General features: G+C 35.5%; 6 protein-coding genes and 1 non-coding gene across 7 annotated transcripts; 3 read left to right on the top strand and 4 right to left on the bottom strand.

Annotated features, from left to right (window-relative positions):
* The first annotated feature begins 36497 nt into the window (after positions 1–36497).
* On the top strand, positions 36498–46846 carry LOC146141452 (LIM and SH3 domain protein 1-like). The gene is made up of 11 exons (XM_083390030.1): positions 36498–36583; positions 39607–39701; positions 41789–41825; positions 42042–42088; positions 43645–43686; positions 43968–43988; positions 44696–44735; positions 45148–45188; positions 45674–45835; positions 46175–46273; positions 46597–46846. The coding sequence occupies exons 1-11, from the start codon at positions 36541–36543 to the stop codon at positions 46765–46767; spliced, it is 798 nt and encodes a 265-aa protein (XP_083246156.1). The 5' UTR covers positions 36498–36540; the 3' UTR covers positions 46768–46846.
* Positions 46847–58924: 12078 nt separating this feature from the next.
* Positions 58925–249064, bottom strand: LOC146141448 (uncharacterized). The gene is made up of 12 exons (XM_083390113.1): positions 248892–249064; positions 243170–243325; positions 242601–242762; positions 241328–241465; positions 239223–239378; positions 238386–238502; positions 237174–237271; positions 236669–236854; positions 236055–236302; positions 59849–59923; positions 59438–59467; positions 58925–59028 (listed from the first exon to the last, which is right to left on the bottom strand). The coding sequence occupies exons 2-12, from the start codon at positions 243323–243325 to the stop codon at positions 58958–58960; spliced, it is 1437 nt and encodes a 478-aa protein (XP_083246239.1). The 5' UTR covers positions 248892–249064; the 3' UTR covers positions 58925–58957.
* On the top strand, positions 99032–106913 carry LOC146141450 (uncharacterized). The gene is made up of 5 exons (XM_083390044.1): positions 99032–99118; positions 104561–104865; positions 104996–105204; positions 106576–106675; positions 106796–106913. The coding sequence occupies exons 1-5, from the start codon at positions 99032–99034 to the stop codon at positions 106911–106913; spliced, it is 819 nt and encodes a 272-aa protein (XP_083246170.1).
* Trnaa-ggc (transfer RNA alanine (anticodon GGC)) lies at positions 100777–100851 on the bottom strand. The gene has a single exon. It is a non-coding gene; the product is annotated as a tRNA-Ala (tRNA).
* On the top strand, positions 119582–122862 carry LOC146141449 (uncharacterized). The gene is made up of 2 exons (XM_083390043.1): positions 119582–120164; positions 122807–122862. The coding sequence occupies exons 1-2, from the start codon at positions 119582–119584 to the stop codon at positions 122860–122862; spliced, it is 639 nt and encodes a 212-aa protein (XP_083246169.1).
* A 26-nt stretch (positions 249065–249090) lies between the features above and the next one.
* LOC146141447 (NACHT, LRR and PYD domains-containing protein 3-like) lies at positions 249091–253741 on the bottom strand. Its single transcript, XM_083389545.1, has 6 exons — positions 251553–253741; positions 250310–250410; positions 250037–250192; positions 249748–249903; positions 249523–249678; positions 249091–249321 (listed from the first exon to the last, which is right to left on the bottom strand). The coding sequence occupies exons 1-6, from the start codon at positions 253186–253188 to the stop codon at positions 249106–249108; spliced, it is 2421 nt and encodes an 806-aa protein (XP_083245671.1). The 5' UTR covers positions 253189–253741; the 3' UTR covers positions 249091–249105.
* Positions 253284–258497, bottom strand: LOC146141446 (uncharacterized). Its single transcript, XM_083390123.1, has 4 exons — positions 258413–258497; positions 257613–257655; positions 257360–257539; positions 253284–253441 (listed from the first exon to the last, which is right to left on the bottom strand). The coding sequence occupies exons 1-4, from the start codon at positions 258446–258448 to the stop codon at positions 253284–253286; spliced, it is 417 nt and encodes a 138-aa protein (XP_083246249.1). The 5' UTR covers positions 258449–258497.
* Between the last annotated feature and the right edge of the window lie 13348 nt (positions 258498–271845).

Here is a 271845-nt window from a genome sequence, read left to right as displayed (position 1 = left end):
CCAAGTGCTGTTAAGTAGTTAAGAAACATAGTTTACTTTGAAAAGCTTACAATTAATTCAGCCTATAATGACTAGTAAATAAATACGCTTTGTATGTATGCAACGGCCTATGGTTACTTTTGTGGTAATTTAATTCAAGAAATTTATGAAATACTTATTTATCTTAAATACAATAGGCTATAAACCAGTGGTTCCCAACCTTTTTAGTTTTTGAACTCCAAATTTTTTTACAGTCAATTAGAATGAGATTCAAATTGACCAAATGTTCACATTTCTGGACACACGCACACACACACATCTCACAAACTTTCTCTTTTATTATGTAGATTATAAGACTGGCGGTTGCTTTTGCTCATTCTAATGCTAAACTTTTAGGTTATATTGCTTTTCCTTGTCAATTTTTTGAAAGCTATAGTAGAACGCGTGGTTTGGGAACCACAGCTTATATAGAAGGTAAAACAATTTCAATGTAGTAAGACGTAATAAGAACATCCAAGCCCATACAAAAATAGGTTTCATTTTAATAAAATGAGTAAAGAGATGTTGAAAATGAATAAAGAGTTTTTCGAAACGTTCAAAATTATACCTACTTCTGTATGGGCTTTGATATTCTTATTATATATTTTTAAATGTTGCACTGAATATGTGTCCTATTGAAAATCACCTTCACCATTGCAACATAAACGTTGACCTCAATTCTAATCAGTAACAGTTATCTTTATAAGAGTCTGAATTGAATCACTAGCTTTACTAGACTATTCTGTTGTCAGTTTTTTCAGTAATTTGAAAACCGCCCAAGACACACTTTTTGGCCTGAATATAATAAAGGATAATATAAAAAGTAAAAATGAAGTTACAGCAACAAAATAAGTAACTTAGTAACAAACGTGTTAATTAAAAATTTTATCCCCTATAAAACACTTTTCAGGCTAAATTTATTAATTTTATAAGGTTTTGATAAGGTTTTTCACTTTTCTATGACCAAGACCGAACAAATAGTTTAAAATATTGAAAACAAATTTCAAACCTAAAAACGACGAGTTATTAAAAGTTTTGAGAAATTAAGAAATCTTACGAAACACTTTTTTAGCCTAAGTAGAAAAAGGCAATAACGAAAGTTTAACCCTTTCTGTAATAAATACGGGAAATACTGTACGAAGCATTTTTTGAGACAAAAACTAGATCTAACAAACGCCAAAGAAACACTTTTCCAGCCTGAATACAATAAGGTCTTAAAATGTAAGATAAAAAAGAAGTTTCTAGCAACAAAATTGGTAATTCAATTAAGAAATCTTATATAAAATACTTTTTTAGCCTAAGTCGATAAGGTAATATGCTAATAACTAAAGGTTAAACACTTTCTGAAATAAAGACGGGAAAAATTACTCGGCATTTTTGAGACAAAATGAGATCTAAAAAATGACCAAGAAACACTTTTCTAGCCTGAATACAACAATATATAAAAAACACGTTTTTAGAATAAAAGCAGACAAACGAAATCGCGTCACATCCATTGTCAATCCTTCTACTTCCAAGCTGCCCGCTAAAACCTTAAACAAGCGTCGAGCTAAGTAAAGTAATCCCTTGTGAGAAAAGAATTAGCGCGAAAAGGCATTTAATAATGCATTAGGTTTGCAGCACTGGATCTTCTATCTGCATTTGATCAAACAAGGGTACAGGATTTCAACCGCAACCCTTTTTCTACCCTCATTCAGTGTGGTGTCTGATATCTGCTGGTTTAGTCGGGATTTCAATGATATACGACACCCACTACCCAGTGATGTGATTTCGTTCATTTAAGAATGATTTATTGCTATTTATTCTGAGATTTGCATTCTATACTCATGCTAAAGCAATTATCACTAAATAAGGTACGTTTTCACTATGGTTTAACTAACAATATAGAGTACTGCACATTTCAGGGATATATGACAACCAGTCGATGTAATTCGTCCATTTAAGAATGATTTGATGTTATTTGATCTGCGACTTGCATTCTATATCCATGTTAATGTGATTGTTACTAAATAAGGTACGTTTTCCTTATGATTTAATTATTCCCCAAACCTGAATAACGAGTAATGCACAAACATGCATTTTAATATAGACTCATTTTCTTTATTATCATTTATTTAAAGATAAAAAATGAGTGCCTTCGAATTAGGAGACTGAATTTTTGGGAGAAATATATTTATATTTACATCTTATAAAATAACTGACTTTGATTACGACAAAAAGCCTAGGATTTTGCCATTGTAGGTGATTGCCAACAAGCCACCTAGCAAATTGTAAACTAGAAATGGAAATATGCGTATATATATATATATTATGAATGAAGACTATGGCTATATTGAAAATGAATAAGGGGTTAGTCGTTTAAAATAATACCAACTTTTGTATAAATTTGATATTCATTCTACGTCTAACTACAACCTCCAATCAATATGCTCGAAAATATAAGAATGTTTAGCGATGAAAACTTTTAGACTAACGAATGCATAACGTCATAAAAAATAACCTGATATATAAAAATCGACGTCATGGCATATATGCTATGCTTTAGCCTTTAGCTGATAAACTCGAGTATTCATCATCTTAATCTGACCCTTAAATAGTCGGTATGTTTTGCTATTAGCTAAGCCGTGTGCTTTTGCGTTCTAGTCCTAAGGATCAATGTGATAGATATACGGAGACTATTTGTTCATCACTTGTCAGACTTAAGTACAAATGGTCTGCAAATGTAACAGCCAATATAGCTAAAAAGGATGTTCTTATTTGGGTACACTAAGCACGTATGTTAGTCACATTAACTGACTAGGATTCAGTTCGTATCGAAAAGTCTTAATCAAGATGATGTCGATACCTTTTTAGGTTTGGAATTCATTCTCAAACATTACAGATCCGTGCATGCTGCATAGTGTACCTAAGTATATTGGTATCCAATAACGGCATAACATTAATTTTAACTGAAGATATTACAATTTGCATCAAAACGTCTTAATCAAGATGATGGCGATAGTCGACCTTTTTAGCTTTGAATTCATTATCAAGTTCATGTTTAGTTTATCAGATCTGCGCAAAACCTTCTATACATATCCATCGTTAAGTGACTTTACCACAGTATTTCGCCACTTTTTTTCGCGTCGACTCACATACGATAAGTATAACAACGAAGGTTTGGCGAACCAATTCTCTTCACTGATTAAATACAACTAAAACAGTAGCATGAACGTTCAATGAACGGTACACACACATATGTGTTCAACAACTGTGATCTAGCCCTTCTAAAGCTGAATTTTGGTCAAAGATCGCCGCTTACGTATCATTAGTACACAACTGGTATCTAGCCCTTCTAAAGCTGATTTTTGACTACGATTGCGGTTTACGTATCATTAGTACACCGAAAGCCCTGCTTGTATCATTGAACGACAGATATCGGAGTCTGCGATGGCTTTCGATGTACTAGCATAAACAAGTTTGATTTTATTTAATATGACCAGCGTGTTCTTACTGATTCTGAATTTTTTTTAAATTAGGAGAAATCTTAACCAATCTCAGTAAATGTAACCACGTGAAACTACTGCAGAAATCAAACAGCCGCGCAATATTGGGTCACATCCTATGGTTTGAGAAACATTGCTTTACCATAACCTTCTTCCTTGTACAACAAACAGCCAAAATAAATCGAATGTGTACTTAGCAATTAGGTTTAACAAACTGCGCAAAAGACTATAAAAAAGCATTTTGTGAATGTTTCGAATAACTCTTCATTCATTATCGATGTTGTTTTAAATGAATAAATTTAAAATGATACCTACTTATATATGGGCTTTGATATTCTTTTTACGTCTAATCACATTCCCTATATGATTTTACATAAGCCAATACACACTTAGCTGAACTGACAGCCGACTTCGAACAAATGACTGTCGACTTAATTAAAACGAACGACGCAAAGGATTTGCATGAAAGATTTACAAACTTAACTTGCAATTCATTACAAAAAACAGTTGGGTCCAATCTTAGTCGTTGCTGCTTACGTCATTGTGTTTTTCGTCCAGTTAGGAATAATTTAAAGCTATTTAATCAGCGATTTGCATTTTCCATCCATGTAAATACGATTATCACTCAATACGGTTCGTTTTCCCTGTGGTTCAAATTTAACGCCCTTGAATAACAACTAGTGCATAAAAAAATAGTTTGCTGTAAACGATTTTTTTTTATCATTTCTTTGAACTCAAAATGTTATTTTAAAATCTGAAATAATCTGTAGACCGGTTTTGAAAAAGTTTATCGTTACCAATCTTAGATGAGCACACACACTTAGATAAGCGACCAACATAATTCCCACGAAAGATTTAGTGTCCCAATAATAATGAAAAAGAAAGGAACATACATCAATACAGTTTGCAATATAACTTGAAAGATTTACTGTCGATTTATGTTAAAACGCGAGATGCCACGGATTAACATAAAGTAGTTAAACAATTGGTAAAAAAATACTTCGCAGATTTCTACGAAAACAGCTTTGATATCACATTAACAGTATTGTATCAACATGATCCCATGCCCCATACGTTCTTAGCTAAACGACAATATCGATTCGAAAGATTTAATGATTAATTGAAACAAATTGTGCAAAAGACATTAGGAACGCTCTATACTTACCACAGCGCTAGATATATTTCTGTATAATCCGCTGCTCAACTTTCACAAATAAAGGGTTAATCTTGAGTTTATATAAAGTGTATAATACAGACAAACATAAACAAATAACATACCTTGGAATATTTACAGACCTTTGTAATTAAAACGGACTGCGCAATAGACTCCATTGAAAATACTTTAGTAAGACAAAAGCAAAAAAACAAAAAATTGGGTTGCAAAAACAAAATGGGTATCACATTCTCCTTCGTGCTTGTACATGAGCCAATCACACTTCGCTAATTGGACAACACAACTTGGAAAGATTTACTGCCGATTTAATTGAAACGAACTGCGCAATTTGTACTTTCTACGAAAATCCAGCTTGGGTTTCACACTAACAAGCTTGCATCTACACGAAAACATAAACTCTTAGCTAAGGCGAACTGAATATGTAAAACTTAAGATATCTCCTCGTCCTAATGCACGTTAATGACGACAATGACTTCGAATGGTTGCAAAACAGTATAGCCTTTCTTGTCTCAGTCAAAATCAGTCACTATAGGTTCTAGTTTATATAAACCTTCTATTTGAATAAGAGACTGATGATGCCGTGATTGGCGAAATATATTTATCTTTTATAAGAGAAAACTATAGTGACTGATTTTGACTGAGACAAGAAACTCTATACTGTTTTGCTCTTAGCTAACCGTTCAACATTGATTTTTTTCAATTAAAACAAACTAAAATGACTCCAATAGAGTTGCACATAAAAGAATTACACAAGTGTCACATTTTCCTTGAAAGTACAGCTTCCCGTTATCAAACTTGAATGAGCCCAACACATTTAGGTAAACGAACACTATTACTTTAAAAGATTTATTATTGATTTAATTAAAACAGCCTTCGTTAACGGCTTTCGTCCATTAAAGATGTGTTTGCTGTATAGTAAAATATCGCAGATAATGCGAAATATAGTACAACGCTATATTTATTTCGTGAAAAAACAACATTCTTTAAATATCGAGTAATTTTTACCAACTTGAGTGCTGTAAAGAATACAGAGCCGACCTGAAATTAAAACAGCTTTCGTCCATTAAAGAAGTTCTATGCTTACCAAAGCGTTACATACTTGACCAAAATAAACTGCACAATTTCGACGAAAAATTAGCTTGGATTTTACACCAACAAGCTAGGATCTACATAAATCCATGCACAATTAGCTAAACGAACAACATTGATTCGAAAGATTTACGGCTCCTTTAATTAAAACATAGGACTCAAACGTCTCCCATAAATTGTTATCTTAAGGCAGCCCAGGGGCAACTAATAAATTATTTTACGGCCCTCTGGTGCGTTATTCTAACCTGCTACGAGTTCTACCGCCCAGATTAATTCACTTAGGGTTCTAAGCCCTTAGTTTTTTTACAACCTGCCTCGGCGTCGTTGTACTTTGATTGACAGGTCAAAACTGTCATGGCGGCTTGGCTCGGTAAACACAGAGTTGTAAAAAAGGCATTTTAAAATAATTTAAGTCTAAATCAAGTCATTTGTAAAATAACTGTAAGTCAATTCATTTGTAGGATAACTTAAGTTAAAGTCAAGTCGTTTGCGAAAAATTGCAATTAAAGTCCCAGCCCAAGTCATTTGCATCAAAATAAATTGTAAAATTAATAAAAATTGGTCAATTAGTAAACAGCAAGAGCGTAACATATAACAAGCAAAAATTTGATGTAAATTAAGCAAATTTTACAACTAATTATTTATTAAAAACACCTAAGTCAATTTATTGATCTGAACGATTCGAGTTAAGTCAAGTCAGTGAAGAGAAAAAACTACTTTTTCCACATTAATTCACTGAGAGCTCAAAGGCTTTTGTTTTTTAATTTTGAAATAGCTTAAGTTCAACATTTACAAAAAAGCATAAGTTAAGTTTGGAGCATAATGGTTGGAGGTTGTAGTAAGACGTAATAAGAATTTCAAAGCCCATACAGAAGTAGGTAGCATTTTTGATGTTGAAAATGAATAAAGATTTATTCGAAACGTTCAAAATGATACCTACTTCTGTATGGGCTTTGATGTTCTTATTACATAAGCAGTTATCTGCGAAAAGAAGCAAATCAAATCCCAGTCCAAGTCATTTGCATCAAAGTAAATTGTTAAAGTATGCTAAAACGAAACTATCTAATTGAAATCTCTTTCCGTATGGGATAAATTGACCTTTTTAATTTACAATTTATGCGTTACAAATGACTTGGAGTGGGACTTGACTTGTTATTTTTCGCGGATGACTTGGAGTTTTTGTCATTTCACAAATGACTTGACTGGAAAATAAAATAAATAAAATATTTACCGGAGAGATTCGTTTTAGTACAATGTTGTAAACAAGCCATTTTCCAAAACAGTATTCTACTTTTTTTGCTTTAATATTCATTCTACGTCTAACTACAACCTTCAGCCAATATGTTAAGATTTTTATGAAACGTTCACAAAAGGCCACCTATACTTCTGTATGGGCTTTATAATTCTACTATACGTCTAATTAAAATATCCAGCTATTATCTTAAAATGTATTCGAAACGTTCACAAAATGCTACCTACTTCCGCATGGGCTTTCATATTCATTCTACGTCCAACTACAACCTCCAGTCATTACGCATAAAGCTACTATTGGATTACTAAAGTAATGGTCAACAACTTAATTTGAAATCCCTCAGGAGATTTTGGCTGTTTTTTAGAATGTACGGTTGAGGAAAACTAGATCGCCATTGATGATTTAAGTTTTACGATAAACAGATCTATACTAATTGCGGTTTAGTGATCCTTGAGTGGTTTGTTATGTCGGTTAGAATGTAATTGATTCACCCTTTATATTCAAACTATCATTTAAAAGAGTTTATTTTTTTCCTGGAAATAATAATCGCAACGCGTTTATGATTGCTTATAACAAAATAAAAATGTCAAGTATTTTCAAAGAATAACTATGTTTACAACGTTGTATTTTCTTCTGCTTTTTAAAAGATTTTCAATAAAAACAAAAAAAGGAAGTTTATCTTTAAGTATATTTCAATATTCTAAAATGCGACTGACACGCAGAATTGTCATTTCATAAAGATTAAAAAAATGCTTTTTTAGTTTTAAGATCGAACGACAACCACATGTTTCTTCGTGTGTTTAGTTTTGTGACGTACCGTTATGACGCAGCTTTGGAAAGTCATGTCTGATGCTTTCCGATATGAAAATATGTTCCAATAAGTTTTGTGGGACTTATCAGATCCGATACCCGTTCTTATATTATCGGTACACGTCCGATAATATAGATTCGGATCGGTGCCAATTTTATGGCAAAACGCGGTGATTTCTGCTTTGAAACGTGAATTTATCAAACACTAGTTGGTGAATAAATGAAGGCAAGTAAAACTTTTATGGCTAAGGCATATTTTGGTCTAATAACCTGAAAAATACCTTTAAATGTTTTAATTGTATCTATTTTGCTCATTTAAATATAATAATGACGTCATTTGGTTTCAGACTGCGATAATGTTGCCAAAACCATCGGGTATCTGTATAGAAATAAAATGCAAAATATCGAAAAATTCCTACTTTTATGTTTTACAATATTATGTTGCCCTTGTATTTCAAAAACAACCAAAAAAAAATATATACATTCATTTTGAAGTCGCAAAAACAGTAGTACATTGAAAACTTTATTGGAAACTGACCGAAAGACAACAGTAAGCTAGAAACCTATAAAAAACGAATTCCGGTATCCTGTACAGACTAACGTATTATATAAACTGTTGCTACCAGGCATAATAATAGATTAATGGAAAACAGTTCCTCTGTTAATTGAAATTCTTATACAACGTTCCAGGAACCTATTCAAATCGCCTTCTACAGAGTGAATGTTCAGACTAACATATGTTCAACATGTCCGCTATTTTATACCCAGTTCCAACCTTTTTCTATTCCCCTTTTTTCTCACACTGGTCATGGTTTAGCTCGGTCTTTCTCCATTTTTTTTCGCGGCGATCGACATGCACTAAACCAGGGGTTCTCAACCAGTGGGCCATGGAAACTTTTTGGTGGGCCACAGACGAATTTAAAAAAAATTTGATCTATTGAAGAATTTAGTTTCATTTGTGTCACTATACCTAATTTTACAGGAATACTGGCTTGGGAAGGAGTTGAGAAGGAATTAGAATAAAAAGTAAATGTGTTGTTCTTTAGCAAGTATCTCACTAATGCACGGATGAATTAATAATCTGTTTTGATATATGCTTCGCTTTTTTTGGTTCTAAACCTTTTTATAGTTTGTTCTTTCATAAAAATTTATTAGGCCATAGAATTTTTGTGCAACGAAAACGGGCCACGAAAGAAGAAAGGTTGAGAACCACTGCAACTGAACTGAAGTACCACAGCAAAGCTTCGACGAATCGATTTTATTCACTTAACATTTTATAAGAGAACTAAACAAAAAAATTGGCATAAATAAGTTCGTAAGTTTTTTTTAGTTGTTTTTCGAATTCTATTAATATGGACCACAATTACACAATTTAAGTAATGGATAAATCTTAGTCAGAACCAATCTAAAGGAATCTAACAATAGAAAACTACTGTGGCCAAAATTTGAAGGTCCACTTGATCAGCAAGTTTATTAGTCTTGTTTTAGTGACTAAAGACTAAACTGGTGGTGACACGAGTGCGTACCGAAACGTATTTTTGAAATGATGACGATCTGCTCGACTTATTTGGTTTTGACATTCATTTTCAAGCTACAATACGGATCAGTGGATAGTGTACTTCATTTGTTTTTACTGAATTTTTACAAGGTCTACAAAATGTAGGTTACTCATGGTTTGATATTTAAGTTTAACTAACAAACTTAATTTCTTGTGCTTAAACGTCTGTATGTTGTTCAGCAAACAGTCCACAAACAGAGAAACTGACAAAGCACTCAAAAATACTGAAAGTAACACACAGAGCAAACGGCATAACGGCCAGAAAGGCGCATACAGCTATAAGCAGTATCAAGTGGCCTACAGCACAATGGTTCTGTTTGTAGATACGAAAGGCAACACAATCAGTCGAGGAGACGTGTGACAGTACTACTATTGATTTACAGTAAAATGTCCAAGTTATACTGGACTGAGTATTGAATTTTTTTAACTACGTATTCCAATGAAACATGCACACACATATGTGTGTTTGCAACTGAAATCTAGCCTTTCTGAAGCTGCTTTTTGACCAACGATTACTAATGATATGTAAGCCGTAATCGTTGGTCAAAAAGCAGCTTCAGAAGGGCTAGATTTCAGTTGTAAACACACATATGTGTGTGTTCAGGTTTCATTGGATAAATGATATGGTATGTGGATCCCCTTGAATATGAAGTTGCTTGAACTAACAGATTGAGCAAGCATTGGCTTATGGTTGTTTCTCGACTCGTTTCCCTCTTAGCCTACATAGCTCAGTTGGTAGAGCGACGGCCCCGGCTTGACCGGAGGTCGTGAGTTCGAACCTCACTGCAGGCTAGTTGTTTTTCTAGTCTGCCCTGCTTGCATCATTGATCGACAGATTCGGTGAAGAGTCTGCGATGGCTTTCGGTGTACTAGGTTTGTGTATTTTAAGAATAGTACAGTTATGAAAGTTTGGCATTACTCGTCTAAATAACAAAACGAATAAATAGAGTATTTGAACTAGGTTCTAGTAGCATCTTTGTGCACCTCTGGTTTTTTAAGATTACTTGTTTTTAGACGCCCCATTATGACGTAACTTTGTGACGTCATCTATAAAATATTTCACGCGTTCCGGTAAGCAAAGTATTGTACTTTCACCCCTCCGCTACAACTATTGTGGTTTTTACAAAGTAAAAAATTCTTCACAGAGAAAAAAAAACTCTGCCTGGAAACGTATTGAATGTTTGAATGTTTCTAATATTTCTTTATTTATTTCCAACTTCTTTATTTTAGGATGCTTTCACCATTTTTTATTGTTTTTCGTGACAAAACATGTTAACTAATTGTAAACAGTGGTCTAACAAAAAGTTATATACTGAATTCGATATTTGTGCTCGATAAAGGGCAGTTTTTTTGTTCCTAACATGCAAAGCTTTAAAATCAACTATTTTCGAAAATGGATAAAAGGCGTTTCTAGTATTCTACTTTCAATTCCCGTGCTTTTTTGTGGGTTTTACAAAAAAAAACTCCTCTGACCAAATGCTTTTACGCGCTGAAAACAATCAGCGGGTTAACATTAGTGGTTATGGAAGATTCACGTTGAACTTTTGAACCCACACACAATCGAAATATAATTGAGTTAGCAACTCCGCATTAATATATGCGCGAAATGATTGACATTCATTCGAAACCTGAAATCCATTTGGTTTAAAAGCAATTATCTGATCGAATTTTTGAAAGCCTATTCTTTTCGATGCACTGCAGATACAGTAGGCGTCTTAAATAATTTAAAAATCACTTTTAGCTGCCATAGCCTTCCATTCTTGCTAAACAAATACAAATTACTTTTAGATATTCTTGCTAATTGGGTACAATAAAAAATATATAGGAACTGCTGCGTTTTACTTTAATTAGGTATTCTGAAAAACATCACATACCTTTAATTCTGAGTTTTTATTCAAAATAACTCATCTAGCATTTTGAAGCTGCTTTTTGAGCAACGATTACGGCTTACAAATCATTAGTACACCGAAAGTCATCGCGGACTCACCGAAACTTCCATCAATGATGCAAGCATGGTAGGCTAGAAAGACAATAGCCTGTGGTGAGGTTCGAACTCACGAACTCCAGCCACACTGGGACCGAAAAGCTAGTTGTGTTTGTGGCCTGCCCTGCTTGCATCATTTATGGACAGATTCAGTGAGTCTGTCATGTCTTTCAGTGTACTAATGATATTAGACCGTAATAGTTGCTCAAAAAACAGCTTCAAAAGGCTAGATCACAGGTTGTTGAACACATGCGTGTGAGCATCTTTTCATTAACTAGTTGTTTTATAAACATAAAGTTGTAAAATGAAAGCCAGATAATTTGCAACATAATGTTGAAAATGAATAAAGATGGAAATAATCTTACAAAACGAAATATTCTTACAAATGATTTGACTTAGACTTCAGTTATCTTACAAATGACGGGAAATTAAGTTATTTTATAAATGACTTGACTTAAAATTAAGTTGTTTTACAAATGACTCGTCTGGGACTTAGTTATATTACAAATGACTTGACTTAGACTTAAGTTATTTCACAAATGACTTGTCTGGGCCTTAAGTAGTCCAACAAATAACTTGCCTTAGACTTTAGTTATTTTAAAACTACTTGCTTAATAACCGGATATCTCCGCAGCGGAAATGCTCGTACGCGCTAAGAATAAAACAATGACCACAAACAGAAAACAGCCGCCGTATAAATACAAATTGTAGCACTTCGCATCACTGCTCATCATTATTTATGGCAGCGCAATCATTAAACGGCGCGTAATTGCAGATGATTTTCGATACTAGGACCGCCGTTAAATATTAATGGACCCGCAATTTAATTTTGACACTTGGTCTTTCCAATTACTGCGACTGATGGACTTTGTCTTAAAGTTTTACTCGAATTCGATCGAATAATTGAACGAAAAGATCCTTTTACAAACAGATAAATCAGGTGGCACTGTATAAAGATAAATTGTATTTGATTCTCGACAAGCTTTCGCACAACCGTGCTTCATCAGGTCAAAGTATTAGGACAAATACGGCCATATACAAATTTTACAAACAGGTTTCTTAGCATTGATGTAATTATGGCTTATCTAGAATCCTGTTTTTTGTGGATAGGCGGATCATTTTAGTTGTTCATATTAAATTCGTTTATTAATGGCCTCGTCCTGAATGTTCGTATATTACTTTAAACAAGGGATGTCCGATAATATCGGATCGGAGCCGATACCCAATCCTAAGCGGTAGTATTGGTACTCGTCATAAGCGGTAGTATTGGTACTCGTATAGTACGTTAACTGGAGGTAACTCAACTTCTTAACGTTAAGCAAATGTTGGCTTCATAACCTGGTAAAGAGTGTCGTTCAACATTTCTCATTTATAAAAACACTTTCGAAGGTAATTTTTTAGTGATGTTTCAAATGTTATAAATCCTATAATTTGTTCTCGACCACCACTTGTGAAATAGTTGTAGCGTTTCTATTTGTCATTTTGCTAAATATGCCGACTGCGAATTCTAACCTTAATTATTAATTTGCGCCTTTACTTTAATATATTAGGATTTAGGGATTTCAAGCTTGGGCATTTGGAAATACATTTCATTACGTAACGTTTTATTTTTCATTTCGGCTGGCAGTTTTTAAATTACAGGTAATTGCCCAAAGCTTGAAATCCCTAAATCCTAATATATTAAAGTAAAGGCGCAAATTAATAATTAAGGTTAGAATTCGCAGTCGGCATATTTAGCAAAATGACAAATAGAAACGCTACAATAGTGAATACTCTATTTGCTTAATTTTACTGCAAGACTGGTTTTAATGAGAGGAATAACACAATAAACAAGGTTTTTTCTGTAGTTTTCTGCAAGAGTTACAACGTAGTAGGGTTGGTCAAAAGAGTTAAACTCACTATTCAATGCAAATATGTTGCTGCAATTTCGTTCGTTTTAGAGCAGGGGTTCATAAACTGGGGTCCATGGACCCCTTAGGGGTACGTGAACTAGTTTCAGGGTCCATGAAAGTCGTATCGAAATATCAGTGAATATTTTGGGAGAAATTATTTTTAAAAATTAGGGGTTTAATTAAAAATAAACATGTTTGCAATGAATGCATTTAGACTACGTTTTACTTTTCCATTTTGTGGACCGCAAACTGCAGATTTCTGAAGTCTATTGGTATTGTGACGTGAATTTATGACGTCATATTTGAGAATTTCTTGCCAACCGTGGTCCACAGGAAGCAAAAAAAATATTTTAGGGGTCCGCGGTCAAAAAAGTTTAAGAACCACTGTTTTAGAGAAATGTTTGAAGGTCGACCTATATAACTTTTAATACTGCTACCGATAACCGATTTTTTTGTTTTTTTCAACTGATACCTGATACGGATTTTTTTAAATACCTGGAATATGCTGAAAATTTGAATTAATTCAAAATAAAGTTCAAATAATATTTCAGTTTAGATACTTATATTCATTAAACCCTTATTTTGCATGATGATGAAAAAAAAGTGCTTGCATAAAAAAAAAATAGGAAATTTGTTGAATTTTTTCAGAAAAAACGACATCATAATTTTGTACGAATTTATCCGTTGAGCATGTTTTTTTTTGTTTTTTTTCGTTTGCAAGTAAATGTGCAAATGGTAGTTTTGGTTGAATAATTTCCTTACCCATCGTTTTTTAATTACCATCATGTTGCCAAACTAAATAACATGTTTAAATTTTTTCACCAAATTGAAAAAAGTATTATTTTTCCTTACAAACCTACAACAATTCTAATTTTTAAAAGACAGAAAATTTATTCCAATATTTTATCTAATGGCTGAAAAGTAGAAACAATATTATTAAAAAGATGCCCACAATATACATAGGTAAATATTGGTTTACCGATACCGATATATTGGAAGAAGGAAAATATCGGAAATATTATCGGTAAACCGAGTGCCCGAAAACAATTTACAAGGTGTGAGAGTAATAACATACTACTTTTAAAAGTTATTCAACTGGTACGTTATACATTTTTAAATCAACTGAACAATGTACAGTCCTTGGCTAGAGCAGTTGTTCTTAAACTTTTTTTACCGCGGACCCCTAAATTTTTTTTTGCTTTGCCAAAACCCCGGTAGACAAGAAATGCTCCAAAATGACGTCATAAATTGACGTCACAATACAAATAGACTTCATAACTCTGTTTCGGTCCGAAAAATGTAAAACTTAAATGGAGTCTAACTATACATTCAGTTCAAACCCGTTTAAATTAAATTAAAGTGTTTTCTTTTAAAAATTAATATCTTTAAGTATACAATAGTTTTTAATTAGGCCTTCATGGACCCCCTAAAACAAGTTCACGGCCCCCTAGGGGTCCATGGACCCCAGTTTAAGAACCCCTGCTCTAGCGAGTAATAACCGAAAATACAAAAAAAAAATTAGAAAAAACAGTTTCATATTTTTCAATACCGGCCGAAATATTGGGTAAAATCTGGTATATCGGCAGAGGTTGATGTCATCATTAAAATTAAAATTATCATTTAATAAGTCCTTGGCTATAATAATCTCTTTAGCGAATAATAACTTAAAATATATTACTTGCAAAATATTTAAACGTGAAAATTCCTGTAGCGTTTAAAGTTAAATTTGATAAAAAAGGTAAAGGGCGTATCTTTATAGAATCCAAAACCAATGGCAGCAGGTTTCTGCTTGTCGATCACTGTTCCGCTGACGCGTACATAAACAATAAAACTTAAAGTTTAAAAACCCGAGAGAAACCAGGTTCAGTCATTTTTAAAGTTAAATCTAATCACCCATTACCTGTTTTTACTCTCGATGAAGGGGAATCACCATGCTGGTTCGTGTAGACACGTGAGGCAGTAATGAGCTTCGGGCGAGTTCGTTTATTAGATTAACACTTTTCTGGGCTTGAATAAATTAGAGCATTCCAATAGTGGCTTAGGGGCGCATCTAATGGTTAAAAAAATCCACTTCAATACATTCTGAAATAATACACTGAAAGCCATCGCAGACTCACCGAATCTGTCGATCATTGATGCAAGCAGGGCAGACTAGAAAAACAACTATCCTGCAGTGAGGTTCGAACTCACGACCTTCGGTCAAGCCGGGACCGTCGCTTTACCAACTGAGATATGCAGGCTCAGAAGGGAACGAGTCGAGAAACAACCATGCGCCAATACTTACTCAATCTGTTAGTAAAAGCAACTTCATATTGATTCTGAAATAAATGTGATAAACAAAAGCGTTTAAACTAATTCGACTTACGCCAGAAAATATCCAAGCAAGGCTAAGATGTTTTTCTTCGTTTATTATAAAGGCCGTAGACTGCTTTTGTTCTATCGCTTGGCAACCGGTAAGGTTCAGATACACTACTAAAATATTAACCCAAACCTGCTGTAGTTATTAGTCTCCTGCTTAAAACCGAAAGTCAAGAAATGGTGGGTCGCGAAACCTGCGTAACACAACAGTCGTTATTTGTTTCCCCCCAAAAAAACTCACGTCTTTGCTAAGCCATTTTATTTTAGTTTAAAAACATAATTTTTGACAGTGCAAATTAAAGTTTACAGAATACCACTTACTTAAAGCGTAAATTTATTTTAAACACTTTTTGCGCAGTTTAACCGGATATAAACACTTGTTGCACAAAGAGTTGCATAAAAAGAGCATATTTTTAATAAATCTAATGTATTTTTAAAGTAGAAGTCAAGACAAGAATTGGCAAGGTTTTTTTTTAAAGCTCGTATTGCCGCTGGTTTAAAATCCTTTGGGTTTGGGTTGGTCAGGTATTATTATTATACTTATTCTCCCATGTTTATTTCTTCCTTGTCGTTTCAATTTTGACCCCTCGTTTCGTTACTATAAAAAAGTGGATTCTAGACCAGCGCCAATTTTTTAGTTATTTTCGTATTTTTTTTAAAGAAGTTATACTTTTCCGCAAGTGCCAGAACGGGCAAAAAAGTTCAAAATGTTAAGGTGTTGCTATAAAACACAACAGTTATTAAAAAAAGAATTTAATCCTTTTTTTGTATTTGTATCTGACTAATACTGTTGCGTTGTTTATTAAGATATACTAATTATATATCTTTTAAGATCTGTTAATAGTGTCTGACCTGAATTGCTAGCTTTGCTAGAGTATTTTGCTGTTAATGATCAGGAGTTAAGGTCGACATTTATCTTGCAAGGATCAAGGTATTTTCCATTATCACATATTTCATGGCAACATAAACGAGCAATGGTAATTTTTCCGATAAGTGTCAGTAACGAGCAAGCATTTTTTAGTTCTTCTCGTATTTTTAAACAAGTTATGGCAAATTTTCCCGCCAAGTTTCAGTAACGCGAAAACAATTTTCAGAATGATGCTATATAACACAACAGTCGTTATTTAAAAAGAACTTTTTCTTTGCCCTTTGAATTTAGTTTTTCCCGTATTTTTAACTAGCAAACAATATATGGTATTTTCTCCACTAAGCGAGTTTTCTGCTGTTACTGTTTTGGAATTAAGGTCGACATTCATTTTGCAATAGTAAATGAGTACAAGTAATGGCAATATTTTTCCGCTAAGTGTCAGTAACGAGCAAGCATTTTTCAAACTCAAACTTTTGGCGGCGATTCAGGTTACGCTTGAGCGCACAGCGTCACGACACGCTTGATTAAGCGCGGCTAGGTGTAGTAAATGCCAGTCCTTTTTTGGAGCAAATATTTCAATGAGAAACAGCGCGAGAGATGAAGCCTGGGGCAAAATAATTCAAGTGTGCAAAGCGTATGGGCGTACAAGGCAATTGAGGCCTGTCTGCTGCTTTTTAAGGCGTTGCTTTTAATAATTGTTGATTTAAGCTGGAAGAAGTACTGGGAAGTTATTGATTGTTGCGTCACACAGGGGATCGTTGTTGGAAAACAATTCGGTTTTGAATATAAACAAGTTTACATGTTTAGCAAAGTTTACCAAGTGATTTTACTTGATTTTGAAATAAATTAATACCTGTGTTTTGTGGGTATGATAGGATTGAGAGTGTTGTAACAGCTATTGGTAAACATAGGAAGTATTTACCGATTAAAGTTTAAAAGCGCAATGGAATGTGTTTGTTCAAAGGTGCTAATAGCTTGTAGTGGTGTTTAGCAAATACTTAAAGAAAAGGTCCTAAATGTCGTTAACTGGCTGCGCTGTGCTTTGTAGAGCGAAAAAAGAGTTAAAAATTGCAGACTAAAAATAAATCGGTAATGTAAACACAACCATAGAAAACAGAATGAGGATTTTGACAAGTTAAAATCATGCCGTTGTTGCCACTTTTTAACTGAGTTACAGGCTTATTTGGCACTATAAGTTAGATGTATGAAAAACAGTACAATACAATTCAGCTACTCTTTGTAATTGGCCGTATTTGTCTAATTCTAAATATGTTAATCATGTGGCAGTATATAAAGACAAAAAAATCAAAAATTTTGTGTTGAATTCTGACACGCTTTCTACTTTGACCTGATAAAGCACGGTTTTGCGAAAGCTTGTTGAGAATCAATACAATTTGTCTTTATATACTGCCACCTAATTAACCTATTTAGCTAAGGTTACCTATTTAACCTAACACAGTCGTTTTTATTGAAAGGTATACTGCTCGGAATTATGATTTAACGATGTTGACAATGAAGGATCACTGTATATGTAGGCTATATCTTAAAACGCGTATTACTACGTGTTGTATAATACCATGTCCATGTAGGTGTTAATACAACACAGTGAGCCTATTCTGTTGGCTTAACGACAATCCTTCACAGTTTAACCTCTTTCAAAGGTTGTACGAGTGGCAATGTTGTTGTAGCCCAAACTAAACACTGTTAATTGAGTTTAATTCAAGCACTTCCGTTCAAACGGATGATAAATGGTTTTAAAGCCGCCTGTGCTTTTACAGTTTGCAGTATTTGTCAATCGTTGATTTTGATTTGTACATTTTTATGGATGGCGTTATCATGAATGTTTAATAAAGTACAATTCTACTCAAAATAATCTCCAGCTCCTTTCGCACATACCCCCTATTAAAATTGCGTGGCGTTATTGTTCTAATTCCATAAAACCAGTTGAGAGCACATCTACTATTGACCAAATTATGTACGACTGTATTTAATGTATGCAACACGCAAGTACTGCAGGTAGCATACTTTTTTCGTTTCAAACGAATATACAGTACATTCAATTCCTAAATACAACTTACAGTCAATATGCTCCAATTAAGGATACATGATATTTTACTTAAAAAAACCTATTTTGGGGCAAAACGCATCTCGGTCCGATCTTGAAAATGGCGTCTTACTATACTCATTACTTAATACAGGAAATTGAAATAATTTTTTTCTCCAGTTTGCCGAAGTTTTGCTGAAAGTTTAGTTACCTTTGATTGTTACCTTACCATTTTTTTTTTGGAAAAATGTACCTTTTAAGTTATTATAACTGCAAATTAGGGCTGAAATTCCTGTCTTGGTATCGGATCGGCACCGATACCATCCTAGTATTTGACGAATGCTGCCACTTGGCATCGGGTGGTGTAGTTGGTTTTGTTTCGTTTAGCTATCCATGACCTTAACTCAGTTTTACGAGCATTTATTCGTTTTATTACGAGTATTTGCATTCGGTTTTTCTGTTTGCAAAGTGGTGGTGCGTGTTGATTTTAGTCAACCTTGACAAGCCTTTAAAAGCCGTCGGCTGTGTTTCCTGAGGGAACCAAATAAGGTAATGAATCTTCGGGAGCCGGAATCCCAATATTTGTACAAACACATGCATTGGTATCACTCCCATAAGCGCAACACCTTTCGCTTGCGCTGGCTGTTAAATGACACGAATATAATTGCAACTTTCATTTGTTTTTTATATGTAACAAAAATCTTATCAATGGAGACTTTCTGTTTCAACCAGTTTCATTTTGTTTTTCGTTTTAACTAGGAAAGTCCGATAGTCATATTTTTAGATAAAAATTATCGCGAAACCTCAAAATGTTGAGATTTAGTGTTATTCGTTTTTGCCACTTTTGAGCAGGTAAGATGCAATTATATCATTAAGCACAGAAATAAAACGAAGTCCAAACAGAAGTTAAAATGCCTGAACAATTTGCAATTTCTACAAACGATTGTAGCACGTTTTGGGGCGTTACTATGGTGTAAAATACAAAAAAACTTTAATTTGGTTGTATTTTGATCTGGCCTTTGTACATTGTGTAGTAGTAGCCATTTAAAATAAAAGCGATGTTCCTACATGTTTTGCTTTTTTCTATATTTTTTCGTTTTTACGTTAAAGTAGTGATTTCAAAATATGTGAACATTGTATGCTACAAGTTTTTTATATGATATGATTTTCGCTTTAACATCAAATTTTTCGTCGCGCGTATTTTTTTTTTATAATTTGGTGCTTGATGAAACAATGCAATTATTTTTGATGTTTTTTGTTCATTTTTTAAAACATGCGAATCAAGTTCAGATTTGTTAAAAAAAAAATAGTATCTAAAACAACTTTATTAAAAAGTAAAGAATACGCATAAAACGCATGAAGCTTAAGTAGAACTGATGATGCATTTTGCGTAACTATATTATTCTGCTCCTTTTGAATAAAGTTGTTTTTAGACTCTTTTATAACCTTTGTGGTCTGATAATCTTAAACTGTTTGTAAAAACAGATAAAACATGAAATCATTTCTTAAATTTTAACAGAAATATATATTTCTCCTATAAGGCATCGTCAGATTCTTAATTCGAATGAATCTTTCTTCTAGATTTTATTGTCTGCGGGAGATTCCCTAAGTGTTTCAGCTTTGTGCTTCTGTTTGGATCTTACGATATGGATTAAAGATCAACAACTAGATGTGTAGGAACAGGCTTAGATTCCAATATAAACAGCAAAAATAATAACATGTTATTTTATCAATAGAAATGAAACACTTTTAAAACGCCTACTCTATACTATAAAGCAGGGGTGGGCAAACTGCGGCTCGCTGGCATGTTCTCTGTGGCTCTTCTAGTCGAATCGTAAAATTCAAAAATAAAATTGTAATGGCCACCAAGAAAATCGTTTATGAACGTTTCTCTCATTTTCTTTTCGTTTTTAGGCCAGCATTTCGTTTATGACGTAACACTAGATGTACAGTAGAATCCGAGTTAGTTAACAGCAAGTCAACCCAATTTCATTGCTAAGGTTTCAGAGATTAGCCGTTTTGTATAGAAATAATTGTGAGGCTCTCTGGTGCTTATATGTCCCGCAAATGGCTCTTTCATTGAATACAGTTGCCCACCCCTGCTGTAAAGCTTGTAAGGCTCATTCAACGGTCAAATTTGTGTCGCACTAGCGTGGAAATTATCGCGTCCCATTGACTGGCCCCGCCCTCCGCACTTACAGCAGAACATTACGTCATCGAATTGATCGATAGCTAAGCGCGCTTTGACACGATTTCAGTTTTGTCGACGCGAACGCGCAAAAGGAAGTAAGCTGGAATGAAACATCGCTCGCATTTCGCTGTCGACTGCAATTTAAAATTGCTGAACAACGACAAATTGCAGGTTTACTGTAAATTAAGTGCTATTTTATTTAAAACTATTGTTTCTTATCTTTCGTACTTGTTTTAAGTTATGTTAGCTGTGATTTAAAATTTGCTGAACAAAGACGAATTGCAAGTTTACCATAAATCAGGCCACTGGTAAAATTGCGATTGTATTTAAAACTGTTTTTTCTTAGCTTTCGGCAGTTTTGAGTTGCAAATTTTAGCCGTGATTCTTGAAATTTGTTGAACAAGAACAAATTGCAGGTTAACTATGCATCATGACATTGGAAATAACTGTTATATCCCTAGTTTCGGCACTCTTTGAAGTTATTTCTATCTGCGAAAGTCGTATTGTTGTTTTCTGTAAAAAACTTTAAACTATTGTTTTCTTAAAATTTGTCTAAAACTGATCTTTTAGCGCTGTTGTAAACTCGATTTTATGAAATCCATTTAAAACTGCTGTTTTCTTAGCATTTAGTATCGTATTAGTTAAGCTGTCAGCTTCAATTTAGATTTTATATCGCTCGCATTTCGCTAATTTTCTGTCTAGTGCGATTTAAAATTTTCTGAACAAGTACGAATGGGAGGTTTACTGCAAATCAGGCGATTGGAAAAAACTGCCATTTTATTTAAAACTATTTTTTCTTAGCTTTCGGCACGTTTTGAGTTGTAATTTTCAGAGTCAATTCTTGAAATTTGCTGAACATGCATAAATTTGCGTTTACTGTAAATAAAGCAAAGGAAAAAGTGTTATTTTATTTAAACTGCTGTTTTCGTAGCTTTCCCAGGGGTTCTGCTTTTATTGTCGGGTTAAATTTAATATTTATTTGATAATATTTGAAGCAAAAGCGAGCGGTTAAAAAGTCATGGTTATTTTGAAAATCTGTGGTTAATTGCTGCTTACTGATTTCTTGTTTTTTCCTAATTTATTCAATACTGTGTGTTTCTGGAATTATATAAAGAGTAATAAGTATAATGGGAAAATAGTATGGGCATTGTTCGTGCAGATAAGAGTTGGAAATTGGGTAATTTTGACCCATTTAAAATGGAAAAGCCAAACATTGGGTAATTTTGACCCGTTTTACCGCTTCTGAAGGTTACAGGAGCTCAACATTTTAATTGTTTTTTATGAGCTCATGCTCCTTTTCTGCGAGTTTTTTTATCCTTGACTGATAATACCTAGTTCTTGAGAAGATTCCTCGTGTACAGAAAAACAGACTCGCACGAATTTTATGCACCTATGAAGGTGCATATAAATGTTTGCCTACAAATAGGTTGCAATAAGCAAAAAGGGCTTTTCTAGATTATACAGCAAGCTAAAATGCTGTTGATATTGGCAACATATCTTCAGTCACAAATTGCAACATCGATTTGCTAACACGGTTCATTTGGTTTGAGATATTACTTCGTGCTGAATCAAATTACTTGCCTGTCATTAATTTGACAGATAGCTTGGGCCCGTGAAAGTTATTTTGCCCCTGAGGCAATATGCTCCTTATATGGCTATGCCTTAAATGTTACAATCGCTCTGCTAAATGCTAGACAGGCTATAGGCTAAATCTCAACCAGAGGAAAAAATATGCCCGCGGAAAAGGCTTATATTGTCCATGGCTAGATATTAATAAACTGTACCTACACGTTGACTGTTGAGCTATTTTGTTTTGATAAATAATTTATGAAGTGTTTCTTTTACGTTATACCCGATGGCAATTCGTTGTTTAGCAAAAGGTAATTTCGGTTTTATTAGCCTTCTTTGTAGCATAGTGGTTGAAGGTTGTAGTAAGCTGTAATAGAAATAACAAAGCCCAAGTAGGTAACATTTTGAACGTTTCGAATAAATCTTAATATAATGGCTGGAGGTCGTAGTTAGACGTAGAATGGAAATCAAAGCCCATTGAGAACTATGTTGCCTTTTCTGAACGTTTTGAGTGATCTTTATTCATTTTAAAAATATTTGAAACTTTCAAAATGATGCCTACTTCTGTATGGGCTTCGATTTTACGTATCAGTCTTCTTACACTTTAGTTTATGGTTTAAACTTTTGTGTTAATTTGGCACAAATTTCTGCACATTCCGTTAGTTATTAATCTTTTCACATAAATAAAGATTGACGATTCCGATTGTGATTGGATTTTGCAGATAGCGATTAGATATCTTGTAGATAGCATCTTGAAAAAACAAACTCTACTCAAGAATCAGTGGAAATCTTGAAATGAAAGGCAGTTTTACCCACACACCGCTGCACATTTCAAACCGTATCAACATTAAAACAGTTACATATTTATCCGAACGGTTGAACGTTCCTAACCGACAGATTTCTGATAATAACTTATGTGGCAGCATATCGGGTTCAAGTTATGGCGGACGTATGTTGATCAAAACTCTTTAATCACAGAGTTGTTGAGTTATTAATAAGATTTACAAGCTTTGAGTAAATATACACAAGCCGTAAGTAAATAAAGGTATTATTGTTTTTCGATTTTTAGGCAACAATATTAGTAATATTATCTGAGAAACCTTGTTCGTTTATATTCGCTTATTATTCAGTAAATAACTGTGACTTATTAGAAATCGTTAATAAAATAAAGGCCATAATGCCTTTCACATTAGCAAAATAGTAGCTTACACGGATACCAGCAAATTTACAAGAAAAATCGTAGTTAAAATAGATTCTAGCAAATTTAAAGAAAAATACTAGTTAAAATAATATTTTAGCAATGTACAAGCAAATTAGTTGTTTAAATGGATACTGGCAATTTCAAGTCCATTGGCGAAATACTTGAAATATAGGCATTTGTATTACATCGAGACATCTGGATAATTTGTCGATAAGTCAAGTGTTTCGTGTTGAAATCAGGCAATTAAACTGGCGAACCGGAAGCCTAATTGCTTCAGTTCAACCCCAAGAACGTTATGTAAGGCAGTGGTCGGCAACTTTTATTGTCGCGGCCCAAAGTAATCTTTTCAGAGTTTATTAAGGGCCCACTACGTAAAACTACTACGAAAACAGTGGCGGATACAGGATATTTAAAGTTGAAATATTACACGGCGACTTGATGGGCAAAACGTTATCATGCCATAATGTAAAACATACTATGAAACGAAAACAATACGGTACACGAGAAGCGCGAAAATTTTTGTGTTTTCATAGTTAAAATTAACAAAAACATAGTTCGACAGGCTCTCAGGACCACATTTGTCGCGTGGGCCTTTCCAAGCTGATCCCATATAAAATTTCTATGCCAACTTTTAAAAGAAAGTGCAATGAATGTACTCTCGCGCGGCCCACAACAACACTAAGCTATTCAAAAGTAACTCGCGGCCCACAACAAACGGCTCTGCGGCCCACAGTTTGCCGACCACTGATGTAAGGGTTTAGTTTGTATTGTATCTTGAGGTATTTGGTCGAAGTTTCGGGTTCGAAGTGATATATTGATAATAAAAAATATATTGATTTTAATATATCGATATCAAAAGTTTGGGTTTGAATTTTATTGTTCAGTATACGATCTTATTTTAAAGTCCAGTCATTTGAATAAATAACAAGTCAGGTCCCAGTCAAGTTATTATTAGAGCAAGTCAAATCCAATTCAAGTCCTTGTCATAAAATGGAGCGTCAAACCACTGAAATAAGTAATCGAACTTGATTACGAGTAATAACTCAACTCAAAAATATCCAGGCGTTATTATTTAAAAAAATTAAAGTTAACAATAAATACTTAAACAACGATTTAGTCCAAGATAAAACTACGGAACGTATCCATGTGTTTTCTTTCAATTACCACCCAAAATTGTGTAGGAAATCGTAAAACATCACGTTCACAACTTTCTGCCTTGAGTTTGTAGCAAAACCACCGTAGCGTGTCTAGGAATTCGGTTTGTGTTTACAAGACTGAGCTGTGTGCCGAAGTCATGACGTCATCGTAACAGCAGAGCTGAAACTACGAGACTAAAGGAAGTAAATATTTACTCTATGTCTTGTTTGAGCAGGATATATATATTGGTTGATTAAGTTTTATGTTTAGCGGGTTTATAAGCAAAATGATTGGGCCATATTTAGTGATGAATCATGTTCAACATTTGTTATTATCAAAGGTGGCGATCCGAACCAAATTATAAAGGTATTTTATTATTTGGAGCTTAATGGTTGGAGGTTGTAGTAGATTGAATATCAAAGCAATCACAAAAGTAGGTCGCACTTTGTAAACTTTTCGAATAAATCCTTATTTATTTTCAGTAAAGTCTACTATAGTATTCTTTATTTTTAAAAATTGTTTTAGATATTTTTTAACGTTTGTGGTTCTTTTCGGATATTATTTCTGTTTTAAGTTTGTTTACTAGACCTGAGTAATAACGTAATTGGTATCGCACTATACAGTGGTATTTTGTTGCATTTTTGTCTTATCTGGCCTCGGTATTCTGACTGTCTCAAAATCGATGATAAAACCATGTTGATTCACCACGGGTTATTCAACAATCGTCAACAAACTGAGTTCATGTACAAATGCGACTTGTTGGCATTGCGTGAGCAATTCAGCAATTTGTACTATGTTTGGTATTTCATGGGTTATTGAGTAATGTTGAGTAATTTTTTTCTGATAAGCTTTTATTTCAGAAATCATCAAAGGATTTTCTTTTTCGTTTCATGTGCAGTTGAACTTTTTTTTTTGATGCCTTGCCAAATGAAAACGTCTTACGAAATTGGTTCGTTCAGTTATATGAAGATGGGTTTCAATAAGCTAGAACTTAGATTTAGCATTTCTTGGAGTACGTGCACTGCACAATGCAGATATATACTAATCTTAAAACCGGAGCTTGAACCCATTTTCTTTATATATTTGTGTGCTAAATTTTTGTCGCATTATTTTATTAATTTTGGTAACTTAAAGCTTAACTCAAATTTTGGAGCTTAATGGTTCGGAGGTTGTAGTTAGACGTAGCAAGAATATCGAAGCCCATACAGATGTTGGGAAAAAAGAGCATTATGAACGTTTCGAATAAGTCTTTATTCATTCTCAACAAAGATTTTTTCGAAACGTTCAAAATCCTACCTACTTCTGCATGGGCTTTGATATTCTAAATTTTACAAATGATACAATGTCTTGCAGCAACAGTGTATTCTTTCGCATTGTCAAGCCTTTTTTTTCGAAACTGTCCTTTTACAACAGTTATAGATAAAATGCAAGGTCTACCTACATATCTGCAATGGCCATATACAACTCTGCAGGAGTGCAGCAATGCAAAACTTTCGCTTACTTGTTTGCGCGTCAGCCGTCTGCGAAACTACAGTATTGACATTAAGTGTTGACATTACAAACAAAACTGCTTCAAAATCCTATCTACTTCAGCATGGGCTTTTATATTCTAATTTTTACAATTGATACAAAGTCTGGCAGCAACATTATATTCGTTTGTATTTTAAAACAGTTTTCTCGAAACTGTCCTCCTAGAAATATTTTTAGGAAAAATACAAGATCCGCCTAAATAAAATATGAGGTCTGCTTAAATATCTGAGTCATTTTTTGCAGAAGTGCAGCAATACAAAACTTTCGCTTCCTTATTTGCGCGTCAGCCGTCTGCGAAACTACAGTATTGGCATACAGTGTTGACATTGCAAACAAGACTGCTTGCTTTGTGTACGCTTGTGCAAAGGTATACTCACGTTCACATCCGCACGTTATTACGAACTAAGCGTGGAAGTTCAAGGATTCGTTTTTTGCTTAAAGTCAAATCACTATGAAGCCCAAGCATCATTGTTGGGGGTTTAAGTTAGACGTCGAATGAATATGGGAAGAGAACATATAAGTAGGAGGTATTTTATGAACATTTAGAATAATGGATGGAGGTTTAAGTTAGACGTAGTAAAAACATCAAAGCTAATACAGAAGTTCGCAGCATTTTTTGGACGTTCAAAGTAATAGCTGAAGGTTAACTTAGAAATGTGACGCAGAAAGTTAGACGTAGAATGAATATCAAAGCCCATAGAATTTTGTGAACGTTTTAAAAACATCTGAAATATTTTTCAACATTGCTATTTTAAAAACGCTGTATTATTTTACTAAACCAATACCCTATTCAAATAAGCAATGTAACTTGTAGGTTTTAATCCCAAAAATGCAGTTCAGCCTTTTAAGTTAATACTGGGGGTTGAAAAATGATGTTCTAGCAGCGCTTATGTCGCATTCGTGATCATTTTTATCTCACAAGACCTATAAGTACGATTTTGTGAGGTTTAAAATACGATAAGACGTCCAAATTAATTTCAGATTGATCTTTTAGATTAGTTGGAAGCCTAGAGTTTTGACTGAATCGTATAAGGTGAATTTAAGCTGGAATTTCGGTTTGCGGTTCTACTGTCGTTTGTGGCGAAGTTGAAAGCCTCAAAGACTAACAAATTGAGTAGAGCGCATACACTACTGTTTACATCCCCACCACGGAGCACTATTTGTCGGTTGTAGAATTTAGAGCTGAACACATAGTTTAAAAGGATGGCTGTATAATTATAATTATATCCTTAATACCAGTGTCTGAATGCGTTTTTGTGCCAGGAAAAAAATTCACACGAATAGAAAAACAAGTAAGTACCCGAAATGGCATTGTTTAAAATTTCTTGTTTTTATTACCTAGCGGAAAATAAAAATAAAATAAATGTTGAAAAAATATATGTCCAAAACTTTTGTATTCATTTTGCAAATATTTACGATTGTTTTTTGTAAATTTATTGGTTGTAACTCCAAATTTAAGTTAGAATTCAGTGTTTGATGTGCTAGATTTTCAAGTTAAATTATTGTTTTGCTTCCGGTGATTTTCCAGTTATTTCACCGAAGGCAGTTAAATATTTACGACTGGCAGCATCAGTCAAGATACCAGTTTAACTCCTACTAGTAACTTTAATGGAAACAGAAATGTGTGAGAGTTCTGCCAGCATACTTGATCGTTTATCGCACTGTTTCTAAACCCACGATATATTACAGAAAAAGTTGTAATTTGTAATAAACAGAAATCGTAAAACTAAATCAGGACAATCTTGTTTTAATAGTCGAAATAGATCACAAATAGAATAAGACCTCAAACCAGTAAAATAAGATCTAAAGCAGTGGTTCTCAACCTTTATTAGCTTACGGACCTGTGAAATTTCAAAACAAATTTTGTGGACCGGTGGACCTTTTAAAATAAAAATCAACCCAAAATGTTATTACGACAAAAGTATGCAACTTAAAAGCAAATACTGGAGACTTCAACTAAATTAGCAATTTTCTGCTGTCTTTCTTATATCATACGTGGTATACGAAAGTTTTTCACATACAACTATCTTAAAGTAGAAGACTTCAACGACGTGTAGCCTACTTATAAACAGTTGGGCACAACACTGCGCATTGTAACGTACATAAGTCCAAAGTAGACAATTAACTTTATGTTACGTCACAATGCTGCAAATTACGGAACTGGCGAAGTTCTTAATTTGGTGAACAAGCTTTTAACATCTTGCATTTTGCAATTGAGATATAACATTGTAATATATTTGGCGGACCGGCAGAAAAGTTGGCGCGGACCGGCACCGGTCAGCGGATCGGCGGTTGAGAACCACTGGTCTACAGCAGTGTTTTTCAATCCATGGGTCGCGGCCCTAATTGTGTGGCAGTTTGATTTGGTTGGGTTGCAAACTGCACTAGTTTTATATGAAGATTTACTGAGGTTGGTCTTACCAAGATTTCTTCAATATTTGAGCAAATTGCGAATGCAATACGAAGGTATGCCTCATATTAATTAAATTCAAACTTTATTATGCTAATCTACTAGGATTTGTTCACTTACAGAAATCGGGTCGCCAAGGCTTCGCTGTTGAACTTAAGCTAAGTATTAAAGTTGCCGCGAAAAAAGTTGAGAAAAACACTGATTTATCGTAATAGATGTTCTTCGTAAACTTCACAAAGTATTTCTACAAAGTAAACCCCGGATTATTTAACAATTAGCGTGGAAAGCGCGGTTTCCAAAGTAGATTTTCGCGGGTTCTAGCTGTGCACGTTTCCGTGTGGTTTTTCTCGGCGAAAATTTTCTCTGCGGCCGATTTGGACCGCCTCCGAGTCTAGAAAATCATTTAGGCGTGTCCAGGAATTCGCTTTGGTCTGTGAGAGACAGGCTGGTGCCTTTAAAAGTGGAAAACTTGTACGAGAGGTAGCCTAAGGTTTGTGGCAAGACAGTACTACAGTGTTTCTGTCTTTTTTGCGGCCATTTTAAATACTAAGAGTAAAGATAACAGCCAAGCATTGGTGACACTAATGGTGACACTAGTTGTAGTGTGTTTTATTCCGACTTTGGTGTTGGTTTAATTTCCGTGCGATGTTTTTTCGTCTGAATAAGACCTAAATGGCCAAAAAAAAGAGGGTATGGGACGATGGGGGCTTGTCTATCAAATTTAGACTTTGTTAGTTCCGTAATTTGCAGCATTGTGACGTAACATTGAGTTAATAGTCTACTTTGGACTTTATCTTACGTCACAATGCTGCAAGTGTTGTGCCCATCTGTTTAAATTTAGGCTACAACTCGTTAAACTTTAAGACCAGTTGTATGTGAAAAACTTATAGAACCACGTATGACACGTATGATATCAAAAAGACAGCAGATAATTGCTATTTATATTTCCATTCTTTGCTTTTAAGTTGCATACGTTTTCCTAATTTCGTTTTGGCTTAGTTAGGTCTTATCCCGTGACTTGCGTCTATTAGACTTTAGGCGTATTTTGGTCTTATTCCCAACTCTGTTTTATTCCGACGTTGATTTCAAGTCCGCCATAATATTTTTCTCGCCTTTAGATTGCAAGTAGTTTCGTTGCGTTGAAAAAACGTGGGAAACAAACCGTTGGGCTGTTTACGGAACGATTTGGGCCGACCGTTGCATTTGTGTTTGCTCGCTGAAGCCTCGCGCGCGAAACAATGGATTAGACGCGATCGTGAATCGTAAAGCTTCTTAAATAGAACAATGGGGCGTCGATTGTGCAATGGACGACGTAATTGGGCTGCGGTTCGAATTGCAAGTTGGAAGTAGTAGTAGCTTGTGTTGTTGGCAGATTGCATCAGATACAGCAGTTGTCGTGAAATTTCAAAAGTTCAATATGGATAGTTATGTGATTTCTTTGATATTTTAAGCAGCTTTTCTTGTATGTTTTAACTAGAACCTATTATAAATTAAAAAGCATTGATTTGCACGTTTTAAGGTCATTTATGTATATTTATGTGGTCATCTTGTAGTTTCACTCTGAAGCAGTTTTAGATTAGATTTGAATTGCAAGCTGAAAGTGTAGTAAGAAGTATGGTTGGTTGACAAAATCACCAAATGCAGCAGATTTTAAATGTGAAAATATGGGTTATTATGTTCTTTGTCCGAAAGATATAAACAGTTTACAAAATTTGTTGCTTTTCGTTTGAGACGTTTAGTCATTATGAAGAACAAATTTCGTGAGTAAAGTTCTAGAGCAGTTGGTTTAGTACGACAGTCTGAAAATTTAGTTGGAAAGTTCGTGTTATTACAACGGCAAAGATTATTTTTAGAAAAAAAAATGCATAAATAGTTTTGTTTGCCATTTTGCGTTAGATGACTGATAGACTTGTACAATGAACAAGCACTTTTATCAACTCGTACTGCAAGTGTAGTTTGAAATGTTGAAATAGCATTTAACAGTGAACAGAAAGTTTAACCTTTAATAAAAATACAGCCTATAGTTACATGCTTAAAACTTTTAAACGTTATCTGTAGGTTATAGTAAATTAAAGCAAGATTCAACAAAAATACATTTATTAAAAGTTAAGAAAAACAGTAGACCAGTGTTTCTCAACCTTTTTTCGCGGCCACCCAAATCCTAAACGTGCAGTATAAGAGCGAAATTGTAACGACATAAATCAATGACTTAACTTAAATCCACTTAAATCACTGTTTTTAAAGAACTTGACTTGAATCGACTTATTTTTTTGGGACAAACTTGAAAAGATGTGTTCAAGTTATTTTTTATACAATTAAGTAATTTATTTTAGTTTTGCTCATAAAACGGTTTGCTTGCTATATGTTACATTTTTCTTGTTTTCTTATGGGCAGAGGCGTAGCTAGGGGGGTGCGGTGGGATACATATGTCCCCTGGCGCCAAGGTACAGGGGCGCCAAAATGAGGCTGATTTTTCTTTAAATATGTTGTATTAAAATTTAAATCGTTTTTTTGTTTAAAGTAAGGTATATTATGCTATTGTAATAGAAAATGTGATCAAACATGAAGGAGGGGCGCCAATTTTATAGTTTGCCCCTGGGCGCAAAATACCCTGGCTACGCCTCTGCTTATGGGTATAGTTAAACTAATGTGATATAAAATCCGTCCACGGATGCAGTTAATTTTTAAAGCGGAATAATAAATCATCGTTGTTTTATATGATTGTTTAATTTGTTTGGTGTAGCTCATTTGCTAAAAAATGTCAAACAATTAACAAACTGAACCCTGCCTGTTTTAATTCTTTAAACGTTTAACTATAATAAACTATATTTAGTGCCTAATTTTCCTAATAAAGGAAATAATTTCGCGCTCCGCGCAATTTTCGATAAATAAATAAAGATTATAGTTAAACGTTTTTTTATTTATATGACAAGGACTTTATTTGGAGTTGGCGTTGCTATGACTTAACTGGAAGTTAAATTATTTCACAAATGACTTTCGAAATAGACTTTAGAACACTGTCATGTTTTCCACTAAATATTTAATAAAAGAAGACGCGTCATTGGGTTTCGACGCGGGTCAGAACGGTACAGCTTAAATTGCTCGCTCGTTTTACGTTAAACGTGTAATGTGTCTTGCAGCCAACACTGAATTATTGATGCAAGGCTCCCTGTGTGCAATGCAAATGCATTGAAAGGGTGGGAGATGGCGTTTGAAAGTACACGGGATAGTGTGTAAGTAAGGCATAAATAGTAAGGTGGAATCTATAGAATGAAATTAAAAAAGGGTGGAGTATTTATAATGTATGGCTGGAGTTTGTAGTTAGACGTAGAATGAATATAAAGCCCATACAGAAGAAGGTAGCATTTTGCGAAGTTTAAATACATCTTAACATAATGTATGGAGGTCAGAATTAGATGTAAAATGAATATCAAAGCACACCTATACTTAATTTTTAAATAAGCGAAACGAAATAAGTATAAGTAGCCTGCATAGCCTGAATTCCACTGCAGTGCATTGGTTATACCACAAAAAAAAAATGCGTTGGTGAATATAAAAGCGTCTGCATTTCCGCAATCAAGCCCTATGGATGCCAATAAGCGAAAGTGGTTGCTTCAGCACACAGCCAGTGACGTCATTTTGCGTGTGGTTCAGCCCAGACTTGGACAACTAGATAACTCTGGTTTTGTACCTCAATGAATTAGAACGAAATACCCCTAATCAGTCTTTTTTTAAGGTGTGTTTTTTTTTTTTTTACCGTTTCGGTCCCCCAAATTTCTCCAGCGGTTTCCCAATTTTTGGACTTGCAACTTTTTTGGTATTTAAATGAAACACTTGCGGTCTCTTAAAACTACTTTGCGGTCACCCAAACCAAACCTTAAAGAAAACCCTGCACATATTCTAATTCTAATCTAATTTGTAAATTACTTGTTTGCTCTAATTCAATTTCAAAATGCAAATTCAGATTCTACCAAAAATGCTGCTTTGTCGAAATAAAGCATTTGATTAAAACGCTTAACCTTAGGTAGAAACGACTTGTTAGTGATTTTTCAGTCTGAAAAGTATCGATTGTGGTAAATTACATCAAAAATAGCACACAAATATTTAACATTTGCCTGAATATGAGAATTAATGGCGATTTAAATACAATCGTTTGTAAATAACGAAATGAAATTCTTGTTCAAATTCCAGTTTTAATTTTGGAATTTCAAGAATTCGCTAATTCTAATTCTTATCTAATTTGGAAAAGCTAAATTGAATCCAGTTGTCCCAGTTTCGATGCAGTGCGTTTGAACCACCAAAATCCATGCGTTTGCAGTGTTTGTGCAGTTGTTGGTCAAGAACCTGTTTCTTTTTCGATTTACGATCGCACTTTGGTAATGAAATATTTATCAGTTTTACTTTGCGGGTTGCCAAAGTTTTTATGAGGGTTGCCAAATTTTAACAAATTTAAACTTTGTAGGCATTATTCTCGCCAAAGGCTTTTAGCATAATATATAGTGTTTAAATATAAGTGTAGCGCATTTCTTAATTTCCTACAAAAAACACCTGTCTATACAGAAAAAATCACATTCATATTGCGCCTGGACAAATTTCACTATAGCTGACTCCATTTCCGACAAGTTACTATTGATTAAAAAAAAAACAATGGGTTATTGTTACGTCACAAACACGCAATGCACACCTGTTGAACACAGAAAATCAGTGAAATGCATGATCAGAAAGATGTGTAAGGATTTTTTAAAGTCAGTTAAAATCAATTCAAAGAGAGGTAAAGCTTCGAATTTATCAGATTCCATTCAAAATAACCGCGAATTAAAACACTAGCACAGGGTTCGGCATCCTTTCTCTAGTCGCGGGCCAAAACCAAACTCAAAAAGGTCTCTGCGGGCCGCACAAAATGTTAACTAAGATTTCCGTTAATAAAATGTTAAAAGGCAGTAAGTGTTGTCTCAAAGCGCGAAAAAGGCGTTTCTGGTTTAAATTTGGGTCCACACGTCGTCATCCATACTACTAACAAAACTACTTTGAGAAAACGCGATAACCTTTATATTTAAACCAAGGTTCGTTAACGTTTTTAAGTGTTGGCGTTAAAAAAATTATGTCCAATACTTTTTATATCGTTTTTCGTTTGTCCTCGACACACTTGGCAGCCTTTCACGGCGCAATGGAAAAGAAGTGCTGATCTAGTTCAAAATACAGCATCAAAACGTGACCACAGAGGACGTAGAAAGATTATTGAAAATTTTTAGCACTTACGTAGTTAAAATAGTCAAAAAGTATTTGAAATGGACTCGTGTCTAGTTTGTCAAAGAGGCGGCGGGGCGGATGAATTACATTCGCGGGCGTAGGTTGCCGACCCCTGCACTGGTTTAATTTGATTGACACATCCTTCAGACATTACGTATGCTAATTGACATCTCCAAAGAGAGCTTGGTGCTGTATAGTAATTGCTCCAATGGAGTCTGATTTAGGTTCCAACAGAATGCTGTATAGTATACTAATAAAAGAAAATTATCAGCATTTTTTGCTGATACAAATGTTTAAGTTCAAATGTAGTTGTGCCTTTCTGAAGGAACTGTTAAATTTTAAAGTAGCATTTTGATGACCATTTAGGTTTATTATGTTGTATCCTAAAAACGAAAATCATTAGCATTTTTTTGCTGATTGCAAGTGTTTGAGTCCAAATGTAGTCGTGTCTTTCTGAAGAAATTGTTAAATTTGCAATTAGCGTTTTAATAGAAATATAAGTGTTTAATAGAAAATTTAAGCGTATAATATAATTTAAAGACAAATCAAGTCATTTTTCCAAAATAACTGTGAAAGTCAAGTCAAGTTATTTGAAAACTGTGACTCAAGTGCACTTGAGTCAAGTCATTGGTAATTTAAGTCAAGTCAAGTCAAGCCATTGACTTAAGTCATTACAGCACTGTTATGGGCATCCGTTGATACGTGACCTAGTCCAATCAAAACGCATTAGTCCATGGTTTAAAGGGCACAAAACGAGGCCGAGCGAGCGGCCACGAAGTATGACGTAACAGCTTGTGACGTAACGAACCGCAGTCACGTTGTCTTGGTGCTGAATGCAAATTGTTGCTTCACTAAAGCAATACTTGTATGGGTAACGTTTTTATTAGTTAAGAAATGCTCCTTATAGCGAACTGTGGATAAAGCAAACTTTACAGTTTTATGGGAAAAGTTTCAAACTTTTGTCGCTTACAGAAAGCAAAGTTTATTAATAGACTAGAACCTAAAGTGACTGATTTTTACTGAGACAAGAAAGTATATACTGTTTATTAATAAACTGTTAGCTTTGGGGTTGACGTACCTGCTACGCAGATTTTCGGTCTTTGAAATAGCGTGTGTTCGTGACCTCACTCAGAAGGTCTTAGAAATATAATATATATCTTTAAAATCAGCCTTCTGCTGAGGGATAGATTTGAAAGTTGTGTGCGACCGATATTGATTTGCAGTTGAAACAGAATACTAAGATTGATTTGAATTTATTTCAGAGCAACGGTATACACATGCAAAAAATTTAAATAAAAAAGCGTCCGTAGTTCCATAAGTGCTTTGAGTAACTGTAGGTTTCGGATTTTGCCTAAGTGAAAAATGCATTTCTCCGTCTTTGAAATAGCTTTTATAAAAAAGTGACGTTAGTAAAATAGTCTTACATGGTAAACTGCAAACTGGTGTAGAAAGAACTTATAAACTGATAAACTGCAGAATTCAAAGTTCCTTAGGAATTTTTTGAGAGAATAACGAAACGTTAACTGTTTTAGACGGAATACTGCTGTTGTAATCAAAATTACTGTACTCATAGGACAGCTTGTGAACTGAAGACGTTCATGCAGCGCGCATTGAATGAAAATGGACTTAAACGGCAGATGTTAGGAACTGAATTTAAAATTAGCGGCCAGGTAACAGAATTGTGCAGATTTAAAACAGTTTTAAACCTCATGGGAAGGATTTCGGTTGGCAGACGTTATAGTCAATGCCCAGTTTAGTTTGGAATCGAATTTCAAGCACTACACAGTTTTATCTGATTGTATTGGACAGGCATCCCTATGCCTTTCAGTAGTAAATATTGCTCGCGTATATTTTGCCGTCTTATTTCGTAGAATTCGTCGGTAAAAAGGTAGTTCCATAGAAAACTGTAGCAACGTAGCACTACGGTTGGTTAAGTTTAAGAGTCCTTATGAAACTGACACCAGAGATTTGTTAAAATAGATAGGGACTGAATGGGTGGTAAAAAAGTATAGGTGTAATGAAATAAACTAACCACAGTGTTGTAAAACAAGCCATTTACAAAAGAATAAGTCAAGTCCCAGCCAACGTCTTCAGTTGCCCTTGTCATAATTAGAGCAAGTCAACTTCAAGTCAAATCATTTTCATAAAAATTAAACGTTAATCTATTAAAATTGGTAAATTCGTCCGATAATAATGAGCAACAACTCAACTAGAAATAAACAAAGACATAACATGTAGCACGCAAGTCGTTTTACGTCAAAAAAATGATAATAATAAATCTATTTTTTAATATTTGATGCAAATACTTCTTTTATCCAAGTCATTTAACACAATGACTTAAGTCCAAGTCAAGTCATTTGTCCAAAAGACTTAAGTAAAGTTATTTAAAAAAAGGTTTAAGTCAAGTAATTAAAAAAACTGACCCAAGTGCACTTAAGGCAAGTGATAAGTCATTACAACACTGTTCAACCTTTTTACCTTATATGGTAATATTACATCAAAAAACCACCAAAACTTTCTGATATTTTATTGGTCTTAAAAACTACATTTTTATCGTATTAGAACTTCGTCAGTCTAACACTTTTAAACAATGTTTTACATCCAACTGCTTTTGATCGTTTGAGAATGTAAAAACAGTGTATTGCATGTTAATGTAAAGGTTTGTTGTATATTTACCAGGACATTAGGTTTGTATTGTTAACAGCTTGTAACTGGGAATCATGAATCCGCCATGCGCCAAATGCAAAAAGATTGTCTATCCAGGTAAGTTTTCCATTGTTGTGATTAAGTTACAGCAGCTATTTTGTTTACTAATTTTTTTAAATGGCCATATTTGTCTTATCGCATTTTAATCGCGCTTGTCCTTCTACTTGCGCGTTTAAATTGCCTTCATTTCTACTCTGACCTGATTTTGCACGGTTGCGCGAAAGCTTGTCGAGAATACAATACAATTTATCTTTATACAGTGCCACCAGATTCCACTATTCTGTTTAATCATGGCTTGCAATCAAACTAAGCTTATTTTCACTATTAAAGGTATTTCTTTTTGGAAAATATCATGTTGAAAATGAATAAGGGGTTATTCGAAACGTTCACAAAAATGCTGCTACCTACTTCTGTATGGCATTTGATATTTATTCTACGTCTAACTACAACCTCCAGCCAATATCCTAATATTTATTTGAAACGTTTAAAATGTTACCTACTTTTGTATGGACTTATATATTCTTACTAAACCTAAAACAACTTTCTGAAAACGTTGTTTTTATTTTTAACCTTTACGGTGTAGATTTTCTAGGTTAGATGTATGTAAAGCAAAGTCAAAATAGTTTTCGTAAAGCTTGTTCGTTTTCTATTGGCCTTTAACCTCTTTGGAGTAGGTTTGCAATTATAGTCCGGCCACAAAACAAAGCCTAACATGCCCGCAAGGGACCTCAACGACATTCAGTATTCGTGAGACAAAACTGAACTCTGGACAATTTGATTTAAAGCGGAAATCGATTATAACTTTAAACGCGGCGCTTATGGCTCAATATGGTAACTGTTCAAAGTTCGCGACATTAACCATTAAAGTAAAACGACATATATGGAATAGGGGCCTAAGTAGTTTTACTCAGAATCAGAATATACTGCTTTCAAAGAATTAAAATCTGGACAAGCTTTCGCACAACCGTGCTTCATCAGGTCAAAGTAGGAGATTTGTGACCTGATGAAGCACGGTTGTGCGAAAGCTTTTCAAGATTTGAATGCAATTTCTTGTTAACACTGCCACATGATTTCCTTATTTAGAAATAGAAAAAGACGGCTACCAACTAAAATTGCTTCCAAAGAGGCTTAGTATTGTAAAAGCTTATATTTGCCCTTTTTATATACAATTTTGCTATTTGATTACAGTTACTTTGTTTTCTTGTATAATTTTTAGTTAAATTATTGCTTTTTTTACCAATTTAAATGTTCATATTTTTTTAGGAACATTTAGAAATAAACGCCGAATATTCTACCTTAATCCCCTAAAAGTATTTAAATTGATTTTGATAATCCTTTGCTAAACATGTGCAAAACAAGGCATTACTAATCTAGTGTTATAAGGTTAGGTCTGTTCAGAGTGGTTTGCAAAAAGGGCGTCATCGCAATTTGTATATCATATTACCAACCATTACAACGCGTTAGTGTGTTAAAACAGTAAATAAAAGGTCTGTGTGTTGTGTGCGCTTAAAATTCAGCCGTTTCGTCTTGCTTATCACAGTTGTTCTCAACCATTTATGGCTTACGGCACCGCTGGAAAATATTAAACAGATTTTCGCACCACGACTGGAATTTTTGTTGAATAACTGAAATCTAACTATGAAGGAAACTGAAACAAACAAAGAACTTAAAACATTTAAAAAAATGTCATTTGATATAATGGTCTCTAATCGGAGACAAATAGTTGCACCAAGAAATACCAATTGAGAAAAATCAGATTCCTAAAATTTTTAAATACCTATCGGCACCCTACAGCATTAGAAATTGCACACCAGGACGCCGCGGCACCCCGGTTGAGAAGCACTGGCTTAAACCTTGAACCTTTTAACCGACAACGAAAGTATTTGGCGGTTAGGCTTGCAATGGCTGTAGGCTGTTTGACACATTTTTCATACTACACGTAAAAGCAATAAAAACGCAAAAAGCAAATTCTAGCGTCTAAGCTCGTACAGGCTTCAGTAAGAAAAATTCCACTCACTTCGCGTATAAGCTAAATACAGTGTTCGGCTGCAAAAATCCGTAACGTATTTGCAACGGTTATAATTCTTTGATTACGTACCGCATTGCTGGATGGTAGTTATCGTTTTTATAAAGGTTCCAGTGTTGTAAACAAGTCATTTTGAAACGACTTAGGATTTATTCGAAACATTAAAAATGCCACCTACTTCTGTATGGGCTTTGATATTCATTCTACGTCTAACTACAACCTTCAGCCATTATACCCTAAAATAAAATTATGATAAAACAATTAAGATTCAAATTTCAAACAGCTGAGAATTAGTTAAACGTGTACACAACTGACAATAGGGGCGTTTTTTTCATGTTCAACTCGTTTCGTCATTGTATAACATGTGGCGTTATTTTGGTTGCTTTTTTACTAAACTGTGCGTTAACGAACTTTAACGTTAAAAGATTATAGTAATGAGTGGAGTAAGTACATAGAATACAGTGGGTGGAAATTGCCTACTAATAAATATATTACTTCCGCTAACAAGAGAGAAAGACGTGGTAAGACTATCAAAGCCCATACAGAAGTAGAGCATTTTGTGAACGTTTTAAAAAAAACTTAAGATAATTATGGTTTGAGGCTGTAGTTAAACGTACAATGAATATCAAAGCCCATACAAAAAAAGGTAACATTTTAAACTTTTCGAATAACTTTATTCAACATGGTCATGAGAAAATATATTTGGTTGTTTTTATTCCCGATATGTGTTATATAAAGTCAAACTTCCAAGTAACACCCCTTGAAGGGTGTAATTTTTCGTGGGTCATTTTAATGCCAAAGCTCGCGAGAAGTTTAAATATTTGCGTTTTTGTATTTTTTTAGTGTTTACTTAAGCCTTAAAAACTAAATTATGTTGAAGTTAGATTTCGTGACAAAATATTATTTTTCTTTATTTTCTTTAAATTGCTTTACTTCCATGTTCGGATTTTCCAGCTTCCAGTCAAAATAAACAGACAACTTTGTTCAGCATTTTAATCGCATTAAAAAGCAAAAATGTACCCACCGTTTAAATAACCCCGTGTTTTGGTTTCAGTGGAGAAGTTCAACTGCTTGGACAAGACTTGGCATAAAGCATGTTTTCGTTGCCACACTTGTGACCTCAAGCTCACTATGAAGACATACAAAGGGGTAAGTGTAAAAAACATATTCTATTCCCCCCTTTTTTTTAAGTTAAAGTTCTAAGATTGCAGCGTTAGATCATTCTCAGGTTATATACGTACAAAATTTTTTAGGTGAACTTCAAAGGGTTGAGTGTAAAAAAAATCTAAAAATTTACATATTCTAATTCCCCTTTTTGTCTTTTCAAAAAGTAAAAGTTCTAAGATTGCAGCGTTTTTAGGTTAAAATATCTATAAACGTTTTGGGTCAACTTTAGGCATTCAAAATAAAGTTTAAAATCATAACTTGAATTATTGAATTTGGATAAAATTTGTTATTTTCCTGTTATTTTCGTGACGTAAACACCCGGCGTTGTAATGATTTAGATCGATTACGTAAGTTGCTCAAGTATACTAATTGCTTGACTCAACGCAATTATTTAGAGTTGTAGACTAAAGGTAGGCTGAAGGTAAAGAGGCACCTTTGAAAAAGCATTTTATTTAATACTGGTAGCCAAAACTTATTCGTTAATAAGAAATGCATTTAGTCTCCACCACATTACCCCCATTAAAAAAACATTAAGCAGCTATTTTAAAACAAACAATATAAGCTGATTTCCATTTAAAGTCCTAAAAGATAAAATTGTTGGAAGTAGAGAGCAAATCGAACTTCCGTGCTGCTATACCTAAGAGCTCTTTGCATTTTGGGCCACGTGGTAGGTTTCAAGTAGCCCTTCTATTCTCATTTTAGTAAGGGTAATAATTTGAAGGGCCTCTTAAAAGTTACACATCAAGGACCTAAACAATGCGCTGTTCTATTTAAACTGTTTCAATGACAGTGAATTGCGATGAAACGCATATCACATAACAATCTACGTGTTTTTTATTAAAACATGTATAAAGTTAACTTAAGCTATTTGACGTGTTATGCAAAAAGCTCATTCACATTATTCCTGGCGTATAATTCCATTGCCGAAATACACTTTGAAGTTTCGTTAGGTTATGACAGGCAACACATTCAATATAATCGACAATTTTATCCTTGAATTGTGTTTAAACGTATGATTCTATTTGATAAGTAATTTTCTATTTAACAAGTTGTGTGCTTTGATAAAGGTTTAGCACAAGTTAAATTCATTTACAAAAGAGGGAAGGACATACCTTATCCCTATTATAATAGGTTTCATTGAGATTGATAAAGGTTTAACACAAGCTATCTTGAGTTAAACACCAAGTAGGGGCATACCTTACTCCAATGAGGTATAATAAATTGCGTTAAAATGTATCCAATCAACGTGTAACAGCGGTGTCCGATACTAAATCGATATAGGTCGTTTAGCCACGATTTAGCACCTAATGCAGCAATTTCGACCTTGAAAGGTAATTTTTTTAATAAATAGGTCAACAACATATATACACAAAAAGCGAATTTCGGTTAATTAACCTACGAAAAAATACCTTTCCACGTTTAATGAAAAAATATACGCTTAACGAGTTTATTGTTACCCGAAGCGACTTAAAATGCTGTGGTATAGCTTACCCCTATAAGAATCCCCTAATGTTGAAAAGTTGCGTTAAATTGCCAATAAAATCATGAAATCCACACATTTAACAAAGTCGACATATTTATTCTTTTAAAACGCTTTGTCCGTGTCATCTGTGTAAAATGTGAAGATATGTTAACTTCAATACTATCTCCCTGTGGGGCTTTTTAACACCTTATGGTAGGCTTTGGAAAACTGCTCCCCGCCAATCAATTTAATCCGGCCCGCGGTTTACTCTTTATTAAAGTAAACATATGCTTTTACGTATTTTTCGTAATTTTGTAAGATTTGATGAATAAATTACACATGCAATGCATCCTCACTATTTGCCATACTCTTTCCAACAAAACTATAAACAGCTTTCTTTACAAAGGAATCACACTTTTTTATTATACATGTATTTCAAATGCCCTTTTTAATCTGGCCCGCCAAAACATTTTCTGTTCTTAACAACAAGTGCCCACCCCTACCTTATTGTGCTAATTTACCAGAGTTCAGAATGTTCTATCCCTTACCCAAATTGCAGTACAAAAAAGACATTCCTATTTTAATTGTTTATATTTTTACTTTACAGTACAACAAGATTCCCTACTGCGTGGTCCATTACCCAAGTAAGTACAACTTATATTTTTGCAATGGTATACAAATATTTTGAAATGACATAGGTTTCCGACAAGCCATTTTAAAATGACTTAAGTCCCAGTCAAGTCATTTTAAAACAACTAAAGTCCAAGACAAGTCATTTTCAACAAATATTAAATCAAGTCCCAGTCACTTGTGATATTAATTCGTTTAAAGTTTCTAATTTGTTTCACTTTCATTTTCAGCTACAAAGTTTACTGCAGTTGCTGATACTCCAGAAGCAAAGAGACTTGTAAGTTTAAGATTAAAATGTAAAGCAGAGTTGTTAAAATACCAAATAAACCAAATAAAACCGTTGATAACACTTGAAAAAAAAATTGTTTTAGGTACAATATGCAGGAAATGAAGCTTGTTAATGAATTCAAGTAAATCTACATCATTTTGATTAAAAACTTTTTGCATCCTTTTTGGTCACGGACTGATTTCCAAAAATTAAAATATTCAAGCTTACCGACCCTTAATTTTGAAGGACTATCGACAATTTACAAACATTCCGCATACCGGTACACTTCTATTTTTATTATTTTGCGCCAATATTTTTTCCAAACAATACACGATTTTGCAAAAGTGCAAAAACTACGTCATGGTCTATCACGTTTAAAACAAACGAGTCATATAACATGAGGGTTTCAAGACTTTAAAATGCAGTTTACCCAAGTCTTTATCAACCCTTAACAATTTTTTTTTCAAGCGATTACGTTCTGGTAACCTTTAGAAGTAATGCAGCAATTAAAAATATACGTCGAAGTGAGAAATTTAGTTTTAAATCTGATCAATCTGTAAAAAACGTATTTCTATTTCTCTTAAAAGCTCATTGGCGCCTACAAGCGGATTAGTCAAAAAGTTTAAACAATTGAAATCTTAGAAGCAAATTTTACAGATCTGTAATATAGCTTAAAAATGATTCTCAAAACATGCGTTCCAACCTTTAAAATTTTACGACTTAACTGAAGATGATACAAGTTCGTATAAAAACATCTTATTGAGGAATAATTGTTACCATAAAAACGATCGTCAAAATATATAATTCGGTAAAATTTTTACGAAATGATTTTATGTTTTATACCTGTTTTGTAAACAATTTTAACAGCCAAAAATAGACGACAGGTTGTTGTGTTTTTCAAAAAGGCTGTTGATAAGCCGTTCTGTAATCACTAAATATCAGTCAAGTAAATCAAAAAAATTGTTATGTGGAGCGTTAGGTTAATGTGTATCATATTTACAAAATTATGTAACGTTACGCATCATTAAGATAATGTCGATTCATTCAAATTATCTGGCTTTGACCTTCATTATTAAGTTATATTAAAATTGTTTGTAGTTTCTACTGTAGTGTGAATATTCCTATGTTCAAAATATAAATATACTTAATTTTGATCACAAAAAAATGTTTAAAATCCCTTGTTTTTTGCTAAGTCACATGTTACACCACAGATTTTTTTTAATTTCCACTATGCTTTTAATGTAGCATGTAGCTTAATAAAGCCAAAAAGGTCGAATAACTCGACATCGTCTTGATAAAGAAGTTACCATACGTAACGCTACATAATTTTACAAATTTAAAACACATTAACCTAGTTTTTGTAAAGAAACTGATGATGCCTATTCATAAGGCGAAAAATATAATTTTAAGAAATGATTTTATGTTTTATCTGTGTTTATAAGCAGTCTTAACATCATCTGATACGAAAAAAAGAATCTTTCTTTTACATTTTATTGTCTGCGGGAAATTGAATCTTGGCTTATTTATTTAATGTGCGATTTTAACGATGAACTGTTGTCTCACAGTCGCAGCAACAGAAAAACATATCGGAAATCGTATACAGAAAGGTAAGTCGACTATTTATAGACAATTGCCAATTAATTTGGGCCACGAGTAAAGAATGTGCATCATTTAATAAAATTCCAATTAACCAGGGAAAATGTAATGCTATGTATATGTATTTTACTACTTATAGGAACTGACGATGCCAGTATATACGAAATATATAGTGTTATTATACACGTCAGCGGAACAGTGTTAGACAATTAGAAACCTGCTGCCAATGGTTTTGGATTCCATAAAAAATGTATATGCAATGCATTAAACTTGTTTTCTTTTATCTTTATAGGACAAACAAGAGGCTTTAAAGGTAAGTTGAAACGCAACTCTAAACTTGGTGATAATTTGAACAAATTCATCACGAATGTTTAACTTCAGGGACCAACAAATTGTTTTTGTGTGAAATCTATACTAAATTCGATTATTCGTATATCATTGATAAAGATAGCTTGGCGTAGCGTTTAATTGTCTAATGAATGTAACGTTCATGTTAATTAGCAGACCTATATATTTATACTACAATTTGCTCCACCAGGCACATTTCAATAGATAGAAATTGGTGTAAATGAAGTTATTAATTGGCGTTTCAAGTTATCGCTTACTACAGCGACGTCTCATTTTTGATCGGTAATCATAGCCTTTCATTCCACTATTTCTAAGCTATATAAGCTGGCTAGTGTATTATGGTTGCAACTTTTTGATGAGGTCAGCTGATACATCTGCTGCCGAAACGTCGGTTTATATTTTTACTTATCCTTCTAAGAAAGAGTAGTAACGCTTTGGAAATGATACTTCGCTATTTGTTTTTAAATTTGCTATTTTATAAATTTTGAACCAATTTTTATGAAAAATTTACACTAAAAATGTATATGTTTCTAAACCATAACTTGCTGTCACTTTATTCGAACAAGTGCATTTCACGCATTTTTCAACTAATGTATATATTTAACCAATAATGTTTCGTGGACTATACGCCTAATTTTATTTGTTTTTTTATTGTTTATTTTGTGTTTTCAGAGCTTCACCCAGGTCTCTGATAGCGTCGCCAACAGAACAGGTGAATAGAACAACTAGATCACAGTGGTTGAACACATATGTGTGTGTTTAGCCTTCATAGAAAAACTAATTGCGTATTTTTGTTAACGCTGATGATATTAAGCTCTTGGGTTGAATGCTGATGATAGCTTTTTTTGATAAATAGTTTTATTTGTTTTTATTTTTGGGTGTTTTTGGACATTCTTCATATTCTACATGTTACTTACAGTCATATTGTGCGTTTTAAATAAAGTTTACATGAACATCCATTCTTACTTGTGGGCGACATTTAGCGGTTATAACTTTAGGTGTGTTTACCGCCAGTTGGCGCCACGTTAACCCAGATTTTCAGCTGCATAAATACAGATACATATCGTTATAATGAATTGCAAAGCCTTTGTGTTTTTATTTTGTGTTTTTTTATTTTTCTTTAGCTGCAAAATCAAACAAGTTGGCATCCAACATTGGATATCAGGTGATTTATTGATAATAATTTTTGGTTGGTAAAAGTTATTAGAAAATGTGATTTGTTTTTTAACCCGTCATTTAAATTTTATTCACCTTTTTTCTAATATTGATGTTGATCAAATTACAAACATTATTTGTGCGAGTGTGTGTTTTAGGTAAGCGATTTGATTTGTAATTATTTTGAAACATTTTGTGCCCCTAGGCCAGACTAGAAAAACAACTAGCCTTGACTGAGCTTCGAACTCGCGCCCATACCGGCTTCCAGTGAACTATAAAACATATAAACGTTTCAGATAAATCTTAGGATAATGGTTTGGGATTATAGTAAGACGTACTAAGAAGTCCATATAGAAGTAGGCAAAATTTTGTGAACGTTTTAAACAAATTTTTAGAGAATAGCTGTGGGTTGTAGTTAGACGTACTTAGAATATTCTTAGTAAGTCCATACAGAAGAAGGTAAGTTTGCAACTAATCTATTTAACCCAACTTCAGACGGCGCCTTCAGAGGTTGGTCACGAGGGTAGGGCTCGACCGCAAGAGGTTGTGAACCGCCAGCCGACGCACCTGGAGCAGCAGCATCAGAGGAACGAAGAAATGCTCAGACAACAGCACATCGCAGCAGCTGAACCGCAAAGATCACCGCCACCACAACAGGTATCTTTTCTAAAACCCTCACTTTATTTAACGCTGTGTTTCACTTTTGAAAAGCTTCTCTTAGGCTTTTAAGGCTTTGAATTTGAAGTTATTTTACGAATGACTTGACTGTGACTTAAGGTATTTTGTAAATGACTTTGCTTGGACTTAAGTTATTTGTAAATTGCTTTACGTGGACTTTGACGCCACCGAATAGGTTGCATTTGTGCAACTTTTAGTTTGTATTTATGCAGAAAAAAAACTATGGACTAATGTTGCTTGCAAAAACTATATTTTATCCGATATGCCGAACAGTCGAACTTTGTACAAACAATACAAGTTTGATTCGTTTTCATGCAGACCTACCACCAGCCTCCACCGCCAGTTGTTCAACCGCCTCCCCCTGCCCCTGCCCCTGCCCCAGCCCCAGCCCCAGCCCCAGCACCTGTAAAAACAGTCGTGAGTATAATATACAATCTGTTATAAGCTATTACAAGTAGGACGATTATATTTCTCAACTTGTCAAAAAAGTCCAGATTCTGTCACACGTTCGGTCAAAATATGTCAAAATTACTTTAAATCGTTTACAAAATGCACAAAAATCGTTTATAAAATCAACAAAACCTATAATGGCCTATTCGAAATTGGCCCTAGTTTTAAATGTTACCCCACACAACAGCTTATTAGAGAACAGGGGGCTTAAAAAGCATTGTGGCTACTAGCTCCTGCCAAAAAGCCGTAAGTTTTGTATTTTTCACTTAATGTAACTTTATATACCACAGGGCTACAAGGCCCAGTTCGACTACACAGCAGCCGACGATGACGAAATATCGTTCGTGGAAGGTGACGTCATAATCGACACGACGATCATCGACGAGGGTTGGATGGAGGGTCGTAACCAGCGCACCGGTCAGTACGGCATGTTGCCCAGCAACTACGTCGAGAAGATCTGATTGGTCGGTTTGAATCGCGGGTTGCCGCCTCGTCGCATCCAAGGAGAGAACGGATTTTTTCGCTCTTTTTTTAATTTTGGGGAAACTTAACGTAACTTTTGTTTAAATTGGATTTGTATGTACGCTTTTTGAAGAATTAGATATGCTGGCTGGCTTGCTTGTAAATTAAACTTTCTGTAACAAAGCCGTAAGTAAAGTATTATTATGTGGTACATTCTGTGTATGTTTTTAAACGTTTTATCTAAATAGCAAATTCCGGTAGTTTGCAAAAGTTTTTCATTAAAAGGACCGAATTTTTTTTTTATTTGTTTAAATTAAAAATCATTAAACAAAGAAAAACATGCTACAGAAGAATGAATATTGAATGTTAAGATGTTAAAAATGAATAAAGTAAATTTGTGGAACGCAGCCTACCTACTATCGATATTGGTTTTGTATTCATTCTACATTTAACTGTTGCCGAATTATTAGCCCAATTCAAAGTAAAACTATTTTTTTCAATGTCTGCGAAATTTGTACATTTTTGTAAAGATGTGTGTCCTGTTTTTCGTTATGCTACACTAACTTTTCAGCCGTAACAAAGACGGCCATTCTTGTGTGTAAATTTAATCGCACATGATTTGTGTTGTACATACTACACCTCCATTGTCCAAACCTTTTTTTCGCCCCCTTCCTTAATGCAGTGGTTATGTGGTAACAACGTTGTGTTATAATGTTATTCCAATTAATGTGCTTAACATTCCCGAAATGAACAAAATCGCAATACTACAACATCTGCTGCCTGTTGTTTTTCTCAGAAATAAGTCAAATTCGCGATATACTGTGATAGATTGCTTTAAATTGCAGATGTTCCAGTTTAGCTTCAATGCTATACCGTATACCGTTACACTAGGTACACTATGTACGGATCTGTAATGTTGCTTGATAAATACATTTCAAAGCTTGATAAATACATTTCACATTCCCAAAATGAACAAAATCTGCTTGTTGTTTTTCTCAAAAGTAAGCCACATTCAGCCAGCAAATTTATTTTAAGTAAATTCCCAGTCACATTAATTTAAGGTGACACAAGTTCGTATCAAACGTCTTTATCAAGATAATGTCGATCTACTAGACATGTTTAGGTTTTTTTTTGGCACCAATTTCTGGCGGATAGGGTTTCCCGCAAGCGTGGTGTTCATATCGTTTTGTCTAGTTTAGTGTTTCATAAGCATTTAAAATAGCACAAAGGAAAATGCGTTGGGTATTAGCTGGTCAGTTATCGGCTTTGGCAAGCAAAAAGCATACGAGAAAAAGTAAAAACGATTTAAAAACAACTTTTTTCTTGAACAAACGCGAAACAAAAACGTTAGAACCACATAGAGGTAACCTGGGCAACAGCCCGCCAAGCAATTTAATCCGGGCCGCGGATTATTTTCCTTAAAATACATAGGCTCATTGAAAACACGTGGAGTTTTCACCCGATTCGATTTGTTTTCAACGCTTGTAGCGTTCGTATTAGGTTAATTCGGGGCTTTGAAGCGTCTGTGTTAGAATATGTGTTAGAAATTAGACGCTTTAAGCGGACCGTATAAGAACAGGATACAGGCGAACAGCGAATGCGCAGACTAATCATGCATAACGAAACGTTGCCAAGCGATGCAGCCTACAGATTTTTTTATCTTGTACAGTTTTGGATATTAGAAATGCAGAAAAGTTTATAACTGTACCAAGTTAATGCGATGTTTATAATTTTACCCAGTAAATAGAAGGTTAAAAGCTTTTATTGGTGCTGAAGCCTACCTTAGCGAACATTATTTGGGTTAGGGTGCGGGTTAGCGTGTCGGTTTGGGTATAGGTTAAGCAATACTATTAATAATAATACTTGAACCACCCTTACCCCAATCTGGAAAGTATAACAGAACACGCGGGTACAATGCCGAAAAAATTCGGGTGACTAGGTGCAACAAAGTTAAAAAAGGGCGCTGGTCTAGAATCCTACCACATTATTAAATCAACGCACAATATTAGGGTTAGGGGCGGCGAGAGTTAGTGTTTGGATGTGGGTGGGTCAAGTATTCTTATATTTATTTTTAACCCTAACCAAAATAATGTGCGTTGTGGTAGGACTTTAGACCAGCACGAAAAAAGTGCATCTTTGGTCTGCTTTCGAATTTTCAGACTTCCACGTTATAATTTTCTCATGTACTCCGTATTGCATACATTGCACTGTAAACATATAAATAGGGTGCACGAACGTTTTACATGTTTAGGGTGCAGTTCAGATTTTTTTCTGGGTGCACTTGCCATACTTTCCACAGTGGCCCCCACCCGAACAGTACAGTCGCCAATACTTTTATTGTTGCTAAAGCTAATAATGCTGTTTCTGGCTATTGACTTTCATTCCGAAGTTTTATTAGTTAAAAGACAATATTATTTACATTTACAATGCTAAAAAAGATTAGTTGTAACTAATTTACTTCATTATAATAAACTTAGTTAGTAAATAAAGGAATCAGGTGGCACTGTATAAAGACAAATTGTATTTGATTCTCGACAAGCTTTCGCACAACCGTGCTTTATCAGGTCAAAATGATATACAATTTGTCTTTATACAGTGCCACCTGATTCCTCTATTTAGAATTAGACTAATACGGCCATATACAAAGATTAGTTAGCAAAATATATGCCAAGGAATATTAAATTAGATAAGAAGACCTTTGTTTTGCAACTTATTTTCTAAAATTTGGTCACCATTATAATATAAAGTAAGTCCTAGGTAGTATACATGTTTCAAATATTATAAATTGAAGCCAATATTTTGGTGTTAAATTTAACTTTAACAATTGGCTATTGTTATGGTGCATATTGCATCTAGTTTGCATTCTGTGGCAGATGCATACCAAATATTTTTAAAGCAATTTGTGTGCACACCTCAATAACTAAATTGCACACTTCAGAAAAGGTTGTATTGCAGTAGGATTTCAAACTTCAGTTCTGCCAAAATATGTCTGCACATCTGGAAAGTTGGTGATGTATGTCAGATATCTGTGCATCGCACATTCTTTGAATCACATTTTAGTGTAAATTTCAAATTTGTGGCATAAAAATCTTAAGGTCCGAAAATATGTTACTTCCTTCTGTTTATGGTGGTCTGAAGGCATACATCCAAACTAATAAAAACTCATGAATATTATTAGCTGTAAAAGTGTTGTAGTGATCTCAAGTTGATAAAAAATAGCTGCTGCATAAGGTTGCGAAGTTGTAGAAAATAGTGCCCGATAAATTTAAATTTCATATTTCACTACCTTAATTGACCTTATTTTTTAACATTTTTGCATTCTTAACTTTTTCCATTAAGGTCATATACAAGTCATGATTTTAAATAAAATTTTGAACTTAAGTTGTTTATTATCTATAAGCTGCTTTAAGTTTAATATTACAGAATTTAATTAAATATTATCATGCCTGGCCAAATTAATTTATATTTTTGTTTTTCATTATTAAAAATGTTTTTAGCATTTTATATAATTCCTAGATGTAATATTTCAGTCAACCCCCAAAATTAAGGACTTCGTAAGGTTAAAGTGCAAGTAAAAAGATGTCTCTGAAAGTGTTAAGTAACCTTTAAATCATTGGAAAAGCTCTCTGCATCAAGTCTACACCCATTTGACAAAGAAACAGCTGCAGTTTCCATCCCCACTAACAAACCTTTGTGCACGGAAGTTAGAGAAAAGGTAATTTCCATTTTGCGTGTTGTGCATTCCAAAACATTAATGTTTACCAGCACTTCCCAACCCGTGGCCAATGGTTTCCAGGTACCAAACTCGAAAATGTTTTTTCAATAATCTTTTATAACGACTTGGCTAATTTAGTCCACAGTTATTAAAATATGTAACCAATAAACAAGGCCTATTTAATAAAAACATGCAAGTAGTTCAGGAGAAATATATGTATATCTAACATTTTTAGGATTGTCTAGTGTCGACAAGGGAGTCCAATCATCTAACAAGGAGAAACAACTAGCGATAAACTCGTGGCGCCTATGTGCAAAAAATCATACAGTGATGAAGAAAAGGACGAACATTTAAATGTGTAATTATTTTAGACCGGTGGTTACTGTATAGTTACCCCGCATCATTTTACACAATCGTTCGTGATCGCCGCTTAAAACTGCACATGATAAAATAAACAGATTTGGAAAATCATATCCAAAATGGCCCATTGATTGAGTTATAGTTCCTAACAGGCCGTTTAAAATACCCGGAACGCGATAGTTTATTGAACGATTTTATGGACTACGTATGCTACATTTATTACGCACCACATTGTGCAATTTTGGAAAAACATATAAATAGTTTCCTGCTTTAGTACACTCTGATTATGTTTTTGTGCCTTGTTTTTAGCTATTAGTGCTTTAAATGTTAGTTTAATAAAATAAAAAGCAACGGTTATGTGTTCCAGTGTTGGTTAACTACAAAAACTAAGTCCACTTACAAATAACAGTATTTTAGCTGATTTTTACGCATTTTGCGTTTCGTCCTTAGTATTAAAAAAAGAGGCCGAACAGTGTATTAAAATAAATAATTTTATTAATTACTACATTCAAATTATGTCCGTGTTGGGTCGTTCCTTGTTCTACAATTGACGATTAAAAATCAAGCAATATATCCACCGCTCCTTCTTCCAGTTTCAGACGTTATTTTGGCCATCAAACGCCCTGTTTCGATGAATTTAGGACTTTCCGGCGGGTATGTGTGTTATTTAGGCGATTTAGATCTTATTCTGTCGTGGAAATTAGGCCTACTGCGTATTTGGCTTTATTATGTCGTTGGTCTTCATACTATGGTATTATAGATTTTTGTGCTTAATGTATTTTTGCTTTGTAGTTATTATTGTATGTTACCATCTGATTCCTATAAAACTGTCTTAAATAGTGCCAAGGTGTAATGACTGTTAGCGATGGATACAATCGTGTTTATACTCTTAATAGCTTACGTTACAACATGTTGGTCACCTCGGACAAACTTCCGACGTCAACCTGGTTTTAAAATGGCCATATTTCTGAAAAAAATCCATCTCTTAAGGTTTTAATACTGTTAGCACTGCTGTATTGAGGCATTGTTTTAACTACGTGTGACGAAACGAAACTAAACAATTATGGTTTGTTCAATGAGAACATGTTATTGACTTGCGTCTAAAAGTTGTTCACAATATTTGTCAAAAGTTAAAAAGCTTAGTATTAATGCACATTTCAACATACTAAACCATGCCTATTAAAGATTTTCATCCTGGCAGCTGCACAGCCGACAATTGTCTGCGAGAGCCTGTGGCTGTTTTAATTCTCATGTACACGTTTTGAGTATACCAGTACCCAAAGTGTACTTCGGTTAAAAATGAGTTACTTTTACATTTGTAGAAGATATAAACACAATGATACTTGTGCAAAAACTGTTTGTTTACATTTTGTACCTTGTTCGTAATTTGAATTTTGTGCTGACTGTTGCAAAGCTGACTTTCTCACGGTTGTACCTAAGTCACTTTATACTACAGTGCTTTTAAGCTGGAAATCTAAAACTTTTTAAGCTGGAATTAAAAACGTCGGCTGTGCAGCTGCCAGGATGAAAATCTTTAATAGGCATGGTTTAGTATGTTGAAATGTGCATTAATACTAAGCTTTTTAACTTTTGACAAATATTGTGAACAACTTTTAGACGCAAGTCAATAATATGTTCTCATTGAACAAACCATAATTGTTTAGTTTCGTTTCGTCACACGTAGTTAAAACAATGCCTCAATACAGCAGTGCTAACAGTATTAAAACCTTAAGAGATGGATTTTTTCAGGCATATGGCCATTTTAAAACCAGGTTGACGTCGGAAGTTTGTCCGAGATGACCAACATGTTGTAACGTAAGCTATTAAGAGTATCAACACGATTGTATCCATCGCTAGCAGTCATTACACCTTGGCATCATTTAAGACAGTTTTATAGGAATCAGATGGGAACATACAATAATAACTACAAAGCAAAACCAACGACATGATAAAGCCAAATACGCAGTAGGCCTAATTTCCACGACAGAATAAGATCTAAACCGCCTGAATAACACACATACCCGCCGGAAAGTCCTAAATTCATCGAAACAGGGCGTTTAATGGCCAAAAAATGTCTGAAACTGGAAGGAGAGTGTATGGGGGGACGATCAGGGCCATCGGCTGTTTTGGTGTCGACGCTTGGGCACCCTAGATGGAACGGCGCCGTTAAGGCTCCGCTGTTTTGGTATCGATTTTAGGCCCTGTTTAGGGTTAGAAAATTGTTTTTAGAGTTGAAATTATTAGAAGGGTTTGTGATGTACCTACGGGCGGGGTTAGGTGAAATTTTGTATAGGCTTGGTTCTTTCATGCAAGTTCAGTCTTATTCCGGAAATATTCCGTTTATACGTAGGACATATTCCGTTTATACGTTATTATTACGAGTATTAGGTCCTAGTCCGATTTTTGTTTAATTCCGAAATATATATTTCGATCTTGTGGCTGGACCTTTGGTGTCCTACCAGATACAACGAAATCATAGGGGCAAATATGGATCGAATCAATAAATATCACGATAAACCACTACAAAAATGTGTGCTCAATTCACGTTTTGATTTACTGCGTTGTGCGGTGGATATATTGCTTGATTTTTAATCGTCAATTGTAGAACAAGGAACGACCCAACACGGACATAATTTGAATGTAGTACTGAAGGACGAAACGCAAAATGCGTAAAAATCAGCTAACAAAAATACTGTTATTTGTAAGTGGACTTAGTTTTTGTAGTCAACCAACACTGGAACACATAAACGTTGTTTTTTATTTTATTAAACTCACATCTAAAGCACTAATAGCTAAAAACAAGGCACAAAAACATAATCAGAGTGTACTAAAGCAGGAAACTATTTATATGTTTTTCCAAAATTGCACAATGTGGTGCGTAATAAATGTGGCATACCTAGTCCATAAAATCGTTCAATAAACTATCGATTCCGGGTATTTTAAACGGCCTGTTAGGAACTATAACTCAAATCAATGGGCCATTTATGATTTTCCAAATCTGTTTATTTTACCATGTGGAGTTTTAAGCGGCAAACACGAACGATTGTGTGAAATGATGGGGGGTAAATATACAGTAACCACCGGTATAGAATAATTACATTTAATTGTTTGTCCTTTTCTTCCTCACTGTATGATTTTTTGCACATAGGCGCCACGAGTTCATCGCTAGTTGTTTCTCCTTGTAAGATGATTGGACTCCCTTGTCGACACTAGACAATACTAAATATGTTAGATATACATATATTTCTCCTGAACTACTTGCATGTTTTTATAAAATAGGCCTTGTATATTGGTTACATAATTCAATAACTGTGGACTAAATTAGCCAAGCCGTTATAAAAGATTATTGTAAAAACATTTTCGAGTTTGGTACCTGGAAACCATCGGCCACGGGTTGGGAAGTGCTGGTAAACATTAATGTTTTGGAATGTACAACACACAAAATGGAAATTACCTTTTCTTTAATTTCCGTGCACAAAGGTTTGTTAGTGGGGATGGAAACTGAAGCTGTTTCTTTGTAAAATTGGTGTAGACTTGATACAGAGAGCTTTTCCAATGATTTAAAGGTTACTTAACACTTTCAGAGACATCTTTTTACTTGCACTTTCACCTTACAAAGTCCTTAATTTTGGGGGTTGACTGAAATATTACATCTAGGAATTATATAAAATGCTAAAAATATTTTTAATAATAAAAAACAAAAATATAAATTAATTTGGCCAGGCATGATAATATTTAATTAAATTCTGTAATATTAAACTTAAAGCAGCTTATAGATAATAAACAACTTAAGTTCAAAATTTTATTAAAAATCATGACTTGTATATGACCTTAATGGAAAAAGTTAAGAATGCAAAAATGTTAAAAAGTAAGGTCAATTAAGGTAGTGAAATATGAAATTTAAATTTATCGGGCACTATTTTTTATACAACTTCGCAACCTCATGCAGCAGCTATTTTTTATCAACTTGAGATCACTACAATACTTTTACAGCTAATAATATTCATGAGTTTTTATTAGTTTGGTTGTATGCCTTCAGACCACCATGAACAGAAGGAAGTAACATATTTTCGGACCTTAAGATTTATATGCCACAAATTTGAAATTTACACTAAAATGTGATTCAAAGAATGTGCGATGCACAGATATCTGACATACATCACCAAATTTCCAGATGTGCAGACATATTTCGGCATAACTGAAGTTTGAAATCCTACTGCAATACAACCTTTTCTGAAGTGTGCAATTTATTTATTGAGGTGTGCACACAAATTGCTTTAAAAATATTTGGTATGCATCTGCCACAGAATGCAAACTAGATGCAATATGCACCATAAAAATAGCCAATAAATTTAACACCAAAATATGGGCTTTAGTTTCAATTTATAATATTTCAAACATGTATACTACCTAGGACTTACTTTACATTATAATGGTGACCAAATTTTAGAAAATAAGTTGGAAAACAAAGGTCATCTTATCTAATTTAATATTTCTTGGCATATATTTGGCTAACTAAGTTTATTATAATGAGGTAAATTAGCTACAACTAATATTTTCTAGCATTGTAAATGTAAATAATATTGTCTTTTAACTAATAAAACTTTGGAATGAAAGTCAATAGCCAGAAACAGCATTATTAGCTTTAGCAACAATAAAAGTATTGGCGCTGGACTGTTTGGGTGGGGGCCACTGTGGAAAGTATGGCAAGTGCACCCAGAAAAAAATCTGAACTGCACCCTAAACATGTAAAACGTTCGTGCACCCTATTATGTTTACAGTGCAATGTATGCAATACAGAGTGCCTGAGAAAATCATAACGTGGAAGTCTGAAAATTTGAAAGCAGACCAGAGATGCACATTTTTCGTGCTGGTCTAAAGTCCTACCACAACGCACATTATTTTGGTTAGGGTTAAAAATGAATATAATAATACTTCACCAACCCACACACCCAAACACTAACTCTCGTCGCCCCTAATAATGTGGTAGGATTCTAGACCAGCGCCCTTTTTTAACTTTGTTGCACCTAGTCACCCGATTTTTTTCGGCAGTGCACCCGCGTGTTCTGTTATACTTTCCAGGTTGGGGTAAGGGTGGTTCAAGTATTATTATTAATAGTATTGCTTAACTTATACCCAAACCCGCACCCTAACCCAAATAATGTTCGCTAAGGTAGGCTTTAGCAACAATAAAAGCTTTTAACCTTCTATTTACTGGGTAAAATTATAAACATCGCATTAACTTGGTACAGTTATAAACATTTCTGCATTTCTAATATCCAAAACTGTACAAGATAAAAAAATCTGTAGTCTGCATCGCTTGGCAACGTTTCATTATGCATGATTAGTCTGCGCATTCGCTGTTCGCCTGTATCCTGTTCTTATACGGTCCGCTTAAAGCAGGGGTCGGCAACCTTTTGCTAGTCACGGGCCAAAGCAACCTTCGCAAGTTCTCGGCGGGCCGTAATAAAATTCCACAAAAATTTTGTTATTAAAACGTGTGGTATTTAATTATACTGAGTGGGGGTCAGACCTAAATGTTTTATGCAATTGAATAGAAATATCTAATTTAAACTAAAAATTTAGCTCGCCAAGCGCGAAAAAAAATGCGTTTGTAAGGTTTACATTGCCTTTCGATTTGCAAGAAGACGTGACGTACACACAAAATTAAAATTAGACACATTTTTGATACCCTTAGGTGCAATTTTTATCATAAAAGACGGAATTCATCAGAGAAAAGATTATAAAGATTAAGTTGGAGAAACTTTCATTTGAGTTCCATGCTACGATTAGTTTCCATTTAAATAGTATTTATGCGCACGACCCTTTGAAATTTTTTTTGCATTTTCGTATTGTTCAAAATGTTAAAAATATGATGCATGACCTTGGGTCTAGTTTGAAAAAGAGGTCGCGGGCCGGATGATTTTCACTGGCGGGCCGGATCTTGGCCGTAGGTTGCCGACCCCTGGCTTAAAGCGTTTAATTTCTAACACATATTCTAACACAGACGCTTCAAAGCCCCGAATTATCCTAATACGAACGCTACAAGCGTTGAAAACAAATCGAATCGGGTGAAATTGTTTACTCTTGCGCTTTTTGATTTAAGTAAATGCATTACAGCCAGGCAATTTTATGCTTCTCAAACACCTCCCTTGAATTGAGTTTTAGTTTCTGGTATAAATAAATTAAATCGGTGGTATTATTAGATTTAATATCTTAGTTTTACATTAGTTTTATGATATAGTCCCAACATATTTCGCAACTGTAGCTACAAAAATTAAGCATCTCCCTTGAATATACAGTAAAAAAATTTTTGGTTTGCCGACGTTGATAAAAAATCAAACCGGAAACTTCTAAACCAGACAAAAGTTTAATTTTTATGTTTTTTTTTAACTAACTATACAAAAGTTTAATAAAAGCTCAAATTTTGCCGACAATATTAAAATATAAAACTGCAATTAAATCTACGGCATTTGTTTTGACACGTGACCAAAATCACACAGCGGAACGAGCGCTTCCATGACAAATCGCGCGTGACGCATTCGAAATCCTGTAAATGCTCCTTAGTAAAAATAGTGTAGACGCTCCGCCTACTTTTTCCATAAAAAATAGAAAAGCATTATAAAAAATGGCCGTAATTTACTGAGAAACGAAAATGTGGTAAAACTTAATTTTAGATTCAATATTAAAACTCGCCTTTTATATTATCCACTGTGTTCCGCATGATTTATTGTGACAGCGCTCGTTCCGCTGTGTGATTTTGGTCACATGTCAAAACAAATGCCGTAGATTTAATTGCAGTTTTATATTTTAATATTGTCGGCAAAATTTGAGCTTTTATTTTTTATTTAATTTTTGTATAGTTAAAAAAATATAAAAATTAAACTATTGTCTAGTTTAGAAGTTTCCGGTTTGATTTTTTAACATCGTCGGCAAAATTAAAAGTTTTTTCGCTCCGTGATTTTGGTAAAAAAGTGTGAAAACACAATGACTGGACTTAAGTGTGCCTCACTTGCCAACTGTTTTTAAGTGACTTGTGTTCAAGTGTTTTCATTAAGCATTTATCATAAAGTTTGGTTATTTACTTAATTTTGGCGTATCAAGTAATTTATTGTTATATGTTGGGTGGGACTCCAGTCTTTAGACCGAAATAAGAACAACATCAACGCCGGAATAATACACAGTTCGGAATAAGGCCAAATAGAGCTAGCACCTACTGGTCATACTAACGTCTAAGTAGGAATTAAAGACATAAATGGCCAGCCTTAAGTATAGCCTACAACATTTTACCTCACCCTAAACACAACTAGCATTGACTTGAATCCCATGTTATCCCACAAACCTAATTATCATTTACAAGTCACACTGCCAAAGGTTACGGCTCCATGTCATTTGACCTACGGACTGTCCTGTTGTGTTAGTACTAGGGCTGGCCGATAATATTGGATCGGAGCCGATAGCACAATATTGACGTTGCTTAGTACCGAATCGTGAAACTTTTAGTTCAAATTATTGTATATCGGAATAAAACGAAGTACCGAACATCCCTAGTAATACCAAACCAGTTGGAAGTCCGGATCGCTCTTATACGCTTGTACCAATACGTGCATATGTATTTGGGTTAAGGTTGGGGTATAGACATTATGAGATTAAATTTTTTGAGTAATGTGAAATTTTCATTCATTATTTCTAAATCGATTTAAATTACTTTGTTAGCCGGGTAAATAGCCTCAGGAGGCGCCATAGGCTATTTACCCGGATCGCTGTTTTAACTTCAACCTCCAGCCATTATCTTCAGATTTATTCGAAACGTTCAAAATATGCTACCTACCTTTATTTATTTTATGTTTAAACTTGAAATATTGTTGTGTTTCTAAACTTTGTTAGGCTTGAAAGTATAATAACAGAGGTTAAAAGTAAGAAAACGGTTTAATTATAAAAGGTGTACAACATTTATAGGCGAGTAGTCGGGTAGTTTACATTGCTATACAAATATCGTGCAACACAATAAATAATTAGGAAACGTGACATCTCCCATGGAACCGCGTGATCACTCCATGGCATATGTCATCAAGTTTAGCAATACTTTAGTCCAAATCCCCAGCCATCAGCAATCAGCTACCAGCATTTACGGTTTGTTCACCAATAGTGCTCTCAGACACGTTTGAATCTTCAACCGTGATAACTGGAAAGAAAATAACATTATGTTGGTTTTAGTATGAGATTAAGTTAGACGTGTAGTTAAAAAAAATCCAACACACAATTCTTAGCGGGGTTTTAACAACGAAATCACTGATAGAAATTATTTAATTTAAGTAAGTTACTAAAATAAATTAAGGATTCCGTTGAACATACTAGAAACAACATTGCGGTCCAAACATTAGTCATTTATATTTCATTGTTTTTCATTATTGTGAAAACTCCGATCCAATATTATCGGACGAGTACCGATACCACAACTTGGTATCGTGTATCGGCTCCGATATTATCGAACGAGTACCGATACTACCACTTGGTATCGTGTATCGGCTCCGATCCAATATTATCGGACATCCCTTATTGCAAAATATCACATGTTGACTTTATTGACTTACTTTGGGCGTTCGCATTGACTGGTGATGTTCCTGCATTAAAAACAAGTTGCTTCAAGCTGGTTTCACCGGTAACGTGAATAACGTTTCACCGCCGTATTACTACATCACAGATACATCTACATTTGCTCCCATTTTATAATCAATAAAACAGGTAATCTGCTCTTTAAAGTAGCAAAAATAAATAATTAAAATGTTTTCTTTGGAGCATAATGGTTGGAGGTTGTAGTAAGACGTAATAAGAATATCAAAGCCCATACAGAAGCAGGTATCATTTTGGACGTTTCGAATAACTCTTTATTCATTTTCAACATGAAATGTTTTCTAATTTCAACTTAGTTCACTGTTTGGGTTTTTCAGCAAGGTAAATTTTCCAAAGTCATTTTTTAGAAAACCGTAAATATGAAACAATACCTTGACGTGAAGTATTTGCGATGACTGGTTGAAATATATTCTGTATTTTCTCCGCAGAATCTTTTGAATCTTTTTCTGTTCAATATTAAAATTTTAAAAGCCTGTCTAATTCCCTCTTTTATAACTAGCGATTAGTGGGCTGACACATGTAATGATTTACAATAAGTCTGCGTAAAATCGAAACTCTGCCAAGTGCTATTAAGTGGTAAAATTATGAAAGCCCATAAAAAAGTAGCAGGGGAGTAGCAAGAAATCCAAAAAGAAGGGTCCGATTTTTCAACTTAGGTAAATCCCCTATTTTTTGTCTGACCCTGAATAATAAACTTCATACATAGTGACGAGTATGACGTCATAAAGTAGTGATTGATATGAGTAATAAATAGGAAAAACACTAATCAGAAACAGCCAATTAACGTTCAGCAAAAGCGAACACGTGCGTCGTCCACACTCCTGCCAGGCGCCAGATGCGAAACCGCTTAATGTGCAATCGTTAACTTTAGGAGGAAAACAAAAACTAGACCGTGAAATATTTGTGATTGATTTTGGTGAATCCATGTACGGGACCACGCTACATTACAAGCACGTCTTTCGCCACCTGCAATACTAAACGAAGATATTTTTCCTTGGTGTTATTATGCCACGATTCGCGTAACATCTGCGCCGAGCAGTGTGACAAGTCAGCTAAAATACAAGCTGCGGTCAAGAGAATATAAGTTGTGTAAATTACACACTAGACACGTGGTCTTACAATATGCTAATAGAAAATGATTTTACGTTAACTATCATAACTTAAAAATGGCAACTTCATAACGCGCACAAAAGTTACCATTATACCACCTTTTAAGAAGCTTCTTCAGTTAAAAAATGCCGTTGATACACCAAAATCGGATATTAGCGCAGACAGTAAATGCGGGGAATATCAGCTGCGTCTAACTGGACATTTTTAAGCGAGAAAAAAAGAAAGAAGGTTTGACTTAGCGTTGTCAATTGTCGAATACACTCTTGCCAATCAGCTAACCTGAACAAATACCGTAAGAGTCGAACCTTGTACAAACAAAAGACGAAACACGGCGTTCTGCGTTTGATTTTGTTTTCGCATTAACTCAAGACGCGTGACCCAATTACATTTAAAACATTGCCGCTTCGGAAGGTGAGTAAAACCATGATAAAAATGAACGAAAAACGATAATATCAGTTACAAAAAGGGGGGGGGGGTCCTAACCCCAGTGGACCAATTCCCTTACTAATGTAAGTCGAATAATTTGCTTAAGTCAATACAACACTGTTACCAGAATATACCTGATTGCAACAAACACTTAGATGTTAAACCCAGATTGCAATCCTACCTATGTTAATTGAAACAGATTCTTCCAGCGGTTTTTCAAGATTGGGAACAGAATATTTTATTAGAGTATTGAAATATGGAGGAGTTTCTAGTTTACAGACTTTCTGGACATGAAATGGCTTTTCCACTATATGTGTGTCGTATGCATCTTTGATCTCAAAGGATGCCGGTGTAGCTGTGTAGTGCGGATCCGTTTGTCCGTCTATCTTAGAGGTTTTGATTTCGATCCTTAAATCGACATTTGAACTTCTGTAACAAAATGAAATGTTTAATTTTTTTTTATTACCATTATTATTTTTTTTTTTTAAGAAACCCGGGGATGTAAGATAATTTTAAGTTATTTTTAAATTTTTAAGACGATAGTATAGATAAGTTATATTACCAAAGAACGTAACTTTCATTCAGTGTAAATTATATAAATCTTTTGAGATATGTGTAGAGTAAGTAGTTAGTTTTCTTTACTACTGGTTTACATTAATATACTGTTGCTGCCAAGAATCGTATCAATTATAAAATTGTTTGTCTCACAAATATTTTCAATCTTTATCTTGTTTTTCTTGCCTTGTAAACCCTGTTTCATTGTGTTTTTCGTTATTGTTTAACTGCTATACGTATTATTCCCTGAGTTACAAGTTCTTTGCATTGATAAAGATTACATCGTCGCTAACAAAACTGCCGAAAAGTGTAGCACAAGTAAAAGTACTTCAATGACGTCATGTTTCTTAAAAGTGTTGTTTGTGTCCATTTACGACAGGTTTATGATTTTGAGTTCCTTTTTAAAAAAGTTGCAACCGTTTTATGAAATACATGGCCCGATTTTTCGATTTAAAAAAAAGTAGATTGTAAGTGGTCGGAAACTGTCGTAACTCTATACCAGAGGTTCCCAACGTGCCGGTACCGCCCCCTTGTGGGCGTTGGCGAGTTACAACTTTCAAGGGGGCGTTTTGGGTCTTTTTCTTATTCGGGGGGGCGCTGAAAGCACATAAGGGGGCGTTACATGAATATACTTATGGCAAAATTTTATAAAAAGCTCACATAATAGTAACAAACAGCACTGTAGGTAACTTTTAACCTTAAATGGCAACTTCCGTACTGTAAACTTGTAGTAGTTTCCCTACCATTGTTACGTAATAATTGGCTTTCTTTTGTAAAGGTGTTGGTTGCTGTTGCGCTTCACCCTTTTATACGCGGCAAAATGTTTGTATATTTAAAGCAGGGGTCGCCAACTTACGGCCCACGGGCCGGATTCGGCCCGCCGACCCTTTGACAAATAGACACGAGTCAATTTCAAGTACTTTTTCACTATTTTACCTTAGTACAGGCCAAAATTTTTGCGCTTCGCGCAAATGTTCATCATAAGTCCGGTTTGTTTACGTTTTTATGCTGCCTTTTCAACTAGATCAGCGATTCTTTACCGTTGCACCGTGGAAGGCTGCCAAGTGCGTCGCGCAAAAACGGAAAACGTATTACAAAATATCAGACATATATTTCTTAATTCTTAACAATTTTTGATTTTTTTTTCGGCAATGTAATAAAACCTAGCAGGAAATTTAAAAGAAATGCCGGTATACCCCCAAAAAATCGCGGTCGCTTCGCTCGCCAGGTGCGCCCGGAATTCAAAATCTATTAAAGTTATCGCGTTTTCTCAAAGTAGCTTTATTACACTTGAAAAAAATCCAAGGCCCGCCTGATTAACAGTTTTCTTAACATTTGAATAACACAATTCTTGTTAACATTTTGAGACCTTTCAGTGTTTGGTTTGGGCCACGACTAGAAAAGGTTGCAAACCCCTGATTTAAAGTCTTGGTGCAGGAAGTTGGATTTTTCCTGGTAATGACATAACCTGGTGAATTAATGTATCTATAAATTCCCATAGTAAATGTATGTTAGACAACCTAAAATAAGACTGACAGCTTATCGAAACGAAAGTGAAGACAATATGATGTTAGGCAACGATTAATATAATACTTTACTGTAAAACAAGATGAGGGGGGCGATATGAAATAATATTGAGCCCAAGGGGGCACTATGGTAAAAAAGGTTGGGAAACACTGCTCTATACTGTACTACTTCAATGCTTAAAACAAGCAATTAGAAATTGAACTCGTGCGACACCTTTTAGTGTGTAGTACTTAATATCATATATTAAACTTATTCTGTTGTGTCAACAAAAACAAAAGGTATAAAAACTTTTAAAAACAAAAAACATTAAAATGCGATTTTCTCAAAACCATAAATTTGGCGACAAAATGAATGGGAAATTAAATTATTCTAAATTTTGGCACATTTAATAAAACTATTTGTCAGTCGAACAATTTTATAACTGATATGAAAGTTAGAATAACTTATTTGTAGCACGATTTAAAAAAAAAATTAAGTTTAATTAAATAGGCCTTTAGGGAAAACAAAGAGGCAACAAATATGCTGTTGTTACCAGGCATAGTATACTAAGAAGAAGCTCTTCCGGCACTTATTTATTTTATCCAACACCACGCAAAGATTTTATATCTTTTTGTGTGCTAACATTGCACATTTTGCGGTGTAATTGCTTTATAACATATTTGGTTGTATAAGCACTCTACTTAAAGCAAATGGCGCCTTGACATTGTAGTTGTCCTTACGGCAGTTGGTGTTACTAACTTGTTGCGGTAGGAGCTCGCCTTGTTAGTTACTTGTAAGTGTTTGTAAATGAGGTTCAACTTACACATACACTTATTCTGTTTTAATAACATTGTCTGGCTTGGAGATGAAATCCACTTAATTAAGCCAATGTGTTATTGAAAATTCCTTTACATTGATTACGACATTGGATCAATTAGTTTTCAGTGTGGTTTTATTTTGTGTGTTGTTGTAAATAGAAGATATCACGAAACAGCTGGAATGGTGTTTATCGATTTCTTCTGCCTTCGAACTCAAGCAATTAATAGAGTGTTTCATTGTGTTTTTTTCCTAATTGTTTGACTGATATATAATTTTTTCGCCCAGTTGTCCAATATGGTGTTGGCTCTTAATCACTATCGCATATTACGTTATTGTTGGGTAGGCTTAATAAAGAGTTGGTAGCACACAGGACCTCCAATATATGTCACCCTTAAAGTACGTGGCGAAACACGGTCGGTAAATAGAAAGTTAACATAATCCAAGAGTTAGTTTCTAAAGACCAGTATATAAGCCTTTGAAAGCCAATACTTACCAACCGTTAATTTTCTTAATATGCTACAAATTTAACACTGTTTTCAAAAATCGGCATACTTATGTATATATTTCTAGTCATAATTACTTTAGGGGAAAGCTGAAAGGGATTCCAACACGATCAGAGTAAGCCACACTTCGTTCCACTCTATCGCAGTCGCCCAAGGTGCAAGAGCACGCAATTTTACCAACTTCTACAACGTGCAGCTTTTTGAAGACGATTGATTTCGTTTTGTTCCAACGCAGAACTGAATAAATATACGCTGCGACATCAAAGCTGCACAAAAAATCAATTTTATTCAAAAATAGAAAAGTAAAAAATTATTATCGTTCAGACAAGCATATCACGTGTTTTTTCAAATTCATGAAAAAAAAAATAGTTTAGACCAATACGTCATTTGTTCGACAAAAAATAAAAATAAAAAAACTATACCACATTTTATGAAAAAAACTATAATATCTAAACAAAAACAACATGTGTCCAAAAATAAAAATTGTTGTAATTTTATTTTTTTATTTTTTTTTAGCTATATACATAATTCAACATATATAACAGTAAAACTTGCCGTGAAAAGTGACGTGTTGTAAACTCGATTCGCAAGTCGTTATTGTAAACGGCAGTCATAACTTCTCTCCATGCATGTCCATCTTCACTGGTTCGAACCTAAATTTTATTACATATTATAAATTGTCGTTGCGCCAAATATTTTAATTAGATTTTTTTTCGTTTTACATAACATTGTTGTTTTATAATTCTATTTGAATAAGTTGCACATGTTACTGTGGTATATACGTTAATGTTATTAGAACAGATAATGACTTCTGTTTGTTTATGATTACTGATTAAAATCAATAAAATATAAATTACAAATAACATTTCAGTTTATATTTGTTTATTGCATATTAACTTTACATGTGGCTGAACGAATTATTTTGCCAAAAAAATTAAAAATTTGTTTGTTTTTTAGGAAAGCCATATCATCTTTTATAACAAAATATTGTCAAAACAAATATAACGATACCGATATTTGGGATTAGCGGGATATCGGCTGATATTTGCGATAAACTGGTATATCAGTCTATGTCAAAGTATTTCGATATTTAAGTAATAAGTAAAAGTTTAAATTGGTGTAAGTACACTTTTATTTGGAAAAAAAAAGTCATTAAAAAATGAAATAAAAATTTAGAGTGAAAATCAATTTAATAATTGATTACTTTTTGTATAAGCTAACCAAAATTTTTGTCTTATTTTGGTGTTATCCGGGTATCATTGAATTTTTAATGATGACAAAATATTACGTGATAACGAATTTCAAAGCCAAAAAGGCCGAGTAGATCGACATCATCTTGATTAAGACGTTTCGATACGAGCAAGTATCATCTTCATTTAAATGTGACTGAAATCTATCCAAACCTCACTTATAAAAGGTGGAAGGCAATTTTAATAATATATTGTAAGTCACAACTGATGATGACAAGTTTCTATTATGATCATATCAATTTACTCGACCTTTTTGGTTTTGACATTCATTATTAAGCCGTATTACAGATCGTAGTGAACCTAACAATATAGAAAAGGTTCCCAAGTATTATCAACGGTTTTATTTGACTTTTGGGGGTATTAAAACAAATCAGCTAGATATGTGAAAAGAAAAGATAATTCTTAATTATAAGATACGTTTTTGGCTTTACAAGATATGTTACAAGCAAAGATAGTTTTTAATCATACCACAACTAGGGCAGGACTTTTATCCTCTGTGATGTAACAAGTAGGAAGTGACATGCGAACAGGTTTGGAGAATTCCAATCCAGATGGCTGGCATTCCAATGTAGGTGTAAGAGACATCTAAACAAAAAGAAAACAGATCGATTGTTGTAAGACAGTGTTTCTGGGTCGCAAGCCAAAATTGTGTTTGATTGGTTGAGTCACCGACTGTAGTAGCTTCACTGTTTGGATTTATTGGGGAATTGGTTCTGAGCAAGATTTGTAGAACATTCGTAAAACTTGTGGAAGAAAAAACAAGGCATAGCAGATTTGATTAAAACACACATTTATTTATGCTATTTGTTTTTAAAAAGTATGCCAAAAGCTTTGCTGGTATATTTACACTTAGTATTCCGGTCGCCACAAAGTTTATTTTGACATCAACTAACCGTCGCTCAAGTAATTACTTTGAAGAGCTCGTCAAACAAATCTCGCCGTGTTTTGATTGGGTCACGTGACCGCTTTACTACCCGGTAAACTTTCGTATTCGAGATGGCATCGTTGGGACGTTTTGTTTTTATCCAAAGAGATTGTAAAAAAAAGGTTATAGTAAGACGCCTATACAAAAGTAGGTAGCATTTTGAACGTTTCAAATAAATCTATCCTGTTGAAAATGATTAAAGAATTGTTTGAAATTGATACTAAATACTTTTGTATACGTCAAACATTCAATAATTGTAGCAAATTGTACAACAAATTTTTATGCTAAATAAAATAAGTAATATATTAACTAAATTAATATAGATTGGTTATGAATAGCTATGATTTATATTATAGGCCAGTTTTTACACATTAAACAATTTACTTACCATGTCTCCTCCTTCATTCTTTCCATAGTAGGAAGTAAGTTTGATGTGAACTTGACGATCCAAAGCACCCGGTGGGATTTCCACCACGCATCCTTCAACCTCCAATCTTGCTCCTCCACTTCCAACTGATGACGAAGTTTGACGGACAAGACGATCCTGGATATAAAGGAACATCCTGAAAATATTCTGAGCCCAAAAATTATGAAACCTGTATTTAGGAAAAAAAATAACAATTTCATATTAAAATATTGTTGATAATAAATCCAGTAATAAAAAAGGGTAAAATAAATTTGATTAGGCTTAACTGGGAAAAGAACTTTTCCTGGTACGCATCCGATAGCAATTATTGCATACCATAAAATACAACAAAAATATTTATAATTGTTTATATTTAAACAAAGTAATTAGTGAGGCAACTATTTTTTGACCAACAAAATGAGAAATGTTGACCTAGAAAGTTTAATTTTTGACAAATTTTGATCTAAAATTGTTTTTGTCAAAATTTTGACCTATTAGGACTACATTGATTTAAAAAGCGCTTTTTTGTATAAAGTACTGCATTAATGTTTTGCCGTCGTTGTCACTCGTTTTTGTTGTTTCATCAACGAATGCTGGAACACCAGTATGAAGGTTGTGAGTTCAAACCTCACCACAGGCTAGTTTTACGAACAGAATGTAGCATGCAAAGGTGCTATAGTCGTTTCTCGACTCTCCCCCTCTGAGCCTGTTCGTTTAGTATTGCAGGTGGCGAAAGGCGTGCTTGTAATTTAGTGTGGTCCCATACTTAAGAAAACTGCGCTGCTGATAGTCAAAATATGAGTCTACCAAAAGATCCCCATCCTTTCTAGATTTAAAAAAAACAAACAGGTGCCAAGTAAAGACTTTTAAGTTTAAAACTTCTTGCAATGTGCTAAACGTGTTTGTTAGAGGCGGCTTTTCAAAAGTCGTATAACACGCGGCTTTAAAAAACTTAGTCTGAAATTACGTTAAATTTTAATTTACTGGGCGTATATCGATGTGTAGATACCCTTAAGGGCGATGCATGTTAAACGCTGTTTGCGTATTCGCCTCCTAAACCTATACCCGAGTGCAACGTATTTTACAACATCTTTTAACGTCCGATAAAAACATTACTTCGATAAAATGCTCAGTATTTTACGTTAGGCTTCTTCTTGGTGAGTTGCTTAAGCAAATGCGATTATGATTGGACTTTCAGTCTATATGTTGTCTGCAAGTTATTCGCTAACCCGTTTGGTTGGCCGTAAAATATACAAATTAATAATAGAGTTTTATAATATATTATAGATACATTTGACATAATTTTATATGAGCAGAACAATAACGTCAGAACTCATGTTAATCTAAGTAAATATTAATAACGTTAAAAGTAATACTATAAAATAACGCAATATACAATATTGATGAAGAGCCCACAGCACAAGGGATGTTTCATTTTGTTTAAACACGAAATATTTAGGTTGATTTTGTAATTAATCTACACAGCTTGTACAACTACAATAGTGCTTATCGGTTGGAAAATCGATTTAACTTAAATAACGCCGGGTAGGCCTATTTGATCAATTTTTTAATACTATTCCAGAAATTGTGAAAATATGGTGAGAGTGAGACAAACAGAAAAACGATTGGTTATGGCAACAAGCGTTTTTTTTACGCGAGTAAATTATTTGTATAAAATAAATATAAAAGGTCCACATTTTAACACACTTATTTTTTTATAATTTTTGCCCAGCAATTTTTTTCAGTTCCCGCCCTAGATTTATTTCGTTTTAAAGCGCCCTTTTTGTTGGTGTTTGTTGCCGTTAGGTCAACTTATTGCATTGTGATGTAACACAGTGGCTTTTCGTGCCAGTGATGTAGGTTTTTCATTTATTTATTTTTTACTCACGTAAAGTCCAACTTCTCCCAGTTTCGATCTGATCATCTCCTTGCCTTCCTCAGTGATGCCACAATCATCCACCGACAACCACTCGATGTTTGGGAGGACGCGAGAAAGCTCAAAAGCTCCTTCGTCGCCGAAGCGGTTTTCACTCAGACCCAGCCAACTGATCTGAAACAACAAATTGACGAGCGGATTAGATTTTGAAAGGTCGATTAATGTGAGCCACAAGGTCAAGGTCGAATCAACATACTTTAAAGTAAAATATAAAAGTTGGTCGCCGTAACATTGAACAAAAAATGACGATAATAAAGCACTTTACCTTGTGCGGCATTCTCCCGATCCCTTCGCAAATGTGTTTCAAACCTTGACTTGTCAGGTTGCAGCGGGACAGATCCAACCGCTCGATTGGTTTGTCGACATGCTGGAGCATCCGCCCCAAAGCGTGGCATGAACTTGTTCCGATGGGTTGGCGGCCAAAATAAGCCCACACAGGGAAGTGCTTTGCGAAATATCGAAGCACTTCTTCATTGCATTCTTGCAAATCAACAATCATTCCAATATCTAAACATAACTTTATATAAAACAAATAATAGAAACAAGCAACAAAAATAGCGCTCTAGGTTGGAACAAGTAATTGGCATTGTGACGCCACAAATGCGAAAACAATAGTTTAAAATTAAGTGCAAATATTACATAACGTAACACAAATGTTACAAACTCACTGTTGGGATTGCGTTTAAATTCTTGGAGAAAGCATTCGTAGAATATCGAAGCCTTGCCTGGAAATATGACAATAAACATGGTTTAGCTTAAAAATGAATCATTATGTAATCACATCAACATGTCTATTCTGATGTAAACAACGTGCCTGTTTAATGTCAAAAAAAGATAAGCAGCAGACTAATTTGGACAATTTAATTTACATTATTTACCAAGATAATAGATTATCCAACAAGATTTAAATGATCGCCGAATATTGGATCATTCTTTGATAATTTTGTGGTTTGCATGCTTAACATCAGCTCAATACAAAGAAATAAATTATTTTCGGTCCAAATTATGTATTTTTAAACAGGGTTTACTTTTTACTTGTTATATATTTTCCCTCTATCAATTATTAATTAGACTGTTTTTATTTTGATTTAGGAATAAAATTTTGACAGGTTGAGGACCACTAGTTGATAAAGAAGTTTTAGTACATTTTTGTAACGCAACTTATTAAAATGTATGTGTTGTGGATAACAAAGTATATGATGGAACAATGACTGCTACATTCCGAACAGTATTTTATTTCATCAATATCTTAGGACTTATGTTATATTACATACATATATTTACATATATATAATATACTACCTTTGTTCTCAATCGTTGACTTTGAAACAGTGAAATTTTTGAAGAGTAGAAATCCACATAGAAATCTCCTCACCATGGCCCAGTGAGGAAAAGCGATTAAATCATTGACAATCTGACTAAACTCATCTAAACTCATGTTCTGGCTCATATGGACAGCGGTAAGGTATTCTTGCCATAACTGGTGCGAAAAATAAAACTTTTTGTCCCCGTCGAAAAGTTTCAGGTTAAAGTGAAAATACCCAGGTACTGCGATAATAATATCTTGGACTTTAACATCACTTAAACCTTCCTCAACCATTTGTCGATATGTCATAATGACAGTTGAATTCTTTGTAGCGTTATAAGCAATTTTGGTAAGTTTAGTTTTGATTAGGTTAATGTCAGGACCCATGGCATGTTCTGAGCGTCTCAGTTTTTCAAGTAAAACTGTGAACATCTGAGTAATGTTACAAATTTCAGTAAGATTGTCTGTGCCCAAGGCAGCTGACAGGATCAATTGAAGCATGATTGGGGTACGGCAAAGGTCAAGCAACACAGGTGCAAGTTTGGTAAAGCTATGCCATATTCTCTGGGCTTCATTTTTAGCAAATGCAAAGAAAAGTTTTTTCATGTTGTCTGGTGTAAGCTCATGTACCAAAACAATTTCCTTGGGGCGAAGTAATTTTTGAAGGGTGACTATAGAATGTGGTCTGGAAGTCAAAACTATAGAAATGCCAGGAAAGAATTTTCCGGTGCATAAATTTGCGATTACCTCTTCAACTAACATTGGAGTATCATACGATGCATATCTAGGCATTACATTATCAAGTGACCAAGTTGCTTGATCGTAACCATCAAGTATGATACCAAATTTTTCTGGGGACTTCATCATTGCTGCAAATATGGCGTTTCGTTTTCTTTCGCTTAACCATGGGTACGCATGATCAACCACAACCTGCCTTAGAGTGACTTTTTCTGACCCATAGAGCATGTGCATGCACAACAGGAAAATCCACGTTATACAAGAGGTGTTTGACAGTCGTCTGGCAATGGTAGATTTTCCAGAACCAGGAGCCCCAACTAAGGCTGTGTAGCGATGAGGTACTACACTATCACGCCATCGCTCATAACTGATCTCCTTTGAGCTAGAATCGACATACCTTTGTTGTGTGGAAGGCTTATAGTCTTCATTTTTACAGGCTCCACCTTGATAAAAGTTTTCCTCTGTCCTTAGAATTGGATAAACACAGGGAAAGTTTTCCTGCTCGTAGTTTAGCCCGAGGGAAACAACTTCTTGCCATGGTCTCTTGAGATCTTTCTTTATAGTTTCCAGCGAAATATCTACAAAAAACAAACCGAAATAATACTTAACCAACTGACATAATTGTAAATCACTTTTTTATTAGCGTAGTTTTATTATGTATTTTTTTTCTGTTGTTAAAAATGCTACAATAACACCGAACATGCAGGGTTGATATTGTTTAATATACGCGCTCGCCTGTCAGGCTGCAAATTTCACTCCTACCAAAATGTTTGTACCTATGACCAACTTCGATTGTTCACCTTTCGATTGTTGACTATTGAATCTGTAAGACTTTTTACTACATTTAATGCGCTTGTTCCACTTGTTGTAATTTTTTTAACTATATTTAAATAAAAAGAGTTCAAATAGTTTTATTGGACATATGGTTGAATCAAAAAGTGCCCAAATGTTTTTTATCGGGGCTAAATTCGAATAAAAAGTTTCTCAAATTTGATTTATTTAAGCTACGTGTGGTTGAGAAGTTAATGGCTCATTGCTGAGAAATATTCACTTTGAATAGCAAGCTGTATCCATGAAGTAAAACACTATACTTCTATCCAACATTTCACATGCGTCTTACCTCTTACTGTGGCCCACAAAGCAATAGTATTTATCCGTCTATTACTTTTAAATTAAGCACGTATAGACTTGCTTGTGTAGTGAATTAACACACAGTTAATTATTGGCATGCATGTAAGGGTCACAACACAAAGAGATTGTTTTTTTAATAAAATTAGAATATTTCCAGCATATTTGTAAATTAAAACAGTTTCCTTGCTATATGTCTGGTCACTATAGACACTAGCCCAGTGGTTCTCAACCTTTAATGCTTCGTGGCCCCCTTTGATAGGCTCTTAACTCTCATGGCCCCCCTGTGTCTAAAAAGCCCATAGCGTTGTATTTACCGTGTTACTGTTTTCACTTGTTTCACTTCTCGTTTTACAATGGAATCCTTGTTTTGCAACTTAACGCCCTTTAAGGAAATATCTGTACCTGGCATTACACGTCAGTTGCTCGCCTAACTGCATTTGACGGTCACCTAATGACTAGGCGAAGGTTATCGGCCAGTATTGTCGCCAAAAAACGTTATCGTCGCATATATGACTGCATTTGAAGCTGCAGCACAGTGATTGTTTCGCCACAGAGATAGGCGGCGTTAATCCAAATTTTCCGCGATAAAACGATTAAATTATATCGTTTTCAATTACTCTATATAAACGGAAGAGTTTTTGTAATACCATGACCTTGGTTGAGAGTTATGCCCGTGGCCCCCAATCACCGCTCCGTGCCCCCCAGGAGGGCCTAGGGCCACGGTTGAGAAACGCTGCACTAGTGCATTATTTTCTATGCAAAATATATCTAATGGTTTAAAACGTTGGGACCCAGACTCCAGCCAGAGTTTGGTGCGGGCCATTAAAAGCATTTTGTTTACCATAGAGGGCCAATGTTGCAAGGGAGAATCAAGGATTTTAGTTTGTTTGAGACAATGTGTTACCTATGACAACACATGTTACATCATAGCGTGACCGTGACATAATGATTCAAATAATCTTAGGAACCTTTCTTTTGTAGAAACAACTGGTGTGCAATTATGCAACGGAAGTGAATCGTGCGAAAATTTTGTGTTTAGATAAAAAAAAATTGCCAAAAAAAAAAGTTTGGTAGGCACTCGTTGCAGGAAATAAACAGCGAGCAAATGCAGCAATTTGTGGCTGGGCGATTTGATCAGGGGCTGGTAAATAAAGCATTTTTATTTCATCACTGGTCCATAAAATAATATCGCGTGCCGCGTATCCAGAAAATCCAAAAACCGTGAAAATATGTGTGATTGATTTTGGTAGAATCATGTTTAGACTATCAGCAGCGCAGTTTTCTAAGTTTTATGTACTGGACTAGCACTAAATTACAAGCACATATTTCGCCACCTGCAATACTAAACGAAGATCGTCGCCGGGTGTTATTCGACCAGCACAACATCTGCGCCGAGCTGTGTGCTTGGTCAGCTAAAATTAAGGAAAAATAAGTTGCGTCAATTTCTCACCAAACACGTGGTCTTAGAATGTGCTTATAGAGAATAGTTTTATGTTAACTATCATAACTTAAGAACGGTGACTTTGAAACGCGCAAGACAGTCACCATTATACCACCTTTCAAAAATCTGCTTCGGTTAAGAAAATGCCGTTGTTACACCAATATCAGATATAAGCGCAGACAGCGAACACCGAAGAATATCAGCGAAAATAGAAAAAACATCCTGCGATTTCTGCGTGTAAGGTTGAAACCAGTGCCAACTTAAGACGCGTGACCAAATAACATTCAAAAATGCTAATTTGGACAGTTTGTTAAACCCTGACAAGAACAAACAAAAAACGATAATATCACTTACAAAAAGGGGGGATCCGAACCCCTACCCTGAATATACCACTGCCGGCCAAAAAAATAGGTAAAAAAGGCCAGTAGTTGGACCACACTAGTTTAACATGGCTAATTCAATGTGTTAAATGAGTGACCTTTAAAGTTTGGTCTTTCCTCTGTTGGATGATAACCTAAGTTATTTACCTTGTTGAGAAGTTGATGGCCCGAGAAGTTGATGACATAGATGTGCTTCACCTTGGATAGCAGATTGTGGCACTACCACTGTAAAATTTATATAGTTTATATGATGCTTGAGAATGAAAAGACCAGTTCCAAGTCATTCCTATCACAATAGTGAATATATGTATTAAAACTACATAAACTTTGGTGCTTTATAAGTGCATTTATCAGTTAACAACAACAATTATTCAGGTTTGTGGTTAGGAGCAACATCCTAAAAGTGTGCTGGAAAATAGACCACTTAATTTAAGGTAGAAAAACTTTAATCTTTAAATCGCACTTTTGGAAACAAATTTCCTAATATTTATTTTATCTAAAATACCTTGTTGAGAAGTTGATGGACCAACCCTTAGAGGTGTTTCCCCTTGTTGAGAAGTTGATGGCCCGAGAAGTTGATGACACAGAGGTGCTTCACCTTGGATAGCAGATTGTGGCACCACCACTGTAACATTTATATAGTTTATATGATGCTTGAGAATGAAAAGACTATCAGTTCCAAGTCATTACTATCACAATAGTGACTATATGGATTAAAACAATAAAAACTTTGGTGCTTTATAAGTGCATTTATCAGTTAACAACAACAATTATTCAGGATTCTGGTTAGGAGCAACATCCTAAAAGTGTGCTGGAAAATAGACCACTTAATTTAAGGTAGAAAAACTTTAATCTTTAAATCGCACTTTTGGAAACAAATTTCCTAATATTTATTTTATCTGAAATACCTTGTTGAGAAGATGATGGCCAAACACTTAGAGGTGTTTCCCCTTGTTGAGAAGTGAATGGCCCAACACTTAGAGGTGTTTCCCCTTGTTGAGAAGTGGATGGCCCGAGAAATTGATGACATAGAGGTGCTTCACCTTGGATAGCAGATTGTGGCACTACCACTGTAAAATTTATATAGTTTATATGATGCTTGAGAATGAAAAGACCAGTTCCAAGTCATTCCTATCACAATAGTGAATATATGTATTAAAACTACATAAACTTTGGTGCTTTATAAGTGCATTTATCAGTTAACAACAACAATTATTCAGGTTTGTGGTTAGGAGCAACATCCTAAAAGTGTGCTGGAAAATAGACCACTTAATTTAAGGTAGAAAAACTTTAATCTTTAAATCGCACTTTTGGAAACAAATTTCCTAATATTTATTTTATCTAAAATACCTTGTTGAGAAGTTGATGGACCAACCCTTAGAGGTGTTTCCCCTTGTTGAGAAGTTGATGGCCCGAGAAGTTGATGACACAGAGGTGCTTCACCTTGGATAGCAGATTGTGGCACCACCACTGTAACATTTATATAGTTTATATGATGCTTGAGAATGAAAAGACTATCAGTTCCAAGTCATTACTATCACAATAGTGACTATATGGATTAAAACAATAAAAACTTTGGTGCTTTATAAGTGCATTTATCAGTTAACAACAACAATTATTCAGGATTCTGGTTAGGAGCAACATCCTAAAAGTGTGCTGGAAAATAGACCACTTAATTTAAGGTAGAAAAACTTTAATCTTTAAATCGCACTTTTGGAAACAAATTTCCTAATATTTATTTTATCTGAAATACCTTGTTGAGAAGATGATGGCCAAACACTTAGAGGTGTTTCCCCTTGTTGAGAAGTGAATGGCCCAACACTTAGAGGTGTTTCCCCTTGTTGAGAAGTGGATGGCCCGAGAAATTGATGACATAGAGGTGCTTCACCTTGGATAGCAGATTGTGGCACTACCACTGTAACATTTATATAGTTTATATGATGCTTGAGAATGTAAAGACTATCAGTTCCAAGTCATTACTATCACAATAGTGACTATATGGATTTAAACAATATAAACTTTGGTGCTTTATAAGTGAACAACAACAATTATTCAGGATTCTGGTTAGGAGCAACATCCTAAAAGTGTGCTGGAAAATAGACCACTTAATTTAAGGTAGAAAAACTTTAATCTTTAAATCGCACTTTTGGAAACAAATTTCCTAATATTTATTTTATCTGAGATACCTTGTTGAGAAGTTGATGGTCCAATACTCAGAGGGGTTTCCCCTTGAATAGCAGATTGTTGTACTACAACTGTAACATTATGTTGAATGCTTAGTTGCTGGTGTACCGTCTGATTTACCGTCTGATGCTGGATACTGGCCTGTTGTTGTGGTCCTTCTACTGCCTGATGTTGTATCATCGCATGTTGATATTGCAGTCCACTCACATCTTGACGTTGGATAACAGCTCGTTGTTCTTGTAGATCTTCTACGTTCTGACGGTTTATTTGTGCTCTCTGTTGGTGCATTCCTGCAACAGTATGATGTTCGATTGTAGCATCTTGGTGTTCGATTTGTTGATCGCCAGCAATAAAGTTCTACAAAAAATATTTAAAATATTTGTAATAAGAAAAAAAAATATTTTTAATGTAAATGTTTAGCGCCTAATATAATTTAAACATTTTATACCACGTAGTAAAATAAATTTTAATTCCAATATTTTATTAATATTTTTCTGAGCAAAGGTATGTAAGAAAAATAAAGGATATAATTATGTTCTGCACGCGTGAAAGATGTGACTATTTGAGGCTAAAAAAGCGATATCTTGCTTAGTTAGGTTGATTTATAAGTTTCCAATTATATTGATAAAGAAACTCTGAAACAAATTCAACTTACTTCACAATTGATGTTGGTTGTATTTTCTTCAGCCATTTTCAAATACACGAGTTAAAACAATATATTATTTACATTATCTAAAAAACAGTAAGCATTGTGCGTTATATACAAGTTAAACAATGATAACAATTAACAACTGAAAGCCGGTGGTAGTATCGGTACTCGTCCGATAATATCGGAGTCGATACACGATACCAAGTGGTAGTATCGGTACTCGTCCGATAATATCGGAGTCGATGCACGATACCAAGTGGTAGTATCGGTACTCGTCCGATAATATAGGTGCCGATACACGATACCAAGTGGTAGTATCGGTACTCGTCCGATAATATCGGAGTCGATACACGATACCAAGTGGTAGTATCGGTACTCGTCCGATAATATCGGAGTCGATACACGATACCAAGTGGTAGTATCGGTACTCGTCCGATAATATCGGAGTCGATACACGATACCAAGTGGCGATCTTCTATTTTCTGTCGTTTTATTTGTGCTCTCTGTTCGTGAATTCCTGCAACCACCTGACGTTTAATTTTTGCTTTCTGTTGGTGCATTCCTGCAACAGTCTGATGTTCGATTTGTGCATCTTGGTGTTCGATTTGTTGATCACCAGCAATATAATGCTACATAAATGATGGAAAAAGTATAGTGAAAGTAAGCTGAAACTCAGTATATTATTGGTCATAACCACAAAGTTCATATTTATATATGTTGTTGCTTTTTATTAATTAGTTTGTTTTAGTAATCCCAAATAAAAGTAGGGCGTTGGTCTAGAATCCTACCACAACGCACAATATTTGGCTTAGGGTGCGGGTTAGCGTTTGGGTTAGGGTGGGTCAAGTATTATTGTTACATAATAAATATAATAATACCTGGCCCGCCCATAATTGTGGTAGGATTCTAGAACAGCGCCGAAAGTAGTTTTACTAATCCCTGATAAAATTAGAAACTAAATATTAAAACTCACTCTTCCAGAAATGTTAGCCAGAAATGTTTAGCCATTAAATTTTACAATATAAAAATGCCTACTACTTAATCTATTTACATATCTCGATATTTCAAAATAACACCCTGTTGTGAATAAAAATATATATATAGTACTGTTGGTTCAAATAACTGGAGCTATCAGTTTCATTGTTTGTTTTACGGTTAAAATTTATAAAATAAGTTTTACACCAGGGGTCGGCAAACTTTTTTTAGGTGCGGGCCAAAACCAAACTTAAAAAGTTCTCACATAATTGTGTTATTAAAATGTTAGAACAACTTTTGTTCAGGGGGGGGCTCGGATATTTGTTTGCACTTAAAAACCAAAATCCAGTAAATAACTTGAACTGTTGTAAATCCTCTGCCTTCCATTTTACAATTTATTGTGTTACATCACAATGGAAATTCTCTGTCACACTCGATTCGATTTACAACATGTTACAATGTGATTTTATCACTTACCAAGATTGTGATTAAGCATGTTACCAAGCGTTAGTTATTTCCTAGCGTTAATTAAATTAATAATTTTATATTTAGGAGTTTTTGTGGACCCCGTGAAAACGTTTTGCGGACCCTAGGGATCCGCGGACCCCAGGTTGAGAACCACTGCTTTAGAGTAATTGCATACTAACAATAATGTTTTTAAACTACTGATTGCATACTAAAACTTGCAGATTGAGAATTTTGTAATTTAAACTCAAAAATATTTTTTTTGTGAAATTATTTAAAAACAAATGAAAAAAGATAAAAATATTAACATAGATAGAACAGATATATACACTTAAAAAGATAAATGATTTGGGAGCACAATAACCTTTCTTACAGAAAATTTAACACTACATGATTTTCAGTAGTTTTAAACGAAGTTAAATTGTTGAAAACATCCTGCAAGTTTGTTTTTTCGACTTAATTCTGTGACTTGCTTGTTTTACATCTGATTTTTTCGCAAACTAAAACATGCGAGGAACAAACAATACATTTTTGTAATCATCATTGGCGGCGCTGGTCTACATTCCTACCACAATTTTGTGTGTGGTTTAATAATTTGTTTCAACGCTGTGGTAGGATTCTAGACCAGCGCCGTATATATATATATATATAATATATATACCAGGCAAACAATAAAATTAGCAGGCTTTATAAAGCTGCAGCCTCGTCTTTTCGCATTGTCAGGTTATCGCGTTCTTACCTCGATTTTCGCGCCACGTGGTTTACAACGTGTGGTTCACAGTTGTTTTTCTTTCTTTTATTGTTTGCCTGGTATATATAAGTATATAGGTGATCGAAACGTTGGCACATAAATAAAAGTTTGACGGAAAAACATTTTTACAATTGAAACAATGCCTGGCAACAAGAGTATATTCAAATAGGTTTGATACGTAATAACTTATGCAAAAATACAAAATAAAAAAGTACGGTCTACAAATTATGTCCATTGGAAGATTGCAAACGCTTTGGGTATGTCAGCATAACATTTTTTTACATTTTCCGAACACCCTAAAGCCTCCAGATAAAAATTGTGCCAAACGGTAATAAATTTAGCAAGGTGCGACCACCAGCAGAATTGTTTATTTTAAAACCACAAATTGAAATTAACAAAAACTTTCTTGTAAAATAAATTTGCCGCTAGATGGCAGCACATTCGCGGGGACGTTGGCCAGTCGAAGGTGTGAACCCCTCTATTAAATAAAAGCAAAGTTGAGTTGCTACTGCAAGAGGCCTTCCCCCCGGCGCGCTCTCTTAAAGTGCAATTTGACTGGTAAATAGCCACATTCTGTATAACGGTATTTGACTGCCATTATTATTATTTTTTAGATGCCAACATGTCTTAGCGGTAAAACAAACATTAAGTTCGCATTAAAAAAAGTTGTAATAAATTACTGTTACTGGACATTTGTTGTTGTTTTAAGTCGGTCCGCGACAAAATTTTAGTTTTAAACCAGTCCGTATTGCAAAAAAGGTAGCCGACCCCTACACTAGACAAAAGTACGTGTAAAAATCTTGTTCGATTCCAAGTTGAATTGATCATTCTGTAGTCGTTCAAATTAAACTTATAGCAAGTTTTATATCACTGAAAAGGTATTTTCTTGCGCAACCCGAATTTATTAGTTAAAATTTTGGTTCAAGCATTTTTTATTATTTTATTGCAAATAATAATATTATTCAATAATATTTAAATAATAATAATATAATACCGTATATTAATGTTTTCATATATTTTTTTTATATTTTAAAAAATTTTTTATATTTGTCATTATATATGTTTATTTTGCCTTTGTTTTTTTCGTGTTGTCTCCATACCTTATGTAACAGAAATTAAAAGTTTGTATGACTTGCCAGATGCATCTGTTCATTGCCTATGATACCACTCATTATATCGATAAATTACTTCACCCATCCAGGTCTTGTGCATAACTTTCTGTCTCATTAGGACAGGGGTGTGGCACGCGAGACGATTTTCCAGGGCACGCTAAATGATTTAACACGCACGAAGAAAGTGCAACCATTACATCACTACTACATCATTAACATTATTATTACATCACTATTTTCGATTCGGCAGTGTTCATGTCACAAAGTAGTGTCTTAACTGTTGTATTTAACTAAGTTTTTGTGGGCGTTAAACTTGTTGTTTACGACTAACCGTTCGCATTACGTCACAATGCCTAAATCAGGGTGGTCCAAGGTCGACAGCATCGCGGGCCACAATATTTTGTTATGATTTTTCACGGGCCACATATCAACGATTTTCGTTTGGTAGTTGCATAAAATCTTCAAAAATGACGTCACAAAATTTCGTTAAAATGTAAATCCAAAAGCCATATCGTTCCAAGTTGTGTGCAAATATGCAAATGAAATTCTAATTAACCCGGAAAAATGGTGCGCGAAGCGCGAAAAACTTTCTTCGTAATACACAAGATGTTTTAGGCAAACGAGTTGTAAGAGCCATTGGGCCCAAAACTGTTAAGGTTGATCACATGCAAAACGTTCGCGGACTAAACGAACCGTGAGTTATTTGTCTTTTTAAAATTTAAATCAGAGAGGTTGCATACTAGTACGCTATTGTTAAATTCGCGCAAATAATGTTTTAACTAAACTAATTTGGCTGAAATTGTATCTTGGAAAAAGTTAGGACACTAGGAACAGTTACACATAAAACCTGTGTAAAATCTTTCCAGAACTTTAATATGTTGGATCGTTCTTTAGATTAAAGTGCCAAAAATAGTAATACTAAAAAGACGGAAACAATGCGTGCTGCAGTAAAAACGCAAATATAACATATAAGTTGGTAAAATAGTCATTTTAATAAGTGTCATAGCCCATAGGACCTATACCTTCCCTCGAAAGCCGGTCTAACTCTGTTAGAGTCTGACACATATCAAATATTAAGCCTTCTTGTCAACCTCTATATTTCCGAATTGTTGAGCGGTGGAAACCCGGTTAATACAATAGTGTTACTCGCAACACTTACTTATAAGCAAACTATTCGAACATGCTAACTATTCGTTCGTAACTTATATCTGTTTGATAAACCCTTCAACAGCATTACAATAATTCATCAGTGCTCCGCGGGCCACGAACAATGATGTCGCGGGCCACATGTTGCCCGCGGGCCTGGGTTTGGACCACCCTGGCCTAAATAGTGGCGTGATGTTTACTGAGTTAAAGCCACTGATAGTTAACACTTTAAGGTTTTTGTCCGAATCCAAAATATTCCGAAATAGCGGGCAGCACAGTATTGTGTTCGTGACAATTCGTTTTTTGTTCGGCAGGGTTTGCGGTGCTTGAAACTTGGTGTAAAAAAGAAGCAGTGACGTAATAAACGCGCCATAGTGACGTAACTCGCGTAAGTTCAGGCGGAACTACTCGGCAAAACTAAGCAAGCGACTTTCAAGTTTAACGTTGTCCGGTAGTACAAGGTTTACCCAGCTGAAATGTTCCTTACATTGCTTATAGTAAATTAACCTATTTATCGAACTAAACTTTATTAAAAAATATTATATTACAGAAATTGGCGCTTGTCTACAATCCTACCATAATTTATTTATTTTACCACTAACGAAATGAGGTGTCAAAGGTAAAATTGTAAGGAAGGCGTAAAAATGTAATAATAAATATAATAATACCGAAGCCACCCAAACCCAAACGCTAATTCTTGCCGTAACCCAAATATTGTTAGCAATATAATCCCCGGACAAAATGTGGTAGGATTCTGGACCAGGGCCCAAAATTTTACTTATGCAATTTGGTTTATTGTCGTCAAGAAACGTAAATTAGGTGTCAGATCATTCATCATTCGTAAACTAGCAGATAACAGCAGGGCTACGGAGTCGGACTCAGGTAAGACTAAATAAAACTACCCGAGTCCAACGTGTGCGCATGCGCAGTACTAAATTTCGAAACTAATAAGGCCGCAAACTGTAAATTGGTGGAATAGCACATGCTGGTGGCATATTGTTTAATTTTTGACCGAAGTCGGACTTGGGTTGTTTTTACCAATTCACAGCACTGGTTGCTAGTACAAAACCAAACATAGATAAGCGTTCGCACGCGAGTTGTTGATATTTTGAAATTATTCATAAACTGGCACACTGCATACGAAAAGTTGCCGACCCCTGCATTAGGACTTTTCACAGCATTCAATTTAGTGTTGCTTAACTCCTTTTGATTTCGTGCAAAAATCTCTGCCTCATAAAGCCATTGTGTTACTAACATGTTCTATTGGTCGTTCGAAAGTTTTTAAAACGCTATAATCGAAATGTTTTAATAGCGTAGCAATAAGAATTGACCTAAGTGATTATCAGCATCTAACAATTTTATGGCACGTTACTAATCCATATTACTAAGAGTTGTAAGAGCACATTCACTTCTTTGAATAATCCGCGGACCAACTGCATTTTAAGTTGTGTTAAACTGTTATTTTACTAATTCACAAATTCTTGAACTATTTGTATATTCGCCTTCAACCTAGCAACGCTCTCTAGCGTTACATACCGCTTTAGCAAAGTTTTATGCCACGCCTGTCGAGAAAGCATTTAGTTAAACCCTTTCATTCACAATCATCGCGTTTTCTGTTTTACAATGTAAGTTACATGTTCTCCGATCACAGCGAAACAAAAACACATCAAATATGTTATTAAATTTATATTTACCGAACGTGGGGCGCCAGGTAGTGCAACGTTTTGGAATAAGTAACAATGTTATGCCATTTAAAAATGCCTTTGAAATGTATTAGCCCTCTGACGTAAAATCCTTAAAATTGCTGCTTACCGCACATACTGCTTACCGCACAGGTCGTATACTAAGATAATTGGATCTTCACGGATATCTTACAACAAACCTTCCCAACAATATTGTGACAATGATTGAGGCCAAAGCCTAATGGCTTCTTCCAATGTGGTTAACCACGCAACATTTAGGAAGAGTTTGCGATATATTGCGTTTATTGCAGCAGTTAACAGTAAGCATTTGTTTTCAATCACGATTTTTCTCACGTTTAACGCAGTTTAGCACCGGGATTACGTATTTGCTTAAATATGACGATATCAAGCAAGTGTAAACGATTGCTGCTACAACCTCAAGTTGTACGTCTGGAGTTATTCTCAATTGACAAATGTTACGTTATAGTCAAAGTGTTGTATGCTATAAACCAGGGGTCGGCAACCTTTTTCTAGTCGCGGGCCAAAACCAAACCCAGCAAGGTCTATGCGGGCGCACAAAATGAGAAAATGTGTTATTCAAATGTTAGAACAACACTGTGAATCAGACGGGCCTTGGATCTTTTTTGGCACATAAAGAGTGTTTAATTACATTCAAGGAGGAGTAAAGTGTTGGCGGAAAGCGCGAAAAAATAGCGCTTGTTTGGTTTTAATTCGAGTCTCGTCATCCATACTACTAATGAAAAGTGTAATAAAACTACTTTGAAGAAACGCGATAACTTTAATAGTTTATCTAGTTGAGTGTTTATTAACCTTAAAGTAGAAGGCAAACGAAGCGAGCGCGATTTTTTTAGTATACTGGCACTTCTTTTAAATTTTAAGTTTTCATTACTTTGCCGAAACAAAAATGTTAAAATTGTTTCAATCGTTGGTCTAAAAGCGGATTCAAAAAGGGCTAGATCACAGTTGTTAACACACATATGTGTGTACATATGTTTCAATATGATAAAATAAGTTTCTGTGTTTAAACCTCTTAATGAATTGATTAAATCCATGACCTCGATTGTAATGAATGACAATTTTCAAACAATTCTTTATATCAAGCCAGGTTGCTTCGTTCTGAACCCGAAGCTTTATTTTTAGCTTTTCCTGCCTTTAGTTCTGCTTTTTAGTTCAGTCGGGCCTGGACAGATCCAAGCAAACTTGTGTACATACCAATTGTACATTCGATGCAAAAGGAAACATCATGACGTCACACATCTAGACACTGACGTCAATAGTGTGTAGGTTGCCCCGGCAACATATTTCCATGTTCTGAGTCCTACCTCGCGCAGAGAGTCCACATCAGCTTCATCGATGCCGCATCCATTCAACTCCAGCTCTTGTACATTGTGGGCACAAGTTCGGAGGAAAGCGAGTCCTTGCGATCCCAACTTGTTGTCGCTCAGGTCCAACTTCCTCATCTACATAAACACAACATAATGTAAGATACAAGCACGTGTCTGGCTGCACGCAGAATAACAGGTTGTAGCGAGTTGAACAATGCATATTCGCAACTTACATCAAGAAAAAGATCGCTATTCGTAATAGGTCAGTTAACAACCCTGGGATAATATATAATAACTATTGGGGCAATGGTGAACCAAATAATTTATGAAACGTTTTGGTGAACTAAAGCAGCTGAAAAATGATTAAATACCTTGTGATTGAATATTTTGTTATTTTTATTAAATTCACAATTTGCGTAAAATTTACCTGCGTCTAAAACAAATCAGGCCCTTAGGTTATAACTTCCAGCTACGCGTTTTTTACACTCGCTTAATTAATTCTACATAATTTTTGCAAAATCTCACTAATAACATGCAGAAAGAACCCGGCATTTGTATTTTGACGTAAACCCTCTCGGTTAACAAGTATTTTTTATTTACTTGGCGACAGACGAAAGCTCTAAAAATTGAGCTGGCATTAAAATAAAATTTGCAAATCTAACAATATTAATATTGTGGTGTTATTTTAAATCGTTATTGCATCAATTTTGGGCAAATAAATTGAATTGCGGACTAACTACGATGAACTGAATGCACGAAAATTCAAGTGTTGTTTGGTAAAACACAAACAAAAAGGATGTCCAGTTAATAATGGTCCATTGAGAAGAAGTGCTATCAGAATAAATATACCCAGGCCAGGGGCATTTTAGAGTCCAATAATCAGGGGTGGATCCATGGGAGAAGGTACGGGGCCATGGCTCCCCCAAACTGTATTTTTGTTTGGGCAACTACACAAAGGCATTTTTTCATGGTATTGCTTTTCCATTTTAAAAAATAGTCACGTTTTGACGTTACGCTATATGTCCATTACTTGTGACGTCACGATTTGACGTAGCATTGTGACATTACATCTACAATTTTTTTTTTTTGCCCCACCCAAATAAAAATCTCGCATTCGCCCCTGCCAGTAATTACTTAGTCATGGTGGCATAAAAGATCAGTTTACGGAAAAATCTTTTGTATACCAGACAGTGGTTCGGTTACTAAATCTAACAAGCAATGCTCTTGCCTGGTTTATCCACCTCAATGTCATTCCATTATTTAATACACTTACAGGCCGATCCAATCGTAAATTCCAGTCTAATCGCGCAAAGTACGAACAAAATTGCGTTAATTTAATTTAAACTGAAAAACGTTCGATATAAAAGGTGACGTTTCACGCACATAAACAGAGTAAAAAATGTATTTCCAAAGTAAAAGTGGCAAAAAATAGTTTGTGGGACCTTGGCCTGGTGGCGCCTTCGGCCCTTCCCGTATTTGTGCCCATGTTTTTACAAACTCACTGTGTTGTTTGTAAAAACAAGCTTTGAGTTATTTTCACTATTATTGGCATAACTAAACTATACGTTTTATTGTTTTCACTGAACATTGCAATATTATGCATGATCACGCAATACACAAATAAGTACACACCGATTCAAAATATAGGCAATTAATCGAAAATTTTTATTACATCGTGGGCTTTACGCGGGCCGCAATAAAAAGGTTGTACGTTGTACAGATCTGGTTTAAGCTTAGCTTGATGTACAGTATAACACCAAAAAGTAAATTTAAGGTTTCATGTTTTAGTGAACATTGCTAATAACTTTCAGAAACATTAGTTTACCCAAAAGTTTAAGAGATGTTCAACATTAATATATGTCTTTTGGGCTCGTAAATCTATTTTTCTACTTCGATCTTAAGAAATATGATGTTCCTTTAAAAACGTAGAAAGGTCCAACAAAATTGAGTAGGAAAAACACAACGTGACCAGGTCCGTTATATGACCAGTGAATTCATTAAGGTTAGTAAAGGATGGGTAAAATTGTTACCCTGTTCATCAAAATATTCTGTATACCTAGATACTAGCAAGACATTTGTTCACAATGCTGTTGCCTGATTTATCTACCTCCATTTTATTTCAATATTCAACACACCCTTCATTTCAACAACACATACTTACAGGCCGATCCGATCGTGATATGGCGTCGGTTAGAAGGTGCAGACCGAAACCATCGATTTCGCAGTTCACCAATACCAGCTGGTTGATGTTGTGTACACTTCTTGCCAGGCACCTCAAACCACGTGGATCCAGCTTGTTGTTACTTAGGTCCAGTTTCTCCAACTGTGAAAATAAATGACGGTTAATTAATAGACTTACCTACTCTATAAATCCATAAAACATCTACGAATATGGTGACTTGAACCGCATTAATTTAATTATATTTGGGTGTGCAAGGATTGATCATCGCCTATAATACACATTATCAGGAGTATTTTTTTATACTATTAACTGAAGAAGAAAAACTAAATTTCAGACAGCTAAACTCAGCGGCGGGAACATACGGCCCGTGGGCCGGACCCAGTTTTCCGCTCTTACATGATAATGTGGCCCGCTGCAACCCTCTGCCGCAATCAACCACTACTTGCTTACTACGTCAAATAACAGTGACGTTAGTTATTTTTAGTTCTTTGTTTTGGGTTAAAATTAGAGGACTTCGGCCATAAGATCGAAATAAGAAGTTAAGAACAACATCAACGTCGAAATAAGACCAAAATGGAACTTATACCTAATAGTCGTAATACCGTCTAATTTGGAAAAAGTCATAAACCGCCGGAAATAAGGTCTAAATAACCAAAATCAGTCCTATAAAACATTTTACCTAACCCCAAACCCTACCTGTAAGTACATCACTAACTCCCCTAATCATTTTAACCCTAATCAATTTGCTAAGCCCCACCAAAAAAAAACAGGGACTCAAAATCAGGAACCAAAACAGTCGCCATTATGCGACATAACATGCAGGATATGGCAGTACGATTGAGTTGATTCAAGAATCCGGCCCACCAAGTACTTAACTTTCCCATATCAGGCCCGTGGTCTGGACAAGTTGCCCGCCCCTGGCTTAACTTAACGGAAATTAAGGTTTAAGCAGTAAACTATTTTTAAAATATAAGAACTAAATCAATATTTTGCTTTAATCAACTTATAGTGTTAAATATTCCCCTAACTCTTGCATAAATAACTATCTATCTTTTTTGCATTTTTCAACAAAAACTCAAAATGCGATGTGAACAGCGTAATTGTACGTAATAAGGAAGATGAGTTTTTACCAGGCCTGCGTCATTTTAAATTGTAGGGCTGCAACAATCAAAAACACTTTCACATACTGAAGTAGAATGATTATTTGTTTGGGATGACGTTGCAAAGCTACGTCATAACATGACGTCATATAGTTAATCTTAAAATACGTGTTGTTTTCGAGCAAACTCGTACGCAAATAAGCAGCTGAATTCCAGTCTAATCGCGCAAAGTACGAATAAAATTGCGTTAATTTGATTTAAACTGAAAAACTTTCGATATAAAAGGTGGCGTTTCACGCACATAAACAGAGTAAAAAATGTATTTCCAAAGTAAAAGTGGCAAAAAATAGTTTGTGGGACCTTGGCCTGGTGGCGCCTTCGGCCCTTCCCGTATTTGTGCCCATGTTTTTACAAACTCACTGTGTTGTTTGTAAAAACAAGCTTTGAGTTACTTTCACTATTATTGGCATAACTAAACTATACGTTTTATTGTTTTCACTGAACATTACAATATTATGCATGATCACGCAATACACAAATAAGTACACACCGATTCAAAATATAGGCAATTAATCGAAAAATGTTATTACATCGTGGGCTTCACGCGGGCCGCAATAAAAAGGTTGTACGTTGTACAGATCTGGTTTAAGCTTATCTTGTTGTACAGTATAACACCAAAAAGTAAAATTAAGGGTTCATGTTTTAGTGAACATTGCATATAACTTTCAGAAACATTAGTTTACCCAAAAGTTTAAGAGATGTTCAACATTAATATATGTCTTTTTGGCTCGTAAATTTATTTTTCTACTTAGATCTTGAGAAATATGATGTTCCTTAAAAAATCGTAGAAAGGTCCAACAAAATTGAGTAGGAAAAACACAACGTGACCAGGTCCGTTATATGACCAATGAATTCATTAAGGTTAGTAAAGCCTGGGTAAAATTGTTACCCTGTTCGTCAAAATATTCTGTATACCTAGATACTAGCAAGACATTTGTTCACAATGCTGTTGCCTGATTTATCTACCTCCATTTTATTTCAATATTCAACACACCCTTCATTTCAACAACACATACTTACAGGCCGATCCGATAGTGATATGGTGCTGGTTAGAGGGCGCAGATCGAAACCATCGATTTCGCAGTTCACCAATACCAGCTGGTTGATGTTGTGCACACTTGATGCCAGGCAGCTCAAACCATATAAATCCAGCTTGTTGTTACTTAGGTCCAGTTTCTCCAACTGTGAAAATAAATGACGGTTAATTAATAGACTTACCTACTCTATAAATCCATAAAACATCTACGAATATGGTGACTTGAACCGCATTAATTTAATTATATTTGGGTGTGCAAGGATTTATCATCGCCTATAATACACATTATCAGGAGTATTTTTTTATACTATTAACTGAAGAAGAAAGACTGAATTTCAGACAGCTAAACTCAGCGGCGGGAACATACGGCCCGTGGGCCGGACCCAGTTTTCCGGTCTTACATGATAATGTGGCCCGCTGCAACCCTCTGCCGCAATCAATCACTACTTGCTTACTACGTCAAATAACAGTGATCGTTAGTTATTTTTAGTTCTTTGTTTTGGGTTAAAATTAGAGGACTTCGGCCATAAGATCGAAATAAGAAGTTAAGAACAACATCAACGTCGAAATAAGACCAAAATGGAACTTATACCTAATAGTCGTAATACCGTCTAATTTGGAAAAAGTCATAAACCGCCGGAAATAAGGTCTAAATAACCAGAATCAGTCCTATAAAACATTTTACCTAACCCCAAACCCTACCTGTAAGTACATCACTAACTTCCCTAATCATTTTAACCCTAATCAATTTTCTAAGCCCACCAAAAAAAAAACAGGGACTCAAAATCAGGAACCAAAACAGTCGCCATTATGCGACATAACATGCAGGATATGGCAGTACGATTGAGTTGATTCAAGAATCCGGCCCACCAAGTACTCAACTTTCCCATATCAGGCCCGTGGTCTGGACAAGTTGCCCGCCCCTGGCTTAACTTAACGGAAATTAAGGTTTAAGCAGTAAACTATTTTTAAAATATAAGAATTAAAACAATATTTTGCTTTAATCAACTTATAGTGTTAAATATTCCGCCTAACTCTTGCATAAATAACTATCTATCTTTTTTGCATTTTTCAACAAAAACTCAAAATGCGATGTGAACAGAGTAATTGTACGTAATAAGGAAGATGAGTTTTTACCAGGCCTGCGTCATTTTAAATTGTAGGGCTGCAACAATCAAAAACACTTTCACATACTGAAGTAGAATGATTATTTGTTTCGGATGCCTTGCAAAGCTACGTCATAACATGACGTCATAAGTACACACCGATTCAAAATATAGGCAATTAATCGAAAAATTTTATTACATCGTGGGCTTCACGCGGGCCGCAATAAAAAGGTTGTACGTTGTACAGATCTGGTTTAAGCTTAGCTTGTTGTACAGTATAACACCAAAAAGTAAAATTAAGGGTTCGTGTTTTAGTGAACATTGCTAATAACTTTCAGAAACATTAGTTTACCCAAAAGTTTAAAAGATGTAAAACATTAATATATGTCTTTTTGGCTCGTAAATTTATTTTTCTACTTAGATCTTAAGAAATATGATGTTCCTTTAAAAATCGTAGAAAGGTCCAACAAAATTGAGTAGGAAAAACACAACGTGACCAGGTCCGTTATATGACCAATGAATTCATTAAGGTTAGTAAAGGATGGGTAAAATTGTTACCCTGTTCATCAAAATATTCTGTATACCTAGATACTAGCAAGACATTTGTTCACAATGCTGTTGCCTGATTTATCTACCTCCATTTTATTTCAATATTCAACACACCCTTCATTTCTACAACACATACTTACAGGCCGATCCGATCGTGATATGGCGTCGGTTAGAAGGTGCAGATCGGAACCATCGATTTCGCAGTTCACCAATACCAGCTGGTTGATGTTGTGCACACTTGTTGCCAGGCAGCTCAAACCACGTAAATCCAGCTTGCTGTAATATAGTCCCAACAATTCCATCTACAATCACAAGAAGTTTCAATTGTTACTTATCTCCGCTATGAGCTTCGATAACATCTAGGGTGCTGTTTGCTAATCATTGTGGAATAAACAAGAAACTCTTGTGTCTTAGACGCAAAATATATTTTCCCGGGTGAAAACGTGACCATGTTCGCCCTACAAAATAATAATAATATTTAAAAATGCCTATTTACGCAAAAAATTTCGCACTCCGCGAGAATCTAATTTAAAAAAAATGGTTTTAATAATAAATGCGTCAATCGTGTACGATCTTTGTGGAAGTAAAAGCCGTTGTCGAAATTGAATGCATTCGTAATTTTATACTTTGGCCGACCAACAACAAGCGCCAACTTTATGTGCGGCTTATGTTAAACGTATTTACTCAAACCGCTAATGGCAACATACGGGATGATTTCTGCGTGTGATGGCGTCAGTTGTTCACATAGAATACTTCCATCTACACAAAATATTGTTTGGTTTGTTAACGGAAATTTTAAACCTGATAAAACCTACAGACAGAGGTAAAATTAATTGTAAACCGGAATAGTGGTAAAAGTTAAATTTAGATTCTACTCGATAAATATTTGCGCGACCAATTACTATAACAAAATCACATCAAACGTCACGCTATTTGTCATTAATAACATTCACAGTTACTAAATTTTCCGAAAAATTTCATAAATCGGTTAAGTCATTTTTCAAAAAGTGATTTTCCAATTTTGTGACCCGTGTTTAAATATCGACTGTTATGGAATGAAATGTGAAATCTGCGTAAAAACTCAAAATGCCTATCCAAAAATGTAGTTTTTATTTAGTTGAATTGACAAGTTCGTAAATGTGTATGCATCTTTCATATATTGGTTTACTCTCTGGACACAAATCATCATATTTGCTCAATGAGGGAAAAACAAATAAACCTTTGTAATGAAATTAAGGTAAAAGTCAATATACTTAACAATTGGGCTAACTATAATGGCGGCAATGACAAAAACCATGTGAGTGTCAATTGTTTTACGTAAGTTAACTTACTGGTGTTTCTCTGCGTGCGATTGCCTCAGTAATAACCTCGAAACCGGACAGATCGCTGTTATTGTACAACACAAGGCGGTTTATCTTATGGACGCAGTTGGACAAGGCAGTGAAGTCACGTGATCCAGTTGTCGTCACACTTACAAGCTCCATCTACAAAATAACAACAAGATATGTTGGACTGTGAGCTTTCCCAGATAGAAGAGGTTCTCAAACTTATGCGCCGATCAGTTTGCCTCGCCCGCCATTGTTGGCTACCTTTAGTCAATGACGTGATTTAAAAAGTTCCTAAAATTCGCTTGCTTAAACTTTGTTTTATTTAAAACTTTGCTTTTGTGTTTGTAAATTAATTATCCCCTCATTAAACACGAAACTCGCTCTAAAATGTTTCCAGTTAGTATCATCGACAAAATATTAAAATCTGGATAGTGACTTAAAAAAATTAGATACTTGCTGGGGGGTGGAAGCGTTTAACGCTTTAGGGGAGACAGTGACTCCGAAGGGGTCGGAGGTTGCGGAGTATAACATCCAAAACACTAGTGTGCATTAACAAAATTAAAAACGGTTAAATCATAATTTGTCACGCCAATTAAGTGTGTTATATCAGAAAATAAAACAGAAAAATATTAGTGTATAAAATCAAAAAAAAATGCGTTTTGCGTTTTTAGCTAAATAGACTCAATTAAATTCGCGCATTTTATTACGCAACAAAGTTGTACAAACCGCGTTGGTTATTTGTTCTAATTTCACCGGTTTAATCTCAGAGGCGAGCAATGACGGTCTGTTTTTCGGCATAACAACGCCATTTGAACATCGTAACATCAGACCATGAACATTTTTGCCGACGATCAGCAATGTGTGTGTCATCAATTCTCGGTGAACAACAGGAAAGCAAACCGTTGCGAAAAAACAAGTTGTCCACTAATGTCAAAAAACTCGGGGCACTCTACTGTCACCATGTGGCGATAGAAGTTTAAAGTACCTTTTAAGAGCAGGGGTCGGTAACCCCGCCAATGTAATTCATCCGGCCCTCACCTCTTTTACAAACTTGGCAAGAGGCCGTTGCCAAAATTTGTTGTTTATTTTAACTACATAAATGTAAAAATTTTGCGGTCTTTTTGCGAATTTTCTTAGGCCCAAATGCGACGTAGATGAACTAGAACTCTCAATAATGGACGTTTCGCTATCTTAGTATGCCTGAATGCATTTTATGGTGCTGCACACTAGTTCTTGTGTGGTTTAAATACAAAAATAAACTATGTCGACATTTAACGGTCCTATTCAAATTACATCATAGATTAACGATTAAATTTATTGATATCTTTATTTTCACTTTTATATTGCGATTATGAATTTACACCTTAATCCAAAACTATTCCACCCTGGTATTTGATTGTCGGTAGCAACCAACATTGAAAGGTTCAATTACAGTTAACAGATATTAGTTATCCCAACCATAACCCATAACCAAATAGAGAACCATTAATGTCGCTTATGATTAGACTATGTTTATCGTCGGCAGCACACTCGATGAACCTCACGTCCTTTCGATACCCCCGGAACATTAAATATTTGCAAAATGTTTAATCGATTTTAATCCACATTGCATTTCGTCGCGCTTGGCGCAAACGCTTTACCGTCCTTTTTTTCAAATGTTAGATAATAGCTGATTTTTAACTAAAAAACTAGGTCGCCCCTGATTAACAGTTATTATAATGAAACGCTCAAAACTCAACATTCTACGAAAATTGAAGTTTATATTTATTACGGCTCGCCGAGCCCTTTTTAAGTTTGTGTTAGGCCCGGGACTAGAAAAAGGTTGCCGACTTCTGCTTAAGAGAATTAAATGTTGTGTGGCTTCAAAATGGTGCAGGGTTCGTTTGGCGTTTTTCGCTGCTTTGTTGCATTTTATATAAAATGGTGAATAAAAATTAAAACGACTAGAAACCGTAAAACTTCACAAACCTTGTGTTTGGTTCTCGCCATTGTCTCCATCAACATTTCTAAACCGTTGCCGGTAAATATGGCTGAGTAGTTAGCCGCGATGCTGATGACCAGCTCCCTTTGTGTTGCTCGAAGCACGTGACAGAGACTTGACGCTTCACTGGGAAGGATCGTTCCACCATTTATAAGAAGCTCTCCAGGGAGGGAATCGGCCACTTTTGCAGTGATTTCTTCATCGTTTGATTCCTGCGCCAAACTACAAAGCTTAAACAATTTGGAGTTAAAGCTCTCGTTATCGTTTGATAAAAGTTTGGATCCAAGCGAATCAATCAAGCCTTTTAGCAAATCTTTCTTGCTTGCAACATCGGTGGAAGAGATTTTAAAAATAGGCTTTAGTTTTTGGTGGAGTCCCGTGTTTAGCAACCCGAAAAGAAACCGAAGAACCATTTCCCACGTATTACTTTCCATGCTTTGCATCAGCCCAGAAAATGTAGCCAGGTCTGTATCGAACAACAGCTTGAGTGATGTATAAAATTCTTGCCATAGAAGATGATTGAAGAAGAATACTTTATCCCCTTCCAATACACGAAGGTTGAGGTCGCTGGAGAAAACTTGCATGTTGAGAAAGTCCTCCATTCCTTCAGCATCAAGTCCGACTTCATCAAAGTCTTCTTCATCGAATGTGATCTTGTCATTGAGCATTCCGTGTAAAGCCAGGTCTAAAAGTTTGCGCAAAATTCTGGGGTGTTCCTTAGACTTAGGCGAGTGAATGCAATCGGACACAAAAGCCGCAAACACATCTGTGAGCGTAAATGTGCCATCTTTAGTGCCATGCTTTATGATGTAAGGAGCGACGATTTTCGCAAATATAGGAAGAAAGCACAAATCCTTTACGTGTGGGTTTTGACCAAGTGACTTGGTGACCTTCTCATAATCTTCTTGCTTTGGGCAAATTTGTCGGAAATACAAATCTTGAGAGCTTTCGTTAAAGCCGATTACCTTGACTACAAAGTGGGGCTTGCAGCTTGGATGTAGCTTGAGAAAAGCTCCCGGTCGTGAAGTAAGCAGCTTGTGAGCATTTAGAAGAATGTCGCCACGAAGTAGGTTTTGTAGAATGACAACCGGCGTTGCGCGATCGTACAATCCGATCACTGGAGCATCAAAGTCGAGATCTTTGAACCTAGGTTCGTCCAAACCATCCAGGAAGATAAACAGCTTGTTGGATTTGGAAAGTCTTTCCAGTATTTGATCATCTATTTCCTTTGTGTGTTTCCGGTTTGGGTTGGATGACAGGAGTTCCAGAACACCTATTTTTTTGTTAAGATCTACAGTCTTCAAGTATTTAAAAAGCCAATATCCCTTTCCGTCTGCTGGTAATTTATCTGCAAGCTCCGCTAGTGTCTGTATAGTAGCAGTAGTTTTTCCAATTCCAGCTATTCCAGTCATACCGACCACGTTGCCATGCCTCTCCACGTAATCGTCAAATGCTGCTTTATTTCTAAAGTTCTTACTTTTGGCTTGATCGATTGCTTCTTGTTTTGCAGCAGTAAATAGTTGGTTGAGTTTAAGCGTGGTTGATTTGACCTGTTTTTCTCTGAGTTGCTGAGTTCCTTTTAAACCAAACTCCTCCAATGGTGCTTGCGAATCCCGAATGATGTCAAGAGGAACTGGGTTGCTTGGTAGAGTTCCGATGACCTTATCAGCTGCTTCCTGAAACTTTTCTTGCCATGATGTTGCTGAAAACGTAAAAACGTTTGTTTAAAGCTGAACACTACCAAGGCAGGAATAAAACGAATGAAATTCAATGGTTTCCGCAATCCTATAATGCACCCAATTGGTTCACCATTTAGTTTTAAGATGTGAGTTAACTAACAGATATGACTGCATAACTTCCTTGGTATAATATATAGCGTAACATTTTGCTCTGCACGTTTAGTTTAACCCAGCCACCGAACAGTTAGTAAATGGTTAACGCCTCGTGTTTAATTTACTTCAGCGCAAATCGCAAGCGAGCGATAAGCTAGAAATGGCTCTTGTAAGCGTAAGCTGGCTTTGCTCAGTTATATATTTCGATTTTGCAAAATGCACTTTGGGGCGTAGTCAGGTTTAGAAGAAACTCATAAGTATTTTTAACTGGGATCAGCAATATCGGTAATCGCTCTAGCAAACGACATTAACATCATTGTAGGGTTAATTGAACGTCATCGTATTACAATTTAAATGAAACGATGCCACAATTTTCGCCATTAATTATGAGTAAATGCAAAAACAACTTAAAAGACATTAGGCCTATTCAGTTGAAAAACACATCATTCTACTGTAGTTTTTCCAAATGAATTAGAAATGAGGTCACTATTATATTGTTTAAAATGGGTATACTATTATGTTGTTTGAAATTAGGATGATTTATATGATTTAAAATGGAAATACTATATTTTTAACTTTTTGTATTCGAAACAACGAAACCATTTCTATCCAGCTGCTAAGGCGATTTAAAGCCAAATGCGAATCATAAATTTAGGCTTAAATACTAGTATTGTGCTTTATCAATTTGCATTCATGATAAGTCATCAATGTATTGCCGAGTTACGTCAATTCGTACCACGGTGAAATATTACCTGGCAACGCACACTGCTTTATGCTAGTCCAGGGGTCGGCAATCTTTCGTATACAGTGTGCCAGTTTATGAACAATTTAAAAATATCAACAACTCGCGTGCCAAACATTTTTCTATGCTTGGTTTTGCACTGGCAACCACGGCTACGGTAAGAAACAACCCGAGTCCGACTACGGCCAAATGTGCAATTTCATCGAGTCTCGAGTCCGGCTCAGACTCTACAGACTGAATTTCACACATTTACGTAACTAAAATAAGATGGGTATTCAGCAATCCACTCATAGGGGTCATAGAAAATATGACATCATATGCCTTATCAGTTTCGAAATGTGGTACTGCGCATGCGCACACGTCGGACTCTTTTTGCCTAGTCTTACTCGAGTCCCGAGTTGACTCCGCAGCCCTCCTGTGACTCTGACATGTAATTTACGAATCTTGGAAGAGAAGTCATTAAACCTAATTTCATAAGTTAAATTCTGTAAAGATACTAAAAAAACGAACTGTCACGAACACAATACTGTGCCCACTATTTTAGATATACTTTACGCTTTTCAGCCGATACCTAGAGGTGTTAACTATCAGTTTCGCTTTTAGCTTGGTTTCTCAGTCGCACAAAAACACACGTGCTTAATTACTTTTAATGTAGAATGCCCTGCTTTAACGCAGTACACATCCCGCCAATTTTAGGGCATTGTGACGTATTACGAACGGTAGTCGTAAACAACAAGTTTAAGGCCCATAAAAAATAATGTTAAATACAACAGTTTAAACACTAATTTGTGACACGAACACGGCCGAATCATTCGGCGTGCCCTGCAAAATCATCCCGCGTGCCACTTTTGGCGCGCGTGCCAGGGGTTGCCGACCCCATGTTCTAGCCTAGCCGCTTTCAACTTAAAGAAACAACGATCAAAACTAAATGTGTCTGAAATCCATCAAAAACCACTTAAAATACAGTCGCGTTTACGGGCTTGGTTTTATTGCACGTAAAGATGTCACTACTGTAGCGCAACCCACACTTGGTCATTCGTTTTAATTCGAAGTTATCACCAACCGTTGTCAAGTGAGGCCACTGTTAAGTCGGAAGCCACTCCACGTCCCTGTAGCTGCTGGCCATATATATGAACGTCACCATGGAGGTTTTGTATGGGACCTTGATGGCCGTAATCGTCACCAATGTTTACAGGTAGCACATTGATTGGCTGGTTGTTTGCTGGTGGAAGCTGAGGTGCATTTTCACCCTGTATAAATAACGGTGATGTTCAATTTTTTATTTAGTTTTGATAACAGAATTTAAAATGTATATTATATAGCTTCTGTTTATTTTCACATATATTTCACTTAAAAGCTTATTCAATTTATTTTACTTTTTTCAAAGTTGCTTTTACAAACATTTAATTAATGGCAATGTAAAAACATTGATTATAATCCAATCTATACTGTGTGTATGCAAATTTAAATAAAATGAATATGCTGTTGCTACCAGGTAAGGTATAGGGCCTTTATACTTAAAAGAAGTTCTTCCATTACTTAACTGTTTTATCTGACGTTTCGGATGTTTAAAAAGATACCAACTGAGTTGTTCGTAATCGCCAAAAATTGGGATTTTTATCTCACACAGGATAGGTAGCCAAAAGGATAAAATAAAAAGTACCAGAAAAACTTCTTTTCACTATAATTAAATAGCATGTTATGAAGCAAAATCGTAAAACTCATCTGCTATAGCGTAAAGGGCATTTTCAGTGTATTCTAGTGTTGCGGATTTGTCCTCATTTATCGATTCGAAGCTCTCCAAAAGGAGATATTTAATAAACCTAAATCTTCTTTAAAATTTGTGCAGATTTACGTAAAGGGTTTAATCGGTAACATGTCCAAACTTGACATTTTATTGTCACACCTGGTGCTTATAAAATACTACTGCAATCCGATCCTAACAAATGATGTTGCATTTCTCGAGCAAGAAAACGTATTAAATTTGAACGTATTTTTCCGGCTATTTGGGCCAAAATGTGCTTTAGAGCTAAGATTTAATAACATTTAGTTGTCAACCTACTATTTACTGGAAAAACAAATCTTGTTTCAAAAATTGTTTTTTTTTCTTATAGGAATGGCAGCTTTGAATCGCAAATCCCTATTTCAAATTAGTAGTTATCGGGTATTGGATTGGACCCATTAATATATCGGAAATCCGTAGAACGAGACGAGGATGCGAACAGGGGGACGGGGCGTTATTTTGCACTATGTGCGCTAAAATGTGCATGCGAAAATGTGCGCACATTCTGGAAAAACGCATTTTCGCGGGCACATTTTTTGCGCACATAGTGCAAAATAACGCCACGTCCCCTGTTGCCTAGAACACTCTATAGAAAAATTACTTTGTTTTTTTTTTCAAAAAACTTACTTGGTTGGGGTTGCCAGGGCCGGACATTCTTGAACTAGTGTTCGATTAGTTAAACATTTCACAAGTTTTACCAAATACAAAGTCGTCTAAAAAAATGGAACAAAATCAGTTATTGGAATGTTAACTTCTGTGAAGGTATAGCTATAACTGAGTTTGAGAAAGCAAAGTATAAAGCACAAGAAAGTCGAACAATTGATGTGCGCACAAAACAATGTCGACATTATCATACAGAGCCAAGAACACAGGTATCAGGCGACATTCACTTTACACCTGGATTTCTTTGAAACGGTGTAAGGGTGTAGTTGTTGCCCAACATTTGGTATTTCTCTCGTTTTAAGATTCCTCTGCTGTGAATAATTTAATGGGGAAATGCAACACCGTAAATTGAAAAGCCTGATTTACTGCAAACTACAAAGTTTGTCGAACGTAATGCGCTGTTGCTTTGCAAATAGCATCGGATTGAATGTCGCAAAATATTGCACAAGGATGGAAATTAACGTCCAAGCTTCGATGTATATGGCTTGTAAGTCGTCACTGAACCTAATTAAATCAGAATACAATTCAACTGAGAGGGTGAGATACGAGCAAGTTGGCGCTGCGAAGTTTTCGTTCAACGCTTGGTAACGATTGGTTTGTAACAACTCGTCCCACCAACCGTCGGAAGGTTTGGACAAAGAAGAGCTGAAAGGTGATTCTTCACAATGACTGGGGACAAATATACACGCGCTGTCTCGGCGTCCTTGGAGCCTGAAACTATTCAACAGTGGCTGTTTTTAGCTTCAACGGTTTTGCCGTTAGAAACGCTACTATTTAAAATACGCTCCCAAGCTACAATATATTTAACATCGTTTCAATAGTTAATAAATTTTGTTTGGATTAAGGCTGGTTCACACTAGACGCGTTAACGTCTAGCGTTAGCGTCTGGCGTCTAACGGCTCACGTCGTCCAGTTCACACATAACGCGTTACCAGCGTTAACGGCAAATTTCCTCGCTTCTAACCGAAGGCGTCAAAGATAAAATATTCAACTTTTCCGCAACCGAAAGCGTTTTTTAAAAACGCTTTACGTTAACGCTAGACGCGTCTAGTGCGAACCAGCCTTAACGCATGGGCAATTTCATCTGGAACATTGTGAAAACAATTCGAGACGAAAAAAAAAAACTAGTTTGAAAGTTTCGCATATCAACAAATACCTAAAGTCACATAGGATTTTGATATGTTTCATAATATTTACCCAAATTCGTAATATACAAAATACCGCCAAAATAAAATATTTCAAAATGAGGAAATGGTAAAACCTTGCCCCCGCTTCGAAGGTTCCATTGTAAGCTTGTTAAGGGAACTTTAAAACATTTAAAAATGTCGACCTTCATGTGCTGTTTTTACACTTTTCTCGAATTGGTAAAGCCCTGGATTTCGAGGTTGGTGGTCCTCAAGCTTATGGTTCAACGTAAGAGAACAATAGTAAAAACAACAGACTATAAACGCGTCCCACCGACCAACGAAAGTTTTTGACAAAGAAGAGCTGAAACGTGATTCTTCACAATGACTGGGGACAAATATGCGACACGCTGTCTCGCCGTCCTTTGAACCCGAAACTATTCAACGGTGGCTGTTTTTAGCTTCAACGGTTTTGCCGTTAGAAACGCTACTATTTAAAATACGCTCCTAAGCTACAATATATTTAACACCGTTTCAATAGTTAATAAATTTTGTTTGGATAAAGGCTGTTTCACACTAGACGCGTTAACGTCTAGCGTTAGCGTCTGGCGTCTAACGGCTAACGTCGTCCAGTTCACACATAACGCGTTGCCAGCGTTAACGGCAAATTTCCTCGCTTCTAACCGAAGGCGTCAAAGATGAAATATTCAACTTTTCCGCAACCGAAAGCGTTTTTTAAAAACGTTTTACGTTAACGCAGACGCGTCTAGTGCGAACCAGCCTTAACGCATGGGCAATTTCATCTGGAACATTGTGAAAACAATTCGAGACGAAAAAAAAAAACTAGTTTGAAAGTTTCGCATATCAACAAATACCTAAAGTCACATAGGATTTTGATATGAAACATATGTACACACATATATGTGTGCTTACAACTGAGATCTAGCCCTTCTGAAGCTGCTTTTTGACCAACGATAACGGCTTACGTATTATTAGTACACCGAAAAGCCATTGCAGACTCACCGAATCTGTCGATCAATGATGCAAGCAGAGCAGACTAGAAAAACAACTAGCCTGCAGTGAGGTTCGAACTCACGACCTCCGGTCAAGCCGGGACCGTCGCTCTACCAACTGAGCTATGCAGGCTCAGAAGGGAACGAGTCGAGAAACAACCATACGCCAATGCTTGCTCAATCTGTTAGTACAAGCAACTCCGGAGGTCGTGAGTTCGAACCTCACTGCAGGCTAGTTGTTTTTCTAGTCTGCTCTGCTTGCATCATTGATCGACAGATTCGGTGAGTCTGCAATGGCTTTTCGGTGTAGGATTTTGATATGTTTCATAATATTTACCCAAATTCGTAATATACAAAATACCGCCAAAATAAAATATTTCAAAATGAGGAAATGGTAAAACCTTGCCAACGCTTGGAAGGTTCCAATGTAAGCTTGTTAAAGGAACTTATAAAACATTAATTCAATTAAAAATGTCGACCTTAATTTGCTGTTTTTATATTTTTCTTGAATTGGTAAAGCCCTGGATTTCGAGGTTGGTGGTCCTCAAGCTTATGGTTCAACGCAAGAGAACAATAGTAAAAACCACAGACTATAAACGCGTCCCCAAACAAGAACTGAAATCTGATTCTTCACAATGACTGGAGACCAAAGGCGTAGCCAAGGGGAGCACAAAGGCCATGCCCCTCCCCACAAAATTTATAAATATTTTGCTCTTAATACTTTTTTTAGCATTGATGAGGAGTACCACAGCAGTCGATCATTGGCATGCCAAACCTTCAATTGTCATGCACTGTTACATCACTGACAATGTATAGTAATATTACGTTTGCTGTACATTAATGTAAAGTTTTACTACTTTTAGACAGTTTTTGCTTTTTGAATGTTTTTTGGGGTATTACGTTAACACTCCGTCAGTTGCTGCTCGAAACGGTTTGCTAGCATTGTTATTTGTGTTCGTTATGGCAGTAAATTTAATGACAAAAGCTAAACAAAAGAGTTAAAACTTTTTCCCCCCCTCAAAAATGTTTTTTGGCTGGCTACGCCACTGCTGGGGTTCAAATATACGGCGCGCTTCCTCGCCGTCCCTGCAACCCGAAACTATTCAACGGTGCCTGTTTTATCTTCCCCGGTTTTTGCCGTTAGAAACACAAACGTACAATATGAGTGTATCTTTATCCTGGATGAAGCTATACAGTGGTCTTTAACTTAGCTACAATGTCAAGAGGTTTTTTTCTGGTATTGACATTCGCACAAATCTAGAACGAAACTTTGTTACAAACGATTAGAGAACACAGTTTCTTTGCAATCGTCGGCGTGTAAAAGAAAACTTGCGCATAAGTCGGGTAAAACATCCTGAGTCCAACTTCGGCCGAAAAAATAAAGTCGATTCAGACTTCCACAGCTTGTATTTAACCATTATATAGGTAAGTCCCACTTTCACCCATTCAGGAAATTAAAGTAGGATAGATTTACAGCAATCCACTCATAGTAGGGGTCTCGTACAACTTAATCACTCACAATATGTGGCTGGGAAATTTTCCACCATTATGCTTCATATAACGGAGTGTTGCTCTTCCAGAAAAAAAAAATATAATATATTTATTATATATATATTTTGCTGGAAGAGCAACACTCCGTTATATATTATGCCTGGCAACAATAGCGTATTACATTATGCTTTATCTTTACAATTTACAGTTTGCCGCCTTATCAGTTCCGAATTTAGTACCGCACACGTCGGATTCGGACTACGGCAATCTTACGTTGTCTTACTCGAGACACAAGCCCACAGCCTTTGCACATATATTGCCAAGCTTTACCTCCTTTAAATTACCATTCTTGCGGTATTATTGGATCCCAAGTTAAACGCAGCATAATATCCCGTCACGACTATCAACTGCCCTGGATTTTATTCGACCAATGTGTAATTATGTTAAAGGTACAACAAGGAAAAAAGTTGGGGAACTTTTGGTAAGACTTTGTGTTAGTAATAATATTTGTGAAACTTAAAAAAAATATAACGAAAAAAAAGAAAAAATGTTATACTTAGTACCCTTGTGAATCACGTATCGTTTAAGCAATATTTGTTAGAAACATTTTTAAAGGGCCTTATTAGCTTGAAAAAAACATTCATCGGGGGATTATATAAATCAAAAAGCAAACTTAGACGCCATTGCTTAAAGTGTTTTAAAACGTGAGGTTGACGATCTCTTTCCTTGCAAACAACGCCAGAGAACTAATTTTAAATCGTTTAACTGTACTCTAAAAACGAGACACGTAAACTGTAACAGCAACAGATATATATGTTTTTTTTTTGCAAACCATAAAATTTGCGCAAATTACTATTGATCAGGTCTGTGGAGTGTGCAGTCGGACTTGGGACTCGAGAAAGACTATGGAAATCTGTCATAGTCCGACGTGGGCATGCGCAGTGCTTAATTCAAAACATATAAGGCCGCAAACTATAAATTGTAAAAGTGAAAAGCATATATATGGTAGAAAATTGACATATGCACTTGGTTTTGAATTTTAGGTGAATGCGTGTTTTATTTACGTAAATATTTTACGCTTAGGGACTCGTCGGATTTGGCAAATTTTGCATGTGGTCCTGTCCCGCTCCTAAACTGTATTTTTTGCCTATTTTAGCTTTGTAAATGCGTAAAGTCCGGAAAAATGCGGATCTAACCAACAAATTTCGCGCTCACTTTGCTCACCACGTATTTTAGTGTCTTAGTGTTGTTAGTGCTGCCCCTGACGCACTCCAATTATCTCATGTGACCCTCAGTAAGACATCACTTAGCAGTGACTTTTTTCACGCACTAAAGACTCACGCTAGAATATGTGCAAGCGCATATTGAATAATAACTTGAGCAGAGTAAAGCGCACTCTAAATATGGAAGTGACAAACTTCAGAATACATTTTTGTTGTGTTTAACAAACTGTACTATATTTTTCAAAACTTCGACAAACTTGGAGTTTCACTTGATTATATTTTGAATTGCGTCTTGTTATTTTAATTTTAATTTCGTTTACATTTTCGCTTCCCTGAGAAATTCTTGTTGGTCGCTTTAATCGAAATTGGCTCGCCATTGAAAACTGTTGCACCCTTCTACTTTAAATAGAACATAAATTAGTTAATTGAGGTATACACTTTTCTCCGCAAAAATCCACTAACCCCTCTTACGAACTTGGCGCGCTGGAATAGGTTTGGGGCAATATCTCCGAAAGTTGTGACGATACAGAGTTGAAATTTTTACACAGTCCTTGTATTGGTTACACCTTTCCAGCAATCACACTTTTAGCGAAAAATATTGAAAAAAAATTAATATTCAAAAATATGAATATTAATATTCAGCGATATTAACCCTTAACTGTTGAGCCAACAAATTCAAACTTTAACGATATAAACTAGGAGTCACCACCTTCAAAATGAGACATAAATCATGTTTAAATTCATTCGGACTGGGTGTTTACTGTTTCTTTGAAAATTCATAACTGCCCAAATTCGAAAAAACGCCTTTCGTAATTAATGTTCGCATAAAGCAATTAAAAATGACGCTACAAAGTTGAAATTGTTACACAGTCCTTGTATTGGTTACATCTTTCCAGCAATCACACTTTTAGCGAAAAATATTGAAAAAAAATTAATATTCAAAAATATGAATATTAATATTCAGCGATATTAACCCTTAACTGTTGAGCCAACAAGTTCAAATTTTAACGATATAAACTAGGAGTCACCACCTTCAAAATGAGACATAAATCATGTTTAAATTCATTCGGACTGGGTGTTTACTGTTTCTTTGAAAACTCATAACTGCTAAAGTTGAATATAAACCAGGTGTTTGCAGAACTTTCTACAGTTACGGAACCACTCAGCGATTCAGCCGTGTTTGTTTTAACGCCAAATGATTGGGATTTAATTTACAATTCAGTCGAAGGACGTTATGCTAAAAATAAGAACTGGGGTGATATTATTCGAAAATATTTAAAACAATCTAATGGATACTGTTCGTTCATTTTCAAATGTCACCGTTGGAATAAATCGGATAGATCCAAAATCGTTTTTTCTTGTTCCGGTAAATGTAAATTTAATGCTTGCGATCGTCGTTTTGAAATAAAAGTTTACGACAAAATCATCAAAGAGTTTCACGTATCCTACAGCGGCAGTACAAAACATCATGCGGATGACACGGCAGGTTGTTACTTAAAAGGATCCCGCAGAGACGCACTAAAGGAAAAATTGGAAAACGTTAACCCCCGGCGAATCTCCAAGTATTGGAAAAAAAATCCAAGTATTGGATAAAAGCGAGATAGGAGCGCTGCAAAAAATGTTTTTACATCAGCAGGATAATGGAGTCGGAGAAAAGCTCCCAGGCGTTTTACGTTTTAAATGGTCAGGTGAGCCGCGCTCAGTTATGTTGTGGTCTGAGGACACTTTAAGAATTTATCATGATAGAACTCGCTTCGATGCTGCAAGCGCAGGCGTGAAGTAATGTATATTATGGATTTAATTACTTGCGCTGGTACCATGGAAGAAATAACCGAAATTATTATTATTTTTTTAATTATTTGTCACATGACTATTTTATTCTTGACGCGAAATGCAATTAATGCGGAAAGCAGTTGGAGATTTTTACGGCAAAAAATCGGAGGTCAAATCGCTTATGATGAATTTGTTTCGGATGTTGATAAGGAAGAAGACGAAATCCAAATTATTGATTTTGAATTAAATCCTTTTTGGGATATTTTTGCGAACGTAATTAAAAATGCAAAAACAAATATTCTGTCATATGGTGAATTAACCAACAATTTTTTCTGTCCAGAGTTGTTAGAAAAGTTTATTAAATACACGCTACCAAATATTGCGTTATGGTCAGGTATAATGATTGGCGATCTTGAAAGGCACGGTAAAAACATTTTTTACAAACAGTATTCAGATTCGTATGTTAAAATTCAAAAGAGGCCGGAACAAACGTTTACAAAAGATAATCGCACGCAGGGCATCATGGAAAAGAGCCAGCAGGACCACTAAAGTTCGTTCGGCTGTGCTTGACTGCTATACAATACACCAGTCCACAAAGTGCACTCTCCATATGTGCACCTAACAGTTCACTACGAAAACAATGCTTTTTATATCTTAACAGCATTGAGTTGTTTGTTCCAAAAAGTAACAGCAGGGGTCTGCAAAAAAAAATTTGGGTCGCGAAAATCTATATAAGCGACGTATATTTGTTGTGTTTATGATTTACATTAGTGCACAGAAGAGCTGAAAACTATACATTCCAAATAACTCAACATGCTTCAATTCGAAATTAGGATTAGTCTTTTTATAAAAAAATGATATTTACAGTTAAACCGAAAGTCCCAGATTATTTAACATAACCTTATCAACTACTGTTTTAGTAGAAAAAAAGCAAAACCCGATATTGGAAAAAAACTTAAAAAAATGAAAAAAAACCCTTAGGACTACTATTTTTGGGCCGCAACAAAAAATATTTGCGCCCCCCTGGCCTACAGCGTGGTAGCTTGTGCCTTGTAATTAAGTAAACTTTTTTAAAGTAGTCTGAGGGCTCTAGGTTGGCATTGTACGTTGGATGTTCGTGTTGATACATAAGATTATTATTTAAGTACTTCATTTGTTTATTCAACCCCACACCAAATGGCTCAAGCTGGGTTGTATTATCTCGGTAAGTCATATATATTTTATAAAAGTCCATTTTATAAAACTCATGTTATGGTGGCAAAAATAGTTGCTTTTCTGAAAAAAGTGAATACTGATAACTAACAAGTGTTAACTCCGATACTGTTTTAATATCAAACCACACACGCTCACACACCGACAACCATATCTAGGCTTTGGCGACTACACAAAGTGCTGGTTCTACAACATAAGAATACACCGTTGGAAAATGGAGGACAAACCCTACGAGGAACATAACAAGCTCTCATCACGGTAAGGTTGTAATGGGCGTACAAAATCATTATAACAAAATTGCTAAAATTAGGTGTACCATGTCACTTAACCTTTCTATTTGACAATACTATATATAAAAAAAGACTTTTGTTTTTACAGATGTGAGTTTATTCATCACCTTAGAAACCTGAAGAACAACAACTCTGGTATATTCCATTCTCCGAATATCCAGATAAGGCAACGCGGTGTTGGTCAGGATGTGTGTCGACAAAAGTAGGCTTATTAATATCTACTAGTGTTGAAGGGATTAGATTTGTGGTGTAGAAATACAAATCTACAATTATGTTGTTATATAAAGTATAAAAAATATATATTTCGTAAATATTTAAACTGCACTTGTATGACTTCACGTTTTGGAAAATCTGAAAACTCGTTATAGAGATTGGGACGCTTTTATTTATTGACATATATCGGTTATTGTAAATTATCTATAAAATATTCACATTTCATACAACGAAGACTTTTCCAGCAAGAATCAATTGTGATGGTATTTTATCGCAGTTGGAACGAGGTTGGTCTGCGAGCAGACAAAGTTTCCAAAACGCCTACCCATCGTGTACACAAGAGTTTGCTTTCCTACACACAATCTAAATTTGCATGTCTATACTTTGGTATTTTCCTATTCATTTGTTGTTTAATTCAGCATTTTGTTTAAAACAACTGAATAAAGAAGATTAAGTATACCTATTTAAACTTTTTGTGTTTAACAACAAATATTATTTGAAATAAATATTTTAAAAAAATTCGTAAAATGCTTAATGGAACAATAACATTTTGTTCCGAAATATTTTTTTTTATCTTTATCAGTTATTATGGAAAATAGGTGAGAATAAAGTTAGAATAAAGTTGTGTTCGTTTTCAGTAAAAAAATGAAAGACGTTAATAAAGTTCTGCTCTAGAAATCTGTTATGTTTGTGTTGGCATGTATTAAAGAAATAACAGCATTGAAATATTTCTACCAAACGATACAAAGTATTTATTTTCGCAGAACAAAGCTGTTTAGGTTTCGCTAGAAAAACATTTTAAATAAAAATCGTCCTGAAAAAAAAATTAAAATGAAAATAGTGGTACTAAACGGAAGATAAATTTAGTAGTGCATCACACAACTGTGGTGGCTTCTTTAAAACTGTATTAGGAAAACCTGTTGTAAAATCGTTTGATTAATACCGTGTATAGCTTTTAACCTAGTTTAACACAAGAAACCATACTTACTAGAACAATTTCAATGTAAACTTTTTGCTTTGACTTACTACGAATTCTAGCATTTTTTTCACAAAAAATATCCTTTGCAAGTTAATATAATTTTTTTTATTTAAAGTTTCCCATTTGTTTTCAATAAACTCCTAATATTGTGTTCTTTTTTTTTTATTAAATATTCGTGTTTAAATTTTTCTAAAATTTTTTAGCGTTGAACACTAACGAATATGTTATTATGTTTCTATATAACGATTTTCTATTTGAATAATTTTTTTTTTTTTTTTTTTACTCAATACAATAGCAATGTTAGTTTATCTATATTGACATTATTATTTGCAATAATAAAATATTACCTTTTTTTATTCAAACGTTATACAAAGGTCGTTTTAATAGTTGCCAACTTTTCACCAAAAAAATTTTCAATCGTTTTTTTCAGAAAATACTAATAATATTAGCAGATCACTTTGTTTGTTCATTACCGACAGAGTTGTTTTGGGATAAAAAAAACATATTTCTAATGACATACTCGCAGATGTCCATTTATTTAAATTACACATTAAATTTGAACTATAAATTTTCCAAGTTGAGGATGTAATGTTACTGTATTTGTTCGTTAATTTCATAACTATAGTTAAATATACATTTGTTTAAATCGCTTACATTTACAAAACTGCTTAGTTTTTTTCATAAGTGTTTTTTCTAACGTCAATTACCAGAAGTTAACTTTGTTTAACAAACATTTTTTATTGTCGTGCAATGTTTGTGGTAGTGCTTTTCGAAATTATAAAGTAAAATATTTTATTCAAGTTTAACATGATTTCTCTTATAATTTTAGATTGAATCAACCCACTTACATTAAAACGTTTTTTTTTAATTAGACACATATGTAAAGATTTGTGTCATAAAACAAGAACTTAAGACCTATTATACATACACAAAGTGATTGCCACAAAAAGTAATTTAAAGCTGTTAAAAATTTCAAACTAAGGGTTATTATTTTCCAATAGGTAAACATTGAGTCTGAAAATTAGACACATGTGTAAATATTTGTGTGATAAATCCGAGAACTAAATACACCCTCATACTCAAAGTGATTTAACCAAAAAAAAGTGATTTACGTCTGTCAGCAATTTTAAACTAAGGGTTAGGCTACCATTTTCCAATAGGTAGAACATTTTGCGTATTGCTGACGCGATAACCACTCAGTGACACCAGAAAAAAACAGTTTGTCTGTAGTAATCGATACATCTTATAGAACCCAAGTTATTTAAAAATGTTCACTAACAATAGTCTTTACTAACAATAGTTCAAACATATAAAAATAGTTTTGATTGTAATTCCTTTCGGCCGTAATACAAACTTGTCCCGAAAAAAACACTCAGATTAAGCCAAAAAATCACAGTGATGATATTACCACGAATAATCGAATATGTAAACGTATATTGCCGCCCTATGGTACTTTCCCTATAAATCTAGCACAACAGATTGACGAAATATGATAAAGTGAAATTTATAAATATGCTTTTTCAGTGAAGGAGAGTTATTGAATAAAACAGAACCCGGACATGCAGTGGAAAACAGCGGCACAAATCAAACGCCATTTTCAACAACGCATTACGAAAATAAAAGTCATGTTTAATTATTTCACGTATTTGTGCATCTCGGGCATGCCCAAACTTTTTGTGTGTCAATAATAAAATCCATCAAATTCAAGTTTCCAATCAACTAAGGTTTTAATATATCTGAAAAGTAAAATTAGCAACTCAAAGCTCTATTCGTCAATAGAAAATCCATACAAGCTATAAGTAGGAAACCAGTCTTGATAGGGAAACACTCTTTCCTTTCTGATCGCCACTCTGTGAACAACGAGCACTATTAATCTATTCCAATATACATTATGAACCAATATAAAATTTGACTTTACGAATCGGCGATTGTTTTGGCACGCTTCGCGCAAAGGAAAGTTTCTTGAAATTGGCACAACAGAATACTCTAGCAAAGCTATCAATTGCGGGTCAGGCACTAATATTAAAACACACCTCGCACAAAATCTGCTTTTCGACACCTCTAAAAAAATTCATAGAAAATATTTCTGCACCTAAAGTAAGATTTTCAAACAACTTGGATTTATCTGAAAAAAAATTCGCTATAACTCGATCTATAACGTCATATTTCACAAAATTTTACCCATTTATAGACTTGCCACTCTGTGAATGCTTAGCATAAAATACAAAGTCAAAAAATAACGTTATATCTAACAATATATTTTGCATAAAGTTCTACGAAGTTAGCAGACGGATTAGTAAATTCCAATGTAAGGCGACAATTTAATGAACTTGTCAAGTTATTGCAATCGATGTGGACAGACATAAAAGACTCCACCAAAAATCAAAAAAGAAGTATCAAGAAATAACTGTTTTATATTATAGCAATAATAATCTGACAGGAATGTAAATAAATTGTAAGTTTGTAGTCATTAATTTTGTTTTGTTTTTTTTTCGTGTAAATACGGTTGCTAAATTTAAGATAAAAAAATTGGAAATAAACAAAACAGATTAAAAATGTGTGCGTTTTTGTGTGTCGTAGATAAAATACATCAAATACAAAATAGGTTTTCAAACAACTTAGGATTTAATTTAAGAAAAACTAAAATTAGCAATGAAAATGTGTGGTTTTTGTGTGTCATTTATAAAATACATCAAATTCAAGAAAGGTTTACGAATAACATAGATTTTAATATACCTGAAAAATCAACAACTCAACGCTGTCAATAGTAACCCACTATAAGCTATAATTAGGATACCAGTCTTGATAGGGAAACAGCGTTTCCTGTCAACTTAACGCTCTGTGAACGTCAAGCAAAACTATATAGTCAATGGTATATTTGAAATACAAATATTTAGAAATAAACAAAATGAATTGGACAATGTAAGTTTTTTTGTGTGCCAATAATAAAATCCATCATATTCAAGTTAAATTACCAAACAACTAAGTTTTAATGAACTAAATATAAAATACCATCTCATTGCTCTTTACGTCAATAGTAAACCAATACTGGCTATAATTAGGAAACCAGTCTTAATAGGGAAACACTGTTTCCTCTCTGCTCTCTTCTCTGTGAACGAGCCCAAATCTGCCACAACAAACAAGACAACCAATGTATAGTTCGACTTTACCAATCGACGATATTTTTGGCACGCTTCGTGCAAAGGTCACTTTTTGAAATTGGCACACCTCGCGCAAAAGTAGCTTTCTGACTCTTCTGAAAATTTTTCGAAAAATCTTTTGGGCCTAACAGAAACACTGCAACGTATAGAACTGCCTTACCTTACCGTATCACACTTTTTGTCACTTTTTGACACTTCAACCTTCACTTCCGGAAACTTATAAAAACGTTTTTTTCACCCAAAGACACTTTTTTGCTCCTCAGGACACTTTTGGACACTTTTGAACACTTTTGAAAAAATTTCAATTTTACTTTTGTTCACCGGATGTAACCTGAGTACACCGGAATACACTTCCGCACACCTGGGGTCACGGCACACTTCGCGCAACATAAAGACTACTCATGTTATTAATTTTTTGCCAGCTAAAATGTTTAAAAAGCAAATATAACAATTCTCTTAAAGTTATTTAACGCGTATTGTTTGCTATACTTTTGCCAACTTTTACTCGGAAAGGGCTTGGTCCGAGCAATAACTGTTGAAACAGACTTTAAATCTGTTACAATATGCAAAACTCATTTATGTGCCTAATGCGCCACCTTTTCAATCGAAAATTTACCCAATTTAAACCAAATAAACGCAGTGTTTTTAGGATTTATTTTTGTATGACCCCATGTTATGACGTAGCGTTGTAACGTCGTCGCTAAAAATGCATTCAACTTTAGCATTTTGCTTGCTGCAAACCACTTAGACAATTTAAATTTTTAGGCCTGGTGTTGATATGTTGGTTGGACCAACATGCATAACAGCCTAAGAGGTATTAACAGAGAGGTGTACACTACCTCCAGATTTCGCATTTAAATTAAAAAAAAAAAAAAAATACGTCGTGTTTTAAGGGCACTAAGTTTTTTTTACTACGAGAAGCCTCTTTTTAAAAGGCAAGTCGCACGGTTCCAGTTTTAATAACGCAGCCCCTTCGCACAATGAACGTTGCACGCGCGGGACAATGAAGCGCAGCAGGATACTAGCAGCCGCTTTGTCGCTTTGCGAGCTGAATATAGCAAGTGATATGAAAGCATTCTGTATTGAAGTTTGTCTGCCGCTAGATAGGAGTAGATAGCTGTTAAGAACTAAATCGATGACGTCACACTTTTGTTTTTTGTCCCCCAATTAGAGTTGACCAGGGGTGCGGACTCCTATACGCACCTACATACCATTACCCGTGGCGTTGTTTTGCACAATATGCGCAAACATGTGAACGCGAAAATCAACAAAGAATGTGCGCACTTTTTTCAGAATGTGCCCACATTTCATAATGCCTTTAGGACAACCGTTTGCCTTACGTCGCCTAAGAAGGGTAAACAGTTTGCGGCAACCATACTAATTGTTTCACTGCGACATAGTCTAATTTAACAACGAGCTGATTCGAAACAACACGTATTAACGTTACTCAATGTACACAATGTAGACAAATATGTTTAGTATTTAAAAAAAACTCTAGACACCGCTGTTAAAGATGTTGCAAAGAGAAGACGGCGCCATAATATTACCCTTACAAGAGTAAATAGTTTGCGGCATACTGGGACTTAGTCTAATTAACAACGATCTGATTCGAAACAACACGTATTAACGTTACACAATGTTCACAATGTAGGCAAATATGTTTACTAAACTCTAGCGGTACGCAGTAAATTTCAAAAATTTCCAAACCCCGCTGTTGGTAAACAAATTAACATTACATCACTGACGCCTTATTTAGTATGCAAACAATGCTGTTTTACTAGTTTTTCCGCAGATATAGTCAGTGTTAAAATATTTTCAATGTTATTCCACCATTTAGCTGAACCTGTATCTAATGTCTAACCTGTTTACCGCAACTGTTGTTCTAGTTGGACAGTTTAATAATGACTAAACGAGACGCTAAAGGAACTAAAGGCTCCCACCTTCCTTTGTATAAGCCATAAACACGTTAATGCGGAAATACGTAATGCATCATTATGGCCACTGTTTAACGAAGTACGAAATGGCAAATGCGGAACTAAAACGCTAACAGCTAACATTTTGAGTTATTGTTGCATACACACCTTATTGATAACTTGTAACTATTTTTGCTTAAACCTTTTTTTATTTGAACTAATTCATAAAATAAACAACAACAACAACAGATCTACTCGCACATCAACTTGTGAACTTAGTTTAAAACATCGAAACTCTCAACGTTCAAATTTAGAGTCTGCAAATAAAGGGACTTACTGTTTAAAATTTTGTGCGGAACATCCCCGACCTGTTCACCTGACTCTATGGTTGAAAAGGTTAATTTAGTTAACGCTACACTTAAATGAGTTGAGGTTTATGTTCACCAAATGTGCGATTTATGTTTACCAAATGTGCACCGGCAAAATGTGCAATTTATGTGTAGGCCTACTGAGGGTGCAATGCGCACGGAATGTGCGTTCGAACTTGCAGGTGGTCTAGAATCCTACCACAATGCAGATTATTTGGGTTAGGGTGCGGATTAGCGTTTGGGTTAGGGTAGGTTAAGCACTATTATTAAATAATAAATACGATTATACTTCACCCACCCTCACCCAAACACTAACCGACACCCTAACTCAAATATTGCGCGTTGATTTACTAATTCTTTCAACGCTGTAAGGTAAGGCTTATTACAAGGAGGTACTTCCTCAAACTAACGCTATGGCCGTTTACCGAACTTCCGGGACCGGCTAATTGTTACATATATGACAAATGGGTCGGTTACCTTACTTCGAAGTTCGGTTACCGGTTGCCGGGCAAATAGCCTTTTCCAAAATATACTACTGTGCTCTAAGGTGCTAAGGTACATATTTTGCGGTAGTGGACTTTCGAATATCAACTGTTAGGTGCACATATCGCAAGTGCACATTGTATACATGGCGATGCATCAGCACAGCCGAACGAACTTTAGTGGGCGCTATTTGGGAGTTGGCGTTTGGGTTTAGTGGGGTTAAGCATTGTTGTTAAATAACAAATATCTGCACAGGCGAACGAACTTTAGTGGGCGCTGGTCTAGACGTATTGTAGCGCTTGGCAGCCGACAGGCCGCGAAGTAGACTTCTGGAATACTTTGGCGTAGCACAAACACCTAGAAAGCTAGTTCATACATAAAAGTATGGGTAACAGCTTGCTTTTCAGGCATAAAACATCCATGTGTAAACTGCTTGCTATTTCAATTCAATTAGCTGAAAAGAAAACTTTGACGGCAAAACGTTTAGATTTATTTACGCGCCGCTGTGAAGTTACTTGACTAAACCGCACAAGCGACCGCAAACGCTGCGCGGTTGACATCTCTAGTGCAAAGGCTCATAGCTCAAACAAAGTGGCTTGATTTTTTACGTGTCTAATGAATGCAACAGCGCAGCAGTATGACGTTCATGTTATTGTGTCTATAGTTGAGTTTTCCAGCAGCCGCATTAAACTAAGTAGCAAGATCGACTGCATTGGGATTAGTTGAGTCAGCAGGACAAACGGGGAAATGAAGTATGCAACATAGATTTTAATCAAGGTTCATTTGTAAATTTTTTATTTTTTTAATTTTTTTTTGGTTCATTGGTAAATAGCAAAAACAGATTCTCGCTCTCGCAATAGCGCTAGCGGTTAAATTTAGGGTGATGATGAATTTTGAACTAAACGAGATTTTTTTAGTAAGCAAGGTTATTGTCAAGTAGCCTAAATAAATTGTCGTTTGTTTAAAATTTCACTAAAATTTAGATTTCAATTGCATCCGACAAAATTTCAACTGTACTTTATCCATTTTAAGGAAATAGGTCGCAGAACATTACCGCTTAATGTTATTTATTGAGAATGTCTAAACGTTTTCGTTGGTCTTGCAAGGTTGTCCGTGCAAGCAAGGCAAGTAAAAATTGCCTGCGGAGATATTCGAACTAATGACCTCGGCCATACCTGAAACGTCACTCAAGCAACTTTTTTGGAAACGTCACTCAAGCAAAATTGCGGAGATATAGAAGTATAAAAACTCCAGTGGGCCTTAACACATTGTCGCACCGGTACAGTGTAAAAATCATCAAAATTTATTTTTTGCGCCACGGTGTAACTTTACTTTATCTTCGTCAAGGAAATCTGTCGCTGGCCGGATTATTTAATCCAGCGGGCTGTGGTTTGTTGATCCCTGGTTTAACCTAAAGCTTCATGGGTGGGCATTTTTTCAAACACTTGTATGACATTTAAGTTTTATTGTGTTCAGTTATTTCCTTGGTGATACATTTTACATTGAGCGAGTGGCCACAAGTGTTAGTCAATAAATTATCACCTTTTTGGTGTCAGCTTATTAAGGATCTTACGTCGTAATGTCTTCAAGTGTTAATTTCTAGATTAAAGAATGTGAAGCGTCAAATTCTCAGCGCCGCATGTTTAATCAAAATTCGTGGGTTTTTCTCTAAAACAGCTTGCGATGCACTGAACTAGAGCAAAAATCCGTAAAAATTATTTCTAAAACTAAATTAAAACTTTTGCATTAAAGTTTTTTTACACCATCTCAATGTTTTTTGTTTAGGCGTGACGTTTCTTGAAACTAAAGATTATGACGTCATCTCCTCCTGAATATTTTGTGCCCCTAAATCAAAATTATCAGGTTGCCAATTAGGATATATTAAAACCAAATTTGAAAATTTAGGCTTTTTTTAAACTCTTTGGTTTTTATTTTTTCAAAAAATAGCGGAGTTGGCTATTTTGGGCTTTTTTTTGTTTTATTTAAAAATTTTAAGAGTGTTATGAAGAGCTAAACTAACTTCAGAAGAGAAAAATTGCCAAAAAACGCAACAAGAGAAATTTCCCGCATCAGCTTGACCATCTATTGCATTGTTTTATTTGTTTTATTTATTTTAGGAAAAACACAGGCGAGAGTTTTTAGTAGATTTTACTTTTTTCGGCTTTTTTTTAGGTAAGTTTGGCTTTTTTTATTTTTGTTATCTGGCAACCCTGAAAATCATTTTGTCCGGGGTTATGCGTTATCAAATACAGCAACCATATTCAAGTCCTACTGCGAACACAAAATGCTTTTGTTTGAACAAATAGATGGCAAAGAAGACTGGAACAAAAACGTTTCAGCAAAAATACCGAGCCAAGCTTGTTCTTTGCGCGATGCTTGGAGGTGTTTGTTTGATAATCGAGTTTTATTGTTTAGTTGGTAATTGCTTGTCAGCTCGAGTCTGTAATTAGGGGGCCACGAGCAACAGGCTATGTCGTGGTATTGCAAAACCAGTGTCACTATTTTTTTTTTTCTTTTTCGTTTAGTTAAACTCAAACTTACTGCTGCTTAAGCCAGCTACATAGCGCCATCCCTGCACGATTAATAGTGGCGAGTCAAGAAAAATCCGACAGTGCTGATAAAACTTGCGCCAACAGAGTTTATTGATCGTTTAAGTCTGCTGAAAGAATTTTGGCTGAGTCGGCTCGTTCGAACCCGTTTAAGCAGAAAAATAACAATTCTAAAAGTCATCCATGCAGTAAAACAACAAAATCTGCGCATGTCAAAAAGTTCAGGAATCACTCCTCCACTAGGTGATAGCGTTGGCATATGCTTGCTTTGTGTGGTTTAGTGGGTAAATGTTTGGCAGCTCGTTGAAGTCTGCTTAACCCAGCCAAGTGCTGCTGCTCTCTAGCGCCATCCCTGCACGACTGGCAGCGAGAATGAGTGTTTGAGGTAAAATGGCCTTTTATAAAACTTACTTAAAGAACTTTTAATGCTGCAATTTCGGTCGTCAACCGCATTATAATTTACTTTTGTAATTCGGTTTTCTTTTGCTTTTTTTTTTTTAAAGTAATAAATAATGCAATCTAATTTATTTTGTGTCGCCATTTAAAGCAAAACTAAGCTCCTGGCTTTTTCGAGTTTGCTGAAACGTTGAAATAACCAGTTTCAGTCGCCAAAATCCTTGTAAACAATAAAACTTAAAGTTTAAAAAGCAGAGTAAAACCAGGATCAGACATTTTAAGACGCCTATTCTGGCATCGATAGTTCCCAAGTAAAATACATACATAGCAAAGTACTAATAAAATTAATAAAAAGTCAAAACCATTTGAAAGCTGTATAGATTAGGTAAAAACTAATAAAACAAATAGTTTAATGTTACGCCCTTTTATGGTTTCATAAGAGTAACACAAGTGCAGTATGATTGGAAAACCTGTTTTTTGTTTCGTATATTTTAAATTTACTTCGTATATTTTAAAAACTTATGCGAATGTTTTTGTTTAACCAGGTGATACACATTAAAAAAAAACGTATTTTATATGTAAATATAAAGTGACCGGTAGCTGGTGCTAAAGAAATCAACTAACTTTATGAATCCACGCAATTAAGCAAATAGTTCAAACAAACATTTTTAATTTGTTTGTTTTTATTTGACGAAAATCGGTTGTAGTTTAGAGGTCAGTGTTCAGTTTGGACTCGAGGTTGTAGTTAAGAGGTCAGTGTTCAGTTTGGACTCGAGGTTGTAGTTAAGAGGTCAGTGTTCAGTTTGGACTCGAGGTTGTAGTTAAGAGGTCAGTGTTCAGTTTGGACTCGAGGTTGTAGTTAAGAAGTCAGTGTTTAGCCTGGACTCGAGGTTGTAGTTAAGAGGTCAGTGTTCAGTTTGGACTCGAGGTTGTAGTTAATAGGTCAGTGTTTAGCCTGGACTCGAGGTTGTAGTTAAGAGGTCAGTGTTCAGTTTGGACTCGAGGTTGTAGTTAAGAGGTCAGTGTTTAGCCTGGACTCGAGGTTGTAGTTAAGAGGTCAGTGTTCAGTTTGGACTCGAGGTTGTAGTTAAGAGGTCAGTGTTCAGTTTGGACTCGAGGTTGTAGTTAAGAGGTCAGTGTTTAGTCTGGACTCGAGGTTGTACTGTGTACAGGGGTGTAGGTCTGCCATATGAAGTATATTAAATTATTTGTAAATTAAGTATGAATGGCTATTTGATAAAACTGAAAAATGCTCAAATGTCTTTCATGCATCTGTGTTTTCTTGCTTATATTTTATAGGGTTAGGAATTAAGTTTTCGCATTTCGGGACATATACAATGACGTAATGTTTTCGTGCTCTCTCGTGTGCTGTTCGCGTGTTTAATTGGACTCCGGACATGTTATTTTCTATCTCTAAACAATCTGCAAATTTCACACCCATTATGATCGCCCGTAAACCGCTTTGATAGCTGGGTTTAACTTTCTAAACCAGCGGCCGTGGGTCCCCTGCAACGCCTAAGTGCCCGTGAGAAAAAGTTTTCGAACAGTGTATAGATTTTAGTAGACGCTTGGGCTGGGCCTGGTGCATTTAGCGAGTAAGACTTTAGGTGTTATATGCTCTCTCATTTGATTGTTTGTCAGTAATTGCGTCCACACAATTGTTTGTGGTGTGGTAGTTTTCAACCCTTGCATCTAATAAATCTGTACATTGGTTTTAGTGTTCTGGTCTTTAATACAAACCTTCATTGCTAGGTTATTAAATATCCGAATTAGGAACTTGCGACTTTAATAAGAGGTCTTGATAATTTTCTGAAATCAGTAGTTAAAGATGTGTTTATTATGTTCGGCCTAATTCACGAATGTACAAAGTTACATCAAATTAAAATTATCAGAGTTATGTAACTTTAAAGCATCTCGCTCCATTGACTGTCAGAGGTTGATTCCTACACCACAATAGACCGATAGTTATTGACCTGTCGTTGTAAAATCTCATTATATAATAATATTTCCTCACAAAAAAACACAGAATGCATGAAAAACCTAGAGATTGTATAAGAATTATAATTTAAATCAGTTTAAGTTTTTGTTATGTTTTGAATGTTTTTGTCATATTCCAGTTTTTAAAACTTTGGTTATTTCTGACATTTTGAAATGTATCGCTGTATTTTTGTTTATGTCACTTTTTGCTCATCTAAACTTAAAAAAAAAAAACAATCGTTTTTAATCATTGAAAGATTGGATTGCCGTATATTTGTTTTTTGTATTTTTTTTGTTATTATTGGCTGTAAACAAGCTCGTTTGAAAACCAATATCTTATTGTGTTGCCGTGTTTCTGCTCCTGTTATTTTCACCAATATAATACTTTCATGTACTTTTTATGTTGACTAATAGACATTTCAAGTTCTAGGCTTTAGTTGCTCTGCTCGACCAAATGTCTGTTCTACAAAACAAAATTAAAACGTAATATTATTTGTTATATTTACGACCGGCAATATCTCCGTAAGTTGTGCCGCTAATTAGCCGAAATGTTTACACAGTCCTTGTATTGACTTTAACAATTCAGCAATCGCACTTTTAGCGAAAATGTAGATAAAATATTAATAGTTTGTAGCGGCGCTCTATGTTTACCGACGCACACAGTAATACTGCACCGAACCGGACATATTGCTATTTTCCTTTCGTTCTCTTCCTCTGCATTGCAATGTGTAATCGTCTACCCTTTTTTCGCTGAACACGAACTCGAAGCAACACAGAAAGCGTCTCGCTTCAATGGTGACCCCGGAATTTCAGAAACGACTTTTCTGAAACAAGCATGGCAAGTGAAGAGACGCAAAACGCAGTGGCAATAAAACTACCCACGTTTTGGACTGCTCAAGCACGAGTTTGGTTTCGACAAGCTGAGGCACAGTTTGCAATTAAAGGCGTTAAAGACGATCTAACCAAGTATTACTATGTTGTTTCGGCGTTGGACCAGCACACTGCAACTCGTTTGTTAGACCTTCTTGATCAGCCACCGGACGTGAACAAGTACCAGTCAATCAAACACCGGCTGCTTACGACTTTCAGTCTCACGTGTTCGCAAAGAGCCAGCGCCTTGCTTGATATGGCTCCTCTAGGCGATAGAATTCCATCGGCATTAATGGACGAGATGCTGGCATTGCTAGGTGACCACACACCGTGTTTTCTTTTTCGAGAATTGTTTTTGAGGCACATGCCTGCGGAGGTGCGTACGGGCTTAGCAGGGAAAGATTTTGAAACTAACCGCGATTTAGCGCAGCAAGCTGATGCCTTATTTCTAGCAGCCCGAGAAAATACCTCACAACTTTCAATTTGCAAACTACAACGTCAAACGCCTCGATCAAGACTGAAGCCACTACGCGAGCGTCTCGCTTCAAGTTTGAGTGTAGAATTTCGACATTTGCAACTTAATAGCAAAAAACACAAGAAAAAATGCACTCATTTGTTTAATTTGGTGAAAATGTTAACTTTAAATGAGACACGTGACGCCTTCCGCCACGATTCACGAAAACTTTTTCATAGAGGGCCAGATAATTGTAAGGCCTAGTCATAACTGTTAGAATTTACGATTGCGAGTCAGAAATAATAGTTTTTGTCAAACTTTATTACCTTGATCATCGGCAAAAGAAAGGAAAATTACAAACTATCCAATAAAACATTAGTGAGGCTTATTAAATTCTAAAATAAATTGAAAGAAGCACACAACTCGAAAATAAGCACGTTTCTGAGAAATAAGCACATTAATATTTTCTAAGGCACTACAACCAAAAATAAGCACAAATTTTATAAATAACACGGTATGGTAACCCTGGGTGTAAGAGGAAAATAGGTTTTGTTTTAGTTTCAAAATATGATGTCACGTGGGACCAAGTAGAGCGCAAACGTTGGGTTTGGTGGGAGGGACTAGAGTTGGATCAATTACCTGATTTCGGTTTACTTTCAATTATAATACAACTGCACTGTGGTAAACATATTACCGTTAATAATAAATTGCAAAGCCAAAAAGGTCGAGTAGAGGTTAATGTCACATTAACTGATGATGATACAAGTTCGTATCGAAACGTCTTAATCAAGATGATGTCGATCTACTCGACCTTTTAGGCTTTGAAATTTATTATCAAGCTACATTACAGATCCGTGCATAGTGTACAAAAGTATATTAACGTTTTTTTCAGGATTTTTTATAAGTGCTTCACGGTACTCGTAATTCTGTTTTTCATTAAATTACAAATGTTTAAAGTAAACACCTGTGAAATATTTTAGCAAGTAAACTATGCCTTTTTAAAACACGTATATATCAACCAATTTTGCAGGTAACTTAATGTAGAATTGCCACAAAAGAATAGTCGGAAACTTTCTACAAGGGCGATAAAAGAAACAAAAACATTTGCTAATCTTCCTTTTTCGTAAAATTTATACTGTTTTTATGAATCTCTTTTAAACTGTTTTAATTTACAAAAAATCTTTGTTGGCCTCAAGGGTTCAAAGTGAACATTAGTGTAAGAATAATTGTCACGTTGTTATTGAATTGGATTTTAATGTAATAACAAAAATGTCCTGCGATTTTTTTCTTAGTCTACCGCAAGAAATTAAACCTTGACAACATTGTTATTGATCGTAGCTATAATAACAAACATTGTTATTGATCGTAGCTATAATAACAATACATTTGGGAGACACCTTACCCAAGTATATTGAAACACCTGCATCCACTTTCAAACAATTATTGCAGGGGTACGATTTTTAGAACTTTGGCCGGCTTCTGAAATTTTGTTAAGTTTGCAAAAACGCAAATTTAGAATATGAGGGAATGTAACAGTTAACTTTTAGGCGCCTTAGGCAGTTTGATCATAAAAGTTAAAATTAAAGTGAAATTGGCATTTACAAACCCAGGTAGAAAGTGCAATTTAAAGCTGAGTGTAAAAAATAAGAAGACCTTTAAAGTTAAGTTAAAGTTATTGTTTTGGCTAGTTTTACAAACCTAACCTAAGATAACTAAACTAACCTAAGCTAGATAACTAAAAAACTAAACAGCTCTAATTTTTAACCAATCTAATATGGAATAATAGAAAATACTTCATATATTGCTTTGATGGAGCCGAAGCAACCAGACAAGCAGTTCAGGTGAAAGTGCAGAAAGCAACATTTCACTAACCCCGTGTCGTAGCTGGTTATGGTTTGTGTGGTGAGCAGGCAAGCCCCAAACGTCAGTGGTTCTTAACCTGGATGGTGCCAATCTTTAAACTTTTGTAACGATTTAATTTGGTCCCATGTTGCGTTTGTTGTTAATTCTGTCTGTATGTTGTTCTATGCTTTACTGCAAAATAACACATGTGTATCTAAGTAACCGAGGAAAAATGGTTCATGATTTTGCGATTTGCGAACTTTTGGACTGCTATCTTTTAATAGTTTCTCGGTTTTTGGATTTATCTGCCACTAACTATAGATTAGGGCTGTGTTTATTCAGAACAGTATGATATGTTAAAGGGTTTGGGTACAATGCCACCTTCCACTATGCGTTTTTGCCAACTTTAACAATAAAACTGCGAAAATGTTTTGCGCTCAATTCATATATCACAACTGTTTAGCGCCGGGGAACTCGGACTTTTTGCGTGAAATTGTAATCTTGTTTGCATTATGGTCATAACATTGTGTGTCATCACATCTTTTGAAGCACCTTTTCTGCAATGTTTTATTTTTGCGCTACTTTTCTGTGCAGCCTTACAACTGTAAGTCAATGCCCTCATGTTTGTCAAAATCAGATGAAAACCAACATATCGCGCACAATTTTTGTATGCCCAATGCGTCAGGGTCTCCTATAATAAAGTTTACCCAATTCTAATCAAATAAACGAATAAAAGTCTATTTTTGTGTTTTCATGCTGTCTCATTAATCTGTTATCCAAAAATACCGCTTTTAGTATGATATTGATGTGGTTGCATTGTTTGTGAACCTCACTGGAACTCTCACGTAAACGCGGAGTGCTAAATGAGCCTCAATAGTCTACATCATCATCAAGATGTGGAGGAAGAAATGCAGGTCTATGTTGAAGACGTCTCCTTCTATGTTGGTTAGCTGAAGAGTATATTCTGCCGCAATTCCAAAATCGTCTACATAATGTGATGAAATTCAGTTGGTGGCGGAGTAGCGAAATGATCGAAAGTAGTTCGTGTCACTGTGGCTTCTACAGTCCCGTATCTCAATTGGATGTGTCCAGTAGCATTGATAGTATATGCAACAACTAATGAGCACACGTCACGGTTGTCATCAAGACGGTCATAAACTGATTGCTTTCTCGAAAGTCCTACATCAAGGATTATGTTCATTCTCAACGGAGGTCGCGGAACTGGTGGAAGTTCAAATTGTACGAGTCAAGGCTGTGTCGATAGACTCCACGCTTATGGAGTGAAGGTCTTCTTCTTTGTTCTGCTGCTCGATCTCGTTCTTTCGTTGGTTGAGGAGGAACTTGCTGTCCCTCACGCATGGCCTGAGCAGTTGGTAAGGTGGAAGGCGTTGGTCTCTTCTGTTATCAAGTTCTGTGAAGATTGTCTTCTAAACGGCGTTGGTCTTTTCTGTTAAAGATCCGTTCCATCTAATTCTGAAACTCTTTCAGGCGAACTGCGGTTCCCTGTTTCTGAAATATTCACACACCATTTTTGTTAGAAATCTGCAGAAAGAAATAAGCAACAGAGGCGGCATATTTATCAATTTCTAAATTATAACGTATCATATCACATGACAAAGGGCGTTGCTATAAGTCATTTTTCCTCACATTTCTGTCATACAAGAAAGTTATTTTTATACCGTATAAGGTTTCAACAAGAGCTCAGACCATATATCAACAGTAAACACTATGACAGGCTGCATTTGTAGACATTAACTGCATTTCTATAAACAACACGTGTGGTCATCAAAACACTCGAGCGAATAATTTTATCTGTAACAAAGATGTGTCATAACCCGAAGCCTTTTTGGCGGCCGGGAACTGTGGTAGCAACATGTTTTGAAAGCAGCGCGAAATATTGTAGAAAAATTTCAACGACCAAAACCATACAAGAAATTCCTAAATACAACGCATTTGAATTTACCTAATATGACTTTAAATGTGTAATTAATACAATAAGTATCATGCAATACGCTACAATAAAAACAAGATAAAAACAAGAAGATAAAATTATTTATTGAATGATCACAGGGAAATAAGGTAGGCGCGGTAGAAAATGTTAAGAACCACTGCTCTCCGTCGACAGGAACAAGAAATCAAACTCCCTTGTGTTCAATGTAGCATTCGGGGTTTAAGGCACTTCTGGTATAAGATCCTGGTATTTCGGATTTTTTCTCACATATCGTGCTGGAAAATATTTATTCCTAAGCTATTCAACCTTTGCGTTCCAAACTTCCTACTAATGTAGTTTTACTACTTTTTAGTCAGTTTTTGCTCTTTGAATGTTTTTTGAGTATTGCGCTCAGTCAGTTGCTGCTCAAAACGGTTTGCTAGCGTATTTATTTGTGTTCGATACGCAGTTCATACAATGGCAAAAGCTAAACAAAATGTTTAAACTTTCACCCCACATAAAAGAGATTTTCTGCTAGCTACGCTTGGATCGAACCAACCTGACCCTCTACTGTTGGGGGGACACAACGTCGTGCCCGGGATGTATAAAACAAATTTTTTATGATAATTTTTTTCTGCTTAATTGTTTAAAAGTTGCAATAACTGTTTGCACTTTGGAGCCAACGTATACATAGTAAACAAGAGTCTTATCGTTAATATTTATTTCGGAGATATTGCCGGTCGTAAATGAAACAAATATTATTACGGCTTAATTTTGTTTTGCAGAACAGACATCTAGTCGAGCAGGGCAACTAAAGCCTAGAACTTAAAATGTACAATAAACAACATAAAAAGTACATGAAAACATTATATTGGTGAAAATAACAGGAGCGAAAACACAGCAACACAATAAGATATTGCTTTTCAAACAAGCTTGCTTACTGCCAATCTTATAAAAAAAATACAAAAACACGGCAATACAATCTTTTAAACATTAACAAACGATTGTTTTTTTTCTAATTTTAGACGAGCATAAATACAGCAATATATTTCAAACCATCACAAATCCGAACAACTACAGTTTTATCAAATAAAATTAAAAAAGTGGATTTAAGCAAAAAAAACATGTCTGGAATAAAAAACATTCAAAACATAACTGTAAATGTTTGCAAATTAAACTTTAACTGATGAATTTAAATTATGATTCTTATACAACAGAATTCACAAGATATTTGGTGCATATTTCATTGGATCGCTAGCGTTTTATGCATTCTGTGTTTTTGTGAGGACCGATTATATAATAAGCTCTTACTAACCTTTCCTAAGTTACACCATAGGCTCTGGAAACAAATTAAATACTGATGACGTGATCAGATGCTAATATAAGAGCGACTGGTTTTAGTCAAATAGCAATTTACAACGACAGGTTAAAAACTATCGGTCTATCGTGGTTTAGGAATCAACCTCTGCTAATCAATTGAGCGAGATGCGTTTGGTGAAAGAATTAAAGGCTCAATGCTTTAGTTTTGGGAGTTCTATAAATCTGATAAAAAGTCAATTTTGATTTGGTGTTTTGTAAATTCGTGTGAATTAGGCCGAACATATTTCATCGCCTGAAAAGCGGACAGTAGATAATAATTAATACGTAAATTCGGAAAAATTAACAGCAAAAATGACGCAATATCTACATTGATAACAAAAATGATTAGATCTTTTTTGTCTTTAAAATGTCGTTTGACATAGATTTCTTACAAAAAAGCACATAAACATATAAGCAAAAAAACATAAATGCATGAAAAGACATTTGAGCATTTTCAGTGATTATCAAATGGCCATTCATATTTATTTCACAAATCATTTTTACAAAGTTCATATGGCAGAACGTTAATAGATTACAGAATACGAAATGACTATAATTTACGATCGACGTTACATTTTACACACATACAACACAATTGATAACGCCATTGAGTAAATTTCCAAGATGTTATACATGTGGCTACAAACATATGTGGGCTGATCCAAGCATAAACTTCAACACAAGTGTTAAGCGTTCAACGGAAAGTTGAGAATCACTGCCAGGCCAATAGGCACAAGCATAGAAAGGCCAGGCATGGAGCTGTGAAGAAAGATATTGAGGAAATGGCGAGGCTGGCTTCAGTCGGTAATTTACAATGACAGGTCAATAACTATTGGTCTATTGTGGTTTAGGAATTAACCTCTGACAGTCTATTGAGCGAGATGCGTTTGGTGAAAGAATTAAAAGGCATTATTTAGATAACTTTGACAATTTAGGAAAGACACGCAATTCTTTCAGCTGCTACATTTATATCTAGACACACCCATAGCCACCCCCCCCCCTTTTATGACGTCGTGTTTACGTTATAATTTCGTGAATAAATCAGCACTACGTCACTAAATTTGAAATGCCAAAAAATGTCTCACTTTTTTATTAGAAAATCAATAACTATTCTACGGACTGCTGCCTTATTCTGTTTACGGTATTTTATTGTTGCTCCCCCTCTTAAGGTTACTTGTTTATGACTTCAAGTTTATATGTAACATTATGACGTCATATCTGAAAAAAATTCATGACCCCCCCTCATACAAAAAATCCTGTATTGGCGCCTGGCGTTGACAAGTAATAGTTAAGTGTAAGTTAGATTTTTAAACGAGGATTGCGATGATAAGTACATTGGTTTAAGTTTCAAAACAACCACAGCACTGTTGAGCATTGGAAGGTTGTTGGCGACCAAATGAACAGGAAGGCTGAAGCGTGTTGCGTAAAATGAATATCACAGAGCCAAATAGTTTCTTCCGTCTTTTAACTATTTAAAAGGCTAAAAGTAACGCTGTTTCTCTGCAAAACACAAGATGAAAGAAAATTAAACGTTGTAAAAGGTTTTAATGCAATTAAAACTTTTGTTTGTTTACCGCCTATTTCACACCACGAAGTCAAATTAACATGGAATTTATTTCCAATTTCTTTTTAGCCTTTCCAAAGTGTGAGTGACTGTGTGACGACCATAATTGTGAGCATAACGTCACAGATTACGTCACTTCTTTCAATGAATTCAAAACTATGCGTCTAAGACTCCAACGCAAGATTTCAGGGAATGACAAGTCAAACTAAGGCAGGGGTGTGCAACCTTTTCAGCTATAACAAAGTACGTTTCGTTTTTCAAACTTTATAGTTTTAATTTTTGCGCAATAATGTACAGTTCCCCCCGGATATATTTCTTTTTAGGCGCCCCTAGTGGTTGGTGTTAGTTGAACTTATTTTCACTGTGACGTAACACTGTTGCTTCTCGTGTCAGTGATGTAGGTTTTTTTTTTTTATTTACTGTTTTTACTCACGTTACGTCCAAGTTCTCTCAATTTCGATCTGATCACCTCCTTGCCTTCCTTAGTGATGCCACAATTTATGACCTCCAACTCCTCGATGTTTGGGAGGACGCGAGAAAGCTGAAGAGCACCTTCGTCGCCAAAGTCGTTATTACTCAGAAACAGCATCTTGATCTGAAACAACAAATTGACGAGCGTGATTAGATTTTGAAAGGTCGATTAACGTGAGCCACAAGGTCAATGTCAAATCGTGCTTTAACATGTTTAAAGTAAAATATAAGATATAACAAAGTGTTGTTTATTCAGCAGTATAATATAATTAATCGACGTTTCGACGTGCTGTACAAATGTAAAAGTTGATCGCGGTAACATTCAACAAAAAAATGCCGACAATAAAGGACTTTACTTTGTGAGTTATTTTCCTGATTCCTTTGCAAATGTGTTTCAAGCCTTGACTTGTCAGGTTGCAGTTCAACAGATACAACCCTTCGATGTTTGTGAGGACGCGAGAAAGCTCAAGAGCTCCTTCATCGCCGATGCGGTTATTAGTCAGATTCATCCACTTAATCTGAAACAACAAATTGACGAGCGGATTACATTTTGAAAGGTCGATTAATGTGAGCCACAAGGTCAAGGTCAAATCGTGCTTTCAACATGTTTTTAAGTAAAATAGTAAAGTTTGTCGCCGTTAGAGATGTTCAAAGTAGAATATCGGATCCTTAGATTCTAATCCAATGTTGCTGTTTATTTCGGGTAGTTGCGATCAATTACTTCGCGTATTCTTTACATCAGTGGTTCTCAAAGTTTTTATCATATTCCTCCCTTAAAAACTTAAACAATGTTAATTCGTCCCCAAAAAATCTCAAAAAAATACTGCCAAAATTTCACAGTAAACGCATTTAACTTAGAATGCGCGTGGCAGGTTAAATAGCATTGGAACTTTAAAATTTGCGACCAGTTAGAAAACGAAATGTCACTAAAACCTCATTCAACTAAATATGTAGTCGGAAATGGAAGAAGTGTTTGCTCTGCAACCGTTAATTTGGCATAGTTAGCACCAACTTGTGAATCCAACCACAAATCATTCCAATGATTGATTTGGTAAAAGTCGCTCTCGAGCATAAGCTTTGGCATTTTGCAGAATTTAAAATATATACTGGATCAGGGCAATCTTATGTTTTACCTTTTTTTACTTTTACGCATTACTTTTATCATGCTTTTACAAACATGCTAAAATAAACAAACAGTATAAAACAGACACCTGGTGCTAGTGAACTTTACTTACTTTGACGAAACAATAGATATTGTAAACCACACAGAGTCTATTATGACGTAGGTTTTGTATAATTATGTTGTTTAATGTTCTTGTTCGTGTAGTTGTGTATCACAATTTAAACAACTTTAAATGGCAGTTGTTCAGAATGTAAATCATTTGCCGTTTAATTTTTCAATTACTACATCGAAATGTTACAAAAAGTTTTCTGATTATGACTGAGTCGCTAAAGGCTATATATATTATGAATATTTCACCAAACAAATAGAAAGTAAATAATTTATTACAAATACACTAGGATTCAAAACCCTTGATTCGCTATTCTGGATTCGAAATCTATTATTCTAGAATACTTTGGGATTCTACTTTGAACATTCCTACATTGAACAACAAAATGTCGACAATAAAGCACTTTACCTTGTGAGTTATTTTCCCAATTCCTTCGCAAATGTGTTTCAAACCTTGACTTATCAGGTTGCAGCCAGTCAGATCCAACTGCTCGATGTTTGGGAGGACGCGAGAAAGCTCAAGAGCTCCTTCGTCGTCGATTCGGTTATCTTTCAGAACAAGCTTCTGAATCTGAAACAACAAATTGAAGAGCGGCTTAGATTTAAATAGTAGGGTTGCCATATTGTGAAACGAGAAATCCTGGAAAAATTTGCGACGGTTGAATTTGACCAACTCCAGATTAGGGGACGTCACAAGTTACGTCATAAAGTTACAAAACGTGACGTATTTACATTAAAAAGACGGAAGCGTCTCGCGTGTAGAGCGAAAATTGGTTTCTTATAATTCAACAAATTTTCATTTTGGGGGGTGCGTTGAGACACTTGGCGCAAATGGGCCAATCTGGTTTTTACAAAACAGGCTAAGATATACTAAAAGCGTTAGATTTAGTTCTCTTTGCCATTTTGTGCACCAAAACAATATCGTAAGCTTTAGATTTAGATGTCAACAAACGCGACCTGAACTTTCAAAAGAGAATGTTTATTTTGCAAATAGCAATTAGTTTAACAAAGAGCACTTGGCAAAGTTAAACTTTGTGTGTTTGACAAATAATAATTTTTGGACACATCTTACTCAAAGCACGTATGTTTGGACAGTAGGCAAAGTGGTAGGTCCAATCGGTTTTATTTGCAGTTTCATATTTGGTAATAAAAATATAAATCTAGCTTGTTTTGGTTTTGCTTGCACTAAAAAAAATGAACAAACATACTACTGGGTAAACGTTTCTAACTAAAACCGACTAAAATAGAACGCAATACACAAAAACTTTTTACCAAAGCAAAAACAAAAACAACTAAAAGGATTAAACTTGGTCATGTGTGACGTAACGATGAATGGCATTTCACGCAAAAGTTACGTCCTGTGAATACAAAGCCGTTTACTATCAGAACAAATTTTGAACCAATTTTAGTAGTTATAATTATCGTTTTTAATATTGTGAATGTATTGGCGTCGTGTATTTTATACAGTACGGTTAAATCAAGGACATATATCAGATTTTGCCATTTCTCCCTGAAGCAGATTTCAACAATAACTTCCCTGACATTTCACGGAAAATCCTGACGTATGGCAACCCTATTGAAATGTCAATTAATGTGAGCCAAGTAAAATATAAAAGTTGGTCGCGGCGACATTCAACAACGAAATGTCGATAAAATGCACTTTACCTTGTGAGTCATTTTCCCGATTGCTTTGCAAATGTGTTCCAAGCCTTGACTTGTCAGGTCGCATCTCCACAGTTTCAACACCTCGATGTTTGGGAGGACGCGAGAAAGCTCAAGAGCTCCTTCATCGCCGATGCGGTTATCACTCAAATCCAGCAACTTGATCTGAAACAGCAAATTGACGAGCGGATTAGATTTTGAAAGGTCGATTAATGTGAGCCACAAGGTCAAGGTCAAATCGTGCTTTCAACACACTTTAAAGTAAAATGGAAAGTCGTCGCCGTTAGAGATGTTCAAAGTGAAATATCAGATCCTTAGATTCGAACCCATTTTTGCCGTTTATTTCGGGTAATTGCGACCAATTATTTCGCATCTTGCGATAACCTTCGCCTGATCATTAAGTGTTATTGGGCGAGCGACTAACGTGTAATGCCAATGTAGAGATTTTGAAAGTTCCCTAAATGCGACAAGTTGCAAAAGTAACATTCCATCGTAAATCGTGCTGGCCTTGGACAAAACGAGAGTTACGAGTTTACTCAAGGTCAATTTTGGGCCAATATTTAGCGAAGTTACTCACAGCGTAATTGTTAAATAATAGTAACGCATTACTGGCAGTAGTAACTTTGTATTCTTTGTATCATAATGTTTGACCGGCTTATTGACGGAATACGTTTGTAGTAAACTAAAACTAAATCACAACAATACCTTATGAAAACGAACAGAATTTGTGAAGAATATATTGTGTTGCATTTCAATTACTATATTTAATAAAAAAATAATTGGGGCAGCAACCTGGTTTCGATAATTATTATTATTTTTTTTCCCGCAGCTTCAAATAGCAGTTGTTTAAATATCAATCTAATTGAAATTAAATGTAAAGTAATTGAAATTTTCGATTACTATATCGATATGTTAGAAAAAGTTTTATAATGAATTAATTGTTGAGCCGCTGAAGACTATGTATATATTATTAGCACTTTTGCCAAATAGTTCAAGTTTATTTTATTTTATAGTATTCAAACTGACATTTTAAGGGTGGTGAGCGTTTGTAGCTATAGTTCTTTTGAATTCATTTGAACAAAATACGTTAAACTATGTATTTAGGAATTTTACTCACACATTTATCAAATAACTTAGTGCTTTACGTAGCCTTATGCAACAAAAGAGCCATTTCCTCTCGATATTTTCTGAGCCTCTTTTGTGCATTATAACGGATAAAGTTCAAACCAATGTTATACAGGTAGGCCCACCAAAAAAGTATAAGGTAAATAATTAATTACAAATGCACTGGGATTCGAAACTCTTGATTCGTTATTCTGGATTCGTAGCCTATTATTCTAGAAAGCTTTGGGATTCTGCTTTGAACATTCCTAGTCGCGCTAAGTTTGAACAACAAAATGTCGACAATAAAGCACTTTACCGTGTGAGGCATTTTCCCGATTGCTTTGCAAATGTGTTTCAAACCTCGACTTGTCAGGTTGCAGCTGTTCAGATCCAACTGCTTGATGTTTGGGAGGACGCGAGAAAGCTCAAGAGCTCCTTCGTCGTCGATGCGGTTCCCACTCAGATCCAGCCACTTGATCTGAAACAACAAATTGACGAGCAGATTAGATTTGAAAGGTTTTCCTTCTTCATGGTGTTGGGGTCTGTGGGCTGGACTTGACGACTTAGCGTAGTGATGGTGCAAACAGTGTCGACATCATCTGTAGTATCCTCTTTGTCAAAATAGGCATCTTCCCCTTCCGGTAACCGGCTGAGTGCATCGGCGTTCTGGTGACTGGCGGTCTTCCTGTACTCGATTTTGTATTTAAACTGACCAAGGAAAAACGCCCATCGTGCTAACCGATTTGCCGCAAGTGGAGGAGTTGGATTTATAGGACCAAAAAGTGCCAACAGTGGCTTGTGGTCGGTGACAAGAATGAATTCACGACCAAAAAGATACTGGTAAAATTTCTTCAGTGCGAAGATAATTGAAAGAGCCTCTTTTTGAATTTGGCTGTAGTTGCGCTGACTGGAGGAGAGCAACTTTGAGACATCGGCAATTGGCCTTTCGCTTCCGTACGAATAGCGATGAAAAAGTACGGCACCAATGCCCACATTTGACGCATCACAAGATATTCCAATAAGAAGAGAGGGATCAAAGTAAGTTGAAACATTGTCGGAAGACAGTCATGTCTTCAATTGACGGAAAGCTCTTGATTCTTCGTTATTCCAACTCCAAAGAACTTTGTCTCGAGTCAGACGATACAGAGGTTCAGCAAGGGAAGAAAAACTTGGTGGCAAAAATTTACTATAAAATTGAACCGACCCAAGAAACGAACGTAGTGCCGATACGTTTTTCGGTGCAGGCATATTGAGCACAGCATCGAGTTTAGAAGCTTTCCTGATGCCGTCTTTATTAAGTAAATGACCCAAGTATTCAACTGTGGGTTGTGCAAACTTGCATTTCTCGAAACGACAGCCAAACCCCTTCTCACATAAACGTTGAAGCAATCGACGAAGATTGTTTAAGTGATCTTTTGCCGATGAACCGCTGACAAGTAAATCATCGAGATATACAGCCACTCCTGGAAGATCTTGCGTCAGTTCGTCCATAATCTGTTGAAAGTATCCCGGAGCCGAGGTGATGCCAAACGGTAATACATTTTGCAGCAAGACACCTCGGTGAGTGCTCAACGCCAACCTTTTCCGGCTTTCGGGACCTAGACGTATTTGGTTGTACGCATCAGCAAGATCGATTTTTGTGAAACCAAATCCTCCTCGAGTTTCTGCATCAAAGTATCTGGAAGAGGTAGTGGATGTCGATGGAGTGCCAATTGGATATTTACCGTGGCTGAATAATCCCCGCAAAGTCTTAGTCGTGGCTTGTTGTGAGTTGACAACGGTGCTTTTCGAACAGGAACCACCGGTGTACCCCAGTCATTGAACTTGACTGGAGTCCAGATTCCTCGGGCAATTCCTGCGTCATATTCACGGGCAACATCTTCTTGTAGCGCAAATGGCACAGAACGGTGCTTAAAGAAAACCGGTTTAGCCTCCGCTTGAAACTTCACTTCAAGCTCTAAACCTTTCAAGCAACCCAGTTCAGGTTTGAAAATGTCTTTAAACTCGTTGCAAAGACCTCGGCAAGCATCTTGTAAAGGCAGATAGAGTTGATCGTCCGAAGTAACAACGGAATTCACGCAATCTTTGGAAGATGAAAGATGCAGTATGTCGTCAACCGAAATCTCCAAAGAACATATGGCATTGCGACCAAGCAAATTTAAGCATGGAACTTTCGTGACAAAGAAATATTGATCAAAGACTCGACCACCATAAGTAGTTGGCGTCGTAAACATACCCAACAAATGCACTGGGTGCTCTGTCGCAGAATTAAAACGTCGATCAGGAGCGCGAAGCTTAGGCGACCCGATTATCTTCCAATCGTGAACAGACAAGAAATTTCCACTGGTTGCTGTATCCAGCTCAAACTCGCAAAATTTGCCAAAAAGTGATACCACAACCTCCAACTTGTGTAGTGGGGAACGAGTGGAAATTGACTTCAGAAAACGAACATTCGTCATCGAATTGACCACATCGGACTTCTTCTTACGGCAAGCATCTTCAGTATGACCTATGCGATTGCAATATCGACACGTCGCATTCTTGTGACGGCAAACCGGCGCAAAATGACCAGTTTTCCCACAGCGATAACACCGGGCAGCTTCTTTGGGCTTCTCATTCGGTGCGGATTTTGTAGACTGCTTTTTGGATCCGCGCACCTTACCCACAGAACCGCTCGTCCCATAGACGGTTTCCTTGGCAACTTGCGCCGCATCCTCCGTCTGCATGGCAACCTCAATCGCACGAGAGAAAGTACTTCATCTGACTTGAGTTTGAACATGGCCTTCAACACCGCTTCATTGGATATTGAACAGATGAACCTGGTTCGTAAAGCTTCATCCAACGGATCTTTGATAGAGGTGAAATCGCAAGTAGCAGCATCGTGACGAATACGGGCGGCTAATTCTTGCACCGTTTCACCTGGCTTGCGCTGCAGGTTGCTCCAAAACCGAAACCTTTCGCGAATAATAAAACGCTTGGGATCAAATTGATCTTTCATGAAGCCTTCAATCTCATTCATTGTTAGATCGTTGACGTCCTTCGCTGGCGAACTTTGTCCTGCTAAATTGGACAGCAGCTTGTAAGTTGTCGTGGTTTGGTTCGTTGAAAACACTTGGGCAACCCTCATCTCGGATATTACACGAGCCTTCACAAATGTTGAGAAGCGAGAAGAGTAGTCATCCCACAAGTCTGTCGTAGAATCAAAGGGGTTAAAGCTAGGTGCAGCAACATTAGAATTGGTAACAGCGGGACCAGAAGACTTTTACAACACAGACAGGATAAGATTCATTTGCTCTTCATGCTGTCGTTGTTGCTGTTTCATCTGCTTCTGCATCGTCTCAAATAGCTTCTCCATATTGACACAAACGTTGAAATTGAAACAAGTCGTTCAGTTGACCGATCCCATCCTCGTCGCCAAAAACTCTGTTGTGTTTTCAATCACGTTTACGCCTTGCTTCTTTACAGAGTCCAAATAAGTTTTTCACAGTTTGCTTATTGTAACTTAGGTTGTATTTAGTCAAAATCAGTAAAATAGAATGGTAACGTAGTAAGTGAACAGCCTTTTATAGGCTCACGAAGTAATTACAAACACACCAATTACATTCCTGCAGTAGGCACAAATCAAGCGCGTACACACACACAACGCATACCAATTAAAATAACACAAGAATGCCTCGAGCCGCGTGCTCGGGAATAGCGCGGTTGCGTTCCACAGCAAAAGTAATCAGAATTTTTGTTCGAATAACGTAATCAGCTTGAATCCGAATGGTAAAAACAAACGATTCTGGATGCACACCAATGATAAGAAACTAAGTACAGAACTTAGTAAACCGAAAATCAGTTTGTTTGGATATGAAAAATATATTTTTGTCGAGGATATAATTTGTTTTCTTTTGACCTAGAAACCATTATTGAAATATGTTTATGTTTGGAGCAGGTGTTCGAGCGAAACAACCTAAAGCTCACTTTTAGAACAATCGACACTGCTACTGATGGCAACCAACTTGAGTTTTTAGATGTTTTCCATGTTACCAAAACGTTTTCACCGTGTGGTTCTATCACAAAATACTGCACCAAACCAACAGCCACTGATCGATGTTTTATTATCTGTGTTATTATTTGTTACGTCATTCTACGGACAGCATCGTCATTTAGTTGCGGCTTGCCTAGCCGCGCTATTGCACCACTCGCCTAAAACAGTTGTTTGTAGTGTTTATTAGCGTTAATCTTAATTTATATTTGTTATATTTTATGAACTGATGATTATTTTAATAGTAAAATATCTTTTTCATATAACATCCCCAAAACTGATTTTTTTTCTGTACGTAGTTTAATCTTTAACATTGTTTTAAAGTAAAATATAAAATTGGGCGCAGTAACATTGAACAACAAAATGCCGACAATTAAGCACTTTACCTTGTAAGGCATTTTCCTGATTCCTTTGAAAATGTGTTCAAAACCTTGATTTGTCAGGTTGCAATTGGACAGATCCAACCCCTCGATTGGTTTGTCGACATGCTGCAGCATCCGTCCCAAGGCGTGGCATGCACTTGTCCCGATGGGTTGGTAGTGAAAACCAGCATACACAGGGAAGAGCTTTGCGAAAGATTGGATTACTTCTTCATTGCATTCTTGCAAATCACCAATCATCCTAATGTCTAAACAAAACTTTATTTTCAACAAATATCAAGAAAAAGCAACAAAGAAACAACAGACAAATGTATGTGAAACCAGTAATAGGCATTGTGACATCACAAGTGCGAAAACAATGGTATTTAATTACCGGATGTAAAAATTGAAATATATTAGCCTAACAAAAATATCACAAAGTAACAGAAATGAAATATTCTTACTTCTAGGGTTTCGTTTGAATTCCTCGAGAAAGTGTTCGTAGAACATCTCAGCCTTAACTGTGAAAATGAAAATCGACATTTACTTGTTATTTACACTGTTTGGCCACAAGATGGCTGCAGACTAGTGAATGTTTTGATGTTAGTTGTCGCCTTGTCTAATCTCATGCTTATTGCTGTGTTTTATTATATATGTTTGTTGTGTTAGTTGTTTACAGTAACAATAAATACATAAAGTGGATTGAATCTTAAAATTAGCAATACCAGGTTGGACAACTTAATTTATATAAAAAAAATCAGGATTTAAAAGCCAGTTTAAATGATATCCTCTGATTGGATTAAATTGTTATTTTAACTTAAACATCAGCTTTAAAGAAATAACTTACATTATCCGCTTAAAATGCAGCTGGAAACCACTAACATAATTTAAAACATAGTAATTATTTGAAGCATATTATCACACTAAGTATATTCTAGTACTGCAATGTTTGTCCATTTGGAGTTATTCTTGTTGAAAACAAGTTTAAATATAGCCAGGTTTAAATGCTAAGTGCCAATTACTTTTATTTTGTTGGTTCTGCGAAGTGTCAGTTAAGGTTTGATCGACATCAGATAGACTTGGTTGAGTGGCAGATGTTGGTGGTTGTTGATCGGCAACCTGCATGCAAATAAAGCTACTTGACCTAATACCGCAAAAAACATACACACCACAAACACTGCTTTTTAATAATATGTTGAGCTAAATGTTTGTGCCATCCAGGGCCGGATTAAGGTTTTCATGGGCCTGGGGCTGTATGGTAGTCAGAGGCCTATTGTTCATTTTCATTATGTTTATTGTTCCAACCAGAATTAATATGAAATGTTTAATTCTCTAATCAGACAGATTAAATTAACATGTTTTATAGCTTTAGATCAGGGATGTCCACAAGCGGCACGCGTGCCAATTGTGGCACGTGACCTAATAAAAAATGGCACCCAAGCCCAGTGTAGCCAGCCAAAAAAATTTAGGGGAGGGGCAAAAAGTTTGAATTTTTTTGTTTAGCTTTTGTCGTTGTATTAACTGCCGTAACGAACACAAATAACAATGCTAGCAAACCGTTTCGAGCAGCAACTGACTAACTGTTAACGCAATTCTCAAAAACCATTCAAGAAGCAAAACCTGTCTAAAAGTAGTAAAACTACATTAATGTACAGCAAACGTTATATTAACTACACCGTTTGTGACGTAACAGTGTATGACTATTGAAGGCGTGGCATGCCTGTGATCGACTGTTGTGGTACTGCTCATAAATGCGAAAAAAAAATTAAAACAGTAAAATATTATAAATTCAGGCCCCCCTGGCTACGCCTATGCGCAAGCCCCCCAAAATACTTAATCCTTATTAAGCCAACTGTCCAAATAATGATAAATTTGTTATACTACCAATTGCCACTGTTTATTCGTTATATAAATCGTCCCACTTGGTTATCACTTAACTAACTGATCAGCAATTTCCCTTCATCAAATATCCGTTAAACCCTCTTTCAGATTTTTGCTTTCCCAACCACTTTGGTTTTTCTTTCTCGTGTCTTATGTTTTCAAAAATCAGTCGAACTTTATTAAGAAGCCAACATCACATTCTGACATTTTCTTGATACTACTCTGCATAAAAATGTTTAATTTCTGTTTAGCCCATGTTACGTATTTATGACATGCTGTAATGGTATTCAAAGCATACACCATTTTAAGGTATTGTGATAACTTGACTGATCTAATGTGCTGTCTGTAAACATAAGTTAGGGTAGATCGTTGTAATTTGTTTTCGCATATACATTTTATTCGCATATTAGCTTCATATTGTGAAGTAACAAACACCTATTGACGCTAATGGTCTCAAAATAAACATATTGGATATTTTACAAATAAAACGATCTGACACTAGCGATGATATCTATAGATTTAACTTTACAGTTTTTTTTACAAAGATAATGTCGGATGGTCATTATGCTGTTAGCCATGGGCCTATTTTTTAGTGGGCCTGGGGCTGCAGCCCCCTCAGCCCCCACCTTAATCTGCCCCTGGTTGGTGCCATCAATGTGGATGTAATATCACAAAACAGTTGTTTTTAACATTTTATTTTACCATTTTCTGGCCGCCTAGTGGCTTTTTAGTGTTGCTGCCTTTTCCACTGTATCCGGAAGTTTTATATTTCTTTATCTTATTATATATTCGATAAATTTGCAATTTAAGTGTAAACATGTCAGTTGCATCATAACATTAGATTTTAAATTATTGCTGCGTTGTACCAATATTACTTATGAAGGTTAATATTTTTATAACAAAACAATAAAATTGTTTATTGAACAATGTGTAATCTGTCCTCATAGCAATAATTTTTGTTTAAAAATGAGTAAAAGTTAAGGAAGACTTGGTTTATAACACAATTTTATGACAAGCTAATCAAGAAAAGGTCAGTGGGTGTTAGAAATAGGAAACTACCACATTCCACAAGCAGGAACGAATGCATTAAACTTCTCCATATGCGTTTAGTCCAAATAAACATGAGATCATTACAGTGATCTGTCAGTAAATACACCAATTTAAATGAATTTCGATAACAGCTTATGAAAAATATACAGCTTATGCAAATAAGCATTAGGCGCATGTTGTACACAACCTGCTACAAATATTATATCACACAAATACAAAACATACAAACCTGTTGGTCAGTTGACTGCTGTGCTGCTTGTATAGCAGTTGGTTGAACTGAGGTGTCTTGTCCCAACTCTGATCGTGGATAGGAACTTTCGGATCCCTGGCCAAAACGACTGGAAAACAACCACAACACTGATTAAAAACACATTTTGGTTAACAACAGATTTCACAACTAGGTATGTTCCAAGCAAATATTGTACCTTTAAAAAAGTTATTGGTTACATTTAAAATAGAAACACATCACCAGTTTTGTAATCAATAAACTAAATATAAACATGTTAAGCTGAACCACATATACAACTGTGTGCATATAGTATGTTTATAAGTGAAGTCACACTTACCATCAATAACGTTACATATAAATCATACACCACACCACATTTTCAAGTAAGGCTTTACAAAAAATAAATAGTTAAATTTTTTAAAGAATTCTATGCAAACAAGATAAGAAACATTTTTTGTGGCGAGATACAAATCCACAACTAGATATTTGGAAAATATTTTACCGACAAGATTGGCTGATATTCTGTATCAAGCAGTATCGAAAAATTTTGGTCGATATTTTCTACTAAACAAGGCAGTAATATTACTTTAGTAAATTTATTTTTGTAAGTATCTGGTACAATAATGAGACCGAACATTGAAACACTAATCGCAGTAATTTACGCAGGGAGTCGTCAGAGGCCTAACTGAAATTATTTCACCTATTAAGGACTGTAAGCAAGACAAGGCTAGTAAAATCAACCTGTGATAAGATTTTTAATTTAATACCTTCGTCAAACTGGAACCGTGGCAACTAAGCTGTACAGGAGAAATAAATATTTATTTTTATTGGTGACAAACCGATAGTTTGAAGTGCATTGGGCTGCTGTGCTTTTTGATTGTTGATTAAGCTGAGACTTTTCAGGTTTGTTCCGATCAGTAGGATTCTAAAATAAAACTGATAAATTTACAAAGTGAAAATAAACCTATTTCACTAAAGTTTGAGATTTCACAAAATACTAATATGCATTTCTATTATTTTGGCCTATATTGTCCAAAAATTTTACCTAGTGCCTCAAAAAAGTTGGTCTTTAACTGTTGCAAAAAATTGACAACTGTTTAGAAATTTGACAAAAATACAACTAGGATTTTTTTAATTTTTGTTCACTTTGCCGTAATTAAACTGTTAATATAATATCAATTAGAGGGTATGTTAAACATTTCAAAACATTTTTGTCTGATAGACTGTTTGTAGTATAAGTATAATTGTGTAGAACACCCATTTTATACCATTCTATCAGAGCCCTCAATAATTAGCTTTGTCATGCAAGTAAACATTAGACGCATGTTGTACAACCTGCTACAAACATTATATCATACAAATACAGAACATAGAAACCTGTTGGTGAGTTGGCTGCTGTGTTGCTTGTATAAAAGGTTCTGGAACTGTGAATTTGCTGCCGAGTAGAAGTCCACATCCGAATCTTCTCACCATCGCCCAGTGAGGATCGAAGACCAATTTCTTAACTATCTGACTAAACTCGTCTAAACTCATGTTCTGGCTGATGTACAAAGCGCAGAGATATTCTTGAAGTGTTTGGTGATGGAATATTAGTTTCTGTTCACCTTCGAACAGCTTCTGGTTAAACTTTTCTAGCCCAGGGACAGATATTATTAAATCCTGCACATCTTTGTCACTCAAACCCTTTTCCTTTATTTGCTCATGGGTCATTGCTACAGTGGAGTTCTTAGTAGCATTGTAAGCAAGTTCACCTAAGGTGCTGTACATTGATTCAATATCGCCAGCCCTAGCGTATTCTGAGTGCCTTAAGTTTTTCAGCAAAACAGTGAAAACCTGAGTGGTGTTGCGAAGTTCGGTGACATCATCTGAACCCAAAGCAGCTAAAAGGGTCAATTGAAGCATAATTGGGATAAGACAAAGATCAAGTAGCATGGGTGCTTGTCTGTTAAATGTGTCCCATATTCTCTGGGCTTCTCCACCAGCAAAAGCAAAAAATAAATCTCGCATATCTACAAACTCAAAATCTATCAGGTAAAACAGATTTTCAGGACGCAATTCTTCCTGGAGGAAAATAATGGAATGTGGCCTGGACGTAAGAGCTATTGAGGCACCAGGTAGGAATTTTTTGCCACAAAGATTGGCAATTATTTGTTCAACTGACAAGCGAGTATGAACTGCAGCATTTATGGGCTTTACATTATCAAGTGACCAAGTGGCTTGATCGTAACCATCAAATATAAAGACACATTTTGACGGATTATTTTTTATCCATTTAAAGACATTGTCACTTGCTTCTTCATCGAGATGTGGATAAGCATTATCAACTATCAACTCTTTTAAGTTTAACTTTTCGTCACAGTACATCTCCAGGCATCTCTGGTGCATCACAAGCTTTGCATCAGATTGGGCAAGCTTCTTAGAAAGAGTGGTTTTACCAGAACCAGGTCCCCCGACTAAAATGCTATATTTTCCGGAATAAATAATTTCCCTTAATTGTTTGAAACTAACTTTGGATGAACTCGCAAAATCTTTATTTGTCTGGCGTGATGTTGGGCTGTATTCTTTATTCTTGACCAATTGACCTTCATAAAAGTTATCAATGTTTGCCAACTGAGGGTGGATATCTTGCGGAAAAGTCTCTTCGTTGTATTTTAAGCCCATTGGGTTAATTACCTTGAAGATTTGTTGCAGAAGATCTGATATTTCCTTCACAGTTTCATTTCCCAACTGACCTTAATCAAAGATAAGTTTTAGATTTAGTGTGTTTCTTTAAATTGATGCAAAATTGTGAATTTATTTTTTCATGAACCCAAATTAATTGTCTTTTAGGCTAAAGTTTAACGATTCCCCTTTGATTATAAATGCTTATTATCCTTAAATTTTTATAACATATAGAATGTGTTGTTTTAGATTTAGGTTAAATTTGTGTGTTTGTTACTCGAAACTATTAAATTTTTACAGATTTTAGGTTCATATTTGATGCTGAAAACTTCATTAAATGTTGGCTATCTTTGTAATTATAACCATTATTTTTGGCTGTTTTCTAAAATCATTTCTTAACGTTCAACACAACAGAAAGTCTAAAGATGCCAAGCTTCTCAATTAACTCAAATCACCCGGTTTCGTAAATGTGATATTGGAAATAAAGTGTCCATTGCTCTAACTGTGCTAAGCTCTGTACTTTGTGGATGTTTGAAAAAAAAAGAAGGCCAAGAAATATGGTTTATTGAAATAAGAGTAAAGATTTAAAGAGGAAAAATAGAGGAAAAAGTTTTTAAGGCTGTATGATATTTGCTGAACCATGTGACGCTAAAAAATACACCCCGATCACTGTATCTGAATCTGTAGTACAGATATTCTTTATGTATCGTAGATCCTTGATAAAAGCACAGTACAAAGTATTAACCCAGCAAACAATTTCATGTTGAATAAAAGTGTTCAAATGAACTACTTAAACTTCCAAAAACGTTTGTTGGACCGCTGATTTGTCAAAATGTGTAGATTTTCAGTTGTTGACACTGTCGGACAGGTAGCAATAAAAATATCCTTTTACAGACTGGTCACTAGAGTTTCGAAGGCTTGATTCTGAATCAGAACGCCATAAACAGAGTTACCGTCTTCTGAGTCACAAAATAAGCATGCTGCTCTGTAATGATGTAACAACCAACTCTTAGTAGTTATTTATTGCATGTTTTCATGTTATGCTTATAAAGAAATTATTGTCAAAATTTATCCCAAATTTTAATAACAGCTTATAATGGGTTTATTTATGCTTAGCATCAAGATAAGCAGTTTCTCTGAAGAGAAGCTAATTTACAAAAATGTAGAAGGTTTTTAGTAATTTTTGTTACATAAGCGAATTAATTGAGTCATCACAATTTTTTTTTTAATTCATCATGAAAAGCATGCTTCAAGTTATTTTTTCTTCTATATAAATTATGTTTAACCTGTTATAATAATCTTATGTATAAACCTACAATCAGGCTTAACACTAACATCCAAACATACAACGCCAGACGAATCCTAATTTCGAATTGAAGCATGTTGAGTTATTTGGAATGTATAGTTTACAGCTCTTCTGTGCACTAATGCAAATCATAAACACAACAAATATACGTCGCTTATATAGATTTTCGTGACCCAAATTTGGGTCGCAACTGTGGTGGCCGCTACACAAACCATTATTTGCAGACCCCTGCTGTATAGGCTCCAAATTACTTTTTGGAACAATCAACTCAATGCTGTTAAGATATAAAAAACATTATTTTCGTAATCTGGTCAAACAAATTGGTATTAAGTTTTAAACAGCTTTTTAAAGTTTGCGAATTGGTAAAAAAACAATCTTAGAAAGAAACTTAATAAGTCAAGCACTTTTCTCAGAAATAAGCACATATTGACAACAGGCTATAAAGCTGGTCATTATCAAACAACATTTAAAAGGAGTTTATCTGTAAAGTTTAAGGATGTTATTTATACGGAAATCAGACATTTTAGGCCAAAGTATCTTACAAATTTGCAACTTTATTTTTCTTTAACAGTAATGCAATGAAAAATCTTTCTGTGCTTATTTCAGCTTTTTAAAAACAGACAAACACTAGAATTAGTTTTGCCGGACACAAACACAAAACTTAGACTCAGTTATGCAAACTTGTTGGCCACTGGGGAGCACAAAATGTATAACACTGCAATTAGTTTTTTTTGTGTCCTATAATTAGAAATATTACGTGGTTTCTCTGGAGCCAAATTAATCTAAAAAAACGCTAACTTAAACATGTACTCTTTAGGTGCCTGTTAGCTATTGTAAGGTATGCAGTGACGTTTTTGTAAGTTGGTATCATTTTTACATTGCGGCACACCATCAGAGCTAACGCAAACTTCTGCTACACATACAAAATATTGATCAACAATAGACAGAAAGTAACACTGGTGGTCAGGTACCTCGGGTTATAATAGTAATCTAGATTTGGTTATAGGAAGGTGATTAACTTTTCGAACAGATCAATATAAGTTAGGGTGTTTTTTGCCTGTTCAATTCGGCGTCTTGCACGTATTGCTTGATTGAAAGTTGTTATTAATTTTTGTGCTGGAGTGGGATTGGGGTCAGGGTTTCTAATATGACTTTTTAATCCTAGTTTTCCAAATTGTATGGTGCAAGACAGTATTGAGTAGGGTGATTAAGTCATTGTTTGGTAAAGGAGTCTGGGGGGTTGTGGTGGGCATGTTGGTTGGGGGAAATGAAGTGATTTAGGTGGGGTTTGATCCTGGTGTTGAGAACTTTAAGATTTGTAATTCTGTGTTTAAAAGGGAGATGGGGCAAAAAATTGGAAGGGTGTTGGTATCTCGAGTTTTAGGAATTAGTATTATTGCGCCTTCTACGAAACTAGGGGAGGGGGAGAGGGGGAGAATCATGCCTGGGGAGGAGTTGGGGCCCAATGAAACCCTAGCACTCGTTAAAAAACTCAATGCTGGACCATCGGGCCTGGGGGTCTTACCAGTTGGAAAGGTTTATTGCGTACCGGATTTCAGTGAGAGTGATGGGTAGCGTGAGTGTTTAGTTCAGTTGGTCTGGGATGGGTGTGTGGTTGTGGGTGAAGTGGTTCAGGTGTTGGTATGTGGGGGGCGGTGCTGTGTAGAGTTATCCATAGAAATTTTTTGCGATCTTGCGTGAGTATTCGTTCAATAGTTCCTGTATGTGTTTTGTCTGTTTTCTAGGCAACACGATTGTATACAAGGTTTTGGTTGCGAGGTTTTTATTTTCTATTTTATTGGCCTTCGCTTTAAAAGTCGTATAGTGATTGTTAAGTTCGTGCTTGAGTTTCTGGAACTTAACCAGGGTTTGCTGGTAGTCATTGTAATTCATTTCCTCCTTTAATATGGCCGAAACCTCCTTTAATATAGTCCGAATGTTTTGGGCTATTTCCCGGAAATTACTAATGTTGATCTCTTGTATTGTTCTATGGAGGATCTTTATGGATTGTTTATGAATTTGGGTGGGTGAGGGTTTTGCTGTTATTTTTCCAGAGGCTGGGCGTATATTGAGAGAATTACAAGCGCTTTTATCTCGGGGGGAAAATGTGTCTTGAAAAACGGTTAAATGGGTCCGGGGGATGAAAACGGTTAAAACCACTGGGCTAACAGTTTAAAACTCACGGGGCCACGAACTTGATGTTTTTATAAGGTTATATACTCTCTTCCTATTTTGAAAAATTGAAGTGTCGGTATGTTCGGGGCGGTGCTGTGTAGAGTTATCCATATAGTTTTCCTGCGATATTTGCACAGTGTGGGCATATTGAGGGTTATTAGGTCGTGGTCGGAGAGGGGGAAAGGGGTAACTGTGTGTTGGTGGCTGTGATGTCTGTGGAAATGGAAAAGCGGTCGATGCATGATTGGGTTTCGGTTTGTCGTCATATATTTGTCAAAAAAATGCGATCAATACAAAATGTCGGGAGGGGTTATTAGATTGTATTTTCTGGGAGGTAACAGTTGCATTGGGGCGAGAGGTTTTCACTAAAATAAGTGAAGTACGTGGGACACTCGAAAACTTGCTAGTGGGGAAGGGTCTGGAGAGAGCCGGTGAGAACTGTGCCTCCACTTCAGTGGAGCGGTCAAATTGGATTAGATCGTTTAGTTCAGCCTCGGTAAGCAATTTAGATGTTTGGGCCATTTCGCCAGGGTACGGGATAGACAAATTCTACAAAACTTCCTTTTAGACTCAATGCCAAAAAACAAAATGGCGGGTGCCGGTGCAGCGGGATGGCAAATTACAGCTAGAATAGACATTTACTTTTCGTATTTGGAATTTGTCATAACTCATCCAACTGGTTGAGGTGAAGAATTTTACGCAAAAATAGCCTTTCGCTACCCGACTTGGTAGCAGGAGTAAGTCGCAGATAAAATTTGCCACCGTCTGACAATATGAAAAGTTTAGCCATCTGTTTGACAAGCAACGCCAACGCAGGGCTTTAAACGCAGACAATCCCTACTAAATGGCAGTTTGCCTGGTAATTCAAAGTACTCTTCTTGGTCGACTAACGACGTACAACAATAATGGATTTGTCTGACTTTTTAATTTTGAAGTCTTGGACAATGTACTAATTTCACTTAACAAATGTGCTTAAGAAGATTAAATTTAATAATACTTGCACACTTGAACCCAAACGCTTACCAGCACCCTAACTCAAATTGTGCGTTGATTTAGTAATTATAGAAACGCTTAGGTCCCAGCACAATAATGTGTGAGGTAACAAACCTGTATAACCTGGACGTGAAATTAACTTATGCCCACCCGAGTTTTGGCTTTTTACCAGCGTTCAAATAATTTTTAGATCAACGCTCAATATTTAAGTTAGGGTGCTGGTTAACATTTGGGTTCGGGTGGGTTAAGTATTATTAATTCTATTTCATTTTTTTTTTAACTTTTGTGAAGTTTTAGCGAATATTTTCAATTTATCTATGCCGGGAGTTTACCTAAAGGTCCAATTAGTGCATTGCCGCGACCTCAACGTTTAAAAGCCAGACTCTCCTGTCCGTTAATGCCTTAATTGTCGTGGACCTTTTTGCTTAGAACTGCAATAATTTCTGACAGATCGGCTGAAACTACACATGCGTGTAATTTTAAAGTAAAGCATAAGACATCGAATATAGGCAGAAATCACACCAGGAGTAACATGTGGTTTGGAAATTCTTTGTATTAAATAGATTAAGTGCTGAATAAAGGCATTAAATTACAAAAAAATGGATAACAACCTTTTTTTCACTAAAACCCACGCGCACCTAATAAATTAGACCTTCCATGGTTATTTTAAATACCCCGTCAAGTTTATTTGAAAAAGAATCACTAAACGTAATTTTATGATAAAGGTATGAATGTTTAGAAGCCTAAAACTACCTGTTACTACTTCATCCTGGAAAAATTAAGATCCTGTATATTAAAATAAAACGTTAGCCTATGCTTACCAAGTAAAACATTCATACAGAATTGTTTTGGTAAGGAACTTCATTGTTTTTAATAAAAACAAATTTGCGCCATAATAAAATTTTTTTACCTATGTAATAAATTTTTGTTCTATTATGTTTAACGGAATAAAAAAGTTTAAAGTTGCGTAAGAATAAACAAAGGTGAAATATCTTACGTATATATAATATTTGAAAATGAAAAGACCATCAGTTCCAAGTCATTCCCATCACAATAGTGACTATATGGATTAAAACAATATAAACTTTGGTGCTTTAAAAGTGCATTTATCAGTAAACAACAACAATTAATCAGGTTTCTGGTTAGGAGCAAAATCTTAAAAAAGGCTGTGTAAGCACAAGATTTAGTAGAGATGTGCCAACAAATTTCCTAACATTTATTTTATCCAAAATACCTCGTTGAGAAGTCGATGGACCAACACTTAGAGGGGTTTCCCCTTGTTGAGAAGTTGATGGTCCAATACTTAGAGGGGTTTCCCCTCGTTGAGGAGTTGATGGCCCGAGAAGTTGATGACATAGAGGTGCTTCACCTTGGATAGCAGATTGTGGTACTACCACTGTAACATTTATATAGTTTATATGATGCTTGAGAATGAAAAGACTATAACTTCCAAGTCATTACTATCACAATAGTTACTATATGTATTCAAACAATATAAACTTTGCTGCTTTATAAGTGTATTTATCAGTAAACTTTAAGTTTCTGGTTAAGAGCAACATCCTAAAAGTGTGCTGGAAAATATACCACTCAATTTAAAGTAGAAAAAACGTGAATATCTAGGACGCAATTTTGCAAACCAAATTGAAACTGGTCTAGAACAGTTCGCAACCTTTTCCATTGCGGCACACAAACAGAGATAAAACAATTTGGGAACGTCGCGGCACACCTGACATGTTCCCGCGGCACACCGATTGCTGGGCACTGGTTTATAGAATCCTACCACAACGCACATTATTTGGGTTAGGGTGCGGGTTAGCGATTTTGATTCTAGACCAGCACGGCTTAAATACACCCGGTCACCCCGCTTTTTTGGCTGTGTAGGCACAAGATTTAGTAGAGATGTGCCAACAAATTCCCTAATATTTATTTTATCTAAAATACCTTGTTGGTAAGATAATGATCCAATACTGGGGGGTGTTTCTCCTTGTTGAGAAGTTGATGGCCCGAGAAGTTGATGACATAGAAGTGCTTCACCTTGAATAGCAGATTGTGGCACTACCACTGTAACATTTATATAGTTTATATGATGCTTGAGAATGAAAAGACTATAACTTCCAAGTCATTACTATCACAATAGTGACTATATGTATTAAAACAATATAAACTTTGCTGCTTTATAAGTGTATTTATCAGTAAACAACAACAATTATTCAGGTTTCTGGTTAGGAAAAATATACCACTTATTTTACGTTAGAAAAACTGTTAACTTTAAAGCGCGATTTTGTGAACAAATTGACACTGGTCTAGAACAGTGCGCAATCGTTTCAACTTGCGGCACACAAACTGAGATAAAACAAATTGTGAACGTCGTGGCACACCTGGCATGTTTTGAGAAGATGATGGCCAACCACTTAGAGGTGTTTCCCCTTGTTGAGAAGTTGGTGGCCAAACACTTAGAGGTGTTTCCCCTTGTTGAGAAGTTGTTGGCCCGAGAAGTTGATGACATAGAGGTGCTTCACCTTGGATAGCAGATTGTGGCACTACCACTGTAACATTTATATAGTTTATATGATGCTTGAGAATGAAAGATTATCAGTTCCAAGTCATTTCCATCACAATAGTGAATATATGGATTAAAACTATATCAACTTTGGCGCTTTATAAGTGCATTTATAAGTAAACAACAACAATTATTCAGGTTTCTGGTTAGCAGCAAAATCCAAAAAGTGTATTAGAAAATAGACCACTTAATTGAAGGTAGAAAAACTGTAAACTTTAAAACGCAATTTTCTAAACAAATTGACACTGGTCTAGAACAGTGCGCAGACGTTTCAATTTGCGGCACACAAACAGAGATAAGACTATTTTGGAGCTTCAGGACACACCTGGCATGTTACCGGGGCTCACCGGTTGCTGAGCACTAGTCTATAGAATCCTAACGCAACACACATTATTTGAAATTGGGTGCGGGTTAGCGTTTGGGTTAGGGTGGGTCAAGTATTGGTATTAAATAAAAAATATAATATTACTTGACCCACCCACACTCAAACGCTAACTCGCATCCGAACTCAAATATTGTGCGTTGATTTAAGAATTGTGGTAGAATTCTAGACCAGCGTCGGCCACTAATTTTCCCATATATATATGTTAAAGTAGCGAAGTGCACTTTTTAAACTTGAGTCACCCGGTCACCTCAATTTTTTGGCTCTGTACGCACAAGATTTAGTAGAGATGTGCCAACATATTTCCTAATATTTATTTTATCCAAAATACCTCGTTGAGAAGTCGATGGACCCAAACTGGGGGATGTTTCTCCTTGTTGAGGAGTTGATGGCCCGAGAAGTTGATGACATAGAAGTGCTTCACCTTGAATAGCAGATTGTGGCACTACCACTGTAATATTTATATAGTTTATATGATGCTTGAGAATGAAAGATTATCAGTTCCAAGTCATTTCCATCACAATAGTGAATATATGGATTAAAACAATATAAACTTTGCTGCTTTATAAGTGTATTTATAAGTAAACAACAACAATTATTCAGGTTTCTGGTTAGGAGCAACATTCTAAATGTGTGCTGAAATATAGACCACTTAATTTAAGGTAGAAAAACTTGAATATCTATGACCCAATTGTGTAAACAAATTTCCTAATATTTATTTTATCTAAAATACCTTGTTGAGAAGTTGATGGCCCAATACTTAGAGGGGTTTCCCCTTGTTGAGAAGTTGATGGCCAAATACTTAGAGGGGTTTCCCCTTGAAGTGCAAGTTGTGGCGCAATTAATGCATTCTGAATGCTTAAATGCACAACTTTCACTGTCTTATGTACTGTCTGATGTTGTTCAATTGGTTGATCGCCAGCAACAAAAGTCTATGTTAAAATATGAAAAGTATGTGTTTTATTTAAAAAAAAGCTTTACACAGGAATGTAGTAAATCAACTAATAGCAAAGGAAATATATATATTTTTTGTAAAATTTTAGCCTAACGTAGTTTGCACACTTTATATTAACTTGCAATGTAAATTTTTAATTCCAACATTTTATGCATATTTTTGAAGTGATCATACATATCCGGGTGGTCAACTCGTGCCTGAATCTTAGATCTGTATTTACAGTAAGGAAACGGGTTTGACTATTTGTGGTTAACCAAGTAAGAAATATGTTTTTTTTTGTCTGACCGGTTGCCACCCCTTGATATATATTTAGTTTAAAAAAATATGATTATCATGCTTAGTAGTTTGATTTATTAGTTTCCAATTTTCTTGATAAAGAAACTAACATTAAAAACAAATTCAACTTACTTGACAAGTGATGTTGGTTGTGTTTTCTTCAGCCATTTTCAAATATACAAGTTAAACAACATATTATTTACATTATCTAAACAAACAGTAAGCATTGTGTGTTATATACAAGTTCTAACATTACTATGGCTAAACAATTTTCTAAATAATAACTAGCAAAGAAATGTAATTGTAAAAAACTGTGGTAACGAGTGAAGATAACTGGTTTGCAAACCTAAAGCTGTACAGCTCCCCACTTTAGATGAAAAGGTCACCAACCCTAACTAAACAGCATCAACGTAGCTGCAAATTTATTTTTGAATCCATAGTTTTCATGCTCTTTAAAATTATTTTTGATAACACATTAGTGGCATATTTACAATCTCAGAAGCATTTTAGATGTAAATTATATATTTCACCATATTTCGACTTGAACACAACAAATAGATGTAAATCAAACAAACAAATGATTTAGCAGATTAGTGTTATGAGTGCTTACCCCAACACATTTAACAATAACTAGTAATTCATTAAAACATAATCCATTTACACAAACTTATGAAAATTACTGCTTGTTTGAAAGAATTGTTTTTGTAAACAATATTGTTTCAGAAAAAAGCTAACAAAAGTTAATTAAGACAAATATGTACACCGAAAGCCATCGCAGACTCACCGAATCTGTTGATCTATGATGCAAGCAGGGCAGACTAGAAAAACTAGCCTACAGTGAGGTTCGAACTCACGACCTCCGGTCAAGCCGGGTCCGTCGCTCTACCAAGTGAGCTAAACCTTACAAATAATATAAATTTAGATTTTGAAAATGTAGCAGAAAGACAAGGCAGCATTTGTTAGAACTGGGATTATAATTTAACCAGAGGGAAAAGTTTATTTAAAATTAATTTTTCAGGTTTGTGCATTACACTTTATAGTGTTTTTATATTTTCCTTAAAATTGTTTCAATGGGCGCTAAATAGTGACCCAGAGGTTCAAATGCTTTGCTAAATATAATCTAAATTGTTAATTGGTTTAATACGAACTTTATTAATTATTAAAACACCTGAATGTAAATACAGCAATTGTATTTACACATAACGTTGTATAACCATTGTATGTTCGCTTTGTGTGTAGCTCGTAAAGATATTATTTTAAAACTTGGCAACTTCGGCGCTAGTCGTATTTTGTGTCGAAGTGCTTTATTTTATTGTTCGTTTGCATTTTTATCGTTCGCCCACAGTTTGTTTAGTTTTGAAATGAAATAATTGGCGCGCAATAAAAATGAGGTTTTTATGGAAAAGCAAACAAACCGGGTCAGTAGCGTCGGGCGAGAGAGGAATCTTCTGGTTAAAAACTAACTGTTTAACAATCCTTGTGTATTTCATGTAAAGCTCTTACATTAAGCATTCCTAACGTGGGCCAGGATTTTTAAATATATTAGCAACAATTTCAAAAGTGTTTTTTTTCGAAAATTTCCCAATTTGGGGATTTGTTGATAATCGCGCAAAATATTAGCTTTGTGTTTACGATAAGCAACGAAATCTTAGAGATTCAAATTCTTTATCTCGTTCGTTCAATTGTGATTCACTGTTACGCCACACACGAACAAGTTTCATCGCTTTTTAAGACCCCCCCCCAAACTGCATTCTATGCCTATTTTAGCTACGTAAAAAATTGTTTAGTTGAACTTTATTGTCACCAGGTTATAAATTATATTTGTAGCCACCATTAACTATATAAATTAAAAAAATTTTGAACCAACTTAAACTACATCAATACAAAAATTACTTCAAACGAAAGTAGTGTTCTTACAAACTTTTCTATGCGATCGCAGGATGAATTATATATTTGTGCAATGTGGGATCAAGATATATGCAATGCGTATTTGCGATTTTCTACGCGCTTTCTTTGCAGCCATTCATCTAAAAGTTCTTAGAAAGCAAACGTTTTTTATCGCGGCCCAAAATACTCTTTCCAGAGATATTAAAGGCCCTCTACTTAAATCACTACTAACAGGTTAGGATCCAGGATTTTGTTTTGGTTCAAGGCATGAAAATGCCTAGAATGACTTCAAAAAGTTACGTTTAATTTTAAATATATCGGCAACAATTTTATAATTGTTTTTTTCCAAAATTCCCAATTTGAGATTTGTTGATAATCGTTTACTTTTGAAATGTTAGCTTTGTATTTAAAACATTGAGTTTCAAAAATTCCACTTCTTTGCCTCGTTCGTTTAATTGATATTTAGTGTTACGTCACAAACGACCAAGATTCATCGCTTTGGATTTGCCCCCCTCGTGCGCAAAATAAAGCCTAAATCTAGCAAAGCAAAAAAATTGCGTTTATTTGTTTTAAATTGCAAAATTTTAACTAAAAGAATAAGTTACGCAATATCACATAAAAGTAATTCGCATATTGCTCGAAATAACAGCATTTAAAATCAAATTTAACAGAAATTGGACTTCGTAGAATTTATATCATACGACCATAGTATAAATTGCGCACTTGGGTTGAATAGATTTAAGTTATTTTATAGTATTTTTTGAAATCATTTGTTTTTAAATTATATAAAACACTCCAACAGATTCAATATTCGGTTTTATGTAAATTCTCAATATTTTTCTTAAAGTATTTTATTTAATTTACTTTATAAACCAAAGGTTTACTGTTTTGTAAATTTTATTTAAACCATGTTAGGTCCTTAAAAAACAACGATCTTTCTTTAAAAGGTCTTTTAATGTATTTAATTATTTCACATAAGTGTGTGGCAAATCATGATATAGCTATCTGGTAATGACTTTAGTAGTCCTTTATCTTTTAAAAAAATTATAATAGAACTAAAAAAATTAAAAAGAATTAAAAAAATTGTAAAAAAGAAAAAAAAAAAAGAGTTGATTTCTAGCTATCTGATAATGGCTTCAGTTCGTATTTATCTTTAAAAAGTTACCAAAATTGACAAAAATTAAAAAACAATTGTTTTTTAAATAATTACAAAAAAAATTAAAAAAGTTCGCGCGAGGCGAGAGAAAAATTACATTTCCATTGTTAAACTTAACTAAAATGATGGTAGAGGGTGCTATGGCCTGGTGGCCCAGTGATGCAAAAATAGGTCAAAAATTAAAATCTTAGCCAAGCCACATGCGGCCCACAACTACATGATATAAGTGAAATAATTATAAAAACTCGCGTAAACTTCAGCTTATTTGAAACGGACTTGTTTTACAAGCTTCCACCGACTTATCGCGTTGGCATATACTTGCTTTGTGTGGTTTAGTGGGTGAATGTTTGGCAGCTCGATCGAGTCTGCTTAAGCACGCGTTAATATAACAATTCTTAAAGTTGTCCACGCAGTAAAATAACAAAATCTGCTCAAGTCAAAAAGTTCAGAAATCACTTCTCCGCTACATTATAGCGTTGGCATATACTTGCTTTGTGCGATTTAGTGGGTAAATCTTTGTCAGCTCGATCGAGTCTGCTTCACCCAGCCAAGTGCTACTTTTCTCTAGCGCCATCCCTGCACGATTAATAGTTGCGAGCGAAGGAAAATACAGGTGGGTACGTTGCCATGCGCACCCAAAACTGTATTTCCGCCTCTTTAACTACCTATGAGCAAAAATCGTTCGCTCGAATCTAAGTCGAAACCTCAAATTCCAGTTATGTTTCCAGTCTTAACCTATTTTCATTAAGTGGTTTCAGACCAAAGGCGTCATGCAAAAAACTAATAATACGTAGTAATTTTTAGTCACTATTCATTAATTCAACGTTTTAAAATTCACCAGGAAACGTTCTTACAAACATTTTGATTAAATAGTTTCAGCAGGAAGGCTTCCTGCGTCATTTTTTGGAAACTAATATTTTTATCTTAAACAATATAAAGGCGTTTTGTGTTTTGCGCGAGTCACTAACACCGTTGTAATGTAGCTTTTGTATTTAAAGTAACACCTGTCCAACCTGAAACTTAAACAATATAAACGAACTGTGTGGACGTCACGTTTAGATGTAGCTTTGTGACGTCACATTACGACGTAATTTGGTGACGTCATACAATTTTTTTAATGCACCCGACAAAAATGCTGGATTTGCGCATAACAAATATACATTTCTGTTCGTCCAACTCTACTCCGGGTATTTTCCCTTTGTTGTAATTTATAGTTGCGCATTTGATGACGAACTTTAGCCCAAGAAAAATAACGCAATAAAGCTGGGCGCAATTAAAACAATCGAAGCCATTGTTCCTACTTGCTGCAAGCATTGTTGCTTTGTTGCGCAAACAATAAGCTATTGTCACGATTAGAATCCAAACAATCGAATGCACTTTGCTCGCTTGCGTCACAATTTGTGTTTGTATTCAACTAATTTCAGATAATGTTGTTTGTTTTCTCGCGCGAAAATCGCTGTTTGTCGCGTAAGAACAGTTGTTTGTCCCGTAAGAATCTGTTATACACCCTGGCGTTTTTTAACCTAAATGTTCAAACGGACTCCAGCCATAAGAACGAAATTGGAACAACATCAACGACGAAATAAAACATAGTTCGGAATAAGACCAAAATACGACTAATGCCCAATAGTCGTAATAACGTCTAATTAAGGATGAAATCTAAATCTGTCGGAATAAAATGTTAACGTCGAGAAACACTTTTTTGCTTAACCCCAAAGCCCACCCCCAAATTCACTTGTTCCCTCAAACTATAATTTACACGGGGCCAAATTTTGCAATTGCAACAACAGGAAAATATTTAATACAAGATTTTATCGAATCAGTAAGATCATTGCAATGTCGCTTTTGTATTTTTCCAACATGAAATTTTAACAAGATAAACGTACTGCATCGTAGAGATGATGAGAATATAAAATTTTCGTTCGCTGTCCGCACCGCACTTTAATAAGTTGTTCGCAAGCTGCAAATTATTTGCAAAATCTGAAGCTGCACCGTCCACAAAATTTTAGCACTAAACCAATATATTCTAGCACTTATAAAAACACTATAAATGTTGCACCGATTATTATTCATCGCTTGTGTGAGCTTTATTGTTACTTAGTTATATCGTTTGTACACTTGCCGTTTTCTAAAATTTTCCATAAATTTACACCTAAAGTTTATGCAAAAAAGGTTAACAAACGCAATACTTTGATGGCTGTAAGAGACTAGGGACAAATATTTTTGCAGCTGCCAAAAATACTGCCATAAGAAGACGAAACACTTACTTGGTATGAAGAGTGGACAGATTAAGAAATCAGGGAATTCAGTAACTCAACAAATCCCAACAATTGTGCGTTAGAAATTTTACAAACACATTACATTAAACAGGGTTGAGATGTTGTTTGCAATAAAACAATGCAAGCACCTCACTAACCCCAGATAACAGCAGCTTCAGAGCATATCGTAAACTTTAGCATAAATAGGAGGAATTTGCCCGAAGACTTATCAGTGCTCATAACTTGTAACAACTAATCATGCAACAACAAAAACATTCTCGTACATAGAACGAAGATTAAAAAGATACAAAAATAAATGTCACAAGTTTAAAATCCGGAAAGATCGACTACACATAAGACATCAAAGTTTGGTACTTATAAATCCACAATGAAAAGCTAATAACAAGAAAAAGGATTGGGACAGCTTACATAAGAGAGAAAGGGAGTGAGAAACAAAATACCTCAAGTGAAAAAAGGCGCGCTCAAGAACACGTGGTGAGCGCAAACTCGATACTTGAATGTTTCATTAAAACATAATCCATTTACACAAACTTATGAAAGTTAATGGCTGTTTAAAAGCATAAATGCTGTCATTACTTTTACGTTTTATACAAATGAACAAAAGTTACATAAGACAATTATTTATGAACAGTTTAATATGATTTATTCATAAAAAATCAACCAAGCATTTTATAGCCTTAATGTTAAAAAACAAAGTCAGACACAGTAAGTTTATAACGACTGCCTAAAAAGTTCACAAGCTCTTTTAAGAGCCGGAAAGCTGAGTTAGGCAGAAGCTGACGTAAATCGTCTGACGAAATGTTGGTTTAAAGTGAACATTAACTTGGGTAACTACTGTAAAGCAGTTTTACTACAAATGGAAAGTTCTCACTTCTTAAAAACTCTTTTACCAACTGCAATTGACATTATTTTTAACAAAATGTTTTTATTGTCAATATTTCCAGTTTGTAAAGCACAATTTTTAGTATTTCTGACAAAATACATATTTTTTTGCCGTGTGATTAGAATAGATCATTTTTAAATAATGTTTGATAACGCAACAATTCACACAGTTAATGCAGAAAACATGGAATTTAATTGGTGTAATTTTGCAACGCAATTTCATACCACCTTACAAATAAATGCAAATTTGTGAAACAAAATAAACATGTGGAATCACATGATAAGTAGTAAGTGACATCGTTGAAAAACTGACATACCCTCTCCAATTTAAAACATTTAAGAACACTTTTGTTTAATAGTTGATATCTACAAATACGTGTTGTTTGATGAGCAAATATATATAGAAAACGATCTGCGTTGTTTTATTAAACTTTTTTAAATATGTAATTGTAAAAAACTGTGGTAACGAGTGAAGATAACTGGTTTGCAAACCTAAAGCTGTACAGCTCCCCACTTTAGATGAAAAGGTCACCAACCCTAACTAAACAGCATCAACGTAGCTGCAAATTTATTTTTGAATCCATAGTTTTCATGCTCTTTAAAATTATTTTTGATAACACATTAGTGGCATATTTACAATCTCAGAAGCATTTTAGATGTAAATTATATATTTCACCATATTTCGACTTGAACACAACAAATAGATGTAAATCAAACAAACAAATGATTTAGCAGATTAGTGTTATGAGTGCTTACCCCAACACATTTAACAATAACTAGTAATTCATTAAAACATAATCCATTTACACAAACTTATGAAAATTACTGCTTGTTTGAAAGAATTGTTTTTGTAAACAATATTGTTTCAGAAAAAAGCTAACAAAAGTTAATTAAGACAAATATGTACACCGAAAGCCATCGCAGACTCACCGAATCTGTTGATCTATGATGCAAGCAGGGCAGACTAGAAAAACTAGCCTACAGTGAGGTTCGAACTCACGACCTCCGGTCAAGCCGGGTCCGTCGCTCTACCAAGTGAGCTAAACCTTACAAATAATATAAATTTAGATTTTGAAAATGTAGCAGAAAGACAAGGCAGCATTTGTTAGAACTGGGATTATAATTTAACCAGAGGGAAAAGTTTATTTAAAATTAATTTTTCAGGTTTGTGCATTACACTTTATAGTGTTTTTATATTTTCCTTAAAATTGTTTCAATGGGCGCTAAATAGTGACCCAGAGGTTCAAATGCTTTGCTAAATATAATCTAAATTGTTAATTGGTTTAATACGAACTTTATTAATTATTAAAACACCTGAATGTAAATACAGCAATTGTATTTACACATAACGTTGTATAACCATTGTATGTTCGCTTTGTGTGTAGCTCGTAAAGATATTATTTTAAAACTTGGCAACTTCGGCGCTAGTCGTATTTTGTGTCGAAGTGCTTTATTTTATTGTTCGTTTGCATTTTTATCGTTCGCCCACAGTTTGTTTAGTTTTGAAATGAAATAATTGGCGCGCAATAAAAATGAGGTTTTTATGGAAAAGCAAACAAACCGGGTCAGTAGCGTCGGGCGAGAGAGGAATCTTCTGGTTAAAAACTAACTGTTTAACAATCCTTGTGTATTTCATGTAAAGCTCTTACATTAAGCATTCCTAACGTGGGCCAGGATTTTTAAATATATTAGCAACAATTTCAAAAGTGTTTTTTTTCGAAAATTTCCCAATTTGGGGATTTGTTGATAATCGCGCAAAATATTAGCTTTGTGTTTACGATAAGCAACGAAATCTTAGAGATTCAAATTCTTTATCTCGTTCGTTCAATTGTGATTCACTGTTACGCCACACACGAACAAGTTTCATCGCTTTTTAAGACCCCCCCCCAAACTGCATTCTATGCCTATTTTAGCTACGTAAAAAATTGTTTAGTTAAACTTTATTGTCACCAGGTTATAAATTATATTTGTAGCCACCATTAACTATATAAATTAAAAAAATTTTGAACCAACTTAAACTACATCAATACAAAAATTACTTCAAACGAAAGTAGTGTTCTTACAAACTTTTCTATGCGATCGCAGGATGAATTATATATTTGTGCAATGTGGGATCAAGATATATGCAATGCGTATTTGCGATTTTCTACGCGCTTTCTTTGCAGCCATTCATCTAAAAGTTCTTAGAAAGCAAACGTTTTTTATCGCGGCCCAAAATACTCTTTCCAGAGATATTAAAGGCCCTCTACTTAAATCACTACTAACAGGTTAGGATCCAGGATTTTGTTTTGGTTCAAGGCATGAAAATGCCTAGAATGACTTCAAAAAGTTACGTTTAATTTTAAATATATCGGCAACAATTTTATAATTGTTTTTTTCCAAAATTCCCAATTTGAGATTTGTTGATAATCGTTTACTTTTGAAATGTTAGCTTTGTATTTAAAACATTGAGTTTCAAAAATTCCACTTCTTTGCCTCGTTCGTTTAATTGATATTTAGTGTTACGTCACAAACGACCAAGATTCATCGCTTTGGATTTGCCCCCCTCGTGCGCAAAATAAAGCCTAAATCTAGCAAAGCAAAAAAATTGCGTTTATTTGTTTTAAATTGCAAAATTTTAACTAAAAGAATAAGTTACGCAATATCACATAAAAGTAATTCGCATATTGCTCGAAATAACAGCATTTAAAATCAAATTTAACAGAAATTGGACTTCGTAGAATTTATATCATACGACCATAGTATAAATTGCGCACTTGGGTTGAATAGATTTAAGTTATTTTATAGTATTTTTTGAAATCATTTGTTTTTAAATTATATAAAACACTCCAACAGATTCAATATTCGGTTTTATGTAAATTCTCAATATTTTTCTTAAAGTATTTTATTTAATTTACTTTATAAACCAAAGGTTTACTGTTTTGTAAATTTTATTTAAACCATGTTAGGTCCTTAAAAAACAACGATCTTTCTTTAAAAGGTCTTTTAATGTATTTAATTATTTCATATAAGTGTGTGGCAAATCATGATATAGCTATCTGGTAATGACTTTAGTAGTCCTTTATCTTTTAAAAAAATTATAATAGAACTAAAAAAATTAAAAAGAATTAAAAAAATTGTAAAAAAGAAAAAAAAAAAGAGTTGATTTCTAGCTATCTGATAATGGCTTCAGTTCGTATTTATCTTTAAAAAGTTACCAAAATTGACAAAAATTAAAAAACAATTGTTTTTTAAATAATTACAAAAAAAATTAAAAAAGTTCGCGCGAGGCGAGAGAAAAATTACATTTCCATTGTTAAACTTAACTAAAATGATGGTAGAGGGTGCTATGGCCTGGTGGCCCAGTGATGCAAAAATAGGTCAAAAATTAAAATCTTAGCCAAGCCACATGCGGCCCACAACTACATGATATAAGTGAAATAATTATAAAAACTCGCGTAAACTTCAGCTTATTTGAAACGGACTTGTTTTACAAGCTTCCACCGACTTATCGCGTTGGCATATACTTGCTTTGTGTGGTTTAGTGGGTGAATGTTTGGCAGCTCGATCGAGTCTGCTTAAGCACGCGTTAATATAACAATTCTTAAAGTTGTCCACGCAGTAAAATAACAAAATCTGCTCAAGTCAAAAAGTTCAGAAATCACTTCTCCGCTACATTATAGCGTTGGCATATACTTGCTTTGTGCGATTTAGTGGGTAAATCTTTGTCAGCTCGTTCGAGTTTGCTTAACTCAGCCAAGTGCTGCTTCTCTCTAGCGCCATCCCTGCACGATTAATAGTTGCGAGCGAAGGAAAATACAGGTGGGTACGTTGCCATGCGCACCCAAAACTGTATTTCCGCCTCTTTAACTACCTATGAGCAAAAATCGTTCGCTCGAATCTAAGTCGAAACCTCAAATTCCAGTTATGTTTCCAGTCTTAACCTATTTTCATTAAGTGGTTTCAGACCAAAGGCGTCATGCAAAAAACTAATAATACGTAGTAATTTTTAGTCACTATTCATTAATTCAACGTTTTAAAATTCACCAGGAAACGTTCTTACAAACATTTTGATTAAATAGTTTCAGCAGGAAGGCTTCCTGCGTCATTTTTTGGAAACTAATATTTTTATCTTAAACAATATAAAGGCGTTTTGTGTTTTGCGCGAGTCACTAACACCGTTGTAATGTAGCTTTTGTATTTAAAGTAACACCTGTCCAACCTGAAACTTAAACAATATAAACGAACTGTGTGGACGTCACGTTTAGATGTAGCTTTGTGACGTCACATTACGACGTAATTTGGTGACGTCATACAATTTTTTTAATGCACCCGACAAAAATGCTGGATTTGCGCATAACAAATATACATTTCTGTTCGTCCAACTCTACTCCGGGTATTTTCCCTTTGTTGTAATTTATAGTTGCGCATTTGATGACGAACTTTAGCCCAAGAAAAATAACGCAATAAAGCTGGGCGCAATTAAAACAATCGAAGCCATTGTTCCTACTTGCTGCAAGCATTGTTGCTTTGTTGCGCAAACAATAAGCTATTGTCACGATTAGAATCCAAACAATCGAATGCACTTTGCTCGCTTGCGTCACAATTTGTGTTTGTATTCAACTAATTTCAGATAATGTTGTTTGTTTTCTCGCGCGAAAATCGCTGTTTGTCGCGTAAGAACAGTTGTTTGTCCCGTAAGAATCTGTTATACACCCTGGCGTTTTTTAACCTAAATGTTCAAACGGACTCCAGCCATAAGAACGAAATTGGAACAACATCAACGACGAAATAAAACATAGTTCGGAATAAGACCAAAATACGACTAATGCCCAATAGTCGTAATAACGTCTAATTAAGGATGAAACCTAAATCTGTCGGAATAAAATGTTAACGTCGAGAAACACTTTTTTGCTTAACCCCAAAGCCCACCCCCAAATTCACTTGTTCCCTCAAACTATAATTTACACGGGGCCAAATTTTGCAATTGCAACAACAGGAAAATATTTAATACAAGATTTTATCGAATCAGTAAGATCATTGCAATGTCGCTTTTGTATTTTTCCAACATGAAATTTTAACAAGATAAACGTACTGCATCGTAGAGATGATGAGAATATAAAATTTTCGTTCGCTGTCCGCACCGCACTTTAATAAGTTGTTCGCAAGCTGCAAATTATTTGCAAAATCTGAAGCTGCACCGTCCACAAAATTTTAGCACTAAACCAATATATTCTAGCACTTATAAAAACACTATAAATGTTGCACCGATTATTATTCATCGCTTGTGTGAGCTTTATTGTTACTTAGTTATATCGTTTGTACACTTGCCGTTTTCTAAAATTTTCCATAAATTTACACCTAAAGTTTATGCAAAAAAGGTTAACAAACGCAATACTTTGATGGCTGTAAGAGACTAGGGACAAATATTTTTGCAGCTGCCAAAAATACTGCCATAAGAAGACGAAACACTTACTTGGTATGAAGAGTGGACAGATTAAGAAATCAGGGAATTCAGTAACTCAACAAATCCCAACAATTGTGCGTTAGAAATTTTACAAACACATTACATTAAACAGGGTTGAGATGTTGTTTGCAATAAAACAATGCAAGCACCTCACTAACCCCAGATAACAGCAGCTTCAGAGCATATCGTAAACTTTAGCATAAATAGGAGGAATTTGCCCGAAGACTTATCAGTGCTCATAACTTGTAACAACTAATCATGCAACAACAAAAACATTCTCGTACATAGAACGAAGATTAAAAAGATACAAAAATAAATGTCACAAGTTTAAAATCCGGAAAGATCGACTACACATAAGACATCAAAGTTTGGTACTTATAAATCCACAATGAAAAGCTAATAACAAGAAAAAGGATTGGGACAGCTTACATAAGAGAGAAAGGGAGTGAGAAACAAAATACCTCAAGTGAAAAAAGGCGCGCTCAAGAACACGTGGTGAGCGCAAACTCGATACTTGAATGTTTCATTAAAACATAATCCATTTACACAAACTTATGAAAGTTAATGGCTGTTTAAAAGCATAAATGCTGTCATTACTTTTACGTTTTATACAAATGAACAAAAGTTACATAAGACAATTATTTATGAACAGTTTAATATGATTTATTCATAAAAAATCAACCAAGCATTTTATAGCCTTAATGTTAAAAAACAAAGTCAGACACAGTAAGTTTATAACGACTGCCTAAAAAGTTCACAAGCTCTTTTAAGAGCCGGAAAGCTGAGTTAGGCAGAAGCTGACGTAAATCGTCTGACGAAATGTTGGTTTAAAGTGAACATTAACTTGGGTAACTACTGTAAAGCAGTTTTACTACAAATGGAAAGTTCTCACTTCTTAAAAACTCTTTTACCAACTGCAATTGACATTATTTTTAACAAAATGTTTTTATTGTCAATATTTCCAGTTTGTAAAGCACAATTTTTAGTATTTCTGACAAAATACATATTTTTTTGCCGTGTGATTAGAATAGATTATTTTTAAATAATGTTTGATAACGCAACAATTCACACAGTTAATGCAGAAAACATGGAATTTAATTGGTGTAATTTTGCAACGCAATTTCATACCACCTTACAAATAAATGCAAATTTGTGAAACAAAATAAACATGTGGAATCACATGATAAGTAGTAAGTGACATCGTTGAAAAACTGACATACCCTCTCCAATTTAAAACATTTAAGAACACTTTTGTTTAATAGTTGATATCTACAAATACGTGTTGTTTGATGAGCAAATATATATAGAAAACGATCTGCGTTGTTTTATTAAACTTTTTTAAAAGGAAACACCAAGATTTTAATTAGACCTTCATAGACCTAAGCACCAGGATTTTTAAAAAATTGCTGAAACAAAAGGCAACACTTGTTAGAACTGAAATGATAATAAAATTTAACCAGAGAAAAAAGTTTATTTAAAATTAATTTTTCAGGTTTGTGCATTGTACTTGATAGTGTTTTTTATATTTTCATTAAAATTGTTTCAATGGGCGTTAAACAGTGACCCAAAGATTCAAATGCTTTTCGCAAAATATAATTTAAATTATTAATTGGTTTAATACGAACTTTAATAATTATTAAAACACCTGAATGTAAATGCATCAGTTGTATTTACACATAACGTTCTATAACCTTAGTATGTACGCTTTGTGTGTAGCGCGTAAAGTTAACATTTTAAAAATGGGCAAATTCAGTGCTACTCGTATTTTGTGTCAAAGTATTTTAATTATTGTTCGTTCGCCCACGGTTTGTTTAGTTTTGAAACGAAATATTGGCGCGCAATAAAAACGAGATAAAGGTAAACAAACCGGGTCGGTAGCGCCGGGCGAGAGAGGAACCTTCTGGTTAAAAAATAACTGGAGCTTAAAGAACCGTATCGTTAAAATTTTTTGTTGCTGCTAGTCGTTTAACAATCCCTGAATATTTCATGGCTCATATTGCAGCAACGAATAAATTTGACGAACATAAAATTAAATCCTTACGGTTTCCATTCGTCAGGATTTTTAAATATATCGCCAACAAATTCATAATGTTTTTTTCCAAAATTTCCCAATTTTGGGATTTGTTGACAATTGCGCACTTTTAAAATATTAGCATTGTGTTTACGGGAAGCAACAAAACATTGGGTTTTAGAAATGACGAACTTCTTTATCTCGATCGTTCAATTGTGATTCACTGTTACGTCACACAAGAACAAGTTTCATCGCTTTGGCTTTGCCACAAGCTGCATTCTGTACCTATTTTAGCTACTTAAAAACATCCAAGGTATCACTCAGTTCGTTTAGATGCACTTTGTGACGTCACACGTACCTTCGTAACGTCATCTCTGAATAAAGATATCATGCTCCCTCCAAAATAAATTCTCGCCGGCTGTTAATGGAAAAAAGGCCCCGAACCTATAAACTATGGGTTGGTGATGCGATAACGCCGTCTTGGTTGGCAACCAGTTTGTCGCGTAGTCACCATAGTCAAAAAATGAAAAAAAAACGATATAAAGGCGTTTTTAAGCATTGTTAAAGGTTTTCTACTGAAATGTTCTCCTGAAATCCTGTCGGTCTTTAGCCCGAGAAACATTACGAACTTTAGCCCAAGAAAAATAACGCAATAAAACTGAAAAGAATTCAAACAACAAGAGTATTGTTCCTACTTGCTGCAAGCGTTGATACTTTGTTGAGCAAACAATAAGCTCTTGTCACGATTAGAATCCAAACAATCGACTGCACTTTTTTGCTTGCGTCACATTTTGTGTTTATATTCAACTAATTTCAGATAATGTTGTTTGTTTTCTCACGCGAATATCGCTGTTTGTCGCGTAAGAACAGTTGTTTGTCATGTAAGAATCTGTTATACACCCTGGCGTTTTTCAACCTAAATGTTCAAAGGGACTCCAGCCATAAGAACGAAATAATAACAACAACAACGTCGAAATAAAACATAGTTCGGAATAAGACCAAAATACGACTAATGCCCAATAGTCGTAATAACGTCTAATTAGGGATGAAACCTAAATCCGTCGGAATAAAATATGAACGTCGAGAAACACTTTTTTGCTTAACCCCAAAGCCCACCCCCTAACTTCATCACTTATTCCCTCAAACTATAATTTACACGGGGCCATATTTTGTAATTACAACAACAGGAAAATATTTAATACAAGAGTTTATCGAATCAGTAAGATCATTGCAATGTCGCTTTTGTATTTTTCCAACATGAAATTTTAACAAGATAAACGTACTGCATGGTAGAGATGATGAGAATATAAAATTTTCGTTCGCTGTCCGCACCGCACTTTAATAAGTTGTTCGCAAGCTGCAAATTATTTGCAAAATCTTAAGCTGCACCGTCCGCAAAATTTCAGCACTAAAGCAATATATTCTAGCACTTATAAAAACACTATAAATGTTGCACCGATTATTATTCATCGCTTGTGTGTGCTTTATTGTTACTTAGTTCTATCGTTTGTACGCTTGCCGTTTTCTAAAATTTTCCATAAATTTACGCCTAAAGTTTAGTCAAAAAAGGTTAACAAACGCAATACTTTAATGGCTGTAAGAGACTAGGGACAAATATTTTGCAGCTGCCAAAAATACTACAATAAGAAGACGAAACACTTACGTGGTATGCAGAGTAGACAGATTAAGAAATCTTATAGCGTTGGCATATACTTGCTTTGTGCGATTTAGTGGGTGAATGTTTGTCAGCTCGTTGGAGTTTGCTTAACCGAGCCAAGTGCTGCTTTTCTCTAGCGCCATCCCTAATCGATTAATAGTGGCGAGCCAAGGAAAATACAGGGCTGATAAACTTTGCGCCATCAGAATTCGTTTAAGTCTGCTGAAAGAATTGTGTTAAGTTTAAAGTCATCTCGTTCGAACCCGTTTAAGCACGCGTTAAAATAACAATTCTTAAAGTTGTCCCCGCAGTAAAATAACAAAATCTGCTCAAGTCAAAAAGTTCAGGAATCACTTCTCCGCTACATTATAGCGTTGGCATATACTTGCTTTATGTGATTTAGAGGGCGAATGTTTGTCAGCTCGTTCGAGTCTGCTTAACCCAGCCAAGTGCTACTTTTCTTTAGCGCCATCCCTGCACGATTAATAGTGGCGAGCCAAGGAAAATACAGGTGGGTACGTTGCCATGCGCATCCAAAACCGAATTTCCGCCTCTTTAACTACCTATGAGCAAAAATCTTTCGCTCGAATCTAAGTCGAAACCTCAAATTCCAGTTATGTTTCCAGTCTTAACCTTTTTTCATTAAGTGGTTTCAGACCAAAGGCGTCATGCAAAAAACTAATAATACGTAGTAATTTTTAGTCACTATTCATTAATTCAACGTTTTAAAATTCACCAGGAAACGTTCTTACAAACATTTTGATTAAATAGTTTCAGCACGAAGGCTTCCTGCGTCATTTTTTGGAAACTAAAATTTTTATCTTAAACAATATAAAGGCGTTTTGTGTTTTGCGCGAGTCACTAACACCGTTGTAATGTAGCTTTTGTATTTAAAGTAACACCTGTCCAACCTGAAACTTAAACAATATAAACGAACTGTGTGGACGTCACGTTTAGATGTAGCTTTGTGACGTCACATTACGACGTAATTTGGTGACGTCATACAATTTTTTTAATGCACCCGACAAAAATGCTGGATTCGCGCATAACAAATATACATTTCTGTTCGTCCAACTTTACTCCGGGTATTTTCCCTTTGTTGTAATTCATAGTTGCGCATTTGATGACGAATCTTAGCCCAAGAAAAATAACGCAATAAAACTGGGCGCAATTAAAACAATCGAAGCCATCGTTCCTACTTGCTGCAAGCATTGTTGCTTTGTTGCGCAAACAATAAGCTATTGTCACGATTAGAATCCAAACAATCGAATGCACTTTGTTCGCTTGCGTCACAATTTGTGTTTGTATTCAACTAATTTCAGATAATGTTGTTTGTTTTCTCGCGCGAAAATCGCTGTTTGTCGCGTAAAAACAGTTGTTTGTCACGTAAGAATCTGTTATACACCCTGGCGTTTTTTAACCTAAATGTTCAAACGGACTCCAGCCATAAGAACGAAATTGGAACAACATCAACGTCGAAATAAAACATAGTTCGGAATAAGACCAAAATACGACTAATGCCCAATAGTCGTAATAACGTCTAATTAAGGATGAAACCTAAATCTGTCGGAATAAAATGTGAACGTCCAGAACCCTTTTTTGCTTAACCCCAAGCCCACCCCCAACTTCATCACTTATTCCCTCAAACTATAATTGACACGGGGCCATATTTCGTAATTGCAACAAGAGGAAAATATCTAATACAATATTTTAACTAAAATCAGTAAGATCATTGCAATGTTTCTTTTGTATTTCTCCAACATGAAATTTTAACAAGATACACGTATTGCATGGTAGAGATGATGAGAATATAAAATTTGTCTTCGCTGTCCGCACCGCACTTTAATAAGTTGTTCGCAAGTTGCAAATTATTTGCAAAATCTTAAGCTGCACCGTCCGCAAAATTTTAGCACTAAACCAATATATTCTAGCACTTATAAAAACACTATAAATGTTGCACCGATTATTATTCATCGCTTGTGTGAGCTTTATTGTTACTTAGTTCTATCGTTTGTACGCTTGCCGTTTTCTAAAATTTTCCATAAATTTACGCCTAAAGTTTAGTCAAAAAAGGTTAACAAACGCAATACTTTAATGGCTGTAAGAGACTAGGGACAAATATTTTTGCAGCTGCCAAAAATACTGCCATAAGAAGACGAAACACTTACTTGGTATGAAGAGTGGACAGATTAAGAAATCTTATAGCGTTGGCATATACTTGCTTTGTGCGATTTAGTGGGTGAATGTTTGTCAGCTCGTTGGAGTTTGCTTAACCGAGCCAAGTGCTGCTTTTCTCTAGCGCCATCCCTAATCGATTAATAGTGGCGAGCCAAGGAAAATACAGGGCTGATAAACTTTGCGCCATCAGAATTCGTTTAAGTCTGCTGAAAGAATTGTGTTAAGTTTAAAGTCATCTCGTTCGAACCCGTTTAAGCACGCGTTAAAATAACAATTCTTAAAGTTGTCCCCGCAGTAAAATAACAAAATCTGCTCAAGTCAAAATATTCAGGAATCACTTCTCCGCTACATTATAGCGTTGGCATATACTTGCTTTATGTGATTTAGAGGGCGAATGTTTGTCAGCTCGTTCGAGTCTGCTTAACCCAGCCAAGTGCTACTTTTCTTTAGCGCCATCCCTGCACGATTAATAGTTGCGAGCCAAGGAAAATACAGGTGGGTACGTTGCCATGCGCACCCAAAACCGAATTTCCGCCTCTTTAACTACCTATGAGCAAAAATCTTTCGCTCGAATCTAAGTCGAAACCTCAAATTCCAGTTATGTTTCCAGTCTTAACCTTTTTTCATTAAGTGGTTTCAGACCAAAGGCGTCATGCAAAAAACTAATAATACGTAGTAATTTTTAGTCACTATTCATTAATTCAACGTTTTAAAATTCACCAGGAAACGTTCTTACAAACATTTTGATTAAATAGTTTCAGCACGAAGGCTTCCTGCGTCATTTTTTGGAAACTAAAATTTTTATCATAAACAATATAAAGGCGTTTTGTGTTTTGCGCGAGTCACTAACACCGTTGTAATGTAGCTTTTGTATTTAAAGTAAAACCTGTCCAACCTGAAACTTAAACAATATAAACGAACTGTGTGGACGTCACGTTTAGATGTAGCTTTGTGACGTCACATTACGACGTAATTTGGTGACGTCATACAATTTTTTTAATGCACCCGACAAAAATGCTGGATTCGCGCATAACAAATATACATTTCTGTTCGTCCAACTTTACTCCGGGTATTTTCCCTTTGTTGTAATTCATAGTTGCGCATTTGATGACGAATCTTAGCCCAAGAAAAATAACGCAATAAAACTGGGCGCAATTAAAACAATCGAAGCCATCGTTCCTACTTGCTGCAAGCATTGTTGCTTTGTTGCGCAAACAATAAGCTATTGTCACGATTAGAATCCAAACAATCGAATGCACTTTGTTCGCTTGCGTCACAATTTGTGTTTGTATTCAACTAATTTCAGATAATGTTGTTTGTTTTCTCGCGCGAAAATCGCTGTTTGTCGCGTAAGAACAGTTGTTTGTCACGTAAGAATCTGTTATACACCCTGGCGTTTTTTAACCTAAATGTTCAAACGGACTCCAGCCATAAGAACGAAATTGGAACAACATCAACGTCGAAATAAAACATAGTTCGGAATAAGACCAAAATACGACTAATGCCCAATAGTCGTAATAACGTCTAATTAAGGATGAAACCTAAATCTGTCGGAATAAAATGTGAACGTCCAGAACCCTTTTTTGCTTAACCCCAAGCCCACCCCCAACTTCATCACTTATTCCCTCAAACTATAATTGACACGGGGCCATATATTGCAATTGCAACAACAGGAAAATATTTAATACAAGATTTTATCGAATCAGTAAGATCATTGCAATGTCGCTTTTGTATTTCTCCAACATGAAATTTTAACAAGATAAACGTACTGCATGGTAGAGAAGATGAGAATATAAAATTTGTCTTCGCTGTCCGCACCGCACTTTAATAAGTTGTTCGCAAGCTGCAAATTATTTGCGAAATCTTAAGCTGCACTGTCCACAAAATTTCAGCACTAAACCAATATATTCTAGCACCTATAAAAACACTATAAATGTTGCACCGATTATTATTCATCGTTTGTGTGAGCTTTATTGTTACTTTGTTGTATCGTTTCTACACTTGCCGTTTTCTAAAATTTTCCATAAATTTACGCCTAAAGTTTATGCAAAAAAGGTTAACAAACGCAATACTTTAATGGCTGTAAGAGAATAGGGACAAATATTTTGCAGCTGCCAAAAATACTACAATAAGAAGACGAAACACTTACTTGGTATGAAGAGTAGACAGATTAAGAAATGGGAATTCAGTAACTCACAACAAAACAATTGTGCGTTATAAAATTTACAAACACATTACATTAAACAGGGTTGAGATGTTGTTTGCAATCAAACAATGCAAGCGACCCACTAACCCCAGGTAACAGCATCTTCGGTAACATTGCCTTCAACACCTGGCAGTTCGCCTTTTCCCATATTAGCTAACATAGCGGAAAATTTCCCACTGCCGTTAGAAGTTCTTAGCATATCGCAACCTTTAGCATAAATGGGAGGAATTTGCCCGAAGACTTATCAGTGCTTATAACTTGTAACAACTAATCATGCAACAACGAAAACATTCTCGTACATAAAACGATGATCAAAGAAAACACCTCACAACTTGAAACTCCGAAAGACCGACTAGACATAAGACATTGAAGTTCGGTACTTATAAATCCTCAATGAAAAGCTAATAACAAGAAAAGGATTGGGGATAGCTTACATAGAAGAGAAAGGAAGTGAGAAAGAAGAACTTCACACTTAAAAAAGGCGCGCTCAAGAACACGTGGTGAGCGCAAACTCGATATTGAATGTAAATTCCACAAGCGGCGAATACTGGAAACATGCCGAAAGACTTTAGTCGAAACAATTTATTTTAAAACACTTTGTGAACGCTACAAATGCTTGCACCAACACAAGTAACAGTCACTAGTAATTCATTAGAACATAATCCATTTACACAAACTTATGACAGGTAATGGTTGTTTAAATTGGTTTTAGATAAATAATGTTATGTTTTAGACAACAAAAGTTAAATAAGACAAATATCAATGAACAGTTTATTATGATTTAATTAAAAATGTTAACCAAGCATTTTAAAGCCTTAATGTTAAAAAGCAAAGTCTGATAAATTACTTAAAATATCCAAATATCCAAGTAAGTTAAGAGTAAATGCCTAAAAAGTTTACAAGCTCTTTTAAACTGAGTTAGGCAGAAGCTGACGTAAATCGTCTGACGAAATGTTTGTTTAAAGTGAACTTTAACCTGGGTAACCACTGTAAAGCATTGTTAGCACGAATCGAAAATTTCTACAAAATCTTACTTCTCAAAAATTCTGTTACCAAATACAATTTATTGTCCGTATTTCTAATGTATAAAGCATTTTTTCAGGATTTCTGACAAAATAAAGATTTTTTTGGCGTGTTTAGAAAAGATCACTTTTAAATAATAATTGATAACACAACAATTCACACAGTTATTTCTGAAAACATGGAATTTAATTGGAGCAATTTTGCAATGCAATTACATACCACCTTACAAATAATTGCAAATTTGTGAAACAAAATAAACATGTGGAATCACATGATAAATAATAAGTGACATCGTTGAAAAACTGACATACCCTCTCCAATTTAAAACATTTAAGAACACTTTTGTTTAATAGTTGATATTTACAAATATTAAAGTGTTGTTTGGTGAGCAAATATATATAGAAAACGATCTGCGTTGTTTTATTAAACTTTTTTAAAAGGATACACGAAGATTTTAATTAGACCTTCATAGACCTAAGCAGCAGGATTTTCAAAAAAATTGCTGAAACAAAAGGCAACATTTTTTAGAACTGAAATGATAATAAAATTCAACCTGAGAGAAAAGTTTGTTCAAAATTAATTTTTCAGGTTTGTGCATTACACTTTATTGAAGTGTTTTTATATTTTTATTAAAATTGTTTCAATGGGCGTTAAAACGTGACCTAAAGATCCAAATGCTTTGCTAAATATAATCTAAATTGTTAATTGGTTTAATACGAACTTTATTAATCATTAAAACTCCTGAATGTAAATACAGCAATTGTATTTACACATAACGTTCTATAACCTTAGTATGTACGCTTTGTGTGTAGCGCGTAAAGATATTATTTTAAAACTGGGAAACTTCGGCGCTAGTCTTATTTTGTGTCAAATTATTTTAATTATTGTTCGTTCGCCCACGGTTTGTTTAGTTTTGAAACGAAATATTGGCGCGCAATAAAAACGAGATAAAGGTAAACAAACCGGGTCGGTAGCGCCGGGCGAGAGAGGAACCTTCTGGTTAAAAAATAACTGGAGCTTAAAGAACCGTATCGTTAAATTTTTTTGTTGCTGCTAGTCGTTTAACAATCCTTGAATATTTCATGTCTCATATTGCAGCAACGAATAAATTTGACGAACATAAAATTAAATCCTTACGGTTTCCATTCGTCAGGATTTTTAAATATATCGCCAACAAATTCATAATGTTTTTTTCCAAAATTTCCCAATTTTGGGATTTGTTGACAATTGCGCACTTTTAAAATATTACCTTTGTGTTTACGGGAAGCAACAAAACATTGAGTTTTAGAAATGACGAACTTCTTTATCTCGATCGTTCAATTGTGATTCACTGTTACGTCACACAAGAACAAGTTTCATCGCTTTGGCTTTGCCACAAGCTGCATTCTGTACCTATTTTAGCTACTTAAAAACAACCAAGGTATCACTCAGTTCGTTTAGATGCACTTTGTGACGTCACACGTACCTTCGTAACGTCATCTCTGAAGTAAACATATCATGCTCCCTCCAAAATAAATTCTCGCCGGCTGTTAATGGAAAAAAGGCCCCGAACCTATAAACTATGGGTTGGTGATGTGATAACGCCGTCGTGGTTGGCAACCAGTTTGTCGCGTAGTCACCGTAGTCAAAAATTGAAAAAAAAACGATATAAAGGCGTTTTTAAGCATTGTTAAAGGTTTTCTAGTGAAATGTAACACCTGGCGCTCTTTAGCCCAAGAAAAATAACGCAATAAAACTGAAAAGAATTCAAACAACAAGAGTATTGTTCCTACTTGCTGCAAGCGTTGATACTTTGTTGAGCAAACATTAAGCTATTGTTACGATTAGAATCCAAACAATCGACTGCACTTTGCTCGCAGGCATCACATTTTGTGTTTGTATTCAACTAATTTCAGATAATGTTGTTTGTTTTTCGCGCGAATATCGCTGTTTGTCACGTGAGAACAGTTGTTTGTCACGTAAGAATCTGTTATATACCCTGGCGTTTTTTAACCTAAATGTTCAAAGGGACTCCAGCCATAAGAACGAAATAATAACAACAAAACGTCGAAATAAAACATAGTTTGGAATAAGACCAAAATACGACTAATGCCTAATAGTCGTAATAACGTCTAATTAGGGATGAAACCTAAATCCGTCGGAATAAAATATGAACGTCGAGAAACCCTTTTTTGCTTAACCCCAAAGCCCACCCCCTAACTTCATCACTTATTCCCTCAAACTATAATTTACACGGGGCCATATTTTGTAATTGCAACAACAGGAAAATATTTAATACAAGAGTTTATCGAATCAGTAAGATCATTGCAATGTTTCTTTTGTATTTTTCCAACATGAAATTTTAACAAGATAAACGTACTGCATGGTAGAGATGAAGGGAATATAAAATTTGTGTTCGCTAACCGCACCGCACATTAATAAGTTATTCGCAAGTTGCGCTGCAAATTATTTGCGGAATCTTAAGCTGCGCCGTCCACAAAATTTCAGCACTAAATCAATATATTCTAGCACTTATAAAAACACTATAAATGTTGCACCGATTATTATTCATCGCTTGTGTGAGCTTTATTGTTACTTAGTTATATCGTTTGTACACTTGCCGTTTTCTAAAATTTTTCCATAAATTTACGCCTAAAGTTTATGCAAAAAAGGTTAACAAACGCAATACTTTGATGGCTGAAAGAGAATAGGGACAAATATTTTGCAGCTGCCAAAAATACTACAATAAGAAGACGAAACACTTACGTGGTATGCAGAGTAGACAGATTAAGAAATCCGGGAATCAATAATTCGCAACAAAACCCAACAAATGTGCGTTAGAAATTTTACAAACACATTACATTAAACAGGGTTGTGATGTTGTTTGCAATCAAACAATGCAAGCGACCCACTAACCCCAGGTAACAGCAGCTTCAGTAACATTACCTTCAACACCTGGCAGTTCGCCTTTTCCCATATTAGCTAACATAGCGAACTGCTTACCACTGCCTTTGAAGTTCCGTAAACTTTAGCAAAAATAGGAGAATTTGCCCAAAGCATATCATTGCTCATAACTTGCTACAACTAATCATGCAACAACGAAAACATGCTCGTACATAGAACGATAATTAAAAAGATGCAAAGTAAAAACCTCAGAAGTTTAACTCCGAAAAGACCGACTACGCATAAGACATCGAAGTTCGGTACTTATAAATCCTCAATGAAAAGCTAATAACAAGAAAAAGGATTGGGGATAGCTTACATAGAAGAGAAAGGGAGTGAGAGAAGAACTTCTCAAGTGAAAAAAGGCGCGCTCAAGAACACGTGGTGAGCGCAAACTCGATATTGAATGTAAATTCGATAAGCGGCGAATACTCGAAACGAAACATATGTCGAAAGACTTAAGTCGAAACAATTTACACACTTTGTGAACGCTGCGAATTGCCGCACCAACACAAGTTAACAGTCACTAGTAATTGAATAAAACATAATTCATTTACACAAACTTATGAAAGGTAATGGTTGTTTAAATTGTATTTAGATACATTTGATAAATAATGTATATTTATGAACAGATCACAATGATTTATTTATTGAAATTAACCAAGCATTTTATAGCCTTAATGTTAAAAACCAAAATCAACTTAACTACAAACTTTATTTTTGTATCCATACTTTTTATGCTAATTAAACACACTAATGACAACATATTAGTGGCATACTAACACAGAAGTATTCCAGATGTAAATTATATATTTTACCTTATGTTGACTTGAACACAACAATTGGAAATACTTTAAACGAACAAACAGTTTACCAGATTAAAGTTTTGAATGCTTGCACCAACACAAGTAACAATCACTATAGTAATCATTCAAACATAATTCATTTACACAAACCTATGAAAGTTATTGGCTTTTCAAAAGCATATATTTTTAGATCAATTTGATAATTATAAAGGTATGTTTTAGACAATAAGTAAACAAAAGTTAAATAGAACAAATATCAAGGAACTGTTCAGCAGTTAAAATCAAAATTTAACAGAAATTGGACTTCGTAAAACTTATATTTACGGCCATAGTATGTATTGTGTTGAATATATTTAAGTAAAACACTTAGAAGTTCGCGCAAAGCGAGAAAAAATTATATTTCCAATGTTAAACTTGACTAAAAGTATTATATATAGGACATGGCCTGGTGGCCCTGCGATGCAACAATGAGCCAAAATAAAAATTCCCACTAAACCATTATTTTAAATGTCCAACAATTTTTATCGTAAAGTTCACAAATCTTGGATAGTCAGGGAAGTGAATTGCGCACACAATTTTTATTCGGTACTTGACAAGATAAGGTTGTTTCTTATTTGTCCAATTTGCAAAGTAACTGTTTATTTCCAACAACATGTCAACGTGTTTGCTTATGTTTCGCACGAAGTCCTCGTTCGTGACGAAGAATGTACAGCTATCACGCGGCCCACAACTACATGATGTAAGACTTTGAAAAAACTCGCCTAAACTTTAGCTTATTCGAAACGGACATGTTTTACAAGCTTTCCGGGCTGTAGTGAAAGGCATATATTTGCTTTGTGCGATTTAGTGGGTGAATGCTTGTCAGCTCGTTCGAGTCTGCTTAAGCACGCCAAGTGCTGCTGCTCTCTAGCGCCATCCCTGCATGATTAATAGTGGCGAGCCAAGGAAAATCCGACAGGGCTGATAAACTTGCGTCAACAGAGTTAAGGGGCGACGCTTGGCGGGGTTTCGGGGCTCGAATCCGCGCAGATGAGACGAGTGAGTATAGGTTACAACCTCTTTGCATGATTAATTGTTACAAACAGGAAAAATTCAGGGGGGCGTGGCCATGCACCCCCTAAAACTGAATTTCCGCCTCTTTAACTGCCTTTGAGCAAAACTCTTTCGCTCGAATCTGAGTCGAAACCTCGAATTTGTTTCTAGTCTGTCTTACAACATATTAATAATAATGTTTTAGTCCAAGGCGTCGCGCGTCTCAACCCACGATCGAAATTAAAAGGAACATTTAAATTTAAACGATATAAAGGCGTTTTTAAACATTGTTAAAGGTTTCTGCTGAAATGTAACACCTGGCGGTCTTTAGCCCGAGAAAAATAACGCAATAAAACTGATAAGAATTCAAACAACAAGAGTATTGTTCCTACTTGCTATAAGCATTGTTGCTTTGTTGAGCAAACAATAAGCTCTTGTCACGATTAGAATACAAACAATCGACTGCACTTTTTTGCTTACGTCACAATTTGTGTTTGTATTCAACTAATTTCAGATAATGTTGTTTATTTTTCGCGCGAATATCGCTGTTTGGCGCGTAAGAATCTGTTCTATACCATGATGTTTTTAAACTAAAAGTTCAAACGAACTTTCCGCCATAAGAATGAAATTAGAACAACATCAACAATGTCGAAATAAAACATAGTTCGGAATGAAATCGGAATAAGAATACGACTAATGCCTTAGTCGTAATAACGTCTAATTAGAGATTAAACCTAAATCAGTCGGAATACAATATGAACGTCGAAAAACACTTTTTTGCTTAACCCCAAAGCCCACACCCTAACTTCATCACTAACTCCCCTGAAAACTATAATCTACACCGGGCCATATTTCGTAATTACAACAACAGGAAAATATTAAATACAAGATTTTATCGAATCAATAAGATCATTTCAATGTCTCTTTTATATTTTTCCAACATGAAATTTTAACAAGATAAACGTACTGCATGGTAGAGATGATGAGAATATAAATTTTGTGTTCGCTGTCCGCACCGCACTTTAATAAGTTGTTCGCAAGTTGCAAATTATTTGCAAAATCTTAAGCTGCACCGTCCGCAAAATTTAAGCACTAAATCAAAATTTCTAACACTTTAAAACAAAAACACTACATCTGTTGCACCGATTATTTATAGTTTGTATGTTCCTTATTGTTTCTTCGTTTTATCGTTTGTACGCGTGTTTTCGTTTTCCTCTTTCTTTCTCACTCACTTAAATTATATCGCTTTTCCACTTTTGCACCTCACCCGAGGCTAAATGAGAATCATTATAGAAACCCTGGTAATTGATGTTTCTGTTACCATTTTAAGCGCTGGTCGCTTTTCGTTGTTTTAGTGTTTTACTGTCGCTTATTTTAATACAATTAAAAGACACGCGTTGTAGTGCTTGGCAGCCGACAGTAGACTTCTGGAATAGTTTGGCTTAACACAAACACCTAGAACAGGGTGGTCCAAACCCTGGCACGTGGGCCGCATGCGGCCGAGGATACATTCCGTGCGGCCCGCAGAATAATTTTAGTTTCCTTAAAAATTTTACAGTATCATTCAGTCATTTATTTGCCGACAACAATGGTAAACCTCAGTGTTTGGTGTGCTTTCAAGGATTATGTGTGTCGAAAGAATTTAATTTGAGTCGACATTACAACAGCAAACATGAGGAAAAAACGGAAAATACATCAGTAGGCTGTACTTGTCGGGAAGCAATTTTAAAAGAAATGAAGGGTAAATTCCTTTGGAGCTGATTAAAGCGTTAAACTCGAATTATTGAATATAATTAGAGGACGAATTTGCACATTATTGATTACTTTGGGGTTTCCCGACTGCGGCCCGCAAAACTTCCTAAAAAAATTTTTCGGCCCTCCATTCTTGGCTACCGTGGACCACGCTGACCTAGAAAGCTAGTTCATACATAAAAGTATGGACAACAGCCAACTTTTTAGGGATGAAACATCCATGTGTAAACTGCTTGCTATTTCAATTCAATCAGCTGAAAAGAAAACTTTGAAATACCGCGGCAAAACGTTTAGATTTATTTACGCGCCGCTGTAAAGTTACGTTGCTAAACCGCACAAGCGACCGCAATTGCTGCGCGGTTGACTTCTTTACTACAAAGGCTTGTAGATCAAACAAAATTGCATATTTTGTACGTATCCAGGGTTACTTGCATGACATTTAAGTTTTAATGTGTTCAATTATTTCCTTGGTGATACATTTTACATTGAGCGAGTGGTCAAAGTGTTAGTCAATAAATTATCACTTTTTTGGTGTGAGCTTAATAGTTTAGTTGATTTGTTTAAAGACAACGTCCGTTTTTTTATTGATGATGTTAAAATGTATAAATATTGTTAAAAATTGCACACTCTGAGTAATTTCATTAAACGGGCAGTGGACAATTTCATTTGAAAGGCAGTGGACGATACCATGCTGATATTTCGTGCAGTGTTTAAATTCGTGGCACAATCTCGCTCAGCTGCGCCTCTTGTGGTCAAATATGTACAATAGGCTGGCAACTTGCGAGCTCATTAGCATAACGATAGCGCTGTCTAGAACATCCAATACCCTCTAGCAGGCAAGGCAGTCTGGAACATTACGAGGCACGTTCGTTTTGTGTAATTGCAATTTGATGTAATTAATTACAGTTTTTGAGGCAATTGTAATTGTAATATAATTGAACTGAATTAGTGTAATTAATTTAACTTTAATGTATATTTGTAAACCGTATAAATGGTGTTAAAACAAGTGAAACAGTTATCCACAACGTATTAATATGACTCTAAATGTTAGCGCAGTCTGGATCATTATTACAATCACAACACAATTTTGTCTATAAGCAAAAATCTTTCGCTCGAATCTGAGTCGAAACCTCAAATTCGAGTTAAAATTACAATTCTAGAAGTCGTCCATGCAGTAAAATAACAAAATCTGCGCATGTCAAAAAGTTTAGGAATCACTTCTCCACTAGGTTATAGCGTTGGCTTTTGCTTGCTTTGTGTGGTTTAGTGGGTAAATGTTTGTCAGCTCGAACGAGTCTGCTTAACCCAGCCAAGTGCTGCTACTCTCTAGCGCCATCCCTGCACGATTTGCAGCAAAACTGATTGTTTGACGCAAAATGGCGTTTTATAAAACTTCTTCAAAGCACTTTTAATGCTGCAATTTCGGTCGTCCATTTACTTTTGTATTTCGTTTTTCCTTTTTTCGACACTTTATTTAATAAACATAATACAAAAAAAAAACTTGAGAAGCGCACCGCTCCGAACAAACATCAGTCAGCAACGGTCTAAAACTTTTAATACAAATATGCATTTCGCAGACTTGGACAACTAGATAAATCTAGTTTTCTAATTGAATGAATTAAGAGCAAAAAGCGGATAATTCTAATTCTAATATAATTTGTGAATTGTTGTGTGCTCTAATTCTAGTTGTAATTTATTCGAATTTTACCCAAAATGCTATTTTGTTCAAAGGCATTTTTAAAAATTTTGCACACACATATTTACCATTCATGTTCTTATTAGAATAATTTTTGAAATTTTATTTTTTGGGATTTTGTTAATTCTAAATCTAATCTAAGTTGAAAAAGCTAAAATAAATCTAGTTGACCACGTTTTGTACCATATAAAGCAGTGTTTCCCAATCTTTTTTACACTAGTGCCCCCTTGGGCTCAATATTATTTCATATCGCCCCCTAATCTTGTTTTACAGTAAAGTATTATATTTATCGTTGTCTAACATCATATTGTCTGCACTTTTGTTTCGATAAGCTGTCAGTCATATTTTAGGTTGTCTAACATACATTCACTATGGGAATTTAAAGATACATTATTTCACCAGGTTATGTCATTACCAGGAAAATTTAAATCAGGGGTCGGCAACCTTTTCTAGTCGCCAACCAAAATCAGAAAGGTCTCCGTTGCCCGCATTTTTTCGTCCATACTACTAATGAAAAGTGTAAAACGCGTTAACCTTAATAGATAATGTAGTGTTTGATAATCATTTTAAGTCCGGGCGCATCTGGCGAGCGAAGCAAGCGCGATTTTTTTGGGCTATACATTTCTTTTAAATTTCCTGCTAGTTTTCAGTATTACATTGCCAAAAAAAAAGGTTAAAAAATATATGTGTAATATTTTTTAATACGTTTTCCGTTTTTCCGTGACGCACTTGGCAGCCTTCCACGGCGCAACGGTAAAGAAGCGCTGATATAGTCAAGAACCAGCTTCAAAATGTGTAAACAAACTGGACGTAGAAAGATCATTCGAAAAAATTTTCGACGTACTAAAGGTAAAATAGTTAAAAAGTATTTGAAATGAACTCATGTCTAGTTGTCAAATGGGCGCGGCTGGCCGAATCCGGCGGCGACCCCTGCTTTAAATATACAAACATTTTGCCACGTATAAAACGGTGAAACGCAACAACATTCAACAACTTAACATAAGAAAGCCAATTATTACGTAACAATGGTCGGAAAACTACTACAAGTTCGCAGTACGGAAGTTGCCCTTTATGGTTAAAAGTTACCTACAGTGCTGTTTGTCACTATTTTTATGTGAACCTTTTACAAAATTTTGCCATCAGTACTTTCATGTAACGTCCCCTTATGTGCGTTCAGCGCCCCCGAAATTAGAAAAAGACCAAAAACGCCCCCCTTGTAAGTCGCCAACGCCCACAAGGGGGCGGTACCGCATACGTTGGGAACCTCTGATATAAAGCATGACAATCGGCCGATGACTAGCTCTATATGATAGCGGTTGCGTTACTTTGCCGCCTCACCCTGACCATTGTGAGGTAATATCGATTGACTTGTAGTAACCTGTTGTTTCGACGTGACTTTGTGGTAATTCGACATAAACAACTTAAACGATGTTAAAGTAAGCATCTGCAGTGTTTGCTGTTCACGATTAAGGTTTGCCAGCACAAAGTACTAACTTAAGAATATCTGAATTGAAAGTTTGTGACACTCTTGTTAGAACAAAATAAGGTGCTTAACCAGTAAACTTAGAGAAAATATGGTTGCAACGAGGCCCTGAAGCAATTTCAAAAGCCTGCAACTGAATGTTTGTGGTGCGGGTCTAAAACCAAAGCACACCGCCGGCCACATATTTTGGTTCCGCGGGCCACATATTTTGGTTACGCGGGCCGCATTTGGAAGAGTAACTTGGTCTACTTAACCAGGGAACTTATTTCGGGTATCGCTTCTCAACATTCCTAAATACCAAAATCTCAGTGAAAAAGCGATTTTCCCTGTTCGCATGCCAACGACATAGTTTTGCGAGCAAATATTTTCTGCTTTTGTAGAAAGTAAAGCCAAAATAGAAATTCTATCAAGGGTGTTTATAAAAGCTTATGATAAGAGCACTCCAACTGCCTCGGGCGGCCACTGACTGAAAATATTCAACATCAGAAACGCTTGCATTAAATAATTGATGAAATTTAGTAATTGCATAAATATATGGTACGGTTTTCCTATGGTCTCCTCGCTACCAAGTTGCTGGACCTAAGGTTGGCGGGGCGACGCTTGGCGGGATTTTGGGACTCGGATCCCCGCAGATGAGACGCATGAGTCGTCGATGCAAAGTCGTCTAGGAAAGAAAGTGTTGTAGACGGTCACAGATAATTAGACACAAACTTTGTAGCATAATGGCTGGAGGTTTTAGTGAGATGAATAACTAATAGTAAAGCCACTAAAGAAGTAGGTAGCATTTTGAATTTTCTAATAAATATTGATATAATAGCTGGATTTTTCAATGCAGATGCTACCGCAACAAATCATGGAAATATTGCAAAACTCGCACTTAAACCCAACTGCAAACCCCAATTCAAAATCAATGCCTAATCATTAATGGGTGTATGTGTACCTGAGCGATCCGGATAAATAGCCATTTTAATTTCTAAACCCTCACAGTATTTTAGTAAAGATAGGAGGCTTGCAGACTGGTATTTATTCGCCCTGTAGTTGCACGTTAAACCATGGTTGTAGGTCAGTCTGCATTCTGTGGCAGGTGCACACCTGATATAAGATGAGCGGTATTTGCGTTAGGAGTGTCTTTATTGTTTTATCATTGTAAATTGGTAAAGTACAGTCTTTAGAGTCACAGCCCTTCAATTTACTTTGAATTAAAAAAACGAGGTCACATTTTTTTTGTCCTACACTTCGCACCAAAGCCATATCCTGATGTCGATCTTACAGATCTCTTTTTACTTTAATAACCATCAATTTCTATTTCTGGCTTGTTTATTGAAGGGAATATTAATGCAGCTTCTATCAAGCAACATTACCCTGCATCGTTAATTTGACGTCACAGTGCACGTGACCAATGTCCACTGACGCGTGACCGAGTGTGTTGGCGTTTTGCGATTCATTCCACTTTATGCTATTTTGCTATATAGGTCTTATAGAGTAGACTGGCGGCTTTCTTTACTGTGTTGTGTTATCGTGTGTACTGGGGTTTGTGAATATGTCTGTGGAATATGCTTTGTTCTAATGACTTTGTGAATAGTCAGTTTTGACAAGGACGTGTAAGCGACTCAGGCAGCCGTCGGCTCTCGTCTTAAGGGCCAGGGCCTTCTTACCGACAGCAACTACCCATTTTATAAACGCTATAGCAGTTGATTATAATAATAACAGTTAATTATATTAATGCAGCTTTTCTTTTGAATTTGAGTCAATGCTCGCATTTAAGGCGAAATCATTGTATTATTATAACGTGTGTATTGAGATTTGTGAATATATACTGAATGAAGTAACTCTTTCTAGAGTTCAAGAAGTTAAGGACAGGTAATTTAGCGGCTTGTTCTTTGGGGTCAGGCTTGGCTAAGTATATGTAAGAGACTTAGGCAGTTGTCAGCTCTCGCCTTAAGAGCCAGCGCCTTACTTACCTGTAGCAACTACATCTAGTAATCGCTAAAATTGATTACAACAATACATAATGTTTAACCTGTTTACTGCAACTGTTGTTCCATTTGGTCAGTTTGATAATGACTAAACGAGACGCTAAAGGCTCCAACTTCCTTTATATGAGCCAAGCTTGTTAATGCGAAATACGCAATGCCACATTATGGCAACTGTTCAACCAAGTACGGATTGCTAATTGCGGAACTAAAACGCTAACAGCTAACATTTTGATTTCTTGTTAAATACACAACTTATTGACATAGTATCAATTTTTTTTATGTGTTAGATAAAGTTGTTCATATTTCACACTTAAAGCCGATTATGTTTTGTGAGAAGATTGCCGTTTTTCAAACATTACACCGATAAAAAGTTATGCTTTATTGTAAATAATTACATGATTTTCGTACACATACTTTAAACTATGGTCGGCGGTCAAATCTGGACATAACATTGAAAGTTTAACGATCCTATTATAATTACACCACAAACTAGATTAAGGATTTCATTTATTGCGTTTCCCGAAAGTATTGTTTTTTTTGACACCTTTTCATGTGTTTTTGACGACGCTATGTGGACTTGCCCCTGTACTATTTTATGATGACATTGCATGAAGGGCGTTTAGCTTGACGAATTCAGAGGTTGTTAAGCAAATACAGAAGCGCGCTTTATTCACAAAAAGTCTATTCTAGCCTATGTAGCTTCTACGAGTGTATGCTTCAGTCTACACATCGCTTCATGTAAATTAAGCTTGCTGCGGTGCGAACCGGTGCGAACCGGTGTGAATCTGTGTCTGCAACATTTAGCGACTCCGGTGTTTTGTTACAGAACTTTGTGTTACGCGTTGGAGCGCGGTAAACGTGTGGAAGCCAGGGGCGGCCACGAGGCAGTTTTCTCAACTTCAAAAGTCATAGATTGCCAATTATAACAACTAACGCAAACAAAATGAATTACTCTCCTAGTCTGTCCTAACCTATTTTCATTAAATGGTTTCTGCCCAAAAAAGCAAAACCTTTTCGGCAAATATTTTGTATGGTTGAAAATAAGCAACAATCAATCACCCATTTTTTTTAAGTAAAATTATTTTCATCAGTTTCTTAACGCAGAAAACAGTCAAGCTTTCGGACACGAATTGCATTTTGGCCGAATATTTTTAAAATGATGTAAACCTATTAAATTAAGGTTTTGTGTGGTTGCGCTATTAAGATTTATCGCTTGTTTTTTGTCTTCTTGTTTTGCATCCTGAAAAATGTGTAATTGCTTGCGGTATGATACTATCTGAGGGCAAGATCATCTAGAAAGGCAGACCACAATGTAATAATAATTTTAAGTTTTTTGCTTGAACATCTAGAAAATCTTTTCACACCTTCTCTTAAACGTTTGTACGCAACCTTGACTATGACCTTTACAAGTTTGCTTTAAAACTTTTTTAACAAGTTTTCACTTTTTAGTCAATAATTTTATGTTAAACTATTTAAGGGTGTCCTGGGAAATAATTAACAAGAACCTGTAACATTGATGTGTTGAAACTTTATTTTAAAGAAATACAAAGTTTGGCAGAATGTTTAAAATAAGTCGCGCGTCTGATCGCACCTTCGAAAATAAAAGTTTGGCGACTTAAATAATATAAAGACGTTTCTAGCTTTGCGCGAATCCATAACATATTGACAACTTTTGATTCAAAGTAACATCTTTCCAAGTTAAAACTATGAAATAAACCAACTATGTGGGGTTCTTAGGGGTACGGTAAAAAATCTGTGCACGTCGCGCGAATGTGCATTTATGTTCACTGAGGGTGCAATGTGCACGAAATGTGCATTTGAACTTGCAGGTGATCTACAATCCTACCACAACGCAGATTACTTGGGTTAGGGTGCGGGACTTACCCAAACGGTTTTTCATCAATTGTTTCAACGCTGTAAGCTAAAGCCTAGTACAAAAAGGTACTTCCTAGTTGCAAACTAGTTCTACAGCCGTTTATTGAACCTTCGGGACCAGCTCATTGTTACATATATGACAAATGGGTCGGTTACATTACTTTGAAGTTCGGTAACCGGTTGCCGGGCAAATAGCCTTTTCAAAGATATAATACTGTGCTTTAAGGCTGTTTCTTAATCAAGTGAATGGTTCACCACAGGGTGTATAAATTTTTGCAGGGGTGAATAAGGGTAAACCGTCAGAAATGGATGATAACTTGCGGACAGGGAGGATAATCCAGGTGTGATATATACCAGATAGTTTTATCATATCATGAGACAAGGGTAAATAAATCTGGAGATAAACGCTAGGGGTGAACAAAACTAAAAAAGTTTAAGAAGCACTGCTCTAAGGTACTAAGGTGCATATTTCATCGTAGAGCACCTTCGAATGTGAACTGTTAGGTGCACATGTGGAGAGTGCACATTGTGGACTGTTGTGTTGTATAGCAGTCAAGCACAACGGAACTTTAGTGGGCGCTGGTCTAGAATCCTACTACACTGCATATTATTTGGGAGTTAGCGTTTATGTTTGGTGGGGTTAAGCATCATAAATAAATTATAAGTATAATAATAATTGACCCACCATCACCTAAAGACTAACCGACACCTTAACAATGTGCGTTGATTTAATTATTGATTGAATGCTGTGGTAAGATTCTACACCAGCGCTCTTTATTGTAACAAAGAGTACAGGTTATTTCAACTGGGCTTGTCTTTGTCTTAAGAAATGTTTGTCTCTCGCGACGTTAGGATATTTCGTTCGCCCCTGTAGTGAATGGAATGAGGAACTGTTCTGTGGCAGAGAAACTTTATATTTGTCAGCCATAACTCGCCTCTATGTTGGTTTAATTTTACTCAATGTAGTTTGCTTTAGAATACAATTTGTTTCTTATTATTATTTATGTTGGAGGTTTGTCTTAACAGAAACGAGTTCTGTTCGTAAATTTATTTCGCACGAAAATTTCTATTTCTCTTTAAGCAGAAAATAAACTAAAAGTTATATTATTTAGATGTTAGAACAACTGTGAATCAGGCGGGCTTTGGATCTTTCGTTGCACTTAAAAACGTGTTTAATTACATTTAAGAAGGTAGTAAAGTGTTGGCGCAAAGCGCGAAAAAAGCATTTGTTTGTTTTAAAATTCGAGTTCACGCGTCGTCATCCATTCTACGAATGAAAAGTGTAATAAAACTACTTTGAGGGAACGCACTAACATTTAAAGTTAATCTAGCTTAGTGTTTGTTAACATTTTAAAGTCTGGGCAAGCATGGCAAGCGAAGCAAGCGCGATTTGTTTTTTGGTATATCGGCGTTTCTTTTAAATTTTATTTATTTTCAACTGCAAGTTTTTGTTACATTGCCAAAAATAAAGTGGATAAAATTATATGTTCAGCACTTTTGAATACGTTTTCCGTTTGTCCGCGACGCACTTGGCAGCCTTTCACGGCGCAACGGTAGAGAAGCGCTGATCTAAATCAAAAGACAGCATCAAAATGTAAACAAACCGTACGTTGAAAGATCATTCAAGCGAAGCGCGAAAATTTTTCGCACTTAGCCTACGTAGTTAAATAGTCAAAAAGTATTTGAAATGGACTCGTGTCTAGTTTGTCAAACAGGCGGCGGGCTGGGTGAATTACATTGGCTGGCCGGTTCTAAAACATATTGTAGAATGAAAATTTGTAGACGATGTGCAGATATTTTTTGCGAGTGTTATTTCGTCTGGGCGAGTGCTGATTAAAATTTAATATTAACCCTGGGTTATTGTGCGGCAGTGGAACACAACCCGACTTGTTCAGTTAACGCTATACTTAAATGGGTGGAGCCTTAAGTGTTGCCTTAAATCAGCCAGACGTTATTTAGTTGACCTACAATAACGAACATTATTTGGGTTAGGATGGGGGCTAGCTTTTGGGTTAGGTTAGGATAAGCAGTATTATTAAATAATAAATATTATAATACATGACCCACCCTCACCCAAACACTAACCGACACTCTAACCCAAATGTTGCGCGTTGATTTACTAATTGTGTCAACGCTGTAAGGTAAGGCTTATTACAAGGAGGCACTTCCTCAAACTAACGCTATAGCCGTTAATTGAACTTCCGAGACCGGCTTATTGTTACATATATGACAAATTGGTCGGTTACAAATGTTTACCCTGCAGCTGAGTTTAAGGTCCATTGGACCCATCGCTGCTCCGGCCGTATCGCGCGTGAATTTGTTTTTTGTCATAGCTTACTTGTGTATTTTAATTTAAGCGCTAACGGAAAAATCAACATTACTTACTTACCTTACTTTGAAGTTCCGTAACCGGTTGCCGGCAAATAGCCTTTTCCAAAAAACCAGGGGGGCGTGGCCATGCACCCCCAAAACTGTATTTTGGTAGTCTTTGGTCTATAAGCAAAAATATGTCGCTCAAATCTGAGTGGAAACCTCAAATTTGAGTTAAAATAACAATTCTAAAAGTCGTCCATGCAGTAAAATAACAAAATCTGCGCATGTCAAAACATTCAGGAATCACTTCTCCACTAGGTTATAGCGTTGGCATATGCTTGCTTTGTGTGATTTAGTGGGCGAATGTTTGTCAGCTCGTTCGAGTCTGCTTAACCCAGCCAAGTGCTACTTTTCTTTAGCGCCATCCCTGCACGATTAATAGTGGCGAGCCAAGGAAAATCCGACAGGGCTGATAAACTTGCGTCAACAGAGTTAAGGGGCGACGCTTGGCCGGGTTTCGGGGCTCGAATCCCCGCAGATGAGACGAGTGAGTCGGCCCTGGAACTTTCCTGGGAAAGAATGTGTTAAGATGGTTACAGTCAATTAGATGATACAACTTTGTAGCATAATGGCTGGAGGTTTTAGTTAGATGTATAACTAATAGTAAAGCCACTAAAGAAGTAGGTAGCATTTTGAACGTTTAAATAAATATTGATATAATAACTAGAATTTCCAATGCAGATGCTACGGCAACAAATCATGGAAATATTGCAAAACTCGCACTTAAACCCAAATGCAAACCCCAACTCAAAAGCAATGCTTAATCATTAATGGGTGTATGTGTTTCTGAGCGATCCGGATAAATAGCCATTTCAGTTTCTAAACCCCCACAGTATTTTAATAAAGATAGGAGGCTTGCAGACTGGTATTTATTCGCCCTGTAGTTGCACGTTAAACCATGGTTGGAGGTCAGTCTGCATTCTGTGGCAGGTGCACACCTGATATAAGATGAGCGGTATTTGCGTTAGGAGTGTCCTTATTGTTTTACCATTGTTAATTGGTGAAATACAATCTGTAGAGTCAGAGTTCTCAAATTTACTTTGAATTAAAAAAAACGAGGTCACATTTTTTTTGTCCTACACTTCGCACCAAAGCCATATCCTGATATCGATCTTACAGATCTCTTTTTACTTTAATAACCGCCCCGTTTCTATGTCTGGCTTGTTTATTGAAGGGAAGATTAATGCAGCCTCTATCACGCAATATTACCCTGCATTGTTTATTTGACGTCACAGTGCACGTGACCAACATCAACTAACGCGTGACCGAGTGTGTTTGGCGTTTCGCGACTCATTCCACTTTATGCTGTTCTATTATATAGGTCTTATAGAGTAGACTGGCGGCTTTCTTTACTGTGTTATGTTATCGTGTGTACTGAGGTTTGTGGATATGTCTGTGGAATATGCTTTGTTCTATGTTATAAAAGCTATAGCAGTTGATTATAATAATACGGCAATTGTTTAGAATTTGAACCAATGCTCGCATTTAAGGCGAAATTATTGTGTTATTATATCGTGTGTACTGAGATTTGTGAATATAATCTCAACGAGAAATATCAACTGAATAAAATGACTCTGTATAAAGTTCAAGAAGTTAAGGACAGTTATTTTAGCGGCCTGCTCCTTTGGGGTCAGGCTTGACTAAGAATATGTAAGAGACTTAGGCAGTTGTCAGCTCTCGCCTTAAGAGCCAGCGCCTTACTTACCTGCAGCAACTACATCTAGTAATAGCTAAAAATTATTACAACAATATATAAAGTTTAACCTGTTTACTGCAACTGTTGTTTTGACAAAGTTCATGTGCTGAATACGGAACTAAAACGCTAACAGATAGCATTTTGAGTTCTTGTTGTTAAAATATTGCTGCGTGAGATAAAGCTGTTCATATTTGTCATTTAAAGCCGATAATGTTTTGTGAGAAGATTGCCGTTTTTGAATCATTACACCAATAAAATGTTTTTATTGTAAAAAATTACAAGATTTACGCACACATCTTCAAACTATGGCCGGCGGTCAAACTCTGGACATAACATTGAAAGTTTAACGGTGCTATTCATATCACACGGCAAACTAGATTAACGCAACTTTGCGCGAACGCTTTTTTGCATGTATTTACACATTTTAAATCGCAAAACAACTCTAGGTCCGGTTGTTATTTTAAAAACGTAAAACTGTATCTACAACAACAAAATATTTCGTTTAAGCATGACGACCCGCCGAGACATTTTTAAGTTTGGCTTTGGCCCGTGACTTGAAAAATGTTGCCCCTGTACTATTTTATGATGCCATTTGATGAAGGACGTTTAGCTTGACGAATTTAGAGGTTGTTAAGCGAATACAAAAGCGCGCTTTATTCACAAAAGGTCGTCTCTAGTCAATGTAGCTTCTACGAGTGTATGCTTTAGTCTACACAGCGCTTCATGTAAATTAAGCTTGCTGCGTTGCGAACCGGTGTGAATCTGCGTTGTTATGTTTGCTACATTTAGCGACTCAGGTGTTTTGTTACAGAGCTTTGTGTGACGCGTTGGAGCGCGGTAAACGTGTGGAAGCCAGGGGCGGGCCATGAGGCATTTTTCCCCTCTTCAAAAGTCATTGGTTGCCAATTATAACAACTTACGCAAACAAAATGAATTACTTTCCTAGTCTGTCCTAACCTATTTTCATTAAATGTTTTCTGCCCAAAAAAGCAAAACCTTTTCGGCAAACATTTTGTATGGTTGAAAAATAAGCAACATTCAATCACCCATTTATTTTTAAGTGAAATTATTTTCAACAGTTCCTTAACGCAGAAAACAATCAAGCTTTCGGACACGAAATGCACTTTGGCCGAATATTTTTTAAATGATGTAAACCTATTAAATTAAGGTTTTGTGTGGTTGCGCTATTAAGATTTATCGCTTGTTTTTTATCGTCTTGTTTTGCATCCTGAAAAAATGTCTAATTGCTTGCGGTATGATACTATCTGAGGGCAAGATTATCTAGAAAAGCAGACCACAATGTAATCATAATTTTAAGGTCTTTGCTTGAACATCTAGAAAATCTTTTCAGACCTTCTCTAAAACGTTTGTACGCAACCTTGACTGTGACCTTTACAAGTTTGCTTTGAAACTTTTTTAACAAGTTTTCACTTTTTAGTCAATAAGTTTTATGTTAAACTAATTAAGGGTGTCCTTGGTAATAATTAACAAGAACCTGTAACATTGATGTGTTGAAACTTTATTTTAAAGAAATACAAACTTTTGCCGAATGTTTAAAATAAGTCGCGCGTCTCATCGCACCTTCGAAAATAAAAGTTTGGCGACTTAAATAATACAAAGGCGTTTCTAGCTTTGCGCGAATCCTGAACATATTGACAACTTTTGATTCAAAGTAACAACTCTCCAACCTAAAACTATAAAATAAACCAACTATGTGGGTTCTTAGGGTTACGGTAAAAAATCTGTGCACGTCGCGCGAATGTGCATTTATGTTCACTGAGGGTGCAATGTGCACGGAATGTGCATTTGAACTTGCAGGTGGTCTACAATCCTACCACAACGCAGATTACTTGGGTTAGGGTGCGGGACTAACCCAAACCCCAGATTGGAAACTTTGGATATTGCGCGGGGTAGATGTTTTGCAGCTGAAAAAATGCGCGGCTGAAAATAAAATTTCGACTTAAACTTGCGCGGCTGAAAATAAACCACCAGGCTACCGAACGTTGTAAGTTGCGACATTATAATAACCTTACAGGTTTACAGCGTTCATAGAATACTTGAAGCACTGAGCAATTTTTGTGTGGTATGCGGGCGCAGCTAAATATTTAAAAAGTTTGATAGTGTAGCATTTAATATGCAATATTACTCGATATTGCCTAATTTGACGTCACTATACACGTGACCGTTGTCCACTGATGCGTGACCAAAACGCCGAACTGTGCGTGTTTAGTGTTTTGCAGAGATTTCTATATGATGCATTGTATTATATACGTCTTATAAACTAGCGTTAAAAAATGTTATGCAACTTCAGTATGCGGCCCGCCAATTTTTATTGTGCTTGTTGTGGCCCTTGTACCATTTTAGTTGTGCAGGCCTGATTTAAGGCGACACATTTTCAGGCATACACGAGTGATGAGTGAATAAATGTGACATCAGTTTTGCAGGAGCCGTACTAACGTTTCTATTATGTTAGTATACTTCTCGTAAATAGTAAAGTTTGTTAAAACCCGCATTTATTTAATTTTTAGCAGTATTGCTCATTTTTAGGTAATTTAGTTCCATAACAGAAGTTTGCGCGGCTGAAGTTTTGCGAGTTTGCTTGAGTTTTGCGCGTTTGCTTGAGATTTGCGCGGCTGAACACATTTTCTATAAAATGCGCGGCTATGACCGCGGCTGAAGGTGCTACTGCGCGGGGGATAAATCACTCGCGCAGGCCAAACTTTGCCCTCACTCAAAACACTAAACGACCAACCTGGCCCTCACCCAAACACTAACCGACACCCTAACCCAAATATTGAAAGTGGCTTTAATAAATTGTTTCAACGCTGTAAGCCCAAGCCTACTACAAAAGGTACTTCCCAGTTGCTAGTTCTACAGCCGTTTATTGAACCTCCGGGACCGGCTCATTGTTACATATATGACAAATAAGTCGGTTGCCGTGCTTTAAAGTTCGGTGACCGGTTGCCGGGCAAATAGCCTTTTCAAAAATATAATACTGTGCTCTAAGGCAATGCTTCTTAATCAGGTGAATGGTTCACCACAGGGTGTATAAAATTTTTGCAGGGGTGAATAAGGGTAAACCGTCAGAAATGGATGATAACTTGCGAGCAGGGCGGATAATCCAGGTGTGATATATACCAGATAGTTTTATCATATCATGAGACAAGGGTAAATAAATCTGGAGATAAACGCTAGGGGTGAACAAAACTAAAAAAGTTCAACAAACACTGCTCTAAGGTACTAAGGTGCATATTTCACCGTAGTGCACCTTCCAATGCAGCCAAGCACAGCCAAACAGACTTTAGTGGGCGCTAGCCACAATCCTACCACACTGCATATTATTTGGGAGTTAGCGTTTGTGTTTGGTGGGGTTAAGCATTATAAATAAATTATAAGTATAATAATAATTGACCCACCATAACCTAAACAATGTGCGTTGATTTATGTTTGAACGCTGTGGTAGGATTGTACACCAGCGCCCTTTACTGTAACAAAGAGTACAGGTTATTTCGTCTGGCCTTGTCTTTGTCTAAAGAAATGTTTGCCTCATGCGACGTTAGGATATTTCGTTCGCCCGTGACTTGGAAAATGTTGCCCCTGTACTATTTTATAATTACATTGCATGAAGGACGTTTAGCTTGACGAATTCAGAGGTTGTTAAGCAAATACAGAAGCGCGCTTTATTCACAAAAAGTCTATTCTAGCCTATGTAGCTTCTACGAGTGTATGATTCAGTCTACACACCGCTTCATGTAATCCACGCTCGCTGCGATGCGAACCGGTGTGAATCTGTGTTTGCAACATTTAGCGCGACCCAGGTGTTTTGTTACAGAGCTTTGTGTGACGCGTTGGAGCGCGGTAAACGTCTGGAAGCCAGGGGCGGGCCACGAGACCATTTCCCCCCAAAACTGCATTTGTTGCCTATTACAACAACGTAACGTATATTTTAGCATCTTTTAACCCTACATTGTAAAATGAAAATCACTTAACGTCGTTTTCGCACGCCATTTTGAAACGTCATAAATCGCCTTGCGCTGGGGTCGGAAACATATAGGAGGGGTTCCCAACCTGTGGTACGCGCGGCAGTACAGATCGTCCAAGTGGTACGAGAAGGTAAAAAGGTTGGGAACCCCTGACATATAGGAACGTGGTTGGCGGAAATTAGACGAAGTTAAAGATATTCGACAATGTCTAAAATAGCAAACATTTAGCGCGAGGATTGACTGTATTTTAACATATTTAATACATATTTATTTTACTATGTAGGGTTAAAAGATGTTGAAAAATACGCTAGAATTTAATTCGTTTTATCATTTGGGTTAGGGTGAGAGTTAGTGTTTGGGTTTGGTGGGGTCAAGCATTATTATTAAATTATAAATATAATAATACTCGACCAATGCACCCAAACACTAACCGACACCCTAACCCTAATAATGCGCGTGACTTTATAATTGTTTGAACGCTGTGAAAGGATTCTACACCAGCGCTCTTTACTGTAACAAAGAGTACAGGTTATTTCATCTGGGCTTGTCTTTGTCTTAAGAAATGTTTGTCTCTCGCGACGTTAGGATATTTCGTTCGCCCATGTAGTAAATAGAATGTGAAATCATAGTGAATAGAATGAGGAACTGTTTTGTGGCAGAGAAACTTCATATTTTTCAGCCCTAACTCGCCTGTATGTTGGTTTAATTTTACTAAATGTAGTTCGCTTTAGAATACAATTTGTTTCTTATTATTATTGATATTGGAGGTTTGTCTTAACAGAAGCGAGTTCTGTTCGTCAATTAGTTTCGCACGAAAATCTTCTATTTTGCTAATTTACAAAAAAATGATTTTTTTGGATATATAGGCATTTCTTTCAAATTTTATTTATTTTCAATTGCAAGTTTTCATATATTGCTAAAAAATAAAATGGATAAATTTATATGTTCAACATTTTACAATACGTTTTCCGTTTGTCCGCGACGCACTTGGCAGTCTTCAACGGCGCAACGGTAGAGAAGCGCTGATCTAGTTCAAAAGACAGGATCAAAATGTAAACAAACCGGACGCTGAAAGATCATTCACGTGAAGCGCGAAAATTTTTCGCACTTAGCCTACGTAGTTGAAATAGTCAAAAAGTATTTAAAATGGACTCGTGTCTAGTTTGTCAAACAGTCGGCGGGCCGGTTTAATTACATTGGCTGGCCGGGTCTAAAACATATTGTAGAATGAAAATTTGTAGACGATGTGCAGACATTTTTTGCGAGTGTTATTTCGTCTGGGCGAGTGCTGATTGAAATTTAATATTAACCCTGGGTTATTGTGCGGCAGTGGAACACAACCCGACTTGTTCAGTTAACGCTATACTTAAATTGGTTGAGCCATAAGTGTTGCCGTAAATCAGCCAGAGGTTATTTAGTTGACCTACAATAACGAACATTATTTGGGTTAGGATGTGGGTTAGCTTTTGGGTTAGAGTAGGTTAAGCAGTATTATTAAATAATAAATATAATAATACTTGACCCACCCACACCCAAACACTAACCGACACCCTAACCCAAACATTGTGCGTTGATTTACTAATTGTTTCAACGCTGTAAGGTAAGGCTTATTACAAGGAGGTACTTCCTCAAACTAACGCTATAGCCGTTAATTGAACTTCCGAGACCGGCTCATTGTTACTTAATACGACAAATTGGTCGGTTACAAATGGGTCAAATGGGTCGTTTAGCTGACTGGAAGGTCCATTGGACCCATCGCTGCTCCGGCCGTCTCGCGCGTGAATTTGTTTTTTGTCATAGCTTACTTGTGTATTTTAATTTAAGCGCTAACGGAAAAATCAACATTACTTACTTACCTTACTTTGAAGTTCCGTAACCGGTTGCCGGCAAATAGCCTTTTCCAAAAAACCATGGGGGCGTGGCCATGCACCCCCAAAACTGTATTTTGGTAGTCTTTGGTCTATAAGCAAAAATATGTCGCTCAAATCTGAGTCGAAACCTCAAATTTGAGTTAAAATAACAATTCTAAAAGTCGTCCATGCAGTAAAATAACAAAATCTGCGCATGTCAAAAAGTTCAGGAATCACTACTCCGCTAGGTTATAGCGTTGGCATATGCTTGCTTTGTGTGATTTAGTGGGTAAATGCTTGTCAGCTCGTTCGAGTCTGCTTAATCCAGCCAAGTGCTGCTCTCTAGCGCCATCCCTGCACGATTAATAGTGGCGAGCCAAGGAAAATCCGACAGGGCTGATAAACTTGCGTCAACAGAGTTAAGGGGCGACGCTTGGCCGGGTTTCGGGGCTCGAATCCCCGCAGATGAGACGAGTGAGTCGGCCCTGGAACTTTCCTGGGAAAGTGTTAAGGCGGTTACAGATAATTAGATGATACAACTTTGTAGCATAATGGCTGGAGATTTTAGTTAGATGTATAACTAATAGTAAAGCCACTAAAGAAGTAGGTAGCATTTTGAACGTTTTAATAAATATTGATATAATAGCTGGATTTTCCAATGCAGATGCTACGGCAACAAATCATGGAAATATTGCAAAACTCGCACTTAAACCCAACTGCAAACCCTAACTCAAAATTCAATGCTTAATCAATAATGGGTGTATGTGTACCTGAGCGATCCGGATAAATAGCCATTTCAATTTCTAAAACCTCACAGTATTTTAATAAAGATAGGAGGCTTGCAGACTGGTATTTATTCGCCCTGTAGTTGCACGTTAAACCAGGGTTGTAGGTCAGTCTGCATTCTGTGGCAGGTGCACACCTGATATAAGATGAGCGGTATTTGCGTTAGGAGTGTCCTTATTGTTTTACCATTGTAAATTGGTGAAATATTATCTGTAGAGTCACAATCCTTATATTTTCTTTGAATTATTTACTTTGAATTGAAAAAACGACCTCACATTTTTTTGTCCTACACTTCGCACCGAAGCCATTGCTTGATATCGATCTTACAGATCTCTTTTTACTTTAATAACCATCCATTTCTATGTCTGGCTTGTTTATTGAAGGGAATATTAATGCAGCCTCTATCACGCAATATTACTCTGCATTGTTAATTTGACGTCACAGTGCACGTGACCAATGTCCACTGACGCGTGACCGAGTGTGTTTGGCGTTTCACGATTCATTCCACTTTGTGCTGTTTTTCTATATAGGCAGGGTTGTCATCTGCTAAGACCAAAAAATAAGCACGCTAATAAGAAAAATAAGCACGCTAATAAGAAAAATAAGCAGGCTTTTGATTACTCGGGGCGGGTCCAGGATTTCGTTGGGGGGAGCCAACCAAATACGATACTCTCAAAAACACTTGTTGTTCTCTGCGTTGAATGAACCTAGCAGCTTAATTGCGCAAAGCTCAAGAAAAAAATACTTAATTCGGTTGAATTGGCGAAACTTCCATTAAGTATTTGGCCAGGGTTCACCAAACTTGTATAGTGAACAGTATATTGAGACTTAATAAGTTCTAAAATAAGACAAACTAAGCACATAACTCAAAAATAAGCACGTTTCTTAGAAATAAGCATATTTGTGTTTTCTAAGACACTGCAGTCAAAAATCTAAAAAATAAGCACGGTATGGCAATTAATTATCGTGTGTACTGAGGTTTGTGAATATGTCTGTCTAATAAGCAGTGTTCTAATGACTTAGTGAATAGTCAGTTTTGACAAGGACGAAAAAAGTCAGATACAGTTGTGGTGTAAGCGACTTAGGCAGCCGTCGGCTCTCGCCTTAAGAGCCAGTGACTTCTTACCTGTAGCAACTACCCATTCTTGAACGCTATTATAATAATAACAGTTAATTATAATAATACGGCATTTAATTTGAATTTGAGTCAATGCTCGCATTTAAGGCGAAATTATTGTGTTATTTTAACGTGTGTACTGAGATTTGTGAATATATACTCAACAATCAATACCAACTGAGTAAACTGACTCTGTCTATAGTTCAAGAAGTTAAGGACAGTTATTTTAGCGGCTTGTTCTTTAGTGTCAGGCTTGACTAAGAATATGTAAGAGACTTAGGCAGCCGTCAGCTCTCGCCTTAAGAGCCAGCGCCTTACTTACCTGTAGCAACTACATCTAGTAATCGCTAAAATTGATTACAACAATACGTAATGTTTAACTTGTTTACTGCGACTGTTGCTCTATTTGGTCAGTTTTATAATGACTAAACGAGACGCCAAAGTTCCTTTATATAAGCCAAACACGTTAATGCGAAATACGCAACGCCTCATTATGGCAACTGTTCAACAAAGTATGGATTGCTAATTGCGAAACTAAAACGCTAACAGCTAACATTTTGAGTTCATGTTGTTAAAATATTGCTGCGTGAGATAAAGCTGTTCATATTTCACACTTAAAGCCGATTATTATGTTTTGTGAGAAGATTGCAGTTATTAGCCTTTACACCGATAAAATGTTATGCTTTATAATAAAAATTACATGATTTTCGTACACATACTTTAAACCAGGGGTCGGCAACCTTTTTCCAGTCGCGGGCCAAACCAAACTTGAAAAGGTCTCTGTGGGCCGAACAAAATGATAACTAAGAATTGTGTTATGACAATGTTAGAACAACTGTGAATCAGTCGGGCCTGGGATATTTTTTGCAATTAAAAACGTGTTTAATTACATTTCCAGAAAAGGCAGGAAAGTGTTGACGCAAAGCGAATGAAAAGTGTAATAAAATTACTTTGAGGGCCAAAAAACATTTAAAGTTAATCTAGCTCAGTGTTTGTTAACTGTTTCAAGTCAAGACGCACCTGGCGAGCGAAGCGAGCGCGATTTTTTTTTGGTATACCGGTATTTCTTCTAAATTTAAGTTTTTATTACATTGCCGAAAGTAAAAAATAAAAAAATTTAAAAAAATATGTATGTAATATTTTTTAATACTTTTTCCCATTTTATGCTACGCACTTGGCAGCCTTCCACGGCGCAACGGTAAAGCATCGCTGAGCGTCCTTATTGCTTTATCATTGTAAATTGGTAAACTACAGTGTTTAGAGTCACAGATGATTTAAAAAAACGACGTCGCATTTTTTTGTCCCACACTTTTTTTCACGCATCAAAGCCATATCCTGATATCTATCTTACAGATCTCTTTTTACTTTAATAACCACACCGTTTCTATTTCTGGTTTGTTTATTGAAGGCAATATTAAAGCAGCTTCTATCAAGAAATATTACCCTGCATTGTTTATTTGACGTCACAGTGCACGTGACCAACGTCAACTGACGCGTCACCGAGTGTGTTTGGCATTTTGCGACTCATTCCACTTTATGCTATTCTACTATATAGGTCTTATATTATAGCGGCTTTCTTTACTGTGTTATGTTATCCTGTGTACTGAGGTTTGTGAATATGTCTGTGGAATATGGAGTGTTCTAATGGCTTTGTGAATAGTCAGTTTTGACAAGGACGTGTAAGCGACTAGGCAGCCTTCGGCTCTCGTCTTAAGAGCCAGCACCTTCTTACCCCTAGTAATTACCAATGTTATAAAAGTTATAGCAGTTGATTATAATAATACGGCATTTGATTAGAATTTGAGTCAATGATCGCATTTAAGGCGAAATTATTGTGTTCGTTATAACGTGTGTTCTGAAGTTTGTAAAAATATACTCAACTGGCAATTATCAACTGAATGATTTACTGCAGTCAAGCACAACCTGACTTGTTCAGTTAACGCTATGGTTAAATGGCTTGAGGTTTATGTCCTAGACCTACCTTAAACCAGCCAGACGTTATAGTTGAGCTATGGGTGAATGAGGTTGTTGTGTGGCAGCCAAGCACAGACGAAAACTTTACTGTGAAAAGAGGAACCCGATTTTTCATTTAGGCTTGTCAAAATATAATATGCAGAGAACGAAATGAGGAACTGTTTTGTGGCAGAGAAACTTTATATTTGTCAGCCCTAACTCGTCTGTATGTGTGTTTAATTTACGTTGACTGAGTTTCGTACTTTCAGCTATGGCAGGAATATATTTACGATTGCTGAAAACTTGGTTCAATTATAGCGAATGTAGTTTGTTGTGAAATACGTTTTGTTTCTTCTTATTATTTATATTAAAAGTTTGTCTAAGCAGAAGCAAGTTCTGTTCTTAAATTTAATTCGTACGAAAGGTTTTCTATCTTTAAACAGCCATTACCTATATTTGCAAACTTTAAGTTTGAACGTTTTGAGTTTCATACAATAAGTATGTAAACCCTAAGAAATAGAAAGGCAGGTTTAATTATTTGTGTAAAACAATTTGGTAAAAAGGAAATTGGCAGACGGTGTGCAGATATTTTTTGCGAGTGTTATTTCGTCTGGGCGAGTGCTGATTGAAATTTAATATTAACCCTGGGTTATTGTGCAGCAGTCAATCACCACCCAACCTGTTCAGTTGACGCTATGCTTGGGATGGGTTGAGGTCTATGTGTTACTAAACGTTATTTAGATGGCGCTATGGTTGGGACGAACATACCATTTGCTTTCTTTGAAATGTACACTTTAAATGTTTTCGTTTTGTGGCAGAGAAACTTTATATTTGTCAGCCCTAACTCGCCTGTACGTTGGTTTAATTTTGCTAAATGTAGTTTGCTTTAGAATACAATTTGTTTCTTTTTATTATTTATATTGGAGGTTTGTCTTAACAGAAGCAAGTTCTGTTCGTAAATTTATTTCGCACGAATATTTTCTATTTCTCTTTAAGCAGCAATTACCTAAAATTTGTGTTATTAAGATGTTAGAACAACTGTGAATCAGGCGGGCTTTGGTTCTTTCATTGCACTTAAAAACGTGTTTAATTACATTTAAGGAGGTAGTAAAGTGTTGGCGCAAAGCGCGAAAACAAGCATTTGTTTGTTTTAAAATTCGAGTCCACACGTTTTCATCCATGCTACTAATGAAAAGTGTAATAAAACTACTTTGAGGAAACGCGATAACATTTAAAGTTAATCTAGCTTCGAGTTTGTTAACCCTTTAAAGTCTGGGCACATCTGGCAAGAGAAGCAAGTCCGATTTTTTTGGTATAACGGTATTTCTTTAAATTTCATTTCTTTTCAAATTGCAAGTTTTTGTTACATTGCCAAAAATAAAGTGGATAAAATTATATGTTCAACATTTTTGAATACGTTTTCCGTTTGTCCGCGACGCACTTGGCAGCCTTCCACGGCGCAACGGTAGAGAAGCGCTGATCTAATTCAAAAGACAGTATCAAAATGTAAACAAACCGTACGTAGTAAGATCATTCACGTGAAGCACGATAGTTTTTGCACTTAGCCTACTTAGTTAAAATAATCAAAAAGTATTTGAAATGGACTCGTGCCTAGTTTGTCAAACAGGCGGCGGGAAGGGGGAATTACATTGGCTGGCCGCGTCTAAAACATATTGTAGAATGAAAATTTGTAGACGATGTGCAGATATTTTTTGCGAGTGTTATTTCGTCTGGGCGAGTGCTGATTGAAATTTAATATGAACCCTGGGTTATTGTGCGGCAGTGGAACACACCCCGAATTGTTCAGTTAACGCTATACTTAAATGGGTTGGGCCATAAGTGTTGCCTTAAATCAGCCAGACGTTATTTAGTTGACCTAAAATAACGAACATTATTTGGGTTAGGGTGCGGGTGAGCTTTTGGGTTAGGATAGGTTAAGCAGTATTATTAAATAATAAATATAATATTATATGACCCACCCTCACCCAAACACTAACCGACACCCGATAAAATGTTATGCTTTATTGTAAAAAATTACATAATTTTCGTACACATACTTCAAACTATGGTCGGCGGTCAAATCTGGACATAACATTAAAAGTTTAACGGAGCTATTTTTTCAAATTACACCACAAACTAGATTAAAGATTTCATTTATTGCGTTTCCCCAAAGTATTATTTTTTGTGAAACCTTTTGATTGTGTTTTTGACGAAGCTATGTGGACTTAAACTTTACACCAAACAAACGCAACTTTGCGCGAATGCTTTTTTTTAATATAATTAGACTCATTTTTAATCGCAAATCAATTCTAAATCCGCCCCTGATAAATTGTTATTATAGTTAAATGCCTAAAAATATATGTTTTTACAACACAATATTCCGTGTGGTCTATTAACGCCGTGACATTTTTAAGTTTGGCTTTGGCCCGTGACTTGAAAAATGTTGCCCCTGTACTATTTTATGATGCCATTTGATGAAGGACGTTTAGCTTCACGAATTCAGAAGTTGTTTAGCAAATACAAAAGCGCGCTTTATTCACAAAAGTTCTTCTCTAGTCAATGTAGCTTCTACGAGTATACGATTCAGTCTACACACCGCTTCATTTAAATCAAGCTTACTGCGTTGCGAGCCGGTGTGATCCTATGTCTGCTACACTTAGCGCGACTAAGGTGTTTTGTTACAGAGCTCTGCATTACGCGTTGGAGCGTAGCAAACCTCTGAAAGCCAGGGGCGGGCCACGAGGCGATTTCCCTCACCCAAACTCATTGGTTGCCTATTATCGATTCCATATTGAACACAAAATGTTCTACGGCGGTTTAGCAAGAATACTGATCAATCAATACATTTTTTTATGTTTTCATGTACAATTATATTGTTCATTTATTTTTTATTGTAATTTATTTGAACATTGCCATATTTTTCGTTGGGTTTCATATCATTGCCAGAAGCAAAAGCAAAATGCACAAGATATTAACATAGTTTCGTCAAATAAATGTACCTTTCATGCAATTGCTGCTGTAAATATAATTTAATCAAATTTCCACTTTTTATATTTAATCATAGTTTGTGAGGAGTTTTCGCACTTCATTTTTTCAAATAACTTGACGTAAAATTGTTTAATCAAATGACTTACATTAATCAAGTGTATATACCAAACCTGCATTTTGCCAATTATGACAACTTAACTGCAAACAAAATTGAATTACATTTCTGGGTATGTATTAATCTATTTCAATTAAACGGTTTCAGCCCAAAGGCGTCTGCGTCTCATCGCAACTTCGAATATAAAAGTTTTGTCGACTTAATCGTTGTAATGCTATTTTTTCGATTTGCGCCAATCGATAACATTGTTATAGCTTTTGTATTGAAAGTAGGCTTACACCTCTCAAACTTTAAAATTAACCAAATAAACCAACTGTGTGGTGATCTAAGTTACTTTTTATGACGTCACGTTTATATGTAAGTTTGTGACGTCATCTATATATAAACGTTCCCCTAAACAATGGATAATAATATGAAGTAATTGTTTTTACAATTTATTTATTCCCAATTATTTAAACTCACAGAGAAACGTCAGCAGTCGCCAGTTTTGCGAATTGCATTTATTTAACAGTTAATGTTGTTTCACTTCAAAATATATACCTGTTGGACTTACTAGTTGCAAAAGGTTCATTATTACAAGCCACTATAGAAGATAATTTGAGTCTTTCTTTTAACTTTAAGACTTTGACGGAAGGCGGGCTCAAAAAAATTTGCATCGGCAAAAATGTGCAATTCACTGAAGGTGCATTTGAACTTGCAGGTAGTCTAGAATCCTACCACAATGCTTTTTTTATTTGGGTTAGGGTGCGCGTTTGGGTTTGGGTAGGTTATGCAATATTAATAAATAATAAATATAATAATACTTGTCCTCCAAACGCTAACCGACACCCTAACCCAAATAATGCGCGTTGATTTAATAATTGTTTCAACGCTGTAAGGTAAGGCTTATTACAAGGAGGTACTTAACCGGTTGTCGGGCAAATAATCATACTGTGCTCTAAGGTGCATTTTTCGCCTTGGTGCACCTTGGAATGTGAACTGTTAGGTGCACAATGTGGACGTTTTAATTTTGAGTCCTGTTGTGTTGTATAGCAGCCAAGTACAGCCGAACGGAACTTTAGTGGACGCTGGTCTAGAATCCTACCACACTACATATTATTTGGGGGTTAGCGTTTGGGTTTGGTGGGGTTAAGCATTATTGTTAAATTATAAATATAATAGTACTTGACCCACCCGCACCTAAAGACTAACCGACACCTTAACAATGTGCGTTGATTTAATTATTGTTTGAATGCTGTGGTAGGATTCTACACCAGCGCTCTTTACTGTAACAAAGGGTAAAGGTTATTTCATCTGGTCTTGTCTTTGTCTTAAGAAATGTTTGTCTCTCGCGACGTTAGGATATTTTGTTTGATTCTGTAGTGAATGGAATTAGGAACTGTTTCGTGGCAGAGAAACTTTATATTTGTCAGCCATAACTTGCCTGTATGTTGGTTTAATTTTACTAAATGTAGTTTGCTTTAGAATACAATTTGTGTCTTATTATTATTTATATTGGAGGTTTGTCTTGACAGAAGCGAGTTCTGTTCGTAAATTTATTTCGCACGAAAATTTCTATTTCTCTTTAAGCAGCAATTACCTAAAATTTGTGATATTAAGATGTTAGAACAACTGTGAATCAGGCGGGCTTTGGATCTTTCATTGCACTTAAAAACGTGTTTAATTACATTTAAGGAGGCAGTAAATTGTTGGCGCAAAACGCGAAAACAAGAATTTGTTTGTTTTAAAATTCGAGTCCACACGTTTTCATCCATGCTATTAATGAAAAGTATAATAAAACTACTTTGAGGGAACGCAATAACATTTAAAGTTAATCTAGCTTAGTGTTTGTTAACCCTTTAAAGTCTGGGCACATCTGGCAAGCGAAGCAAGTCCGAGTTTTTTAGTATAACGGTATTTCTTTAAATTTCATTTCTTTTAATTTGCAAGTTTTTGTTACATTGCCAAAAATAAAGTGGATAAAATTATATGTTCAGCACTTTTGAATACGTTTTCCGTTTGTCCGCGACGCACTTGGCAGCCTTCCACGGCGCAACGCTAGAGAAGCACTGATCTAATTCAAAAGACAGGATCAAAATGTAAACAGACCGGACGTTGAAAGATCATTCAAGCGAAGCGCGAAAATTTTTCGCACTTAGTCTACGTAGTTAAATAGTCAAAAAGTATTTGAAATGGACTCGTGTCTAGTTTGTCAAACAGGCGGCGGGCCGGATAAATTACATTGGCTGGCCGGGTCTAAAACAATTTGTAGAATGAAAATTTGTAGACGATGTGCAGATATTTTTTGCGAGTGTTATTTCGTCTGGGCGAGTGCTGATTAAAATTTAATATTAACCCTGGGTTATTGTGCGGCAGTGAAACACACCCGGCCGACCTATTCAGTTGACGCTATGCTTGGGATGGGTTAATTGAGGTAAGGTTTATGTGTTAACAAACGTTATTTAGATGACGCTATGCTTTGGACGCCAGCCAATTTGATGTTTTTGAAATGTACAGTCCACCTGTTTTCCGAACACCGGAAACATCACATCAATTTGTTTGTTTGTTTTTAGATAATATACTAGACGAAATACCCGGCGTTGCCCAGGTTAAATACGGTATTTACTTGTAACAATAATTTGCAGCTTTTGGTTCGTTTTGGTTTTGAGTCCTGTTGTGTTGTATAGCAGTCAAGCACAGCCGAACGGACTTTAGTGGGCGCTGGTTAGGTTTAGGGTTTGGTGGGGTCAAGTATTATTATTAAATTATCAATATAAAAATACTTGACCCACCCTCACCCAAACACTAACCTGCACCCTAACCGAATTAATGTGCATTGATTTAATAATTGTTTGAACGCTGTGGTAGAATTCTACACCAGCGCCCTTTATTGTAACAAAGAGTACAGGTTATTTCATCTGGGTTTGTCTTTGTCTTAAGAAATGTTTGTTTCTCGCGAGGCTCGGACATTTTGTTCGCCACTGTAGTGAATGGAATGAGGAACTGTTTTGTGGCAGAGAAACTTTATATTTGTCAGTCCTAACTCGCCTGTATGTTGGTTTAATTTACGTTGATTGAGTTTCGTACTTTCATCTATGGCAGGATAAATACTTACGATTCTCGGTTCAAATATAGAGAATGTGGTTTGTTGTAAAATACAATTGGTTTTTCTTTATTATTTATATTAAAAGTTTGTCTAAACAGAAGCAAGTTCAGTCCTCAAATTTAATTCGTTCGTAAGATTTTCTAGTTACCTTTAAAACTTTAGGTTGTAACAGCAATTGTTTAGACATGCGTGCTATTCAAGCAAATAATCCCAAACTGCGCAATACGTAAGAAAACCCCTTTAAAATAACAATTGCTCACCCGTGACCGGTTTGCGACGGCGCTCGCTTGAGATGCGCGACTTTCTCTCATAGTAAGAAACAAATGTTTTTCTGTCTGGGAGCACACGACTTTCTTTCTATTTTGCCCACTTGCTCAGGGACTCGCTTAAGAGGGAGCAGAACTTTTAAACTTATATATACATAAGTTAAGATAAAGAAAGATGAAGATAAAAGATGGATAGCACTTAATAAGGAACGACAGTGTACATTCCCAAGCGCAATATGGTATTTTGATTTTTTGCACTGTTTTACAGTGTTCTTGAAAATCATGAAGGAATTCAAATTATTGGCCGTATATACATCGATAATTCAAAAAGCGAGCACAAATTAGTAAACAGTTTAGCAAATCATCCTCATTTACAGTACCAAACAGAACAGTTACTGGAATGGTTTGTAGGGATATAAAAAGTTTTGCTGAAATCCAAGCAGTGACTTCTTCCTAAAACTTTGCAACATGTTCACAAAAGAAAAACACATGAGAAATTGTTTCAACATTTAAATTGCAAAAAACACACCGGTTGGTTTCAGTCATATCAAAAGAGAAAAGCGCGTCATTGGTCGCAATCGCACTAGGATTAAGTTTAATTTGAAAGGTTGGCAGTTTAGTTTCAATTGTGGCTTTACGAGTGTTTCCATATAACCTGTCCCAAGGAGTTGTGTTCGGTACAAGATTTAAATCCCGTTCCCACTTGCGTTGTTCTTATGCGGACGATCAGTGGATGTTTTTATCTCGTTGTATAAAACTTTTGATGAGTTATGTACCTGAAGTATCTGCCTTAAAGTGGTGACTAGTTTAGTATCGGGTGGCGAGCCTACCCAGGAGTGGTCCCACTCAGGTGGGAGAGCAGCGATCATTTTAATAAAGGTTTTAAAATCTGTGTTGTATTTAACTGCCAATTGGTCATAGAGTGTCCTGAATCGTTTAGTAGATCATTGTAGTTAATAATTCACGCATTAATTTAAGTAAAACGTTTCTGTCTTGAGTCGGACGTTTTTGTTTACTCATAAAGGACGGGCCTTGAGTGTTTGCAATTGTGTTATTGTCATATACTTCCCACAGTCTGATATTGCCTTTCTAGTAGTGCGTAAAGGTTTTAGTTTAGAACATTGCCCCGATGCGACAGATAAGTCTCCTCGCAGCCAGCATTCGAATTCTTTGTCTGTTAAAACGCCCTTAAAGCAGTTTCAATTTTTTTAACTTTTTTCGAATGTTTATTGCAAATCTTGTTTATGTGTGTTTTTATTTGTTTCTTTATATTTAGAACTTACCTTTTTTTAAATATGGTTAACAGAGACGATTTATTTATATAATATGTGCAAAACATTTTAAAGTATGTTATTATTCTTTCATAAGCAATTGCTTTTTTCTATTCGTTTTTATTCTCCCAATCTGTTTTCTGCTTTAATTTTTTTGTTAATATTTATATGTTAGTAGTTTTTATAAATTGGGCATGTCAACAAAAACAAAATGGTTAGTATTTGTGTTTTTTTATTTCACTCATTTTCAGTTAAATTCTAACCCTTTTATTAAAACTTTTTTGCAGGGGTGCTCTACCCCAATCAGAGATGGATATTTTAGATTGTTTAATAGAGGCCAAAGAAAAAGTTGGCTTTCCACGTTGGCTGGAGTTTTTAAGAAAAGCTGGATTTCCTGAACTTGATGTTGATCAACAAAAGGAAAGTGAGAATCTTGATGTTTTGGCTCGGAGATGGTCCCAGTCTGAAGGTACAAATATCTAATACTTTTATAAAAAAATAAATAAATCCTATTTGTGACAAACATTTGCTTTAGTGCACGCTAACAGAACACCAATTATTCATAGTAAAAAAACTTTAACGTCAATAACAACCATTATGAACCAACTTATTCGTAATATTAAAATTAAGTATTAGCTGCAAGTTAGTGAATTACACTTTTCATCAAATGTTTTTAGGAAATAATCAGGTTGCTGCTGTGTTCGATGCAATCAAAATTGAACTTTTTGAAAGTTTGCACAAACCAACAGATAGGAAAGCTGTGCTTTCAAAATTAACCTCAAGCCTATTCAGAAACCGTGAGATATTATAACATTTGACTTCTCAAACCATATACTTCTACAATTGATACTAATTTCTTTAACAGGGCGAAATCATTCCTTGTTCGTATACGACTTCATTAGATTATACACAGATGATACAAATTGGAAGGAGATCGTTTTAACAAAATTTGGACTTCGTGATCATTGGGGTGTGTTCGAAAAAAATGGCAACAAAAATATCGAAGAGCAAAAATACCAATGTGTTATGACTTGGATTAAAGCTGAAAACTTGAGTGAGTTAAATGTTTAGGCACAGATTGACATTAGCTTGTTTAAAAACTCATGAAATATTTTTGTATGCTGATTTCAGAGAATATTCAAGAAGTCATCGAAAAACTTGAGCTTTTGGAATTGATGGTTCCAAAATATAATGAAGGTATATTTAATTTAAGCATGTTTTCAACAAATTTGTTTGACATTTTAGGTTTTTTCTGCTCTGTTTTTCTTTACCTAGTACACTATAAAATGTTTATTTTAATAAACTATTTGTTTTTGTTATTAATGATCAGTATTCACGCACTTATAAAAAACATGTTCGTATGTACACTATTTATTTTAATTGCAACCCATCAATCCTTTATGCCTACTTCATACTTTTTGATTAACATATAAATGTTTCAGAATATGCCAATGAAGCTTTCTTGGAACATTCTCAAGATCATGAAGGTAAATATATAAATATGTATATGTTTAAACACGGCTAACGCTGGCTTTAAATTTACAAACTAATAATCTTGCAGTTACATTTCAAACAAATAATAAATTTCGAGTACCATTTTTTTACAGTTATTCGCATTTAGTAAAATGTAAAACATACTCAAAAGAGTAAACTGTCTATTTTTCAAATCTGTGCTTTCAGCTTATTAACATATTGAATTTAAACCTAGTTAAAAAATTATTGAAAATTACCTTCTTGAACCTGTTAGCTGCGAATATATCACGTCCGTATGCGCCCACATTACGTCCGTATGCGTCCACATCACGTCCGTATGCGCAGAAATCACGTCCGTATGCGCAGAAATCACGTCCATATGCGCACACATCACGTCCGTATGCGCACTCATCACGTTCGTATACGCACACATTACGTCCGTATGCGCAGAAATCACGTCCGTATGCGCAGAAATCACGTCCGTATACGCACAAATCACGTCCGTATGCGCACACATTACGTCCGTATGCGCAGAAATCACGTCCGTATACGCACAAATCACGTCCGTGTACGCAGCAATCACGTTCGTATACGCACAAATTACGTCCGTATGCGCAGAAATCACGTTTAATACTGTGGTTTTATAGATTTTTCTGCTTTGGGTCTTATTGTGTGTTCCCAACAAAACCAGATAAACAAAATTTAACGTTGTGAATCCAGGTTTTTGTGAAAAACACGATAGCTACTCGCGTACCACAGGTTGGGAACCCCTGGTATACGAGCACATAACGTCCGTATACGCGCAAATCACGTGCGTATACACACAAATCACGTCAATGTACGCACACATTATGCCCGTATATGTACAAATCACGTCTGTTTTGGCAAACATCACATCCGTATACGCACAAACGACGTCCGTATACGCACACAAACCACGTCCATATACGCACACATCACGTCCGTATAATCACACATCACGTCCGTATACGCATACATCACGTCCGTATACACACACACATCACGTCCGAACACGCACAAATCACGTCCGTATAATCACACAAATCACGTTCGTATACGCATTCATCACGTCCGTATACACACATACAACACGTCCGTATACACACACACATCACATCCGTAATCACGTCCGTACAGGCACAAATCACGTCCGTACACGCATACATCACGTCCGTATACACACACACATCACGTCCGTACACGCGCAAATCACGTCCGTACACGCACACATCACGTCCGTATACACGCACAAATCACGTCCGTATACACACATAAAACACGTCCGTAATCACGTCCGTACACGCACAAATCACGTCCGTATAATCACACAAATCACGTTCGTATACGCACACATCACGTCCGTACACGCACAAATCACGTCCGTATACACACACATCACGTTCGTACACGCACAAATCACGTCCGTATACACACAAATCACGTCCGTACACGCACAAATCACGTCCGTATACACACACACATCACGTCCGTACACGCACAAATCACGTCCGTATACACATTCATCACGTCCGTATAATCACACAAATCACGTCCGTATACGCACACATCACGTCCGTACACGCACAAATCACGTCCGTATACACACACACATCACGTCCGTACACGCACAAATCACGTCCGTATACACATTCATCACGTCCGTATAATCACACAAATCACGTCCGTATACGCACACATCACTTCCGTACACGCACAAATCACGTCCGTATACACACACACATCACGTTCGTACACGCACAAATCACGTCCGTATACACATTCATCACGTCCGTATAATCACACAAATCACGTCCGTATACACACACACATCACGTTCGTACACGCACAAATCACGTCCGTATACACCAGGGGCGTGCAACTGTTTATCGCAGCGGGCTATAATGCATAACTATGATGGTGGTGCGGGCCGGACAATCGAACAACATATATATTTTTTAAACAAATTTTTTATTGGAAAACCGTGTAGAATCAAGTTACTCATTAAGCGATTAATGAGATGTGTGATATCTTCTCTCACCAGAGATCTTGTTAGTTTTGGCAGAAGTGCCAACTCGAAGTTCACTTAACAGTTGCTCATCTGTGAGCTGATTCCTGAATTTTGTCTTAAACAGGCTTTTCTTTTTCGGCAATTGCTTTCGATAACTTATAGCCCAGTTTTGTAACAAGCTCAACGTCTTTCTTATAACCATGAAATACCTCTTGTTGTTTGCTCAAAGACTTTTTCAATTGCAGCATTTTATCAGCCCGCAATTGACCTACAACGCTATCATAATTAGCATAGTGTTTTTAACTATAGTGTCCCTTAGAAATTATACTCTTTTATTACTGATATAACGTTTTGACAAGCAGGCAAACTACATCTTGCTTGTTAAATTTCCACCTTTAATAATCAACCATTCTTTTTTTTGTGCAAGCAAAACAAGGCAGTTTTACTACAATGCACACTATGACGCAATAATAGAGGTTCGGACAGTGTGACGTAATACAAATTGATAAATGCCAATGATTCCGTTACAAATAACTTCTTAAACAATGAAAATTTAAAAAAAAAATGGGCTACTTGACGTAGTCTGTGCGGGCCACGTAAATAGGTCTCGCGGGCCGTGCTGTGGCCCGCGGGCCATATGTTGCACGCCTCTGGTATACACACTCATCACGTCCGTATAATCACACAAATCACGTCCGTATACGCACACACATCACGTCCGTACACGCACAAATCACGTCCGTATACACACTCATCACGTCCGTATAACCACACAAATCACGTCTGTATACACTCATCACATCCGTATATGCACATACTTCACGTCCGTATACGCACATACATCACGTCCGTATACACACAAATCACGTCCGTATACACTCATCACATCCGTATACGCACATACATCATGACCGTATATGCACACAAATCACGTCCGTGTACGCACACAAATCATGTCCATATACACTCATCACGTCCGTATACACACAAATCACGTCCGTATACACACATCACATCCGTATATGCACATACTTCACGTCCGTATACGCACATACATCACGTCCGTATACGCACATATCACGTCTGTATGCGCACAAATCACGTCCGTATACACACATCACATCCGTATATGCACATACTTCACGTCCGTATACGCACATACATCACGTCCGTATACGCACATATCACGTCTGTATGCGCACACATCACGTCCGTATACGCATACATCACGTCTGTATACGCACATACATCACGTCCGTATAATCACAGAAATCACGTCCGTATACGCACACACATCACGTCCGTACACGCACAAATCACGTTCGTATACACACTCATCACGTCCGTATAATCACACAAATCTCGTCCGTATATGCACACATCACGTCCGTATACACACATACAACACGTCCATATACGATCACACATAACGTCCGTATAATCACACTAATCACATCCGTATACACACGCATCACGTCCGTATACGCACATACATCACGTCTGTATACGCAGATACATCGCGTATGTATATGCACATACATCACGTCCGTATACGCACATACATCATGTCCGTATACGCACATATCACGTCCGTATAATCACACATCACGTCCGTATAATCACACAGCACGTCCGTATACGCATACATCACGTCTGTATACGCACATACATCACGTCCATATACGCACATACATCACATCCGTATGCGCACACATCACGTCCGTATAATCACACATCACGTCCGTATACGCACATACATCACGTCTGTATACGCACATATCACGTCTGTATGCGCACACATCACGTCCGTATAATCACACATCACGTCCGTATACACACGCATCACGTCCGTATACGCACATACATCACGTCTGTATACGCACATACATCACATATGTATACGCACATACATCACGTCCGTATACGCACATACATCACGTCCGTATACGCACATATCACGTCTGTATGCGCACACATCACGTCCGTATAATCACGCAGCACGTCCGTATACGCATACATCACGTCTGTATACGCACATACATCACGTCCATATACGCACATACATCACATCCGTATGCGCACACATCACGTCCGTATAATCACACATCACGTCCGTATACGCATACATCACGTATGTATACGCACATACATCACGTTCGTATAATCACACATCACGTCCGTATACGCACATACATCACGTCTGTATACGCACATACATCACGTATGTATACGCACATACATCACGTCCGTATAATCACACATCACGTCTGTATACGCACATACATCACGTCTGTATACGCACATACATCACGTCCGTATACGCACATATCACGTCTGTATGCGCACACATCATGTCTGTATAATCACACATCACGTCCGTATCCGCACATTCATCACGTCTGTATACGCACATACATCACGTATGTATACGCACATACATCACGTCCGTATATGCACATACATCACGTCCGTATAATCACACATCACGTCTGTATACGCACATACATCACGTCTGTATACGCACATACATCACGTCCGTATAATCACACATCACGTCTGTATACGCACATACATCACGTCCGTATACGCACATATCACGTCTGTATGCGCACACATCACGTCCGTATAATCACACATCACGTCCGTATACACACGCATCACGTCCGTATACGCACATACATCACGTATGTATACGCACATACATCACGTCCGTATACGCACATATCACGTCTGTATGCGCACACATCACGTCCGTATAATCACGCAGCACGTCCGTATACGCATACATCACGTCTGTATACGCACATACATCACGTCCATATACGCACATACATCACATCCGTATGCGCACACATCACGTCCGTATAATCACACATCACGTCCGTATACGCATACATCACGTCTGTATACGCACATACATCACGTTCGTATAGACACACATCACGTCCGTATACGCACATATCACGTCTGTATGCGCACACATCACGTCTGTATAATCACACATCACGTCCGTATCCGCACATTCATCACGTCTGTATACGCACATACATCACGTATGTATACGCACATACATCACGTCCGTATATGCACATACATCACGTCCGTATACGCACATACATCAAGTCCGTATACGCACATATCACGTCTGTATGCGCACACATCACGTCCGTATAATCACACATCACGTCCGTATCCGCACATTCATCACGTCTGTATACGCACATACATCACGTATGTATACGCACATACATCACGTCCGTATATGCACATACATCACGTCCGTATAATCACACATCACGTCTGTATACGCACATACATCACGTCTGTATACGCACATACATCACGTCCGTATACGCACATACATCAAGTCCGTATACGCACATATCACGTCTGTATGCGCACACATCACGTCCGTATAATCACACATCACGTCCGTATAATCACGCATCACGTCCGTATACGCACATACATCCTGTATGTATACGCACATACATCACATACATCACGTCCGTATACGCACATATCACGTCTGTATGCGCACACATCACGTCTGTATAATCACACATCACGTCCGTATCCGCACATTCATCACGTCTGTATACGCACATACATCACGTCCGTATAATCACACAAATCACGTCCGTACACGCACATACATCACGTATGTATACGCACATACATCACGTCCGTATATGCACATACATCACGTCCGTATAATCACACATCACGTCTGTATACGCACATACATCACGTCTGTATACGCACATACATCACGTCCGTATACGCACATACATCACGTCCGTATACGCACATATCACGTCCGTATAATCACACATCACGTCCGTATAATCACGCATCACGTCCGTATACGCACATACATCCTGTATGTATACGCACATACATCACGTCCGTATACGCACATACATCACGTCCGTATACGCATACATCACGTCTGTATACGCACATACATCACGTCCATATACGCACATACATCACATCCGTATGCGCACACATCACGTCCGTATAATCACACATCACGTCCGTATACGCACACATCACGTCCGTATACGCACATACATCACGTCCATATACGCACATACATCACATCCGTATGCGCACACATCACGTCCGCATAATCACACATCACGTCCGTATACGGGTCTGTATGCGCACACACCACGTCCGTATAATCACACATCAAATCACACATTCACGGGCAGCGGAAATGTGTGTCATCACATAACGGCGCGTTTTGCCGGGAATGTTTTGGTTAGCAAGTTCTTACGAGCGGCAAAAATAAATTTCCATTACGTCATAGCGATAAAAGACAGGTTTTATGTGAAAACAAACGAGGTAAAAATATGCAATACGATAAATTCCAAATTATCCACTAATTATTCCTTATGACGCTACAATATAACCACAGAATTGTTACAGACTAAACACAATTTATAGAAAGAATAACTTTAAGTATGTTTTTCAAAATTACCGATGAATATATGAATTCGTTGATATAAAAGATTACTGTTGTTACATCATTACAGAACAGCGTGCTTATTGCTTATTGTTTGTTAACTCTGGCTATGCTCTGAGATCAGAATCGAAAACTGTAGTTACCGGTTCGACAGTGTCTTAAACAAAAGAGTTTATTTGAACAGGGTTATTCAACGGAAAATTTGCTGGGTTATCTGAATTCGTACTGCAAATTTGTCAAAGGTCTGCAGTAAATATAGAATATCTGTCCTACAGATTCAGATACAGTGATTACTGCGTATCGTTTAGTGTCATATGTTTTATCAGCAAATATCATCCTTCCAGACTTTTCCCTTTAATTTTAATCTTTACAATCTTCACTCTTATTTCAGCAAACTATATTTCTCTGTCTCTTTCCTTTTTTAAACATTCACAAAGTACAGAGCTCAGCATAGTTAGAGCATTGGCCACTTCACTTGCAATAGCTCATTTTCCGAAACATGGTGATTTGAGTTAATTGAGAAGTTTGGACTTTTTAGACTTGAGTTCGTTTAAAGTAACAGCTTCTAGCTTTAGCACCTGAACTTAGCTAAATGAACAACAAGTTTCTGTTGTGTTAAACGTTAAGAAATGATTTAGAAAACAGCAAAAAATAATGGTTATAATTACAAAGATAGCCAACAATTGAAGAAGTTTTCAGCATAAAATATGAAACTAAAATATGTAAAAATTTAATAGTTTCGAGTAATAAACACACAAATTTAACCCAAATCTAAGACAACACACTTTGTATGTAAATAAAATTTATGAAAATAAAGGATTTATAATCAAAAAATCGTTAAACTTTAGCATAAAAGACAATTAATTTGGGGTCATGAAAAAATAAATTCACAATTTTGCATCAATTTAAAGAAACACACTAAATCTAAAACTTATCTTTGATTAAGGTCAGTTGGGAAATGAAACTGTGAAGGAAATATCAGAGCTTCTGCAACAAATCTTTGCGGTAATAAACCCAATGGGCTTGCAATACAACGAAGAGACTTTTCCACAAAATATCAACCCTCAGTTAGCAAACATTGATAACTTTTATGAGGGTCAATTAGCCAAGAATAAAGAATACAGCCCAACATCATGCCAGACAAATAGAGATTTTGCGAGTTCATCCAAAGTTAGTTTCGAACAATTAAGGGAAATTATCTATTCCGGAAAATATAGCATTTTAGTCGGGGGACCTGGTTCTGGTAAAACCACTCTTTCTAAGAAGCTTGCCCAATCTGATGCAAAGCTTGTGATGCACCAGAGATGCCTGGAGATGTACTGTGACGAAAAAATAACTTTAAAACAGATGATAGTTGATAATGCTTATCCACATCTCGATGAAGAAGCAAGTGACAAAGTCTTTAAATGGATTAAAAGGAATCCTTCAAAATGTGTCTTTATATTTGATGGTTACGACCAAGCCACTTGGTCACTTGATAATGTAAAACCCATAAATGCTGCAGTTCATACTCGCTTGTCAGTTGAACAAATAATTGCCAATCTTTGTGGCAAAAAATTCCTACCTGGTGCCTCAATAGCTCTTACCTCCAGGCCACATTCCATTATTTTCCTCCAGGAAGAATTACGTCCTAAAAATCTGTTTTACCTGATAGATTTTGAGTTTGTAGATATGCGAGAAATATTTTTTGCTTTTGCTGGTGGAGAAGCCCAGAGAATATGGGACACATTTAACAGACAAGCACCCATGTTACTTGATCTTTGTCTTATCCCAATTATGCTTCAATTGACCCTTTTAGCTGCTTTGGGTTCAGATGATGTCACTGAACTTCGCAACACCACTCAGGTTTTCACTGTTTTGCTGAAAAACTTAAGGCACTCGGAATATGCTAGGGCTGGCGATATTGAATCAATGTACAGCACCTTGGGTGAACTTGCTTACAATGCTACTAAGAACTCCACTGTAGTAATGACCCATGAGCAAATAAAGGAAAAGGGTGTGAGTGACAAAGATGTGCAGGATTTAATAATATCTGTCCCTGGGCTAGAAAGGTTTAACCAGAAGCTGTTCGAAGGTGAACAGAAACTAATATTCCATCACCAAACTCTTCAAGAATATCTCTGCTCTTTGTACATCAGCCAGAACATGAGTTTGGACGAGTTTAGTCAGATAGTTGAGAAATTGGTCTCTAATCCTCACTGGGCGATGGTGAAAAGATTCGGATGTGGACTTCTACTCGGCAGCAAATTCACTGTTCCAGAACCTTCTATACAAGCAACACAGCAACCAACTGACGAACCGGTTTGTATGTTCTGTATTTATATGATATAACATTTGTAGAAGGTTGTACAACATGCGCCTAATGTTTACTTGCGTGACAAAGTTATTTATTGAGGGCTTTGATACAATGGGTGTGCTGCACAATAACAGTTGTTATGCTAAAAACAGTATATAAGGCGAAAACGTTTTGAAATGTTTAACATACCCTCTAATTGACATTATATTAACAGTTTAATTATGGCAAAGTGAACAAAAATTAAAAAATCCTAGTTATATTTTATCAAATATCTAAAAAGTTTTTAAACTTTTCAAACAATGACCAAATTTTCAAACAAAACCAATTTGTGTGTAGTACTAGGTAATTTTTCTGGAAACACAGTATGGGCCAAATTAATAGAAATGCATATTAGCTTTTTATAAAATCTCAATCTTTACTGAAATAGGCTTAGTTTTACTTTGTAAATAAATCAGTTTTATTTTAGATTGCTACTGATCGGAACAAACCTGAAAAGTCTCTGCTTAATCAACAATCAAAAAGCACAGCAGCCCAATGCACTTCAAACTATCGGTTTGTCACCAATAAAAAACAAATATGTATTTTCTCCTGTTAGTTGGTAACTGCCACGTTTTCCATTATGACAAAGGTTTTGAATTAAAAATCTCACCACAAATTGATTTTACTAGCCTTGTCTTGCTTACAGTCCTTAATAGAACAAATAATTTCAATTAGGCTTCTGACAACTCCCTGTGTAAATTGCTGCGATTAGTGGGTCAATGTTGGGTTTCATTATTGCACCAGATACTTACAGAAATAAATTTACTAAAGTAACATTACTGCCTTGTTTAGTAGAAAATATGGAGCAACATTTTTCGATACTGCTTGATGCAGAATATCAGACAATCTTATCGGTAAAATATTTTACATATCTCTAGTTGTGAGTTTGTATCTCGCCACAAAACATGTTTCTTATCTTGTTTGCATAGAATCCTTTAAAATATAGGATTTTTTGTTTTTTTGGAAAGCTTACTTGAAAATGTGGTGTGGTGTATGATTTACATGTAACGTTATTGATGGTAAGTGTGACTTTATAAGGCGGAAACATACTATATGAACACAGTTGTATATGTGGTTCAGCTTAACTTATTTAAATTTAGTTTATTGTTTACAAAACTGGTAATGTGTTTCTATTTCAAATGTCACCAATAACTTTTTTGAAGGTACAGTATTTTCTTGAAACATACCTAGATGTGAAATCTGTAATACTTACAAACCAAAATGTGTTTGTAATCAGTGTTGTGGTTGTTTTCCAGTCGTTCTGACCAGGAAAGTTCCAATCCACGATCAGAGTTGGGACAAGACACCTCAGTTCAACCAGCTGCTAGACAAGCAACACAGCAGTCAACTGACCAACAGGTTTCTATCTTCTGTATTTGTGTGATATGATATTTGTAGAAGGTTGTACAACATGCGCCTAATGTTTATTTACATAAGCTATATACTGAGTGAATAGGGCATAAGTTCGCTTAAAAATGTAAAAGTTGTGCAGCAAAAACAGCAAAAGTTGTCATTTTCAAAAAATGCAAATACAATGCCGCACATTATAATTCTTTTTTATCAAAAATATATTTCATTTAAAATTGGTGTGTTAAGAAATGTTTTACAGACAGGTGACTGTTAATGATTACATGTTTATTTGTACTGAGTTTAATGCATTCGTTCCTGCTTGTGGAATGCGGTAGTTTTCTATTTCTAACATTCACTGACCTTTGGTTTCTTATTTCGCTTGTCTTGAAAATATGAACCAAGCCTTCCCTAATTGATGAAATAATAATAATATTATTACTATTTTTGTTAATTTAGGGATCTAAGCCTGCTCCAACATTGCTAGTTGTTGATCTCTTCTCCATATCGTAAGATTCAAGCAAAACCACAAAGGTTGTAAAAGAGATCCAAAAACATGTTTTTGGATCTCTTTTACAACCTTTGTGGTTTTGCTTGAAGCCTTCCCTAACGTTTACTTATTTCTAAACGAAAATTATTGTTAGGAGGACAGATTATACATTGTTCAATAAACATTTTTATTGTTATGTTATAAAATTATTAACCTTCATAAGTAATGTGGGTTCAAAGCATCCATCATTTGAAACATAACGTTAAGATGCAGCTTTATCGAATATTTGTAAAGATAAAGCAATATAAAACTTTCGGAAACAGAAAAGGCAGATGGTACGCAGCAACACTAAAAAAATGCTAAAAGAAAATGTTAAAAACAACTGTTGTGAGATATTACATCCACATTGATGGAACAAACATTTAGCTCAACATATTATTAAACAGCAGTGTTTGGGATGTTTATGTTTTGCGGTATTTGTCAAGTAGCTATGTTTGTATGCAGGTTGCCAATCAACAACCATCAACATCTGCAACTCAACCAAGTCTATCTGGTGTCGATCAAACCTTAACTGACACTTCGCAGAACCAACAAAATAAAAGTAAGTGGCACTTAGCATTTAAACCTGGCTATATTTAAACTTGTGTTTAACAAGAATAACTGAAATGGCCAAACATTGCAGTACTAGAATACACTTAGTGTGCTAATATGCTTTTAAATTAATTACTATGATTTTAAATATGGTAGTGGTTTTCAGCTAAATCTTATGCGGATAATGCAAGTCATTTGTTTAAAGCTGATGTTTAAGCTGAAGTGTCAATTTGATCCAGTCAGAGGTTATTATTTAAACTGAATTTTAAATCCCGATTTTTTATAGTTTCAATCCACTTTATGTATTTATTGTTACTGTAAACATCTTACACAACAAACATATATAAAAAAACATAGCAATAAGCATGTGCTTTTTCAAGGCGACAACTAACATTAAAACATCCACTAGTTTGCTGATTCAAACCTGAGCCATGAAGCAACCAGCACAATTCCTACTCGCCACCAAACAGCATTGTGTTAGGCACAGGTCCTAAACAAGTGAGAACACACACGCTCTATCGAAAATTAAAGGCATTTTGGGTAAAAAGGGAAAAATCAGGGGCATAGCACGGTTGGCGATTTCTTGTATATTTTTGGCAAAAAGTGTATTTGTGTATTTCGTTTTTTCCGCAAACCGGGAATTAAAAAATGTAATAAGGTATGGTACCATTAGGTATCGCTAATCGGCTTCCTTACAGCGGAGTAGATATCGTTTAAAAGTAAATCGTTGGAAGTTAAATGGAAAGCGACACCAGGTTCTAAAATGGAAATCAAACAGTCGTGTAAATAACAAGTAAATAGCGACAATGTAAACATTTATATGATGACGCATTATGTGTTAAAACAACAGTGAACAGTAATGATTATCAATAATGTTTTCGATGTTCACAGTCAAGGCTGAGATGTTCTACGAACACTTTCTCGAGGAATTCAAACGAAACCCCAAAAGTAAGAATATTTCATTTCTGTTACTTTGTGATATTTTTACTCGACTTATGTATTTCAGTTTTTAGTAATTCGTTATTAAGACACCATTGTTTTTGCACTTGTGATGTCACAATGTCCATTACTGGTTCACACCTCATTTGTTTGTTGTTTCTTTGTTGCTTTTTCTTAATAGTTATTAAATATAAAGTTGTGTTTAGATATTGGAATGATTGTTGATTTGCAAGAATGCAATGAAGCAGTGTTCCAGTCTTTCGCAAAGCACTTCCCTGTGGAGGCTGATTTTAGCAGCCAACCCATCGGTACAAGTTCATGTCACGCTTTGGGACGGATGCTCCAGTATGTCGACAAACCAATCGAGTGGTTGGATCTGATCCAATGCAACCTGACAAGTCAAGGTTTGGAACACATTTGCGAAGGGATCGGGAAAATGACTCACAAGGTAAAGTGCTTTATTGTCGACTTTTTGTTGTTAAATGTTGTCGCGACCAACTTTTATATTTTACTTGGCTCATATTAGTTGACCTTTCAAATAGGTTTTAAAGTAAAATATGAGAGTTGGTCGCGGAAACATACCATACGTCAGGATTTCCTGGCATGTCATAAAGTTATTGTTGAAATCTGTGTCAGGGAGGAATGATCTGCTTATATGTCTGGGATTTAACCGTGCTGTATAACTGTATAATATATATATCGCTAATACATTCGCAAAAATGATAATTATTACTAAAAGTAGTTGAAATTTTTTACTGTTTCGTAAATAGCTTAGTATTCAAAGGACTTCACTTTTGCGTACAATGCTATTTATTGTTAACATCTAAATCTAAAATTTACCTTATTGCTTGTGCGGTTTCGGGTGCAAATTATTCTTGCTTCAAAAATGGTAAAAAAGAATGGAAAGGTGAGTTTAGTTTGCAACCGAAACACAATTGTGTTACTTTCATGCAAAGGTATGCCCCGCGCTTAAATCACATCTTGGTTGTTATAAAGCAAAGCAGTTAATTTCAGGGTCAGCTAAAGTGATAAAATATTTTGCCACAGCAGGAAGTAAGGCGAAAGATGACGTCACTGCTGACGAGGGTACTTTTTTCACACAGTTAAGCACCACAATAACTTTTTATCAATGAATTGTACGTAATTTTTGATGAAGAAACGTTTCCCGGTTCTGTATAGCCATGACCCCCCACAAAATAATATTTTGCCAATTTTACAATAGAAATGTTGTGCATCTCATCGAACCCTCGAAAATAAAAGTTTGTTCAAATATACGAAGCCAATTTTACTCTCTACACTCGAGACGCGATTGTTTTCCGTCTTTTTAATATGAATACGTTACGTTTTGTACTTTATGACGTAACTTGTGACGTCCCCTGATCTGGAGTTGGTCAAATGCAAACGTAGTAAGTTTGTTCAGATTTCTTGTTTCCAATTATGGCAACCCTACCTTTTCAAATTTAACCTCTCTCGTCAATTTTTGTTTCAGATCAAGTGGCTGAATCTATGGGGTAACCGCATCGACGACGAAGGAGCTCTTGAGCTTTCTCGCGTCCTTCCAAACATCGAGGAGTTAAGTCTAGGCAACTGCAAGCTGACAAGTCAAGGTTTGAAACACATTTGCAAAGCAATCGGGAAAATGACTCACAAGGTGAACTTTTATATTTTAGTTTAAAACATGTTGAAAGCACGATTTGACCTTGACCTTGTGGCTCACATTATTCGACATTTTAAGATTCAACCTCGCTCGTCAATTTGTTGTTTCAGATCAAGATGCTGGATCTGAGGGATAACGACATCGGCGACAAAGGAGCTCTTGAGCTTTTTAGCGTCCTCCCAAATATCGAGGAGTTGTGGGTCGATGGTTGTGGCATCACTGAGGAAGGCGAGGAGGTAATCAGATCGAAACTGAGAGAACTTGGACTTAAAGTGAGTAACAACAACAAATAAATAAAAAAACTTACAATATTGGCACGAGAAGCCACTGTGTTACCTCACAATGTAAATAAGTTGGTCTAACACTAGAGGCGCCTAAAAAAATAAATCCGGGGGGAACTGTAAAACATTATTGCGACAAAAATTAAAAAATAAAGTGTCAAATAGCGAGACGTAACTTTTTATATTTATATTCTACGAATAATTAACTGGCGTTAAAAACATTTATTACCTTGAGCTAATGCGGTTTTGTTTGTCTCGGCCAGACTAGATTCTGCCAGCCATCTCGGTTCTCTGGCTCATTCTTTCGCACAGTCTGCCATACTGGTCTTGGCTTAGATTCGTAATTTCTGAAATAATACTAACAATATTTGGGAAAATGTCTGGTTTATCCCAAAAGTTTGCATGAATAAGCAAAAACAATCTAATGAGACAAATTGTTTTGTCAGCTTATGATGCAACAAATCATTTTTTCTTTCAGCTAATGATAAATTCTGAATAAAAATTAATAAAATTACCATATTACAAAATAGTTTATTGAATGTGCATTGGGAAAAGTCACTAAATATTGTGTAAAAAACACATTTTATTCTTTAATTTAGTTTAAATCCTAACAAACTTTTGGCCACTAAATCACATCGTAAATATATAAGTTTTTGAAACTTTTAGCTGAAAAGGTATCCAACCCTCCCTTGTTTTGTCTTTTTATTGCTGATATCTTGTGTCGAAGCCATGGACGCATAGTTTTGAATTTTAATGGAAGAAATGACGTAATTCGTGACGTTAAACTCATAAGGTAATGCTCGTCACACGTTGAAAAAGCTAAAAATAAATTAGAAATAAACTAATTACTCAATAATCCGGGCCTATGCTTGTTAATTTGACTCCGTAATGCACAGGCTGATAATAAGCTAAAGTTACACTTACATTAAAATCTTTTTTATTGAATTGCTTTCATCTTGTGTTTTGCAGGGGAACCGCGTGCATTTTTAATAGTTAAAAGACGGAAGAAACTATTTGACTTTGTGATGTTCTTTTTACGCAACACGCTTCAGCTTTCCTGTTCATTTGGTCGCCAACAACCTTCCAATGCTCAACAGTGCTGTGGTTGTTTTGAAACTTAAACCAATGTACTTATCATCGCAATCCTCGTTTAAAAATCTAACTTAAATTTAACTGAATAAAACATGCATAGCACATATATGCAGGGGCGCCCGCAGAAACATTTCAAGGGGGGCAATCAGGGGAAAATCAAAAAGGGGGTCCTGAATTTTCAACTTAGGAAATTCCCCTATTTTTCGTCTGTCTTAATGAATAATGACGTCATAAAACGGTGACAGTATGACGTCATAGAATGGTGATTGCAAGACGTGATAAAAAAACTAATCAGAAACAGCCAAATACTGCCAGCTGCGAAACACGGTAACTTTAGGCAAAAAAAAACTAATTGTAGAATACACACTTGCTAGTCAAAAAAAAAAAAAAATAACGAAAAAGAACAACTTCCAGCGTTTACGGTCGACCAAACAAAAGACGAAAAACGGTCGACCAAAAGAAGTTTCGCGCTCGATTTTGGTTTCGCATTAGATTAAGACGCGTGACCCAATTACTTAAAAAGCACGCCGCTCCGAACAGTTTTTTTAATCATGACAAAAACGAACAAAAACGATAATATCACTTTCAAAAAGGGGGTAAAAACTCCCGCCCCCTGGATACGCCCCTGGGGGCAATTGATAATGTATAATATTTTTAACCTTCATATACATATTACACTTATAAATAATAATAATAATCGCATTTTAAAATTCCAGGGGGTAGCAAGTGCCCCCCCTGAGCTTCACAGGCTCTGAGAGGGTTCTCGACTCGCTCCTTTCTGTACGTATAACAGCGTGGAAATTTACATATTGGCGTTATCAATTGTGTTGTATATGTGACATTATAAATGCATCTTTGTTCATATGTTTACATGATAACATAGTCGTTTTGTTTTATGTAATCTATTAACCTAGGGCTGCCATATGAAGTATATTAAAATATTTGTAAAATAAATATGAATGGCCATTTGATAACACTGAAAAATGCCCAAATGTCTTTCATGCATCTGTGTTTTCTTGCTTATATTTTATAGGGTTAGGAATTAAGTTTTCGCATTTCGGGACATATACAATGACGTAATGTTTTCGTGCTCTCTCGTGTGCTGTTCGCGTGTTCAATTGGACTCCGGACATGTAATTTTCTATCTCTAAACAATCTGCAAATTTCACGCCCATTATGATCGCCCGTATACCGCTTTGATAGCTGGGTTTAACTTTCTAAACCAGCGGCCGTGGGTCCCCTGCAACGCCTAAGTGCCCGTGAGAAAAAGTTTTCGAACAGTGTATAGATTTTAGTAGACGCTTGGGCTGGGCCTGGTGCATTTAGCGAGTAAGACGTTAGGTGTTATATGCTCTCTCATTTGATTGTTTGTCAGTAATTGCGTCCACACAATTGTTTGTGGTGTGGTAGTTTTCAACCCTTGCATCTAATAAATCTGTACATTGGTTTTAGTGTTCTGGTCTTTAATACAAACCTTCATTGCTAGGTTATTAAATATCCGAATTAGGAACTTGCGACTTTAATAAGAGGTCTTGATAATTTTCTGAAATCAGTAGTTAAAGATGTGTTTATTATGTTCGGCCTAATTCACGAATGTACAAAGTTACATCAAATTAAAATTATCAGAGTTATGTAACTTTAAAGCATCTCGCTCAATAGACTGCCAGAGGTTGATTCCTACACCACAATAGACCGATAGTTATTGACCTGTCGTTGTAAAAGCTCATTATATAATAATATTTCCTCACAAAAAAACACGGAATGCATGAAAAACCTAGAGATTGTATAAGAATTATAATTTAAATCAGTTTAAGTTTTTGTTATGTTTTGAATGTTTTTGTCATATTCCAGTTTTTAAAACTTTGGTTATTTCTGACATTTTGAAATGTATCGCTGTATTTTTGGAGGGTCGTAACCAGCGCACCGGTCAGTACGGCATGTTGCCTAGCAACTACGTCGAGAAGATCTGATTGGTCGGTTTGAATCGCGGGTTGCCGCCTCGTCGCATCCAAGGAGAGAACGGATTTTTTCGCTCTTTTTTTAATTTTTGGGGAAACTTGAAGTAACTCTTTTGTTTAAATTGGATTTGTATGTACGCTTTTAAAAGAAGAATTAGATATGCTGGCTGGCTTGCTTGTAAATTAAACTTTCTGGAACAAAGCCGTAAGTAAAGTATTATTATGTGGTACATTCTGTGTATGTTTTTAAACGTTTTATCTAAATAGCAAATTCCGGTAGTTTGCAAAAGTTTTTCATTAAAAGGACCGAATTATTTTTTTATTTGTTTAAATTAAAAATCATTAAACAAAGAAAAACATGCTACAGAAGAATGAATATTGAATGTTAAAATGTTAAAAATGAATAAAGTAAATTTGTGGAACGCAGCCTACCTACTATCGATATTGGTTTTGTATTCATTCTACATTTAACTGTTGCCGAATTATTAGCCCAATTCAAAGTAAAACTATTTTTTTCAATGTCTGCGAAATTTGTACATTTTTGTAAAGAAGTGTGTTCTGTTTTTCGTTATGCTACACTAACTTTCCAGCCGTAACAAGCACGGCCATTCTTGTGTGTAAATTTAATCGCACATGATTTGTGTTGTACATATTACACCTCCAGTGTCCAAACCTTTTTTTTCGCCCCCTTCCTTAATGCAGTGGTTATGTGGTAACAACGTTGTGTTATAATGTTATTCCAATTAATGTGCTTAACATTCCCGAAATGAACAAAATCGCAATACTACAACATCTGCCGCCTGTTGTTTTTTGCTCAGAAATAAGTCAAATTCGCGATATACCGTGATAGATACCAATATACTTAGGTACGCTATGTAGGAATCCGTAATGTAGCTTAAGTAGATCGGCATTATCTAGATTAAGACGCTTCGATACGAACTTGTATCTTCTTTCGTATCATTTCCCAACGGTGATGATGCTTTGGTTTACTTCTCAGTCACATTAACTGAAGATGATTTGTATCGAAACGTCTTAATCTAGATCAGGGGTTCCCAGCCTGGGGCCACAAAAAAACAATATTGCGAAGTCATCGTTTTAGGTCGGTGTGGCTATTGACTCCCCTCTAGCGGGTGCAAAACCTCAATACAGAATTCGTCCATTTTCGCTTGCTTTGTTCATCTCGCGAAGCGATTGACACCATGCTGCGCATTTTATTGTCACTGGCGCGTGCGACTTGCCTCTTAGAAAGAGGCTTCTCTTGGTAGAATTACTTATTCATTCTACAAGACAACATATTTTACCGCCGCAAATTTAAATGCGAATCCTTGAAGCAGTGTACACCTCTCTGTTAGCACCTGTTGTAATTGTTGCTCCGGCCAAACATATCAAAACCAGGCAAAACAAATATAATTATACAAGAGGCGCAACAAGCAAAATACTAATGTCGAATGCATTTTTAAGGATGGTCTGTTTTTTATAGTGATTGCACGGTCCAAGGCATGGTAAAAATCTACCGAGAAAAGGTTGGTAAAAGTATAGCAAACCATAGGCGTTAAACCATTTTAAGAGAATAAATAAATTATATTCTTTTTTTTTCGATCATCCCCAAATACCTCGCTATATTTATTTAAACTATAAGCAAAGGCGGGAAATTTTCGTCCCATATCTGTTTTGTCTTGCAGAAACAAGTTAAGGAAACAACAGAAAATGCAATCAATATACTAAACCAAAATGAAATAAAATAAACACCAAGCCCTGAAAATGTGCCCCGACAAAATACACAACAACCGCACCCCAGTCTAGTTCTTATTGCTATACAATTCACGCGCAACACGATAATTACAAATACGTGACTAGAGCAAGTAGCTTAAAGGCCACAAACTCTCGCACTAGAACCGCGTGGTCATTGCATGACATTCACTTGTAAGTTAGGCAGTTAGTTTTGAGTCACAATGAGAGAAATAATTATTGCAAAGAACAAACGGTAACTGAGTATTAACAGCTGTAAAAAAATGTTGTCGAAAAGCAATTACAAACTATATTTTGATGAAATTGTAACCTGAAGGACAATATATTAAAGCTAACACCAGTTTTTATTGCATTGCTGTTAGTACTTTCTTCGCTTAACGATTAATGTGTTTCACATTCCCAAAATTATGTGTTTCACATTCCCAAAAAAAATTTAAAGCAACAAAATCTGCTTTTTGCTTGGAAGTAAGCCACATTCAGCCAGAAAAGTTTTTGTTTTAGTAAATTCAAAGTTAATGTGTTATTTTATGTAAATTGCAGATGTTCCAGTTTAGTTTCAATGCTATACCGTATACCGTTACACTAGGTACACTATGTACGGATCTGTAATGTTGCTTGATAAATACATTTCAAAGCTTGATAAATACATTTCACATTCCCAAAATCTGCTTGTTGTTTTTCTCAAAAGTAAGCCACATTCAGCCAGCAAATTTATTTTAAGTAAATTCCCAGTCACATTAATTGAATGTGACACAAGTTCGTATCAAACGTCTTTATCAAGATAATGTCGATCTACTAGACATGTTTAGGTTTTTTTTTGGCACCAATTTCTGGCGGATAGGGTTTCCCGCAAGTGTGGTGTTCATATTGTTTTGCCTAGTTTAGTGTTTCATGAGCATTTAAAATAACACAAAGGTAAATGCGTTGGGTATTAGCTGGTCAGTTATCGGCTTTGGCAAGCAAAAAGCATACGAGAAAAAGTAAAAACGATTTAAAACTTTTTTTCTTGAACAAACGCGAAACAAAAACGTTAGAACCACCTAGAGGTAACCTGGGCAACATACGGCCCGCCAAGCAATTTAATCCGGGCCGCGGATTATTTTCCTTAAAATACATAGGCTCATTGAAAACACGTGGGAGTTTTCACCCGATTCGATTTGTTTTCAACGCTTGTAGCGTTCGTATTAGGTTAATTTGGGGCTTTGAAGCGTCTGTGTTAGAATATGTGTTAGAAATTAGACGCTTTAAGCGGACCGTATAAGAACAGGATACAGGCGAACAGCGAATGCGCAGACTAATCATGCATAACGAAACGTTGCCAAGCGATGCAGACTATAGATTTTTTTATCTTGTACAGTTTTGGATATTAGAAATGCAGAAATGTTTATAACTGTACCAAGTTAATGTGATGTTTATAATTTTACCCAGTAAATAGCAAGTTAAAAGCTTTTATTGGTGCTGAAGCCTACCTTAGCGAACATTATTTGGGTTAGGGTGCGGGTTTGGGTGTCGGTTTGGGTATAGGTTAAGCAATACTATTAATAATAATACTTGAACCACCCTTACCCCAGTCTGGAAAGTATAACAGAACACGCGGGTTCACTGCCGAAAAAAATAGGGTGACTAGGTGCAACAAAGTTAAAAAAGGGCGCTGGTCTAGAATCCTACCACATTATTAGGGGCGACGAGAGTTAGTGTTTGGGTGTGTGGGTTGGTGAAGTATTATTATATTCATTTATAACCCTAACCAAAATAATGTGCGTTGTGGTAGGACTTTAGACCAGCACGAAAAAAGTGCATTTCTGGTCTGCTTTCGAATTTCCAGACTTCCACGTTATGATTTTCTCATGCACTCTGTATTGCATACATTGCACTGTAAACATATAAATAGGGTGCACGAACGTTTGACATGTTTAGGGTGCAGTTCAGATTTTTTTCTGGGTGCACTTGCCATACTTTCCACAGTGGCCCCCACCCGAACAGTAACCAACACCCTATGAAAATCTTTAATAGGCATGGTTTAGTATGTTGAAATGTGCATTAATACTAAGCTTTTTACCTTTTGACAAATCTTGTGAACAACTTTTAGACGCAAGTCAATAACATGTTCTCATTGAATAAACCATAATTGTTTAGTTTCGTTTCGTCACACACGACATAATAAAGCCAAATACGCAGTAGGCCTAATACCCACGACAGAATAAGATCTAAACCGCCTGAATAACACACATACCCGCCGGAAAGTCCTAAATTCATCGAAACAGGGCGTTTGATGGCCAAAATAACGTCTGAAACTGGAAGGAGAGGGTATGGGACGATCAGGGCCATCGGCTGTTTTGGTGTCGACGCTTGGGCACCCTAGATGGAACGGCGCCGTTAAGGCTCCGCTGTTTTGGCATCGATTGTAGGCCCTGTTTAGGGTTTGAAAATTGTTTTCAGAGTTGAAATTATTAGAAGGGTTTGTGATGTACCTACGGGCGGCAAATTTTGTATAGGCTTGGTTCATTCTTGCAAGTTAATCTTATTCCGACGCATTTAGGACATATTCCGTTTATACGTTATTATTACGAGTGTTAGGTCCTAGTCCGATTTTTGTTTTATTCCGAAATATATATTTCGATCTTGTGGCTGGACCATTGGAGTCCTACCAGATACAACGAAATCATAGGGGCAAATATAGATCGAATCAATAAATATCACGATAAACCACTACAAAAATGTGTGCTAAATTCACGTTTTGATTTACTGCGTTGTGCGGTGGATATATTGCTTGATTTTTAATCGTCAATTGTAGAACAAGGAACGACCCAACACGGACATAATTTTAATGTAGTAATTAATAAAATTATTTATTTTAATACACTGTTCGGCCTCTTTTTTTAATACTAAGGACGAAACGCAAAATGCGTAAAAATCAGCTAACAAAAATACTGGTATTTGTAAGTGGACTTAGTTTTTGTAGTCAACCAACACTGGAACACATAACCGTTGCTTTTTATTTTATTAAACTCACATTTAAAGCACTAATAGCTAAAAACAAGACACAAAAACATAATCAGAGTGTACTAAAGCAGGAAACTATTTATATGTTTTTCCAAAATTGCACAATGTGGTGCGTAATAAATGTAGCATACGTAGTCCATAAAATCTTTCAATAAACTATCGCGTTCCGGGTATTTTAAACGGCCTGTTAGGAACTATAACTCAATCAATGGGCCATTTTGGATATGATTTTCCAAATCTGTTTATTTTACCATGTGCAGTTTTAAGCGGCGATCACGAACGATTGTGTAAAATGATGCGGGTTAACTATACAGTAACCACCGGTCTAGAATAATTACACATTTAAATGTTCGTCCTTTTCTTCATCACTGTATGATTTTTTGCACCTAGGCACCACGAGTTTATCGCTAGTTGTTTCTCCTTGTAAGATGATTGGACACCCTTGTCGACACTAGACAATACTAAAAATGTTAGATATACATATATTTCTCCTGAACTACTTGCATGTTTTTATTAAATAGGCCTTGTATATTGGTTACATAATTCAATAACTGTGGACTAAATTAGCCAAGTCGTTATAAAAGATAATTGAAAAAACATTTTCGAGTTTGGTACCTGGAAACCATTGGCCACGGGTTGGGAAGTGCTGGTGAACATTAATGTTTTGGAATGCACAACACACAAAATGGAAATTACCTTTTCTCTAACTTCCGTGCACAAAGGTTTGTTGAACCTTAGCAAGTTCTCGGCGGGCCGTAATAAAATTCCACAAAAATTTTGTTATTAAAACGTGTGGTATTTAATTATACTGAGTGGGGGTCAGACCTAAATGTTTTATGCAATTGAATAGAAATATCTAATTTAAACTAAAAATTTAGCTCGCCAAGCGCGAAAAAAAATGCGTTTGTAAGGTTTACATTGCCTTTCGATTTGCAAGAAGACGTGGCGCATTTCGCACACACAAAATTAAAATTAGACACATTTTTGATACCCTTTGGTGCAATTTTTATCATAAAAGACGGAATTCATCAGAGAAAAGATTATAAAGGTTAAGTTGGAGAAACTTTGATTTTAGAGAGTTCCTTGCTACAATTAGTTTCCACTTAAATAGTTTTTATGCGCACGACCCTTTGAAAATTTTTTTTGCATTTTCCTATTGTTCAAAATGTTAAAAATATGATGCATGACCTTGGGTCTAGTTTGAAAAAGAGGTCGCGGGCCGGATGATTTTCACTGGAGGGCCGGATCTTGGCCGTAGGTTGCCGACCCCTGGCTTAAAGCGTTTAATTTCTAACACATGTTCTAACACAGACGCTTCAAAGCCCCGAATTATCCTAATACGAACGCTACAAGCGTTGAAACCAAATCGAACCGGGTGAATTTGTTTACTCTTGCGCTTTTTGATTTAAGTAAATGCATTTCAGCCAGGCAATTTTATGCTTCTCAAACACCTCCCTTGAATTGAGTTTTAGTTGCTGGTATAAATAAATTAAATCGGTGGTATTATTAGATTTAATATCTTAGTTTTACATTAGTTTTATGATATAGTCCCAACATATTTCGCAACTGTAGCTACAAAAATTAAGCATCTCCCTTGAATATACAGTAAAAAAATTTTTAGTTTTAAATTTTCGACCAAAAAGGCATTTTTTTTTTCGACGTTGATAAAAAATCAAACCGTAAACTTCGAAACCAGACAAAAGTTTAATTTTTATATTTTTTTTTGAACTAACTATACAAAAGTTTAATAAAAGCTCAAATTTTGCCGACAATATTAAAATATAAAACGGCAATTAAATCTACGGCATTTGTTTTGACACGTGACCAAAATCACACAGCGGAACGAACGCTTCCATGATAAATCGCGCGTGACGCAATCGAAATCCTGTAAATGCTCCTTAGTAAAAATACTGTAGACGCTCCGCCTACTTTTTCCATAAAAAATAGAAAAGCATTATAAAAAATGGCCGTAATTTACTGAGAAACGAAAATGTGGTAAAACTTAATTTTAGATTCAATATTAAAACTCGCGTTTTATATTATCCACTGTGTTACGCATGATTTATTGTGACAGCGCTCGTTCCGCTGTGTGATTTTGGTCACGTGTCAAAACAAATGCCGTAGATTTAATTGCAGTTTTATATTTTAATATTGTCGGCAAAATTTGAGCTTTTATTTTTTATTTAATTTTTGTATAGTTAAAAAAATATAAAAATTAAACTTTTGTCTAGTTTTGAAGTTTCCGATTTGATTTTTTATCATCGTCGGCAAAATTAAAACTTTTTTCGCTCCGTGATTTTGGTAAAAAAGTGTGAAAACACAATGACTGGACTTAAGTGTGCCTCACTTGCCAACTGTTTTTAAGTGACTTGTGTTCAAGTGTTTTCATTAAGCATTTATCACAAAGTCTGGTTATTTATCTTAATTGTTGCATATCAAGCAATTTATTGTTATATGTTGGGTGGGACTCCAATACCGAAATAAGAACAACATCAACGCCGGAATAATACACAGTTCGGAATAAGACCAAATAGAGCTAGCACCTAGTGGTCATACTAACGTCTAAGTAGGAATTAAAGACATAAATGGCCAGCCTTAAGTATAGCCTACAACATTTTACCTCACCCTAAACACAACTAGCATTGACTTGAATCCCATGTTATCCCACAAACCTAATTATCATTTACAAGTCACACTGCCAAAGGTTACGGCTCCATGTCATTTGACCTACGGACTGTCCTGTTGTGTTAGTACTAGGGCTGGCCGATAATATTGGATCGGAGCCGATAGCACAATATTGACGTTGCTTAGTACCGAATCGTGAAACTTTTAGTTCAAATTATTGTATATCGGAATAAAACGAAGTACCTAACATCCCTATTATACCAAAACCAGTTGGAAGTTGCTATTTGGCCGGATCGCTCTTATACGCTTGTACCAATACGTGAATATGTATTTGGGTTAAGGTTGGGGTATCTATGAATTATCGCGGCGATAATACAGAGTGGAATGGAAAAAAATACCTCGGCGTAGTCCAATAATAATGACTAACTAAGTGAGTTTATTTTAAAATGACTGATTTGTTGAAAAATTAGAAAGTAGGTGCATTTATTTAACTTTTCTCATCTTACATTTTGAGTTAAATGCTGTGGTATGTTGAAGGGTAGATTAAACTTCACGTTACGACCTCTAAATCCTAATTTACGACGCAAATAAAACCTGCAGGTGCAAAAAAGTGACCCACTAGTCCCACAGCTCCCCTACACAATGAGTCTATGACACTTAATTACATTTATTACATGTTTTTATTTTATGTTTGTGTTATTTTGCAGTAAATAATTTCAATTTTTCATGTGGGCCTATGTATTTTTACTACTTTTTGTAGCTTCGTTTGTAAAATTAGGCACTTCCCTGGTAAATAGCCTTAGGCCTACAGTACCCTTAATCCGGCCCTGGGTATAGTATGAGATTAATTTTTTTGAGATATGTGAAATTTTCATTCATTATTTCTAAATCGATTTAAATTACTTTGTTAGCCGGGTAAATAGCCTCAGGAGGCGCCATAGGCTATTTACCCGGATCGCTGTTTTAACTTCAAACTTCATCCATTATCTTCAGATTTATTCGAAACGTTCAAAATATGCTACCTACCTCTATTTATTTTATGTTTAAACTTGAAATTTGTTGTGTTTCTAAACTTTGTTAGGCTTGAAAGTATAAGAGGTTAAAAGTAAGAAAACGGTTTAATTATAGAAAAGGTGTAATAGAAGAAAAGTACGAGCATTTATAGGCGAGTAGTCGGGTAGTTTACATTGCTATACAAATAACGTACAACACAAAAAATAATTAGGAAACGTCTCGCAGCAGAACCGCGTATTCACTCCATCATCAAGTTTTTTAATACTTTAGTCCAAATCCCCAGCCATCAGCAATCAGCTACCAGCATTTACGGATTGTTCACCAATAGTGCTCCCAGACACGTTTGAATCTGTAACCGTGGTAACTGGAAAGAAAATAACATTATGTTGGTTTTAGTAAGATCAAGTTAGACGTGTAGTTAAAAGAAATCCAACACACAATTATTAGCGGGGTTTTAACAACGAAATCACTGATAGAAGTTATTTAACAACTAAAAAGCTTAAAAAACATAAAAACTGTTTTTGTTCGTATAAGTGTAAAAAGTTTAGAAAAGCACTTAGTTATTGACAACTTTATATTTGAATTACATTAGAACGCAAGCTAAATAAAATTTTATAAATGAACTATAAAGTAAGCTAAAAACGTATTGCAACTTCCGATTGTTTTTCAATGCGATAAAATATATTTCAGACAAAAAGTATCGCGATATGATTCGAAACCAATTATTACCAAACAAACAAAATGGTGAAAATTAAACGTTAAAAAGCCATTTTTCCCGGTTTTCATGCCCAAATTTGCTTTTTGTTAAGAAGTTGAGTTAACAGTTGCTGACCTGCTAGTTTTTGATAATTTTACCTTTAAAGGAAGAAATCACTGCGTTGGATCAAAAATAATGGCTCAATGTCATTTATTATTTGGTATCGTATCGGCACCAAAACGATATTATCGGACGAATACCGATACTACCACTTGGAATCTGGTATCGGCACAGATCCGATATTATCGGACAATTATCGATACTGCCATTTGGTATCGTGTATCGGCTCCGATCTGATACTATCGGACGAGTACCGATACTACCACTTGATATCGGGTATCGGCTCCGATCCAAAATTATCGGACGAATACCGATATTACCGCTTGGTATCGTGTATCGGCTCCGATATTATCGAACGAGTAACGATACTACCACTTGGCATTAGTATCGGCTCCGATCCGATATTATCGGACGAGTACCGATACTACCACTTGGTATCGTGTATCGGCTCCGATCCGATATTATCGGACGAGTACCGATACCACAACTTGGAATCGAGTATCGGCTCCGATCTGATATTATCGGACATACCTTATTGCAAAATATCACATGTTGACTTTATTGACTTACTTTGGGCGTTCGCAATGACTGGTGATGTTCCTGCATTAAAAACAAGTTGCTTTGAGCTGGTTTCACCGGTAACGTGAATAACGTTTACGCCATATTACTACATCACAGATACATCTACATTTGCTCTCAAAAACATTAAAACAGGTAAACTAAAAACAAAGTAGCAAAAAGAAACATTTCAAATGTTTTCTAGTTTCAACTTATTTTACTGTTTAGGTTTTTTAGCAAGGTAAAATTTCCAAAGTCATTTTTTAGAAAACCGTAAATATGAAACAATACCTTGACGTGAAGTATTTGCGATGACTGGTTGAAATATATTCTGTATTTTCTCCGCAGAATCTTTTGAATCTTTTTCTGTTCAATATTAAAATTTTAAAAGTCTGTCAAATTCCCTCTTTTATAATTAGCGATTAGTGGGCTGACACATGTAATGATTTACAATGAGTCGGCATAAAATCGAAATTATACCTCTGCGGTTAATACATTGCAAAAAACAAGTGGTATTATGTGGTAAAATTATGAAAGCCCATAAAGAAGTAGCAGGGGAGTAGCAAGAAATCCAAAAAGAAGGGTCCGATTTTTCAATTAGGTAAATCCCCTATTTTTTGTCTGACCCTGAATAATAAACTTCATACATAGTGACGAGTATGACGTCATAAAGTAGTGATTGATATGAGTAATAAATAGGAAAAACACTAAATCAGAAAGCCAATTAACGTCCAGCAAAATCGAACACGTGCGTCGTCCACACTCCTGCCAGGCGGCAACTGCGAAACCGCTTAATGTGCAATCGTTAACTTTAGGAGGAAAACAAAAACTAGACAGTGAAATATGTGTGATTTATTTTGGTAGATCCATGTACGGGACCACGCTACATTACAAGCACGTCTTTCGCCACCTGCAATACTAAACGAAGATATTTTTCCTTGGTGTTATTATGCCACGATTCGCGTAACATCTGCGCCGAGCAGTGTGACAAGTCAGCTAAAATACAAGCTGCGGTCAAGAGAATATAAGTTGTGTAAATTACACACTAAACACGTGGTCTTACAATATGCTAATAGAAAATGATTTTACGTTAACTATCATAACTTAAAAATGGCAACTTCGAAACGCGCACAAAAGTTATCATTTCACCCTTTGAGAAGCTTCTTCAGTTAAAAAATGCCGTTGTTACACCAAAATCGGATATTAGCGCAGACAGTAAATGCGGGGAATATCAACTGCGTCTAACTGGACGTTTTTTAGTGAGAAAAAAAGAAAGAAGGTTTGACTTAGCGTTGTCAATTGTCGAATACACTCTTGCCAATCAGCTAACCTGAACAAATACCGAAAGAGTCGAACCTTGTACAAACAAAAGACGAAACACGGCGTTCTGCGTTTGATTTTGTTTTCGCATTAACTCAAGACGCGTGACCCAATTACATTTAAAACATTGCCGCTTCGGAAGGTGAGTAAAACCATGATAAAAATGAACGAAAAACGATAATATCAGTTACAAAAAAAGGTGGGGGTCCTAACCCCCGTGGACCAATCCCCTTACCCTTGAGCATTAGAAATGGGCGAAAATAACTGCTATAATGCATTTAATGTCTTTGGAAGTTAAGTCAAGTTGCTTCGTAAATTGACTGAAGTCAAGTTAAGTCATTTGAAAACAGTAACTTGAGTGCATGTAGGTCGAATACCTGACTTAAGTCGATACAACACTGTTGCCAGAATATACCTGATTGCAACAAACACTTAGATGTTAAACCCAGATTGCAATCCTACCTATGTTAATTGAAACATATCCTTTCCGCGGTTTTTTAAGTTTGGAGACAGAATACTTTATTATAGTGTTGAAATATGGAGGAATTTCTAGATCGCAGATTTTCCTGATATCAAATAAATTTTCCACTATTCGTGTGTCGTATGCATCTTCGATCTCAAAGGATTTCGGTGTAGCTGTGTAGTGCGGATCCGTTTGTCCGTCTATTTTAGAGGTTTCGATTCCGATTTCTAATTCGACATTTGAACTTCTGTGAGAAAATAGAATGTTTTGTATGATTTTCGTAACAAAGCATGAAATAAAAAAGAAACGTGGAGATGTAAAATAAGGTTAAAGTTACACAGCACGGATAAGTTACATTACCAAGAGCACAAATATTTCATTGAGTTTTAATGTTGTTGCATTCCGTGATGAAGGCATCCTGGCCCTTAGAGTTGCAATATATAGCGATACACGTTCGGTAAGTGGAAATTTTACATAATTATAGAGTAAGATTACTAAAGTCGCGTATACCACCACTAACAAACTAATCTGTAAATTTACTGATTATGCCAAATATTTCCACACTGTTTTGAAACATTGGCAAACTGGTATATATATCTCTAGTTATAATTACTTTAGGGGAAATTTAAAAGGGATTCCAACGCGATCAGGGTAAGCCACTTTTTGTTCCACTTCATTGCAGTCGCCCAAGATGCAAGAGTAGCGCGCAATTTTACCAACTTCTACAACATGCAGCTTTTTGAAGACGATTGACTTCATTTTTTTCCAACGAAGAAAAGACGACGCTATGGCTTCATGGCTACAAAAAAATGTAATTTTATTTAAAAATTAAAAAAAATTAAAAAGTATCATAATTCAGGCAAATACTTCACGTGTCCGAAAAGAAATTTAAATTTTGTCAAAAATTTATTTTTATTCTTGAAAAAAAGTTATAGTTCAGACAAAACATCAGGTGTTTCACAAAAATAAAAATAAAAAATAAAATTATAACACGTTGTATGAAAAAAAACAATAATTCAAACAAAAAACAGCATGTGTCCCAAAAAAAAATTGTAATTTTATTTCTTTATTTTTTTTTGCTACATACATAATTAAAAAAAAATAACAGTAAAACTTGCAGTGAAAAGTGTCTTGTTGTAAATTCGATTTGCAAGTCGTTATTGTAAATGACAGACATAACTTCTCTCCAGGCATTTCCATCTTCACTTGTTCTAACCTAAATTTTTATTACATATTACAAATTGGCGTTGCGCCAAATATTTTAATTAGATTTTTTTTCGTTTTACATTGTTGTTTTATAATTCTATTTGAATAAGTTGCACATGTTACTGTGGTATATACGTTAAAGTTATTAGAACAGATAATGACTTCTGTTTGTTTACGATTACTGATTAAAATCAATAAAATATAAATTACAAATAACATCTCAGTTTATATTTGTTTATTGCATATTAACTTTACATGTGGCTGAACGAATTATTTTGCCAAAAAAATTAAAAATTTGTTTGTTTTTTAGGAAAGCCATATCATCTTTTATAACAAAATATTGTCAAAACAAATTTAACGATACCGATATTTGGCATTAGCGGGATATCGGCTGATATTTGCGATAAACTGGTATATCAGTCTATGTCTATTTTTATTTATATATATACTTGGCAAAGTATTTCGATATTTAAGTAATAAGTAAAAGTTTAAATTGGTGTAAGTACACTTTAATTTGGAAAAAAAAAGTCATCAAAGAATGAAATAAAAATTTAGAGTGAAAATCAAAAAAAAAAAAATTTTTAAAAATTTAAAGGAACATCCTGAAAAAAAAAAATTTAATAATTTGATTACTTTTTTGTAATCAATCAATTTAATAATTGATTACTTTTTGTATAAGCTAACCAAAATTTTTGTCTTATTTTGATGTTATCCGGGTATCATTGATTTTTTAATGATGACAAAATATTACGTGATAACGAATGGCAAAGTCAAAAAAGTTTCAGTAGATCGACATCATCTTGATTAAGACGTTTCGATACGAGCTTGAATCATCATCAGTTAAATGTGGCTGAAATCTATCCGAACCTCACTTATAAAAGGTGGAAGGCAATTTTAATAATATATTGTAGATCACAACTGATGATGAAGTTTGTATTATGATCATATCGATTTACTCGACCTTTTTGGTTTTGACATTCATTATGAAGCTGTATTACAGATCGTAGTGAACCTAACAATATAGAAAAGGTTCCCAAGTATTATCAACGGTTTTATTTGACTTTTGGGGGTATTAAAACAAATCAGCTAGATATGTTAAAAGAAAAGATAATTTTTTATCATACCACAATTAGGGCAGGACTTTTATCCTCTGTGATGTAACAGGTAGGAAGTGACATGCGAACAGGTTCGAAGAATTGCAATCCAGATGGCTGGCATTCCAATGTAGGTGTAAGAGACATCTAAACAAAAAGAAAGCAGATCGATTGTTGAAAGACAGTGTTTCTGGGTCGCAAGCCAAAATTGTGTTCGATTGGTTGAGTCACCGACTGTAGTAGCTTCACTGTTTGGATTTATTGGGGAATTGGTTCTGAGCAAGATTTGTAAAACATTTGTAAAACTTGTGGAAGAAAAAACAAGGCGTAGCAGATTTTATTAAAACACACATTTATTTATGCTATTTGTTTTTAAAAAGTATGCCAAAAGCTTTGCTGGTATATTTACACTTAGTATTCCGGTCGCCAAAAAGTTTATTTTGACATCAATTAACCGTCGCTCAAGTAATTACTTTGAGGAGCTCGTCAAAAAAATCTCGCCGGGTTTTGATTGGGTCACGTGACCGCTTTACTACCCGGTAAAATTTCGTATTCGAGATGGCATCGTTGGGACGTTTTGTTTTTATCCAAAGAGATTGTCAAAAAAAAGGTTATAGCAAGACGCCTATACAGAAGTAGGTAGCATTTTGAATAAATCTATCCTGTTGAAAATAATTAAAGAATTGTTTGAAATTGATACTAAATACTTCTGTATACGTCAAACATTCAACAATTGTAGCAAATTGTACAACAAATTTTTATGCTAAATAAAAGAAGTAATATATTAACTAAATTAATATAGATTGGTTATGAATAGCTATGATTTATATTAAAGGCCAGTTTTTACACATTAATCAATTTACTTACCATGTCTCCTCCTTCATTCTTTCCATAGTAGGAAGTAAGTTTGATGTGAACTTGACGATCCAAAGTACCTGGTGGGATTTCCACCACGCATCCTCCAACCTCCAATCTTGCTCCTCCACTTCCAACTGATGAAGAGGTTCGACGGACAAGACGATACTGGATTTAAAGGAACATCCTGAAAATTTTCTGAGCCAAAAAATTAGGAAACTTGTATTTAGGAAACAACATAAAAATTTCATATTAAAATATTGTTGATAATAAATCAGGTTATAAAAAAGGGTAAAATTAATTTGATTAAGTTTAATGGTAAAAAAAGTTTTTCTTGTACTAATTTAATATCCTTCTTTGCCTAATATCCTCCTTTTAAGCGGATATATGCAGCTTATGGTGATGGGAGATATATCCACATTACACTTTGCGCAAAACGGCGATGGACTCTAGAACTATGACATCACTAAAATTTATTTATCCGACGTTTGCCGAAATTAACAATTCTACTTCAATATGATAAATACAATGATATGTAAGCCGTAATCGTTGGTCAAAAAGCATATGGGCTAGATTTCAGTTGTTAACACACATATGTGTGTACATATGTTTCATTGAATAAATGATATGGTACTGTGGATCCCCTTCAATATGAAGTTACTGGTATTAACATATTGAGAAGCATTGGCGTATGGTTGTTTCTCGACTCGCTCCTCTCTGTGCCTGCATAGCTTAGTTCAAGGGTCTCAAACACGCGGCCCGCGGGCCGCATGCGGCCCGCGAGAACATTTTGTGCGGCCCGTGTAGAAATTTTGGATTTCCAAGTATTTAACCATATTTAAGAGCCACATATCTTTTTTAGTCAGATTTGAAAGTTAAAATTCACTCTAAAATTGCTTCAAAAAACTGAAACTATACTCACCAAACTTCACTGTCATATCACTTTCAAACGCTATCATTTATGCGGTAAAAGATCTACTATTACGTCACATTGCCTAATCAACTCTGTACAGTTGTCACAATAACGCTGGAAAGTGCGTCAGTCAGGTGTTAGTGTAATTGGTCATCTCATAATGTATAAATTGATTGTCGAGTTGTAGGCTTTGATTGTTCTAGCCTAGTATTGAAATAAATTTCTATAGCTTAAAAAGCTAAATTACACTTGTCTTTTGCTTCAAAAATGAGAAAAATCACAGACGAAAGAAAAGTTTTTCAAGATAAGGGGGAGGAGTTATATTTTGTCACCGCGGTCAGAGGTACTAGTTATTGCCTTATTTGCCGGCAGAAGATTGCTGTTATGAAGAAGTATAACAAGGGTTTGCACTTCGAAACAATGCACCGCGATAAATAATATGCTTACCAGGGCAAAGTAAAAAAATAAAAAGTTAAACCAGCATTTTGCAAACAAAGAATTTTCTTTGCCAATATTAGGCAGTCCACATCTGCAAGCAACTCTAAGATTTGTTTCTGCTGACAATTTGAAGCCCAATATCGAGATTCTTGTCCTTGAAAAACGCTGCCAGTAAAGTAGCCAGAACAAATAACTGTAGCCTAAAATCAGCCTACATGTGTTTATATTATATTGTGTTCTTATTTATTGTGAATTGCGGCCCTTGGGCATTTTACACGTCCTCATTTGGCCCTCAGAGCAATTTGAGTTTAGCAAGCATTGGCGTATGGTTGTTTCTCGACTCGCTCCTCTCTGTGCCTGCATAGCTTAGTTGGTAGAGCGACGGTCCCGGCTTGACCGGAGGTCGTGAGTTCGAACCTCACTGCAGGCCAGTTGCTTTTCTGGCTTGCTCTGCTTGCATCATTGATCGACAGGTTCGGTGAGTCTGCGATTGCTTTTGGTGTACTAATGATATGTAAGCCTGAATCGTTGGTCAAAAAACAGTTTCAGAAGGGCTAGATGTCAGTTGTTTGTTAGATGTTAGTTGTTTGTGTGTGTACATATGTTTCAATATGATAAAATAAGTTTCTGTGTTTAAACCTCTTAGTGAATTGCTTAAATCCATGACCTCGATTGTAATGGATGACAATTTTCAAACAATTCTTTATATCAAGCGTTTACATAGTAACGTTGCCCCGGCAACAAATTTCCAAGTTCTGAGTCCTACCTCGCGCAGAGAATCCACACCAGCTTCATGTATGCCGCATTCATACAACTCCAGCTCTTGTACATTGTGGGCACAAGTTCGGAGGAAAGCGAGTCCTTGCGATCCCAACTTGTTGTGGCTCAGGTCCAACTTCCTCATCTACATAAACACAACATAATGTAAGATACAAGCAAGTGTCTGGCTGCATGCAGGATAACAGGTTGTAGCGAGCTGAACAATACATATTCGCAACTTACATCAAGCAAAAGATCGCTATTCGTAATAGGTCAGTTAACATCCCTAGGATGTATAATAACTATTGGGGCAATGGTGGACCAAATAATTTATGGAACGTTTTGGTGAACTAAAGCAGCTGAAAAATGATTAAAATACCTTGTGATTGAACATTTTGTTATTTTTATTAAATTCACAATTTGCGTAAAGTTTACCTGCGTCTAAAACAAATCAGGCCCTTAGGTTATAACTTCCAGCTACGCGTTTTTTACACTCGCTTAATTAATTCTACATAATTTTTGCAAAATTTCACTAATAACATGCAGAAAGAACCCGGCATTTGTATTTTGACGTAAACCCTCTCGGTTAACAAGTATTTTTTATTTACTTGGCGACAGACGAAAGCTCTAAAAACTGAGCTGGCATTAAAATAAAATTTGCAAATCTAACAATGCTAATATTGTGGTGTTATTTTAAATCGTTATTGCATCAATTTTGGGCAAATAAATTGAATTGCGGACTAACTACGATGAACTGAATGCACGAAAATTCAAGTGTTGTTTGGTAAAACACAAACAAAAAGGATGTCCAGTTAATAATGGTCCATTGAGAAGAGGTGCTATCAGAATAAATATACCCAGGCCAGGGCCATTTTAGAGTCCAATAATCAGGGGTGGATCCATGGGAGAAGGCACGTGGCCATGGCTCCCCTCAAACTGTATTTTTGTTTGGGCAACTACACAAAGGCATTTTTTCATGGTATTGCTTTTCCATTTTAAAAAATAGTCACGTTTTGACGTTACGCTATATATCCATTACTTGTGACGTCATGATTTGACGTAACATTGTGACATTATATCTGCAATTTTTTTTTTGCCCCACTTAAATAAAAATCTCGCATTCGCCCCTGCCAGTAATTACTTAGTCATGGTGGCATAAAATATCGGTTTACGGAAAAATCTTTTGTATACCAGACAGTGGTTCAGGTACTAAATCTAACAAGCAATGCTCTTGCCTGGTTTATCCACCTCAATGTTATTTCATTATTTAACACACTTACAGGACGATCCAATCGTAATATGGCGTTGGTTAGAGGGTGCAGATCGGAACCAGCGATTTCACAATCATCCAATTCCAGCTGGTTGATGTTGTGTACACTTGTTGCCAGGCAACTCAAACCAGGTGAATCCAGCTTGCTGTAATATAGTCCCAACAATTCCATCTACAATCACAATAAGTTCCAATTGTTACTTATCTTCCCGCTATGAGCTTCGATAACATCTAGGGTGCTGTTTGCTAATCATTGTGGAATAAACAAGAAACTGTTGTGTCTTAGACGCAAAATATATTTTCCCGGGTGAAAACGTGACCATGTCCGCCCTACAAAATAATAATAATATTTAAAAATGCCTATTTACGCAAAAAATTTTGCACTCCGCGAGAATCTAATTTAAAAAAAATATTTTTAATAATAAATGCGTCAATCGTGTACGATCTTTGTGGAAGTAAAAGCCGTTGTCGAAATTGAATGCATTCGTAATTTTATACTTTGGCAGACCAACAACAAGCGCCAACTTAATGTGCGGCTTATGCTAAACGTATTTACTCAAACCGCTAATGGCAACATACGGGATGATTTCTGCGTGTGATGGCGTCAGTTAGAGGTTGCAGATTTGACTCAGCAGTGTCGCAGTAAAACAACTTCAACTTGTTGATGTTGGTTGCACTTGTTGCCAGGCAACTCAACTCACGTGACCCTAACTTGTTCACATAGAATTCTTCCATCTACACAAAATATTGTTAGGTTTGTTAACGGAAATTTTAAACCTGACAAAACCTACAGACAGAGGTAAAATTAATTGTAAACCGGAAAAGTGGTAAAAGTTAAATTAAGATTCTCACTGTCAGAACGGTGTTTAAATTTGAATACCAAAACGGTCTAAGCACGTTTAAAATCTAAACACTTAAACACCTAATTTAAACACCTTTGTGTTTAATTTGAATTTTGATGTTTATATTATAAACACCTGAACGATTTTATGCTAAACACCTGATATTTTGACGTGTTTAGCAACGAATATTGGGAGATTTTAAGCACAATTAACGATTTTAAACATGTTGACGATTAAACACTTGATATTTTAACATGTTGATTGTTAGACATGTTTAGTTCGATACATTCTTGCAAAGTTATAGCTTAAGCCATTTATGTTGATGTTATGAGACGCTGTTGAGAGAGGTATTGTTATTTTAAAGCACTGAGCGGTTGTTTTATGTACGATTGCGTCTATCGATTTCGTCAAATATTTAACAAGTTAGCATATATGGTCGTAACAGATAACAATAAACAAAATTACTTAAATCATGGTTTCCTAACTTAACATCTGTTCGGCCTATTTGGCATTATGTTAAAATTATAAATATACGGGTTAGTGTGCTTAACGCGCCATTAAATCCAATATATGATTTCATTAATGTAGCTTGCCTATAGCTTTGTACCAAAGTACAAACTCGAGGCTGTGCTGTCTTGTGCCGCCATGACCTACTTAAATTGTGCCAGCAATAAAAATACGCGCGATGAAAACAATCTACGGCACGGATTTTTTCTAGAGAAAAGCTGTATCGCCATGAAGCTTGTATATTTTTCAAGAATAAATTGTTTGACATATGACGACCAGTAAGTATTCTTTATAAAGTGTTCGATTTACGATATATTTTAACTAATTATAGTAATTATTTTTTGTTTCAAAACAATTTTCTGTGTACATATAAAGTTCATTCAATAAATAAAGTTATAAGGTATTTGAAATTGATTCGGTCCGCTGAACAACGCACTGGCCTGTGACGAACGCGGGATATTGAAACCTCAAACAAAACAAAAAAGCTTAGAACTTTTACAAGTTATACATTACAGTTAAAGTCGGTTTTGCGTATATTTGGCTTTCGAGTTACTAACATTTATGTTAAACAAATAATATAAAGTGTATAGTGGTGACATATATACTTTAATTTGCTTTTTGATAAATGTGTAGTAATAATGTTTTATTAGCTGTGCAAGACTGTCAGGTTTAGAATCTAAAATGTATGTTACAAAAGCCTTGTCTTGGAAAACGAAGTGACTGAATTTGGATTTTTGTTTCAGAATTTAGGTATTTCATTCATAAATCCAAAAGCAATGAAAGTTGTAAAAGACTATTTCATGATGATTTGTTACTTTACACTTTATGAAAGGATTAAATTAAATGAATCATTTAAGGTTTGTATGTTTTTTTTTATCCTAAATAGAAATTTAATTTTTCTGTTAAACAATCAAGTATGCTTTTAACAATTTAATAATATTAAAGATACTAAGATTACACTGCTTTGTTTCAGGGCAATCAATGACAGCCAACCGATTGCTCTGTACGACTTCCAAAATTACTTGCTTCATGGACGATTAAGGTTAAAAATGTAAGTAAATTTTACTTACTTATATATTTTACATTAATATAGTTTATTCACATTTGGCTTTTATTTTGTATGTAGCGGCCAGCGAGGAGAACTATTGCTTTTCAAAATTGACTAATATATAAGTTTTTGCTTAGAACCTTTCATCGTAGAATATGTAAAAAATATGGTAAATATTATTCCAACATTTTCACCCATTTTGATGTTTTTTCAATCTCTATAAAATTTCTGAGGTACTTGAATATGTGTTACGCCTAAAAAAATCTTTCAACTTTGATATTTCATTAGCGTACTTCTTGACTTATGTTGTGTTATGTTTTCAGATACTGACGATGATTTTAATAGCGAAATATATTTATCAATTTATAACATCCAAACAAACTGATTCTCGGTTTACATTTCCATTGTTTAAATCTTACTTTGAAGCTTTAAATGTAAAATTTAATCTGTAGTACTTTGGAATGCTACTGGACCTTTAATAAATTATATAGTTTACATAACTTTTTTATTTATTTACAGGAATTTAAACTGCAAAGTGTAAGATGGGAAAATAAAAGTCTGTGACAAAGTTCAAGTGGAAATCAACAAAAAAGTATAGATCACAAGGTAAAAAAACTCAAATTTTCTTTTTCTTAATCTTAAGTTCATTTATCCAATTTTTAAATTTGTGGTAAATACATTTAATTTAATTTATATGTGTTGTGTCTAATGTTTGGTCTGCATATCCCAGTAATGGGCAACTTTTTTGGGTTAGATTGTGTATCACTAGTTTAAGCACAAATTTCAATAGCACATAATGTCCAAACAATAATCTGGAACACATATTACCTTTTTGTATGAAATTATTTAATGATTTAATTTGTTTTCAAAGTAGGGTGAACCTTTTTTTTAATTTTAGTGGGTTATGAAGATATCAATTACAATAAAAATAACCTTGTTTCGCAATCATTGCACTGTCATTCAGTTAAAGTGTAACATAAATAATACATTTCTCAATGCTATGCTTAAAGAATGCATTGCCACAAACTTAGTACATGTCATAATAATATGTTTTTGTGGTGGTTAATGACAGACTAAAACATATTTTTATGACATGATGACTTGTAGTGGTTCTAGTTGGTAACTTGAAAATTTTACTATGTTTAGCAAGTAAAAAAAAAGTTGTTCAGTGACAGTGTATAATTTAATTATTGCAGTATATTATATTGATCTAAATGTTATTTTTTAGGCAGCCATGCTCAACTCGTCTTATAGAAAAGCTCTTCAAGGCCTTTATTGGGCAAACCTTTGTAGGGCACAGCAGCATTTCTGCATTTGTATATTAGTGGATGGAATGGACATTAAATTTGTGGAAGAACAACACTTGTTGAACAAATTTTTTAGTTATATTTTCATTGATATTCAAGCCTGTTAATATACACAGGATTTTAGTTATCCACCCTGTTGCTCTGTGTTTATATGTTTTTAAACCACCTACTTAAGGCCCCACCTTGAAAATTTGCCAAGCATAGCAATTATAAATATTATAAAAAGGGTTTCAACTTGTAAAATATCTCCTTTTCTGTGTTTTTTTAACTTTTTCTGTTTTTTTTACTGTTTATCATATACACAGTTTTGTTTGCATTAACGCCTTCATTGTATTTAATATGCGATATTTATACTATTACTAAATATGGTTTTAAACAACCCACTAAAGACCCCACCTTGAAAAATTTGAAATTATAAATATTAAAACATATATCTTTTTTTATTGTTTTTATTTACTTTTTCTCTTTTTTAATTTTTGTTGCAGATATATTTTTGTTTGCATAAACACTTTCATTGTATCCAATTCCAACATGTTATTTTGTGTATTATATATGTTTTCCGTTTTCCTACTTCTTTTCATTTCTAATATAAGCTCTTCAATTTTTAATGTATAGTTTTCTTTTCCAAGTTTTGCATTTTTCGAAACTTTCACTGTGTTAAACTTTTTGTGTTGTTTTTCACCTTTTTCGCGCAATAAAATGGTTTACCCAATGAAATTTTGTGGAATTGATTTGGAAACACGGCAAAACGTCTAAACACCTGAAATTTAAACACGTTTATTTTTAAACATGTTACATTTTCGCCCATTTCAGGTGTAATTATTAAATCAACACACATTTTTTGGGTTAGGGTGCATTTGGGTTCGGGTGGGTCTTAAGCAGATTTGTTAAGTCAAATTAGTGCATTGTCCAAGACTTTTCTAGCTCTAATTGTCCTAGACCTTTTTGCTTAGAACTGCACTAATTCTCTGACTGCGAAATGTGGTCATGATTTTGTGATTGTCAAGTTTTTGAACTACTAATCTTGATTGGTTCTCGGTGTCTATGGGCTCATTTAACTCATATTTGAATCTTATACGACGGATTTGGGCATAGTTTGTCTGAACAAGGCAGTGCAGATGACAGGGATCTGTTTTGCACAGAGGTTAGACACCAGGTTATGCTTCTCTCACTGGAAGTTTTTGCGATACGTGCAAATCATTTGTTTTGCAACTTTATTTTGTCCTAATTTGGAGATATATTTAATCTGAAGGTATTTGTGTTTAGCATTGTATGTTTTGTGTTAAGTACTTTCTTTATATGAAAAACCTCGCGTCGTAATATCTTTAAACTTTTTTAAACAAAATTATTACAATTATCTGCGATATGCTTTTATTTGCAAAAAAACTGCTTTTTAACGCTTAAAACCGGTGTCGGCAAAATAATTTATCCGGCCCGCCGCCTCTTTGACAAACTAGATACGAGTCCATTTAAAATACTTTTTTACTATTTTAACTACGTGAAAGCAAAAAAAAAATTTTCGCCCTTTGTGCGAATGATTTTTTTTATCCCCGATTTGTTACGTTTTGGTGCTGTCTTTTCAACTAGATCAGCGCCTCGTTAACGATGCGCTGTGGAAAAAGGCTGCCAACTTAAAATGCTTACTGACAAAACCGCTGCACTATGCGGGATAATTACTTTGGCCGTTAGGCGGTTAAACCGCGCTACGCTAAACTAAGTCCAAGCGAAATCACGTCTCAAGCGAATTCTCCAAATAAAGAGACTCATTTTTATATCCGGGAGAAATTAATTAAGATATTGCGCGCCTCTCGTGCTCTCCCGTGCATATTGCTACTCTCCATTTCAACAAAAACATCCGTCCGATGGACAAAGTAAGCTATAAATAATTAAGTTAAGAGCTAATAAATAAAAAATTCGCAGAATAAAAATAGTCCGCATATCCAATTTGGGCACTTTTTGTCGTAAATTTTGGGCACTTTGCGCACTTATTTTCGGCTTTTGCGCACAATTTTGGGCACCTGCGCACATGGTAAACAATTAGAGGGAACACTGATCACAATGCTAAATTATGTTGGTTTATTGTGTAAGTTGTGGCAAAATTATCTTTATTTTGACTAGTTTGAAACACTTTTCTTTCTAAAGTTGTCAAAGCTCTGCTCAAGTAAAAAGCCGATGCGAACAATACTCAAGAATAATTTTAGTTCGGGCATAATCTTTTGTTTTATTCTGACACTAATGTTACTTGAACAGTGGACAAATATACATTTTTAGTTTGGGCGTTTTAGTCTGGATTTCACCCATAACTCGTGAAACCTAAATACAAAAAATTAAACAAACTTTAGCAATATTAACCTTATCACCTACATGTGATTAAATATTTTAAATTTAACCTTTTTTTCAGTTATTAAAGTAAGAGTGTAGAATAAACAATTGTGTTTCCGCGGCAGTTACACAACACCCTTGTAAAATATAAATCTTTTATTTAGTTGAGTACATTAAAAATGATTTTAAGCTGTTATTTCCTTGTAATTTTTTTTTTACAATTTTGACTAAAAGATTAGACCTGCCAATAAATTATAGTAACACTATTGACTCACTGGTTTATGAAGTAGAGCAATGGCGTAAGCAAGTTCTTGTAAATCTTCCCTGGCTATTTTTGATAAACTCAGATCCACTTTATCAAAATGTTGCAAGCAAAGAGACAGGATTGCCACAACATCAGATCTTGGTAGATTTCGTTCCAACACAACAAATTTATTAATGTTGAAAGTTCTTGACTAAGGGAAATAGCAGTGCGTTACAATGTAAACTTTAACAGCATATTTGTAGAGTTACCTTAGATTTGTTCACAACCAGTTTTTCAGTCAGATCAGTTTCATGATTTCCAATCACGACATCACCATGCTTGGATATTTTGCCTTCATGGATCACATATGAAGTCAAGACAAGCTGATCAAAGTTGCACTTGGACAAAGCGTCTATACCTGACTTGCTGATAATGTTTCCAGTAAGATCAAGTGTAGAAAGCTGAAACGTTATAAACGAGATAGCAGGGATTTATTAAAAATATATAATATTATTTGGAAAAATTATTCCTAAATGTAGAGAAGATTTGAAATGCTGTCAATTATATTTAAGTATACAAGGCAGATACCTATTCGGCAATTATTGCAATGCAAATAAAAAAAATTATAATTGTAAATAAAAATTAAGATAATTATGATAAACCTTGGTGTTTGACAATCCCTTAGCAATGTACTTGGCACCCTTTGTAGTTATTCCACAGCCAGATAATTTAATACTGTCAGTATTTGGTAAAACTTCAGCCACAATTAAAGCACCTTCATCACCAATATCATTATTGGAAAGATCAAGCGTTGAAATCTGTAAATGAAAAAAATATATTAAATAAGGGTTTAATAAAACAAATACATATATATATTAAAATTGAACCTTAGTACGTAACAACATTGATGCAATGGACTTGGCACCCTTTGTAGTTATTCCACAGCCAGACAACTTAAGACTGTCAGTATTTGGTAAAACTTCAGCCACAATTAAAGCACCTTCATCACCAATATCATTATTGGAAAGATCAAGCGTTGAAATCTGTAAATGAAGTTAAAGTTTGCAATATTTTAACAATGTTGAATAACTTTAGGGAACAAAAATGGAAAAATAATGGTAAAAATATTAAATAAGGGTTTAATAAAACAAATACATATATATATTAAAATTGAACCTTAGTACGTAATAACATTGATGCAATGGACTTGGCACCCTTTGTAGTTATTCCACAGCCAGACAACTTAAGACTGTCAGTATTTGGTAAAACTTCAGCCACAATTAAAGCACCTTCATCACCAATATCATTATTGGAAAGATCAAGCGTTGAAATCTGAAATTTAGACCTTAGTAATTAGTATTAATATAAATTATCAGTGGGAAAGCAAATTAAGAAAATATAGTTAAAAATGACTGCAATATACATAAGTGACACTGGATACAATTCAACCTTGGTACTTTCCAGTCGAAGTGATTCCATGAAAAAAGAAAATCCTTTTCCTTGAAAGTGTTTTATCCCCAAGTTCATGGGATCACTTATATGTTCAGGTCCTAATAGAAAAACAAATAAAATTGATTTTAAAATTATTACGTGTATATGATCTTCACAACCATGTAGTTAAAGTCAGATGTGTTAAATTCTGAAATACGATTTCAAACTTAAACACTTCAAGTTTTGTTAAGAACATAGACATATGTTATAAACCTCCACTCAAAAAAGTATAAATGCGAGAATCCTAAAACTAATATGGTGATATATGGGCAAAAACAAGAATAACTTGCAATAATTAATGGTTTACTAAGACATACAAAATTCAGCAAGAAACTTTGTAAAAGAGATTTAATCCCAAAAACCCTAGTAGTTGCAATTAGGAATGTCACTATCACAACCATAATTATGGTTTAGGTGAGTTTAAATATTGTTGGAACACTTAACAAAAAGGCCTCTATCAAGAACGATAAGGGTTACTTAAGGTCAACCACACAAAAGTTTTATCAAGAGATATATCGGTGATATATCGGTTTACCGATAATATCAACCGATATTTGGCTTCTACCGATATATCGGTAAACGTAGAGCGATATTTTAGTATGAAAATATGATATAATTTTTCCTGTAAAACAAACAAATTACCCATTTTTAATGAAATAAATTGGGTTTTAGCATAACGCTAAGGTAATATGAAAAGTAATACTTTAACAATTAATAAAATACATAAACTAAAACGTTATTTGGATTTTATTTTTAAATTGGTCAAGTTTTGAACATTTCCCAGGTACATAATTATATTATGATTAACCCATTAGCAAAATAGAATTTAAACAAATAAATCAAAGTATAGATACCAGGATTTGATATTCTGATTGATTATATTCAAAAACCTACTATTCTAGAATACCTAGTTTTCTTTTTGTAGCATTTTTTGCAAAGTCCTGCTGAAAATGTGGGTTTGTGTCAAACCTAATGGTGATTGTTAATAGCTTACAATAATTGTGGGTCTTGTGACATTAATGACTTGGTTTATAAGCACCTGTAGGTAAATAAAGCAAAATAATTCAACAAAACTAAAATTTACTGTCACAAATTCAAGCTAACAAAAAAGTAAACTTTTGAACCTTAAAAGTTATCATTCAGACAAAATACTTTGCTGCGGTAAAATATTGTGGGGTCTAACAAATTGTAGAATAATTACCTTTGTTTCTGCTTATATCAAGTGATACATCTTTGATTGAGAGAAGATAGACAAGACTGGGGACATCAGATGGTAAGACGCGTCCTTCAAACTTGATTTGACTCGGCAAGTACTCAGCAATCTTTTTATCGAGTTCTGGATCTTTGAGCTCGTTCAACCAGCCACAGATGGTTATAAGCTTTTTTGTGTCAGTTGAACTAATTTGCTGCATAAACTGAACTGCAAAATCAACTAATTTGGATCTTTTGGCCTCACATATCTGATGGTTGGGCTCGCTACTGCATGCAGTGAGAAATGAGCTAACTGTTGAGTTCAGTGTAATGTTAAAATATCCAAACATGAATCTAGACACAACTTCCCATCGACTTTCAGATAATCTCGGAAAAATGTTAATAAATTCATCCAGGGTGGAATAACACACCAAGTAAAGAGCTGAGAAGTTTTCTTGCAGTAACAAATGTGTGAAGCTTGTTCGTTTGAAACCTTCCAGGATTTTTAAGTTAACTTTAAACCTGGGATCAACATAGTGCATAAGAAAGGCATCTGCATCACTTTGATCCATGCCTACATCACTGAAGTTCTTGGCTATGAAAGTAAGATCTCCTATTTTAAATCCATTCCATGCCAAAAGAGCAATTTTGCTTAAGTGAGCATATTTTCCCCTGATGTGTTCACGACAGAAATACTCCAGAACTTTGAACAATATATAAGTGAGGGATTCTATTTCAAGCTCTTTGCCTTCTGCATAATTTTTGTTTATGACATACATGATGATTATACAGAGAGCAGGAACGTGACACAAAACAGCAATGTCTCTCTTTCTTTCCAAAAAAGCCATTACTAATGTAAACTGTTCTGCTGTTTCACAGATTTGTTTACAAATATTCTTTTGCGAAGCAGCTGAAATACCTCGAAGGTTAAAGACTGATGTTGTTTGAATCATTTTAGTCATATTGCGAAATTGACCAGGCCTACAAGTGAAAACTTTTATGGATTTTTTCCAAACTATAGCTTTGAACAGCCTCTTTAGATGAACATCAGCTGTTGCTATTTCATCTAATGGTAATGGTTCATCTGTGAAGAAAGCATCAGTATTTGCTTCATCTAAACCATCACATACAAATACAACATTTTCGCCGTCCCCAATTGTTTCCAATAAAGCCTTTTCTGTAGTTTGCTTGTGCCTAAATTTGATGTCTGTTCCTTTTAAGCACATTTGTAAAAGTGTAGTTTTGGTTTCAAAGTTGATTTCCCGACAAAAAACAAAGAAAATGTACTCGCATTTTGGAAAAAGCTTTTGCTGTAGAACCATTTCAACAATCATGCGAGTAAGAGTGGTTTTGCCAATACCAGCTTGTCCGATAAACACAATGTTGTTGCCGTTTCGGTCGATGTGGTCCTGTCTGGCTTCTTCAGAGGCATGTTGTCTTGCATCTGACTCAGCTTGTTTAAAAGCCTGCTCTATCGCTTCACTGATGCCAAGGCTTTCTGATTCAAGTGATAATAGTTGCTGGAAATCTTCTCGTTTGCTGTAATGCCCTTCTTCATTAAGTTGTTCGATAGATTTTGGTACATTTTTAGTTAATGCCACAGGCACCAGCTGAATTGGCTGCTTATGATCAAGTTTGATTGGCATATTTCTTATTCCTGATATTAATTTCACATATTTGCGCAATTTCTTTTTTTGGTTTACTTGCCAAACTATAAATAAATATACATTTTACAATTATATTAGAGCATAACAACATTTGATTGGAAAAACTTAGCGTAAAATACACTTAACTTACTTTTGTCGGGAATAAATTGCAAAGCTCTAGTCAATAAAGAAGGTCCTGGTTGGTCGGCCAAATTTTGACGAACATTTGCATCTGGCTTTGCTTCATTTGTAACTGTAAACAATGGAAAGAATAGTTGTTTCACAGTATGCAAGGTTCTTGAAACATTATGTACATATCTCACCTACAGTATATGTTGGTTGCCGGCCTCGTTTTAAACAAATGGTTTAAGAAAGCAGCCAAACTTATAAATTATTAATCGTGCCTTCCAATTATGTTTAAACCAATGTTTTTTTAAGGTTTGGGGAAGTTTGTAAATAATTAAACAGTTGTTCAATGAGTGATTTCATACAATACTTATTTATGACTTATCATTGAAAACTTTGAAGTAATTTAACAGTGTAATCTGATACAGCATCAAACAGGCTGGCAGAATCTTGCCAGCCCTCTGGTGACGAGCATTTTCGACGTAAATTCTTCATTTTTTTGGTCGTGCCCCAAAACTTAAATGATGTGTTTGTCAAAGGAATGTATGAACCTTGTCATGTTTAGGCGGTAAACCAGATTATTAGGAAGTAAGTAAAACATCAAAAACATGTAAGTAAAACATGAAAAAGTTGCGCCGAAGGGGAAAAATTTTTTGTGACACAAAGAAATACATATGGGGTATGCTCAAGTACAGCCTGGTGGACTGGGGGTGCACATGTCTGCTTTTTTTACTCTAATGCTGTTATATAGATGCTATATTTGGGTCGAACTAAAATCAGACTAAAAAGCGAGAATTTTTTTTGAACCGGGAGAAAAGTTTAATAAAAAAATAACTGTGTGTTATAATTCAAGTTAATAGAAATTGTTTGCCGAAATTGGAGTCACACAGCGAAGTGCAACATGCCATATTGCCATAGTATGCAAAATATGTGTTAGCTGTAGATATGCTTCAGAGACACAATCATAGCTAAACGAGGCCAAAGTTTGCGCGAAGTGCGAAAACTTTTTGAGTTTTACGTAATTAAAACAGCCAAAATATAGTTTAAGCCTTAGATGGAATAGCATGGCCTAGTACATCCTCATTATGCCCATGCATATGTCATACCTGTCTATTTAACAGGAATGGCGACTATCATGATTGCTTTTTAAACTTGCCAAATTAAGTAAAACTGCAAATACACAATAGTTCACCAATCTATATGCCAAACACTGGCTTTTCCGTGCTAAACAATATGCTTCACACTTTTTTTCAGAATGGCACAAAAAAAGTATTTTTTGACAATTTAGTGCAAAATGTTCTTACATATTCAGCATTTAAAAAAATATTGATTGAATATGTGTAGAACAAGCACACGTTTGTTTGGAAAATCGATCTTTCAAAAATAAAAATAAAAATAAAAATTTTTTTTTTGAACCAATTACAAGTCAAAAAGTAATCGCCCCAATTATAAGATATCATTTTCAACTCATGGGATATTACTTAAAAACGGAAAATAACAATGCATTTTTATACATACCGTTGTAAGTTATGATGTCTCTCCAAGCTATATTTGCATTAGAGAAATCTGGAAAAACAAACAGTGTTACAAAGCCCCAACAACAAATAGAATGTTCCAATAGTAAAAACATAAACTCACTTGGTTGATCTCCATAGAATTCAATCCCCCCATGTGGACCTAAACACAAACAAGCGATGAATGAAATGTGAAATTCAGGAACAACCCACACAGATATCAATAAAGCTACTGTTTCTAGATTCTGTCTATTCGTTAATAACAGATCGCTCACCGAAAACAAAGAAGATTTATTTTTTGAGCAATGAAAGTATTTTTTTAAATTACAGAAAAATAATGACAAATTTTGTCAGCAAATTACAGTTATTTCTTTGTTTGAGTTAAATGTATGCAAGACAAAATGTGTCAACATGCTGCAAAATTCCACTTTTAACTTTCTAAGAGTGTTGCGAAAAAAACTCTTTAAGAAACCTTAAAGCTGTGTACTTCAAAGGAAATAACACAGTATGTGATTTGAAACACAGCAAATTTAATAACATGACTTATGGAATGTAAAAACCTGACCAATAGTGACACTTACAAATTAAATATAGCTTTTTATGATGTTTAAATTCATTAAAGCATATTAAAAGTGAATAAGAGAGTGGCTTTGCAATTGTTCACACCAACCGTATTTTGAAAAAAAAAGGTAGTGTTTTTTGCATTCTAATGACAATAGAAATCTGGTAGCATTATCCCACAATACCTAAAATCAAATTTTCGGAAATAATTCTACGATTGAAGCCATGTGCGCAGGAAAAATGATTACCTTGCGCAGCAAGATTTGTTTTATTAATAATTTGGGAGCATGCATATGCATTTATGCATGAGTAGAAATGGATAGAGTAAATGTAAGTGTATGTTAATTTAATGCATTTTTTTAACTTTTTATGTTAGTGGTTTTATTTGAACAAATACTTGTCCAATAACAACCAGAGCTCAACAAATTAAATGTTACGGTATAAAGAACTCTTGATATTCGAGCTTCTTAACAGAAGTACAACTTTTAGACAACCACAAGTTACATAAAGTCAAAGACTCAGGGCACTAGCTTTAAGTTACATTTAAAAAGTGTTATAAAGTAATTTTAGGAGAGAAATAAACTTGCCATTGTCTAGTTTAATGAAACAAGAAATGTAATTTAATAAGGGTAGCTATAGACTACTTGGTTTTCTGTTGTTCGAGAAGGTCATGGGCTAAGCAACATACGTAGGCTAAACTAAGCTAAATCAAAGACCAGTTTCTACATGTTTGGTTGTACCCTAAACACTTTTCTCAGGGTCCGATCTAGTCATGCCTTGCGAAAACGATTTTTAGCCTGTTTTAGATACTAAAATGGAAATTTGTTTCAACCATCTTTCTTGTTTGTTCCATGTTATTTTTTGGCATCTTTACAGACAAATAGAGTTCTATGCACTGTGGCACTCTCTCCAACGAAAGTTTAACAAACTCAGCCATATATTTATATACTTTTGTGCCTCGTTTGAAAGTATTTTGTCGTTCAAAAGTATTTTTGTGACATGAATGAAATACAGAATGCTTGTAAACACTGAAATATACGGATTCACATTTTGTCAACCTAATTTAGTTGATGTTGTTCTCCTGACTGAATATAGCCGTTGTACCGCAAGTAGCACATCGCTAAAGCCTCAAAAAGCAAAAAAAAACATTGTAGTTTTTTGAGAGAAATTTTTACGTATTTTAATCTTTAACTTTTCGGCGCTCAGTGCGTCACGTCCCCCTCCAAATCTAAATTAAATTTTGCATTTTAAAACAAATATAGTCGATATTTTTTCGTGCTTAGTGCAATGTCTTGTGGCCTTCCTTAAATTTGACTTAATTTGCATGTTTTCGCACAACTATAAACGTAATAAGAAGGGCGTTATCTTATTTGTTTTATGCCGTCAGAGTTTAATGTCATATTGCGTGTATTTGAGATCTCATTTTTGGCTTGGCCCGGCACAACATCTTAAGTTTCTCATGTGGCCTGCGGTCAAAAATAATTGCCCACCCCTGGTATGCATGGTGCTGAAAGATTACATCATAAAACATACTAGAAAGGCAATTAGGATTCAAAAATGATTTTTACAACTAATTTTGACAAACAGAAAGATTGTGAAGCATCGCAATATTATACTCGTTATATTTTTGTATTTTTATGTCTGGTATGTCGCCTACAGTAGAATACCTCGTTATTTAGTTTTGAATTTAAAATATCGAATCACAAATATATTTAATTATAATAATTAAAATTAGTGAGCTATTTAAGCACAATACACATCTTGATTTCAAAACAACAATTAAACACAACATATGTACAGTAAAAAACTATGTTAAATATTACTTAAAACAAATTTTCGCAACACTTTTTGTGATCAAATTTATGACACCATATTAAAATTACACCTGTTTGGGTTAAGTAATATACACTTAGACATATAACTTAGATCTGTTCCCAAAATTTAGTAGATAAGCTGTTCCCAAAACTTACCTCTTTTCTCTCTGTTTTCCTTCTTTGCTCTGGCATCTTTTGCTAGTTTCTTGGAACTTGTTGTTGGGCGGTTGCTTGGTGGGTAACCCCCCCTTTTCTTGCTCCTTGCATCCGGATGTTGACTGGTGGAGCGATTATCATCGGAGCCACAAGAGGAAATATCTTCATCAGAGCTGGATCCTAAACAGCAGTACAAAATTGTAAATCACTTATTAAATCAACTAACTACACTTAAACACTAATTAGAAATTACCTTGGTTGGAAGTCCCTGCTCTTGTTTGTCCAGCAGATTCATGCTGAAAAATAAATTAAAGTAAAGATTATTAAGAGCTATGTACATTTAAGCAGGAAGTCTGAACCGGAAAATGAAATTTTGCAAACCTGTTTCAAGCCAATTTTTTCTTAAACTGTAAAAAACCTAAACCGATTTTTGAAAAATTTTAAGGAGCCAAAATGTTACTGAACAGAACTTAAACCAATCAAAAAAGCGGTTAACTCCCGAAGATATCATAAGTTGTATTTCATATAGTCAACTTATGACACATTTGAAAGTGGATAAAAAAATGATTATTTCTTAATAAAACATAGCTTTTTAATTTTTTAGATGTTTTAAAAATGAGCTGTTTGCTTTTTAATACGTAATGAAACTTAGATACAAGTTACAATTTAACAATTATTCTCTTCATTTATTGACTCACATTTTTAGTTTAAACGCAATGCCGAAATAACAATGGTCAATTAGTAACTGAACTTGAACTTCTGAATTGCTTTGAACCAAAACCAGACCTGAACCGGATTCTGAAAAACCCTTGAACCCAAAACTGAACCGGAAAAGTTTAACTCCCTGGTGATTTTAAGGGGAAAATATAATATATTTATAACAATGTTTTATTTACATCGCTGCATTTTGTTATCAATTAAAAATTCATACCAAAAAAACAAAACAATCATTTTGCCACAAGAAATCAGTTTCAACGAACAACTTGATAAAGGCTGTGACCAATTCCTACAAGAAATACACTTGAAAATGAAAATAGCAAAAAGCAGACTTACCTCAAAATGTATGTTTCTTGTTTGTTCGTCAGACATTTCATGGTTTAAACAAATTTGTAAAACTTACACATGCTTACAAACCTAATGTGGCAATTTAGAAGCAGCCATTCTCATATAAAAGGTGTTAATCTATTTAAAATAATCACATATTATCTGCATTGGAAAGACACAATATATTTACAAAAGTTTCATTATTGTGGACAAAAATTAAGGTTAAGCGGTCAGCAATGTCCCACTAAATGAATGTTAAGAAATTCTATTATAAACTCTCATTTCATAGCTATACTGAAGGTGGCCGAAATTTGAGAAGCTTAAAATCCAAATAATAAAAATCAAAAACTAAGATTTCCTATCATGTATCTTAAAGTTGTTATAGAACAAAACTAATGTTATGTAAACAAAAGTTATTCCACAATTTATTTAAAACACAACTAAATGAGCCATTAGCTGTCGAAGAAAAAACTGAAGCAATGTTTGTTCTATGTAAACAATGGAGAAATACAGAGAAGGGGATTTTAGTCTAGTTTCCTAAAAGCTGGTTCACACCAGGCGCGTCTATCGTTAATGTAAAACGATTTTTAAAAACGCTTTCGGCTGTGGAAAAGGTGAAATACTTCAACTTTGACGCTTTTGGTTAGAAGCGAGCAAATTCGCCATTAAGGCTGGCAACGCGTTGTATGAACTGGACGACGTTAGCTCTTGATGCTAACGCTAGAAGTTAACGCGACTAGTGTGAACTTAACACGTTTTTTGAAGTACTGAAATACAGTTACAAAAACTAGTCTTCAAAACTTAAAACTGGGAGAACAAATATAATCATACTTGATCAAACCCAAATGCTAAACCGCAGCGCATAGCAGCTTAACTCAAACATTGATTTAATAATTTAAACACTTTAGTAGGATTCTAGAAGGGTGCTGAAAAAACATATTTAAAATCAAAAGTTGTTGGTATTGAAAGAAAAAAACAAAATGAAATACACTGTTTTAAAATTCTCATCTTTATGTGCGATTTTTCATCTGTGATGTATAAACTTGGTTAGAATCTTTGAAACATTTTTATAAATGATTGATAGAAACAACATCATGTTTGCAGTGGATAACCAGATACAATAAACGATAGGCCAGTCACATAGGATTTCGATATGTTTCATAATATTTACCCAAATTCCTAATATACAAAATACCGCCAAAAAAAATATAATAATAATGTTTCAAAATGAGGAAATAGTAAAACCTTGTCAACACTTGGAAGGTTCAAATGTAAGCTTGTTAAAGGAACTTATAAAACATTAATTCAGTTAATAATGTCGACCTTCATTTACTGTTTTTACACTTTTCTCGAATTGGTAACGCCCTGGATTTCGAGGTTGGTGGTCCTCAAGCTTATGGTTCAACGCAGGAGAACAATAGTAAAAACAACAGACTATAAACGCTTCCCCAAACAAGAACTGAAATCTGATTCTTCACAATGACTGGAGACCTTAGGCGTAGCCAGGGGGCACAGGGGCCATTCCCCTCCCACCAAAATTTATAAATATTCACTCTTAATAATTTTTTTAGCATTGATGAGGAGTACCACAACAGTCGATCATAGACATGCCAAACCTTCAATTGTCATGCACTGTTGCATCACTGACAATGTGTAGTAATATTACGTTTGCTGTACATTAATGTATAGTTTTACTAGTTTTAGTCAGTTTTTGCTCTTTGAATGGTTTCTGAGTATTGCGTTAACTCTCCGTCAGTTGCTGCTCGAAACGGTTTGCTAGCATTGTTATTTGTGTTCGTTACGGCAGTTAATTTAATGACAAAAGCTAAACAAAAGAGTTCAAACTTGTTGCCCCCCCCCCCCCCCTCAAAAATGTTTTTGGCTGGCTACGCCACTGCTGGGGTCAAATATACGACGCGCTCCCTCGCCGTCCCTGGAACCCGAAACTATTCAACGGTGGCTGTTTTTAGCTTCAACGGTTTTGCCGTTAGAAACACAAACGTACAATATGAGTGTATCTTTATCCTTGATGAAGCCATTTGTAATACAGTGGTATTTAACTTAGCTACAATGTCAAGAGGTTTTTTTCTGGTATTGACATTCGCACAAATCTAGAACGAAGCTCTGTTACAAACGATTAGAGATCACAGTTTCTTTGCAATCATGGGCGTGTAAAAGAAAACTTGCGCATAAGCGTCAGGGCTGCGGAGTCGGGTAAAACATCCTGAGTCCAACCTCGGCCGAAAAAATAAAGTCGATTTCGACTCCCGCAGCTTGTATTTAACCATTATATAGCTAAGTCCCACTTTCACCCATTCAGGAAATTAAAGTAGGATAGATTTACAGCAATCCACTCATAGTAGGGGTCTCGTACAACTTAATCACTCACAATATGTGGCTGGGAAATTTTCCACTGTAGCGCACGGCTATTTACCGACTAAGAGATTTTGTGTTAATTGTGCAATTTACGCTGTAACGGCTTATGCCCCAGATTTATTGTTTACTCGCACCAAAGTGTAAATGCTAAATGTGCTGTTCCGCGATTATCTCGGCGGTCAGCAGTTCGATTGTCTGTGGCTACTTAGGCCGCTGTCCGCTTCTAAACAGGACCTCTTCTCAGTTAACGTGTTGTGCGGTTGACAGCGCTGTGCTGTTCACAGCGCTGTGTTGTTCACAGTGTTGATTGTCCGCCTTCTATAGTTTTAACTGGTTGTTCGTTTATCAGATAATACAATTCTGTTAACCTATACGTCTTGTGGTTGGCTAACGAGTTGTACGCACGCAACCTTCAAGCAACCTTAAAACGAGAGTCAGAAGCTTCAACTAAACAATTAATCTCGTGCCCCACACCACCATTATGCTTCATCTTTACAATTTACAATTTGCGGCTTCATTGGTTTCGAAATTAGTACTGCGCATGCGCACACGTCGAACTCGGGACTATCTTACGTTGTCTTACTCGAGACACGAGCCCACAGCACTTGCTCATATATTGCCAAGCTTTACCTCCTTTAAATTACCATTCCGTGCACTAAATAAATTGTTAAATCTTCCAATTGCGGTATTGTTGGATCCCAAGTTAAACACAGCACAATATCCCGTCACGACTATTAGCTGCCCTGGATTTTATTCGACCAATGTGTAATTATGTTAAAGGTACAACAAGGAAAAAAGTTGGGGAACTTTTGGTAAGACTTCGTGTTAGTAATAATATTTGTGAAACTTAAAAAAATATAACGAAAAAAAAACCATATATTGTAGCATATACAAAATGTTATACTTATAACCCTTGAAAATCACATATCGTTTAAGCAATATTTGTTAGAAACATTTTTAAAGGGCCTTATTAGCTTGAAAAAAACATTTATCGGGCGATTATATAAATTAAAAAGCAAACTTAGACGCCATTGCCTAAAGTGTTTTAAAACGTGAGGTTGACGAACTCTTTCCTTGCAAACAACGCCAGAGAACTAATTTTAAATCGTTTAACTGTACTCTAAAAACGAGACACGTAAACTGTAACAGCAACAGATATATATGTTTTTTTTTTGCAAACCATAAAATTTGCGCAAATTACTATTGATCAGGTCTGTGGAGTGTGCAGTCGGGCTTGGGACTCGAGAAAGACTACGTAAATCTGTCATAGTCCGACGTGGGCATGCGCAGTGCTTTATTCAAAACATATAAGGCCGCAAACTATAAATTCTAAAAGTGAAAAGCATATATATGGTAGAAAATTGACATATGCACTTAGTTTTGAATTTTAGGTCAATGCGCGTTTTATTTACGTAAATATTTTACGCTTAGGGACTCGTCGGATTCGGCAAATTTTGCACGTGGTCCTGTCCCGCTCCCAAATTTTTTTTTTGGCCTATTTTAGCTTCGTAAATGCGTAAAGTCCGGAAAAATGCGGATCTAACTAACAAATTTCGCGCTCACTTTGCTCACCACGTATTTTTGTGTCTTAGTGTTGTTAGTACGGCCCGCTGATTCACTCAAATTATCTCGTGCGACCCTCAGTAAGACTTCACTTTAGCAGCGACGTTCTTCGGTTGCATGTTAAATTGTCACAATATGTTTTTAAACCATCGGCTGTAACATGCGGATTTAGCAAACTTTTATACCACGCCCGTTTAAATACAGGTCATATCCTTTTGAGTGTTACTCCTATTGTGGGGAATCAATTAGTTAAAGTCACAATCATCGCCTTTTCTGTTTTACAATGTAAGTTACATGTTCTTCGATCACAGCGAAACAAAAACACACTAAATATGTTATGAAATTTATATTTACCGAACGTGGGGCGCCAGGTAGTGCAACGTTTTGGAATAAGTAACGTTGTTATGCCATTTAAAATTGTATTTTGAAATTTATTAGCCCTCGGACGTAAAATCCTTAAAATCACTTTTTAGTTACACAATCAGCGGCAAACAGTCAAGGGACGACCAGCGCCTTTGCTGTTTTGCAATAGTCTAAACTTGAACGCCAAAAAACATCACATGGTAAAAATATATGGTTACCGAACTTGTGCAACTTTCCAGGTAAAGACTTAAATTGAAAACTTCTTGCAGTATGTTTAACCAGGCAAAATTTGGGCAGAGTTTGCAAAATATCAAGTTTGTTGTCGCAGTTTTAACAGTAAGAAATTTGTATTTCAAACGGGTTACGCGTTAGTGCGAGATTACGGTTTTGTCTGACGTTCGACGCAGCTTAGTTAAGCAATTTTCACGTATAACGCGATGCGGATTTTCTTACGTTGTACGCCATTTGGTACCAGGATTACGTGTTTGCTTGAATGTCACACAAGTCGAACAAATACTGCTACCACACGGGTCATATACTAAACATAATTGGATTAAACATCAGGAAATCTTCACGGATATGGTTGCCCAACCCGGCTATAGACGATTATTTAGTCGTACCATTGTTAAAACATCACACAACATTGCACTTTGCTTGCATGTTAAATTGTCACAATCGCTTTTTAAACCATCGAAAGTTCCACACAGGTCATATCCTTGTGAGTGTTACCCCTATTGTGGGAAATCATTTAGTTCAGCGTTTCTCAACCAGTGGGCCATGGCTCACTGGTGGGCCATAAGAGCATTTGAGGTGGGCCACAGACCAATTTAAAAAAGCTAGATTTAGTTTCATTTGTGTCACTATAATTAATTTTACAGGATAAATAATCTGTTTTGACATATGTTTTTTGTGTTTTGTACTAAACCTATTTTACTGTAATGTATTGGGCCACAGATTTTTTTGCAACATAAATGGGCCACGAAAGAAAAAAAGTTGAGAACCACTGATTTAGTTAAACACTACCAGACACATTTAGCGGCAAACCGTCAAGGAACAACCATCGCCATTGTTGTGTGAAAATGTGTAAGTTACATGTTACCAATCACCGTGAACCAAATATTTGTCGGCCGTAATGCGCTGTTGTTTTGTAACTGTTCTCGGATTGAACCCTGTAAAATGTTGCGCAAGAATGAAAATTAACATAGGTGATGTGGTTCAGGTGAGCCCTAAGTATTCAGCTCGATGCTTGTTAACCTGGGCGAGTCTTTAGTGTTTCTCAACCTATGGGTCGCAAAACAAAATTGTGTCTCTGTTTAAATTGGTTTGGTCGCCGAATGCAGTAGTTCAAACAGTTAGATTATTGAGATTGGTTCTAAGTAAAATTTGAAAAAAATGTAGAAGCAATAATACGACATTAATTTAATTTTAACTGATTAGTGTTAATGTCTTATGTTTATGATGTTTTGTTCACAAAAATTCTGTAGTGGGTTAGTTCGCCAAAGATCCGCTGTTATACTTGCGCTCGACGCGCTGTCTCGGCGTCCTTGGAACCCGAAACTATTCAACGGTGGCGGTTTTTAGCTTCAACGGTTTTGCTGTTAGAAACGCTACTGTTTAAAATACGCTACCAAACTACAATATATTTAACACCGTTTCAATAGTTAATAAATTTTGTTCGGATAATGCATGGGCAATTTTGCGCTTGGAGAATTTCCTGTACATCTGGAACATTGTGAAACAATTCGAGACAAAAAAAAACCTAGTTTGAAACGACATTCCGTATATCAACAAAAACCTAAAGTCACATTGGATTTTGATATGTTTCATAATATTTACCCAAATTCGTAATATACAAAATACCGCCAAAAAAATAATGTTTCAAAATGAGGAAATGGTAAAACCTTGCCAGCGCTTGGAAGGTTCCAATGTAAGCTTGTTAAGGGAACCTTCAAAACACTTAAAAATGTCGGCCTTCATTTACTGTGTTTACACTTTTCTCGAATTGGTAATGCCCTGGAAATCGAGGTGGGTGGTCCTCAAGCTTATGGTTCAACGCAAGAGAACAATAGTAAAAACAACACTATAAACGTGTCCCCAAACAAGAACTGAAACCTGATTCTTCACAATGACTGGAGACCTTAGGCGTAACCAGGGGGAGCACAGGGGCCATGCCCCCGAAAAAATTTTTATAAATATTGCACTCTTAATAATTTTTTTTTTAGCTTTGATGAGGAGTACCACAATAGTCGATCACAGGCATACCACACCTTCAATTGTCATGCACTGTTACATCACTGACAATGTGTAGTAATATTACGTTTGCTGTACATTAATGTATAATTTTACTACTTAAAAGTCAGTTTTTGCTCTTTGAATGGTTTCTGAGTATTGCGTTAACACTCCGTCAGTTGCTGCTCGAAACGGTCTGCTAGCATTGTTATTATGTTCGTTACGGCAGTTAATTTAACAACAAAAGCTAAACAAAAGAGTTCAAATTTTTTGCCCAGTGGCATTCAACTTAGCAACAATGTCAAGAGTTTTTTTTCTGGTATTGACATTCCCACAAATCTATAAAAACTTTTTTTTGTTAACGATTAAAGAGAATTACACATTCGCACAAGCACCAGGGCTGCGAAGTCGGTTAAAAACAAAGAGTCCAGCCTCGGCCGAAAAAATAAAGTCGACACTTCCACAGCTTGTATTTAACCATTATATAGCTAAGTCCCACTTTCACCCATTCAGGTAATCAAAATAGGATGGATTTACAGCAATCCGCTCATAGTAGGGTTCTCGTACAACTTAATCACTCACAATATGTGGCTGGGAAATTTTCCACCATTTTGTTTCATCTTTACAATTTACATTTTGCGGCCTTATCAGTTTCGAATTTAGATCAGCGCACGTCGGACTCGGGACTCGGGACTATCTTACGTTGTCTTACTCGAGACACAAGCCCACAGCCTTTGCACATATATTGCCAAGCTTTACTTCCTTTAAATTACCATTCCGTGCACTAAATAAAATGTTAAATTGCGGTATTATTGGATCCCAAGTTAAACGCAGCATAATATCCCGTCACGACTATCAGCTGCCCTGGATTTTATTCGACCAATGTGTAATTATGTTAAAGGTACAACAAGGAAAAAAGTTGGGGAACTTTTGGTAAGACTTCGTGTTAGTAATAATATTTGTGAAACTTAAAAAAAATAAAACGAAAAAAAACAAAAAATCTTCTACATAGTACCCTTGTAAATCACGTATCGTTTAAGCAATATTTGTTAGAAACATTTTTAAAGTGCCCTTATTAGCTTGAAGAAGTCATTTATTGGACGATTATATAAATTGAAAAGCAAACTTAGACGTCATTGCCTAAAGTGTTCTAAACGTGAGGTTGACGAACTCTTTCCTTGCAAACAACGCCAGAGAACTAATTTTAAATCGTTTAACTGTACTCTAAAAACGAGACACGTAAACTGTAACAGCAACAGATATATATGTTTTTTTTTGCAAACCATAAAATTTGCGCAAATTACTATTGATCAGGTCTGTGGAGTGTGTAGTCGGACGGGACTCGAGAAAGACTACGTAAATCTGTCATAATCCGACGTGGGCATGCGCAGTGCTTTATTCGAAACATATAAGGCCGCAAACTATAAAATTGAGGTGAATGCGCGTTTTATTTACGTAAATATTTTACGCTTAGGGACTCGTCGGATTCGGCAAATTTTACACGTGGTCCTGTTCCGCTCCCAAACTGTATTTTTTTGCCTATTTTAGCTTCGTAAATGCGTAAAGTCCGGAGAAATGCGGATGTAACTAAAAATTTCGCGCTCGCTTTGCTCACCACGTATTTTAGTGTCTTAGTGTTGTTAGTACGGCCCGCTGATTCACTCAAATTATCTCGTGCGACCCTCAGTAAGACATCACTTTAGCAGTGACGTTCTTCGGTTGCATGTTAAATTGTCACAATATGTTTTTAAACCATCGGCTGTAACATGCGGATTTAGCAAACTTTTATACCACGCCCGTTTGAATACAGGTCATATCCTTTTGAGTGTTACTGCTATTGTGGGGAATCAATTAGTTAAAGTCACAATCATCGCGTTTTCTGTTTTACAATGTAAGTTACATGTTCTTCGATCACAGAGAAACAAAAACACACATCAAATACGTTATGAAATTTATATTTACCGAACGTGTGGCGCCAGGTAGTGCAACGTTTTGGAATAAGTAACACTGTTATGCCATTTAAAAATGTATTTTGAAATTTATTAGCCCTCGGACGTAAAATCCTTAAAATCACTTTTTAGTTACACAATCAGCGGCAAACAGTCAAGGGACGACCAGCGCCTTTGCTGTTTTGCAATAATCTAAACTTAAACGCCAAAAAACATCACATGGTAAAAATGTATGGTTACCGAACTTGTGCAACGTTCCAGGTAAAGACTTAAATTGAAAACTTCTTGCAGTATGTTTAACCAGGCAAAATTTGGGCAGAGTTTGCAAAATATCAAATTTGTTGTCGCAGTTTTAACAGTAAGAAATTTGTATTTCAAACGGGTTACGTGTAAGTGCGAGATTACGGTTTTGTCTGACGTTCGAAGCAGCTTAGTTAAGCAATTTGCACGTATAACGCGATGCGGATTTTCTTACGTTGTACGCCATTTGGTACCAGGATTACGTGTTTGCTTGAATGTCACACAAGTCGAACAAATACTGCTACCACACGGGTCATATACTAAACATAATTGGATTAAACATCAGGAAATCTTCACGGATATGGTTGCCCAACCCGGCTATAGACGATTATTTAGTCGTACCATTGTTGAAACATCACACAACATTGCACTTTGCTTGCATGTTAAATTGTCACAATCGCTTTTTAAACCATCGAATGTTCCACGCAGGTCATATCCTTGTGAGAGTTACTCCTATTGTGGGGAATCATTTAGTTCAGCGTTTCTCAACCAGTGGGCCATAAGAGCATTTGAGGTGGGCCACAGACCAATTTAAAAAAGCTAGATTTAATTTCATTTGTGTCACTATAATTAATTTCACAGGATAAATAATCTGTTTTAAAATATGTTTTTTTGTGTTTTCTACTAAACCTATTTTACAGTAATTTATTGGGCCACAGATTTTTTTTGCAACGTAAATGGGCCACGAAAGAAAAAAGGTTGAGAACCACTGATTTAGTTAAACACTACCAGACACATTTAGCGGCAAACAGTCAAGGAACGACCATTGCCATTGTTGTGTAAAAATGTGTAAGTTTTTTTTACATGTTACCAATCACCGTGAACCACAAATATTTGTTGGCCGAAATGCGCTGTTGCTTTGCAACTGTTCTCGGATTGAACCCTGTAAAATGTTGCGCAAGAATGGAAATTTAATATCCAATTTTCGATGTATATGGCTTGAAAGAAGTCACTGAAACCTAATTAAAGACTTGGAAGCCAATTCAACTGAGAGGGTGAGATACGAGCAGGTTGATGCGAAGTTTTCGTTCAACGCTTAGTAACGCTTGGTTTGTAACAAATTGTCCCAACGACCACCGGGAAGGTTTGGACAAAGAAAGAGTAAAACGTGATTCTTCACAATGACTGGGAACAAATATACGACGCGCTGTCTCGGCGTCCTTGAAACCTGAAACTATTTAACGGTCGCTGTTTTTATTTTGGCGGTTTGCCGTTAGAAACGCTAGTGTTTAAAATACGCTAAACTATAATATATTTAACACCGTTTCAATAGTTAATAGATTTCGTTTGGATAACGCATCGGATTTTTTTGCACTTGGAGAATTTCCTGTACATTTAGAACATTTTGAAAACAATTCGAGACGAAAAAAAACTAGTTTGAAACGGCCTATATCAACAAATACCTAAAGTTACATAGGATTTTGATATGTTTCATAATATTTACCCAAATTCGTAATATACAAAATACCGCCAAAAAACAATGTTTCAAAATGAGGAAATGGTAAAACCTTGCCAACGCGTGGAAGGTTCCAATGTAAGCTTGTTAAGGGAACCTTCAAAACACTTAAAAATGTCGGCCTTCATTTACTGTGTTTACACTTTTCTCGAATTGGTAATGCCCTGGATTTCGAGGTTGGTGGTCCTCTAGCTTATGGTTCAACGCAAGAGAACAATAGTAAAAACAACAGACTATAAACGCGTCCCCAAACAAGAACTGAAACCTGATTCTTCACAATGACTGGAGACCAAAGGCGTAGCCAAGGGGAGCACAAAGGCCATGCCCCTCCCCACAAAATTTATAAATATTTTGCTCTTAATAATTTTTTTAGCATTGATGAGGAGTACCACAGCAGTCGATTATAGGCATGCCAAACCTTCAATTGTCATGCACTGTTACATTACTGACAATGTATAGTAATATTACGTTTGCTGTACATTAATGTAAAGTTTTAGTACTTTTAGACAGTTTTTGCTTTTTGAATGTTTTTTGGGGTATTACGTTAACACTCCGTCAGTTGCTGCTCGAAACGGTTTGCTAGCATTGTTATTTGTGTTCGTTATGGCAGTAAATTTAATGACAAAAGCTAAACAAAAGAGTTAAAACTTTTTCCCCCCTCAAAAATGTTTTTTGGCTGGCTACGCCACTGCTGGGGTTCAAATATACGACGCGCTGTCTCGCCGTCCTTGGAACCCGAAACTATTCAACGGTGGCTGTTTTATCTTCCACGGTTTTTGCCGTTAGAAACACAAACGTACAATATGAGTGTATCTTTATCCTGGATGAAGCTATACAGTGGTCTTTAACTTAGCTACAATGTCAAGAGGTTTTTTTCTGGTACTGACATTCGCACAAATCTAGAACGAAACTTTGTTACAAACGATTAGAGATCACAGTTTCTTTGCAATCTTCGGCGTGTAAAAGAAAACTTGCGCATAAGCGTCAGGGCTGCGGAGTCGGGTAAAACATCCTGAGTCCAACCTTGGCCGAAAAATAAAGTCGATTCAGACTCCCGCAGCTTGTATTTAACCATTATATAGGTAAGTCCCATTTTCACCCATTCAGGTAATTAAAGTAGGATAGATTTACAGCAATCCGCTCATAGTAGGGGTCTCGTACAACTTAATCACTCACAATATGTGGCTGGGAAATTTTCCACCATTATGCTTCATATAACGGAGTGTTGCTCTTCCAGAAAAAAAAATATATAATATATTTATTATATATATATTTTGCTGGAAGAGCAACACTCCGTTATATATTATGCCTGGCAACAACAGCTTATTTCATTATGCTTCATCTTTGTAATTTACAGTTTGCGGCCTTGCCAGTTCCGAATTTAGTGCGCACACGTCGGACTCCGGACTATCTTACGTTGTCTTACTCGAGACACGAGCCCACAGCCTTTGCACATATATTGCCAAGCTTTACCTCCTTTAAATTACCATTCCGTGCACTAAATAAAATGTTAAATTGCGGTATTGTTGGATCCCAAGTTAAACGCAGCATAATATCCCGTCACGACTATCAGCTGCCCTGGATTTTATTCGACCAAGGTGTAATTATGTTAAAGGTACAACAAGAAAAAAAGTTGGGGAACTTTTGGTAAGACTTCGTGTTAGTGATAATATTTGTGAAACTTAAAAAATATAACGAAAAAAAAGAAAAAATGTTATACTTAGTACCCTTGTAAATCACGTATCGTTTAAGCAATATTTGTTAGGAACATTTTTAAAGGGCCTTATTAGCTTGAAAAAAACATTTATCGGGGGATTATATAAATTAAAAAGCAAACTTAGACGCCATTGCTTAAAGTGTTTTAAAACGTGAGGTTGACGATCTCTTTCCTTGCAAACAACGCCAGAGAACTAATTTTAAATCGTTTAACTGTACTCTAAAAACGAGACACGTAAACTGTAACAGCAACAGATATATATGTTTTTTTTTGCAGCCCATAAAAGTTGCGTCAATTACTATTGATCAGGTCTGTGGAGTGTGCAGTCGGACTTGCACTCGAGAAAGACTACGTAAATCTGTCATAGTTCGACGTGGGCATGCGCAATGCTTAATTCAAAACATATAAGGCCGCAAACTATAAATTGTAAAAGTGAAAAGCATATATATGGTAGAAAATTGACATATGCACTTAGTTTTGAATTTTAGGTGAATGCGCGTTTTATTTACGTAAATATTTTACGCTTAGGGACTCGTCGGATTCGGCAAATTTTGCACGTGGTCCTGTTCCGCTCCCAAACTGTATTTTTTGCCTATTTTAGCTTTGTAAATGCGTAAAGTCCGGAAAAATGCGGATCTAACTAACAAATTTCGCGCTCACTTTGCTCACCACGTATTTTAGTGTCTTAGTGTTGTTAGTGCTGCCCCTGACGCACTCGAATTATCTCATGCGACCCTCAGTAAGACATCACTTAGCAGTGACTTTTTTCACGCACTGAAGACTCGTTAGAATATGTGCAAGCGCATATTGAATAATAACTTGAGCCGAGTAAAGCGCACTCTAAATATTGTGGCAAACTTCAGAATACATTTTTGTTGTGTTTAACAAACTGTAGGCCTACTAGCTTTTTAAAAATTTCGACAAACTTGGAGTTTCACTTGATTATATTTTAAATTGCGTCTTGTTGTTTTTGTTTTCTAATTTCGTTTACATTTTCGCTTCCCTGAGAAATTCCTGTTGGTCGCTTTAATCGAATTTGGCTCGCCATTGGAAACTATTGCACCCTTCTACTTTAAATAGAACATAAATTAGTTAATTGAGGTAGACCCTTTTCTCCTCAAAAAATCCACTAACCCCTCTTTATTGTTTCCCTATACAAAAGCATATATGCATTCATGCACGACGCTGAAGTTTAAGTCACAAAGGCCAAGGATAAGCTTGAGCAAAAACTCTGAATTGCGCAGAGTTTACGCTGAATCGAAAAGCTGGAATTTGGAAGCGAAATAAATCGACTTTCCTGTTGACTGAACTCTATTGAGCGACTCATAGTGCGTTGTTTGTGTGCGACATTAAACCTTAGATATTTATGTGATTTCAAACATTGAATTCAATATTGGTTTTCTATTAGTTGGATTTAACGAAAATCGCTGCTAATGCAATTTTCATGTTAGAAAGAGCTTTTCAATATATATTATCTTTTTAAAATCAT

This window comes from Ascidiella aspersa, chromosome 5 (assembly GCF_963924565.1).
Source record: "Ascidiella aspersa chromosome 5, kaAscAspe10.2, whole genome shotgun sequence".
Lineage (NCBI taxonomy): Eukaryota > Metazoa > Chordata > Ascidiacea > Phlebobranchia > Ascidiidae > Ascidiella > Ascidiella aspersa.
The sequence above is the reverse complement of the archived record's forward strand: the minus strand, read 5'-3'. Positions and strand labels throughout refer to the sequence as shown.

Excerpts from the sequence above, each read along its gene's own strand:
- LOC146141448 (XM_083390113.1), bottom strand. The coding sequence starts at position 243,325 with ATGGAAGAATTCTATGTGAACAAGTTAGGGTCACGTGAGTTGAGTTGC. Across the intron at positions 241,466-242,600 it reads TATTACGATTGGATCGTCCT|ATGAGGAAGTTGGACCTGAG; the intron begins GTAAGTGTGTTA and ends GTGTTTATGTAG. Across the intron at positions 238,503-239,222 it reads AGAATGAAGGAGGAGACATG|ATGTCTCTTACACCTACATT; the intron begins GTAAGTAAATTG and ends CTTTTTGTTTAG.
- LOC146141450 (XM_083390044.1), top strand. The coding sequence starts at position 99,032 with ATGGAAATTAACGTCCAAGCTTCGATGTATATGGCTTGTAAGTCGTCA. Across the intron at positions 99,119-104,560 it reads AATACAATTCAACTGAGAGG|GTGTTTGCAGAACTTTCTAC; the intron begins GTGAGATACGAG and ends AATATAAACCAG. Across the intron at positions 105,205-106,575 it reads CTTCGATGCTGCAAGCGCAG|GCTTTGGCGACTACACAAAG; the intron begins GCGTGAAGTAAT and ends AACCATATCTAG.
- LOC146141452 (XM_083390030.1), top strand. The coding sequence starts at position 36,541 with ATGAATCCGCCATGCGCCAAATGCAAAAAGATTGTCTATCCAG. Across the intron at positions 43,687-43,967 it reads CGGAAATCGTATACAGAAAG|GACAAACAAGAGGCTTTAAA; the intron begins GTAAGTCGACTA and ends TTATCTTTATAG. Across the intron at positions 46,274-46,596 it reads CAGCACCTGTAAAAACAGTC|GGCTACAAGGCCCAGTTCGA; the intron begins GTGAGTATAATA and ends TATATACCACAG.
- LOC146141447 (XM_083389545.1), bottom strand. The coding sequence starts at position 253,188 with ATGCCAATCAAACTTGATCATAAGCAGCCAATTCAGCTGGTGCCTGTG. Across the intron at positions 250,411-251,552 it reads TGATATAAGCAGAAACAAAG|GACCTGAACATATAAGTGAT; the intron begins GTAATTATTCTA and ends TTTTTCTATTAG. Across the intron at positions 250,193-250,309 it reads TTCGACTGGAAAGTACCAAG|ATTTCAACGCTTGATCTTTC; the intron begins GTTGAATTGTAT and ends TCTAAATTTCAG.
- LOC146141446 (XM_083390123.1), bottom strand. The coding sequence starts at position 258,448 with ATGTCTGACGAACAAACAAGAAACATACATTTTGAG. Across the intron at positions 257,540-257,612 it reads AGCAGGGACTTCCAACCAAG|GATCCAGCTCTGATGAAGAT; the intron begins GTAATTTCTAAT and ends ACTGCTGTTTAG. Across the intron at positions 253,442-257,359 it reads GGAAAACAGAGAGAAAAGAG|TTACAAATGAAGCAAAGCCA; the intron begins GTAAGTTTTGGG and ends CATTGTTTACAG.
- LOC146141449 (XM_083390043.1), top strand. The coding sequence starts at position 119,582 with ATGGCAAGTGAAGAGACGCAAAACGCAGTGGCAATAAAACTACCCACG. Across the intron at positions 120,165-122,806 it reads ACGCGAGCGTCTCGCTTCAA|ATGTGGAGGAAGAAATGCAG; the intron begins GTTTGAGTGTAG and ends ATCATCATCAAG.